The sequence below is a fragment of the Dromaius novaehollandiae genome, chromosome 4 (assembly GCF_036370855.1).
Source record: "Dromaius novaehollandiae isolate bDroNov1 chromosome 4, bDroNov1.hap1, whole genome shotgun sequence".
NCBI classification, from domain to species: domain Eukaryota; kingdom Metazoa; phylum Chordata; class Aves; order Casuariiformes; family Dromaiidae; genus Dromaius; species Dromaius novaehollandiae.
This window is the reverse complement of record NC_088101.1, coordinates 59,978,345-60,266,702: the sequence shown is the minus strand read 5'-3', so window position 1 is coordinate 60,266,702 and position 288,358 is coordinate 59,978,345. Positions and strand designations below refer to the sequence as shown.

Here is a 288,358-nt window from a genome sequence, read left to right as displayed (position 1 = left end):
ATTAAAGCACAAGTTGCTTTAGTTTTAAAATAGATTCCCCTTTCTACAAAATCTTGATTAATCAAACTAAAAAGGTCTGTTTCCGTTGTTTGTTTATATTATCCATTTTATTCCTGAAACTCAAGCATATATAATTAAGTATCCTAGGCATTTGTTTGCAAAGAGATTCTCATACTCCCATAGTAATTTAAATTATGTAAGAAAAATGATCCTTTTAACATCATGTCTTTATCCAAAAGAAATACCCCTTATAATTTTAAGCTAAAATGCCATTTTACTTTTTGTGTTGAAAAGAGTACTGGTATGAAAAATTAGGAAAAAAATACATAGAAACATAAGTCTTGCTATATGCAGGAAGAAGGGTCTAAATCTCTTGAACTTTTCTGAAGCAGTGATATATCAAAGCAGATAATCTGTTAGGATCTTTATTTCATCTGAAAAAGCAGGGAAATTCCTACTCATTTAACTTTGTTTACTTTGCATACTCATTAGCAAATTTTTGAAGAATGGATTTATTGGGGAGTTTTACATCTCTAGGAAAAAATTTGTCTTCCTTTACAGCAAGGTGTGGGGAACTACACTACTGGAACTACACTACTACACATTAGCCTCTCAGCAATGATAGATTTTCCTACTTATCTCCTAATGAAACCAGTTCCAACTTTGAGTACTTTAATCATTAATTCTTGGTGCTAATGACTCTATGCAAGTATAGCCAATAACAGTAAATCATCAATACTAATATACCCATAACTCTAGCAGTGAAACGACTTGACATTGAATACTGTTCAATGCTATGAATTTTATTATTTACTCTGCATATGTCTGCAAGAGACTTATTTGCCCATAAGTGAGCAACAGAAACACATTATGGACAAGATTCATTAAATATACATCTTTTAGCAAATACTCATAAGTACATCACATAAAGGAAATACATTTGTATTTGAATAGAAATAAAGGCACCAGCTGCGCTTCGGTTACAATCTCTCTTGCAAAGTCAGACAGAGAGGAACTGCACTGTTCAATGCCATTTATCCCCCAGTCTGAGGTGTTCCCTGCATGAGCTAAGAAAATCTCAGCTATCTTTAGGTCTGTTCCTTGCTACACTTCTCAAAGGTGTCTCACACCTCTAACGGTACTGATGCTTGTCCCAGTCATGTTTGCAAAGGACTGCAAAGCACTGAACGCCATCTGTTTCAATGGAAATAGTTGGTTCTTTCAGAAAAACCTTCACTATTTATCTGACTGCATCCATCCCAGGATCTCAGTGCTTTATAAACACTGCTGAACTAAACATTACTCTTTGTTAGGGCATGAAGACACAGGATCTTGTCATATCACTAGTGAGCAGTCATGCAGCAGGAGGCCAAATGTTTAACTGAATAACTAAAAATGTATTCTACCCCAGAATGGACTCTGCTTTCTCCATACTTTCGGTGCCTTTCTTCTTTCCTGACCTGCTTGGAATTTTCCTTCCTCATCTGCTCTCTGGGTCACTTTGCTCTCACTACAACTCTTGAGGTCACTAGTTGCTCTATTTGCAAAAGATCCTTGTATTTTACATTGATCCAGCTAGGAAAGAAGATGCCCCAGCCTGGAAGTCACAGAAGTATTTGCTGAGCATGGTCTGGTGGAGGCCTTTACACCCCAGTGTATGCACACACACGGTGTTTTCTTCTTTCCTCTCAACCAACCTCTTTTGGCACTTTATTAAAAATCCCAGATCAGTAGAAGGGAGTATTTCTAAAAGAAATTGGGAAACCATAGAAATGAATTTTAAAGTGAAGCCCTTTCATGTCCCCAAAGTATACATCAGTGCCAGTGACACCACTGGCAACTACTGTAATTGGATCTGCAGTGAGTCGTTCAAGGGAGTCAAACTGATTGACAAGTCTCTCTGGGCTAGTAACCACAGAAGCTTATCCATTTTTTTTCTACAGCTCAGGTACTCCTATGGAAGCTTAAAAGCTCAGCTCAAACTTTTTGCTTTTCTACACTTTAGGAATATTTATTTCACTACATGCTTGGACCCCTTCAAAGCACTTACCTGTTTTCAAACCAGATTTCAGGGTCATGCTGTCCTCAGCATAATGAGGCATGTCATCCTCATAACAGGCTTCCTTGCCTTTCTGTTCCTTTTAGGTCATCTTCAACTCATTAAAAAAATCCAAATATGATATGAGACAGCAAAACCCAGAATGTCTGTGTTTAGATTCATTAACAGTTCACAAGTATCTGAAGGATGTTTCAGAAATTACAGTAGAAGCTTCTTTATATTCCAAAATCTGAGTATATTTTCCTCACATTTCTTGACTTATTCACTAGGATAGTCACTAAGTTGAAGGAATAGTCCTGAGATATTAAAAAGAGTATATTAGTTTAGTTAGCCAATACCCTGGGGAGACATTAAAATCAAGACTATTACATGCTTTGAAAATGCAAAGTTACTTAAGCCTAAAGTGGATTGTATTTTCTATTACAAAAAAAGTACATTAAGAAATAGTTGACTTTATTTTCCTTTATAATAAGCCCTGGGCTAAAAATGCATTATCCCTCTCTATCCAGTTTGTCTCCACTGTTTCATTACAGCAATAATAATCCTGTTCTCAGCAGCATGTGTTAGTGAGATGCTCTGCACTGAGGTTAAGAAGCAATACACAAATATCTTGGTGGAATTTGGTATTCAGCACATGCAGTACTCAGGTGCACTCTGTACAGTGCGCATACAAGACTCCTCCAAACTGGCTTGTTTTAGAAATGTAAATCAGCAGCATTCAGAACTGAATGTTTGGAAGCATTCATCACACAGATAATTTTTGTAGCTCTTCCGTGAACTGTTTCACCATTGCAGTAACACAGACCTCTGTCTGCCTAAATCTATTGGAGCATATTCCTCATTCTATCACAAGCCAAACTAACCTTAAAAAGTCAGTATTTTTGCATGACTTACTTCACCACAGCTGTGCTCCCAACTACATTACTACTCAAAGTACAGCCAGCCAGCTGTGCAATTGCTCAGTCAGCAACACAGAGCCTTTTAAGCTCAAAACACTAAAATGGCTGTTTAAAGATGCATCAAACTATTCAGTGATGATTAGAATACTGAATGGGAGCAAGTGTTTGCTGGTTAATGATGGGCAAGAGATAATTTGCTACTGGGGGCGGTGTGGTTTTTTTTTTTTTTTTTTTTTTTTTTTTTTTTTTTTTTTTAGGACTTGCATTGTCATACTACTGCATCCTAATTTACAGTGCACAGCACTGCATGAAACAAAATAACCTCACTGGGCTGAATTCCATAGGTCTCTCTCAAGCAAAAGCCATTGCTCAATTAAGAAACATGGAATTTGGCAGACTGACCTGCGGCATTTGTTTCATATAGAAGGATGAATGGTTTTCTAAAAAAAATTTGAAACTAACAAATTTTATTTCTTCTTCCTATTTTGTAAACAAGTTGAAATATGGATGTTTATATCCCTTCTATAATTCCCACTTCTAATGCAACAATAGATATTGTGAAGAGATGCATAAAAGTTTAAGTTTTTTTGGACTCCTACTTACCATCTGGCTACAATGATGTCTTGGGGCAACGCATGCTATATGTTAATTATGCATTGTAAAAAATGCATACATTTTTTACTCAGCTTCACATTCGGTAGATTGAATGCCCTCTTGTTCTCAGCATCCAGGAACTGCGAACACGAGGGAGCAAAAGAGACCTCATGAAATCATGAATCTACTTCTCAGAGGTCTGTGGCAGCACAAGTACCACTTACCCTCAACTAGGAAAGTTCTGTAGCCTGCAGCTTTTCATTGTTAAGTAATATTTGGAAAATAAACACCACTTGCTAAGAGTCTTATTTTTTCTAACAGAAATTGAAACCTTTTCTCTTAATTAAGCAGTAAATATTGTCCATTAAGCTTATTATTGCAAAAAGCGGACAACTCTAGTAAATAGGCATTTCTTTCCTCTTTAACAGTATTAACAGTACCATTCAGTGATTCCTGACTGTTGTTAAGCATAGTGCCAACTCCTGCCTTTGATATATTTGAAGTCATAACTACAACTCTTCCTGAGGGACAAATTCCCACTATTTCTAGAGATAGCCAGAACAACTCCACAGGGTTTTCTGCAAAAAAATGCCAGAAGGACAGGCCTGTCATCAAGAAAAGTGAAAACCTTCCTAGAAATCTGTGGGAAACCTGAGCAGATAATGCAAAAATACAGGACAATTGGCTTAAGCATAGCCCCATTTGAATGTGTCTAAATGCTGTTTGGATCAAAGCTGGCTTGCATCCTGCCCGGACAAAGCCCAGTCAGCACCATGGAGGGGCTAACTTTGGATTTTCTTACTCATCTAAAAATATAAGTGAACCCTGAGTCATCAGGAAAGGTTAAGCCAAAGAATATCCCCATACATTTGTACTGAAGCAAAATTAAGTCTGTAACAAGACACAGTCCCTGCAGGAAGGGTTTTCGTAGTCTGGCGCCATCTATTAAATCAGACCAATACATGTGCCCAGAGCTTCGCCCTCACGATGGATAACTTCAACACTCAGAGCAATGCATAACCTCCACTTCCAGCCTCTGGCTGTCAGATTGGGTCCTCTCTCCCACAGCCACTCTAAATGATGCCCAAGGTCTTGTACACAGCATTCACTTACGAGGAAATTTATTACCACCTAATTTCAATTGACGCAGAAGTATTTTTATACTTTATCCTTGGGGTTTCCAATAAACCTGTGAACTCAGTTTATAGATGATGACCAAAACTAAAATGTTGCGTTATATACATATGGACTGAAAGAGCTTGAAAATCCAAATATTTTGGTCACAGTTTGGAAACACCACTGCAGTATTTCCAGGAAAATTTGTGTGCTCTCTACTCCAGTTCTCCTTTGTCAGTCAATCTCTTCCTGGAGAAAAGCACCTACTTTCATACAAAAAATCTGTTTAGTCATAAACCACTTTTTCCAATGAAAGAGTGCTCAAGTGAAGTTTTCCATCAGCCCTAATACTAGCAAAACATTTAGGCGGAAATGCAAAGTTCTGATAATGTGTATATTTTATAGTTTCCTCTTTTTCAGTCTATTCTCTCTAAACTTTTTATATGAAAGGATGTATCTTAAGGATATAGCTGATAAAAGAGAGGACAAAACAAGTAAGTATCATTTACAGTCAAGGCTAAAATAGTCCTTACCTCATTAATACCTGCTATTGCAGCTCTTATGTTCTTCCATCAGGGAGGGAAATCTTGCATACAAAATGAGATCGCATGTTCAGTGACATTTCACAACAGCAATGTCTCCCTGTGAAGAAGACCAGTTTGTAGAACTGGCTTCACGCAGCTATGAGCCCAAAAAGCTGGGTTTATATTGATAACGTCATAGCATCATGACTAACCACACAGGCTTCTGAATAAAGCAGCCCCAAAACAGTTTTGGACTCTGATAGCATCCACCTTGAGAGCTAGGAGGAAGAAGACGGATTTTTGATGCTGCCCTGCTCAGCAGCCTCCACAGTGTGGGACAAGTCACCCCAGAGCCAGTTCTCGGATGGGAAGCAGAGCTCTGGAGAGAAGCACTCCTGTTTCTCACACTGACAGCCTCATGCAAAGGGTCAGTAATACTGTGATGTTTTTTATTTGGAGGAGGGAGTGGTATTAGTATCACTAAGGATGTAGCTTTATCTATTACAAAAATATAAATATATATTTACTACCCAAGCCACTGTATACTTCACACAGAGAACTGCTTCAGACAAGTCCTGTTTTCCCCTTAGGCTCAGTGAGCTGGATTTCTTCTTCAGTGATGGCTGAAAAATGTTTCTACTTTATTTGTAGCACACATCTTTGCCAAGGCTCTCCCTCTGCACACTGGATATGTCGTGCAAGTGTAGCCACACAGTAAAGCATAGCAGATGGTAGGACCTGCCTTCAGAATACATTTTAGACTCTCAGACTCAAATCAGGCAGGATTTCGGTTTTAAAAATTAGCTACCCTTGATCAGTGATCCAGAAACATAAATACATGCAGCAGTCAATTAGAATTGTCAAGCAGTTATCCTTAGCTATACCTAAATTAAAATATATATCTGAATTAAGCATGCAAGGTAAAGTAGCTTTTAAACAGTTGGCAGACTTATCTTTAAAAGCTATTAATTTAAGCACATCATCTAATGATCAGTTGTATAATTTAGTATGTCAAATACCGCCTTCGAAAGGCAAAAAAAATAACTTTAACATACTGCAGCAAACAGTAAAACTAATCAGAAAGAACAATATTTTGTGCATAACCTGATAAGCCCATTTTTTGCATGCACCTGTTTTAACTGGAAAAATGTCTTAATAAATAGTAATTGATTTGAAGACATTTTGGAATAACTTTCTATGCTGTATTAGATGAGATGCATAAATACCCAGAGAGCATTTCCACTCATTTGTCAAGCCATAGTAATTTTTATAGAATTTCTCAGAAGCCTGGCATCCAGAAGACATTTATCCAGAGATGCTAACAATAAGTCCATCTCTTCTCTTATTTTGTAATGGACTGAAAAAAGATGGTTCGTGTTCTCTGCTCTTACACTAGATCACAACTTTTCCTGTATATTCTTTTCTCTCAGGCAATAGTTACTGCTCACCTTCTCTTTTTTTCCCAGTATCAACTAAGCTAAAAACTGAATGTTTAGGAACAAAGTTGGCTCAATACTGTTTCCCCTCTCCTACAACATATTGTGATATTAAATGAATTTGTTTCAGGTTGTTAATATTCTTGGAGGGCAAAAGGAACGAACAAGCATGTTTGAAAGAATGTCCATGAACAGCAAATATTCTAATAAAGCAATTGTGGCCTAGTTACCTAGAGAGAAATCTCTTGAAAAAGAGGTGGAAGGTAATAAAGATTGAAATAGAAATAGAAAGTAGCCTGCTGATAAAAACCTCAGTGAGTAAACAAAAGACACAGAAAGAAAACTCCCAAGTTCACATCGAGTTCACAGAGCTTAAGCCAAGATGAAGCTATTACATTACCTAGGCCTTCAGATCACTGCTGATCTACAGCATATTAAGCAATAAAATGTACAAATTCATCACTTCTTTATGACTTCCATGGTAGTGCATGAGCAAATTTAAAGCTTCACAGTAGCGCGTTTTCAAAACTTGGGGAACCACTGTCATAGACTATCATAATATCCTGCAGACATACCTATACAGAGTCTTGTAACTTGACTTTGGCAGAAGTACTTCATTTCTCAGATGAATATATAGTCACATTTTTTCAGGCAATAAACAAGAGAATGGTACCTGAAGCAAAAAAAATAATGAGACATCCAGAAGCCAACTGAGCAAGCCCCACTCCTGGACAGAGCCCCTGCCAGCTGAACATAGGGAAAAAGGCTTCACAGCCCTTGCTGAGGGCCACGGTGACCACCGCTCATACAAGGACACAAAGCAGAGAGGACTCTCAGTACTATTGCAGAACAGGAGTCCAGCCTTCCTAACATCTCATCTTAGTGGGCCAAACATTGATGCTGGGGCAGGGAGTGGGGGGAAGAAGCAATGAGCCAAAGTCAGAGATTCAGCTGAAGCAGGAGATTTGGTTCTACTTACTATTTTGTTATGTAGCTGCAAGTGTTAAAAGTGTGTTTAGTGCAATATACACATGCAGTGACCTATGGATCCTCAAAAAAGGAAAGAAATGGGATTCATAGATCCACAGATTTTAAAGCCAAAAAGAAACATTATAGTGATCCAGGCCAGTACAAACACAAAAGGCAGCACTTTTTTTTTTTTTTTTTTTTTCCCCAGAAGCTATATCAAAACACATATATTTTAGGAACTATTCTGGCTCCTTTTTAAGGCTTCAAATAAAGGAGGAGGGCAGCACCTCCAATGCTGCACTTTAGAAACACTGAATTATCATCATGCTCAGGAACCTGCATCTTTGAGACTGGAGGTTTCTAGCTTCAGCCTATAGCTGCTGGATTTTGTTATGCCTTGGTCTGCAGAGAAGGGGGGGAAAAAAAGAAAAAGAAAAAACACCACACAGACACAGAGAAGAGCTTTTTGTCAAACGCCTTTTCCATGTATAAGTCTATATGCTTAGCATACAGGGCATCTTTCAAGCATTTCTGTGATAACTGTACTGACTTGAAGTCCTTCAAGCTGCACATCATAAATATTGGCTCATTTTTACACAAATGCTTGTGGCTCTCCTCTATGTCCACATACTTCTTGAAGTCTACTCCCAAAACAGAACATAAGCAGAGGTCTTCCCTATGCTGCACACAGAAGCAAGTTTGCTTTCCCACTTCTTTCTTATATTATCCTCTTCTGAAACACACCAGGATCAACACAAAAGGAAACTTTGTAAGATAAGTCTGTTGAATCTTACTAAGTACATAGAAGCCACCTCCAGCTCAGGCAATTGCTGAAGTTTAGGAGAGTACTCAAGCAAAGTAGCATATAGGTTTGCCATGATCTTATATTCATCCCTATTTATCTGCCATGACCAGTGGAGATAGGAATACTGGATGAGATGTCCATCTGATAAGGATGCTCATCTTTATATCGTTATGATGTTAGCATTTTTGGTACTCTGCTTCGCATCACTGCCAAGAAAGATCCACCAGTGCAATATGTGCCTCCTCCATTTCCAGGCACGCTATCAACCACTTGAATGTTTTTGGGCCAGCACTATTTATAACCAACCAATCCAAACCACATTACAGTGGCAGATTTTCCTTATATTTCTGTCTCAGCCAGTCTGTGACTCATCATATACCCAGGAATGTTTTCATTCTATCAGGTTGTTAAAACTCTTAATAAACATAATACATCGCAGACTCATTACTTTGCCAAATGCTTTTTGAACAGCCCCATTATCAATTACATTGAGAGCTGCCAGTGATCCCTTGATAATCTTCCAATCTTTCATCTATTGTGAATTGCATCATTCTTTGCAAATTCCATAAATTACAAGTTTTCTAGCTGAATGTGGGTTAGCACTAGGCCAATGCCATAGAAACACCTAAATATAAAACAAAATAATAGCACAATTAAGTTATATGTTCCAGGAAACTTGGGGGGGGGGGTTGGTTTTTTTTGTTTTGTTTTAAGGTTTTAATGCTTTACCTAGGATTAGTGCATCAAATTGAATGTAGTGTGATTTATTGGCTTATATTTTCACTCATTTTAAATACTAGAACTGTTATAAAGGGGAATTTTTCAGCCTTTTGAAACACCACTCTTTCCCAGTAGAGTTTCAAAAATCAATAGGAAAAGGAAAAAGACTGAGGATTGCATAAATACTTACACAATATAAATAACTATATATCTCCACGTAAAAATATAATTTCCCTCTCCCCAACTCTTTTTAATGTCTTTAGTCAATCCTTAATAATCCACAGTGTTTAACTCCTTTCTCTTCAAATGTAGTGTCCCAAGCCCAAACCCCCAGAAAAGCCTGACAAACTAGCCCGTTCGCAGGAGTGTCTTGGGGTGGTGTGTTTCACCAAAGACATACTTGCAGCTTGTTGAGCTACTTTGGATTAGTAGCTACAAGAAAGCTGCAAGCAGTCCTATAACTTGGTTTTTGCTCTGTTTTTGCCAGAGGGAGACTGAAGAAACAAACGCACAAACACCCAAAACAAAAAACACCCCGCAAAAACAAGAAAAACATCCCTAAAAGCAATGGCTTCATCTGCCTAAGAAGCCAAACAAAACAGGAGTGGCCTCCTCAGGAGCAGGCAAGCACCAGAGACCAAGAAAGTGCTTCATTCTTCTCAATATGAACGACAGAAAAAGATACTAACAGCAAAGAACCCAGTAGCTATTTCACCTAAAACTTTGCAGCAAAGCACAGTTCCTCTGATGCTTTGCTAATCCATACAAGGAAGCATGACTGTAGGAGATAAAGAAAATGATGCATACCGTGCATGCCTTCAGACTTCCAGAGTGTTTGATGGCTTCTGTCTGGCAGACATACTAACTTTGAAATTACTGAAGCAGATCTGACATTCGTGTATAAGGGGATGATGTTCTACCTAGGCAACTCCATCAAAATAAATAGCTGAAGAGAAGATGAAACTTGGTGTTAACTTCAGGAGTGGATTATTTGGGTGTCTAAGATTGCTGTATTCAACCTTTGTATGTCACCTATCATCTATTTGCTAGGATAAAGCAGCAATGAAAGGAAGCATTACCATATAGAAGAACCTGTCAGGTTTTTTTAAGGCATGTGAGGAAGTCTTACGCAGAGTTCATTGCAAAGCTATAGCATGTGACTGGGCGGTAAAGGTGTTTTTGCACTGCTGCCTGGCTAAAGTCACAGTAGGTAAGAGGGCATGCACATGCAACATCTGCCAGGGGCTAATGGCTACAGTTCCCTTACAGTCCCAGTAAATCCAAACCTTCCTGACATTGCTTTTCCATAGTAGATGTCTGTTACTGAAAGCACACTTACATGGCACGTAAAGCTATCAATTTTAACACTATGCATTGGTAGTTAGTGAAAACAAAAACATTCAAACTGGGAGCTAAATAAAAAGCAACTTAAGGTAAGAAAAAAATGGAAATAAAAAGCATGAGTTTTGTGCAGATGAAATTCTTTTACTTGTTCTGATATATGAATAAGTAGGTTATACCTATAGAGATCAATTAACTTGGTTATTCATACAGAAAATACACTTTTAGAGAGTTTGCTAGTGGCCAGAGTTTCAAAATGGAATCCAGTGGGCAAGCTATTTGATTCGTGAATCATATTAAGTAGCTCTTTTAAATTATGTCAAAGTGATATAAGAATAATTCAGGAAACATTTCAGAGCCTTTACATCAATTTTAAGCTAGCCACAAGCAATGAAAGCAGAAAACCAAGGTATACCCATTCATATGATGAAGAACATCATTTCACAACCATATGCATGCATGGGTAGCTTTGCCAATGCCTATAGTCTGCGGACAGCTTACTGTTAAAGTAGTTCAGATAGCCTTTCTGAGACTTCTCATATCACTGTCCTAATTCTATACATTTGGATTTGCAGGAGTCATATACACACACAGAGAAAGCAAAAACTGTCAGAGAAGGGGGGGAAGCAGCCTTTCCTGATTAAGTAAGTGTAGTGCATTGAGTCTGGCTCAGCTAAACTCTCACCTTTTCACTATCATAGGTGACAACTTTCATTTTCCTTTTCTCTCTCGCACATGCACTCACACATTCTGTACATGTGACAACCAGTAACAAAGGAGTCAGTAATAAATACAAAATGTGTTATTTTCTGGATTGCATATAACCAGACTTCAATATGGATGCCAAAAATTATTTTGTTCTTATAAATCACAACATTATGATCTTAATTTGGCCTTTACATTATGTTGTGAGATACTTTTGCAATTAATTTTGCAAGTATAACACTTGAAGAGCAATTGCTCATGAGGTTTTATTTTGATTGTTTTCAGTGAAATGAAATATTCAAGCTAATTAAGGGAATTAACAGGTAATCTCTTTTCTACTGACAGGTACTAACAGAACTAAGGAGGAAAACACCCTCTTAGCTATAGATTCAAGTTTACTCCTTCTAAGGAGAATAAGTGATTCTGGAAAGAAATTTTGTAAATTCTGCATTGAATAAACGCTTTTAAAAAACACATGATGCTGAGCAAAGATGTACACAAAGTGGTACAATGATTCATACTGCGTATGGAACATTTGGTAGGAGTTTGATTACAAACATTCTAGAAATGGTTGTAAATCTAGAAGCCATTCGGTCAAAACACACATAATACAAGAAGAGTGTCTCCTAACTGCACAGGACACATCACTCTTGTAAAGAGCAACACATTACAGAGGCAACTTGTCAGAAAGACAGACTCATCCATACATTTTAAAGGGTACCTGCCCTTTATATAAAAAAAAGGGAACTAAACAGATAGCAATCTCACAAGCAGAAGTAATCGTCATGGTACGTTTTATGAAATAAAGTTATGTTATGTGGCCTTCTCATATCCATCCTTTTGGCATTAAAAAAAAAGAAAAAAGTCTTTAGGTATTAACTATAGGTATATACTTGTGATACGTTTCAAGAAAACAGTATAACTCATGTTTCAACTTAAATAGGAAAATTTCTGTTGTTACTCAAACATAGTAGATGATCTAATTTATTTCACAGGGTTTAGCCGCTTTCATATAATTGCATGAAGTCTTGACCATATATACAGTGAAATGTTGTATATGCTACTGTAGTAATTCATAATTTATTGGCAGGTTGTATTTAATTATATTTGAAGAGTGTTTATCACCTATATTTTTAAAAACTGAGAGCCTGGTGAATCATAAATGAAGGATAAATTCAGCAATTCACCAAAAAGATTTTTAAATATCTTATTTACTTTTTAGACAAAATATTTAATTATGAAATCACCAAAACAAAGTAAAAGAAAAAAAAAGCAAAAAGCATGTTTTTTTTTTAAGTTCATGTAATTCAGAAAGACAAATAAATCAAAATATTGAATAACCAGGATAGAGCATGTCTCCTTAGGTTTCAAGCAGTTGAGGTTGCTCAAATTGAATGTTTTTCCTTTAATTTTGTGCAGAGTTTTCTTCCAAGCAAAACTGAATGATACTTGCTGGCTTTACCCTTCCATCTTGGCCAATCTTGGCCACTGCAATAAAAAAAAAACAAAAAAACAAAAAACAAAAAAACCACCACACACACCCCACACATTATTCATTCATCTCTAACAAACAGATAAAGCAGATGCCTTAGAAAACGGATGGAATAAGAAAAGAGCTAACATTCCTACCCCAAAGGTGAAAGCAATTACAGCTTCACTGGATTAGCAGGGCTGAATATGCATTTTTATGACTTGCCCTCTGCTCTCTTCGTTGACTTCTGACAAAACTCACAAGACGCCAAGTTGTCCTCATCTGGAATTACCTGTCATGCGGTGCTGCTCATCCCCATATCTTATAGGACGTAGTGATAAATGAGGTTCAAATGAAAGCATGAACAAATACAGTGTCAAATAATGCTTTTCTGATCTAAAATACCTCCAGTTAGTTTATAGGTAAAGTTTCTAGTACTGTAGTTCTCAGAGACTGCAAGACTGGTTTATCATGGTTGTGTGGTAAGGCAATACGGTGCCTAAACTGAGAAAATTTGAATGAGGAAGACTGAACCCCGTCAGGAACCTCCTGACCTCGTCAGACAGAGAGCACACAGCAGTAGCACAAAGCAAGCTCAAATTTTCATTCTGTGGTCTGAAAAAGAAAGATTCTGTTTTCTATTACTGGTATGTTGAAACAGCCAGTCCATCTAACTCAGTAAAAATGTTTAACCAGTTAGGACTGACATTATAGGCTAACTGACCAGTAATGCTGACAGTTTAAAAAATAGAATAAAAAGTCAATGTTAGTAAAATAAGAAAGAGCAACAAACGTTACTAGGACTTCAACGATAAATCCTAAGGTTTGCCCTTAACTAAGTTGTTTAGAAAGCTGTGCAAACTACTCTACAGGATTTCCACAGTTGAAAAGTCTACTCTACTCTCTAACAAGTTGTTACAATAGTTAGCCATTTTTAGTAAGAATCTCCGCTTATTTCAAGTCTGAATATTTCTACTTCTACAAGTCAGATGCCAAACATCTTAATATCAAAGTTTGTTCTCACTGTTATAAATATGTAATGTTCAGCCATCAAACTTCTTTGAAAAGTTAAACAGATGGAGCTTCTTCAGTAACTCACTAAAGACCTATTTTCTAGTCTTTCGCTCAATCTTTGCCTCTTCTCTGAATCTTCTCCAATACATCAATTTTTTTTTTTTTGTAAATTGACTTTAGAACAGAACATAGTTTTCCTTTAATAATCTCATCAATGCCAAATACAAAGGGAAAATATATATATATATATATATATATATATATATATATATATTCAAGAATATATACTGTCAGCAAACATCATATGTTATTCCTTAAACTCATGTCTGGATTGTCAGTGGTAGATGTACCATGAAATAATAATCTGATATTCTTCCTACTGTACTTATTGTCATCATTTTGCAAAACCTCTCATCAGATTTAGAGTCTCTCTCCGTGCAACCTTCCCATTCCCTCCACATTGTTGTGTTCCCTAACCTGGTATCCAGTTGCTTAAGTTGTGCTCTAGGGGTGTGAGTGACACTTTTCACAAATGCTCTTTTTCCTCATTCATTCTTTCTCCCAGCTTTTGGAGGAAAGTTCATCACCGGGAACGCATTTAATGCGGTTTAAGGGCAAAGACTGAAGATGAAAAAGCAATCTTAAAAACTGATCTCTCTTACCTTAATTATTGTGCAGATGCCTGTTTATTCTCCCTGGTTTGAATCAAATGGGCCTGACTGAAATGTCTTCTGGACTGGCTCACTCAAACAAGGAGCTATGAGAGTTGCTGAGGCAGACAGTAGAGGTGACATTGTGAATGGACAGTGGGAGACAGACCATCAAGAACAATTTACCGCTGCTGGGCTGAAACAACCAACAAGAAGAGATACCTCAGCAGCACTTTGCTCATCTTACCCCAGTAGATGCAGTCTAGATGCTCCCCAGTGAAAAGATGTCATGCCTTACAAGTTTGGCACAGGACAGCAGGCTGAGTCACCAATGGCATGAGTTTGCAGGTGGAGCATGGGAGTGGGTGAAGGCAGCTGGCAGATGACCACCTGAGGTGTCTGCTGAAGCAGCCACACAGCCTGGCTGTCCAGTCACTGGCCAAAGCAAAGTCTTTCCAGACTCGCAAGAGAGCGCTCACGTGTTTTGATGAAAGAGTCAAGAAGAAATAAAGCTGCACTTGCAGTATTATTCCCTCAGTTATCCACCCCTCAGGTGCAAGGGGAATGAGGTGATTTCTGACCACCCTGTTACCTGTATTAACCGTCCCCTCCGATTTCTTGAAGGATGGAAACCCACAGGGTGCACCTTAAGACAAGAACAGAAGGGAGCCTCTCCTCCAGACACCAGTTACCCCAGCTTTATTTTTCTGGCAGTTGGCATTGGATCTACCAACAGCTTAGCCCCCCAAAAGCTGTTTCCTCCTCTCTTCCATGAGAGACTTTTGATCTGTAGCATTTCCCTGCTTTCACTGGTGGCCAGCATTTCTAAAGCTTTCTGGGCTCCATGAGATCAGACACACACACACAGACTACACTACACACACTACATATCACAGGCAGATTTCGGACAAGCATATTCTTCAGCAGGTAGCTCAATATTGTCCATTATGGACAATAGTCCCAGAGTCTCCTGTGCAGGGAAGATCACAGTTTGAGGGATAATATGGTTCTACCAAGGATCATGAAACCATAGATGCTAATACTGCTTCTCTTATTAACTGTATTTTGTTAGAAATATAAGACCTAAACTATTTTTGAAGGAGAGCTTTATTATCAACAGAGACTATATGCAAGGAAAAAATACAATGTTAAGACAGCCTTTCCTAATATTCCAGTAATGGTCTGCCCTGATGACTTGTGCAGGAATTAAAATGGCATTAAAATTCTCCTTTTTCCAGATGCAGGCTGCAGTTGCTGAGGTTTTTTAATGAGTTTTAACTAAATGAAAAGTTGTATTAAAAATAGCATTAAAAAGAGAAAACAGTACTTGGCTCAACTACTGTGTTCCATTTTCAGATTTTTTTTAAAAGCTAGAATTCTACCTTTTAGCATTTCCATATGAATATTGTGCTCATTTTAGCATTATCACATGGATATTAAGATAATAGCAAGCAACTCACGTATCCTGTTTATATATAGCCTTTGAATTTGGTTCTGTGGTGCTTTAACCCCCAACAGGTGTTTGCAGCAGCAAAAACACCAAGAATAAGTATCTAATGATTCTTCCTAAAAATAGGAGGCAGCAGCTTGTAGCTACTTCCTGAAACTTGAGAAAAAAGTTAAAACCATTACTGTCTACCTCTTAGAGGCAATATCTTCTTTTGTATTAAAGTCATTGTATAAAACATAAGCTACATGAAAAAGAAAAATAAATTTGACATCAATTTGGGGTATTTAACACCAGTAAATCACCTGGGCATTTACACAAATAGTGAAGCATGCACATCCATAATTTAAGCAGTAGTCTTAACTCACCTTCCCCACCTACGGGTGCAAATGCCCAATATTGAACATACGCGGTTTCTCAGTTGCCTCCCACCTCTCCAGTGGCCTACCACTCGCCACAGGTGGTCACTGAAGCTTCAGAGCCCTGGCATGACCCTGCAACACCCTCCTGTAGCTCACGAGGAGTTGTCCCATGAAGAGGTGCCTGTCATTCCCACTGCACTGCGTCTGGGTGCATCACGGCCTTCCAGCTGTGTTGCTTCTACACGCTGCACACCCCCCGCCTCTAGGCATGCCTTCACAACCCTCTGCCTGCAGCAGGCCGAGGAAAGGGTGTTCCTGCCTATAGGAAGGAATCGTGTTCGTAATACTTGCAAAGCAGTAATTGCTGTATAGGATCTCTGTGAGCTCTTAACTCTTACTACAATTTATTATGAATTTCATTCTGTGAAAAACCCTAGGCCTTACTTTCTCTTTTCTCTACATCTCTGGGGTGCATCTGAACTTCATATCGAGCAGTCTCTTGCTGAGATTTGGTTAGGCTAAAGCTTCACTTATCCTGCATCAAGGTCAGTTCAGTTGTTTATTAAGTATAACAACATTTTTATTTCCTCTATAAACAGAACTTTCAAATAGCATTAACAACACCAACCAAAAATGTTCTGTATAGGCATAGTGGGCATCAACCATGCAAATGAGGTCTGATTCGGTCTGTCTCTTCCTCGACTTTGTCGATAGATGGCAGCAAGAAGCTCTTTCTCTCACGAGTTTCAGAGTACAAAGATACAGCCCAGGAAGAATAGCTAGGGCACAGGGCAAGCTTGCCAAGAGAATTCAGATACTTTTTTACAGTAGTAATATGAACAACCATGTATTATTGCTAGTTCAGGAATGACTCACTATAGTCTGCAACAACACAGAAATACAGGATTGACCCATTCGTAAGGTGTCCCACCACATTTGCAGTACCTTACGAGCAGGTCAACAGCAGGAATTAAAATGTATTTTCACTCAAGTTTACTCATATCTTAGCTGGCATGTGTTAAAATCCTCAGATGAAGTATAGCAATTTGTGAAAGCAGGAGCCAAACTAGGCCACGATAGCATTTCCATTGAAACAAAGGCTATAGAGGTTGTAACTCCTGGTGAGGCTTTGATAACCAACTGCTACAAAGTTTGAACTGCTCATGTGTTTAGGCACAAAGCACAGTTTACCTTAAATATGGCAAGATTCAGATGCATATTAAAAATAACACCATTTCTCCCAGTGAAGATGAGTCTTTCAGGAATCTCTCAAAATCCCCACACCTTTCCTTATGCTGTTTGACTGGCTGTCCCTAGGCCTTCTGCTTTGCTGATTCCTATACTTGGAATAAGGAAGCAGTCTGGTCCTAGAGAAAAGATACTGTTCCCAAATAACCTTCCCCCCTACACACCTTGTTTCTCTTCCCCTCTCCCTTCATTTCTTATGTCCTTGGTGTGACAGTTCCTCACAAAAAAGGCTTTCTTACCAGTCCTACATGTTGTAAAGTCACAGGGTCAGACAGGTTATCAGAAGTGAGCAAGTGAAACAATGTCTGAGGTATGTGCTAAATGGGAACAAATATGCCTGAGCCTTGTTCTTGCCACACGAAAAGACACCTTGTTAGGCTTGCTTGGGATATGATTTGTCATATGCTGTTTAGAAATATTTGCCTGTATATATAAATATTTAAGCTACAAAACTATTTAAGCAAAGCATTAATAATTTGTCAGACAATGCATACTTAGACGTAATTGCCTGAGCAGAGGGTACCCAGTAAGAGAGGCAGCTATACTTTCCTTGGGGCATTCAGACAAAACCTTTAAGTCTTCAACTTCATTGAACAATGTTAATATTTGAAATGACTTGAAACAGTTGACCTCAAGACCTTTGATTTCCTGCATCTTGCTATATACTTTAGAAAAATAATTAAAAAAAATAGCCAGGAAGATTTTGCTATTCCTTTCAACAGCAAAATCCTTTTATACCTCTTTGTACCTCCATTTAAGGTCTGCCAAGTTCTGTAGCAACTTGCATTTTCTTATGCAGCTATTGATTAAGAGTTCAAATATGAAGTCTACGGCATCACTTCTGAATGTCTTTAAAATCAGCCCTAACATCAGCAGCAATAGGGACAGTGCCATGAACCAGGAAGCATCTTTGTACCCAGCAAAGTTCTCTCAGTCTTCTGGGTGTCTGAGCAAAAAGGCCAGTGGGAGCCAAAGGCAGTTAAGACTGCATTAAATTCTGGCACAGTGTCATACTATCCACGCTGCGTGGTATGATGAGTTGAACTGGAAAAAGATGAGTAGATCTGAGGAGAGATCTAGCATTTTGTGGTGAAGGTAAATGAACACCTGTACTGAACAGGCTGCCAAGTGGCTGAGAGTGTCTCAAACGGAGAGCTGCATGTTGTGTTAAAAATGCTATTTTCCTTTTTTTTTTTTTTTTTTCCTCTCCTCTGGTCTCTTCCCCTGCACAGTCTCAAAGTCCTGCTGCTGAGAATAGAGAAACACTGTGCTCAGGGAAAACCTACCTTCCCCACAGGCTGGGTACTTTTTTCCCCATTCACAGGGTTCTTCTGACATTGCTGACCATGACTCTCCTTCTCTGTCCTTCCTTCTCTGAGGGGCTTGAGGAATTTTAAGTAAGATCAAATAATACATAGCCTTATTTTTAAGTTTATTTTACTTACAGCCTTTTGCTTCCAGTCTTTTACCTAAAAGCTAGATATTCAGTCTTATTACATGGCAGATCCAAATATAACAGGTATTTTTGCAGGTTTCCCAGGACCTGTAGCTATCTCAGAACACATTTAGCAAAATTCCCGGTTGGAGAGCAGCTTCTGCCAAGTTAAAAAGAGAGCAGAGCCACGAGCTGGTAGGTGCTAACTTGTACGGAAGGGGTTTGCCTGTAAGGGTGCACTCTTCCTGCAACGTTTAGCTAAAAATAGATAAATGCAGTTTTGTTTCAAATCATCAGAAGTGTACAGGGAAGTGATATCTATGCTTTCAGCCAGAGACAGCCACAGATCTATTTCTGCTCCATAGGAAAGGTTGTGCACATCCACTGCCCAGCCGAAGCACAGTCCCATCCTGCTGTGCGGCAGCAGCAGTCATGGGATTACAGTGTGAAGAGCAAGTCAGGTAACATGACCCCACTCCTCCTGTAGGTCACAGCACATCACAGGCTGCACGTCTGGTGCACATTCGAAAGAGGCATCGCTTTTCACCTAATGGCCATGTGACCGGTCACACCACAAGCTGCCCAAGCAGCTTTTGATGACACACATGTGCATCACACCATGCCTGCATTTTGGCTCTGTGACTGCTCCCCAGCTGCAAGGGAGAACAGTCCTGAGGTGCCCTGAGATGAGAGCAATCAGGAACATGCTGCAGAGGGGAAGACTATTGCGGTGAAGTGTCTAGCACATGGGCCATATCTCAGATAACACTGACTGAGCCTAAAGACAAAAAGAGCAACCAGACGGATTCTTTTCCTACTTTAACAGGCAATATGGTTAAAGGAAATCAAAGCAATTGCAATAATGAGAACAAAGCACAAAGTTATGGTCCAAATATTTTCTGAAAACTATCCACTAAACACCACAGCAGAGCCTATCCTATACCACTAGAAAAGTATTTTCCTTGGTGGAGATGATCTTTTCAACATTAGTTAAGACACTGTTCTGAAAGCCACTAACAAATTTTGTCCTAGTGTACTACATACAATGAATTTAATGACTACAAAGGTCATTACATAGGCAAAAAAAAATCTATTTTATCATAAATTACAAATGTTTATCATGAGCTGTTTGGTTTTTCCAAAACCAAAGTAAATATTAAATTCTATTACCATTCATACAGTGGCCCTGAAGTGAAGAAAGAATAATGTAAAAACTAATATTAAATCAGATCTCACACCCGTGCAGATTGATTTCAGTATGATTCCATTGGTAATGCTTTTGGAAACTGCATCTCACTGAGGAGATTTCAGAACAGAGTTACACTGGAGTCTCACTGCTTCTTTGCTCTCCTCACTGATGCACAGGACAATTTAAGAAGAGCTCGCCATCAGTGGAAAGGAGGGCTCTTCCCTGTGCAGTTCATACAAGGCTTACTCTCTCCTTTTAATCTAATTTTGCTGACAGAAGAAGGAGCACTTCTTTCAGGACTTGAGTGGCTTGCAAATAAGAGTAGTGGCTTGCAAATAAGAGTAGCTTCCAGTGTGTCGCACATGTTTAAGGAATTTTAACTCTCCCTCAATAAGTTACTTTTCCACAGGTTATGCTTTCCCACAAGTAATGACCCTTGCAAGCAGGATACACACAGCTTAAGAGGACACAGCAATTGTGTATTCACTGATATATGCACAGGTAGCTAGGATTAATGAGCGAGCAGGCTGCGCTCACCACCCTAGTTAGCCACCCAAAGTGTCTTTACTGACCAGACAGCTGTCAGTCAGAGGAAGGGATGGCCTCTACTGCATTTGCGTGGCTTTAGCTCTCCCTTTCTCATGCCTTACAACAATTTTCTGGGTAAAACTGAGTCAAGGTTGCATATTTGTACTGCATCAAACCAGGTCTTGGATCACCAACAGCTGAATCCCTGGGCTGATGGCTACAGGATAGCTGCTGTAAGGTCTTCAGCATGGTCATAGGTACTGCATTATTGCTACTTGTTTCCTGGTACATTAGTTCAGTGAGACTGGGGCTCAGACAGCTTTTGCATTAGTAGCTAGTTTCAGCGTCAAGAGGCCTTGCTCTATTTTTCCATGAAGCAGCTCCTCACCCACCTACCAAGGGCACTGGCAGTTATTAAATAGAGATTGCATTTGTGCATCTCAAAGGAGCAGTGTATGCCATCTCAGCTAATGCAGCAGGAAAAAAAGAGTGAAAAGTAACAAACATCTCCCACAATGCATTTCCAAATCACACGTTTTTCAATAACATTGAAGAGGGGCAAGTTAATAATGTTCATAAATGACATTCTTAACAAGAAATTTTTCATTCCTTTCTATGACTGAGGAGAAGGATTAGAAAGTCTTTTCTTCAAAAAGAAAAATGGAAAAGGGCATTTTATGACATAGTTTACTATGTGGGAACACATCTTGAGTACCCTCCTACTCTGTGATGTTTGTTTGTTTAAAAAAAAAAACAATCCACGATTTAAAACATGTAATTAAAGAACCCGGTCAAATACTCCGTACCAGCCATGAATCATAACAACTCACACGTACATCTCTTTCAAAACACAGTATAATAGAAAAAAGAATATGATGTTAAAGCAAAATAGATACTAGAGGCTTAAAAGATTCTTTGAAAGTAGAAGTGTGGTTTTCTCCCTTCAAACTGTAGAAAGAAAAACATCAAGAAAGAAAATTCCTAGGAAAGCTTTTTAAACTAGCTTGATATTCCATAAGTGCATAAATATAAATTTTTGAGCTATTGTATTTTCCAAATATTGTAGTACAAAAAAAATAGTGTTTTTCTTCAGTCTCAGTAAAATCAAAAATACATTAAGCTAATAACTAAGTTGCCATTTTTCATTAATATTAGTCATTGTCCTTTGGTACACAGGAATAAATGATTGTATATGCAAAATATTCCCCAATTTAAGTAATCTGTACAACTGATAAGGAACTTACATTAAAAACTGATTTAAGGAAGTGGTATGTAAGGTGTGCGAACAGGAAAGAAAGTAAATACTTAAAGTTACCATTGCTGTATATATATATAAAAAATACAAATTTGTACAATAAATCAATTTGTTATTAAGAGTCAGTCAAACACAAGGTGAGTCACAGCTTGTTTTTCATTATATATCATTTAGACATGATTCATGTTAAGGCACTCAAGATAATCGCTGCCCCTGTCCAGCTTCCCTAGAAAGCTGACGTTGCTTTATATGAACATTACAGTCTTAGATCTGAGGTAGTTTTTCTTGAGATGTTCCTGACATTGCTCAGTATGGAACAAAATTTATTTCCTCCTGTGCATGTCATCTAGCCATCTCTGTACTGTTTAATGCTCTTTCATGGGTCAGGCTGGTGACACCTTTTGGGCTCTTTCCCTGTTATTCTGATAGCGCCAAACATCTCTCTATTTTCTGCAGGAAATTTTGAAGATCTTGCAACATCTCTTGAAAAGAACATGCCCAAACATATTAATATTCCATGGTCTTATTTTCCTTACATACTAACTTTGTTCCCTATGTTCTAATACCTAGGCTTTTTTTTAAATATTGTTTTGATTTAGAACCAGAAAGGAATTTGATCATTACCAGATTCTTCAATTCTGTTAACCACATTTCAATGGAAGTGAGTAATATAGTTTATTTAACTAGATATTGATGTTTGGGGGCATTTTTTTAAGGTCTTACATGTCCCAGCAAGTTCTGTGATAAATTGAGCTTTCTTTTCAATCAGTTTGTCTGGAGATGGTATAAGCATATACTTTACAGAGTCATACATATAGGCCAGATGCAGAAAATTTCACAAGGGATCAAGCTACATGGTCTTTATCTTCATTTCAACTAACTTCACATAGCAATACCACACAGTTTACTCTGTTCTGAGATCTAAACAAGATACTTTCTGCAGTATCATAAGTTTTTCTCTACAGTTATGGATATCAGAAGTGAGGAGTGTTAAGGAGATGCATTGGCCAAAGTCACGAATGAGATTAAGTGATTTAAGAGCACAAGTCTCATTGTAAAATCCATCCTGTCTCTTAATTAATCTCACTGAAAGAGTCACATACTGAGATACAGGAGAAAGACACAGAAAAACTCAGACCTAAGCTGCATAGCTAACAGTAAGTGATTTTAATATGGTTTGAAGGAGAAGATGCTGGTGAACTTTGCATCAAATTTAGAAAAAAACAGTAAAAGTTGGATAATAATGATAATAAATAAAATATAGGCTGCCCCAGGCAGAGAATCATAGGAAGGAAAACAACACTGATCAGCAGGACAGGTCTTAGCATACCATCTTCCTAACTATCAGTTTCAGTGAGCATTATTCAAAACAGGATTTTAAAGAGGTACATAACATATGCCGGGGAAGGTTGGAGGGAAGCTCCCCTGCGCAGAAGGGCACCAGACAGTGGAAGATGCAATCAGTGCAAAATGGAGACAGAAGCTGGCTCCTCAGGAACATGCAAGAGATGACAGAACAGAAAAATCAACTGCGGAAGGCAGGAGAACCGGAAGTAAGTTTGTATCTGATGCATTCAATGACAAGAGTTTGATCTCCAGGTTTTGCTTCTTGGAGACAGAAGCAGTAGTGATGCAGGATGGAAAGGAATGGAGACATTTCAAAGCCATAAACTGGAAACATGATCCGTGCAATATTGAATGAATTAGCATGGACACATTGTATTTACCGGTTCCAAACAACCAAGTAGCACTTTTTGAGAAAAACAACTTAAAGATACTGGATGAGAGTCTAATTGTGTAGATTAGAGGAAAGACCAAAACTTAGATGTCAAGATGGCAGTTTTACTTTACATTGTGGAGTTATATTGACCAGCACACAAATCCACAAAGAACTGCCCTGCTAACTATTGTAATGCCCAGAATTCTTCATCAAGTTTAGCCTTATGAGCAAGACTTCCAGCACTGCTTTCTCTAAAGGTTTTGGAGTCTTTCTAAAACACATCTCATCATCTGCTTTTACCTCTTAAAACACACAAACACAGAGTGCACACTATCAATCTTATTACTATTTTCACATGTTGCAGGGCACAATCAAGGTACCTCTAGCCATTATAAACATTTTTCCTACTCAGAACTTTATCCATAATGCTAAGAAAGTCTTACTTTTTTGCTGTAAGCAAACCATTTCCCCTATAGTAAGTCAGATGCAAGACTGCACAATGTGATCTATGCAAAATTTTTCATGGTCTTGGTGGACAAAGGTTACCTTTGCTTGTAGTAGAGCATGAATTAATACACTAATTTCAGTTCTGTCTCTTGGTTTACACTAACCTTTTACATGCAGGAAAACAAGAAAAGAAAATCTCAGCAATTTCACTCCCCCCACCCTTGTCTGGAAACCATAGAAACCAAACTGAAAGTACAGCCAAGAAGTTCGTCATTTGGCTATCTCTGGCTGATCTCCATGGAAACATTTCACTTTTTGTTGAAATGAAAGGTTTTCAAATCAGACAAATGGCCACAGCTTCATGGGTTATGACATCTTTGGGAAGAATTTAAAGAATGAAAATAACATCAAGTGCTTCTGCTTTACCTATTCCTATCACATTTCTCGTTAATACTGTTCATGCCTATTTTATTTCATTGTAATTACAGCTTTTATTTTAGAGTTCTGTTATCAAACAGCACATTGAATTGGGGGGGGAAAATTGTGATGCCCTGCCTACAAACCAAGATGTATTCACCATGGCATGCAAATTGGGTGTCATACACTATAAATTATATAGGTCATACAATACCTTTTCCCCATGCTTTGCCTAGAAGATTGAATAGACACACTGAATGCGTCGTGATAACTAAGACCGAGAGCTAACAAAACATGTAACATTGGCAAGTCACACCTCAAAGCTATTGCTTAAGGAATCCTGCAGACTCAGGAAGGCACTTCTGCTTCCTTTCCATCCCCTTCACCTTTTAAGGTTTATTATAGCTACAGTAAGCACTGGATGACTGGCAAAAGTCTAAAACCTCTGCAGTTCTAGCAACAAGACAGCTGATATTGAAGGCACTTCCATGGGACTCAAAGCTTTTATGAAGTCCGTGCAAGCATGTGCTTGAGCACCTTGCTCATGTGCATGTGAGGACACTTGGGACAGAGAGACAACTGACCTGAGAATCCTACTGAGGCTTCAGACTGGGGGTGGCATGCAGCTGCTCAGGACTTTAGCAGACTCCAGCTTTGGGACAACATTTTTATTGGCAACTCTTAAGAGAGGTCACTTAAGGAACAAGGTTGGCTGATGGATTGGACTGATACACCTAAGTTTCAGCAAATTCCTTCCTCCCTCTAAGATGAGGGATATAATGTCCAGAAAAAGAATTATAGTTCACCTGAACATTTGTGCGAGTCATGTGCATCCTTTTACTACTCAGGATCCCCTATAAGAAGTGGTTACTGCAAGAAGAGAAAGTGTGAAACAGACAGTAGAAAACAGAACACAAATAGAGTATTCTTTGGATTCATCCACTGGTAAGATGTGGCTAACCAGTGCAGATACCCTGCTGAAGTATAGATTCGGCAGTGCAGATTAAATATTCTTGTGGTACCCAAACTGAATTAAATTATTTGTTCTTAGACAGTTCCCCTTTACTGCTGGAGCCACTCTACTCCATTAATTTTCATTCTGTTCCTTTGCAGGTAGTGTGCGTGACATAGGTGAGAAGAGGACAATTTTTTCTGCTAACCTAAAAACAGCAGAAGCTCCGTTCCCAGAAGACTCTTAGGCAACAAAGGAAGGACAAATACTGAAGTCATCTTAGTTCATGCAGAAAAAGAAAGAATCCATACAGATGCTAGCATTACTCAAGAATTATTCAGCTTATCATTATGTACTGCAAAACAAACTACAATGCATGTGGGATGAGACTTACAATCTTAGAAAACCCTCTAGACTTCTCTGACTGATCATGCAGTGCATAGTTCCCAATGTAGGTGTAGTTAACTAATGCCCAGTGGTAGCAGCCTATTACACTACTCCTATCAGTGGTCTACCTGCCAAGAAATAGTGCCAACAGAGATTAATGTAGAGGAAACATTGCCAGTGATGAAGAGACATCATCCAAATTCAGCTGCAGACAAACTGTCACTGAACAAAAGAGTGAAAATGTGCTGATATTTCCTGAAATCTGGAAGAATGTCAGAAAGAGTGCAATGAATTATAGAGACAGAAGTAAAGAGAGCAGCAAACTCAAGGAAGTCATGAAACTACATTCACAAAGAGAAAGTGACAGACAAGATATGACTGTGCTGAAAGTTTTATCAAACAAAGTAAAATAATAGTCCGGAGGCAAGATGAATAAAAAAGGTTATATCTGCCTCAGTTACTTCACAACTATATGAATAAAAAGACTCACATGAAAAAGGAGTGCAGAGCCAAGTCCAAATTACCCAGATGCACTTAAGACAGAGCCCATGTGAATACTCCATCTGGTTTCTCTGTACCTGTACATTTCAACATTTACCTTCTGGGAGATTAGTTGTAAAATACTGTGACTTTATCAGAAGTTTGGAGGGGAGGCAGGGGTAATTGATGCTGGAGGAAAATGATTGAGACCTCAGAATAATCTCAACAAATTTGTGAGGTGATGAGGGTGATGGAGTGGTATTTTGTATTTGTACTTAGAAGTGATCAACTGTCCAAACACAAGAATGGTTGGCTTCATAGTGCCGGATAATGTCAGTCTTGAAAAGCTAACTTTGTGCCAAGATGTACAAAATTAGTTGTACGTAAGACATCCAACCTGCTATACGCAGCACTGCTAATGCATCAGCACAGCTGCATCTTGCCGAGTACCAGCTTCAAGAAATGCATGGATCAGCTGGAGAGAAGCCCAAGGAAAACAACAAGAATAATCAGAGGGCTAAGCAGCCACCTATAGGGAAGGCTGGAATGAATTGGAGCTGCTGAGTTTGGGGAGGAAAAAGCTACAGGGAGACCTAGCAGCCTTCTAACATGCAAAAGCTCTTTGTAGGAGAGGAGATGAATCTCTTTGCTGTGTCCATCATAGCAGGCCAATAAAGGGAGATTTGGACTAGATATCAAGGAAAAAAAAGTATTCCCAGCATTAAGTACAGTTAAGTATTATGATAGATTTCGCAGTAGGAGTTGTAAAATCTCTATCACTGGCAGTTTTTAAGAACATGTTATACAAACACCTGTCAGGAAATATTTATCCAGAAGTAGTTCTGCCTGGGGCAAGGGAATTGGCCAGCTCAGGATTTCTTTGCTTCACTTCTGCAAAAGGAGCCACAGACTCACAGATTTGCAAATGAGGGACAGAGCAAGCTCCTTCCACTCATTAACCTGGGAAGTCCAGAGGAGCTGATCAGTTTGAGTAAAGCACTGGCTAAATTTCTTCAGGTGTGCCAGACTAGACAACCTCTGCAGATTCTTCAAGCTTGTTTCCTACAAAATAAGAAGAAACTGGAGCAGTAGAGGCAGAGTACTTCATTTTTTAAGCTACTGTGAAACAACTACAGTTTAAAACTTGAACTCTAATTTAAAAACTTAACCCTGAGGAATCTAGTGAAATTGATTCTGATTAAACCTATTTAGGGAACCTTTAAACATCCTAATTGACTTGGCAGTTGGGAAATTTAATGACTTCATCTGGAGGTTTACTTATAAGTAATCTTTCTGTTGGAAAGGTAAAGCATGTTTCATGTAAGCATATCTATCTTGCTTCCTCAGCATATCATCATTTCTTGGTTTCTGTGCCAGACCTCTGCCAGATGAGGCTGAAGTAGGAAATCTTTCCAAAGGGCTTAACACAGCTTTTGTCAATGCTGCTAGATCAAGGCAGGAATATGTTTTTAAATAGCAATATCTCTGCACATGGCACCTCTCATCCTCCTTATACTCCAGTCCTGCCTATATGCGCTACCCTGCACTAGCAGCTTGAAAATATTGTTTCCACAGCACAAAATTAGAAATTGTAGGACCCCCAAACAGATTTATCAGACCAGAGCACATTGTAAGCAGGGTTTGGCTTGGCTGCTAATTTTGGTGCTCCTGACTATCACTAGAGAACTGAAATAGAAAATTTAACTTTAAACACAAGAAACCACATATGCTAGCTGCCCTCCTTCCCCACCTCCTGCCACCCAGGATGCAGCCCAGCATTACCAGCGCTGCTCCTCCATCCGCACCCTCAGCCCCAAGCAGCTTTTTCCCATCCCACCAGCAGCATGAGGCTGGCACAGGCTCCTGGGACACAGCTACGCTTTGAACACACTCGATCTTCCCACAGCAATAAAGAGCCAGACGGCACTGAGATGGGGCAGCCATCATTATTTATGCAATCTGGATAAAGCACTCTGCAGATGCAAGTATTTGTGCATGTTTCACAAAATATGAAGGTACAAACACATACAGACATCACTGCAGAGTAGTTTTAAATATTTTCTGGATTTCCATATTTAATAATCATGCTTTTGTTGCTCTTGCCTCAGTCTTTGTGGCTACTAAGACCATTTTCACACTAGTCATTTCTTCTTTGCTCTAATGCAAAAATATGAAAATCTCCTCTTGACTTCTCTTGGTGCAGCCTGTAATAGAACTGCATCTGGAAACACTATACCATATTCTTGTATTACTTTTACAGCAGGAACTGCTAAGTACTTTGGCTCGCTTACAAATTCTTCAATTCAGTAAGATGTAATTGCTCAGTGATTCATGCCTTTGCTAAATCTATGCAAGTTGTAGGCATGATTATTAACATCACATAAAACCCTAGAACTAAAAAGATTAGCAAACAGATTTTTTTTCTTGGACATTGACACTTCACAGATAAATTATATTGTCAAAATGTTTAAGGAAAACAAAGCACAATTATGACAGGAATAGTTTTATTTTACACACTGCTCCACTTTAAAGTGTTTAGCAATTGTTCTATGGCAAAGTATAGCATAATTTCAACATTTGTTTATCCATGCAACAGCACAAGACCAGCATAAAATAGCATTAAGTGTTCATTTGAGAAATTTATGGTATGATTTCTTTATGTCAATAGAATTTCACAGTGAAGAAGCCATAGGCCTGTGTAGTGACAGACAGTGGCATAAATAGGCCATTGTACGTCACCTAGTAATTGTTCTGTAGCCTGTGATCTCTCTTTGAAGCACAGCATATCCTGACTACTAGCTAGCTAGGCTTGGTGAGGCAGAATCACATCTGCATTTAAGCTTTTACAAAGGGTGACTGCTGATTGTTTAAGACTATTAGAAGTAGAGCCTGTTGGCCCATTCACTTCATTTCAAATGTGAACTTTGCTTAGCTTCAGACTAAAATGGTTGTCTTTTCTTACGCTTCTGTCTGCTGACAGAGATCTCTTCCTGATGCAGGTATGTATCGGCTACGATCAAATCACCATTCAACTACATGAAGAAACTATGGCATGTTTCATTTCTCATTACAAGGCAGATTTTTCCACATTCTCAAATGGTTTTGACCCAGTAGATATTTTCTGAGGATACTGCAGATTCTCTACAGAGAGGGGTGAGGGGAAAAGTAGAAAACTGCAGGCAGGGAAGAAGCTGTGGGGAGGATTCATTGCTAATGGCATACGCCATTGACCATAGCAAAACCCCAAAGTGGCCAAAGTAACTGAGAAGCACTGGGGCTTACCCTACAGCTGCAGGATACTCTGCAGTCTAACTCTGGGGTCTCTCCAGGAAATTTCTGAAGAGGACTTCTAGAGGAGCCGGGAAGTCCAACGAGATATAGCAGCTCTTGTTTTCTTAATGGCCCATTTGGTGATGAAGCAGCCTTGCCAGGCTAATTGACAGGTGACAGTGACACCACCCCCCATACAGTTTTAAAACAATAACAATAAATAGTTTTATTGCCTTTCTCACTGAAGTTAGCACAGAGAATTCTCCTGGAGGAATTATGGTTATGAAAAAAGACATAGCACTAAATGTATCATCCATCACTAGAAATCTAAGATATTATGGCAATACTAGAAGTCTGAGCTAAACTTAGAAAGTCTGCTGCCTCTATCATCATTCATTTTATCACATCTGCAAAACAAACAGGAAAAAGAACATTTATCTTCAAAGCCAATAAAGAAACCTGCTTCATGAATAGCACTGTGACATTTAAGACAAATGCTGTGCAACTCTTATCCCTTTTACCAGGGATTCATATCCCTTACAAAATAAGGGATTAAAAAATACCAGTGCTTCAAGTCATTAATCACTTGTATCTAACAGCCATCTTGTGGCAATTGATACTCCTGTAATTATACACTAGGATATTTTCAGATAGAATGTGTTAAAACGCTTTTGGCAAAGAAGGAAGGAGCTGAAAATATTTTTCTGTTGTCACAAAACCATAATATCAAGACCACACAGATTCTGGCGTCTGTTGTTAAGTTTAGGTCGAGGTCTACTCCTTATAAGATAAAGTTACATTGCCTTCAGATTTTGTAACGTATTTCACAAACATGCATACACAAAAGAGAATTGCATAGAAATTTTGAACTGAGTTGTATAGAAATACAATTCATTTTAAATAAACTCAGAGAGAGGACCAGCTCAGCACACAAAGCCAAAACTACAGAGACGAGTCTGGAGAGACAAGGGAGCACGCGCTTTCTACGAGCCGGACCACAGCAGTGAACTGTCACTGGTCTTCCTAGGCAAAAATCAAATAACACACAGACCCCACAGCCCTCTGGAAGACAGCAGCCGTGCTGGTAAGCCTGCATGGGCTCACACGCTGGGCACCGGGCCCCAAGGCTGCCGGGGGAGGGAGGCGTAGGAGCTAGCATTAAGCAGTCATCGCCAGCTCTGGATGAGGGACCCAGCACTGCAGAGGAGCTGCTGAAACAGCAATTCTAAATATCACCCAAATGATTTTTCAGACAGAAGCATCAAGGCATCTTTGCATGCACAAGGTCACAAGCTTCCTTCCTGTCAATAACCTACTGCTGTTAATACCAACAAGCCTGACGCACAGGCTACTCACATATTCTCTATGTATTGCTCTGTACATTATTAAGATGAATTGCACCAGGGTAGCATCAGAATTCAAATACACTACCTATCAATCCAGTTAAGGACTATTAGCACTATAATGTCATGAATGATTTTCATAAGGCTCTTTAAAAAAAAAAACAAACTAATTAGAAGTCACAGTCTAGGTCATCTACAGTTATCTAACAATCTACAGCACTTCACCCTGCATATTCATCTGGTTAAATCTATTTTTATATGAAAACCTAGTAGGCAAAGAGTCAAAGGAGTGCAAAATACTGACCTGCATAATCATGTGCTAGTCAGACCACAAGAAGAAAAAGAGCCAAGAGCCCCATGGGGCAGTAATAAAAGCCAAAGGTAGTTAACAGATTAGCAGCAAAAGAGATAAGAATTTTGTTTTGAGAGAAAGCTAAGGATAATTATCAGCTGCAGCTTTTTTCTAGTCAATTTGCCCATCCCAAACCTCAACCCCGTTCATTGCGATAACATGCCTAACAATTGTAATGCTTTGCAACTGTGAACATGACAGAAGATTTTCATGACCATTTTCTTCTACAAATGTTAATGTCAAAAAGAAGAGGACATAATAAACAATGACGAATTTCTAGCCTCATTTATCACAATTTTCTCGTTAGCCACAGCACTCAGGTTAATTATAGTTGCAAGCATTGGGTCAGCTGATTTCTTGCCTCTGATAACTTCGTAATTGTTAATGTCCTCCTTTATCCACAGCTATCAGTAGCAAAAGTGCACAGTACTGAGCCTGACATCATTATCTAACATCTACCTGAGAAACCCCAAGAAAGAGATTTGTTAAGGGTTTTTGTTTGTTTGTTTTAAACATAGTGACTGTAACCCAGGAGACTGACCTAGTTAACTTTTTGAGAGAGTAATTCATTAAGCTGTTAATTAGCAAATACACATCTTTCAGTTTCTATGATTGTTGCAATACTAGGCAATATCTATGAGCAAAAGCAATAATTAGAGATACTTTCTAATTTATCTTTTTAAGGCAATCTAAATATTGTTGCCTGTGGAAGGGAATGTGATATAGAACTTGTCACAACAAGAGCCACAAGCGCTATTTAACCGCTATGCTATTTCTGCTTTCAACTATGCAGAGTTGAGGTAGAGCTTTTCCTTTCCATAAGCAAATAAAAGTAAAAATCTGAACCACTCATATGTTAATTTTTCCACTCCTGAAAACAATCCTTGCTCCTGCCACGACTCACTTCATGCGCCTTACTTTAAACCAGACTGGCGGAGTCAATAGGTGGTTTCCAGCTGTGGGTGAGTGGTGATGGAGCACACAGAGGTGAATGGTCCAGCAGCTGCTTAAGGGCTACAAAAGCACAGAGCTACTGAGAGCAGCTTTGCTTCAATCAGATGTCGATGTAGCACTTGCAGTCCAATCTTACGCTTCTGCTGCAGGTAAAATTTGCAGTTACGTATGGCGGGAGCAACAGCATTGTGTTTCGTCGCTGCGCTCTTGATCATGTGTACTTTAAAAGTCTAAAAGTTATATATTTGTAAGTCAAATGTTCTTTTTTCCCTTCATATCACTAATATTTTTACTAGCCCAGCTCTTCAAAATCAGCAAGGCAGGCTGCACATCTCCCTCTGAAATGGAGTGGTATTTTTGTCAAGTAGCAAGGTGTCGAGGTGCAGTTACAATTACCTTCTATTATCACTTTAAATGGGTATTATTTAAGATGTAAAGGAATCAGTTAAGGAACTTAAAGCTGATATTATGATACAGCTATATAAAGTAAAATGATGCCCATGCTAGCACAGTGCAGGGACAAGAAAATAGGATTGGTATATCTATATTTCTGACTATTACAGAGTGATTCTTGAGCTAGTTTTAAAAAAGGGAATGTGTCTACAGGAACCTCCTAGTGCATCATGATAGCCCACACAGATGTAGGGGACATAGTGCTCAGGTGGCCGCAGGCTTTCTGGTTTTCTTTAAGGTATAGTTTTGAACAGTTAATGAAATTTGTATAGAAGTGCATAAAAACAAGTTTAATATTCATCTGAACAAGCTCACCAATCCCTTAATATAGAGCCTTAAACAAGCTGTTTTTATTTTTAATATTAGTTAATTTACATACACATATATAATATAGTTGTAAAATATACTTACTGTACTACTCACTGCATTTAACCATTGTCCATTGTTGCCTTTAATCTTATGCTGTTTTTATATCATAGATGATACCAGGAACACAGCTGATAAACAGATACTTGGAAGTATCTTGGAAAACAGAGCTCGACTTTAGTAATGCCCTAAATAAACACTTCATGCCCAAATATCTTTGTTACCTAGCTTATAAACATCTTAAACATAATACATAAATACACAGTAAGTTTAATGTTCTTGTTAGTCTGTTACAGAGGCTGCATGATCCACACTGAACCGTTACATAGTTTGTTCATTCTTATGTCTAAAATCTTAATATTCTCACATTTGCTGTAAAGTATCAAACTTTTAGATTGTCTTCTTCGCATCATTATTTGTTTCTCTTGGTAGATGTCTTCCTGCAGGAAAGTTCCAGCATTAATAAAGTTGACAGTTAGCCCTGGATTTACAGAATTGCTGCCTTTCGTAGTTTAACATTCTTCTCTTTTCATCTGCCAGTTGTTCACTTTTTCTTTTTATGTTTTACCCTGCTGCATGATATTTTATTCATTCCTCAGCTTTGTTTATTTCCTCACATTTTTCCCACGGAAGGAGACATTTGAAATTCTTTGCCGCTTACTTCAAATCTCATTAGTTAGTTGCAGAACTAATTAAACATTTTACATGCTGAGGCAAAACAGCTTTAGGTCATAGCATGCCAAATAAACTCTAAAAATAAACCGTATGTAATTCTAGAGAAGAAGGACATGAAACCTAAAATTATTTTCCAGTATTTTAATGTGTAAAGTGAGGCAATTCTTTTAATACAGAAAGTGTCACAGAAACATATCTGAGTCCAAACTGGGTTTCAGGCAAAGAGGGCATTAGAGTAGGACCAAAACAATAAAACACTTCATGGGCTTGAGGGAGGTTGATTCTCTTTCTTAGGGCATAAGAACATTATGTTTCCATTTACTCAGTTTCCAGTCACATCCTTTGATGAAGATGGTTAACCTTTACCACACAGTTCCAGGGCACTTCACAGCTTTTTTATTTTCCCCCCTAAATTCTCATGTTCATCTGGGTCTTATGAATGCAGTCCAAAACGGGGGCTGTACACAGTGTGGTTCAAATGAGCTGGGATGAAGAATGAAATGGGATCTCCTACTTTCCCTTTTGGCATTCCTCTCATCTTGGATTTTAACTTTTTTGTCCTTAGCTCACTGCTTAGGTCCTGTCCACTGATGTGCACTTGTGCAGTTTAGCAGCTTAGTCAAAAATAGTCAGTTAAACAGTGCATGTTCTTCTAGTCTGGGTAATAGAGCATGTACTGCTAATCAGTCAGGAACAGCAAACCTATGAATTTACCTGTATTTTGTAAAGTATTCCATCATTTTTGTAGCTGCAGCTGTACAGCCTGCAGCCTCAACAGTTATGATACTAAAATCCAAGAACAGCCTTCTCTAAAATCACTCTTCACTAAACCTCTGCCACCTTTACAGTGCCTCACATGAAACTGCTTCCTTTTCCTTGCTCCTCCACAAGAGGCACATGTCCCAATTTTCTATTCTCAAAATTTCCATTTAAATGGGATTCTGGCCCACTGTAGCATCTTTTAAGAGGTGAATGTTTTTTTCTTTCTCTAGCATATTCTGATTTCATGCTGTGAAATCCATGTTTCCCAAGGCTGTCCCTGACAGTGCCTTCACTGCCGCTGCTACTCATTCAGTGTTATGCTGCTCTGAGCTGAACATTTCCATTACTTCAGAAAACAGTTATCAGAAAAATCATTCTGGGTTACATCTTGCAAAGAAGTTATTAGTTTAAGCATAAGCCTTGTTCTCTATTTCAAATAATCACATCCAATAATAAAAGCCACAGGTGGAAAACAAGTTATTTCTGAGCGGCAGAAGTTGGGTTTCCTACAGATTTGTATCTTCTGTTTCTGTATCTCTAGCACAATGCTAGCTCTCCTCTGCTCACCCCCTCTGCCCTCTAGATGTCTGCCCTGACCTGAGATAGCTCGTGCTCTCTTCCATGTTCATAAACCCTCCAGCAGTCCCGGTGCTCCCTCACTTACTCTCTGCGCCCCTTCCTCCTCCGTCACATGCATGAACGTGGTGCTGAACCCACGGACCGTTCCTGCCAAGGCGCTGGTCTCACGCAGAGTCGGAGTTTGCTACTTTGGGAAAGGGAATTAGAGGAGGAAAGTATGGAGCGAGAATTTCGAGAACGTACCTTGCCTCCTTTCAGCAATTTATCTGTAGGACCTCTGCCCCTGTGTCATGCCTGGCTGAAATTGTTCAGTGTGCTCAAAAGTTTTCCCGTCTTTTGGGAAGGAGGGAGAGGAAAGAGTTAATATTAAAAAACACTGTTTCTTTCCACCGAGATGGAAAAGCACAGCTCACAGAGTATCTGTTCTTGTGTTACTGCGTGAGGGTACTACAGTGGAGGCAGAAATCCTGGGTTTCAAATGCATGCAACCTCCCACTTTACAAAGAAGTAATGAAGGTGGAGGTCCTTTACTATTATTAGAAAGCAGCTGAATTGCAGTAATGGCAAGCAGAACAGCACCCCAGCAGAGGGAAAAGGGACCACAAATAACAACTGAGGCTCAAAATAGTTTCCAGGATTCTACTCAAAACTGGAGCATTTCATAGCTGAACAAGTTTTCTGACTGCAGTGAAGCTTTAGGAAAGGAAAGGAAAGACAAGATGTTCCAATTTAATGAATACTCAGGAAAAGTCACAAACTAGCATTAAATGTGCTTGAGAACAGATATGGAGGAATGTCATAACTCTGGAAAAGAATTATAGCTAAGATTCACCTTAACACCTAGGGAACTATGTATTTGCAATGTAAAAAATGATATTCTTGAAGAGTATTTTTAACTTTTGGCTCCATTAGGTCCTTGTTTCCCTCTGAATGTGATGGTTATTTAAGAGTAAGCTTGACTGATTGCTGTTTGAAAGAATATTGAAAAAAGAGGTTGAAGGTGAGAAGAAATAAAGGACTAGAAAATAAATTGCACTTGCCTCAAGGGAAACCAAGGACAAGTCTACTTATTTACACATTCTCCTGAAACATTTAAGTTAGAGAAACCTTGATAAAGGATTTAAGATACTGCTGTAAAAACTATCAGTTTCCAGTCTTCTCTGTTATTGTGTTACATGTCCTTTAGAAATTGAGACAACCAATATGTTTTACATGGGCTACGAAGGCTAATTACTTTTCAAAGTTTTATTCACCTTACTTTTCGAAGTTTTATTCACCTGAAGGAGATATGATACGCTGTCCAAAAGGTGAAATTGTCTATGTACATTATTTAACCTCTACAGAAAAGCAGTCCATGGTCTCTGTTCTACATTATTCAAAGATGATAACGAACACCTCAGTAGAATAGTGACACCATGTAGATGGTTTAAAACAAGCCTATGTTATAAAATTTGGTGTGGCTTTCCAAACTTAATTTTTCTTAGGAGAGGCCAGAAGCAGAGCCTTATCATTTAGATTCAATTTGTGGAGCAATAGTGTCAAAATTCCCAAATCCCATGAGCTTTCAGATGCCAGGTAGGACTGTTCCGGCCGGCACTCCAGGCTGTTCAGCACAACATCAGCTCCACTTCTCCCAGTTTACACTCAGTGTCCATTCCCTTCCCAAACTATCCATCCATCCATCCATTCATCCATCCATCCATTTTCTCAACACTTCTCAGGCCAGACAGTTACAGGTCCCAAGCTGAAAACACCTATGTGCATACGTGGCTATATGAAACATACTACTACGGTCTTTAGCAGTGTAAATCTTAAGTTATATTGAGTATTTTCAGATTGAGATCATAACTTCAGCAGGCCCAAGGGCAAACTCCACAACTTCTATCTGTCCCAAGATGCGCATCCCACGCTGTTTGGTCTGGCAATGAAGGAAAAGCCCACAGTGCAAGCATGTAGCTAGGGACACTGGCTAGCAGCAACACAAAAAAAGGAAACAACCGAAAAAGCAGTTCACAGAAAGTCAGACTGTGACACAAAATCTTAAAGACTTTAATTTTTGAAGATTATTAATGATGATGCAAGTAGCAGTTTACATTACAATCTTTAAGTCTAATTGAGTTTTGGAATATAGAGAGTAAATCTAGGTTACAAAGTCTGCAGACTTCTGTTTTTAGTGGAACAAAGATGGTATGATTCAGCTCTAGAGTCAGAACTGTAACTGTCAATGCATAGGCTGGCTGGCTCTATAATAACATTTTGCAGAGTATTAATTTCGTTCATGCACATAATCACAATAAAAGCCACTCCTATCCCCAGATTCAAGAGACTAAAGTACACAAACTACAAGAACAGCATTTTTTTGTGTCAGGTGAGATACATAAAACTTACAGATCCGCCTGAATATTGTGCAGGAAAGAAACATCACTATTATTTCGCAGGCAAAGAGGAAAAGACATTGGGCATGAGCTCAGCCACAAAGTTGTTGGTTGTCCATTGACTGGTCTGAAGGGGCAAAAATAATCAGTGCTCACACAGCACAGAAAAGAAAAAAATGGTTAAGTTCTTTATGAAAAATGTTGCTGAAAACAAGAGATGTCTGTCATATGAAAAACTGTACTTATTATGAAGCACTGTAGAAAGTATTGTTCAATCTCAAAGGCAAAAGAGGACATAAGTATACCTGTTAGTACTTCATGTGACATTTGAAAATACCCTATTTCTACATAAAGTGACACAGAAACAAAGCTCTCCCCAGATGCTGAAGTTGACATCCTGCACTGCAGATTCAATATAAACACAAGATAGGTATTTAATTCTGACAGGTTACATATCAACAGTATTCTGAGCAACCAATTAAAAGGTATATGTCCCAACTGCACGTTCTCTGTGGTACTGACTGCAAGAACCTAAAGAAATACATCTTTTGTGGGCTTCTTTGGTTGCTTCTGACACACAGTGACATGAAGTAGATTCAGGCCCAATACATTCTTTTAGGGTGTTTTGTAAAGTGACTTTCAAAGAAAGGCATTATGGGGGGGGTCCTCATTTATCCTCTCTCAGCACCCTCCTGTTCAAAGTCGCTCTACTGACAAGTAAAAACAAAGTTACTGCCAGTTTTCCAAAGTCAATCCAGCTTCCCTCAGTGTTCTTGCTAGCTCACACGTACCTCAGTGAGAAGTGTCTCTATTTGGCAGCCAGCTAGACAAGCTTGGCTTGCCTGTAAGGCTGCCACATCTATGGAGGCTTCAGAGGACCTGCGACAGCAGCAGTTATTAAATATTCTTCAGTCATGAGTAGAAACACTTCGGCAGTGAGTATCATAAAACCTGGTGGGGGAAGGTTTGGAATTGGCAAGAACCCTGTCAGAGAAAAGGGATTCGAGCCACGGAGACAAAGGAACATGCAGGAAAGCACACTGAAAGTCCTGGGAGTCAATGGGGTCAGGAGTCATTACAAGGCTCAGGAGAAGTGGACTGCCTATTTCTGTCAAGGGCAAGCCACAGCCCATGCCCAGGAATTATAACAGGAAGGTCCAGGAAAGAAAAAAATGCTGCACTTTATTCCAAGCCGATGAAGTGCAGAGAGCACCTGTCAGTGCATAGAGCTCATGTTTCACTGAAATTTTGCCTTGGCGTTCTGACTAATAGAGCTATTGCACTGAGAGGCAGGGTTTTGTTTGTTTGTTTGTTTCACATTCTTCACTATAAAAGTGGAAGGCAGGCAGGGGTTACTCAGGAGCTTATTTGAGCAAATAAAATCTACGCTTTCCACTGAACCAGTGTAAAAGTCAAAGATGACTATTAGAATAGGCTGCATGACCCATAAACCTCACATATTTTCAGTGACTGGAAGTACAGGCATCACTATAGGACTAGGTAGGTGTGCATTCATCACTCTATTGTAACAAAAGTGGGTAGCAATATTTCTGATCCTTGATGCCATTTCAGTTGCTATAATACCACATACTGACTTGAGCAAAGGGCTCTTAATCGATGGACTTTGACTGAAATTTGCCCTCCTTAATGCTGACAAAAATATTACAGCTAAATGGTTTCATTATCACAAATAAATGTGAAGACATGTCACTTCATGATAATATTGTTTTGAACCAAAGCAGAGCTGTTCAGTTCTGATGACTAAGAGCTCTCAGAACTTCTGGCTAAAAGGCAGTAAAAAGTATGTAACTTGGAAATATCTGCAAAGGCTTTCAGTGTCACACATTTGCTCTTTGATTTCAATACATACCAGAAGATTTTGGACAGTTTGAGAATTATGAAGCCTCAATATGATCTTTTTAGAAGGCAGAACATTTGTCAGTAATTTGTCTTTCAAATTTATGCTTGATCATATCAGTTGGTTAAACATTAAGTCATTTCATGCCAAGTAGCTGAGTAACATCATGCATTAATGCAGTTACCCAGGTGTGAAGTGAGAGTAGTGGAACAGGTTAATGGTATTGCTGACCTGAGAGAGATCAGAAACTGCTTCTGATACAGGTGACAGTATTTCTGAGACACATTTAATCCACTCAAATTTTATATGTTATTGCTATTCTATCAAAAAGGGGCAGCTGAAATAAAACATGTAATACTTCAGAGAATGGAAATATGCACACAAACACAAGTATTCTTCAATGTTAACATGGTGCTTGAGTCATTAAGAGATTTCTTTTGCTCCAGTCATGAAGTAAAAAATGATTAATCATTAAACTGTCATGGAGTTTCAGCTTTGTTACTGTACTTTTCCCATGAATCTAAAGAGGAAAGCACGACTCCTAGATACACTAAATAAATTAGGCATATAAGGATTATTTTAACTAAACTACAAATAATAACTTCTATCTGATTTAGCACAGTTGTATGACTTTAACCGAGAGACCTGGGCCGTTCCCTGCTGCAGTCGTGCTGGCTGAAGATGTAACACATATCCTGATACGGCAGTCGATTTACACATCTATCTGCTAATCACAAGAATATCTGACAAGTGTTCACAATGAAAGACTGTTTAACTAGAGGAAGAGATGAACAAATAAGTAGCAATAAATTAAAATCTTCATTGTAACCGAGTGGGTTACAATGAAGTGGGTAGAGGTTCATATATGCTGTAGTTACTACAGTTACCACCTCCCTCTCTGGCCCTTAAATGAGGAACTAATGCCTCTTCCTTCTCCAAGACAACCATGCTACCAATGTTCACCTCTTCACCCATAGTAATCAGTATTTCTTCCCCAAGGGAAGGCAGAAAGATATCAATATTAACCTTGCAGAGCAAAAGACTCCCTAACTAACTAATCCCAGATCTTGGGGATAACTGTTTTTTCACAGAAGTGCTGAGGTTAATAGCGGTCAGGAACCAGCCCTGCCATGGCAGTGAATAACACTTTCCACCTCACCAGCTACCAGGAACCCTAAAAAGCTGACAAGTGAGTCAATATCTTGCATTTCTTTTGCTGCCTGTCATTGAACTAAATGCCAGAGGTGGGGAGAAAGGAATTCCAATTTGCAACTCTTTAGCAAATGGCTCACCATAAGGCCCAGAAAATTGGTAGTATCTAAGATTAAGGACACCCACAGCCTCTCCACATATGCGTGGTAGCTTTTGTTCCCTCTGAAATTGTGCCTTGTACTAGTAAGAGATGAATTGTGACCTAAATCCAGGAAGGGATTTAAGCGCTTCCATCCAACAGCTGGGATACTGTGCTCCTTAAAATATCTGCTAGCTGCCTTATCTAACTTCATAGATCTGTCTAGATCCTTAGGCAACAAGGAAGTCCATAAGACACCCAAGTGTATTCAAACTATAGCCTATCCCAGGCTTGGGTACCTGAATAGCATCTGCCAGTAAAGTCTCACTGGCGTGACTTTCCCATCAATGAGTATGTACAAAACTGCCCAAATGCTGATACTACCCAGTTCTTCATAGCTGTATTTTCCATGTCAGCCCCAGCTGGGATCTGAAACCAGACGTTGTTCTGTCAAAACCTTACCTGCTGGCAGGTAGACAGCAATACCTTAGGGCACCCTTAGCAAGGGCTCTTTTATGCAAGGACCAGCAAGAGAAATGTAGGGCTATCTAGCATCTACAGTACCTTTTATTTCTCTCTTTAATGAGTAGGACATTCTCCCAAGAGCTGGAAGAGTTCTTCATCAAACACCCTTTTTGTCTATTTTTAAAATACGCACTCACTTAGAGGGCCTCCCTCTTATACTTATCCCCACACCACCAAGTAGTTGGATATCCTGAGGGCAGTTTCTATCCCTTTGCATGAAGATCTCATTGGATCTAACAAAATGAGGAAAAGTGACTCAATGATTAGGTGCCCTGATCTCAGACAATAACTACACAATATTATATCTTAAAGTAATTTCTTTCAGATCAAACCTAGAGATAGCAGCAACCACATTTCTATAAGTGACTTATTATAAGAGTATCCTTAAGTCATGCATAGGAGTCACCTGAAGAACAATAAAAGTATTAGAATAATCGGCTCCTGACTGTTTAATATCGCTAAGTAAAGGTAGTACAATGACTTTGCAGTTCTGATCATTCCGCATAACAAATGATGAACTTCAGTGGCATTTGACAGTTACTCACTGGGCTGCACGTTTTACTGAGCACACGCCTAGGCTGAAAAGGAACCAAGAATGACAAGTGCAATTTAACACCCCCAAAACATCATGTACATCTATTACTTCTGTAATCTACAACTTTCAGCCTTTTCAGGTGGACTTATAGCCAGGCTTAGCATTAAAAAAAATTGGGCTATATTAAGCTTAATCATAGATGTTTCTCAATTTAACTGAAATGCTGAAATTTCCCAATGTTTGGTCTTTCTTCTAGGAAATAAGGTTTAAATTCACCAAGGATTCAAGTCCGCATGTGAGCATATACATGCTTGTCTGCATCTCTGTGTACTCTTCCTCTTCCTCTTTACTTTTGAACCCATTGCCCATTATCAGAGAGATCTGACAGAGAGATAGAGACTTGAAGATATTTAGTCTTACATACCTTAAAGATATTAAGATATATCTTGTTTCTATCACCTTAAAATAGTCTTAATATCTTTATATTCTTAAACTTATCTTAGGATTTTTTAATATTTTCTTAAAGATATCAAGTCTTGTAAATATGGGTGGCCAGAGAGAGAAGGAAGATAGTGCTAGTGCTGACTCAAAGGCTGTGCTGTAATTTCACTCCATATGCACCAGAGAATCCAGATACGACACAAATCTGCAGGATGTTGGGTTTCACTGGTTACAGTGCTCATGGAGCTACATTTTATTGAAACTCTAAAGAGCAAACAAAAAAGAACAGATTTATTATTTTAGATTCAAGATAAGGTAAGTATGGTTAGCAGTTTAATCAAGGCTTCTGACTTCACTCTGTAAATCCTTTATTACTTGGACAAATAATTTTAAATTTAGCATGTTAGTTCTTGGACATAAGAGATGCCAGCATAAAACCTGAGAGATTTGACTGAACTATCCCTACAGAAAGTCACTGCAATCTGTGAAGATTTTGACATCCTTTGGGTACAGCATCACAGAACAGTTTCAGGACAGAACACAGACAAGATAGCTTCTCTTTTATTTAAATTTCAACCTAAGGAGGTTGGAATTCTTTTTAAAAAATTCGTTCTCAATATCATGCATATCTAGCATATATACATTACCATTTTTGTGTGCAAACTTCAGGATAATTAGTGCAATTTGGAGGTCTACAGTCTAAGTGCCGAGTGCTCTATCTTGGATTGACAATTAAGATACATACACTAAAGGAAAAATGTGGATAATAGCTGAGTTGGAGAGATACTACTGTTAGACCTCTTTTTTTTTCCCCCCCGGTTGTTTGATTTGTAAATGGTCTACTTACTTACACAACAGAAAGAGTGAAGAAAGTAGCTGATGAGAAATAAATTCTGTGCGAACAGGAAGAACCTGAAGGCAACACTTTGGTCTTGTAGAAATGATCTCTTAAAAGACCATTTTCCCTTGTTAACTAAGATCTTTCTTTTTAGCAAGTCAGCAAAACAGGAAGAAAGAGCTTTTTAGACCAGAGTGTGATACAGGCACATTAGCCAAAAAAATGCTCAACAGTTGGATAAGCACAAATATATAGAGAGATTTTTTTAGAAAATGTTAGCACCATTAATTCCTGAAAAGGTTGTTGTCTTTAAATATTCTCTCCCTTGATCAAAGTCTCTCATTGATGGCTGCAGGGAATTGCTTAAAACAATAGTAATTACATTCCATACAAAATGAGACAGGTAGAGAACATGCCAATAAAGTAGGTGGCATCACCCTATCGTAGGTCAGGCTTTCCACTGAAAATTAGTGAATTACAAGTGAATCCTAGTGAATTAGAAATACATTTGTTTCCACAGCAGGACCTAAATTATACCTGCTATACCTGTTTCTCTAAATTTCAAGTATGTAAGAATCTGAAGTTTAAACTGCAATAATAGAATTATCTTGCTAGACCCTCCTTATAATGATGATTCCCTGCATTGGGAAGATGACTTTTTGCAGAGGACTATTAATAAGGCAGCTAATAAGTTCCCCCCTGAGCTGTAAAACAGAGTTTATAAGACCTGCAGTTGTCCATTTGCATATGAAAGACAAAAAAGAAACAATTAAAATAATCTCTAGAAGATCAATTATTTCATCATTCCAGTTTTATATGTAATTTGTCATATCACATTAGCTTTCTCTTTTTAAAATATTGTGCACAGCATAACCATTTCCTTCTGACACATTCTTCTGCAAGGAGAATGAACAAATCATATTTTTAAAACACTTTGCTCTATTTAAAACAGAAAGTGGGTTAGTGGGTTTGCAGATAATGCATTTAATTCTCAATTGTCCTGTATGTCTTGTTATCAGGATGAACATTAAACGGTACCAAATCAAGTGGTGGTATATAAATCACAGGGGCCAGCAAACAAACAGCTGCATAGCATGGCAGGTTGCTAGGGGCAGCAAAAAGTGCTCACACCTTAAGTGCCCCCACTTACAGACTAGCATATTAACACATATCAGAGACACAAGTACATCTTTTTCCCTTCTTTATTGGCCTAGTTTATCACAGCTAATCAGCACAGCTAAATTCACCCACTTGAAACACCAGCGTTCCCACGCTGCCGGAGGATTCAAGGTCTGCGCAGACGAGGACGGTAGTACCCACTGTTTGATGCCTCTCCTATCTACCGGGATGGTGCCTTCAGCCATGGGGCAGTTGACAAAGACTGGCAGCATCACGGTTAGCTTGTAACAAAAGAAACTTTTGGAAAATCAGGTGCCTTCCACATGTGCAAATTCTCCTCCTGGATGCTAATGAGGTACAAAGTACTGGAGGATCAAGTCATAGCTCTCCTTTCCCCTCAAGTGTTTCCTCGTAAGTAAACTTCTGGTTCTCATGGAGGAAGTGGGAATGGATTCTGCTCTAAAACACCCTCCGCTGTGGCAGTAAACAGTAGTCTTTGCTTCAGTTAGGCCATTCCCATGAAAATCAGGCAATTCTTCTGGTCTTATTTCCATACCCAGTGGCCAGGAGGGGGCATATTGTCCTGAGGTGGGATAGTTCATCAGAAGGTCATACAGCACTGATAAACCTGATACATTTGAAAATCTGTAATCTCAGCAATGCCAGAAAAGGAGACAATTATCTCAGCAGAAGTCATCAGAAGGCAACTTGTTGAAAAGAAACACTTTGTATTTCGATTGAAATAACAAAACAACTAAAATATGTAAGCAATAAAGCTACTTATAGAGCAGAGTGAATGTGGACTTGGCTAGAAAATACCCTTTGAGGATCTTCACCTGCCTTGCAATCAGTGAAGAATCGAGTCTCTGCACTCCGAGGAAAGCAAGCACAGCCAGCACCCTCCGAGGTAATTGCGTTGCAGAGCAGCAGCCACAGTACAAATGGTCCCCAGGACAGATTCGAAACAAGCATCTGATGTTTCTTCTCAATTAAATATCATTTATTCACTGGAGATTTCAAACATAAAGGGTAACTAAAAACTGAGACCCATGAGATAAACTGACTTTCTCTAAGGCAATACATCCATTAAAAGAGAGTGGTGACAGTAAAGAGTTTAGGCAGCTACAGATAAATACAGAAAAATGAATCAGTCACTCCTCTTATATGACGGAGTCTGAATCAACGGAGCGTCCGACAAGCGCCCAGCAGTGCCCACTGCCACTGCTCAGGCAGGCTCATCACACACAATTTCTGGCACCAGAGGAGCAATTCAAGAGCTTGAGCAAAGGCCTAGTGCCACTGTGCGTGACCTACAATACCCAAGACTTCTGCCCAGGGCCTGCAGATGTGGCACAGAATTTACTGGCCAGTCCTGTCATTCTGGAGAAGAGGCAACTGGAAGCCAAGAAGGATGTTTAAAACATATAAAATGTTTCTAGGCACTGATGTGTAGGCTACTGCATTGCTACTCTGAAGTCAAATAGGGCTGACCATGAGCAAGCACAGGATTCAGGTGAGTTCCTAGTCTCCCGACATAAGTGTCATTTCCAAAACTAGATAGAACATACTAGTTTTGAAGGGGAAACAGAAGCGGAAGGGGGTCTCCACTGCTGTAATCTGTTAGACAGTATTATGAAAATGGGAGTGCTACTGGGTAGCACATTGCACAATTGAATATAGTCGCTATTTTCCAAATGAGAAATGAAAGAATTCAGTTTTGTGTTCAAAGCTTAGATCCTCTCTAGTGCTGGCCTAATATTTGCTGAAGTGTTTACTTTGCCACAAAAGGCTACTACAATATATTAGCAAAATTTCATTAAACTGCACCATATCAGTCAACTTCTCCTTCCTCATCATGCCCTTCCTCATAGAAAGGAAAAAAAAAATTCAGTGAGGAAGAATTTGCATTTAAAACTTACATTAACCTACACATTAGTTTGGGGGGGGGGGGGGTGTTCTACAATGCCAGTAGTAGTAACTTAAAGTTTATCAGTATTTTATTGTTCTTGAAGTTATTGCCAGCTGTGTGTTCTGTGACGTCTTGTTTCTATAACGTCAATATATTGCAAGACAGTGATAAACTGAGCAGTTATTCAAGCTATACTGTAGCTTCTTATGCCCTTTATTTTTGGCTCTTGCCTACTGCAAGAGGCTGTGCTCAACATTATAAAGCTGAGGCAGGAGTAGTTAAGAAGCTGCTAGTAAAACAAAGATGGCTTGATACCTCTGCTCTTTCAACAACTCTGAAAAGGAAAAAACAAAACAAAACAAAAAAACAAAACATGAAGCTCTTTTATGCTTGCTTGGATTTGAAATTCGGTGCTGTCGTTCCTTTACTGACTCAGCACCTTCACACAGTGCTCTTAGTTCTGCCTCAGCTTGTGCATATGTAGTTGGCTTCATATATACGCAGTCTATTTTGAAATGCTTTTATTTTTATAGCAGAAAATTTTTACAGCATCTTAAAGCTTACTTTTGCTTTCATTGGTCCTTTTTCTGATATATTCTTTCACTTTCATCAGAGTTTAATATCAGTTAAAGTTCTGTTTCAAATAAGTGCAAACGAGCTTATCTTTTATATGAAGGTCTACCAACTCTCCAAACAGTCTTTTAAATTTAATTAATTAGTTGAAAGAGTCCCTTTACTTAAATAGTAATTAAAGAAGTCATTTTCCTTTCCATTAGCAGTCTTTGGAGGGATGGCTCTTGTTGTAAGGGAATTGCTTAGTCAGTGCCAGATGATCAGTCCAAGTAAATACAGGTATCCTCACCTCACATCATTTCTTATGCTGGACAACAGCTGGAACAACCTGATGAGACTGACAGATTCTACATTTGACATGTCACTCTTCAAAAACAGATTGAAAGTGAATTTTCTAGTGGTTTATCCTAAGACAAATAACATTTGCATCTAGGCATCTCAGAGAGACTTGACTGTAAAGGATTTAGAGATGAGCTTCACTGCCTCAAGAGAAAGAATGTCTCAGATGGAAATTCTGTCAATTGTGAGTCTTAAGAAAGACTTGGACATCTCAGACAAATTAAATTACTTTCAAAAAGAAAATCATTATCTCCTCAACTGAAGGATTTAAACTAATCGCCCAGTCACCTCCAGAGACTGTGGCAGAGCTTAGACTCTGCTCTCTCTACCTCATCTGTAGATGACAGTGAAGCTTGGATGAGTGTGGTAGCTATTGTTTAAACAAGGAGGCCTCTGAATTCCCTTGTAAGCATAAATTAAGGAAAATTTTGTGACCTAAGTATAGAGGCTGCATAAGTTTTGGAGCTCTCCTGGATTAGGTGGCCACTGGAGCAGCGATTTTCTAGCTTGCTAATGTGCATGCCTCACTAGATCTCATCTTAATCCTCAGAAACAGGACCTTGATTCATTTCATCCAGATTTTCAGGAAGCCATGAATGGTATCTCAGGAAGAAAGCCAAGTGATCAAAATGGAGGAACATTAGCAAAACTTACAGAAAAAATACATTTAGCTAAGCACTTGGATCTGCATCTATCCAGCAAGATTAGCCTTGCATCTGTCTGAGCAATATAACGTGCCTATGCATTTAAACTAAGTTAAAACACGTGAATTTTAAAAACACATGAATTTGGCACTGCCAAATGGTATGAAGAGGAGATCTGAGATTTAGAAAAATACAGTTTCAGAATGAACCCTAAGGCCCCTGACCCATTACAGCTTCTTTGATTCACCTTAATTAGCCTGGAGTCATAGAGGCAAAAAATGACCAATTTCCTGGTAGTCTCGTAATTCCAACTTGAAAAAATATGTTTATCAAGTAAGTATAGAGGACAATAGATTTTTTTTCGTAGTCTGTTTAGCAGGGTATACTTTCCCTACATGTAAACTAATTTAAAGGTGCTTAGGGTATTACTTCTCTGGAATAAGAAATGTATGGACACCTGGCATTCCATGGGTAGTCCCTTATACCATTTACATCTGCCCAAGGTGGGTATAAATTACTCCCATTGGTACCCTAGTGCGAGCAGGAATCAAACTGTGATGTAGTATTTGAAATTCATTTGACCGTTTCACATGTAATGGAGAAAGAAACCAGCTCTCTATATTTCAAGGAGTAAGTAAATAAATAATACTATTATTAACTGGCTATTTGTCTGCTTTTGTTGACTACAGGAGAGTTTAAAGGAAGCCAGTGTCTGCTTTCTGGCTTCCAAGTAAAGTGATGTTAGGAACAGTCATTGGATTGGAATTATGGAATAAAGAATGAGGAGTTACCAGGCTCGGGATTAAGTAGACCAGAAACAAAAGAATCATCAGTCACTTACCTTCTCCTTCACCTGGTATTTACTTACTCTGCAATCCATTATCAGATAGCAGTCATCTTTCAACTTTAATTTGGCGAGGCTATACGAGCAGTGCATCTCTCATAAAACTGGCTCCTATTGCCCCAGTTATCCTAGTAATCTTACTCTGCATCAGCTATGCTTCAAATTCACTTTTTCTCAGTGTAGGTGACCAAAATGAGCTTGTGACCAGTGTTTCATACTGAGGTGCTACCCAACCTCTTTTTACGTCTCATGCTACCTAATGCATTTAAGAATCTAATAGAACCAGGAGAGCCAACCACTTGTTTTAATCGCTTATTAAAGCTATGGAAAGTTATTCAATTAGCTGGATCACCCAAACTGCATCTCTTTATCCAGTTAACACAGCTATACAGAAAGAAGCTTCGTGTTTGCATAAGCTGGCACAATACATTCTGCTCCAAGACAGGTTCCACTGGTACAAATCTTCATTTGTACTGCTTTATTTGTACTTATCTGTGGCACGCCTAGAATACCAGCGGGTACGGAGTCCGCTCTTAGCCATTGTGGCTTTTTAAACTTTTAAACTTTAACATTTGGTTTCATCAAGAACTTTCTTGGAACTGCAGAAACAGGACCCTCAGGAAACAGGAATCCTGGGTATTGCTACATTAATCCAGCATCAGAATAAACAAGAAGCATCAACAGATAAATTGACGATCAGAAGATGGTTTCAACAGTTGCCTAAATCCAGAGCTTTCAATCTGTATAACTGACATAAATGAGATGCAGCCTCATGGAGAATGTGCGTGTCTGGAAGTAGATATGATTTTTGAGGAGATGTGGTCACATGATGACATTTCAGCTGCTGCACACAGAGGAAATCCAAAGTGGTGCTGAATGTGCATTTACGTATTTCTTAGAGTTCCTTAATGCAAATAAAAAGCATTTTAAAATTCCTGAGTTCAGAGGCTGGAATCTCTTCTAGCTTCTTGGTGGATTATGCTGTCTCAGCGTAAAGTAGTGTACCATAGCAATATATATGGTGTCATGAGCCTTTTTTTCTTGATAGATGCTCAGGCAATTACTTAGTAGGAATGAAGATAAGATTAACCAAACTAAATTAGTTAAACTTTCATATATTTAGCTTCCATTCACCAAGAATAATTGCCAGTAAATTTAAATTTGTTCACATTCTGGATGATAAAGTAAAAATGTTCTTACTGGAAGTGTTTGACTACTTACCAACTCAAAGGGAAAACTGAGCTATTTATGGAATGCTAATGCTTAGACCATTTGCAAAGAAAAGCACATATTAATCTTTTACATATTAGGATTTCTGCTGTTTTACAAAAATGCATAATTCCTAAAGAAAAATTCTGCAAATGAAAATGTCTATTAAATATGTAACAGCTTTATGTGCTAAACCGATTACAAAAGAGAAATAGGGTGATATACTATATGACCACCCTCTGAGTGAAGAGAAAAGGCCTTTGAGTTTGATTCTGCAACAGCTTCATTTTAAAGAGTTAGGGTTAGACAATGAGGAAAAATCATTTTGCTTCCTCCTGCAGTCAATATATAGCATGTGAGGTGGCCTGGAGATATGTAATGAAGTTACAAGGTTATAAATACTCCAAGGCCCTGTAGTGAACAGCGAAAGGGCAGCCCAAATAGCTTATTGCCATAGCATTGCTTTGATCATGCTATGGTCAATTCAAACTCAGTTAGATAAACGAGAACCATAGAAACCCAGAAATAAGCTGGAAGTTGCTGATGGGAACCCAAGGCTTTCTCCTGACACCTCCAAGCTGAGGACCCTTATTCTGCCATTACAGTGCATCAGGCTTCTCTGCGAGCTGGCTCAGTACTGTCTAGTTGCATTAGAGTGGCACTGAGCCCAATCTAATATATCCTACCATTCAGCATAGTTATTAGCTTGGTGTTAGCTGTGTGCTATCTGAAGCTACAAAGCTTTGGTTTAGAGCTGGCTCACATTCAGCCAGCCTGAAGTCTGGACAGAGCCAATTCACTTCTACTTGTAAAATACGAAGTAAATATATCAAAAGTCAAGCTATTTCCTTCTTTCTGCTCTGGCATCCATAAACTTTTAATTTGTGTCTGCACAATGCCACAGCTTTAACAAAAGCAGAAGCTTACCTAACACTCTGTGACGTTGGTGGGCACTCCCCCAGGAGAGGGAAGATTTGAACCCCTTCAGACTGCTGAAAATATCTAACTTAGATGTCCCTCATCTTAGTGGAGTGGCTGAACCTTTATATGAAAAGTAACCTCTTTTCCCAGAAACAGGCCAGTATGATTTCAGGACAAGGGACCCAATCCTATCCACTAGGGATTCCCTAAAAATGCCCGTATTCTACTTTTTATATGTGAACTTATGCTTACATGGTACTATACAGGTCAATGTGAAGGCAGCTGCCCTTCAGATGAATTGCAAGCTGCCAAAATTACAGAGTGAAAAACCATGCAGAGGCACAAGTGTGATAATCCAGATTCAGCACCTCACTGATCTGTGCAATTTAGAGTTGGTTCACAGCACTGGTAGGGGAAACTCTTACTCACTTGCCTACCACCCTTCAGCTATCAACTGTGTCCACCCATGGATGTCACGTGCTTTCTTACCAACCACCTCTGTGGCACAGATCAGCTTGTGACTGAAGTATATTCCTTTCCAATGCCATATGAGACAAAGGCTTAGATAAAGAGAAGAAATGGAACTTTCCATGCCTTCTGCTGGATGGGACATGAGACCCTTTGTCATGCTTTGCTGATTATCATTCTCCTCAGGATTTCAGGTACACACAAGCTCATCTAGTCAAGCAAATAGGGATTTAGGGGCTGTACTGAAGATGAAACTCTGTGGTGAGACTTCGGATGTCCTTGACTCACTGTAAGGGTGATTACATCACAGTCACAGGCCGTGTCTCCACAAAAGCTACCCCAAGAGCCAGAAGCACCAGACAGCACCGATCAGCCAGTCCAAGTGGCTCCAGACAAGCTAGTGGAAGAAGTGCAAGCAGCAGCTGCATTGCTGCAGGCACTCTGCTCTGCCTATATCCCTGTAGCACCTCCTCCTGCACCAGTACCTCCGCCCGGTGCTGGAGTGTCACATACCAATCTGCCAGTTTGATCAGCATCACCTTGGGTCTCTGTGGGGCATTCGATCCCCAACAGTAGAGATTGCCTTGAGAGAGCCTGGATTTTTTAGAAGCTTTAGCAAGCATCAAATTTATGTCTACACTACCTTTCACCAAGTGTGACACAACAAAAATATTCTTCTTTTCTGTTCCCAGTATATTAATGCTGTTTTTTTCAGGAATGGTGAATCCCATTGCCAATTTCCCATGGTAGAACAGCTTTACATTGGAAAAACTGAAAGCAGAGCATCCAGAGTCTCCAAATTTAGCTTTTTAAATTAAAGCAATAGGCCATGTCAAGCAGTGAATTTCTTGAGTAGTTATTGCACACTGCAGGGGGCATTAAAAGGTACAAGACAGAAAGCCAAATGGCTTTTTAAGCACTCAAGCAGAGTGAAGCTCAACTGGAAATGAATTACCTGGAGTGTGTTATTGCTACTGTAACATGCAATTCAAGGTTCTAAATAAAAAAGAACAAGCTATGTTTTAAATAACAAATATCCTTAAAGAAACATTAACCAGGAGGAATTCATAAAGGCAGGTATTCTAGAGAAGTCTTATATATAATTTCAGACAGTTCGTCCATAATTCTAGGGATTCTAAACCTTGAAAGAGAAAACTTTTGCTAGATAGACACTTCAAAGCTATACTGTGAACCACAGTCATGGTTTTACAGAATACTGAAGAATGAAAAAGGTAGAAATACGCAAGGGTATCTAATTCTAGACAAATTAAATTGAAAAATATTTAGATGGAATTCTCCTCAGCAGTGTATTTATGAAATTTTTAGTGAGTATTACTGATTATACTCAATTTTTGTACAAGATTTTGCAATTTCATACATTTAAGCCTGGCTACCATTAAAATAAGATTGTAAAATAGCAAGATAGTGAAATTTCTAAAGTCTGCCGCTATACTCAAGCTATTCTTTATCCAAGTGAGTTGCTTTCTTTAAGAGGTCTTCCTCGATTCTGGGGTCAAGCTAGGTGCTGCAAAGCCTAATTTCTAGGCAAGTAAGTAAGTCCCTCTTGCATCTGGACCCAAGCAGGTACTGGAGTCCTCACTATGAAGTTACCCAGCCTTCGCTGTGACATGTTGCATGGCTCTCAGCTGCCCTGCTAGTGTTCCCAAACCGTTTTAGTTTAGCTGAGAAACCTATACCAGAAATACTTAAAGCCACTCTCATGTGAATTTCCTAAGCTGAAAGTTAAAATTGAAATTGGCCCAACCACCTCTGTGACACCAATGCATTAAAGCAGCTAGACGATAGGAGGTCTGTGGCAATTTCCCATGGAAGAGGGCCACCAGCTTTAAAGAGAAATATTGCATCCACCAATGGCAGTCTCCTGCCTGGGTTATCAGTGCTTTGCAGGTAACTGGGCTGTTTTTCAGTTGAGCATTTCACTTGCAGAGCAAAAAGACTTAGCTATGCAAAAATATACTTAAACTTGAAAGAGACTCAGCACCTGCAGAGGATGCTGATCCAAAAGAGCCAGAGACCATTCCCAAGAAGGGAATTTTTGAAGCTGGAATGGAAACAATGTGGGGTAGCTTAAGATTTGACTGAAATACCAAACTCTTCCATGGACAGTCTGAATAAAAAGATCTTACAAGAACTCAAAATTGTCCACTCCTGCTTTTTAAACTCCTGGGTATAAAACAAGAGAGAGGGAGATTATTTTTTTTCTTTTAACAGGATAAAAGCTGTATTAAGGGCAACAGCTATTACTTACCCTGGTATAAAAGGAGTCTGCATATACTGCATTGAGGGTTTTTTTTTCCTTTCTCCCTTCCTATTTTTCTGCAGCCTCTTTCCAGAAGAATAATAACCCACACCATTTTGAAGTATAGATTTTGATGCAAGGAAAAACTGTCCTTATGATAACAGCTTTTATTGTCCCTTTTGCTAGCTTAATTCTGCACTTGCCTTGAAAATGTCACCCTCTTACTGTCGAGAAACTTGAATGATGCCCCATTGTCATGCTTTCAAAGTTGCACTCCTCTAGAATTGAAAAAATACACACACACACGCACACACACGCACACACACACACACACACACATCCACTGATTAATAAGATGTTTGAAAATCCAGGAAAAAATGACCGTCAGCTTAAAAATTTAATGATGACACAGGTTTAGATGAAGTGTTACTTCAATGTATGCACTATGTGAGCTTTACTGTAGTCCTCTCTCTCCCTTGCATAAACCTAAGAGGGTGAAAGCAGGGGGCTGCCTCAGACAGAGTAGTTGCCTTTCTAGGCCCTGTGACAGAAGGAGAAGTCAGGTCTAGTGCCCTTACGCTAACTGTATCTGATACGCTATGTGCCTTCATGGAGCAGAGCGATGAGCTGCAACCTGGTAAACATCATCGCCGTTTAGTTATGCATCATAACTTAACATCCTAATACATAAGCCTCATGTTGACTCTTGCCCTTCCAATTTACCGTGGACAGAGGTAACATCTAAGCCTTCAATGGTAAGAAATATTGGGGGCGTAGTCTCACCAATAGAGGACCAGCATGCAATATCTTGATTAATCACCTTATTCTACATACCTGTATTGAAATGCATTTTGTGAAAGGTATGGTTAAAATTTTTGTCAGATCCCTTCAGCTGCTTATGAACTTGGGATCTGAGGAGGGATTTTAGTGAGCACGAGCTATTCTGGTATATTTTAATATCCTTTTATAACTCAGTAATTGCACTGATTCCTCCCTGGCCACAAAATCTGGGAGCCCTTTCACTCCTTTTGTTGAAAATGAATACAAAAAAGTGTGGAAAACAAAATAGCATTTTAAAATGGACTCTCTTTGGAAAATATAAAAATAATGTCCAAGGTACTTAGGAATGGAGGCTGTTATCTGTAAGGCCATCTAGGACCATCTAGGAATTTATTCATTGCAGAGTTTAAACAAATAAATCTGAATAAATCCTCATTCCTCCAGAAATGCATGTGAGAATAAAATACTACTCATGTATATGTGTAAAAACGAACCACACGAACTCAAGGATCAGCAGGGTTCAGAAACTGACAAGCAGCTGAAAATGTGTGATTTCGTTTTGTTCTAATTTGTACATTTTATCAAAATCTAACTTATGCTATCTCCAGGTTAAGAGAAATAAAAATCACTCATGTAAATTCTTACCACTCTCAGATGGGCACTGAGATTTCTAGTTAATCATCACATTAAACCCCTCTTCACAGGATCAGACTAGAACAAAAGAAATGAAACCTACTTTTTCTTCTACGTAGGCTTTCCAGAAAGTCTTTTTTAATGCTCTGAATTGAAACAGTTAGAAACAACTTTGATTTAATGATTCAAAGGTTCTTGAAAAATGTGTATAAAGAAAAAAATGTTTTCATCTTTGAATGATGCTACTCTTGACTTGCAGTAACAGCTCAAATAGAGGAGATGACTGCATGAAAGATTTCTAATTGCCAAGTGGTAAAACTTTTAGTATTTCTTATTGTTGCAACAGTCTGTACCCCGTTACATGGAAGTAATTTTTTTTCCTGTTTTGCCTCCTGATTATTTCACATTAGCCTTTTTGGCTTCTCTTCAGTAATTAGAGCATGACACATTCCCTCATTTTGTTTAGAAATGCTGCTTGAAAAGCCTTTCATCCTTCCCTATGAAAAAAGTAATGGACATATCAGAAAGATAGATGCAGTGGTCAGCAGCAAAACAAGCCAAAACTCCAGCACAGACGCTAACACCCACTGCACATCCAAATGCTTGCACATGGCCCATGTTCATCACGCCCTAAATGAGTTCTGAGACTACCAAGTGACAGAGCTTTGTAATGTATTGAAATGTGGCATCAAAGGCTCCAGAGACTGCAAAGACTTGAATCATATTGTTAAGAGAAACACAAGAGTAAATACAAAAAGCACCAGTCTGGGGAATAAACAGAGAACTAAAATCAGAGCCTTGATTGGGAAAATGAGAGTACAGCTGACTGAACATATGCTCTGAAAGAAGTATTAGGAAATCAATCAGCTTTGCAGTTGACTATGGTATACTGTCATTGCTTATAGCCACCAATATCACCTTAGCTAAAGAGAGGCCACCATCAAACTGACACTAAACTCTGGGGATGATTCTTTTTCCCCTTCAGCCAGTTTCTCTTCTCAAAAATTAATGACTGTTATTACAGTAAAGCCCTCTGGAGTGCAAAGTGTGCATCATTACAAAACCCAAACTTTGGATTCTGAATAGGCCTGGGTTCTTGGTGCTTTAGGGTTCAGTTTCCCCTCTTATTACTTCTACTTTGTATTGGAGAAGGTCTTGGTAGAGACATGAGAAATGCCAACTTCTGTTTATGGGAGAACAAATGTATGTTCTCAAGAAAGCTCATCAAATGTATCATCTATGGTCACAATTTCTTTGCACACTAACCATAATTTTGGCAACTGCAAATTGTTAACTGTACGTATTCCCTGAACAGTTCAGACATGTCCCTTTCATCATACGGGTTAACAGCAAGCAAGGCATTTTGACTATTTTAGTAATCTTCTTTCATATTATACAGTTTCCCTGACTGAGGAAATGAAGTTCTTCAGCATCAGGAAAAGAGATGGCAAGCATACTCACTTGAAAACAAGAAATATTTTTCATAAAGACATTTTTTCCTACCTTTTTGACAATGTTTTCAATAATAATTTTTTATTGAGCTATTTGAAGAATGGCAGATTATTAAGAAGAAAAATACATTAAAGTGGTAGTGTGTCAATGCTTAAATAACCGTTCATGATCAGTGGGAACCAATCGTGTGTAAAGTCACCTCATTTCCAGTGCTGTTTGTAATGATGTAGATGAACGATCATGAAACAGTTGATTCATAAACAGCTTAACTAATATACGCCATTTGTACAAACAGAATGAACCCATTATTCAAGACAGCATTCATCTCTTCACAAGCAAATAGTTTTGTGAATATGGGCTAGAGCTACAAAGAGACTGAAGCACCGAATTGTCTTTGTCACTCCAAACTAGAGCATTTGCTTCGTCTGTGGGTGGTCCACTCCCTCCCTGTGCCCCAAATCAGACTTTAGCTTCATGTGTTTCACTTCCCAAGAGGCTGTTCTGCTGCAGGGATCTCAATCTCTCATGCTGCAGCTATTTCACTCCAGCTGGCACACCAGCACCACCGTGTCCACATTTAGCCACCAGGCTTAACAGAGTCATTCACATTCGCTCCCTCTCCTTGGCCCGCTGAATACAATACTTACACCATGGAAAGCAACGCTGAAGAAAGTTAACACTCTCCCACCGCAGCAAATCCCACAGTTGACGGAACAATGTCTCCCTGCGCACAACGAATTGCTGGATCAGGGCAGCCGAGATTAGGTATTTCTTTTATAATTTTCACAATATGATTAAAAAAAAAGAAACCAATAAACATCTTCAAGTCTTCTTCTGTCTTTTTTCTCAGCATTTGCAATTCTTCACTGCTCTGCAGCTAATTAACACTGTGCTGAAAAAGCAGTTCTCTGAGTCACTCTTGAGAATGAGAGGGGAGGGAGGGGGCTCGCAGCCTGGTTCAGACACACACACTTTTCATTTATAGCCTTAGCACGGGGCAGGGGGAAGGGAGGAATCTGACCAAGAGAAAGCTTAGTGATTTCTGATTTATTGGCAGGCCACCGTCATGATCATGGCTCCCGCACTGTTTCTCTCCTATCTTCTGCAATACTTTGCACCATGAATTTGGAAGCGAAATAATTAAACAACGTAATTAGACATTTATTTTAACTCTGTGGGCTGACATGTTGGCTGAAGCTTTGCAAATGACGAAAACCACAGCTGCCATGTTTAGCACTGGGAGCAGCTCAGCTGCACTGTGTGTCATCGCTTCCCATCCTGCTCTCTCATTTTAATTAGACTCTCTTGCAGGCAACAAATCAGACTGATATTCTTCCTAAATGCTGCAAGTGCCCAAAGCAAACTGTGAATACTAAGGGAAAAACAAAAAGATGAACAAGATGTTTGTGCTCTTTATTATACCAGAGCTTTACAAACATAGTCAAAGCTATCAAAATAGCCATGCTCAACAGTGAGGTGACATACTACTATCACAGTAGCATTACTTCAAAGTTATTAGGCATACTACCGGGGTCTCTATGATAACAGACTTGGGTTATCTGAGCCTCCCAGCCCAGGCTCTTCTTCCACCTGTCCTTCTCCCACGTTTCTCCCCACAGGTGGGATAGTGCCACCTGCATGGCCTGTTGTAACAGCCAGGAAAGAAACGGGATGGAAGCAGGCATGTTTTCTCAATGCCTCCCACCAGTCAACTCAGCGGTCATGACAGCTGTTTAAATTAAAAATTGCCAATTGTCTCATTTTCCACCAAAAGCAAAGGATCACATCAACTCTAGTTAGTTAATATGAACACAAGAAAACCATTTGCCTTTCTTTAGGAGAGTGTACAGGGCCTCTTTTAGAGAAACAGCCTCCTTTGGTTTTATTCAGCCCTCTCCAAAAATATACCCCCAAAAACAAAACCCAGAAACACCTCTTCCCTCTCCAAGCTCTTCCTCTCCTTGAAGAGGAAGCCCTTTAAACTTGCACTCTGTTTCACATCATCTGTGCTTCTTTACATTGGCCAGTAGGATCATCTGCCTATGTAATACAGTAAAGGACAATACACTCTGTGAGCTACACACCTTTTCCTCTTTCTTGACCTGCACCTCCCTGCCCTCTCCCCAGCACAATGCCAAAAACCAGCAGAGAGCATGGGTGATCCCCCAACAGGGCTGGATGAAAGAAACACTGAGAGAGAAAATGAGTGAAAGAAATAGAAGAAAATATACCTTGGAGTGGAGGGAAAGGATTGAGTGTGCCAGGACCTTGCACTGCATCTTGAGGTGAAGTCCTTAGAGTAAAGTCTTAGTTTCCAGCAAGATCTGATCAGCTGCAGATGAGACATTAGTGTAGGAGGGAGGGACAGGGGATCCACAGCCATCTAATACTCCATAGACAAGGGTCCAAAAAGGTATACTAGTATTACAATACTTAGTAAAATCACAATACTTATTTTTGTACTGATACTGAGAAAGATTCAAATGGTATCCCCCATCACTAATAGATACCTGAATGGAAGAAGTCCAGATATCAAGTAAGCAATTGTTCTAATCCAGGCTACGCTAAATATTTATAATCATACCATCAAAGTATTTTAAGCATGCTAACAGCTGCCTTGCTTCAGAAAAACAGTTCCTGACATGGTACGAAAAGCTCCATTGTAGCAGGTCTCATCTGTTGAAAAGATGTACAGAACTCTAATCTTCTAGTCTCTATAACTTGGCTAAGACATGAAACACACTTTCCATTTTTTCTCTAACTCTTGTGATGAAAAATAAAATAGATTCCCAAAGAAAAATATTTTAAACCATTCACAACTCAGCAGACCATTTTACTTGAAGAACTAGATGTCTCATACACTGTATGAGCTACAGAGTTAGAAGTTAATTGCAGAATACACTGCAGTTTTGAAGGATGATTACAGATGTGGCACTGAGCGTGCATATAACTGGATGCTTTAATCTGAAAACATCTTGATCTGGGAAAACACAGTAGAGTGGTAGCTTTTCTCCTGAGGGTATGGAGATAAGCTGTTGTACCGAGGTAGGAATGCACTGTGCTTGGGGAAGAGGAAATAAGACGTAACAAGGATAGGCAAAGGACTCGGTCTCTGGGACATCAAGAGCTGACTTTGGCAACAACGGGACTGCTCACAGGAATAGTGTCAACTGCATGATAGTGGTCCTGGAAATACTAATATTCTAATATAATCCTAACAGCGCAAAAGGTTGAGTTACTATAAATCGTCGGACCTGGGGCTGCACTGATCCACAATTGTCAAATTCACCATTTGCGATATTCTTACGACTTCCTTAAGTGAAAATGAATGAAAGGATTATTCAAGTGTCGGGCCAAGCTAACACAAAACTGAGGTAACAAACACCATTTGAACAACTACCTGTTGATACACTGAAAAGTATACACGTTTGCCAAGGCAGGAAACTGCTAAGGATTACGCTTTTCCCTGAATAGCTGTCAGCTTCCAGCATGTATCTGAGTCTACAAAAAGAGGTTTAAGAAAACGTATTGAACTGCAAACAAAAATAGCACCAAGTTCAGGAAGAGCTCAAACAGCTGCATTGCAGTGGATGTTTGCTCTGAACATCGTGACAGAAACCAATGAGCATTTAGCTAAAGGTATCCGGTGCATGCTTTTAAAAGCAATTCCAGGATGTTGTTAGTCCTTGTACTCCCACTGACTGGGATGACAAAGCAATGAATGTAATTGTCAGGCAGAAAGGAAAAGTGAAGAACTATGCTGAGGTGCTTCAAACAAAGGAGCATAAAGATTTCTACCATCAATTTACATCTGACTAGACTATGGGGGGATACGGCAAGGAGAAAGGGAAAAAAGAGAGAGCAGACTGATATGAGCGCTAGAGACATACACTGGTTCCTGACAGACATGCACAATGCAGGAAAGAGGAAGGACTGGAACAGCAGAAGAAAAAATTATTGCACAGTAAAAAAAATTAGGAGTGAGGAATAGCTGGTTATAGAAGAAAGCAGAGAAGCTAAACAGTGAAAAACCAAATGAGAGGAGTAGTGAACAGACTGTAAGCTCTCTGAGCCAAAGTCTATCTTTTTACGTGCATCTCACCAAGCATGAGATGGTGAACTAAAGGTTAGATGTACTGAACAGGCGGTAGGCCCCCTCTGCAGAACTTAGCCAACACAATTTTACCAACATAAAAACATTCAGCAACCCTCTAAACCTTGAAGGTGCTCAAATCCCTTTGGCATGACCCAAAATCCTCCCTGACAGTGTTCTACTCTTCTGCATGTTTGCCTTGGCCAGTGTAAGTCTCAAGGGGATACCAAAATTAGGCATTCTTCCACCCAAGTCTTGAAAGTAGCCTGTTTCAAACAGGCTTCAGAGTCTGCATAAATCAGCCTGCATCAGATACACAGTGGATGTTACTTTGAAATACAAGTGCCAGAGGGAAGCTTTGCAATAACATGTCACCTTTTCAACATGCAGCTCATGTCCCAGCAGAGCTTTTTAGCTCAGGTACAACATGATCCTGGTGCAATTACATAGCTCCTCAGTCAGAGGCAGTGCACATACAAGCAACAATATCTGCCCATTCAAATCTGAATCAATTCAAATCAAATGCCTCAGTAATTTTATTGCTTATAGCCTCTAAGCTACTTTAAAAAGACAACATATTGTGTTCTCATTTGTGGACTATTTTATATCCCCATTTTTCTCCTGGAAACAGAAATGAGAAAAGCTGATTTTAATCAAGAGCTGTTTTTATGGAGCTCAACATCCTTATTTTCTTTATACCTTTATTTTATTTTTTTAGAGATCCTGAATTCCCGGCTATTTTTCTGAGTCATTAGTTTCTTAAAAATGAATAGACCTCTTTTCTCGTTTCCTTTCCTTCTTACTCTTGTCCAGTTAGAAAATCCTTATAGCAACTGATTAGTTTTAGCCCATTCAATTCATTATTGTTCTATTATTTTCTATGCCTGTTTTAGTACTGCCTTCATCACTCTTACAAATGTCTTCTTTATTTTCTCCCTGTAGCAGACAGACCCCCTCCAAGTTTGCGTAGCTTTTCATGAAGCCACATTGCTTGCTTCTTGTTTCACAAAGCTGTCACAGTATCCCCAATCATACTTTCCCCACTATCAGCACCCACAAGTTTTGACTGTCAGAAATTATACTTAAAGTTCCTCTAATCAACAGACTATATTTCTTTATCAGTGATAAACTTATCTGCAATTCTTGCTCACAGGGTGATATTTTGTTCTCATGACTTTACTCATACACTTGTATGTTATTTCAGCACAACTCTCTTTCTCTATTACTTCCCAGTATTATTCCTCCTTCTTCACACTATTTTAACACAATATGTAAAATGTCATTATCTTGTCCTTATTTACGGAGCAAAAAAATCTTTCACTGTTTGTTTTAATTCCTGTTGAATGTCTAACTCAGTTGGACTACTTGTAATTCTCATTATCCACTCACTTTCTCACTTCCAAGGTACATTTTAACATAAATACTCAGCCCTTCTTGGATTGTTTGAAGGCATGCTTTGTACTTCCCAAATCCTTTTTGGGAGGTTTATTCACTTAAAAAGATCTGGAGTCCTTTTCTGCAATATTTTGGATCCCAAGTTCCTGATCCTTCCTTTTCTTTTATTAAAGAAATCCGAGGCATCATCTTCATGTAAATTTCTGAGCTTCTTACTTCAATTTGTCTTCAGCTCAGTTTTCTTCACCCATTGTGTCTCACAGTTTAGTTTGCAAGTTGAACATCTTAATTATAGACATACTTTTGTTCTCACAAAATCCAAAGAGAATTGATGTACATTAATTCAATCCAAAGACATTTTTTATTACCAGCTCTTTTATCATGTTTTCAGTGCTTACCACACTACCTCTCTATACAAATTTACATCCAGTTGGGGACACAGTGAATTATGATTTTAGTAAACAGAGGGAAGCCCAAAAATCCGATGATTTTATGCAAACGACTATCTCATAAATTCTACTGTCAGTGACTGTTAAGAGGATCTGGCACCTAGCCCTAAATAAAGCCAACACAAACACAACCCTAAATAATAGCAGTCTTAAATAAGAAACACAATCCTAAATAATGACATGCATTATTAGTGCTGCATTTAGAAATATTTCCTAGAATACAGGATACCAGTGCACCCACGTTCTTCTTCTTGTCCCTTACCCCAGTGTACAGGAGTACTCAAGTGATGACAGGAGGTGATTAACAGCCTTGACCTCCAGTAGGTCGCAGCTGCCCAGGTTTATTCCCCAACCCCAAACATTCATATCATTCATATTCATTTTTGACAGTAACACACAGCTTCAGTTAATCGAGCTACAATTTGTGCTTCCTTGGGATCATGTCTGCAGTGTGTCACAGTCCCTTCTGACTGCCACTGCTGAAATGTCCATTCAGAAAGGTGTGCAGGTGGAGGGCTGGTAAAAAGAAAAGGACAGGACCTTTTAACTGCACCTTTTGAAGAAAACGGAGGATGTGATTTGAATCAGCTATATAAGTGACAGACTGTTTCTGTCACGTCACCTCCCAATGAGATACACATACCCCTTGAATGAGGCACGGTTGAGCTGCAGCACAGGCAACAACATTGATACCAATCCATTCTAAAATCAATGTTTAGAACCTCGTAGTTTAAGAAAAGCTTTTGTAAAAAAAACTTTTTGATGCTAAAAAGCAAATATATTAATATCTTGATCAGTTGATGAAAAAATGATCTAATCTCTTTATTTATACCTAAGTAAACTGAATGGACAGACACAGAGTCTGAATGGAATTAGGAAAAAAAAGGCATATAAACTGCCAGTCACCAAGTCACACTGCACGTTCAAGACATAATAGCAGGAGTCCTCACAATAAAGAAACTCTTGAGAAACACAAGGAGCTTTATCCACAAAAATATGAATCAAAACAATAAAAAACATTCACTTGATTTAGTTCTGTCTGAATAGAGGAAATACACCTAATTTTCCTCAAGGATGGGCCTTAAGACATCACCTAATCCAGGCTCATATCCCAGGCAGGAACAACAGCACTAGAGTATATCTGACACGGGTTATTTAAGAAGAGGAGGCAATGACAAAGACTCCAAGAAGTCCCTAGACACTCCTATGCTGCAATACAATTCCAACTAGCAGGTTTCTCCAGATATCAAATGTGTCCCTCTCTGAGTGAATGCCAACTCATGAATTTGAGGTGCTAGTCAAAAAGTAGAAGACCAAAAGCTAATCTTCCACATACAGATGATCAAGAAAGCATATGAAGTGAATGTGATGTGAACACATGCTTAAAGTTGCCAAAATACACAACGGGGATAGACAAGTGCATACAGTGTGTTCCTGAAGTGGGGGCATAGTATTGTCACTACCTGTGATGCCCCTATTTTCCCAACCATAGAAACACTTACCGTCTCTTCAGTTTTGAAGTTTGAAATTAATAAATTGGTATGAAAAGACATAAGGAGCATTCTTAAGGCCATGGCTGCTTCCAAGCCACGCAGATTCCAAAATATCCATTCCTCAGGATGTTTAAAATACTGAGGAGAAATCTGTCTCAGACAAGGCACTTCTTCCTTGAAACTGAGTGGGTTTTGCCTGTGTTTCAGCTATCTTCCGAACTTTTCTGCTCAGAAGGAACAGAGCCTGATTTAGGTGACAGCTTTGTACAATATGCAGAGAGGCTTCCCCAAGGAAGAGAGAGGAAAGGCCTGTGCAACCCCAGCTGTCAGCAAGTCCAGGAGCCATATAAAGCCTTGACGAGGTCAGAGCTGCTCCACACAGTATCTCCAATGCCTCCTTCCAGCAGGCAACTCATTTATCTTGGCGCTCTGAATCGCACAGAAGCTGATAAACATAAAGCAAGTGTAGTGCTTTTGGTCAAAGTAAGAGTCTGCTTTCAATTCAGTTCTGAAGTAACATGTTTACTATTGGCTTTACGTCTTCGATAGTACTGACCATCTTCACAAAGGTTTTCAGTAAGAGTATAACATTAATTATTTGTTCTGAGCTTTTTACAGGCCTCACATAAGGATGTTATACAAGGCATGTCTTTGTTGGCAATTGCTGATTCAGGAAGTCCTGAAATAAAAAAAAAGGTATAGAGCTTTTTTGCTTTAATAGTTTGAAGTCAACGGTATTTAGGGTCGGCTTTTTTTTTTCCTTAACACTTCCTGTTCAAGGATGGGAAAAGCTGATTATAATCATTTCCTTAAATTTCTGTTTTCAATTTGCATAATGTACCATTTAAGTAAAGGTAAAGCAGTGTTTCACATTGATAATTTCCACCAGAGTTGAGACTGAAAAATTGCTTCTTGTTAGAAGGAAATTTTTAAAAAGCGCCACCACTGCAACTTTCCAGATGGAAACTAATGTAACTTTCAGCATGCTGCGATTGTAAGTTAGGCTATGCTTGCTATTCAGTTCAGACTAGGGAATCTTAGCTCTAGCTGAGGTAACTTTTACAATCGCACTTTATCATGTTGCATCTATCACCCATCTTGACATTTCATGATTTTTTAGTTCCTTTTCTCCAATTTTGTCTTGTACATACAAGTTTTCTAGTACATACAAGTTTTCTAAAAATTTGACTTACCAAGATTTCTCTATTGCAATTATCATTGCTATAAAAGCTGATTAATTCTTTTCTCCAGCCTCACTTAAGAATGCAATCTTTAAACAGAATGTCATCCTACACCTAGCAGTCTTTACCTCCTCCAAATTTAAATTCTCTTCTGTTAACATCTAGGGTTGATATCTGCAGTATCCTGTATACTGGATATTCCAGATCTATCCATAAAGCCAGATGTACAAGCACCTAATTCCTCCTAGAATTAATAGAGGTTCATGCCTGATACTTCTATGAAGTTTATCTCTAACTGCAAAGTTATGCAAATATCAGTCCCTTTATATTGGATAGTATCAGGCAGTTCAAAAGTTGTCAAAACAACTGATCTTTAAATACGTGTTGTTTGCACAGGCTTAGCCCCACATTTATCTGAGTTTTTCATTCAACCAAACATATGAGGCATATACTTCTGTTTAAAGTCACCGCGTATGCATCTAAACATAGGCTCGGTAGTGGTCAGCACCAGAATGTTCAATACCAAACGCAACCATGCCAATGTTTTTTTTTTTAAAAAAAAAATCAGTACTCTGCAGGTGACAAAAAGTATACAGATGATACTGGTTTAAACAATCATATTCCTTGACCTAACCAAATGTGACTGCAAGTCAGATCCAGAGCTGCCTACCAGAGTAGAAGAAAGCACCCTTGGTCAACCTGAAGCTCTTCATCTGGGTGGGCAGCAGGAGTCATTCACAGCAATCTCAACTCTCCACTATGCTCTTTGCACTGCAAGGCAAGCAGGCGATAGCAGACTTTGTCTCTACAGTGCAGACCATGGATGTGTACAGACGGTCAGCAGAGCAGAACAAGACTTGTGCTCGATTCAGATATCTTCCTTTTCTTGTATTTTGAAGGTTTTCCTTCTCTATCACCCGTATTAGGTCTGTAAGTCTGCAAGCTGATGTAATCCCTCACTTAAAATTCTGTCATAGAACAAGTAACCAAAGTTTATTAAAACAGGGCTTGCACATCCCCATCCAGTGGCTATTTTACTCATCTGTCCTTTTTTATCAGAATGGACAAAATTGGCAATTTTTTCACAGAAATTTTGAAAAGCTTGTTTTTGTTGACATGTAAACTTGGCCATTTTAGAGATTTATCTTTCAATCCATGTCTTTGTTTGTCAAACCCAACTTTTTAACAAGGAATAAAACCAAACATTATCACTGAAACTAAAAGTTAGTAATAATTTCACTTTTGATGACGTCTTTCTTGGTCAAACCAGTCTATGGAACATTCCAGCTCCCAAGCAACCCCTGTGCTTCCCTTATGCTTAATGACAATGAAGCAGACTCAACTGACATGCCAAAAGACTGGCAGTGAAATTAGCCACCTGCACACAAAGGCCAGAAGGGTTGTCTGCATACACCTGAAAGGCTGTAAGGACTGCAGAGTCTCCTTAGAATAGAGGTGCTTCAGCCATGTGTTTGAAGATTCATTGTGCTATCACTGTATCTTAGTCTGGGCAGAAGAAATTGTGCTATGTCTTAGGTGATTTATCTCTGCTTGGATGCAATCACAGGCTGCGAAGTTCATGTGTGATGGCACTAGCAAGATCATTTACATGTGATGTCTGAGATAATAAATGGCTTTATCTCAAGTTGAGGGAATGTGTTAGGGTTATGGCCTAGCCACCAAAAGCTTTTACAAAGGACCAAACTGCAGTAGTACATGTCATTTGATTTTGGAAAAAAAACAGGCATTAACAGCATACAACAATGCTAATGGTAGTTAAATTTGATCTTCAGCTACCCTGCGGGGAATTTTTAAACAGCATGCAAGCGCTTTTTAAAAAGTCTGCTTTTAACAAACACCGCTTGCAGGACCCTTCCATACATTTGCAATTCAACTCAAAAAAGTTCCTTTGTGGCACCTGCTTAGTGAACAGGCAAAATTACAGTCCTTTAGTTTAAGGAACATAAGGGCTCTTCTCTACCCCATTACAGTTTGGTAAACCTTTACTGCTAGGTTAAACCTGTCCAGGACCTTTTTCTGCTACTGAGGCCAGCTGGCACAGATCTGAATAATACCATTAAATTTTATCACCTTCCAGTGAGGAGAGGTGCACACAGACTATGTATTGAGAATCCTCCCATCAAAAACTCCTAAGCTACATCTGGAAACCACTTGGCTAGCTGGTGCAGGCCAAAGCCACTCTAGCGACTAGTTTCAATGTTTAATTTTCTAGTACAGAGATAGTCAGAAAGAACCAAAAGCACTGAGATTAAGAAAGGAATAAAACTGTACCTTTGCTTCACTGCCCAAACACTGGATTGCAGAGTATAATTACAGCACTGGGGGTACCAACAAAAGCTCCTAAATGAATATGTAAATGCTGTTATTTCCACATCAGGTATCTGAGGGAGGTTTATCTAGCTGAGTGGACAATTTATGAATAAAGTTCTTTGTGACAGAATGAACATGAACAAATTGTTCTTGCATTTATTTGTAACTCAGAAAATTCCTCAAAAATGTTATTTGCTCTACAACTAATTTTAGTCCTGATTAACTAGAGCACCCTTGTTCAGGAGAGCACTTGAGCAAGTCTTCAAGTCCCATTGAAGTCATTTCTTAGGTTAGTTGAGGGAATTAGTTATAAAGAGAGATCTGGGAGGAACAGTGGACATCATAGGAGAGGGAGAATGGAGAAACAGAAACAGTGCATGGGACAAGCCTAACTAAAAAAATAGGATTTGAGTTTAAACTAGGTGGCTTGGGACCACTACATTCTGGCCATTGTGAGGGTCTGTAGCTCTAACACAAATGAAGTAGAAAATATCTCCTGGACTTCTCTCATTTTTTCGTGACTCTTGCAAAACACTTTATTCTATATACAGGTTTCCCTAAAAAATTATTTTAACAAACATATGAATTACACGATACAAAGCTATTTTTAGCCTGAACTCACTACTCATAAGCTCAACTGAATTTAAAGACATTAATGTAATATATAATATGTATCAACTGAATAGTGAAAAAGAAGGAATACATAGTTACATGGAAATACAACAGCAATGTATTTGTAAGGCCATAACCAATAATCCTGGGGAAAATCCATGACAAGGAATTAAACACATGACTAAGTAATGATTTGCTTGATTTGCTCAATTTAGCACACCCTGCTTCTATGATAACAGAAATAAGAGGTACTCACACTATATAACATAATTTATTCAATGAATTTGTCTTTCATGTGAACAAGGTAACAGTAATCAAGCTGCATAAAACAACAAGTCCATTTCACCCAAGGGAATGCCGAGACTCATTCCCTTGGCTCTTGCTTTGAGTACTTGTAACCTATCACTGTCACATATCATTTCTGCTTAGCTGATTGAACAATCAGATCACAGAGTGGGCTGGGACAGACACTGGATACCTAAGCTAAGGATTTAACTTGGAATACAGTGCAAGCCTTTACCTAAGCAAATTTAAGCATGTTAGCAAGACTTTCATTCCATGACATACTTGCAAGGGAAAAAAAACAACCACTAAAACAGTGCCCCCTAAGTCCTTAAAGTACCATGGGAAACAAATAGTTTTGCATATTATTCAAATAATGCTAAGATTGTCTGAGAACACGATTGCCTCCCCCACTATCCACTGTCCACACTTACTTGCCTGTCACCTTTCCTTCTTCCCTCCTCCTCTCCCTTCCCTTCCCCTAAAAAAGTGGCCTTTGCAACAGTATCAGGGTGAAACAACATCTGCTTGGGTTTAGGTCCCAACTCTTGTATAGGTTTCCTGTGTCAGATGTTGTATTTCCCTGTGGACCACCACAGTGAGGAACTTCAGGATCCAAAAGGGGATGGCCAGCACTTGACTCCAAGCCAAGACTGGTTCATGATCTTAGGTTTAAGGAGGGAGCTAGAGGCCTCCTCCTGGGGTCTCAGAAAGGGATTTAAAAGGGTAGTACACTACGGAGGGACTAACCCGAGGTGGCTCAAAGGGAAATGTCGAGAAGAGGGCATATCCTAAATCTTTCCTCAATCTTTCCTTTCCAATTCACTCAGGGTTACAATGGGGCATCTCTGTCATTTGTTGCCTCCAGGTCAAAACCTTTCGGAGATTTGCCACTAAGTGATTCTTTCAGAGAACGGGGCAGGTCTCACATTTACAGCACAGCTTCTATATTTTTGTCTCTGATTACAACAGTTTTCTTCTCCTATTGAGAGGGTTTATAGCCAGTTCTTTCACGTTGTTCCAACACAGTACTTCAGTGACTACAAGGAGCACTTACTGAGTATTTAAAAGGTACACACAGAACACGAGCAAAAGTTTTGATGTCTACGTTTTGATATGCCTAATAATTACATACATATATGACTTGGATAGAGAATCCATTAAAGTTTTGTTCTCTCCCAGCCTTTTTCAGAAGTCAAACACATGTATTTGCACACATCTCTCAAAATCTGCGACACCAACCTCTTCCCTCCCCCACAACACTTGTGATTGCAAACTGATGGCCATTTATGCTCATGTGATTTCATTTGTCAGTGGCTCAGAGAAGTCTAATTGCTCATATTTTAGAATGCAGCTCATTGACAACAACATGAAAATGAAAACACATTATAGAAGAGCTGATTGAAAAAGCTCTGACAGATAGAGTGATCTACTGGTCCCAAGTTTGATATCACTGAAATTGAACAATAGCTAAATATATTCAAAAGCATAGAGATTGACATCTTTCTTAATCTGGCTAGGAGGATCTGAAATGACCTAGGAACCAGTTGCAACTCCCTTAAATAGCTTATAATAGACCAGATAAAAGCACAACATTTACTTAACTGATAGCTAATAATGAAAGAGTAAAGGATCTCTCTAGGGTACAATCAATTAATTTTACTACAGGAAAGACTGGATAAAAGTCAAGTGAACTAAAATTGTAGTATTTTTTTCTCAGGGAATAAGTAAAATTCATAAAGAGCACTGGCAATTTAGGTTTACAATTAACTGATAGAAGCTGGCTTTTAAAAAAAAATCTGCATCTCTATGCTTCCAAGCTAAGGATTTCTGTCAGGAATTAGTGTTTTGAGATAAACAAAATCTTTCAGTTTTTCACAAGTTCTGCTGCATGGCCTCACAGCAAATCAGTTAAGTTAAAAACAAATGGCTAATTCACTGAGGAACCCAACTGCTCTTGCAAGTTTGCTAGTATCTTTACAACTCAGAGTACCTTCTGCATGTCTGCAGTTAATTACAACACTACAGCAGAAAACCTAGCATTTCCCTTTTCTTCCCCTTCACCAAATGCTTCCATTTAGAGCTAGATGGAGTCAAAAGCAGTTAACACTTGAATATACCAGCCTTCAGACATTGCAGGAAGAGGTACCACATCAAAGCCCAGAATGTTGATAGGATCCCAGGCTCTTAAAATCACAGTTTGAGAGGCTTGCAGTAAGAGAAGCAGAGCAGCACATATACAATTTCCTTGCAGTAGATACATTCCTGAACAGCTATAATCTTTCCTTGAATTCAGGGATAAAATTTATCATACTTGCTCTCCAAAGGTGGTATTTATTTTAATCTTATATGCTGAAGTTAAACACAGTGAAAAGGGGGTTCAGGGCTAATTCCATCACCATTGACTCTTAGGCAGTAAAGCTTCTTAAAAAGACTGGCAGCCAAAGGGAGAACATGGAAGTAGACTACATATCAATTCCCACATGCTGGCCAGGAAAGCTGGCTGAGGTCCTGCTTTGGCAGCCCCAAGGAATACCACCTTTTCCCCACAGAGAATCACTGAATCGAGTAACAAAGATGCAATGCTCTGTGTAGAGGAGCTAAACATTTAGGAAAATCACAAGAGCAAACTTCCAGCCCAAACTGTCCAATAAATGTAACTGGTTTCCATAAAAGAAAAGAATCTTATTAAGGGAGTTAAAAATAAGATATAAAGGAATCAAAGTCAACTGTGTGGTGAAAAAGAGGCTGCTTCATTGCAGTAGCAAAAACTGTTCATACAGGCCAAGCCCATTTAAATAATTAGTCTGATTTATTCCGACTTGCTACCTCCACCCTGAGGAAGTCTCTTTTCTTTACTTTGAGCAAAGTATCAGAACCACTCTGGCACTTTGTCACAAAGGCTGGTGTGGAGTTAACAAGATAGTTGTGTCCCTGAGGAAAATTAATGCTCCTATATTTGGATCTGTGCCCAGTAACATCACATACAACCCACATACAGCTTGAACCTAGAAGTTACTTCTTGATTTGAGTCCAGTTCCCATATTGCAACAGGCCATAAACCACATTATCAGCTATTATCCTAGCAGCGTTCAGGGCTAGCTAAATCCAGCAATTTATGTAAGCATACTAACACCTGTCTATATGCACTCAACATATGAAGTTACCTGGTGCTAAGGCTTCTTGAGCGTATGAGTTCCTCAAGCAAAGGATCCAGAAACGCTGTGAAAAATGTATCTGAAATCCTCCCCAGATCATAGGTGACTGAATCATGCACCTTTGCCCATTCAGGATCTTGGCTGGGCTGCTGAAGCAATACATCTTCCAGTATGCTTCAAGGGATCCCATAAGGCTTCTCCTTTTCTAAAATGGCCCACTGGTTACAGTGCTTCATGTCATCTGGGAACTTGCATCAATATGCACCTGTAAAACAGGCAGGATTCTTTGAAGGCCTTTTATGGGCAAGTGCTCTAACCATTAGCCTAGTAAGGAAAAGGACATGAGTACCTCAGTCTGTAATCAGTTTAAAAAAAACAAAGAAATGAAAGGAAAAAAAAGAAAAAGTATATATAAAGCCAGGGAGCTCAGAGTTGTGTGTGGTTTTGGCATGCTCTCAATACTGTACATAACACTGGAGAGCAAGTAGCTCTTTATTCAGCTTCTTGACATCTGAAAATGAGAATACTTCAATACATTTTTAATGATTTTCTGTAGTTAAAAGTGAATTTTCTCAATTCAGAAGGAAAAAATCTCCATAGACTAAGCAGAAAAAGTCATATAAGAAACAGTCAAAACTGAAATAACTACCACTGAATAGGCTTGGATACATTTCCCATCCCTTTGGCATCCCATTCCAACAGTTTCATGCCTTCCAGTTCACTAGCCAGACTCCTTTCACACCATTCCTTGGGGCAACAATGTAATTCCAGCTCCAGAGTCTTTTATCAGCATGAAGGCCAGGTCAGCAATACAGAAAATTCTTCTACTCTTCTTAAAGACTACCACTTTCCAAGAAAATGAGTCTTCAAATGCTTAATGTAGCTATGTTATCTAATTTTTCTCAGTCTTGCTGGCTTTAAGATTTCAGCTCCTGCCTTTGTCTTCCAGGTACCCTCACCTAAGAACATCAAGTTGTGACCAGTTCCTTCCAGCTGTCACATGCAGTGGGACTACTCTTCACTTTGTGTCTTGTATTTCTTCTCCAACCTAACTCAGCTATGCTCTCTCACAAGGTGAAGTCATGTAACTGCCTGATTGTCTGTGCCTATACAGACTGATGCAGCCTGACAAGACACTTGGTAGCATAAGCTACTAAAAGTACTTGGGTCATGTCCAGCCTATTCCCAGGTCTGTCTTTGTTTATATATACAACTGCCATCTGGCTGCTTTCCGCCTGGTTTCTTGGACAACTTTAGTCTGATTATCTCAGACCATCTGACAGGCTGTGCTTGTTTTACCTTTAACACTTTAAAGATAATAGTCTGCTCAGTAGATGCATAGTGATATTCAGTACCTGAGGAGACCAGGACTTTTTATTCAAATAATGGCATCCTTACCTGTCTCTTCTTCAAGGCTATTCCTACAAGGGATCCCAGAACACATCTGTGAAACTTGAGCCCTGCAGAATGGAAGAAGAAAAAGGGCAAAGAACTGGAACCTGACTTCCCCAGTCGAGTGTTACGTTGCGGTTATTCTCTTAAGAGAAGTACTAAGTGCTATATATAAATGTAGAACATTTTAACAGGAGTTGAGAATGCCCATTCCCAGCTCAATCCCAGATTTTTCAGAGACTCGTAGTCAGACCACTAACATAGCAAACCAAGGCTCAGTTTGTTTCTTCAAATTTGACAGAAGATAAATCTGGAACAGAAGTCTCACTCTTAACTACCAAGTGCAGATCCTAGTGCTCACACTAGTCACACTAAAGCCCTTCACATGAAGACATTCACAGCTATGAATAATGACTGTAGGTGTTTGGCACTAGCCTAGAATGAAGTTCCTAATTGCTTTCAACCTACAGATTGAATTCCTCTTGTACCAACATGCACCAGAATTCTGACTTGCATAAAACCTTATCCCAGCATCCACTGAAGTCAATGGGAATCTTCCTTGGATGTTAAAGCAAGCCTTGTTAGTCCAATAGCAGAATTTCCTTCCTAAGCAATACAAACAGGACTTATGCTAAAAATTGGCACAGAGTGCAATAAAACATGTGATGTATGGTGTATCATGTCATACAGAATTAAGTGACAGCAGCACATAGGACTTGCTTGTGCATCAGGCTTAAAAACTACCCCTAGAGAAGCCAGGGGAATGAGACATAGAATTTCCCAAATTTATGAACTAGTCATGGTTGTCAAACAGCAAGTTTGTTCATGTCAATATCCATGCCTGAAGCAAGCAGCAACTAGTGCACTTCGCAGCACCACAAGCCATTCTGACAGCTCTCCTCTCCGCCTGCAAAAAGGTTTGATGTTCCTGACCACAGTTAGCAAAAGAAATGAGGGTGCTCAACTCCCTGCCCTGCACAGGCCACTGCACATATTGGAATGATTTCTCCATACATCTCTCTCTCTCTTCACATACATATCGCCAGGTATTTTGCGATCCTCATCGAAATGCAGTTACTGCTGCCATACGGCTGCCTTTTAATGCATTGAAGATTTTTCAGGCCCAAACACAGAATATCAGAAAAAGTGTTTAGTCCATCTACTGAAGTAGAGCAGCAGACACAGCCAGCTTCCAGGCAGGTAAGGAAAGAAGCAAGTAATGTTATAGTATCTCATAGGAAGTAAAAAGACAATAAAGTGGGCACCACTAGTGTGCATATTATTTGTTTCTGCTCCTGGCAGAGAGGCAAAGTAATTTGTTTAGCTTTCAGCTGATTAATGTAGTGATCAGCATCTTGACAATAATACATCAGTAGACTGGTGTGCCATTTTAATAAATTATACAAGACATTATCATTCATCATTGCTGATGAAACCCATCCCTTTATCTGTTCATATACAGCATCAGGCTGATTGAATCACTTAGCTAACATTAACGTTCTAAAATTAACATGCTAACATTAACTGCAGGAAGATCCACATCAAAGTTTACTATAGTTCTTCCTCTTCCCTGCTTCAGGCCACAATTAGAAAGACAAAGTGTTTAAGAACTCTCACAATTGTATTTTATTTGACATCAGCAATATACACTGGAGTATAATAGGAACAATTTTTGCACAATCTTTCTTGCAAGATGGATTTATTTTCCAAATACATAGATGTTCATAATACAGGAAGGTAATAGTTAAGCTGCACAATAGCAAAACAACTTGACAGCTATCAAACCACCTTTTAAATTTTTTAGTATAATCAGGTGACCAGCATTAAACATGTGTTCAAACAATCTAGTTAACCTCTGATTCTTCCAATCTTCCAGCCATATTGTTCCATTCCAACAAAAATGTGCACAAAGAATCGTGTAAACAAATTCAACTCTGAGGCTTCCCTTGCTTTGATTTCCTTCCAGTTTTTCCTCATGCATGAGTCAATACAATGGGATATATGTCAGAATTTGGCATGGCACAGAGACTCTTGCAACATGCATCTAGGACAGTCACATATGGCAGAATTAGTAAATTCTTGAAAGAGAAGTTAGGGGATTTAGGTCTTTCTGGAAAGAATGTTGAAGAAGTATTTCTACTATGCTGTACTAGTGCGTATTTTCTGCATGCCACAGCTTTTACAGAAAACAAAGATAAAACTACTTCAAAATGCTTCATATTTTTCACTGGGAGTATTTCTTGCCACGGTCTAAGCTTAAATCTAAATGCTGTGGTTGCAATGGACAGGGCTTCACAGGAAATGAAAAGCTCACAGCTCATTAAAATATCAGTAAATATTAGCTTTTTCTTGCTTTTTACTTTTTTCCACTTAAAAATGACATACAGCTATTAAAAGCTGCTGTACATCATGTAGAAATCTCCCTTTCCTTTTGGTTCCTAGCTTGGTACAGCTACTACACTTTGAACTAGCCACTGGCATAGAAATGAGTCTCTCTCAATCTGCTTCTCTGACCACTCTGATTTGAGAATGGGAGAGAGTGGAGGTTCTGCATTAGTTGTTAGGTGAACTTATTTTAACAGCTCATAGAAGCAGCTCAGCAATTTGTAATATTAGAACTAGTAGGAGATGCAGTCACTGATAGAGTGCAAGGGAAGTGTGTAAAGGTGGAGAGCAATATAGGAACTATATCATACACCCGGGCAACTATTATATAGCTCTTATTTATTACCAGCAAGCAAATACTGTGGTTTTGGCCAAGCTTTTAATATACTTTTCTCTTCCATATATTTGCTAGTGATGCAACATTTTTCAGGTATTTCAAATTAAACAGCTCTTGCCACAGTAGCACACAGCATCTGTGGGCCAATAATACCAGCATACGTCCTTCACTGTACTGTTTTATTTTTACAGGTACAAGCCCAGGAGAGTGGCTACTGATACTGCCACAGTCAAAATCTTAAGGTGCCAACAGAGTATCTTTGTTTCTAATCAGTATTTCACACAGTTTGTCAGTAGGGAGAGGAACAGAGTGGCTCACTGCCAATTTGATAAAATTAACTAGATAATCCAGCAGACTAAAGGCCAAAGGAAGCCAGAAAATCCTGCGTCCACTCTACAATTGACTTGTATTTCAAACATCCAAAGTGTTTTACGTCACTGCCTTTATTGAAAACTAGACCTTTAAATGCACACAGGTAACTGCAAGGCCATCACTTCCGTGACAGCCAGAAGACATTGTGCCCCCCCCCCCCCCACACACACACACACAGACCCTCGGACACCCGCTATGGGCTCTGCATGGGGGAAGCAGACCCCACAGCTGAGGTCTGGAGGGAGCATCAATCCGCACCACCCACGCCACACCAACCCTGAGGCAAGGCACAACGTGACGGACTTGCCAGGATGTACCAAAATGATGCAAAAGTAGCAGACTATGCTGGAGCATGGTTTTGCAGACAGTACATTCAGGGTTTTCTGAACAGCTAATGAGCAGCTCTTCAGCCTAATTCAACTCTTTTTTCTTACCTCAGCAAAATGCTTAATGGTTCCCAGGCTCTGCTGTTCTTTTCCAGAACTGGGATACCTTCCCCTGCTGTCCTTTACCAGGACTAAATTTAGACATATTTGACCACATTCCTAACTCAAGAAGGCAGGGAAACCTGGGGTACTGACTGTGTGTGCTCCTGACTGGACTGATGAGCTGAAGGTAAAAATTTTCACCTTGATTGTGAATACACTGCCTCCTGCACTTCACCCAGAATACAGTAGAGCGAAAAACTTTTTAGTGGATATGCAAGATGTTAACTAACTTTATTAATAAGAACAATTGACAGCATGTAGATCAGACAAAGGACTTTTCTTTTATTCATATATTTTCTATTATCCAATTTCAATATAGTTATGCATATTATCTCTAGATAGAGAGTGAGAAGTAATCTTTCTAAATCTCTCTACAAAATTCTCTCGTCTTCCATTTACATATGCTCCTTACATTCTCCAAAGAGAAAGATAAAATTGATTTATTTGTGGAACAGCCACTGAATATCACAAGGCTAAGCATCTTTCCCACCATGACAGATATTAACCAGCTTTCAGTTCAAGATACAAAACAAAAAACATGGATATTCATGGTGTCTCACCTTCCTAAGTGAAATGGATAAAAATAAAATTCGCATTTTCAGCATAGAAAAAAAATACTTTGATAAACTACAGTACATGTAAAAAGTAGTAACTAAATACCCTCCAAATGAGACATTTTATTTGAAAATAAAAGCTGTCTTTTTAATAAAATCACCTTTGAGACTGTCCTGAAATTACTCTAGGAAGCTTCTACCTTCCCAAAATTTGCAACCTGTGATTTCCATGCATGCATGTGAGGAAACCTCTTTGTTTAATGAAACCAGGAAGAAAATGTAACCCTGATTTTTTCCTCACAGATACATAACAGAATAGAGAAATAAGAGTCAAAGAGAAAACCCCTTTTACTGTGTTTGAGGTACAGGAGAAGTTGTAGGGGAAAAAATAGCTATACCTACAAAAATCAGAGATGCAATTCTGTACCTAGGAAAGCCCATGAACTGCTGCCATGTCCTCAAAGAGCAGTCTGTATGGCTGGACACATTTTACCACTGCAGGGCCAGGGAAATCACCATAGAGACCACAGATATATATACACCAAGCAGCAGCACTAAGCATATTCTGTTTAATTACCGTACTTGTCCCTCCTACCATGGTTCACATCAGAACATCTAGCAGACGTGCAAGGAGAAGACAAGACAGCAATATACCTTGATCCACATCCCTCCTTTGAGATACTCAGTGCTGTTACAGTAGATATCAGCAGTGCTGAGCTAAAGGAAGAGTTTTCTTCAGCTTCAGTCTGCCCTATTTTGCACTCCAGGAAAGCATTTTCCATCCCACCCCCAGTACTCCGAGGGCCTTGATTCACCATGGTACAGTTTGGATGCATTACAACACGGATGTATCCCAGCTGGCAATAACTGAGCCAGCTCAATCCTTCTAGTCCTCTAGTCACAGCATCAGAAACCTTAGGGCAGATTAACTGTGCTAATCCTCAGGCAGGATTTGCAGTGGGTTTTGAAATTCACACTGTAGTAGCTACACACTGCCAGTGCATAAGCTACCTACTTGGAAAGGAGTTTAGGGTGCATTTTCTTAAATGGCTTAAGCCAATATAAGATCTGCAGCATCTCTGAAAGAGGCAGTCTCACTCTCCTTCCCCTCTGTCCCTGACCATAGATCCCCACCTTCTCCCATGTCAGCAATGTGACAGGGCTCATGCAGCCATATAGCAAGTTAAAAATTCATCTTTTCCTTTCATAGGATCTGCTTTCAGCTCAGCACACTGACCACACTGTGCAAGTGCCAAGGTTGAGCCACTTGTGGATTTCCATTTTCAAAAACATCTACTTTAAATGCAGTCACAGCCCACAAGCTGTTCTATATTACACTGAGCAGATTATCAGAAGCGCTCAGCACTAAAGAGCACCCAGAAACTCAAATACAGGAATGAAGTCTTCAGATTTAGTAGGAAGGCATGATATTTCCAAAAACTGTCTCTGTTACTGTAATGAAAATTTTTTTAAAAACCTTCTCCTATTTAACTGAGTTAAATCAGAGGCAGGAATCTCTGTATTCAGTCTCTTAAACAGAAACAAAGTTAAGTGATAAAAGTTCCAAAGTGCTTCATTACTGAAAATGAAATCTATGGAGTCCCAGAAAGCTTAAAAATTATTACACTGTTTACATCTTTGGCTAAGAAATGCTTTGAATAGAGGAAAATAGTAATACTTAATAAAACACAATTTTTTCCCTTATCATTCTGTCTCTTAATTCTTCCTGGCTGATACAAAAATACCCTTTTCAATGAAAACAAATTTAATAGAACATAAATGTTTCTAAGAGTGCATTAGTAACTTATTTTCTTTATTACTTTCTCAACATATTTATAATAATAAAAAAATATTTATCTCTAGGCTGTTTCCTGCCAGATGCTGTTCTAGTACCTCTAATAGAACATATCTTAAAATAACTGCTTGGAAGCAAGAAACTAAATTTTTCACCCTTACTCATGTTTTCCCCTCCTCTTCCTTTTCTCTGTCTCCACATAACTTGATTGACTTAAGCGCTGTCATAAATTCTGGCCTGCTTGTGGTTTTTGTCCATTATTTCCTCTGTCATTAATGTAATTCACAAAATCACCTTTGTGGGGAAAAATGACTACAGAGAACACCTGAGGTTTGAGAAAGCCTGTGAGATCCACTGTTTTAATGCTAGTGGATGCAGGATAGAGTCCTAAGGCTGTCCACAGTAACTTTAATCCAGCCCAAAACAGCAATCCCAGCCTCCTCACCACCTCCTCTGTACCAACACTAACTGCACAGTGAACCAGATCAGAGAACTGATCCAGCTGACTACTAACCCAGCCAAAAGAAAAAAGATAAACTCGCTTTTTAGCTAGACAAGTTATTCCAGGCAGCTCACCATAACCACACAAATACTTTCCCCACACAAAGCAGACAGCAAGGAAGAGGGTGAGAGCATTACATTCAGCAGCAGTACAGATCTCTATCAGAATAATTATGGTCCTAAAAAGCCGTAAGTCTGTCTACATGGTCTGCTACAGACTGCTTCAAAGGGGCAGGATATAAGCCAGCTCCAATCCAGAAACCTGCCAGAACAATTATGCCCCGACTCTTGCTATTCACAGCGGCTCAGCTACCCAAGGCCAGGATTTTGCACAAGCGCACTCATTTCCACTATGTCTGTGCTACCAGTATTGATCTGGAAAGGCATGCATACCCTACGTAGCAAAATGATACTTTCACAAAATTCCACAAGCACTCTGGTTATCTGACATTCCTCAAATCTCCATCATTCATCTGCTACCAGAGAATGTTGCCACAAGTTAATATAAAAAAAGAACTGCATATAAATAAAGAATGATTTCTTTAAAGTATGTTATGATTCATTTGAGGATGTGGTAAACTCACAAAATGGGAGAATTTCAAGCTTGCAGCAGTAAAAAAGACTACGGTGTTACTATGCAGTAATGAGGTTCAATCAAACTACCTCATATTTTGAAAACACTTCAAAGAAATACTCGTACATGTTCTGACTTCTCAGTCCTCCATACTTGTGCATCTTCACTTACCATGGAGAGGAGCCACCATCACAAGATGAGAAGGCAAGACAAAGCAGTACGCAATTTAATTTTGCAATGCATTGAGCTCAGAAGTCCAGCTGAGTGTTTCAGATAGTCAGTTCCTTCTTCTACCAATCTCCAGTTAAGCTTTTCCCAAGGATGAAAACATATTCATAAATAATAACAATTATTTATTAAATGCTTCTTTATTCCACCAGATCATCTGTAGAATGCTATGGCAATTCACAACATTTACTTCAACATGGATACAACATTCACTAAAACACACAGGAAACATTGAAGTAGATCAACAACAGCAAGACTAACAGCAAGAAATAACCTAGATCTCTATACTAGTTGAGGGTTAGTTTATTAGTACAATATTTTTAACTCATGTTCTTTTTCTTGCTAAGAATGGAGATATCAAGACAATAATAAACACCTACCTCACACAGTGCTTCAAGGTACTCTTTCAAAACAAGAGTGCTTGCAAGTGCATCGAGCTTGCCTCTCTTGATATTCAGAGAATTCATTTTATTTGAATGTTTTTATATATATACATGTATGTATGTATGCAGGTGGTGATCAAATTAGTATTTTTAAACACTAAAATGACACTATTATTAGATGATATCATTCAATAATTGACTGGAGTTTGGATGTTTTTCTAATGCTCCATTTACAAAAAGGGAGTCTGCATGGCTTTTTTAAATATTTTATTTTAAAGAAGCCATATGGCTCTCGGTTTCTCTTGCATAAGAAAATGAAAATACAATTTTAATCAAAAAATGTTGTGAGCTGCAGTGGATACTAACTGCTTTGCTTTGAAGCCCTTTCTAGTGGAATAATATAAAAAGGATACAAAAGTCCAAGAGATATCTTTAAATGCACTAAGTTATGTACTATAACACAAAGCTAACCAATTCTGAAAAGAATACCTACCATACTTTCTAATTCGTGTGAAAACAAAGCATGTTTTACACATTCTACCAATTTTACAATAACTGCATTCTTCACTCCCTCCAGTTGAGAGCACAGTAAATAATAGTATTACTAAAGAGAGAGGTTGTGGGTTTTGTTTTTTGGCAGGGTTTTTTGAGTTAAAAAAAAAAAAGGAAAAAAAAAGAAGAGTACTCTATACCTCGCACTACTAATATTTGCTTGGGACGTGACAAGGAATTATTTTCAGACTCTGATTTATACACAATGCACTGAAACTGCACACCACATTCATATCTTCCAAAAAGTTTATATCATGATTCTGAGTAGAGACCTACAAATGAAGACTAAATATTAATTCTTACCATACTGTTCCAAAATGGTGTGCTTTTCCTGCCAGGAGAACCAGTAGGCCTCATTTTCCTTTCAGTTAACTTGTCTAAAGTGCATGGGAGTCAATGAAAAGAACCATGTTGATTTCAGTGGATTTCAGTATAGGTCCTTACAACAGCATAAATAGAAATAACTTACCTTGGAATCACACAGTGAAAGAAACATCAGGTCTTGAAAAAATAATAAATCGGTTTCAGAAGGAAAGATTCTATTGTCACTTGATTAGTTTCTTCTTGCCTAGATTTTTTTCTTAGCATTTTTTTTTTTATCACTTATGTGCATCTTACATCCTTAAGGTTGCTATTCTCTTGATTTTCACTAAGTAAGTTTTGTTCATATAGTTCTGCTCCTCCAACTTTGTGCTTCATTCCTTTCTGCTTGTTAGTCTACAAGCAATCAAAGATTTTTTTTTTTTTTTTTTTTAGGAGAAGCACCTCCCAATCCCCCTAATTCCCCCACACACTGGCTTTAAACAAACATTGCCACATATTTCTGCAGTTCTGTAACACTTAAAACTTTGATTCAAAACATTCTTGGCTTTTATTCATGTTATTATATAGCATTATGCTTCACTTAGGCTTCTCAGCACTACAGTTCCCACCCTCTATATCCATGTTATTTAACCTTAGGATTAAGTAAATCCAAGAGTAAATTTTTGTCAGGTGACTTTACTGTAATTTACAACAGCATTAGCTGTAGAACAGTTATCTATTTTAGTGCAATCAAGCCCTACTGGGAATTCCCATGAAGACAAGGCAAAACTCACCAGAATTTCTTTCTCCTAGATCTTTTGGGTCAAGCAGATGTTTTGTGGCCCATCATCCAAAGTCCACAATCTCCTCCGAATCCTGAAGAGATCTCTTGGAACCTATCAGGCTTTTGGGGGACAACATGCTACAGCTGAAACCATGCTCCAGTTTCCCATACTGAGTGAGAGTCTCCTAGGAATCCTCCTGCAGCATTTATGAGAAAACTTCCCATGTGTCCAATAACTATCTCTTACACAACTTGTGTGGTCATTTCTTCCCTTCTGACCTTCCCTCCACTTCCAATAGCACAAGAGAGATGGTAACGATAGGCTTTGGATAAGTGAGAGAAATATACATTGTATACTGCCATGTGTCTACATTGCACACAGACATTGTACTACATCATAAATTACACCGCTTTAAAATGACATACCGGAGGAGAGTGGAAGGTGATTGCTTTTCGATATGTGCAGAATTCTGGGTCCATTCGCTTTCCTCTGGAAATGCTGGCTAAATCCTATTAAATAAAGCTACTTGCTTTCCCCAATTTTTGTGAAGTCCATCCTGAATAATGAAAATGATGAGATATCAAAGGCTATGCTTGAACTCTCTGTAAGCAACAACTTTTAGTTCCTGTGAACAGAAAAGCTCTGGTCACATTCCTTGTTAAATCATTTGTCCTTTCCATCAGCTATCATATGGCTTACTTGCCTGATCTCAGGGTGTAAGGGTGAGGCAGGGGCACTGCCTGGACTCCCGGCAGGGAAGGATACACAAACACAAGGCATACGATGGTCGATACGGAGCATTTATTACCTCTGCATCTGAACGGGGGTTCCCCGGCATTTTCCCGATCGAGGCAATAACAGAGCGGGGGATCCCTGGCACCACTGAGCGTCGGTCTGGCATGAGGAACCCCGGGGGGGGGGGGGGGCACTAGATGAAGTTTTTACGAACCATACACATGCGCAGTAAGCATGTTGAGCTCATTGTTATTCTCAATTCAAAGTCCAGGTGTAGCGCCACCCTGGCACAGGCTCAACTACGTGACTATGGGTCAACATGCCCTGTTGATGCTCCTTTTCCTACGAATGGTCTGGCTAGCTTCCATCGCCTATCTCCTCGACATTCTTCCGCACTTTCCCATACACAGGGTAATGTAGAATCAAAGATAACAACAGTTTACAAAATGTACTTTTTTCCTGAAAAAACATTCAGCAAAAGGAATCCAGAACACCTTAGAAATGCACTACTGATATCCATACAATGGAGGCAAGCCCATTTTATAGCTGGAGAAACAGACTCCACTTCTGTTTGGAGAGCTCAGGTCACCACAGAGAGCTGGGGTCTTAGTTGGCCTCTTTGCTCAACTTAATTCTTTTAGTAATTTCAGTGAAAACTAATGGGCTACTAGAAATTTGACCCTGCTCACAGTTGACTAGAAAATACACTACAATTACTGTGAAGGCAATCTTCTTGGACTGAGTTTTTAACTAGTTTTCTCAAAAAAAGGTTTTCTTTTATCCAGTGTCCTCTCCTGTTTTAAAAAGATGACTGTCTGGAATGATTGGTTAGTTTTGAATCACTATGGTATCATCAAAAAAGATTGTTTAACAAAGCCAATAGAAAAAAAAATAGTTCCTGTGAAGATCATCTCACTCAAAATCATCCCTACTAATCTATCTGGTTACTGAGATGACACCTGCAACATTCTCCCTTAGGATTCTGGTTACCTGTGTTGAACATTTGGCCCACTATATTTAGCATATTCTTGCTTTTGTTTGTGCTTCTGAATTACACAGTATTCAGAACCTGTCAATATTACTGAGTATACGGCAGGCTGTTTACTGTCCCTGATCACTCTACAAGGAGATTAATTATAACGAAAAACCACTGTTAACAATAACCTCCTATTTACATTGCCCTTATGTACTTTGGAAAGCTAGTAACGGTAATTTCTTCATATACTGTAACACCAAAAAGTAGCACAGTACAATAAATTAGTCCTAGACTCATAATGAGATTTTTTTTATATCTCATTTTGAATGCAAGCATGCAAATGTTGGAAGGAGCATCAGAAATACAATGACAGATTAAAAACACATATATTCCATATATGCCATTAAAAATTTCTTCCAAAATGGAAGCATAGAAATAAATATTTGTAATTTTATTTATTTTTGCAACCCTTTGTTCCTCCTTATAAGTCTTTAAAACAAAATAGGAACTACAAATGAATCCAAGCAGTGTATTCAGATCAATCTTGGTCAAATAACCTGAACCAGTGTTGATCCTACTGAACAATGCACTCAAAAAGCCGATTATACAAGCAGTATAGGGGGACGGATGGAAAAATTCACTGTTTCTAGTGAATTGTTTAAAGCTCTGCCCAAGAGAAAACATCCTTGGTTTTCATCAGAGAGGAAAGAAAAGAATAATTTCAGTAACTTCTGGAGGAAACACTAGGTTCCCAACACACAGAAAGCCATATAATAAATATGGCTACAGTTACAGCTCCTAGAGATACGTCCAATGATGAAAACTAATGCAGATAAACAACTTGCATGGTTGCTGCATTTGCCGTTCTGTGCTATGGCAGGTATCATGATTTTCTAAGGAGTGTGGCAATTTCAGGCTTCTGCTAAGTGTAAAAGGCAAAGAATAAAGGACCATACATTGCATCCTGACAATGCCAGTGAAGTTAAAGAAAAAAAAAAAGAAAAAGAATTAGATCATAATAAAGTCATGAGAGACATAACCAAATCCTATGCATTCTATCATGTGACGTTCAATGATATACAAGGAAACAGTAGCCTGGGATCCACACTACCTGCTTCATTACACATCTCTTGCAGACTCCCAGGTCCTTTAATTCAGGTCAGATTCTCAGCTGTGAAATACCTACAGGGTTTGGATAGACACAGAGAACACAGTTCTAGTTTTAAATTTCTGGGGTCTTTTTACACCAGTTCTTGTCCCAACGTAGTCTACAGCAGTCCTATGCACATCCTCAATTACTCAGCTGCTTGTGGTCTCCACCAGTCTCTCAATAATTTGATCATTACTTGAGCACAGAACCAACCACACAACACTCACCTCACCTGCCCCCAGCACAAATTTGATACGCCAGTATATTCAAACTACAGATTATTCCGCCTAAAGGAATTCAGCTGTTTCCAGACCCTTTAAAGGCACAGCCAGATCACAGCTGAGAATTTGGCCTTTGATTTTTACTTATCACCTGCACAGAAATGGCAGCCATTTGCTAGCCAGATGGATCTGTGCAAATATTTTTAGATTTGTTGCCAGCATATCTTCCACCCATTCTGGTGAAAGGATCAAGATTTCTATTGGATTTAAACCGTTCATTTTTTTAATAAAGACAGGTAATTTCCTGCTTGTATATTGCAATTTGAGCCATTTAGAAAAGCTCCTATCTATGCAATAGTCCAAGAGAAAGCAAGGGACCATAACTACGCTTTGTGTTACCCCCCCGCTCTATCTAGAAACATTCTTGTCGTATTTATGTCATATGATTCCTTCACAAAAGTGTCTTTCCTTCACCCAAAGATGTGCCATAACCATAGTGCTCAAAGGACAGGGAAATTTGTTTTACTTAATTTTGAAGCCACCTGTAAAACTGCTTGCAAAATTTAACATGATTCAAACATTATATAAAAGAAGGGGGGAAAGTAGGTGTCTGAAAGAAATTAGAGGATTGTGACTAAAAAATATGAAGAAAAAAACCCCCAAACCCAAAACTATCCAAAAATGAAAGAACTAAGAATTCAACTAAAAGGTTGAATACTGTGGGCCTGGTCCCCCTGTACCATAAGAGATGTACCTTAGGAGTAAACCCACTCAAGCTGCTCAGCAAGGTCAAAGAAGAATCACACTTAGGATTTTACCAAACAAAAAACTCCAGTTTCAAAAGCTGCATCAGATTTCGTATTTTGCAAGGTTTACTCCTTATTTTGGAGTGAGAATTTCCTAGGCTGCAATGAAAAATAATGGTTAGTAAAAATATATGGAGCTCTAGAACTCCTTTGCATAACTTTTCTGGAGTCACATTCTCCAAGGCTGGACTCTATTCTCTTTTTCCACCGCTCATTCCACCCCCCATCCTGCCAATTTCAATCTAGCAGGGAAAGTCCTTTCCCAGCAAGTACTGTCAAACCATTCAGGACATGGGCCTTGCACTCAGAGAATGCAATGCAGTGTCCAGACAGCAAAGCTGGGTGCCTCGGGGATTTGTAACAATTATCATGCATATTCCTAGCAGTCAAGATGTGTTCCACTGCACAGTTGTGTACCTCTGCCTTTGATTTGTTTCCTGTGCATGTTCCTCCCAAAGGCAAGTTCTGTGTAGCCAGAGCAGTCTGTCTGAAGAGAGTGATGGTTCACTGCTAGCTGAAGGGAGGAAGACAATTCTGTTACCCATTACTCTGGTAGGAGTTAACTGATTATCCCCAATAACTCCAGCCTTTACAATGGGAAAGTAGCACACAGCTTTTATAAATAAGAATTATTGACCTCTTTAAACAGTTTCAAAAGAAGAAACTCTGCATCAAATGTGAGTATAATTTAGAAACTACTACATAGCAGCAAAACTACATTAGACTTTCTGATTTTTCCATGGTGTCCTTGGATAGATACACCACCCAGTAGACCATGTTAAATGCTCCAAATGTAACAGGAAATAGAATGCGTGCATATTTGTCTATCTTACTAGTGCCAGAGTGGGAGGCAGGGGGAGCAGGCGGTGTGATAGCAGATGGCTTTGCAGATGCTCCTAACGTATTAGGTGTGGTGGTCTGAATCTGTTCCAGTCTGGATCCAAGCAAGCGCTGAATGGAGGGGGATCCAGCTGCGGCATGCTGGGATACAAATCCAGTTAAAATCGGGGTAGAAGGAGGAGCTGGAGGGGTAGCTCTTGCAGAAGATAACGTCTCTGATGCACTGATGCGCGTGAAAGGGTTTGGACTTGATGCAGAAAGGGAGTGGGGTGTAATGTCAGAAGACCCCTGAGCTACAGAGGGAGGCTGGACGGAACTGTGTCTTGTATCAATTCGGCTCCCACCATCAGCTTCGGACTGTACTGTGGCATTCGTTCTTTTCCTCACGTTTGAATTAGCATCTGTACTCTGCAAAGTTATATAAGAAAAAAAATATACTATAAATGCTTAAACAGAAGCAATGGAAACCTTATAGCCAAGAGCTATCAGAGCAATACTCAAAAATATCAACAGTAGCTTGATCTTGGAGCTCAAAAATATCATGTGCTCATGAAAATAGATTTAATAAAGTGATAAACAAGAATTCCTGTTACCTGTGGCTGTAATACCAAGGTGAATGTATCTGAATGCATCACACTGCGTGTGATGTATTATCTATATAAATTTAATACCATGAGACTAAGGGTTCCTGGGTTAGGTTTTTTCAAGCCCACTCTCAAGATTCTCTGATGCTTTCTTCCTTTTCGGATACAAAAATAGTCTAGACCCAATTTACCAGCCATGATGTTTTACTTCTGCTTTATATCTCTGGCAAAGTAACTACAGTATATTAGGAATTCTGTTTTGTACAGTATACGCTATTAAAATGTAAATATTTGCCAAACCAAGTTGGTATTGTTGCTCTTTCAGAAATACAGAAAATCCTTTTTCATATCAACCACAGGCAATAAATTTGCCAGCTGCAATTGAACCAATGAATAAATCATTCTTTCATCAATTACTCCTTTCCATTAATTAAATCAGAAAAGTGGTGAATTTTCCATCCCCACTGATGTCTTCAGGCAAGTCTGGTTGTCTTTCTGAAAGATATACTTAAGCCAGTACTACTTATTAGGCTGGATGAGGAACTGAAGTACAGATAAGCATGCACAGATGGGAAATCCAAGCAGATTTTAACATTTTACTGACTTCTAGGTGTGACTCAGGGTCTGTCCTTCTCTGCATCTAAGCAGAAGCCTAAACATCTCCTGGAACTCCTCCTGGAAGGGTGCCTGAAGAACCTTCAGGCTCTTGAACCTTCAGTCCTGAACCTTTTAGAAATAATCTGTGAATATATTTTGAGCTAAATCCCATTGCTTTTCAAGAGACATGGATTTAATGGCACAGAGTGTACCTAGGTTCAACAGCAGCACTACAGGTCTAAATGTAGGCAGGACCAAACAATCTCTTATTATGCATCAAAATTAACATGGTTTGCACCTCTCTGATGATACTATTCCCAAGCACTGCCCTGCACCATCTACAGCTGCTGTGCCTTTGGCTCCACTCCTTTGTTCCCATCTAAGAACTCTGGCAAAGCTCACAACACAAGGAAGAGAGCAAGAGAAAAAAAGTGGGCAGCAATCTCTCTTCCCATCCTCAGCCAACAGGAACTCTCTCCAGCCAAGTGCCAGAGCAGTGTGCTGTCCGTCTATACTCCAAGGGTCCTAAACTGAGAAAAACTTAGGTATTACTCAAGGTATTAGTGCCTTCAGAAGAGTGACAACCATGCCTGTCTGCTGAATCAGTTGGGCGTAGCTGTTTCGCTCAAGGGAACAGGGAAATGGAAGCTGAAAAAAAACTGAAAAAAGATTCAAAGAAAAAGAAAAATCACCTGACATCTCCAGGATTCCTATCATTGCTGGTCCCAAATTCTGTTGATTGCAGTGCAAGTCAAACACTGGCAATACTGCTGGCCTGAATTTGGCCGAAAATGTCACATATATATGCCAGGTCGTGGTTGATATATTTGCCAGCTCAGGGTTCATACATTAAAGAATCTCTCATAGATTTCACAGTTTTCCCTCTTGCATAAGAGGGTGTCGAACACTTTTATTTATTTTTATTCATCTGCAATCTGAAGAAGCAGATGACTGAAATTACTGCATAAACATCAAAGGAAACTGATATTTTCTGAAAGAAACTTAATTGTTCCGTTTGATAGAGAAATCTGAGTTACTTTTCAGGGAGTGCAGGAGTACACACAGGTGTGCAATTTGGATACTTTCACATTAGAGTTGCAAGTGACCCAGGAACAGTAAAGCAGTTTCAAGACAGACAAATTGATATTATAACATACAATCACTATAGGAGTGCATTTGCTAGAGGCTTGGCAATATCTGCTGAATACATGTTGCCTGAAGATTTACAAAGCTTAAATAGACTAAGTCACTGAAGTTCACTATCCAAAATAATAGCTCTATGCTAAGCAGGGGTTGGCACTAAAGTCCTTCAGCATGCCACCACTCTTTTAGCTCTGGCACAGCATGAAATCAAGTAGAGAGGGCCTACTGCCATCACTCCAACCCACACGTTTGTACAGGGGTTGTGAAGTAGACCTGCACTGGAACCAGTGGCTTAGATGGTGCTATTGGAGAAAATTCTGCCAATAGAAATACCACATCTTCAGTCACTGTAAGTGCAACCATAAAACAGTGGTCCCAAGAGTAGAATAGAGAATAAAGTGTGATTCAGAGGCACAGTTTAATTCTCATGCCCACTTGTGCTGTCACCTGTTTTCAACAGCCAGCTCAGTGTCCTTCCCTACTGTGCATCATCAATAACAGTCACTGTTAAGTAAGACAGGACACAATCAGGCACCCCCTCACATCCTAGTCACCTCTGTTCCTTTCCTGGGTTCTTCTTTCCATCACTACACATGCATAATATTCACCTCTCTTCCCCCCACTGCAGCTGTCCTCTAAGCAACCAAATAAGAGCTGTAACTATTCAGTACACTAATCATGTCCTCTTACAGTGTTCTATTCTGGAGTTGCATCATTTCAAATGGCAGAATGTATAACCACTTAAAAGTCTACTGAGTATTTTCTTTTTTGCACTGGTACCCTAAAATCCCAACACTTCCGCAACCTAAAGTTTAGAGAGAAACCCAGTTTCCAAATTAAGTATTACGAAGTACACACAGAGTTCCTACAGATAATGTAAGATGTCACAATGTAGCATTGCATAATAAGCCCCAAAAATAAGAGTGCATTTCTTGTTAATTCTCTAGAAATCATCTTCCAAGTGCTCACAGCACGGAAATTAGAAAAGATATTTCTAACTTGTTCCACAGACAGCAGTCTGATACCAGTGAGAACTGATTTTCCATAAGTTATTCTTGTTTGATGTCACTGTAATAGTTTGAATTTGTGTTCTTCAATTAAACCTTATTCTTGAAGCGTACTAAAACAAGCATGTTCAGTGGAGAGAGACGTAACATCACATGTGTAAAAGCAGAGACTTAAGCCATGGCTATTGCAGTTTATTAGGCAATGATAATCCCTATAGCAGTGCTGGGAACAACTTAAATATCAGAGACAGAAAATCTCCTGGGTCAAAGCTTAGTCCTGACACCTCAAGCAAATACATAAAATAATCCCTTTCACAAACTTATCAAGTTCATCTTATTAAAAGCTGTTCCAGAATTTCATTCCTTAAATACTCAGAAACCCTCTTATCTCCAATTTAAATGTAGTGTAAGCTCATTATATTCATTATACTCAGGGGGTTTTGCGCACACTTTCTTTGGAATGGCTTTTTTCCTCACCTGATGTATTTAGATTCTGCAGTTATTTCCTCTTTCCACCTCTGATTTGCTCAGCAACACAAGCCTAGGTCTTCTAGCTTTGTGTCACAAGGTACCTCTCCATTACCTAGATGAGCCTATTAAACTTCCTCTGCTTCTATTCTAGTTTAAATTCATCTCTAATGAACAGGGTGATATAACTCAGCCAGAACCTTAAAGGCAACCACCTCATCCTCCTTTTAGTTTGTTAAGCAACCAACTCAACCTCTAAAGCAAGGTGTACAAAAACTTTACAATATAAACTAGAACAGTGCCACTGCAAGTAGAATAGGTTAAAAACTGCTGTTGGGACAGAATAGGTAAAATAAAGATTGTTTGTTTGTTTGTTTTTCAGTCCAGCAACTTTCACCAGTTTCTTAGGTTGAAACAAACTCTTCACCTTTCGTAGGAGTGAAAGATCTCCTCTTCCTACTTAAAAGATCGTGCCTGGGACTCTTCCCTCCTGCAAAGGCTCTCAGCTCCTCTCAGTAATCTCTCCCCTGCCCTAGATGCCCTCCAGAAGCCCTTTCTAAAGGGAACACGCTCCAGCTGCTCTTGTCTCCAGTAGGTTCTGCGGAATCAGAGTGCACCAGCAAAACACACAGCACAGCAGTCTTCCTCCTCGCTCCCTTTTCTAACAGAAGGGCTGTATTGCTCCTGTAGTGAGTTGCGAGCATCCAGCTCTGCACCCTGTCAAAGATAACCAAAATACACACTGATTCTAAATGCGGTCTCGCCAGCACATTGCCCACCATCTTTCCTCATACACACACTTTTGTTGCACTTGCCTTATTCGAGACCACATCATGACAATTGCTCATCCTTCTTTGAGGAGGCATCTCACCTTAGTGGTTTCCCCAGTTGAAACATTTCTAGCAAAGATTCTTGTTATTGCTTAGAAGTACATAACCCTATACTCTCCCAAATTAAAAGTCCTAAAAAGCATCCATTTCTTCCTGCATCATAGTCTATTCCTCCTCTGTACTGATGCTATCTCACAACTCTGTAGATTTCATCAGCCTACTACTACCTTGTGCCAAACTCATTAACGAAAATGTTAAACAAGGTCCCACAGCTGAGCCTTAAAGGACCAAATTCTATTGACATCAGTGGAAGTCAGATTAAGCACTACATTGCAAACCATAGTGCAAACCCTAGTAGTATTCCTTTACTAAGTAAAAATTCCACAAATATTTCAATTATGGTGCATATCCCTAGTAAAACGGATATTTTGATAATGACAATCTGACCAGCAAAAAAGATACGTTTATGTTTAAAGCACTTGCTGTCTCACAAAAATATTTTTACTTACAGTGTTTTCAAAAATACAGTTAAGAAACACAAACCTATTGCTAATCAGTAGCTTTCAGTTTGAGACATGAGAACAGGAAATAAAAGGTGAGAATGAAATAGAAGCCAAATTAAATGCAACCCAAGAAGTGAAGGGATTACCCAAGTAAAGATTCCTTCTCAAGGGCAAGTCAGGAAGCCACTCATTTATCCTTAGCCAGCAGAGGGCTGCTGTTCTACACCAGATAGGGTTTCTCAGGATATACACAGAGTCCACATCTTTTCCATCCTAACTCTGGATTCAGAAATGAACTGATATTCTGGAGACGTTTTGGTGAAATTTTTGGGAAACATTTAAAATGGTGTAGCTAGGAATGTGAAATGGGAATCTGGATGCTATCACACAACACAGTGAACCACAGAATACAATACCAGTCTTAACATGCTTGATAAAGGTTGCCTTTCCATAAACAGGCCTACTTATTGCTTAAAAATGACACCACACCCTTCCTTTGAAACAACCTATCATCCTGACTTGGTCCAACCAACTTCACACTTCACAGCCACTAGCAAAGCAGAGGTTGCAATAATTTGTTTTGCTATATCCTGCTCCAAGAGGATACTCTTGCTATTGATTCTGTCAGGAGAATTCGACCTCTGAACCTTAACTAGTAGAAACACTGTGGATGACAGTTGCAAAATCCTAGGTGAACTGAGTGCACAATTCCTGCCCACGCATAGCCAAACTTCTCAAGGGCTCTGATGATAATCTAAGAATATACAGTGTGTTATAACTGTAGCACATCTTCAGTGGAGAAAGCTTTATGACTGTCTGGGACATATTAATGCCAAAAAACAACTTCCTATTCCATTTTAACAGCTGAGATGGATGACAATGAAACAGCTCAGTTTCAGTCTGCATAGGATTTCAAACATGTACCACTGACATTTTGATATAGAGACAGACCACTAAAAGGCACAACAGACCAGAGGCAGACAGGTCATTCACTGCATTAATAAAACCAAGGAACTGACCAAAGAGAGAAATGAGGATTCCAGTCTTTGTCAGAAGACAAGGATCATCACCCTTTCTTTCTTAGCTAATGAATATTTCATTAGTCCATACAAAGTAAGAAAGCAGACTCAGTACAGGAGGTTTAGAGAGCTCCAGCCTATGCTTTAGTGTACTTTGACAGTGGGAGGACATGGGATAGGACAGAAGGTTCAAATTCTGTCTGGCAGAGAAGGGACTGCATCTGTTCACATCTCCCATCTCATGGAGAGGCACTCCAATTATTAAGTTCAAGATACATTTCTGTTTCCCTATCTGTTGAAAATAGGTAGAGCAGGTTGGTTGCACATAGTAATTCCTGAAGCTCAAACTTAGACATCTGAAGCCCAGAGACAGGCAAACTAAAAGCCTCTTCCATGGCACTCCATCTGGCTGGGACTCGTCATTTTGGATATGGAATTTCAGCCTCACTCTCTTAGAGACCTCGTTCTCCTTAGGGACCAGGAGTGTACACAAGCTGAGATCCCACCAGGTTTATGTATGGCATGCTACAATATCCAAGTTATTTAGGGGATCTGTGTACTAACAATAAAGAAATAAGCAAAAACCTCACTGCAGTACGCAAAAAAGAGGTGCAATCATACACCTTACAGCTCAGAGGAGAACATGTCAGATCTTTGCCAAGATGTAGCCTTCTAAGTGAGACACCGATGCAAATGAATGTCACAGGAGTGACCAGTAATTCCTAGCACTTTAGCTTAGAACTGTTTCAGTTCTGGGGCTTGCTTTTTTTGTTTGCTTGGGCTTTTTCCCCACAGAGTAACAATAATGTTAGCCACATCTTCTAATTTATGTGAGGTGATAATAGACATCCACCAAATTTGGTATTAAACCCATTAAAAAGATACTAGATTTAGAATAAAATAATCTAAAACATCTATTCCATGGACAATAGCTGTGTTCCCTGTTGTTTTGAGAGTCAAGTAATGGCTTTCCAAGTTAAATTTATTTGAAGATGGAAACCGTTACATCATGATCAATAAAACAGCATACAATACGCAAACAACGCCTGAAATATTCACTGTATTAAAAAGCATAGAGATCTTGCTTTAATTTTAAGCATTGCATGTTATTTTGCAGTTTTTTTGGTTTTTTGTTTTTGTTTTTGTTTTTTTAAGAAGCTTAACTGAAATGCGGAAAGATAGATTCAGTAAGAGTTCCTCCTGTGTGAAGATTTCTGAGGTAAGATGCCCTTTTCCTAATCCAGAGCAGAAAGTCCATATTATTTGACTTGAAGATCAGATAACTAAGCAAACCTGCTTGCAGGTGCATGTAAAATGTGGTAATTAATGCTATGTCCTTCCTTACCTTACCAAGTGGAATCACACACAATTAACCATGGATAATACAATGAAAGATGTTGCTAACATACTTCAAAATAAATCTATCATCTAATCTATTATTAAATATTATGGCAGGTTTGTGCAGTAAATTTCATAGTTGGCTTCTGTGATAGAATGCGTACACCAAAAAAAACCCCAACAACCAGTCTATCTACCTTAAAATCAACTCACAGATCATTTGCTTTTCCATTTAAAGCTAAATTTCATGGATACTGCTGTTTATTACCCCACTAAAATGATGCACGAATATGAGTTAATCTAAACTCTTCAATATTTCACAAGGTTTACATGCTGCAAACATGCTCAGCAAAACATAGACATTCTGAAACTTTCTCTAAGCCTACATAAGCCTTGACTTGAGCCAAAAAATAAAGTACTGAATTGCTTTGTATATATTACCGGTTTTTGACAAGCAAGTCAATTTTTCATTTCAGTGAAGTCAGATTGCAAATTTAGCATGAACTGAAACAGTGTGCAGCAGCTGAGCTGAGATTCATCGGAATGGGATCATCAGCACGGTGATATGCAATACTGAACTGAAAACTTAGTCATCTTGTTACAGAACAAAGAGAGCTGGTAACATCCACAGTACATATTTCCTATGATAAGGCCCACCTAGAATCTGTAAAAAAAAAACAAAACAAAACAAAAACAAAAACAAAAAAAAAACCCCACAAGAGCACTATTTAAAAATCACATGACAAGTTCTGGGGAGAATGCAGGAATGATAAAAGTGATTACCAGGGCATCAAGTGACATTACCCTTATGACTGTGCCTAAGAATATAAATACTGAAAATATTGCAAGTTGTGAGGAATTCTTTTGCTGGTACAGCATTGTACAGCATTATCTGTTCCTTTATACAACTCAAACATCCTCCTATAGCCTGTTAGTGCTCTACATAGCAGTTTTAAATCATTCTCTTGAATTTGAAATTGCTTCACAGTTTGTGTGATGGGTACATCCTGTTGGGATTTGAATCCAAAATAAGCAGCTCCTACTAGCTGAGCCAACAGAGAATCAGTAGTACTCAGCACCTAAATCCGCTTTACAGGTCTCCAGTCGCTAGAGGACACAGCCATCACCACATGCTGATAACCAGGTACCCATTAAAATTAGGGCCATGTATTTGCAGTATAATTCAGAGCTATTCTTCTGATCAGCCTCAGCACTATTTGGAGTTCAGCAATCCTGGTGTTAGATATATGAACAGTTCAGAAGCTCTGCATCCACCTCATCCTACTACAGACAGAAAGAGCAACATTATGGAAGATCCCAGGGCTGCTTTTGCACCATTTGTTTACCGTAACAGAGAATAATGAACTGCAGGCCAATGTATTTTCTAGATCCTCAGTAGATGACACAGAATTTCACTAAAGTAGTATCTCTCTGGGGCAGAGGCAGTACCATATTCAAAGCAGTATCTTCTACTTTATCAGGGATAAGCCCATGTGGCGCACAGATGAATGAATTTTTTGCCTTAAACATTTCTTGGTGCATGGGGTGCAGGCAGGCCACAACCCCAAACAATCCATCTGTCCCTGGCGGAAACAGGACTGGGCTGCTGTGACCCCCGAGATGGTCTCCCTGCGACCACCCGGGACACACCGAGCCTGCACTGAACGAGACCACAATTGGGCAGAGACTTTGGGATCTTGACTGTAAATTATTGTCCGTTTTTAGCACAACTTCTACAAAACTTGCTTGGCATGAGTGGCTAAATTTGCTGAAGCCTTAGGCTGCACTCCCTAGTACAGTGAGGAAGGGCCCCAGAGCTGGTGCAGGCAGGAACGATAAGGGAGTTACCAGCAATTTGCATTCCTGTGCACTGCTGAAACAGTGCTAATTGCTGGAGTTACCACCTCTTTGTCAAGACCTTGAGAGATGATGGCGGGACCCGAGGAAGGAAGACACACCTGTCTGCAGAAACTGCAACAGAAAAGATAAGGGAGAAAAGAAACAGCCTGCCTAGGAACAACGATGAGATCCAATAAGGAGCAAGAGACCCCAGACCCAAAAAAATTACTATTGGTCTGAACTACCACGTGGGGGTGGGAAACTTAATTTGAAAAAAGCTATAATTGCCCGGGGATCTCTTTGTCCAGGGTCCCTCTTTGGAGGTACTCAACTCGAGCTGTAACCACTGCACGCATGTCATTACAATTTATTTATTTAATTTGCCTTGATTTGGCTCCTAGCTTTTCAGCGGGAACCTAGGGTCAGACCCTGCTCGAGTTGTAATTACTGCACACGCATTGCCAAAACTTACACCCAGGGTGAAGAGGACCCACCTACCACCAGACAGGAGCCCCCCCCCCCCCCCCCCCACCGCCGAGACTCCACGGGATGCCGCTGGATCCACGGGTGGTGACACCTTCTCTCTCTCTCTCTCCCCCTCTCTCTCTCTCCCCCCCCCCCACCCTTTTTCTCTCTTTTTCCCTCTCTTTTGTTGAATGTTGGTAAGATCTGTTTGAAACATGTGGCACGGGACTTGTCTAGTTAGTTGCAGTATTCGCCATTGAATTATCCTGTTTGACCACATGCCTTATCTTTGTGTTAATAAATCTTAAAACTGGTTGGCTGGTGTCGTTTCACCTTAATTCAGTCCAAGGGCATCACGAACTTGGTCGGTGGTCCCAAGGGGAGGGAGGTCGTCCTGAATGACTCCTTTCGGGCCGCGACAGCCCACAGCAGAATTTACACGTCTCAATGTCACCATCTGGGACCAGTCCTAAGCTGAGCATCCAAGGTCTGAGTCATCCAAGGAGCAACAGAGAGCTAATGCTTCAGCATCCAGCAAGCAGCTGTCAAAGCTGCTTAGAAATGCCCTGGGTAGGATCGGAGCTAAATTACATTTCTTTACATTAGTCAGACAGCCATCTCTACCCATCGTTCTCAGCTCTGAGCCCTCCCCTGAAGCCAAAGACACAGTAGGAAAAGCTACACACAGGAAAAGACTCTTGTCCTTCTCTACAATAACCCAGTGACCAGAAAAGAAAGCTAGGTTTGGAGACAGGAGACCTATTTTCAAATCTGATGCGACTGTAGCAGGGATACAATCACAGATTTCCCACATCTCAAGAGAAGCACTTACTTACCAGGCTAAGACTGGATATTCTAGGCCAAGCGGTTGAGTCTCATTCTCTGTTATGGATGTTGCATCCTGTGCACTTCAATTCAACCCTCTCATTTCAGTGAATGCCTAAACTCCCAGGTGAGCTTTGTGGGAGGCTGCACCTAGTAGTCATGCTGGCCATTCAGATAAAATACAGTAGGTATTTCTCCCACCTAAGATTCACAGCAAACAGTTTGGAAGCAACAAGTCATGAAGCAACAAGTGCATGCCCACCCAGGGAAATTTAGTAATTAAGCCCCCTGTGTGCCTGACCGCCATTTTAGACACTTAAATCTCCCCGTACAGAAAAACTGAAAAGGATACCACAACCAAAGCAGTCTTAAATTTACACAGAAGAATTTTAATTGTTTATTAGAACAATCAAGCATATAATGAAGAGGTGTTACTATAATAGAATAAAAAATGAGTGGTAAATAGACATCTTTATGATTCAGCATTAATTTTGCAAGATTAAGATTAGAATCTTCCATGACAGCATCACTAAGCCTTCAACAAGATACAGCTAAATTAATTATAGGAAGACTGGTGACATGCTATATGATGCAACACAGTGAAAAGCATAGGTTTCCAAAATTGGGAGATCTCAGTTAACTCAAACAAAAACTCATGAATAAACTGGAAGGCTTAAAACAACAAAGTGTCTGGTATTATGTACTGTTTAGCTGTAACATGAAAACTGTTTGTGCAGTAATTTAGTAATATTTTCCTATTAAATGCTACCATAGTGCTTTTTATTCTTTCTATTCCTTCCTAAAGGAGCAGACTGTTTTCCTGGGAGGACATTATCTAGCCTGCCAAATTCACACGATTTGACATTTACCAGGGAAGTAGCATGCTATCATCAGTGTAAATAATGCTGCTGGTCCCAGTTCCCACTGAGTCACCATATTTCCATGCCACTAGCAAATGCACAAACTTGGAGGAGAAATCTAACATCTTTTACTATTACGTTGTAAAGCTAGTCAATCAAAAACTTACTGGAGTAGTGCTAGAGATTTTGTTTTACAGAGCCCTGGAATACGACCAAGTGAAAGCTCCACCTGCTTTCACAACATACAACAAACAAAATACAAGAAACTCCAATTCAAAGTTTCAGCAGTGCAGAGAGCAATGAAGATTATTTGGGAAGAAAGAGAGTGAGAAGAAAAGTTCAAGCAACCAGTCCATCCAAACTGCTCATTTTGTTATGTGAATCTTGTGATGGGAAGGAGAAAAAGTGTTGAGAAGAGCATTACATCATATACTCCGAAGTTATACATGGCTAAAACTGCATCATATGGAAGACAAATTAATTTGAAACTACTATAGAGACATAAATAAGAAAATTAGAAGGAGCCTTTTTCAAACAATGAAGTATTCAGCTATGTCAAATAAACCCATCCACCTGTACAGTGCCTAAGTGCTATATATATACTTGTGTGTGTGTGTGTGTGTGTGTGTGTATATGTATATGTATATATATATGTATGTATGTAGGTTCATGTATGGTTCAAATATTTTCTTTGTATCATGTAAAAATATAAGACCTGAAAACAGAACTAAGGGAAAAATTCTATTAGGACAGGTTGTTTATTAACCAGCTGCAGAGGTGCTCTGTATAACATACATGAAAAGAAGAAGAACAGATGATTAGGGACCAGAAGAGCTTCATTATTTCCTGCACCTGACAATTTTTCAGTGACCTTAAAGCTGTGCTTAAATTTGATGCATTAGTTTGCTAAAATGCCTTAAACACTCCTTTGTCTCATAGATTTTTCCAAGCTTCTCAGTGTTTATTTCTTTGGACTCCTATTTTCCTAGAGAAAAAATTGAGTCAGCTAGAAATTTCACACACAGCTGTGAAACTCCACAGCAAATTTGGTGTCATTGGGCTCACCAGCTCTTTTTAGACAGAGGAGAAGCAAAACTGAAATTTAAATATAACTAAGGAAAAAAATTAAAGCAGAAAATATGGAAAGGGTTGAGTTCAAAGACCTCATTTCATACTAATCACCATAGGAAAAAGCTATCTTAGCCATACACACCTCCAACAATTTGCATTATTTCTCCTTAAAAGGGATGCTGAACAATCTAAAAATCTAACCCTGTTACCACACAGGTCTACTCTGATGTGGTGTTTCTCAACTGTTAGCATGTATTTTTTTTTTAAAAAAGTATTTAATGCTTACTCATGCCAAAAAGAAGAAAAAGGGAAAGAGGTTGCAATTAGATCAATACAAGCAAGTCTGCAACTGATGTTACTATGAAAATAACTCACTCATTTTTTATTCCAAAGATAAAACCATAAGGAGTACCTCTTTTCAATACATCAGCACACTGACAGGGAAAGGCACTTAAGTATATTTTTAAATTAAAAGTCATAGGCTTTAGCGTTTTCTAGAATAATCACTTGGGAGACTGACATTACTGAGCTATGCTTTGGTTTCCAAAATAAAAGTTTTATCCTAATACCATTTAAATTAACATTAAATCTTCCATTAACTACTGTAAACACTATGTCAGATCTTTGAGCATCAGATGAATAATAGCAGAGAATATCTTCATATTCCCCTGCTTACAATTGTGGTAGTTCATTATAATACTTTTAGAAAATTGAAAAGTGAGCAATTACCACATTTCCTAGTAAGGTCTGGAGGAGGTAGCACTCCAGCAGGTTTTCTTGTTCAGTCATAAATCAGGTGTTGCAGTTAACCTCCTGCTTTTTGTGCATATCAAAAGATACATCTCCACTTTCAATAAGAAAACCTCATTCCACAACTTTGAAGTCCAACATTGTTTTGTTATGCTTTACCAACACCCAGCCATTGCTATCTTCATTATAACTGAATTCTGTAATTCAATGGAGTTTACATCACAGTTTAGTTGGATCAGAATCTAGCTCCAAACTTAATGCTAGGTTGCGTGCTTTCAATAATTACTCTGCTCACTTAGCAGAAGACAAGTGTTTCTACTTCCAGTGTAAATTTATTCCACAACTCAACCGTATTAGAGGTAGAGCAATATCAGGTTCTTGGAAAGAGACCAGAGATTTTAATGGAACACTTTAATTCATGCTATTTAGAATGACATACTAATGTGAAATATTAAGAAAACCATTTAAAATCATGCATCCCACATTTACGCCCCAATCCCAGCATTCTTTGAGGACACAATTAGCTTTATACATTGTGAGCACTCCCAGTTACTGGATAGGACTATCCAAGCCTATCAAACCAAGTAAATGCATTAATCTTGCCAACCTCCGTTATCCAACATTCAAAGTTCACACTGAATCACTGCAGCATTACCCCAGGTAGTTCTCCTCCTCTGCTTTTCAAATAGCATTTGGTATAAAATGTGCCAGTCATTTATAAGCTGCATCTACCTTCTTCCTACTTAAACATGCTGCTAGAACGTTATGACTGCAAATTATCAACAGTGAAAACATTGACTAACAAAACTAAAGTGACATGAAATTGTTGAAATGTCATAGAAATTATTCACATGACACAGCAGCCTCCCTTCATATGGTCCTGCCCTCCATTTGCATGAGCTCCACACACTTCTTGAGCCTGGAGTCCTTCATTTGGTTCCTAGCAGGATCTGAGATTTAAATGCCACCTAAAAATACCCTAAAAAATCCATAACATCCCAAGCACTAGAGAAGTAAAACAGGAGACAAATGATTATTAAATTTAAAAACTGAAATGCTGTTCCATGTCCACAACTACGCAAGTCACACTGAGGAGACAGCCTAAGCATCCATACAAGTGGGTCAGAAAACAGAATGTCCCATCGTGATGCAAGTAGCCCCATTAAGATCTAGTTGCTCTTCAGTTAATTCCCTCCACATGTGAGAGAAATGGGTTTAGCCCCACTTCTGTAATTGCTGGAAAAGAGGGAGCTATTGTCTAACTAATCCAACAGTAACAGACAGGAAGCAAAGAGAAATTAATAGGTAAGTATGCATTTCGTAGTGCTTTCTAGTATAACTCTAGAGATGGTACATTTTATGCACCTCTCTACATTGTAGAATATATCTACAGACTCAAAGAGAAATTCTGTTCCATCAAAGAGGGCAAAAACTTCCACTTCCCCTTACAGTGTAGGCCTTAGACACAAGAGTACATCTACTCTGTTTTTCAGCATTAATCAACTTTGGGGACTTAAAAAAAATAATAAAATAAATAAAATAAAAGAGGGCTGTCTAGCCTATGGCCTCCGGATTGCATCCAATGCATCAAAACAATTCATCTGGCCCAATCGTTGCTCTGGAAGCCATGAGACAGAGCACAAAGCTGGGCATGTGCCAGGTGATTTGCTCTAGAGGTCTGTTCCCAGACTGATTCCAAGAGATCCCCACTCTCCCCCTACTCCCACCATGTAACTTAGGGGTATGCCTATCATATGACTGAAAGGCAAGTACTTCCTATCACAGAAGATACACCTTGATGATATGAAAGCGTATATGCAGGTGGCTCACGTGACAAAAGGTTGCTTATAAATCTACCAGGTCACATATCACACTAACATGGATGCTCCTGGTAAGGAGATGAGTGCACCTCCATGCAGCAGTGAAGAGCATGACCCTTGAGTTCCTCTATTACCCTTATGAAGTGTAGTAAAGTGTAAGAGGAAGAAAGTTCAAGACTTAAAATCTACCTGTGACTGACTTTGAAGAAATTATTCCATTCAGAAGGTTTGTCTGAGCCTGACCTGATTTTTCAAGTTTTGTGGTCTTGTAACAAACAGCTGAGGTTGAAGCTCATGTTAATGGTGTTTAGGAACCTATTTTTAAAGGGTACTTTTCAGTAACATTCTTCAACTCCAAAATTGGACAGGTCTTTAAAAACAGACTTCATAGGAATACAGTGAAAAGGAAACAGTGCAGAAGCATATAAATAGACTCAGGGGTCCAATAACAAACTATAAATCATTCATTTCCACCTCACACTTACTTGGAAAAAACATTGCTGTTTTTACTAAAGGAGTGCACAACACTTAGGGACAGGTTTATTCTTTCTAACCTAAAAGCATTTTAACTTGCTCCCAAAATATGGAAATCACAGGAGACCATGGTGTGAGCCATCTGTCTTATTTTAAAAGATTTGGAGAGAGTTTGATAGACTTCTGATCTACAGATCTTAGGAATGTGTTTCGACAGACTTCTGGGAAAAGTATAGATTGGTAAAGTGCCACAATATTTTCTCTTCAGAGTTTGTGAAATTCTTATTGCCCAGAAGCCCAAGATAAAGAAGTTATAATTAAATACTCACTGGACATCTGTGAAATTACTTTAGTCTTAATAATCTAAGTGTTTGAGTATGTATAGTAAAGTTAAATAGCAGATACAAATCCAGTCTCAGGGACAAGAAAGAACGATTATACGGTAATACAACTAATGCCAGAAATCTCCCTTTCAGATGATTGCAGGAACTGGGGATCATTTGACTCCTTGATTTCAATGGACTGCTCTGCACTGCCTTCACCAGAACCACTGAAATGCCCTGGAATTTCAAAAACTTGGTTCAAAGAGAAGTGAAAACTCCTAATGGCTTCAGCAGACTTGGACAGACCCTAGTACTGCCTTGCTATGGCTGACAGAAGGAATGAGTGAGGCTGTCCAAATAACTTACTAATTCAGGGAAGATCTCAAATAACCTTGGGCCCTATTCATATAGTGTCAATTGCAGAACTGCACTCCTCATTATGGAAATACATCAGTTTGTACCAGAAAGTTAGGTGCAACAAGCAGGAAGAGTTGAAATGGGGAGAACAAAGAGAGGTACAACAGCATAGCTAGAACTGTATCAAGTGATAGAGGAGCACACATTGCATCTGCAGGCACTAACGAGGCAGCTCACTCCCTCTTGTCCCCTTAACTTAGTAAATTAGCTTCAGAGCAGGACTTTTTGTTTGAATTAACACAGATCAGATTACTTAATTAGCCTCCAAAACATATTTAATGCTTACTGTAATTGATATATTGGATCAGTCACATCCACTGCATGGCTCCAAAGCACTAAATATAATTATACAAGAAAATAACTTGTCAAAACATACAGTCCACGTCTGCTACAGTAAAGTTGTATAGGTTGTGGTGGAGAAATACATAATACAAATGAACACATCTCAATCCGTTTGATCATAATGATATGAGTTGTCTTTTTAAAGTAATCCAAAACAATTGGAAAGGTGTTTTTGACATGCACTCATAAAAGCACACAAAAAAAGAACTCTAATTTGTCCTAGTAATATATTGATTGATTCAATATAGAAAACCCACTTTAATTCCATGATCAGAAACTGATCAAACATATGCATATCAAAAAGGGACTTCCAACTATGTGCAATTTATCTTTACCTTACTGAACTCTACTATTAATATGCCTAATTTATAGCAAGAACAGATAGTAAAATCTCCATGTTCTACATGGAACCCAGTCTCACAGTCAAACATGCTCCCTCACAAAAACTTTTCTGTAATGATCCCACTGCAGTTACTTGAAAAAGTCAAACATACAAGTAATCGTCCAGTGAACAATGTACAATCAACAGCACACCCCTATATAAAAGTAAATTAGCGCCTTGCTTGTTTTCTGTAACAGCCTCAACTGTTCTGTATTTCTGTTGTTCTCAGGGGACCTACCCATTGGGAACTTCAACTATGAAAAGTCAGCACAGCCAGCTGCATGCATTTTCAAGGCAGACAACAGCACGGGGCCAACAGGCATAAGGGAAAATCTCCCCTCCCCTCCAGATTAGTAGGCGATTCCAAGGAGGTTGCAAATTTTGAGATATACACCAGAAAGAATTGTAGGGTTTAAGTATTTAAGCACCTTCTTCCCTAATCTATACTCTGACTCTCAGGATATTCACATTTCTTCCTGGGCTAAATGAAAAATTTGGGAGACTGGCAAGTCCATCAAACTAGGCAAAGACTGTTTGAACAAAGTGTCAAGTTTAAAATAAAAATTTTCTTTGAGCTCTGACGATTGTATTTGCTAACACTAGAATTTCTAGCACAATATTGGCAATGTAGGACAGACTTCTATACATGAAGTGGGATAAGAAATCAAAGCCTATTGTTTAACAAAGTTAATAGTATTTATGTTAAGAAATAACACTTACAGACTCTATGCTAAAGTCAAGCTATTGTCCTATATTCTCTGTAGACCAAAAACTTATAGTTAAGTTGAGACTGTGTTACCTCAGCCCTGACTACACAGAATACATTCAAAAAAAAAAAAAAAAAATCACATTCATAGCAAGGCATAACACTACTCTAGATCAGCCTTTTAGAACTTGAACTGCAAAAATTTTAGGGAGAAGGATTTGTATTACACTTGCAGCTTGGAAGGCAAAGTCTAACAGCCATATTGGCTTCTATTGACCTGCCCAGTGCAGCAGGACACAAGGACAGAAATCACCCTCCAGTCGCGAACAGGTTAAATAGTATTTGCAGGATGGCTAAATCTCTATAACAGTATCAGCAGGCTCACCCTATACATCTGTCCCAGAAGAGAAAAGACTCAAGTCTTAGCATAGTATGATTGGAGAAAAAGCCATAAAAACAGCAGTTTAAGACAATATCAACATTATCACTGGCTTACATACTCTTAATACTAACGTGCAGACCTTCAGAAGAGCTGATTGTTCCCTTGAGTGTTTATAAGGTCTCAAAATCTTCTAGGCACGCTACCACAGGTATCACAAGGATATTGATTTAGCAGTAGAACAGAACTGCTCACATTTCAATTTACTTAGCTTTAAATAAAGCTGGGTGAGGGTTTTCTTTTAATAAGTTTTTCTCCAAGACTTTCATGTAAATGGCTAAGCAGAACACAAGACTAACATAGCAATTCTGACCATAGATCAAAACAGTTTTGTTAAGTCTCCATCATTACTACTTGATAAAACTACTATTCTTTCATGTTTTAATTGGGTCTCATAAATAAATCTAGGATGAAATTGTTATTAGGTTGTAATTTATTTTCCTATGAACCCAGGTAAAACCTGACTAACTCTAAAAGCAATGTTTATTAACTCTCACCAGGAATGCCTGAGATGCTGTATTAAACTGTGCTTATGCTGTACGATCAAGAAGATTAGCATAAAGCAACGGCACTAATATCTCTATGCACAAATAGAACAGCACACTACTATAAGCATACTTTTTCTTGCTCCAGTCTCATACTTGCAGAAAACAAAGTGACGTGTAATGTGCTTCAGGAGCACATCTACCTTTTTAAGTAAAATTGAGAGCTAACAGAACAACACAGCCAAGAGACTGAAAATGGTAATGATACATGATAGGAGAGTAAAGAACAGGAAGAAAAATGGAAGTGGGTGGACAGCAGCTGAGGAGTGATAGCAAATGGAAGGGGTGGGAAGACAAAAAGAGCAGATGAATAGGGAAGGAGACAAACGAGACGTGAAAAGAGACAGAAGACAAAATTACCAAGAGCTGGTCTAAAACTGTGGTTCTTAAATCATGGCTCAGTCAAAGAAAATTAGATAGTCAGGCTGACAAAAAGGGTAAATTACAGTGCTGTTGTCAACCTTTTACTTCTTGACTGGTGCTGCCAAGACAGTCAGCCACAAACGGGAATTACTGGCCTAGCATACGGCTAACCTAGTACAAAGGTAACAGCTTTGTTAGCTAGGCGCCTGACGAATAGGAGGAGGAATGCAGCAACTAGTAAGCATATGGGAATAAGACAAGGGAAGAAAGGAAAATCACTGGTGAATTCAACTAGAAATGAGGTCATGTCCTTATTAACTAGCCCACACACTAAGATAGCTACCACACAGTCACATTTAACCCACAGGACTATTAAAGCTGAAAAGCATTCCACTAAACAAACCTTTTTCAGGAGTTGAGGTGAGCTCCTGCACAAAGAGAGGTAAGTTACTTGAAAATGGTTATCTATGGCAGACACAAACATTCCATCCAGCATTCTTCAAAATTTCCCCAAAATGTAACTGATTAAGAAATAAAACTGTAGGTAGGTGATACATGCAATGAAAGGAGATCCGTGATAGCTAGGGAGAGGCTGCATGGTATAACTGCAATGCTTTAGCATATTTTAATTCATTATAAGATATTAACAATGTAGGTTATAATGCCATCCTTATAACCAATAGTATCGTGGTCCGTAAAACCAGTCCAACTCAAATCAATATGCAAAGGGAAAGGAAGATTTCCCTAAAAATACCCGTCCTAACTGGCCTTCACCAAAACTCAACTGAGTATAGAAGAGCAAAGAGACTGCACGTATTGATGGATGCAACCTGCTCCTCTCCTCTGAGCTAATCCAATCAGCCAATACTCCAAGAATTAAATAAGGTTTTACAAGATTTTATCAATGAAAATGGGGTAGCATTAATCTTCCATCATGCTAACTTACACTGTGTTCAGGGGAGAAACCTGGCCCGTAAAGACTTACTTATACAACACTACTGGATCCAGATTCTGAAGAATGATGTGTGTACTTTTTTTTTAATTGCCCTTAGGAACTGCTCACCTCCCATGTGGCTGTATCTGAGGGAACCTGAATTAAGATCTACTGTCTTATTTTACACTTCTGAGCAGTAAATCAAAGTCTGTTGGGCTGGGCCAGGATGGAGAAGTTCAGGTGAAACTAAGGTCAAGAATTTTGTTCACTGTCTGAACTACTAGTGTGGGAGAGAGTGCCAGAATGAGGGGAGGATATGGAGATCAGAGGGAGCCTGGGAGGAGGTTCAAGTCTTGGTTTTACTGAGAAACATTGCCAAAAAGAAGGAAAATATTTGTATAAGCTGAAAACATACCATGAGTGTCTCTTCTGTACTTTTTTCTCTTTGTAGAGGAGCAGCCGGAAATTCAAGGAGGGATTTTACTGTCTTCCTTTTGGCTTTTTCCATTTGAATATTAGTAAAATAGTTGACAGCAGCAAACTCAATAAGAGCAGAGAACACAAAGGCAAAGCAAACAGCTATGAACCAGTCCATGGCAGTAGCATAGGATACTTTTGGCAATGAATGTCTTGCACTGATGCTCAGTGTAGTCATTGTCAACACTGTGGTTATTCCTTCAAAGAAACAAAACAAAAGCATTGCTGAAACCAAGTAGATCAGAGTGAGAATAAAAATAAGCAAGCAGCCTCAAACAAAGAATTTTAAATCACTTGGGTACTTTGCATCTGTGATTGCAAAGCCCACTAGCACCAACAAAAAGGTACAGTTGCATTGCAAAATATTACTATAAAAGTCATTTAACTGAGTGTACCACACATGTCATTTCAGTGGTGAATGGAAAAAAATCTCAGTATTCAACTACAAAAATATATACCAGGGTTTTTAACTTTTAAATCAACATAGGCAATAATATATTAGAAAATAACTCAGCTATACTGTCCCCAGACTGCAAAATACCGCATGATGTAATTCCACTGACCAAGATACAGATCTTGCTCCCAGACATTGCACCCTCTGTTTGCTTAATATGACAGTTTTAAGATCCTCAAAGACCCTCCACTCAAAAATCCATCCACCATTAAAAAAAAGAAAAAAAGAAAAAAAAGAAAAAACTGAACTGCTGTGTAACACAGAAAAGAGCCATATCTGACAGCTCATTTCTTCACTGGATAAATAACAAAGAGGTAAATCTTTCTCTGCTGCTTGTGAATAGCACGCTAGATTTAAGCCATGGCAACCACCATGTATCCATGAGTGGTGATGCAGTTTTTAAAGGATGCATAGAAAGCCACAACTTTTGCAGATCATCTACAGTTCATATAAAGTAAATGCAGAAGCCTTTACTTCATATTTTCTTCATGTCAAGTTAGATACAATTTCTTATAATAAATTATTATTTTCTAAACATTTGCTATTAAACATCTCAAATTATGTACTGAGTACTGTGCTCTTCAGACGAAAACAAAAGCATGATTTTCCCTCTAATAGTTTTAGAATACTACCTATTACTCAGTGTATGTTACTCTGATCCCACTCAGGTGGCACTAAATCATGGCAAATTTTTTTTGCACTAAGAAAAACTAGAATATTATGTTGACAACTCTGTTAATTAGCAAACCACCACCTTATTTTTTAAACCCTTCTGCTACTAGTGGAGTGATTAAATTCAATTAACATTTCATCTTCTGAAAGAACAGCTTTAATTAAAGTGTACGTGCATGAACACTGAGCTCAAAATATGGCCATTTCACAGTAATACTTCAAATGCAAACACATGCCGTATCAAACAAAGGTGTGAGGTTTTCCTTTTTTTTCATCCCAAATATTCCAAGAGTAGTTAAAACATCAAGAATCACACATCTTTTAAATATAAAATGCCTAGTATATAATGAATACTGCTTAAGTCCTACCATGATAGCGGGAAGGAAAACTGACTACAAATGGAGATATCTTTACTATTTTATGAAAACTGTAACCCTTTTAATTCAAGAGGGAATGCATATACTGAGAAGTACACGCAAAAAATATTTAAGAACATGTTTTTCAACAGAATCTTCACTTTCCCTATTCTGCAAATGGCAGTATCCCATCCAGGTAATCTCATACAAAAAAGCTTCACCCAGACACTGCCATACAGAGAAGAGGACACAATGAAGCCATCTTCTAGGCTCTTCTCTGAAAAAAATCTGTAATAGCCCTGTTTACAAAAGCGCATGTGAGTGCACGCAAACACACACACAGGATCTCACAGCAAACTCATCAGGACGAAAACACAGGTTTTGTGAGCTTGTATCTTCTTCAGTGGGAAGCTGTTAAAAAACACACTAATAGCAAAATGTTTAGTTCTGAGAAAAAAAATCAATAGAAAGTTTATTTTTTCTGGGAGAGACCCATCTTCACTTAGCCCCATCCTTTTTGATTCCTTTGTCCGCCTCAAGCAAATGGTTTGATTAAGCTGTCTTAATAACAAGAATAAAAAAGGATACGTGGTTAATAAGAGTAAGAATAGGGTAAAGTGGCTTGAACGACCAACCATTCCTCAAATAAAAGCAGGAGGGAGAAGGCCCCTATAATATTACATGGTTTACTGACACAGTCATTGCCAGCTTTCCCCCAAATAAATCATTCTTTTAGGAGACTTGCAGTTGCCACTGCAATCACCCCTGGATATAGTGCATAGCAATTTGCAGGGTAGATAATTAAGTTCAGCTAAAAATATTATATATGCACATGCACTATAATTATCCAAAGCTAAATACTTGCAAGTTCTTGATCAGATATGCACATAGCCATAAAAAAGACATTAAAAGTATTTTACTATGAAAATTAATTAAAAAACCTGTATGAAAGAGAAAATTACTTCTGCCTTTCATCTGAGAAACACTAGTCCCCCACAATCATCAGATTCAGGTGTCTAGAGCTCTGACTGCAGAAATCATGACCTCATGTATCTTATAAAGGTTGTTTTACTATTATACTTAAGGATTCTGGCACCAGAACATAAAATCTTTATAAAGTGCAACTCACTACTCATGTAACTCCATCTGCATAAAAAGGTCTAGTGAGTTTAGAATATAAGCTTATATAGCAGCAATGTTCCCACAGGTTTCTCTGGTTCATAGAAACAAACTGTGTTTGTTAATAAATTGGACCCACAATAGAAGGAGTTGACTTTGTCTTCCTGAGATAACCAGTACTCATGAAAGATCAAAACTTACAGGGATATTATGCACCTATGATGATGGTGTCATAAGTGATTTTATTTCTCAGAAAAGGGGGTAGCAGCAGGCACTGAAGAATACCAGGTTTTAATGAAAACTTTGAACTCAGGGCTTATACAAAAGCTTTAGCTCAGAGAGCTTATAAGTCTGACAGGGAGAGCAGAGAAAACAGCTTATTGTGTCTAAATGGTGATCGAGGGAACATAGCATACTTACTGAATAAGGGTCTTACAGGTATCATCTTTGCTCCTGCACTCCTGATTCTGGCTTGTACAGATGAACTGAGGGTCCTGACAGCTCTCCCAACTCAGCCATGCCTGCTCTGATTCACTTGCAACAGTGGTACCCAAGTTTTGGGGGTTGTGGAGGTCTCATAGCCTCTCACAGAGGAAACTGAAGGACATATGCTACAGCTCCTTGCCTATATACCATGACATTCAGTGTCTGTGTGATCAAACTGGAAGTGGCCCATATCATATGGTGGTGCTTTGCCCAGTCAGATGACTGAGTACATGCGTGGACTAGGTGCGTGATGAGAACTTGCTTGCATGTCCAATCCCATGTCCAGATAAGCGCTCCTCACACATCAGAACATCTACATTTTGATTCCTAAAGTGGACATACAAAAGCAAGGGGTCACGATGTCTTTGGTGAAAACAAGTGTGCCGAAAGATGGCTCCTAACAAGCTGTTCCCATATGAGGAAGGCTTAGAAAGAGCAGTTCACAAGCAAAATAAACTGTTCAGGTGTCATACATCTGGCTTGTAAACCAGAAATTGGGCATCCCTGTCTCCTATTCAAGCAGCGCATTACAGATACTTAAAAAATAATATTCATTAAAAATATGTACAAAGACATTCTCTGGATCTTATCTCCCAGCCATGCATTGTTTACATGGTAAACCTTCAGCATATATTGCAAAACCTAATTATTATATCTTTGTTCCACATGAAGAGGATCCACACAGCATTATGTTCCAAATCCTTCCCATAGCAACAGGTATCTTGAAAGGCAGGAAATCCCTAGATTGTTCCTTGAGTATCCTTCCCCTGTTAAGTTTGCCAAGTTCTCCCTATTTGTGCAGTGTCCAATGGAAAGATCTTTTGGTTAACTTCTGGCAGTTCCTTTAGACACCCAGCACCACAGCAGATACTTTGACTTCATTCTTATCTCTTGCCTACAGTACTTCTGTCTTCCATTAAGAATACCTTCAGAAAACGGAGTCCCTTTTGGCATTTGTCAGAAAACCAAAAAGACACTTTGAGCCATACTTTAAGCCATTTGTTTTCAAAGGCATTTTAGATACTTATCTGTAACTTAGTGGATGTCTAAACTTTATCATTACTTGTTTCCAGTTTCGCATATGGATATAATGAGCCTTATTACATCTATTGCTCTATAAGTTGTACATTTCAGTTACTGAATTTTGTCTGCAAGTGCACATTCTACCTTTCTAGCTCATGGCATTAATAGGATTTTTCAGCAGGGAGTATTCAACATTACTGCCAAGGTGTGTTAAGTGGTACATTTGTTTGCCTAATGTAATGCTTGAGTTGAAAGCAAGTGAAGTTCTTACTACGTGTGCGGAGGAGTTTCTGTAACTGATCATTAACCCTGTCTAACTTGTGATGCTAGACAGTGTTTAGACTTTATTTATATGTTTGTATGGGCTGTCATGTAGAAACATTAATTTCTATAACTCTTGCCAACATATATCTATAGCAAGACTTTTTAGAATACAGTACCTTGTAAAGTCAAGACATCTGCTTTATGAAGACTAATTTTAACCATGTTTTTATCCTACTCCTTTGTTAGGAACCATATTTCCATTTAATTTCTTTTTTTTGTCTTCTATATTTTTTTTAATTTATTTTCATTGTTCACTTCAGCATCTCATTTCCAACTGTACTTTCATGAGTTCAATTTTAATGTCTTGTGATCATTTCCCTAATTGCTTTTCAATTCATTTTCATAATGGCAATGGGAGGAAGGAGAGAAGATCACTAAACATGAAATTACAATAACAGGATCCAAGCCTTACTGATAAGAAAGTTCTACTGATGACAATTATCTAGTGAGATATCTGTACATATCTCACACATTCCCAATCAAATTATTTTAACAGGATTTTAGAAGGTATGCTTCAAGTAATCACAATACTGTTTATTGGAAGATAAAACTACCCTAGATGCAGACAAAGGACTTGAATGGACTGCACAGTGCCAAGCTTTTTTAATTTGCTTCTCCAAGCCTCTAATCCCAAAAGATGTATACCTGTTTGCCACAGGCTACCATGCTACCCTTCAGGTTAAATATTCCAAGTTTCTCTTCACATTCATATTCTTCATACATATAACTACACTGATAGCAAAAGTTCCTCTGAATTTACCTTAATCCCTCACTTCTGCACCATTACAGAGGAAGTATATACCCTGTGCACTAAAAAGGACTATTCTACTGAAAATCATTAAGAGATGCAATACAATAAAAGGAAAAAGTAAAATGCAATAATTACCAAACACAGTTCTAGCCGGAACAGATTCCTTATTTATCCAAAATGAAACTTGAGAAAGGATCACGGTCATAATGCATGGGATATATGTTTGAATCATAAAATAACCCATTTTTCGTCTGAGGTGGAAGTAAACTGTCATAACAACATATTCACCTAAAAAAAAAAAAAAAGGAAAATATTTTTTCCGTCCCTGCATACCATTTTTGTGTAGCAGAATAACTATGTTTCAGACAGTCAACTAGGATCGTTTAAGAAGACGCTAGCCACAGCACTTAACATATGTACAGGAAGATATGTTCTTTTGGAGACAAGAAGGAAATCTGCAAATAAAAAATCCACAAAGCAGTAGGTCCTTACAGTGCCATTCTGAAGTTGTTATTGCAAATACTACATGACTAATACTGGATCACTTTTTATAGTGTAAGCACGATTTTAAAATTCTTTCAGCATCTGATGAACAGAAAAGCGTCAAGACACAAGCTACCTACCTACCGTAATATCCAGAACGTTGTGGTACCTACATGCCAACCAAAAGAGTTATAACAGTGATGCACATTAAAGGAGATGGAAGCATCTAAGCTTTCTACTAGGATTACACATCAGTACCCCTGTGATAATGAAATATAAATAAATGCAAAAATCACTAACAACAATTAAAAATGCTGTACATTTATATAAACCTTATCATTCATACTAAAGAAAAATTTGCAATTCTACCATATATTGAATAAACTGTCCAAACAAAAGCTCTACAAAAAGGACATTTGGGGTGTAGTAAGGAAACTGTTTTGCTAACTCATAAGAATTGATATGCTGACAGGTCAGTTTCCAGGGTATTGGAAAACACTGCTTTATCTTTGAGAAAAATATCCATAGAGCAATGTCAAATACATTCGCTTTATCTATTTAATTTTGACAATCTCACAACACCCAAACTTGCTGATGTTGAGAAAATGATTCCAAATTTGACAAATATTTTGGGAACATGATTGTTTATCACCAAACTGCTCATCAGTGAGATTTTACTCATTCAGGCTGCCTGTTATTGCCATTTGCCTTATTTCTTACAGCACAAAAATCAGCAGAAGTATCTATTGTGACTAATGCATTTGTGCCTATCCTTATCTGACTAGAGGGCTTTTTATGGTTTTAATAACCTATTCTGCATGCCGTATTTCTATCCTGAGCTGTTTGCGCTACCAAACAAAGCAAGTCTTTTGCACGTAATGCGGATACAGTGCTGAGAAATGACTTCCTCACCCAAGCATCCTCTCGACTCTTCAAACCGCATTTTAAGCAGTGATTAGAAATACTCATTTTGTCCCTTGGAGTAGTGATCTGATTCTAGCTTTCTGAAAGGCCTTTGCAGTCTACTGCAGTGAACCTGCAAATGCAAATCTGAAGGACAGAAAGCTGATTATGTTCTCGGTTCTTAATACATACCCTATGAGATTCACCAGAATACATTACAGGAAAAAAAGAAAAAAGCCTAGGGCAATATTACAGGCTTAGTTTTACCTCAAGTTGATTTTTACTGATGAGATTCCTACCTGTAATAGATTTAATGGTTTCAGAGGATACAGTATGCCCAAGCAGGTCATACTGAACTAAACTGGAAGACTCTTCAGGAACTTCCACTGACTTCTCAGGTCCTTTTGTCCACGTGTAAATCATTTCACTCTTTGGATATGCATCTACAACAACATAGCATCAGTTTGCTTAAATAGAAAACTACTTCTCACACCCTACTCCAGTCCAAACATACTGAAATCAATGGCAAGACTTACACTAACATCTTTAGAAGACACCCTTTATGTTTAAAAATTCACAGAAAGAATACCCTCAGATGAGCATAAATAGCAGCTAAGGTTATACATCAAGTGTCATACACAAATTCACTTCACATTTGAATGTGAAGTATAGACATGAGTTCTTTCAGGATCCGCCCTTTTACTAGGCATGTAAAGTTTACCTTTAAATTATTTTAGAAATTCTCTATCTGAAATTTTATCATTAAAAACATACTGATATAAAAAAGAGCATGTATAAGAAGGATACATTTTAGAGACTGGGGACATATCTCTTTACAGAAAATAATGATAATACCTAAACCATCATGTTTTTTTTTTAATATTTGCAAGAAATCAGAGGTCAATAAAAGATTCACAGTAACCGAAAAATAAGCAGACCCCAGGAAACATTCCAACACTTAATACAAAAGACATAACTTAGGCCTACCATTCAATCTCTACACAGTCCAAACTCCTGTTAAAATTAAATTCAATCACAGCCTTGCATCTGAAATGGCTACATGTTATTTCAAGTTCCACTGAAGATACCACAGATTAGTGTCAAGCACAATTTCTGCTGGTTGGTGACTCTGCCTGAAGACATCTGCCTGTGGAGAAGTCCCCACCACTGAAGCTCCCCTAGTATATAGCTGATGTAGTATATAGCCACTTCTGCCAGCATCTGGCCTCTAGCCTCACTGTATCTGGGAAGAAAAGTCTTACTAGGGCACTGTCTCTAAAATCTCCCTTCTGCTTGACTACCCAGCTGTATAAGCTAAATTTATGCAAAGAAAAAGTATGAACAGCTTAAAAAGTATGAATAGCTTCCTGCCATTCCTGTCTTCTTCAGAACTGTGGGATCAAGGAAAGCAGATTGATGTCCAGCCACTGACTACATCTGAGTGTAATGCAGAGGAAGTCAGTGACTGAGAAGGCTTAGAAGAGTGACAGGACGGGTAATGGAGTGCTCCAGCAATCACCAGGTGGTCTCAACCATCTCTGCTGTGGATTCAAATCAGGGAATCTAACTACTTCCCTCTGCTGTGTGGCATATGTTCCTCCAAAACATTCCTCCTAGCAAACTTTTGGAGATTATTCAAAAATCTATATCTGACTTCAAACCAGAAAAGGAAAATCACCTGCATTAAGTTTCCTCTCACTTAGCCTCACCACTCTAAAAATTACTTATTTAGTCAAAACTAGCCATACCAACTCCTTCCAATAGCCAAGGAGATACACAAAGACAACTTAAGATCAATTCTTTACAGCCTACAAATCTCTCTTAGGATGTCAATCTGCCTCCACCGCCTGGACAGAAAGGCAAATAACTATAGTTTCCCTAGGTGCCTAACTTTTATTGGCTGTTTTAAGGCCAGATGGATCCCACCCTCTTTGTCTTCTCCAGAGAATCTCTAACTTCACTGAGTGTCCAATTCACCCTAAGAACTGGGAGAAAATAAATATTTCAAGCAATAGTGTAGCCAGAATAGTGGGGTTTAATATAATAGCTGAATCATTGGCTGTTTGTCAATTCTCTGTCTGGGTTTAATTTTTCAGGCCCTAAATATAATTCCCAAGAAACTTAACAGGAGTTTTGTCTGCATAAGGATTGTGGATCAGGATTAATATTCAGAAAATTTCATAATTGTTCAACATCTACTTCTATTATTTAAAGCTGTAGTTACAAGAAATTTCATAATTGCAACTTACAACTCCCAAATTTGAGAGGACAAGCATGACCATCCATGGGAAAATCCACTAATCTCATGGGACACTCTGCACTTATTGTAAGCCTATAATGGAACAAATTGAATAGTCTCTGGTTGCCATTTTGTCTAGGCAGTATAACTTTTTGCATACAGTAATTGTAAGAAGCTGAACAAGCAAGTTAGATACCTCATTGTGTACAGGATGGTGCCATTTCTCATTATTCTGAAGAGTTTATTTGGGGCTGTCATATTGTGTGCAACAGACTTTTTCCCATTCCTGAAGAAAGTGTCAGGTGTCCACACCTTTGAAACCATCAAGTTGTTAAGTCTCAAAATTTCAATAGGGCCATCATATTTTAATCTTTTGTCTACCCATGTCTGACGGAAGAAGACATCCATTGTATATTCCTGTATTAAATTGCAGAAAAACAAAGATTACATTTGCATGTATAAGTGTTTCCTGTAAAAAAGAAGTCCCTTAGGAGCAAAGAAATCAGTAGTAAAGAATGTTGAGTCCACTACACAAACATATTTCCACAAATTACAGTGAGTTGCATACTTCCTAATAGCTCAATTTCCCACATTAGTCATATCAATAAATTGCTACACACATTTAGTCGTTAAGGAATAATTACTCTAATAAGATTGCAGGAAGCAGGCAGTTGAATTTGTACTCAAGCATATGACTGGAAACAAAATGATCTATGTGACAATAAATGTCAATAGAATTTTAAAGAAAATATACCAGTGGATCTTTTGCAGCTGGCTAAATTAAAAATATCAGGACAAACGATTACTTCCACTTCAAAGTCAGGCAGGGAAGTTTAATTTCAACTGATCTAAAGTAAGCTTTCACCTGAGGAAAGCTAAATATTTTAGATTTGTCATGTCCACAAAACATGGGTAAAACACAATATATAAACTTGTATATATATATTTGCTTTTAATTACATGACTATACCATCAACTTTCCCAGAAAAGCTATTCTAAGGAATACATGCAAACAACAACTCAAGAACTGCAGCCACAAGTACATCCTGAGATGTACATCACAGGTGAATGAATGGGTGAAGAAATGCATGTTTACATATTTTTCATCTTGGAAGACTAAAGCACTTCACAAAAAAATGTATCATGTGACATAGAAAGGCTCTAAAGCTTTCCTTGCTACCTTCTTCAACATAATTGCAATTCTGTTGCAAGACAATACATGTCTTCTGACTTTATTTCAAACCCTTCTATATAGTATTATCACTGAAACTTGACTTGTATGGCCATGTCTGTTCACATGGGCAAGGATGCATCTCTACTAGTGTAAGGCATCCTAGAATTATATTTGTCTTCACTTCCATGGCTGCAACATCCATTGTGGTTTAAAAGTTAATCTATGAAAATTCTTGCTGATGAGTTCATATTTCATAATAGCTGTTTCTGTTACTAGCTTCTGCATGACAGATTTTGTAATATAAGATTTCAACCTATTTCATTATACTGGGTACCAGTAAACTGGTTCTAAAAAAAATCCTAATCTTTCCCTGCACTAGGAGTACCTCACGTTTTGTTCTTTCAGCAAGTTTTCTGAATGCAGCCTCATTCAGATTATATTGGGTCACTAATGGACACAGTAACTAAAAATGAACTGCCTGATAATGTTGAAAGCAGAACCATCTGTGGTAAACTCTCCTTCTGCCAGTTCCTCACCTACTTTACAGTCCTTGTTCTCATTCCTGTCTTCTCCATCATAACTAATAATTTCCCATGTGGCACCATGTCAAATGCTTCACTGTAGCCAGAGAGATCACATGTAGCCTTCATTTTAGATTTGAAGCATACTCGTTAATAGATTTGTTTGGGATCAGATTCTTGTACCGCTAGTCACACTGAACAGCCTCACAGTGTACCTGACAACCATTGAAGGTGTGAGATGTGATTCAACAGTAGACTGGTGTGAGAACCCAGACCTTGAAAACTATCTTGCTATCATATACCTTTCTGCAAGATCAGAAACAAAACAGGTGTAACAAAGTGCAGGATGGTAATGCATGGAAAGCCAGTTACTCCTCTGAAATTGCCTTTCCCTTAGAGAAGTTAATTATAAACATTTATAATGTACATACAGCTGTCTTGCTCCTGTGTGATTTCTTGGATTATTTTGTAAAAAGAGAAGCTGTCATGCAATTTAAAGGTACAGGCCTGGATTATACAAGTTGATGAGAGTTATGCTGAATTTGACCTCAGATGAAGGTAGGTGCCTTTCAGGCACAAATAACCATATGTGCAAATGTAACATTTGTGTTCTGTGAATATTTCTTGCATGCCATTTTGACAGTTGATTCCTGTAGACACTTATGAAAACTCATCACTCAAACATTCGCTGAGAGCGACACTAAAAGTTGCACAAAGATGGGCAAATGGAATTCATCTGAAATGAAAATGTCAAGAAGTATTTGTGAAATGATGTCATTATTATTCACCTGAGAATAATACAAACTTCAGAAAGGAAAGGCAATTTCATGCACATTACTTGTTTTCCCTGTGGCACACTTAGATGCTCCCCTTAGGGGCTGATTCTGCCTCAACACCAAGAAAATCTGTTTTAAATCCCATGAAGTCAATTCCTTACACTAACCAAAAACCAGTGCAAGTGTGACCAGAATCAGGCCTGATGTATCTAATTATAACCTTTAAAAATAAGCTGCTGCTAATCTTGCCTTCTTTGCATGATTGACAGAACAATACAAAGACACATGAATTAAGCATCCACTCCTTACTGCAGTTTATGGTTTCTCAGCACCAGGATATGGCATTTTAATTCCAGAAATACATACCATTTCTACATCAGAAACAGGTCCAAAACTGGTGACATATATATCTGTTTTGACTTCAGTAACAGGACCTAATGTATGAAAAGGAAGTGAGCGAGAAAATTTGAATTTTGTAGGTCAACAATTCTCATAAATGCTCCTGGCATGTGAACAGTTATTGCTTTGAGGGTTCTGTGGACAAGCAAGAGCAAAACGCAAATACAGATCGTTTCACATAAGTCTCTAACAACAAACACTGCTCAACTATTTTCACTGCATAAGTAAATCAAAAGCAGTATTTCCCATGCAAATCCCCATTCAGAAACTGATGTTGACTCAATGGATAAGAAAAAGTTGCCAAAAATTGAAAGGCTTACAGAAAACACGACGTTAATTAACCACAAGTGCCTAATTCATGAAAACCACATTCCCCAGGGTATTTATTACTAACATTCACAGTCCTATTTGGCAATAACTGGACTACAGACATTAGTAAGCCACACACCTGGCAATATAGCATTGCAGGATCAAGAGCTATATCCACACTCTGAAAAGTACTTAGGTGTTTTAATACTAGCAATCAAAATAAGAGTTAGACATCTAAGCATTTCTGAACCTAGGTCCACATGCCACTACAAGTCCTGTCTTGAAAGAACTACTGAAACTTATGCCACAATAAAAAACAGTGAACCGAACTTGTTCGTGCCTGGGTACAGATTAGCAACTATCAGAGAAAGCAGTTTCATCTTAATATATTATTCCTTATTATAGCACAAAATACACCTTGAATGCAAGATGGAAGTTCATGCTATAGTACTTTACGGGGATTTTGAGGGTTCCCCTTAACCTAAGAACATATCCACTAATTTCACCAGGAACTAGATCTGTTCCCAGTGTAACAGGTTATTCTAACTATTGCCAGTTATTACGACGATTCTGTGATCAGAGTATTACCTATCTAATGGTTTAATTTAGGCAATAAACTCACAAATCATATTTTCCCAAGCAGATATTGTTCAGTAAAAACATTAGTACATTTTTTAATTTATGATCTACAAGTTCACAGCTACAGTTTCTAAACCCTTACAATCCAAACTCCTAAAGAGGAGGAATGGTTTGTCTGTTAATTCAGGCTTTATGACAGTATTTGCAATCCAAAATGAAAGTAGGAAACACTTAAGACACTTTGAAAAGCAGAAGAATGTGTGCCTCTTGGAAAGAAAAAAAAAAATCACTGTGTTCACAGGTGTCACTTTGAATCAAATTTTAGAAGGAGAAAAAGAAATAAGCAACTGGAAACAGGGGACCTTTCTTCTTGCATCTAGAACAAGTGTTATACTGCAAATGAAAAGTAAAATACAAGCACGTAAAATTATTTCACTAGCAGTTTGCAAATTATGTACAGAAGATCAGCTAAGAATTTTTCAGCTAAATGTCAAAAAACAAACTCTTTACTGGAAGTTACAGTTTCACAAAAGGGCATTTTTTTGAGACAAAAATCTAATGAAAATTCACCCTAGAACAGCTGGTAGCTCAGTGGTCCCTGGAAACTTAGATACCTTTAAATGTCTGTCTTGATGAGGTTTTTTAAAAAAAAATAATAATAAAAAGAAATACTCCCAAGTTCTGGCTAGCACCCTTTCATCCCATACTGTTTGCTTAGCAATGGGTTGCTCTGGGTTGCTCTCTACATATCACAGATGGAAGCTGCTCCCCTTTCTACAAATAATTAATTGTTCACTAGGTCAGAGGAATTCATATTGTAGCCAAGTGGTTAGTCCACTCATTTCACTGAAGATGTATTCGGATGAAATTTCCTGAACAAGATATGATTATTTTTGAAGAGCAGAAAAGCTCCATGAGATTGGAAAAACCCATACTAGAGCTGTCAAGATACTGGACATGAAAACATCCACCTGCAGTCTTAGAAAATAGGGGAGAAAAGCTTAATCATACTTGCACATAGAAATACAAAAGATCCAATCATACTTGATCTCCCATAATCACCAGACTATCATTTATCTGGGGTAAACAATTTTTGGTTAAAAAAAAATTTAAAAATCTTTATTTCACCTGATGAACTTGAAATGTTTTTGAAACCAAAGTTTCATAGAAATAAAAGAGAGACATTTTTCCACACAACTCTAATGAGCAGAAAATGCAGGCGTTAGTCTTTGTTACTCAGTAAGAGAACAGTGATTATTGCACTCAGTTCCTGAATCCCTTTCATGAACTACTTTATTTGTTAGTTCTAAGAAACTAAATTATAATATCTCTCAAAAAAAAACTTTAACTGCTTTCCTCTATGGTATCTTCCTTTCTTTAGCTCATAGAACACTGTAATGTTATAATTGTATCAAAATCAGCAAACGGACAGCTTTTTTTCCACAGGCATGAGCTGTTTTTCTCAGGCATTGATTTCTTTTGTTCTATCCAATAATTACAGCTTCATGGGCAGTAAGTGTTCAGAGTCTTTTTGCAAGTTTATTCTTTGGAGTTTCTTGGAAAGAAGAAGGGGAGAACTAAAATTCATAAACTAATCTAAAATGTCAAAATCAGCAAGCTTATGATTTAATGCTGTTATAAATCCCATAGCAGCAGCACAGGGCTAAAATAATGCTGAAGCTGACTGTTCTAATAACTGCTATTCTGCTCTCAAACCTTTATTTATTAGGAAGATCCATGAGAGAAAAGGAGGAAGTGGGAACTCTCAGACAATGACAAAACCGCAAAATAAGTTTGAAATTAAAGCTTACTTTTGGTTGCTTGTCCAACATAACCACAGTGAAGTATCAGAACAAATGTTAAATCATGTTTTAGGCCATTAGACAATATCAGATGAGTGAGGATCTAGAAACATTTCAGATTTATGAAATTAAAGTGGAATATAGCGAGAACAGTCGAAGAGCCAGGCATCATAACAGAGCTTATCCATTCCATTATTCTAGGCTTGCAAATCCTTGTTTTGCACCCAAAACTTTGGTCAAAGGTTAAAATGTTTGGTAGGAATGAAGACAGCAGCAAGGGACAGGGAAAGCTGATATCTCCCTCGTGCGTCTTCTCCAGTTGCAGCCCTGACATGCTCTTCCACCTATATTGTCCATTCACAACTGTTAGGCCAAAACTTGGCTTTCCCAGCCCATTCCAGTACTTAATGCCAACACTGGAGTACCTATGCAGACCTCAAAACCTCTCTTATTCCTCTTGTTCTTAACAAAAATGTAACTCCAGTTGGTAGCAACAGCAAGGGAAGAGATAGTGAGTCAGGCTTTTTTATTGTTATTAATCATAGGAATTCTTGTCAACGAGGAGTAGATCTGTAGTCACCTAACCTACTTTTACTTGTGATTTATGCAGCCCTGTAGAATGAACATGTTGCACCACTTAATCAACTCCGACTATGCAATCAGAAGATCCTATTAGAATCCTTAACATTCTATTACTGGCAATAAAATGCAGTGAGTTGTAAGAAAGCCAATTACCTTTAAATATGACCAGTTGGGCTTATCTCTCAATGGACGTTCAGAAAGCATCTATCCGCCATAAATCTCCAGGAATACTAAAGAACTATTTATAACATACTGGTGTATATTTTTATGTCAATGAAATAGGAGGAGAGTCCTACACACTGCAGTGGGAACAGTTAAGTCTGAATCACTGCTTGCAAGATAATATACTTTAAAGAAGCTCAGGCAGGATTAAAAGCAACCCCTGCAAAAAGCCAGAATAGTTGAGTGCTAGATAGAGATGTTACAAGTGGGCTGAAGAAGTGATGCCAGGCTCTAACCCTGTGAATAGGAACATAAGACAGCTCTCCCATGCATTTTATGCCAACATATGGGTTGAACTGCAGCACAGCTCTCAGTGAAAGACTTTGGGCTCCATTATCCCCTCGTCTCCATAGGCAACTGTCACTGCAGAGATCTCCACTGTATGTAAACAGTCAAAGAAATCTTGCACAGGCTTTTTGCATATTGTAAATTTTGCCATCAAGAGACATGCAGCCAATCAGGAACATTAGCAAACAAGTCTGCACAGAGGTTTCAACATACAAGGTACAGTTTAATTGCTAAGTGCAGCTATTGCCACTATTATGAGATCAGTCCCTGGATACATAAACTACATGGAACTATATTAGATCAGTTCCTACAGATACAGCTAAAAAAAAATGCAGTTGGTGCAGATTTTTTTTCTTTTTTAATATATCTACATATGAAAGATCTGGTGCTTTTTCTTTCCAAATTCTTGCTCGCTTAACAGGATTGCTTTTTTAAGTTAAAAGATACCAGTCAAATGAAGCATGTTCTCCTTTGTTTTATTTTGTGAGAAGGAATAGCAGAGGACTCCTGCTGTATCAGAGATTTCTGTTGGGAAGCCAAAACAACTAGGTAGGGAATTTTAAAAATTGATGTGAAATTCAAACATATGGTATACATTCTCTGTGGAAATAAACAAATCTGCAACAACAAATGCAAAGCTTACAGTAATTTTTGTCTCTGCACACATTCACCCAACAGCACGCCTGAACCCTGACACAGGAAAAAGACACCTCCAGAAATGAGGGGATTATGCCATTTCTTTGCCTATTTAGCAGATAATCTCTGCCGAGACAGCCAACAGGGTTCATACTGGTGCCAATTTTCATGATGTGGACACCTGTCTGCTAAGAACTGGACTAAGAATACCAGCTAATTTTATACAGGTCACTGAACAACAGACAGATGGTAATGACTTCAAGCATTATTAACTGGAGCCAAATTCAAACCAGTCAACGACAGGTAAATAACACCATATCCTGTTAACAAGCCTTTGAGTCATCTACTCTCCCCAGCTGAGGAAGACTGGACAATTGCCTGAAAAAATGATCAGCTTCACTTTATAGTGCTCACTTCTAGTCCACCTGTACTCTAAAAAATAATCACAAAATCTATTATAAGAAGCAATGGAACCTTGAAGGTATGAATGAATTCTTAGTAAGAGCATATAATTACAGAGATCTGTAAAAAACAGAAAGTTATGTCTTTGCTCTTCAAATTTATCCTGCATTTATTTTTTGACTTTTTGGATGTAATGTTCAGCTCAAAGTCTGACTCTCCAAAGCCACATCACTTAAGCATTTCTTGTTCACATGATTAGCTGAAAGAGGACCACACATATTGTTACAAATAAACCACTTCTCCTGCACTGACGAGAAATGAAACTCTTCAGAAATTATGCTCATAAGCTGAACAGTGCATGACATAAAGGACAGAGAAATGTTCTCAAACCCTGCTTAGGAGAGATGATGGCCAAGGTACTCAATCCTACCCAGTACTCAGCTGCACTTTCTCAGTACGGGATTGTGAGAAAGAAGAGAGGAAGAGGGAAAACCCGACTGTGCCTTAAGCACAGGCAACAGGCAACTAAAAGCCATCTTTTTCAGAAGATTCACAGCTGTGACAGTGACTGCATAAGATGGCATTATGGAACAACCTTTTGATAGCTTCAGGTATTTCCAAATCACATGGGGTCTGATTAATAAACATTGTATCCTCCTCATTCCTCAAATTCAGCTTAGATTCTGAAGCCCAAGTGGATAATAACTGACCGAGAACCAAAAACTGCCCAAACCAGACAATGCCGTCAGGGACACTGTACAGCTCCATTACCTTCCAGGGACTACACAGGTGTAACTACAAAGAAATTTGCAAGCAGTCTCACAGATGGGGAAAAAGGACTCCACTCCATGTCCTCCTATCCTGACTGAGCTGACTTTGCAGGAATTTAAGAACACAATCAACAAAAATATGCCCTTTCCTTCAAGGAAAGGGATGCAGCTCTTCAACCTCCTATGTTTAGGGATGTTGAAACAAAAATAATGCTTTATTTCACTCACAGCACAGGACTACTTCTGAAGCATATCCAAATCCACTAACTTCATCCAGTAATTCAGTGACTGCACCAGTCATCCAACATATAGAAGATTGGGTTCAATTTTGGCCTTTTTTGGAGAGAATTAAACCCCCTTTGTACACCCTGAAATGCACCCTTGCCCCTGAGCTTTAGCTGGCAACCCGGCAACTTCTAAACAGAAAGCCAAGGACTTATCACCACTTCACTAGCTGCTAGTAAGACGTGCCATTCATGCCAGACCGTGTACCTCACACAAATAAACAGAACCGTAGAGGAAAGACAGCTCTAACTTTCACGGACTGATGTTCAACCACAAGGAATCAGTAACAACCCGTGGGCAATAGTGTAGCCTCAGAACACACTTTTTAGACCCAACATCAATGGGTTTCACGGCCAACATAATACCCACTAGTCCTGGGTAAGAGGCAAGTCATACAACACCTTCTGTCTTAGGTCAATTGGCCATTAAAAGCAAGATGCTAAGGATCAGATGTTCTGTTAGGTACACCTTACCTCGCAGGAAAAAAAAATCATTAGAATTAGTAGATATACAAGAATAGACAGTGATACTGCTCTCACTAGCTTCAGTCACCTAATTTCTTCTTACTTCAGTAAGTGCACACTTAAGTATGATTAGTTAGCAAATCATGAAAGTTAAAGATAACAATAAATCAAAAAAAAGTTATAAAGCAAGTGCAAGTTTGAATCTGATCTCATGCACTCTTACCAATGTCAAGAGTTCCTCAGAAGTCTGAAATCATACAAGTGTTTAAATGGCAAATCAGATTCAGGTCTTTTACTTCAAGTGAATACTATTCCTTTCAAAAAGTCATCCATAGTTCTACAATCATTTTTAAACTAATCACCACTGAAAGAGGAACAAAATAGTTTTCAAAGAGAATGCAAGTTTTACAACTTTCTATAATTGTCCTTTGTGTCATACACAAAGAAAATTTAAAAAAATCAGGTGAAAACAGGATTCATGTTATAACTAGAAAAGTTTTGCTTCAAAGTGTTACAGCTGAATCAAAATAGTACCGTGCTAACACTCTTGCAATTTTACAATAGATAATACTTTTATTTATTCACACTACAAGTGACTTCCGTAAATGCCCTGCTCTTATGATCTAGTAGATTATAGAGTAGTTTTGACTGAGAAATCCATGTGCATTACAAATTGCATTCTGAAGTTCAGGATAACGGTAAAATGGAACATACAGTTTAGGCAATGTAATCGACTTAGCTTCCACCACGCTATTTTCAAACCTCACAGAGCATTACTTTATTTATTAGTCCCTAAATACTTTCCCACTACTGAAATTCTGACTACCTTCAAAACTGTTCTGCATTTAAAATTTTCCTGACAGCACGTCATAACTTTTTTTCTTTCATGAAACTGCCCTTTCTGATTTGTTTAATTGAACTTCTACTTGAAATCTCTTTGCTAATCTGCTGCTACTTTTAAGAGTTTGGATTTTTTTCCCCCAAAGTTGGTGTATTTCCACCTTCTAAAACTAGTCCTGTAAATGTAAAAAGCCCTTAATGACATTTTTCCTGAACTCTTCTATTTTTGTTTATTACATTACCAAACTCAGAATGACAACAACTTTTTGGTGTTGTATCTGCTTCATAAAGTGAGTTTATAATGCACAGGGCCAACCAAATCACATGGGGAACTTCATTCTTCTATTTATCCTCAGCATACGCTATCCTACTGCATAAGCAGTACCCGGGCAAGCTTCTATACACTCACTTTAGGTTCAAACTCTTTGAGAGACTATTTCCACATTTGTGAGAATGCTCAGACAATTTAGCTTCTCCTCCTCCCTAACTACCAACAATTGGGCTAAATAACTATAGCATGAAGAATCTGGATCCTGTTTTAAGAAATCTCCAAAAGCTAACATTTTCCACTTTGCTATGCATGCAAAAATCTTCATGAGTTGTTATTTGTGGCAATGCTGGAATATGCCAGGAAAATTCAGAATTTGGCTAGCTCCCCAAGTCTGATTTTAAACATCACTTGCAACAGAATTAGAAATATTTTCACTGATTTGAGGTTTAAATTCACATCCGTCAGATCTCTATAAGGCCTTTTGTTCTTAAAATAAAACATACTTTTCATTTTGATCCACGTGAAATCTAGATGGTGAATCAGCGTCCATAAAAAAAATAAATAAATATTCTGCTGTTCATCAGAAAGTGATATAGTTTTAACATTATCAAAACACACTATACTTTCCATCTCTAAATATCTCCATCCCCTATGACATTTTTTAATATGCTATATATTAGTGAGTGACCCACTTTTCAGATGCAAGTTCCATTTGCCATAAGGATTTATCAGCAAAAACCAGAATATAGGGAAAACTTGATCTGAATAGCATATATTTTCATGACTAGTCCACAGTTACTGTTCTGAGTTATGTCACAAAAGCAAGCTTGACAACTTGCAGAAGCTGGGGGGTTTTTGCTTTATTTTGTTAAAAACTCTTCCTGTCAAATGAGGTGAAGGTAACTTTGACTGCAAGGAGGTACAGGCTGTGAGGTAACCTTCGCTGAAGGTATCTGGCTGTTATTTTTAAAAATAGAGCATTTTTTCATGTATTACTTAGAAGTTCAAAAATCAAAAGTGAGTAGTTTATGTTTTATAAAGGTCAACTACGGGAAGAAACAAGCCACAATATAATAACCAGTCTGTCAAATATTCACCTAGAAGTGTTTTTCCTAGGCTGAAATCTGAGTTTTTTCCTCCTTGTATCATTTACAATATTACAGTTCCAAAAGTTCAAGGAGATACGATGATCTTTTTCTTCTTGATAGCATTTTGTTGAAAGTCTGTTAACATTTATTGGGGAAAAAAGTCTACTCTTGCAAAATACCCTTCAGAAGACAACTGTGTTAAAGTAAAAAAATCAACATAAACTATATGTCATACTACAGATTTAGTACATCTTTAATTTTGGAAATCTGATAATGCTCATAAAGCATATTTGCTAGATGACTAATTAGTTGGCATTCAACCTAAAATGATGCCAAACATAGCACATCCCTTGTATGCATGCAGAAGTATCTGTAACCTCTCTGCAGAGCTAAATTGCAAAAGGTCACCTGTTCTAATGATTCCTCTGGGTGCGCTAATAAGTTTAGCCTCCTTCTCACTTAATATTAAAGCTAAGTTATAGAAGGTCTCATTTATAAAATAAACATACTCCAAATAATAAAATGTGATCAATGATGCCAAGTGTTGTCCTTTAATAATTAAGACCATGCATGTGAGCACTGTACATGGCATATATGTGGAATGTGTTGGCATACACGTCAGTGCAGATGTATCACGTGTATAAAAAAGGTACTTCCAGGGGAGGAGGAAAGTAATTTGCAGCATAAACCTACACAAGGATCTCATTCAGTCCTGGATAGGAAGCAGCCCATGAAATGCTCTTGTTACCTTCACACATCATGACAGGGAACATGTCTTAAAAAAATAGAAAACAAAAAACATACTATTTTTTTTACTTTGAAGTCTGTATTTTTAATACTTTCATTCCAGATTAAAAAAGAATAAAAGCTAGATTTATCTACATCGTAATTATTTTTGGTTCCAAGTCCCTACACAGTGACATCACAACCAGTGAGAAATACTGAGCCCGGTTGCTCATACAACAGCACAAAAGTGCATCTTAACAACCCAGGGCACAGAAGGGGCACAAAACCCCACATTCAGGACAGAGACGACGACAAATTTAGCCTCCTCCACTTTTAATTCCTCCACAGCGATCAAGTCTACCACTTCTAAATCAAAGCCACAAACTGAGCAACTCTGGTCCAAGCTCGGTGTGTTTGGGTACCAGATCTGTTTCTCCCGTAACCACCGGGGCAGAAGGCACCACGGAGCGGACTTCCCGGCGAGGCAGATGAAGAGACATTTGTTCCTGCTCGGACCTGATCTACGGCATCTAGGGGCGACGGCTGCCACGAAGCAGAAGGGTCCGGACGCCGGGTGCGGGCTCTCCCGCCCCTGCCGCGCCACCGCCGCGCAGTATCTCCGGTGCGGCGGCAGCAGCTCCGCCTGCCCGGGCCGCGCCGGGGCTAACGGCGGGGCAGCCCCCACGGCGCCCGGGCAGCCCCGCTCCGGTGCCCCGGGGAAGGGGGCGGCGGAGGGGTGTCTTCGGGCGGCGGGCGCTCCCCCCGGCTGCCCCCCGCGCTCCCCCCGGACAGACGCGCGGACGGACAGACAGCGGGCACCGCGCAGCGACCATACCCCCAAATCCAGGGCGCAGCCTGTTGTCATAGCCATCCAGGAGACTGTTCAGGATGCTGGTAAAATTCTCCGGCCACAATTTCTCCTCTTTTTTGCTCTGACCTGGCGGCCCGGTGAGGCTACGAGGCAAAGAGGCAAGCGGTGACCAGCGCCGCCGAGCGACCCCGCGGGGCCCGCGAGCCGCGGAGCGGGGCGGCCCGGCCCGGCCCAGGAGGCGCTGCCGCTGCCCCCGCCGCCCCCGGCCGCCGCTGCCCCCGCCGCGGCACTCACCACGTCGCCAGGCACAGGCAGTGCAGGAGGGCGATGGAGAGACCCGAGGACATGGCGATGGCTGGCTCCTTGGCAGAAACCATCCTTGCATGCCATACTTCACGCCGGGGCACGTTAAACGCCTCGTCCGGGGCGGGGGGGAGAGAGCCCCGCGGCTCGGCGGCAGGGCGGGGGCGGCCGCAGCGAGACCGCGGCGCCGGCAGCCCCCGGCAGCCCTACATGCCGCGGCGCCCCCTCGCCAGGCGCCCTGCCCCGGCGGCGGGAGACGCGAGTTTGCCCGCGCCGTTAACTCTCTCGGGGGCAACAGGCGCCCGCCGCCGCCGCCCGCCCGCCCACACACCGCCCCGCCCTGCCCTGCCCCAGGAGGGGCCCGGGCGCCACACGCGGCCGCGGGCTCCTCCCCGCGCTGCCGGCCTGGGCGGGCGCCGGGCAGGGGGCGGCAGCAGCCCCTCCCCCCGCCGGGCGGCGCGCGCGGGGTTAATGGCGACCGTTAGTTCTGCGCGGGGGGAGGGCGGAGCGCGGCTGCGGGGGGAGGTGTCGCTCCGCGGGCGGTGGGGGCGGGCGCGGGGGGGATGCGCGTGTGCGGGGGGTGTCTGCGTGGGGTGCGAGTCCGCGCGTGTGCGCGGAGCGGGGATGTGCGGGCGTGGGGTGCGCGTGTACCTGCGTGGCGTGGGGCGTGTGTCAGGGCGGGAGCGGGGGGAGCTGGCGCTGCTCGCCGTGATTCGCTTCGTTTGTCTCCACCGTCGCTTCCTCCTGCGGGGAAGCAAACCCGAGAGCGGGGGGCGAAGCGCGGAGGGGAAGAAGGAGGCTTAGGGGAGGCTCCCTCCGCCCCAGCTCGTGGCGTGGAGGGATGTGGGGGCAGAGGTGCTGTGCAGAGCCCACCCAAGCGGAGGGGAGCGAGTGGGTTATGCCGGGCAGAAATGCCAGAACGACGGGACAGTTTTCATATCAAGTTTCTTTCTTCTTTTTTCTTTCCTATAATTAGGAAGCCAGATTTGGTGACCCAAATAATTTCCACTATACGAGGTACAGGGGATGCTGCAGCAGTTACTGTAAAATCCACTCAGAAGTGTTGCTCTCCTGTCAGAGGATCTTGGGATGGTTGGGAGAGGAGGCATGTTTGGGAAGAGGGGGGAAAGGAAGGGAAAGGGCTTTTTTTCCCCCTGCACACAATAGATATTGACAATAAGCAACTCATTCTTCTGATCAAGTGTGCTGCAGAGTTGTTTAGATTTGGAAATCAGTGTGCGTGTCAATTTTAATGAGGATAGTGAAGTTCATTGTGCAGGAGTATAGAGAGCAGGTCTGGTAATTGACTCCAGTCTACAGGCTCCAGACTACAGTACTGTCAGTGCTGACATGAAAAGGCTTTATTCATTGCTTGCTACAGTATCTCAACTACTAAAATGCCTGATTATCTTCAAAACTACTGTACACTTGAAATCTTCGTGATTGTACTTCAGAGTTTGTTCCAGCTGAGCTGCCCTTTGCTGATTCCTTTGAAAAATAATTAAAGCTATGCTTGAAAGCCATTTAGCTTACTGATGCTGTTATCTTTGGAAAAACTCTGTCGAGGTAGCCAGTTGTGCTTCCTATTTTAAAAGCCCTGTTTAGGCTTCTGCAGATTATTAGTCTGCTTTCTGATATTTTGTTAGGATGAAATGCAGACATTTCCTTTCATCACCCTCTTCCCAGCTACAGCCAAGTGGTTTGTGTTCCTTAATACTTCCTTAAGTGGTTTGCATGTTCCTTAATAAATAGCAGACACTGGGGATTAAGGTGGTATTATTGCTACAGCAAATACAGCATTTGAGACCCATGGCTTTATCCCCTTTGAATTCACTTTGCTCTCAGCCTGAAAAAAGAGGTCTGAATGACCACTCCACTGTGAGCAATATGTAAGTCCAGCCCTGGCCAAAGCTAAGTAGCTGTCCGAGGAATTCATTGGCCTCTAGCTACTCCAGTCTTTCCTTCCTTATATAACTCTTTGCCACTATCATAGCATTTTGCTCCAAATTCTGCTAGATTGTCATCCTGAGTGCCTTACTGGAACAATGATTTTCTGCAGAAGCCTGACACAGGCAGCCTGCCAAAGAATGGCACACGCTCTGTACAGTGTTTACAAGCCCGGACAGTAGAGGCAATAGGATGTCACACGAAGGTCCCTTAGCTCCATGCTGTAGGCACAGCCTGTTCTGCACCACACACAGGTGAAAGCCCCAGCAAGAGCTCACTGTTGTGACTACATTAGCAACCTGATCTGGAATGGCAACAGGGTGGATCAGCAGCTCTTCAGCAATTTAATTTCCCCATATAATTTAAGTTTGCCAGGGTTAATCAGCCACTTTTCAACTTCTATAAACAGATGTAATTTCTCCGGACCAGTCTTCTCTTATAGCATGGACTGTGCCAAGGGGATACGTACAACTGGCCTCTGGTAAAAAGAATCTCTAGCTTTCCTATCTCTTGCAAGAAAAAGCAGTCCATTCTGCAGAACTTTAAAGATACTTCTAAATGAGATTATCTGATCTAGGGATACCTCAGAAAAGTTTTGCTGGCAGAAGCGAAACTCACAAAATTAAAGCAAGGGTAATAGATTATAATTGAGAGTCGGGAGGAATTCTCCTGGCTTCTGACAGGTACAGAACAAAATCCTGCTCTACAGCACCACCACTTCCAGCAGCTGCTGTGGAAAGAGGCCAAGAAAGTCCTGGCAAAGCTGGGGACACCCTTGGGTTTAGATTGTTGTATTACTTTCTGCATATGTACCTGAACTGAAATAGAAAAGTTGAGTGGTATTCACCCAGTAATAATCTTCCCACACAAATGTCCTGAGAAATGTTATTACTCTACCCCACTCAAATCTGTCCCTGGAGTCATAAGGAACACAGGTGCTGTAGGCCCAGTAGTTCTGCTGCAAGTAGAAATCAAAGAAACTCACTCTGTTATCCCCCTTCCAGTGATTTTAGGAACTAAGCTGGTCTTTGCATGACCCCAGATTCTTTAAAAGAGAGCGCTAATAAGACTGATATTTGACTCACATCTCTTCAGTAAAAGTAAAATTGGTTTCAAAGATTAGTGGATGTTCCATGTCAGGGCATGAAGAAATAAGTACTCGTGACATCTAAGAAGATACTTAGGTTGACAGGATGTTTTTAATATGAAAACATAGTGCCCTTCTGTCACTTCCAGCTGCATGTTGTATTGATGTAGGACTAGGTGCCATTTGGATACATTTACACATCCTGAGAGCTAAAACTAAGAATAAATGAGAAATCACTTTCTCTTAATCTAAAAAATGAGTTCAGGCAGTTCTCAGATTTATCTGCAGTTAATATCTCCCTTAGATCCTGCAGTGACTATCAAGAATTCAATACAATTACTACTAAAACAGTGATTGCTTTCCTCAAACTCTGAATGACTGTATCATTCATATGTTACTAAAACTTTTACAAAACTAGGCTTAAAGGGAACATAAAACAGTTGAAAAAGACAGTAAAAAATATTGTAAGCCAGATGTCACTTCTGAATACCTGCTTATGCATTCCACTGCCCTGGCTACTTTTCAAATTTTTGAGCTATATCTTTAGAGGTTTTCTAGATTCTTTTGTAATATATTTGTGACATAGATACATATAAGAACTCCCAGGATGCTTGTTTGTACCACTAGGTAATGCACTGATTTTAAAAATACCACTTGAATTGGTCTTTGATCACTTCAAAGAATTTCTGGGTAATATCCTCTCTCTAAAAGAACTGATGATGACTCCAAGAAGGTTTTAGTAGTCACAGGCTGGATTGATTGTTTGGGATGTAAAAGATGTTTGGGGAATTCAGCATTTTCTCAGCTTCTCCAGCTTTTACCACTAATTCTTCCAAGATTTCTCCCAAGTAATCTCAGTCATCATGGACTTCTGTAAGGAGGGGCATATTTTTGCCTGGCACCAGATGCTCAGAACGCCTTTGAAAATCATTAATAGACTTTTTTTGCTGCCACTGTGATGATATATCTCTCTAAGATTTGTGATGCAGCAGATACTCTGACCATGCTCCAAGAGCAGTCTTATGCTGCTCTTATGCCAAAGCTATGGGTCTTCAAGGATAACTTTACATTTTTTATTCATCATAACACACAGAGAAGCAGAAAAGTTCTTCATCACTCTTCTTTTCCCATTTCTACTTTATCATCACATGTAAGGGGAAAGAAAAAGAAAGTCAATCCTTTTCTAGAGGAAGGCATTATCTAGCCTTTCCTTTTTTGTAAACCATAGGCTATGCTGACATTACAGACTATACTGGTAAATTATAGGTTACATCCTCTTTCCCAGCGGATTTCATTATTCAGCTGATTTTGACATGATTTAGTCCTGTCATCAAATCCATGAAGAGAGCCAAGCCCATATGAAAAAGACTGGGAAAATCTTTAAGGCCCAACTATAAATTATATACTTAAGAGCCTCTAGCACTCAGGAAACAGAAGAGGTAAAACTTGGGTTGCTGCCAAGCACCTACAGGTTTCTTTATCTAAAAAGCTAAATCTTGATTTCTTGGACTTTTTACAATTTCTGCTCATATCAGTACAATTTCTTAAAAATCTTGATCAAATGGCCTGTTTTCACATACATCCTTTTCAAAGACCAGTGGTAGCAAATCCATTCCTTGGACAATTTATGCCCCAGTCCCATTTTTGGTAGATGAGCAAATGATGAAAGATGACCAAAAGATGAAAAGATAATGAATATCTTTTTTATATTGTTACCTGTAAGATCTTTTACTCCCCTCCCTGCTTCTCTCCCCTGTCCTCGTGTATTGGAGAGATCCTGGGAACCTACATAAAATACACCTGCCTTTACACCTTGGCTTTATCCAGACATTCATCAGGAGTTCAGAAGGAGCCCAAAATATCCATACAGGGAGCAGCTCTCTGTCAGTTGGGAAGCCAGTGTACTCTGGGCCGTGATCGCACCCCTGGCTCTATCACTATGTTTAAGCACTCTGTATTTGGCGTATATTGACTGCAATTTAAGTCCTGCTCTGGGAGCAGTAAGATCGCTGCTTAGGCTCTTTCCTGCTGTTCTTCCAGTCCAGCTTTTAGTGCTGTCATTAATAGTTTTCTTTCAAGCTGGCACCAGCTCCTTACTTCAACATCTGATCATGAAGTTGTTACCTCCAAGTTTTAACAAGATGCCATTGTATCGGTTGTAGCAAACACGTTACCAGATGCAGTTTCTGTTTTCAAGAACTTGAAATCTAGGTGGATAAGACTAACTAAGGACTGGGCACAAGGAAGTACTGCTATTTCTGTTTTGCTAGGAACTGAGACACAAAAAGCTTAAGTGGTGACCCAGCACCAGTTAGGAAATTTGCTGCAGAACAGGAACTTAATTGCAGCCTTCTTCATCCCAATCCAGTTCTTTAATCACCACTGCATCTGTCCTCTCGAAGCACAGCATAAGCACTGTGTAAAATTGTAACCTTCAGCTGGCCCAGCTTTGTTTCATTTCCATGGCCAGAACTCCTACTAAACTTAGGAACTGGGCCTGTACTTAGTCCTGTATTTTTTGCTATGACAGGAAGGCACTTACAAGACTGTTCTACAGTAGCATGGTTATGCTGTTTTAACACACTCATCCTCGATACATTGCAATACAGCTAGATAACCCTTTGAGTACCATATATATATTTATATATACATACTGCAGTTGCTGATTGTGATAGGATTCATGCAGAGTCTTCTGGTGATCGCTGTGTGGATGTTTAAGGAGGTAAACCGTGAGTTTCATATTTAAGGGGACCTCTACTCTGCCCGTTGCATTAGAAAAACGTGAAAGCAGTCACTGCAAGAACTGCCAATTTGGAGCAAAAAGTGTTCTCAACCAAAAATATTATAAATTCCTATGCCTACATCTCTCATTTCTCATCTATTATTACTGCTTCTCAGGCACACACCTTCATATAATAGATTCTCTCTTTTTTTTTCCTGTTCTTTTTACTTCTTACTTTAACTCCTATTCCTTTAAGTTTTTGCAGGAAAATCATGTTGGTTCTTGTCTGGCTGCCCCTTCATCTCCATTGGGACAATATGTTCCCCAGAAACAGCAAGGGCTCAGCAGTTCATACTCCCTAGGATCCTCCCACCCTCAGCCTTGCTCTCTGCCAGATCACTTACATAGGCATGGGGTCCCTGTGCAGGGGCCATCAGGGCAAATCCCAAGCATGTCCTCAGTGGCAGAGTGGGGAAACAAGTCTGAAACAGATCTGCTTCAGATCCTGATTTCTATTTCTAAGATGGGCTTCTCCATAAAATCTGATAAGACAATCTCTTTGTGTGAGGGGAAAATAGTAGAGGTTTCTCTAAAAACAATATAAGTATGCCTCTGTTTCATCTAGCTGGAGGACGTAGCAGCCAGGGTTATGGGGAGGAATCTGGGAAGCATCTATCCCACCTTCCCCTGTGAGGGCTACTAAGTTGAATGCAAAATGTATCAAAAACATGGTTGCCCGGAGCAACAGCAGGAAACCTTCAGCAGCGTTCAGACACCGAAGACAGGCTGGAGAGCAGGGTAGGGGGCTGCAAGTGCCAGGGCAAGGACAGCCCCTGGGGCTGCAGTGGGTCAGAAGGAGAGGGGAGGAAGGCTGGCCACTCGCACTCATGGTCCTCCTTCAGATTCGTGCTCGGTTGCCTGGTTTTCCATCCTGCTGCTGGCCCTACTCCCAGAGGGATCGAGAGAGCAGGAGCACCAGTAAGCCCCCTCCCTGGAAGCTCTGGTGTTCCTGCTCATTAGGCTTTTATTAATCTCAGAAGTATATGAGTCATAGGGCAGATGTCTGGGGAATGAGTTAAACGTGCCATGGGAGCCATAGGCCTTGCTGCTGACTCACACTGAAGCCCATGGTGCCAGCTCCAGTGATTTTCTCCCTGTCTTCATGGCACTTGGCTTGCCCAGTCTCTCAAAGGCTAGTAAATCTTATTTTTCATTAAAAGGAGAAAGGGAGAGCATGAAGTCTCTGGACTGCACAGCAGTGGAGAAAAACCTGAAAACGTGACCCAGGTACCCCACAAGGCACCATATAAAGACCCCAGAATCTAGCAGACAGATGAAGCTCAGACGTCAGAAACCAAAGACTTCTGTGGGGCTGACTTCTGATTCTTTATTTTCTTCTCTTTATTTTCTTCTTTCTTTACTTTATTCTAATTCTTTATTTTGCTTGCTGGACAGGACGAGAAATCTTACAGCTCCAGAATGAGCAGGGCAGATAGTTCCTTTAAGGAGTTCTGAATTTACCTGGGTATAAAGTACACCAGCTGTAGTCAAAGCCTCATCTTCCTTAGAATGATAGCATCTCTGTACTACGTATTAACATCAGCTAGTAACACAAGCATTCGGATGTCAGGTATAAAATATTCCCTTTAAAATGTTTTAATATAAAAACAAACACAATGAATTTGTTATGCAAATAGAGCTGCTAAAGCAGACTTTTGCAGTGGCCCAGAGATCTGTAAAGAGCTGAGCAAACTGGCATGTAGAACTGTACTTGTAATCTCTGCTTGCAAAGGCAAAATATGCCATTGTGGTAATAATCCGCGAAAGACACCCAACCAGTTTGCTCTTCATTACCATCTGGTGGTTGCTGCATGGAGTGGCATTACTCACACCTCGGAAAGTTAGAGAAGAATTTTCATACCAAAAAGGAAAAGGGGTGCTGCAGCAGTAGCAGGCAGCAGAAAGGGGGTGGTTTTGTCTTACAGGCATTGACACAGACTTACCAGGCCCAGAAAAGATTGACAAAATGAACAGGTGGAAGAGAAAGAGAAAATTAGGAAGCATCTGGAGGTACTTCAGCATTTCATCAAGTAATTCAAGGCATACCTGAATATGATTTGCAAGGAGCTGAGAACTGCCTGGAAAGCTTTGGGCACTGTTGCTTCCCACTGACAGCAATGGCAGCTGCGACATTTTGCAAGATAAGGTATCTCATTAACTGGTTCTAATAACTGGTCCCTAGATCATTTTCAGGCTTCTTAGAGCATTTCTTGTCCTGAAGGAAGGTTAATCTGCTCTTATAACAAATGAAAGAAGTGCAATAATTGTTAATGAAATACAATACCTCAGTGTATGGATCAATGGATAATTGATAGAGGCTAGACAGAAAGTACCCTAAGCGGACAGGTCCACTGTAAGTATTTTGCAGTACTAGAAATATATCTTGTTGGCCACAATTATAGATGGTGCTGCTCTAGATGCAGCATGGGGTTGATCGGGTGCAGCATCTCATCTTACATACTAGCTTGCATTTTCAAGAATAGCATGAAATGAAATAAAATTAATTCATTGTCATGATTATAAAATTCACCAAGCATATGACACTTAAAAACAGAAATAATTTATATGGCTCAGTTGCTTTCTGTGTTTAAAGAAGAAGGACTCTTAAATTCCATTCCTAGTTCTGCCACTGATTTCTGTGACCTTGGATAAGTCATTTAGGCCAAATCTTCCCCACAGGAGTACCTAATAGTAAGTGCATAAACATATATGAAGGCTTTTTTAAGTAGGAGTGACCCAGATTTTCTGGAGAACAAATACCCAAATCTTCATTTAAAATTTTGATCCCCAAACCTCTGTGTCTGAATTTCCTGTTCTGTAAAATGCAGATGAGACTTGTATATACCACGGGCATATCTGAGGTATTAATTAGTCCAAATGTGTACAGTATCTTAAAAATGTAAAGAAGTATATAAATACTAAGTTTTACTATCAAACAGGTCAGTATTTAACCCATACTCATGTCCCTGTTAGTTTAGGCATTTTGATGACTTTGTGTCTCATTTTGGATGTTTAATACATAATCGGCTTCCTAAGTATTTCTTTGCTGGACACAGGCATCATAGTACCTGAGAGTAACACTATTTGAGAAATAAACACGCCTTAGCTGAAACACACTGTCTGAACAGCTTAGCCAATACTCTGGCTACATGAACAGGCCTCCACAGTCACCTCCCTGACCTGTTAGCTCACTTAGACATGAGAAATGAAGGAATTTCACTGTTGACTGTGAAAATGAGTGAGTGGAAGATGGGAGGAAAAAACTGAAGCTGAACCTTTTACAGAGAAAAATATACAATTCCAGGAGGCAGACTTCCAAAGTGGAATGGTCTGAACAGGACGGATGAGGTCTGCACTCACAAGCACACTCCCTGTATCTCTTGGAAAACCTTTTGTCTTTCTCCCTCCTTGCCGACTGCTTCAGAGCAATGCACGCTCTTTTTTTTCTGCTTACAGCCTAGAAAGATTAAGTACAAATCTACTCGGACTTAGGTATGATTTAGACACCAGGGTCATTTAGGTCTTGTTCCAAAACTCATTGAAGTAAACTAAAAACCTGCCATTCACCCAGAGGATTCTGGATCAGAACAAGAAAGCATTTCTTACTCTGTGTTTCTGAAATACTAAGTTGTTGTCTTTTTACCTCTGCTGATATTTATGATACTTTATTTTCTTATGGCCTCTTTTTGTTTTGGGTTTTATTTGGTTTGGTTTCTTGCTTGGTTGGTTTTAATCTATTACAGATGTACTATAACCCCTTTATTCCTCAGTTTCCCCATCAGAGGGACGGGCAAGTGATATCTCGCTTTCAATAAAGGGGATGGGTAGGAATTTGGCTTGTCTGACACTCCCAGTGTCAGAGACCACTCTTCAGATTGGTCTAACACAGAGACAACACTGAAACACATTTTGCAGGTTTTTTGAAATGAAAACCTTCACAATGTTCAGAAGGTGAAGTAAAATTTAGGCCTCTGTGCACTAGGCATTAGGGAAAGAAACTGTGAACCAAGGAACAACCAAAGGAGACACTGGGCAAGACAAAAAAAGACACAACAGGTAGACAAGAAGTTAACTCATGGGAAGGACCCCATAATCCTTCCTTATAGGTAGGAAGAGATGAGAAGGGAATACTTGGTCCAAATAATTAAATTAAGTACTCATGTAATTAAGTACGCTCTCATTTCTGTCCTGAGATGATATTAGAGAATTTCTGAAGATGGCACTTTTGACATCACACAAAAGCCCCAGTTGCTGCTGCTGCTGCTACTGCACAGGGGAGCATGGGAAGATTCACCCCTTGCTGCTCCCCAGCATTGTAGCGCTGCTGCTTGCCCTAAAATAGGAGATGGCACAGTTTTGCCCTATATGGTGGGTTTGAAGGTGGCTACAAGGAGCTCAAACTGTCATCCAAAATGCATGAAGAGTGAACAACCCAATAACCCCTATTGCTCAGCCATCCCTCCCGTGGGCCTCTTCTCAGAGCAGCCATCCCTGGGAGAGTCTATGTGTCTCTGTGCCCAGCAGAGCTGGTGGAGCAAATGTCCACAGGGGCTGCACGCCTGGTGACATCCCGGTAGCATCTTGGTGACATCCAGAGATTGAGGAGTTGCGTGATCTGCCTAAGAAACCTCTATCTCACGTCTTTGCCCGTTCTCTTATCTTTGCACTTATTTTAGGGTTCTTTTTCAACTAGCTAAAAACAGCACAAATGACAGGGCGTAATCTATTTCTCAGTTTATGGACTGCTTCCAGTGACTGCTGCCAGCCCACATGACATATATAAATTATGGATTTTAGACCTGCACCCCTACATCAGTTAAAGAAATATGTAAAATTACTCGTTGTTTTACACTTCCCTGTTGACAAAGTGACTTCCAGCTCAAGAGATTCATGTGCGCTCTTTATTTCAGCAAGCAAAAGGCATATATCTCACTCACCAAATGTGCTCCTGAGACAAGAAAGGAGCGTGCAAGCAGCTGTTGTGTGGGACTATTGCATTTGTTAAAGTCATGCCCACTTTCTTTTCTCCCGGTGTAGGTATGAATATACATGGCGATACATATCTAATGCTGTCATTTACATGGCTGTAAATTTAGTCAACAGAATTCCAGAGGAATTTGCCATGAGCAAGGAAATCAGACAGCCTGTAAGTTTTCAGTCTAGCAGCTTCTATTGTTATATTTTATTATTGTTCTAATACTCACTTTAAAATGGGAAATATTTTGTAAACATATTCTTGAAATATAATGGGAATTTTCATTCTTGTCACTTTTGTCCTTGGAGGCAGCAGACACCCTTCATAATGAAGTGGAAATACAAAGTGCCTGCCTTCTGGGATGGGGGGTGGAATGGCAAGAGGACAGAGAACAGTTTCTAATTGCAGTGCCCATTCTTGGCACTTTTCTGGCTTTTACTCTCTAGGGTCTTACCACATATAAGCACAATCTTTCTCTTAAAAAGCAAGTACTGTACAGTCTTAACCCAACTGTATGTTTCTCTTCATACTGAAGTTGTTTGAGGAGTATGTTATTTGGAGGCTAGGTCTCCAAGGCACTAACGATGTTTTTGGATAGATCTAATTTTAAAACCGAAAGTACTGGTCAATGGGAAATGGCAGTTTTCAGCACCAGTTTTCATCCCAAATCAGGCTGGAGTCAAAACAGAAAAATTTTTAATGTAAAAGTAGTTTTGAAAAAAATAGCTAGGACCTTCAATCTCCCCAGCCAATGTAGAACAGCAAGTGAGGAGGGGCTATGGGAGATGATTAAGGAACTGGAACTACAGTGACCATGAAAAAACTGCAAAATCATGAGCAGAGGCAGAACATGATGTTACCACCCCTTACAGTAACTGAATCACAAACTACTTGAGACTAGCAGGGGAAGTTCTCTAGCCTACCTCCTGCTCAAATCTGAACCAAGCTCAACTCCCGCTCAGAGCACAGCTAACCTCAAAGATAGATCAGATTGCTCAGGGCTTTGAAAGGAGTACCCTCTATTCTTAATTTCTTGAGAGTAAATAATGCAGAACTATCTCTTGTCTCAAAGAAAATTTCGTTAAAATTGATTAAATATTTTCTTTCTTCTTCCTCGTGAGGGAACACTTTGATCTACACACCTATCTCCATGTGAAAATATCCCTAGAAAAGTTGCCTGTGTGACTGAATTCAGCCGCCTTGTTTCTTTATTGCTAGAAGCAATCAAGCTAAGCTCTTATTTATGTGAGTCACAGACTCATAAGCTTCTGTATGTGGCGAGTGCATCACATCACGGAAATGGGACAAAGACGCACATTGCATTCTAGTGGTTCAGCGTGGTAAAATACTTCTGTTTAGAAAAAACTCATATTTCCATATTCACTACATTTAAAAAGACACATTTAACTAGACAATTTAAATAGGGATTTGCAGTGAGCTGCTTTAGAATACAATGCATTGGAAAACCTGGAAAACAAGAACTCAATTTATCAGAAAAATAATTCCCAGGCCATTCTAGTGACAATGTTTCATGTCTTCTATAAAAAACATAAAAATAAAGACAGGACCAGGAATAAAAATCATGGAAACAAAGGCTCCAGTGCTACAAATACACACAGTGTTCTACAGTATGAATCAGCCTGTTAAAATCAATGGAGCTGCTTGCAATGCAACGAATGGAAAGGTTTATCTGTGCTCAATTTGTACAGGGTAGTTTGCACATCAGGTATTCACTCTTTCTCTCATGCATCTGACATCTCACCTGCACTGACAAACCTCAGCTGTTGAGAACTGTGTTAAAGGGAAATACCTTTTAATGGGAATCATATCAATATCAGCACTTAGTATTTCCTTGTGTTCTTTAGATATGTCCTTAAGTCTCCTACAACCGCCCTTCTTTTTTTGTCAACACTTAGGACTAGTGGCTACTTGGAGCTAATCTAACCACTGAGGCTATTAAACTATGCAAATGCAAACAAGCTTACCACTCTCACAGTTCACACCTCTTCTTACCTGTCTCAACACTTGTTGAATCTCTTCCTACCTTATCCTGGATGGTTCGCTCTCTGAAGCTGGGATTGTCTTTTTAATAATCTATACAGTGTATGGCACAAAGTCCTTAATCTGCAGACTCTACTACTTCTCTTGAGATAGCATCAGAGGGAAAAGGAACTTGTGATTCCACATTTGGAATCAATTAAGAATGCCAGAATTGCTTACACTAGGTAGTGAAGAGAAGGACAAAGAAAATGTCCTGTCAGTGATTTCTGTGTCATTAGGCATTCGGTATTAGACTCGTGTGCCTAGGGAGAAAACAAGTTCTATAACGATAAGAAAGGATTTTGGATGAGTGGTGTACACTTAAGGTTGGGAGATCTAAAAGGGGATTTCAAAAGAGCATTGCAGATGTTTATCTGAAGTGATTAAAGACTTGCTAAGTTATTCTAGCTGTAGATAATATAGGGCAAAAAAGTCATATAGTCCTTATTATATATTCTCTTCTCACTTTGATTATTGAAGATGAATAACTTCAATTCACTATTTCACTATTTTCTATTATTTCCTTAAAAGCACTGTCCTAGGTGTTTTACAAGCTCATAAAAAGAAACTGAAGCCTGCACTGAAAAGATCTTAATTGACCTTTTCAGCACATAAAAAGAGGGATAAAAACAGAGCACCAAAAAGCAAGTGAAAGAGGGCATGAGTCTTGTGTTGTACTTTTTTTTTCCCCGCTGCAGAAAGGGTGAGACTGTGTAGGCTTACTGAGAGACCTGAAGGAAAGTGGTTGGGAGGAGGAGACGCTCTCTGCATCGCTTGACACCGTTGCTCAGCCTGCAGATCCACATCTAGATGAATGTGAGGTTCAGCGTGTCACTCCACCGCTCTTCTCAGTCACTTGCACAGCTTTCCCACTGCACCAAAATCCCCAAAGCAAACTAAAGCTATCTCCGGCTTGCCATTTTCTGCCATCCAAGCAGACTGCTCACAGGCCGTATTTGACTTAAGGGATTACTGTAGGTATAAAATGACAGTAGCATCATCACTAAGCAGACAAAGTATGTGACCTACTTTGTAACTTACCTCTTTTCTCTAACTATTCACAGGGTTTTTCTACCTGAAAATGTAGTCATTTCTCTGCTCCTATGTTTCATGTCAAAGTTTTCAAACCCAACCATTAGCTTTATTTTTACAAATCTGAAATTTTATTCTAAAATTTTTAATATACTCTATCAGTATTGTTACTGAAAAACATCATCTGCTCAGTGCCAAATAAGAAAAATTGTATGTCCATCCTAATTCTATTTTTCTTCTACATGGGGTGTTTTGTTTGAGGCAGCATCACAGATCACACAGCCAAGAAACCAGTGGGGCATGAATGTCTAACAATGAGTAATCCAAAGATCCAGAGCTGTTTCCCCTTCTGTTTCCTGTGCATATTGTTACTCTGTAATAAACATTCGCTAATCAGTGACACTACTTGCATGCTTTGCGCTAACCATGCTTCTGGCCTGTCTGGCCTGCATACCTGTTCACACAGCAGTTATCCTTACTGAGTGGAAAACTGCAAGTCTGGTTAGACCACTTGGATGATGACTATCCTGGTTTTGCAAGTCCTTATTTCTAATTACTCAAATCTGTCAGTATGATAAATATTAGCATTCTCAGTGTTCACCTCCATGTACAAAATACACAGTGTAAGATACACAGCTTCCCTTCTCCATTTTGAGCAAAATCACCAAGACACTCCTCCCTCAATTTACATTTAAATGAAGAAATTGTCACTAGGGAGAGATGCACCTTTTGTCAGTATGTATAGTCACCACTTTGCAGTATTTTTTCCCTAGTTTTATTAAAAGTTGTGGTCTTCCTTCCTACAGATCTCATCCAGTAAGAAATGGGAATAGCTGCTTCTTTTTTTAAATGATCTTGCATTCTTTTTAAGTAGCCAATATTGTCTGAGCAGGACACTGTCTTTTTACTGTGTGCACTTTCTGATTTGCAGATGAAAATAAGCAATACAAAAAAATATCATTAATAAACAGGAAACATTTCTTTACATGAGAAAAAAACATTCCCTGAAAGTTTTTGCATAAGGCAGGTGAAAAAATGAACACATAATTGGCCCAGGATGATTTTATGAGTCATGCTGCGAGATTATATAATTTGTGTTGCTTCTAGTTAGCGTACAATGAGCTAAAAATATGAAAAAGAAAATCATGGATATTATGTGAAAACCAATGTATTTCAACTGCTTTAGATTATTAGTGCTTACATATGCTTGAATCAAGATGAAAGTTTTCCCCAGTCAAAAAGTCTGCCTTCACAGACTCAGCCCTGAAAGTATTTCCAGAGTCGTCTTATTTCCAGGATGTATACCTATCCCACAGACCCCAAAATAATAAGCCCATTGTAAAAAATGACTGGGAGAAGAATTTGACATTATTGTTGGCAATGGTTTAAAGAAAAGATACTATTGTGCAACAAACAAAATAACCATAAAACAAGACCGAGATCCATTAAAGCCACCACAGGAGTCTGTTTTTCTTTAGAAGATATTGCAAATTAATGGCAAAAGTCACCAGATTAACCTCCTAGGTTTTTAGGCACTAAGCAGCCTGATTTCCAAAAGTGGAATTACAGGATTACAGCCTAGAACCTCTGATTTATTTTTGTGCCTAACTTCTGCAGAGTTCAGCAAGTTCCAAGTTGCCTAAATGCCATGTAAGGAACCTGCCACATTTCACGCTGCCCGACTGACTAAACCCCACTGGTTTCCCCACATGGAAAGACCCTGTCAACAGCTGTTGATAGTGACAGAGATGATTAGAAAGGAATGTTTTTATTGAAACGACAGACAAGATTCTTTCACGCTAGTGGATTGGAAAAGCACGCTGTATTTTCGCAGAAATATGTCATCTGCAAAGATAGCAGAACTTCAATATTCCTTAAACTGTAGATAAAAATATTGATCATTTCAATTGATAACATTCAGAAGTCCTGCTGTTAATAACTGACTTTTCCAGTCCTGGAAGCATTTGGAAGACAGGTCCTGATCCCACTACCCACCCCACGGGGGTAAAGGACCCCTCCTACTGCCCCTGCTGAGGCAGCGTGATGCCATGCAGCTCCTCCTTTGCGGGGTTACTAGAAGTACCTACAAAGCTCTTGTTCCCAATCCCCAGCTACTGAGGGGTCTTTTCAGTACTGTCCTCACACAGCTGGATATTTGTTTGTAGTCAAGATAAAGATTAAGACAGTCAGATATACGTGAGGAACCCAGGAAACAGAGCAAACATTTCTCATGCAAAGAAAACGTTGTTACAGCCTAACAGGGTACTGGTGAATGGATCGATGGGGAATCATGGAGCTGAAAGACTTAATTTGATATGAAACCATAGAAGAGATTTCTAAAAGATGATCAGGAGTCTGGCTCTGTCCCCTCTGGCTTCTGTCCACTTTCAGCGGGAGTTGAGCACCTCGATGCCCTCTATGCCTGTGGAAATATTCTCCCATATTTGTGTCACTGAACAGGCTGGGGAGTTTCACTGTGAAAACTGGTGCTGTGGGATCCTGATACTATTAAATTTGTGTGTGAAAACAATTCCGTCATTCTGCAAAGGTTGTAGCATGAGCCAGCTGACACTAAAAAACTCCCAGCCATATTAGCCATGCCTGTCTTGGGCATCATATGGCCTGATTCAGTATTCAAAGTCCATCTGCAGTAAGAACTGGGCACGGCACAAGAGCTGAGATAGATTCTCAGTATCTCCACATGAGCCTATCAAGGCTCTGAGGGTTGTTTCAAGGTCCCAGTGTAAAGTCCAGATGTCTCCCATTAATGAAGTCGAACAAAATGGGGTTGAACTTCCACAATAAAAGCAAGGTACACCTATGGGAAATAGTCAGTGGATCAGTGGCTTTATTTCTGGCATGATCAGTGAAGGAAGCTAGATGCTACCCTAAGGAAGCCCAGCTCAGGAAGGGGTCTTAGCGGAATAGGCTTATCAAGGAGAACATCCTTATCTCTGCTGGAATTACACTCAGCAGCAATGAGAGGAGGCATGCAGGGCAGGTTCTTCGTTCCTGCCTTTTCCAACCAGAGGATGAGCTCCAGAATTGCACCTAATGCACTTCAACCACTAAATCCCCGGTCCAGGGACCAGACTACAGGTAGTCCAAGACAAACCTCCCCGGAGATGTACCTAGAATAGACTGCAGGCAGAACACACCCCAGGACTTATTCCTTGAGATGGATTTTGGCAAGCCATACAGAGCTGCGGTCTCCCTTTCATACAGGCACAGATGACTTTCAAATGGCTTATGACAAAGCTGCAGTTATCTACAAGATATAATGCTGCAGACCACCATGAAGTAAAGAGGGCCTCTATCATCCCATGGAAAATCCTAATTTAGTGCTTCAGATGAAACAGGTCATTTTATTACATCTGTCTGATACAATCCTGAATGAAAAGAAACCTTCTAGCAGACCTCTCTAGGCAGGAAATTTTTAAAAATATGCTATGGCCAAGCAACATCAATTCCACGCAAATAGTAATAAAATATACTCATCGTGATTAATAAATTTAAAAAACTCTTTCAAAACATCAATGCTAAAGTACTATCAAGTTGAGCTATGAGATCACATTTTTCAGAAACTAAGGACTAAAACAAGAGCAAAAGAAAGAAACGTTCAAGGTAGAAGTCCTTATAGCCTATTGAAAATAGTCATTATACCTCTAAAAGAGCAACAAGAAAATAATAATTTTCGTTGCCATGGTTACGAGAGGTAGCTGTGATGGTGAAACCATCCTGTGGCAAACTCTCAGGAACTGCGTTACCCTCCTCTAAGAGTGAGAAATTTCCTTAGAAACACACACAGTAAAAATGTTCAAAACTGACCCCAGAGTTTGCGTCACAAATGATGGATTTTGATATTCCTGTATTTTTCAAACGTTGTTGTATGTTCCAACAAGAAAACCATCCCCAAAATACTGGATTTTCTGAGAAATAAGTCTGCGCGACACCGTGAGAAGTCTCAAAAGCAGCAATACCTATGCCAAGGTCAGTGCGCCCGGGACCGCAGCCGGACCGATGAGGGCGGCTGACTCCGAACGGGATGGATGTTATCGCTGCTGAGCTGGGACACAGAGCGGCACTGGCGAAGTACCAGGGTGTTCACAGACGTCCATTAGTCAGCGTGTAAAATTGCTCCTAAGAGGTCAGCATATGTAAGAGCATAAATCCACGCAGTGTTTAAAAAAAATCCCCTTCTGAACGCAAGACCAATTACTCTGCTTGAAAAATAGCAGCTAAAAATACGCGGCGATCTAGTGCATATGCCACACGTGGTAGTTCCGAGGAAGGGGCAGCTCCAGCGACACACCTCAAGCAGCAGAGCACTGCAGAGACCTGTAACTAAGCCTCCAGCCTTCGCGGCTGGAGGAAGACCTATTTGCACCAAATTCTTAACTTCTTTCGGATTCGCGGATACCCTTTTCACGTGATCTTTAAAGCCACCAGGCAGCAGGAGCGCGAATTTTCACGGAAAAGTGACCTCAACGATTTCTGGGGTGTTTTTTTCCCCTCTTCACGGAGGAAAGTTTGCCAACGCCACAACTTAGGCGTGCGCGGATCCCCTCCGCTCCGCTCCGCTCCGCGCCGGGCTCCCCGCGGGGGGGGGCGGGGCCGGGCGCGGCGGGCAGGTGTCGCCGGGGCGCCGCGCCCCGCTCCGCGCATGCGCCGCGCGGGCGGCAACTGTTGCTCGGCGCGGCTGGCCGCGAGGTGCGGAGCGCGGCTCGTCTGCGGCGCCGGGATGGCGGCGGCGAGGCGGGGCCGCCCGGACGCCCTGCGCCGCTGCCTGCCGCTGGTGCTGGCCGTGGCGTGCGCGGCGCGCAGGTGCGGAGAGCCCGCAGGCTGCCCTGCCGCAGCCCCGCTAACCCGCCTCTGGTCCCTCCGCAGCGCCGGCGAGCCCAGCAACATGTCCTACGTGAAGGAGACGGTGGACCGGCTGCTGCAGGGCTACGACATCCGCCTGCGGCCCGACTTCGGAGGTAAGGCGCCCGCCCCGCCCCGGCCCGCCCGGGCGGCTCCCCGGGGCGCCGCGGCTGACACGGTCTCCCGCTTCCCCCGAAGGGCCGCCCGTCGGCGTGGGCATGCGGATAGAGATCGCCAGCATCGACGTCGTCTCCGAAGTCAACATGGTGAGTGACCCCGCGGAGCGGCGCGGAGCTCCGCCGGGCCCGCGGCGGCCCCCGCGCCACGGCGTCGCCTGCCGGCGGCGCAGCGCACCTGCGCGGTGCCCGGGCGCGGAGACGCGCCGCGCGGCCGGAGGAGGGGGGGCACCGCGGCGGCGCAGCGTGGGCGCGCCGGGAGCGGCTCCGCGCGAGTGCTCGCGGCCGCGGTGAGGACACGCGCTGCAGGCGCGGGGTGCCGGGCTGCGTGCGCTGCTCTGCGCGCTCCCTGCCTGGCAGCTCTGTTGGGAAACGCGGGCGTTCCCTTAACTCGTGGCAGACGGACAGCCGTATTTCTTCTCATGTCAAATGACTTGGAGTTAGGCACCTCGTTTTGCAGGCTAACAGCGTTGAGTGAAAGGGGCAAAAAGAAAAGAAGATGCAGTTCCTAGAAAAGGCTGTCTGACTTGTAGGAGAAAAAAAAGCACTGTAGACAAAGTATGTAACGAGAGGAAACTCCCTATCCAGCTATCAGAATCAAAGTCTCCTAGCTACAGGTGTGTGATGCACTGCATTCGATTTCAATTCCACTGCTGAAAGAAATGCTAATTAACGTGCATGCTTAAAGATCAAAAAACATATGTATGTAGTGCTTGTCTCATTTCACAGCCTTTTCCCAGAAAATGAAAAACCAATTACAACTTTGAACATTTTACAAAGTCATGTTGGATTAATATACAGCCCGGGCATTTCACTCTCGCTCTCTTTTCCTTTGTTTGGTCTCATACAAAAAGCCAAGGTGCTTTTTTCCCCATATGGGGAATACCTGTTCAGCTAAATAAGCTAGAAACTTTGCATTTCCAGCCTGATAAGCAGTTTATTTCACTCAAAATCAAGGTGGTATTTTCCCCTTCAAAGTAACTTACTCAAGAGCAGGTAATTTTTTCTTAGTATTAAATATTTGTCATTAGAACTACTGAAGAGAGATTGTTTTCCTTTTCATATTTTTCTTCTACTGTGTGCTGTACCTACACAGTTGGTGCTTGCATGTAACTGTTGCATTTACTGATGAATATGCCTGGTCAGATCATGAGAAAAGGAGATTTGTCACTGAGCCTTTAGCGCACCAGGCTCTGCAGAGTATTACCACCACGCAAAAACAACTCTCTGCAAATTTCAGCTCCTCGAGCTCCTTTTGCTGCAGTCTGCTTTCAGAGAGGACATGGCAGGGACTGAGGAGACAGGGCAGAGGAACCAGAACATAGATGTTCTCCAAATCCAAATAACTGAAGAACAAATCTACTCCAGCTCCAAATCATGCCCATCACCCTGTAATGGGATGGCTGCTTCTGCAAAGCACTGTACCTTGGAAAGCCAAACATCACCAAAATATCCATCCTGAAAGGTCCAGAGTATTTCTTGTACAGTGTCACCACCTGAAATCTTGTTAACTGGAAGAGGCATGAGTGTAACTGAGTGCTTCCACTGGCAGTGTCATGGGGCATTAATTGCATTACATTGGCTCGCAGTACTTCTGCTCAGCTCTGAAGGGAGTGGGATCCCACATGCAGCTTCCTCCTCCGTTCCCATCCTTGCACAGCCCCTGAGAAACTGTAATTTGAACTTTTTGTTTTTAATTGAGGAAGGTCATAGGCTAGATAGATTCTTTGACTGCTCTCTATGTGCTGTGGGGCAGCTCAACTAAGACTGGTCAAAAAAGTGACAAGATGTTTTTATTTAATAAAAATGCCACATCTCACAATGGAAGGAAGTGGCCATTCCCAGGAATAGCCAATAGTCCAAAGTTAAGGCAAAATATGGGAAAATCGGTCCCCATACTGAATGAAGCAAGCTGAGGATATGAAAGGGGCTCTCCCATACCCCAGGCACATACCTGTATGCAGTGCATACAGTGTTCTGTCACAAGGTCTCTGTTGTGTATTGTCAGAGTCTATGCTATACAGTCTTTTGGAGAACCATCAATTTCATCAATCATAATGGAAATGAGAGGCTCTGTCTCTCAGCTTAAGTAAAATTTTCTTGCCCAGCAGTAAAAGAATACTTTATGCTAGTATTATTTTTTCTGAGAAACATAGCCTTGAAATGCTTAATGTTGCAGCAACCTGTGAATCTTTTAGCTTCATTTCTCCTTTCTTTTTAAATTCATTAGTGTCTTGTAGGTTTTTCTCTTTGTTTAGTAAGAGCTACCACTATTTTGTGGCTTCAGAGCCATAAATGTCTACAAGATAGTAGTATATATAGTTAGTATATAGCTTCTGTCTTCAGGTCAGTTCTGCTGCTTAAGGGAAATGGTGACATGGGAGGAGAGAGCAGCACCCTTGTCTTGTGCGTTCCTCCTGACAAGAGAGGCTGGCTGACTCGCAAGAGCTCTGTTCAGTCAGTCTCACCCTAGGAGTACTGTAAGGAGTTGTCTTTTTCTTTTTTTTTTTCTTTTTTTTTTTCTCTTCTCTCCTCAGGCACATAAAACTTTATTTCCAGAACAAGAGAGGCTGCTATTGCAAATCTCAGCAACCGCTGTTGGGGTTAAAGTTTTCATTCAATTTCAGTGTTTAAATAAGTGTGAAGATTATTTTAAAATTTCTGGTTTGTGAAGGAGGCGTGCCCCCTGAACGCATTAGATGAGAATTTGGCGTGGTTATGGGCTGTCCCCCAAGTCAACAGGCTGTGTGTGTCTGTATAAATCCTGTCCTCAGACTTGGGCAGAAGGTTGAAATACAGAAGACAGAACGACTGTGAATTATGGGACCACCATCAGTAGTAACAGTCTGCTCAAGCAGCTTGTCTTGCGGTAGCTGCTTCTTCTGATACGCTAAACTACTGTGAAATAGTTTGCTTACTTAGGTATTAAAACTCACACAGCCTTGAAGTCAACCCTTCTGTTATTTCCCCTAAGTACACCTTCTTAATCTGTTCACCTTCTTTAAACGGCATTATTTTATAGCTGTTTTGTAGTTTAATAATACCGTACTGAGCTGCCATAGCAACTCTTACAGAAGGATTGATTGAATTGAAGTAATTGAAGCACTTGTTCTCATGACTCTCCTATTTGTCATCAGATTCTTTGTTGTATATTGATTTTGCAGGTAATAAGCTGAAAAGCTTGTCGTACCAAACAAGCAGCAGAAATAGAACATAAAAACCCTAATGACCATTGCCCCATTGTAACCAAACTTCCTCCTTAATATGCCATGGGATAAATTTTAATCTGTTTCCATCAGATTTTCACATCCTTGGTATAGTAATTGCAATTTACAAAGCACTCCCTTCCAAAGGTACAAGGTGACCCTTTGCTTTGTCTCAGTTAATGACTGTTCAGCTAATTTTCATCCATGACAGAGTTCCTTTAGAAGTATATTAGACATTTACATGAATATAAAGAGTTCATTAAGAACCATGCTATGACTAAATCTGTTAAGTTTCTGCGATGTGAATTGTCTGGTTTACTGTGATACCCTTACCCAATTAACAGAAGGTGGTGCTTGTATGTCAAGAATAAGGAGGGGTAGCATGATTCACGGTAACTATCTTCAAGCTTTAGCACAAGTAAACAAATAACATATTACTGTATTTACTAGGGAACAGTCAAGGATCTGGATTCAAAAAGAAAAATCACATGCAATACATGACATTTATTTTCTTTCTAAAATATTTTTCCTAATGAGCAGGTGGGCAAAATTTTATAATAGAGAAAAGGTAGCTGTTTGAATTGTAAAGCTCTGAAAGCAAATGCACAGTATAAAGAACAGTATATAGAGCAGTTAAGAGAGGCACAAAAAATAAGCCTGTTACTTTATATCAGGGAACTCTGTTCTAGACCTACCACACTGACCTAATGAAGATTCAATCTTTTGGTGTCCCCATACCTCTCAGAGAGCAGGCTCTGTGTCACCAACCAACCATCTGTGATCCTGAGTGGCCCAACCATGACAGAAAGAAGGGATGAAACAAAACATGGAAAGAATTTTTTTTTTTTTCAAGAGAGGTACAGATCTTTAGTTTCTCTACACCTCAAGTCTCTTAGATTCAAGTTTCTTATGCTCCTTTAGTGTCCCAAACAAGCTGAACATCTTGCAGAAAAACAGGATCTCATCTGTGCCTGCTGCTCCAAAATCACTATATTCTTTTTCAAGATCTCTCTTTAAGGAGTCTTTTTATGCTATCATCTCAGCCTGTTGGTTAACATCATCTTGCCCCAGAAAGAAGTAAGTTCAGCTTAAACCTCTTATTTCCAGCATTATTTCAGGAAAGTGATGATTAAATAAGCCAGCTATATATTTCCCCCCCCCCTCTGTTTCATGTGGTACTCCCCTGTCATATCCTTTCTCTCCTTCCTGCCCTTACAATTAGACATAAGATATTAGACATAGAGATAGAAATTATCTTCTGGTACATTTTTGACACCTTGGTTTACACTGAATGATAAAGCTACGTGTTTGCAGCACAGAGTAGACCTGCATGTCATGTTTGATCCCTCACTCTGTCATTACTGTAGATTTTGATTGGTTACCAGAATGAAGTGTCTCTCACATTGTTAAACCCCCACTGCCCATGTTTTTGTCAGACACCCTTTCCTATGCCATCTATTTAACTTTTCCTGGAAGCAAAATAGTGTTTCTTTTTTTTCTTGCTTTAGGGCTGCTCCCAGTACAATTGCTGAAACACTAGCTTACATAAGATATCCAATCCAAGTGAGAAATGTGTTCTCTGACATACCAGAAGCTTATAGATATAGTACTATAGTACTTCATTTGTAAATAGTCCTTTATCTAAAGGCTTGACTGTATCAGTTAGTTCAGATCATCTTATTTTGTTTGTTCAGTTTGAATAGATCAGTGAACAGTTTTGCAACTGTGAAAGAATGAAGAATAACTTCCTGTTCCACGCTCTGATCTCTAGAAGGATCTTCCTGATCTTCAGGGTTGCCCTTTCTAGAATGGTTCATGCTTCTTCTGTTTGGACTTTCATAGTAGAGTCATTTCCCACATAACAATGTCTACATATTTGACTTTTTTTCTGGGTCTGCATAGGTTTGCTCTGTTTACCAGTCTGACTGTTCAGTTTCCTTCAAAAAAAAATGACAGAAGTCAGTTTTTGAAGAAAATAAACAGAATATGCTCCCCACAATCTGAACATCAGAACCAAGCCAAATAAATAAGCAGGCATTTGAGCAAATATCACCCTGTAAGTTGAAGGAGAGGATTACAGTTCTTTTCACTTGTATAAACAGCAGGAAAGAGAGCCAACAGTATCCTGGGCTGCATGAACAGCAGCACAGCCAGTAGATCCAGGGAAGTGATTACCCCTCTCTACTCAGCACTTGTGAGACCACATCTAGATCCTGTGTCCAGTTTTGGTCTCTCTACAAGAAAGATGTTGAACTGCAGCGAGCTCAGCAGAGGGCCACCAAGATGGTAGGGGCTGGAGCACTTGTCATGTGAGGAGAGACTGTGGGACTGGGGCTTATTCAGCCTGGAGAAGAGACTGCTTTGGAGAAGACCTGACAGCTGTTCCTTGGTACCTATGGAGAAGTTATCAGGAAGATGGAGCCAGTCTCTTCACAGAGGTACACAGCAGGAGGAAAAGAGACAACAGACACAAAGTGAAACAAGAGAGGTTCAGCCTGGATGCAAAAAAAAGAGGTTTTTTTCCATGAGGAAAGTCCAACAGTGGAGCAGGCCACCCAGATTCGTTGTACAGCCTCCATCCTTGGAGGTCTACAAGACTCAAATGGATCAAGCCCTGAGCAACCTGGTCAGGGCCCTTCTTTGAGCAGCAGGTTGGACTAGAGACCTCCTGAGGTCCCTTCGAACCTGAACTACTCTATGATTTTATAAAATAAAAATCGCTTATCACATTCTGGAGGCAGAATTTTCCTTAATATTCACAGATAGCCAATTATGCCTAATTTCGAGACAAACACACAAAATGAATTTGTCAAAATCCGTATACACGCACACACAAGTTTTCAAATTTCCCTGTAAATCCCAGACAAGGATATAAATGTCTCCAGGGCCTAGAAGAACAGAAAGGCTTCCCCTTACTCTAAGGCTGAACCTCTAGATGGCAGAAAGTACTTCTCTTCCAGCAGTTAAATGTTTGATCTTAAATACAGTATGACTTTGTTCAGGAAGTATTAAATCTCCCATAAGCAAGCCAATAACAATATGGAAAGGTTCTAACATTAGATTTTTAAACAAGGAAGAGTCTGCTTCCTACCTTGACATTTTTTTTCATAGTAACTTTGAATCACAAATTGATACCATAGTAGCAAATGCATTATGACACATTCTACAACAAAATACACAACAGCTCCCCAGAAAGATACTTATTAATGTCCAGCACAATTTATACACACTACACAATTTTCAAAGTGATCTTAGCTTTTCAATTTTTGCTATATATTTTCAGACAGAATTATGCAAATCATGTTACCATATTTTAGTAAATTTTCATTATTGTTTAAGATGAAAGCATGCTTTGTATTAATAAAGAAGGAACTTCAGAGAAAGCTGGAATGGCATTCAAGTGGACTATAGAAGCTCTTAACTGTAAGCAAAAATGCTATTAAAATAATCTGTTCTTCAAGAATCTGTCAGTCATAAATGTGTATGTGATCTCTAGGAGTCTCAAATAGGCCTTGACCCACAGGTGACCACGTGGCCCAGCCTCAGCCCATCCCCATCCCTGTGAAGGTGCCTGATGCCTGTAGCTGGGGCTGCTGGCCACCCCCAGCTGCCCTCTTCCCTTGCGGGTCGATGGGATGGGTCCTGGCTGCGAGGCCCTGCCCTGCCACCACTGGGAGCCCCTGTGGCCCTCAGGGAGCCGCTGGCCCCCGCAGTGCCTAGACAAGAAGATGGGATTCCCCTGCTTTGACAGATGCTGAACATCCCTCTCCATTTATCAAGTGTGCCCCAAGGAGAAACAGAGAAAAGTACAGGTATCTGCTCAGTCTTTTTCTGATGTGTCTGCAGAAACTGCAACATAACCCAAAATGTGGGACTGTCAGAAATACCAGGGAGATTTCCTGTATTATGAAATTTTTAAATTATAATCAATCAGTCATAAAAAGAAAATGACAAGGCCTGTCTGCACCAAGAATGAGGGAAATTCAGAAAGCCAACAAACCAAGGAGCTCTGTAGACAGGGGAAACAACTCAGCTGTGAAGAGCAGCATGTTAGAAGGGCAGTGCACATCTCCAAACCCAGACAATGCCTATTTACATTCCTTGGCTAATCCAATAAGTTTCACTTTAATTAATTAGTAAACTGCATAGAAAGAAGGTGGCAACAAATCACTGCTTTGAAGTTCAATTTGCATCTTCATAACTTTCAGGTATAAACAGGGCCTGGAGCCAAAACAAGAAGCATCCCAGCAGGATGCACCCTGACAGGCAGCATCAGTTGAATAGATCCTGGTCTTTCCAAAGCTAAGAGCCAGCCTCAGAGATTTCAAAGACATTTCCCTAACGTGGTGGGAGCATCCAGGAAGGGGCATTATGTGTAAGAAACCAGACACCAGCTCAGATGGCAGTGGCATCAGACACTGTTAGGCATTTAGTCAAGAGAAGCTAAATCTATAGGTTCAAACACTCAGGCCGAATACAGCCTAGCACTAGGGCACTGAATGTTTGCCCGTTACTCCTGACAGACCAGTTTTAGGAAAGTTAGTGAGCTCTTCATGGGTGGATGCAGGCTGTGGTAAGGCACTTACTGCAGTCTGAGAGAGGGTTAAGCTGTCTTTATAGACATGGCCAGTTTCACACATCATCTCATCCCTTCTTACTGGCTTGCTTAAGTATTTCAAAATTCTACATTTTGGTGTTGTGAATGTGTCTAGGAAACCAACTCTCCACTAGGGAATTTAGAAACAAAATCAGCATTATGAACCCCATCTCCAGAGCTCTCTGCATCACAGTAACTGAGTTCCTTTTTTTTTAATCTTACCTAAAGAACTGAAAAGTCAGACTCTCTCAGCTCATCCAGTGAGGCAACAGAAATAATCAGAGTAGTCACACAGTGATAATAAAAGCAGATTCTCAGTCTAAATATATTTGTCTGAAGATAGTCACAGACATTAAAAGTTTTTTTAAAAAGACACAAAACTCAAATACTCTTTATGAAAGTTTGCTTAGCTGTAGTGCAGAAGAAGCAGGCAGAAGTAATTTTCTATTATATAGCAACTCTCTTGAAAAGCATGAAGGCCATGCAAAAGCATTTGAAATGAATACTAATAAGAATGTTCAGCAACTGATTTTATTTTTTCTAGCAAATACAGAAAAACTAATCAAGTAATAATACACAAAGGTCAGATCACTTCATCATGTCTATTCCAAACAGCAGAATTATATTAAAAGTGAAATGCAGAATGAATCTGGAAGTAGGCAACTTTATGTGAAATGACTGGGTCACTGTCATTGGATTGTTTGTTAGGTTATTTTTCATCTGTCCACACAAATAAGTGGTTCTTCAAAATATTAACAAGCATGCAAAAAGGATACAGCAATAACTTAAATGTTGTTTCATATGACCTAGAAAGGGGAGTTATCTTAACTTCTTGAGAGCTTAAAATAAACTGAGACCAGTTTCAGGGTTAATATAAGCAGTATTCCAAATTCCCTTTTTAGCCTGACACATATAAATACTTTCCAAGTTCCCTGATTTCAAGGTTTAAACAAACTGAACACAAGCTTCCTTTTGCATAGGTGTGATTTAAACTCACAGTTGCCCACAAGGGTCTCTACTGACTCCCTCAATTTCTTACCTCTCTAGCCACTTCAAGAGGCTTACCCTCACTTTCCAGCTTTTCTCAGGAGCTCAGTTCTGACCTATGTACCTCCTCTTTTAGCCCAGATTTTACATCTGACACCCGAGGGTATCCTGAGACATCTGTAGTCCAGCCAGATAATATAACCCACGCAGAGTCTACATTTCTGAAGGGAAGAGATAAAGCATTCATACTTCCCTTTTGTTTAAATCATATTCCAAGAATGCGGCAGAAGAGCACAAGATAATGAGGGACAGAAAATTACTGGAGTCAGTTGGTTTTTTAAACATTTTTTGGCAAGCTTTTCCTCTTTTTTCTCCTGAGCCTGGAGTCAAAAAACTATGAATCTGAAATATGATGCTATTACTGTGACAAATTGTCAACAATTTCTCACACTAGAGTGACTGAGTGCCTACCTGCAAAAGAAAGGACCACATGTTTTCTGAAACATGCCCCAAAACACATCTCCAGTAGATCTGGTTTCTGAAATCAACAGTTAATTATACTCAATGATGAGCAGTGGTGCATATGAAATGGGCAGTGATGCCTTCTCCCTGTTTAATGGGAGCTTCAGCAACCAGTTTGAGGTGTTCAGGATTTCAGTAAAGGGGTAAACCTGTAGTGAGATATGCCTTTTGATGATGTGGATAAGAAAATCCAGGAGATTTTCCCTAGCCCTTCCTGTTTTGTGCAGCTGCTTCAAACAACGTGCCCTGCTATGTCCACTGAAAAATTAGAGCTGGTTCCAACAGTGTTTGTAGTGTGCTGGTGTGCCACATGGTTCAGTGGCACAAATATTTTGAGAACATTCAGGATCCCAAATGATTCTTTAATGGGGGAACTGATCAACAATTCATACAAAATACCTTCCCCCCAAAATTGTACTCTGTCTAAGAAGAGGAAAAATAACTGTAAAATTTAATTTCAAGTTCTCCCAGGAGAAAGAAATCCTGAACCTGAAAGATGTTTCCATGTGTGTGTAGATGTGGGAAGAAGGGGGTTTGGAGTTTTGAGGGTTTTTTTAATCAAAAGTTTGTGTTTTCATTTTCCCCATTTTCTTTGCCTTTTTACTGCTGATTCTAGAAAGGAAAGAAAATCAGAACTCTCCAAACTGAACGTTTTTGTTCATAAGGAGATTTAAGGGACACACTTCAAATGGCTGCAAAACTTAGTGATTTTTTTAATCAGCTTTACTTTGGCCCAAAAAGCATTCCTAAACTCTCTTGGGCTGTCTTCAGACATTCTCTTCTAACTGCACTTCAGTGAAGACCTGCTGCTGAAGCTGTGTAACCAGGAGAGGGAACAGTCACGCCACCAGTTTCCCGGAGGTGTGAACAGATCCTAGCCTCAGGAGAGGAACCGTAACAAGCTCCAAAGCAAGCACCAATGCAACTTGTTCCCATTCACAAGATGCTGAGTACTCTGGGATAACAGCTGAACTGTTAAATCAAACCCAAAGATTTCTTTCATTCAGAAGTGTCCCCAGCTGATGTGTTTTGTTGATAGCTGCGTTCCAAACAGCTGCTGCTGAGAAGATAATGGAGTTTGTTCCATTCTTTCTCTAAGCAATAGCTCTGTATTAAGATTTACATGGGCTAGAGAACATAGGTTAGATTTCCTGCGTATTAACCTTGACAATGTCCTTTTAAGATTAAACAATTGCTTTTGCCCAAGGAATGTCACACGGAGGTTTGCTACATCCTCTGCTGGAGCAAAGTCTGAATTTGCATTATGTCATCAAAAAATAAAAGGTAATTTAAAAGACACAAAGGCAGCTTCTAGAATCTGCATAAATGTCCACTATCACACGTACATCCACCTTGTAGCAAGATAAGAGTTTAACGTTTTTAAATGTTCAAGATAGAGCGCATAGTTTCAAAGCAAAGATTAATGATTTCAGACTGCCAAACTTAATTACAGGTTGGAATAAATGTTCTCTATTAAAATTCATCAGTCCAATCAGCTGAGATTGAGGAATTTCAGTCTTTTTTAATTATCTGCTGAAAGGACTCAAGAGATAACAAAGTTAAAACTGTTGAAACAGATGAAGAGTGTCTAAATATTGTTACGCATTTTAATCATATTAAAAGAAGAATGTGATTAATTCCCTAGCAAATTTTTAACATGAAGAGACTCTTAAGGGCAACTGAAGTGAAAACTGGTCAGCTGTGGGTAGGTGTGTGCATGTGCATGCATCTCAGGGACTTGAGGTCAGGACTAATTGCCAGGAGGCAGCGAGACTTCTGGTCCCACCCAAAGAGACTACGTACTGACAGTCCCAGTGGTTCAGTGAGAATTCTCTCATGGATAAAATGAAGTGCACATTAGCTTTACCAGCTCAACCATTTGCTCAAGAGTTTATAAGAGAAATCCAGCTCTCCAGCTTATACCAATTTTAAACCCTAAAACTATCTGTGTCATTACTCTTCAGCATGACAGAATAACCACACCTGGGATGATGCCCTCCCCTCTCTGTTCTTCCATGCTGATTCATCCATTCTTTGACCCAATTGTTTTGTAAATCATTCACTCTAAATACCAGTACAAGGAGAGAAATAGATGAGGTTCAAAGGCTTTGTTATACTTCATTATATCTTATATGTATTATATCATTATATTATTAAGTTATACATTATACTTCATAGGCAGTGCAGTTTTGTCACTGGCGTCCTATGAAAGAAACAAGACAAGAGATTAGCAGCCACCTGTAAATTCAGACTTATTTTATCCACTGTGCTAGGACTGACTAGAAAAAAAATGAGTAAGCTTCAAAGGATCAGTAACATGCTGGGAATCAAATCTGCAGTGAAAGATTTCAACTTACTACAGCTCAGCTTTTTACATGCTCTATGGATTCTTAAACTAGTAGGAAACAAATAAACCACAGTGTCATTGTGGCATCAGTTGCAAACGAATCCTGCATATAGATCTTCTCAGTTCCCACTGTCAAGAAAAATAAGTTTGTATTCCAGAAGCACACTAGTATGCATTACTGAGATTTTAAGGAATATTTGTCTTCCAGATAACACATTCTTTTCTCTTAATTTTTCCTAGTAGAACTTCAGAGTAAGCATAAGCTTACATAATCAGAATGTCTAGCATATTTCAGGAAAATGTAATGTAAAGACAAACATAGCTAAAGAGCAACAACTGAAGTCATAGCACCTTGAAGAAGCTTCAAGGATTCTGGTGATGCACAATATGAGTCAAGACTCTTCTCATGAATAACATGAGATTTGCACTACCATTGGCAGCACTAGTGTCTGGACGTTTAGCAGTGTGTTATGAGTACAGTACTGTTACATCGCCAAACATGAAACACTACTGTGTGTGTGTTTTTTTTTTTTTTTTTTAATTTTAATGCCTTGAAAGCACCTGAAAGCATTCCAGATAGTCAAAGAACAGGCCTTAAAATGCAGATCATAAACAAATTACTTGTAAAGAGTATTAATTCTTCTACATGACAGCATTTTTGTGAGGAATTTTCACACTATAAAGGAAAGATCTAGCCTTGCACTGAAAGTGCTTTACTGTAGTCAAGAATCCTCAGCTCAACCCCTCGGAGCAGTGGGAGCATGTGCAGCACCAGCACAGAGTAGCCAAGCAGCTGGCAGTGTACTGTGTTAGGTGTCCAGTTTCCATGTCTGCAGAAGCAATAAGCAATTAAACTGACAGGTCAACTCCTGAGCAACCTCCTCGTCTCCGAAGATAACGTGAAGGACAAGGGGGCACGCAGGAGCACTGCTCATTGAGTTGTCCAATTTAAAAGTTTCCTTTTCACAGAGAATTGAAATCTAGGTTCACCCAGCTCTCTCTAGAGCCTCACCCAGACATTTCTTTTTCTCAAAATAATGGGAGAAAGAAAAAAATTGAACTCTTCCATAATCTGTTCCCAAGTCACTTTTTCTCTTAAGGTAATTTTCCTGCTTGTAACCAGACTCCTCCCACAACAGGCTAGCTATTAAGCCACTATTTTATTGGAAACCTTCTTTTAAGGATTAAATATTAATCTGCAGACATTTCAGAAATGTATTATGCAGACAAGCTTATTACATGGGGTTGCTACAGGACGTGGTGGTTTCAATGACTTTTGCACAGCTTGTGTTCTGAAATCCAGGCAACAGAGGAGCTCCAGATCATAAGAACAAGCCCAAGAGGAGCCGCTGCAGCCTGTTTTTCCCATGAACAGCGTCAGTGCCTGATTCTGCAGGAGAGGGCTGCTGGCTCAGCAGGGCCCCACTGAGCTCACTGCAACTCTGCAGGGCCATCAGGTGAAGCTGCTGTCATGACAGATGGCTAATTCTTTTCACCATATTTAAAACAGGAGTACTGTGGTTTGGATTAGTTTATATAGGAGTACACAGGGCCTCTTACCTGGAAGAGTGCATGCAGTCAAGTATTTTTGATAAGTTTCTGGTCTGCTGGATTTCCAAGGATGTTTGTGTGGCTAGAACTGAGCTTGGATTAAAGCAGGCAGATCTACATTCCTTAGTTGTTGGGTTTTTTTTCCCTCCATTCAAATTATTGCAATGATAGAGAGTTCAGCATGATACTACAGAAAAGAATTAGAAGACACAGAATGATGTACTGAATCAAAAACATGAATCCAGTAAACTTAGTGGAATGAATAATTTTGCACTGATTATGTCCAAACAAATGGCAAATCAGTATTTCAGATGCCTTCCAGTCATCTAATCTTTCACTGATATTCTGTAGAAGAAAAACAGAAAAATTGTTATATTTGAAATCTAGATGTGGAAAATACCATTTTCATTTATTAGTTGTTCTTCCACTGAAAATCAATTCCAAACGGCTCTTTTAGAGTACATGCAGTATAGAACTACTCAGTGCACGTGGTCCTTTGGTTAGGTTCAGCCGAAATCAGTGGAGAGACATCAGTGATGAATCAAACCAATCTCAGTCAAGCTAATTATACTTTCCTGCAGTAGTTGCATTTTCTTGCAAAATACTGCTCTTAAAACAAACTGAACTGTCCTGAATGCACACAGACATCAAAGAAAAACTTTAAAAATGTTAAATTTCTATGCTAAAACTTCTGGGAACACCTCAGTAGTAAAATGCAAAGGAAATAAAAATGGGCAACTGAGAAAAAACAAGAACCCCTTTATCTCCCAGGAAAATACTCTCCATCATTTCAGAGTCTTGGCTTGCAGATAGCTTGGTTTTCCTTGAAGCTGTTTTAGTCTTCCTGCTGCTACATCCATCCATCCTAACCTAAATGTTGGTACAAGAAGCAATCACTCTTTCTGACAGTAATCTGAGACCTCAGTCTCCCTATTCTACATTGAGCCAGCCCCAGTGGAAACAAAATGAATGTGAACACATACCTGTCCATCTTCTTTTTTATTATTATTCATACCCACAGCCATTCTCTGTAGATATGAGTGAACAGCTACCTTTGATTGTATTTGTATATTTGTCTTTAAAAACAGCAGTCATAATAGGTCCACAATAAAAGCTCTGAATTTTGTTCTGAAATCAGGGAAGTACGTGGGTGTTAATTCTTCCTTCCGGGGATCATGACTCTCACTGTAACAGCAGAACAAAGCTCTCAGGGGAGGTCACAATTCCAAAAGAAGAGGCAGTAATTCAATTGACTTGCAGCGGGCTCAGAAAGCACTTTGGATGACAATGCAGAAACCTTAGATCTCACTCTGTATTCAGCAGGAGATTAGTGCCTACAGTAGTTATATACTGTTGCATTATAGAAGAAGAGGCGATGATCTCGGGGTGAGGTCCTAGGTGGAACCACAGGGTTGATTTCTATTCCATACACAGATTTTTTTTGCATGACTGTGGACATGCAGCAATTCCTCTTGCCCTCAGTTCCTCTTCTGTTTTTATTTCTACCTCACAGGGATATGAGAATTAAATACGTTGTGACAGGGACACGTGGGAACTTATTTGGGCAGTGGGCAAGTTTCTCCACACTCGGATGGAAAGAAAAGGCATGCAGTTACCTGCCTGCTGTTAAAAAGGACACATCCCCCGTGACCAGTATTTTCAACAGAACATCATGGCTTATGACCTTAGCTCATCTGTTCCTACATCTCTACAACAGTATTCCTGCAGCACTGACAGGAATTTATTTCTTACTTACCTAGTGAGAAATCCCAAGACATCACAAGATGTTGTATGGTAATTACATTTTACTCAGTGGGATTACTGAATGACATATTGTGATATATCAAGAGGCAACTGTGAATATAACTTGAGTCAGCACAGTAGACTTTGCTCAGTGCAGTATGCTTCCAGATGAGCATAATGTAAATGTAAGGATAAAGGGAAGTTACTGAACACCTCACAGTATCATGCATCCTCTGTCAGCATTAGCTTTCAAAACAGGCACAGTTCAGGGCTGGCTTAGGAATGTGTACTTTATTTGGCTTCTATATTCACTTTAATATTTAAGAGCATATTATTGGCAGAACAGATTCACAGAAGGCAATAATGATACTCACTTGCAAGACACTCACTGTTTCCTTCTATTTATTCTTTGATGCCACTAAATGCCCACTTCTCGTGAATAGAGAGGAGGTAAACATTGCTGCTCTGTAAATACACTACTAAATTTCAGTAAATTTCAGGTAACATTGCCCAGTTTTTGGAACATGACACTTAACAGACACAGCAGAGGGCTCTGCTAACCATTGAAGAGGTGGGCAAATTTTCATGTGTATGCCTCCATGGACTCTTCTGCGAGAAGTTGGGTGGTATTTGGGGAGGAAGAAGCACCAGAGACTGACAAATTCTGGTTTTTGTCTCACACATTTATCAGGGCTATTAGTAGCATGAACAGAATTCCCCCTCTGTGGAAAGGATTTTTTCCTTAGGTATTTGTGGGGAGTTTTAGTACATGCTAACAAACCATCTCCTTTGCTAACGCAAAATGCGTGGCTTTTGAGTGAAAAGGTCTTCCCAAACATACCATTTTTATTTCTAGATGGCCACATATTTCAGTGCATTCTCTGTCAGTTCCATGCCCCATGTACTCTTTAAAAAATGGTTATCCATAGCAACTCTGCCTTGTTTCAGCAGTGCTTCCCCTGGGCCTCTCAGGTAACTTATGTCTTACTCTGGGAGCAATACTTCAAGGGGCAGGAGGAGGTGGATATTCAGCTTTAGTGGCTGGGTAGATGAGCAGATCAAGTACTCCAATCCCAAAAGCTGGTCACAGCAGTACTAAATATCCTTAAATCCTATCAGTCTAATCACAAGGAAGGTATGCAGGTTGTCTAAAGTGCCAAAGTTAGGAGGAAAGTTTCCCTCCCTACTTCTCTAAATCACTCTTTGAAGGATCATCTCCATTAATGCTATATTATAGAGCCTATTGAAGTATTTCTCCTAACATAGGCACTGTAAAGACCTAAACAAAGCTTTTTTTTCCCCTTGCTTTATAATCTGTTACTCTTTAAAATCAAAACAAGGAGCCCTTCTTCCCCCCTCAGTATCTCAACAATTATGATATGTGAGCAACAATCCTTAAGGCTCATGATTTGAGTATTACCAGACCAGTCGCACCATGTAATTTAGAGCCACATAAAAATTGTATGGGTCTTGTATGTGATTTGGTAGATAAAAGAACTCCTCAGACTATTTCTCTTGGCCATATCCCTACCACTAGATAACTGGGCAAACTGACTTTGTGGCTGCCTGAAGAGAGTGAACAAGTAACAAGCCCTCAGCAAGGGCCATCTGTTTAGATCCATGATTTACCATATTTATAAAAGAACTGTTGCATCCCTTAAGAGGAAAGTCTAGAAATCAGACTGAAATGAGAGAAAAACTTGGTTTATTTAGTCCACTCATTGGGTGTGGAGAAGCCTGCCCTACATTCAGTATTTTCTGTGCCTACTCCAAGCTAGTCTGAAAGATTTCAGGAACTAGAATTGGATCATTACTGTGCAATCCTATATCTCTGTTAGGAGGTACAGCTTGTCTCAAGAATGTTACTTCTCCTAAATACATTTGATGACTTTATATCACATTTCCCAGTACCTGCTCCCTTCAGAGAAGGGTAAGTCATTTTTGTCTCTTCTGTTTTGCATCCCATAATCCTTTTAAAATAAGTCACTTCTCTCAAACTTTTATCTTAAATAGTATCCTTAAACTCAATGGCCATTTTAGCTTTTTTCAAGTTAATGAAGCAGCACATCACATGTCATTCCAGGTACCAACCTGCGTAAGGGCCTGCCTCACGCATCTGACAATGCATTCTTTGCTTCTTTGTTGCTTCCTGGGTTCATTTTCACACAGGCCTCAGAGAAAAGTTAACAAAAGGTAAGTAATAACATATTTTCTAATGTGAGCAATCCAGTTTGGAGTCATACTCTTCACTACACATTTATGTTGGATCAGAACCCTTTCTCACTGACACTAACATAAATTGGCAATAAGTAGGCTGAAATCAGTGAGTCAGATCCAGATAAAAGACATGCATACGTACTGTATTTTCAAAACCTAACTTCTACATATATATTAATTCCAGAATAAAGCTCTTTCACATGTTGTCTGGGAAAAGAATTTTGATTCAGATTATTGCCAAATCTCATTTCTCTGTGATTTTTGTTCCTATAGCACAGTCCACCTGTATCACTTATGCTACAAATTATCTTTTCTCAATTCTGTTGTCCTGCCTGTCTTTACATCCAAGCAATCTTACCTACATCTAAACAGTCTTACCTAAATGTACTTGCATCCTCAAGTACCATCTTTATTTTAGTATGTGACTTCCTGCATTCACTCAACCTTCCAGTTAGTGTCATCCCACAGACTGGTCTGTGTCATATCCTTCTCATGGAGGTCACTTGTGGAAATACTGATATATTCCATCAATGACTGAGCCTTGTGATCCCTCCAAGGATACTCAGCACCTTGCAAAATTGTGCCATAAATGGCAGTTGAACAACACTGACTTAAGGGCAGAATAAGTGGTTTATACTACCTTCCTCTATGAATAGAGCTAAGACCAAACAGGGTCAAGATGCTTCATCATACAAGATACTTTGCTGGCATTAACTATTCCTCAGCAAGTTTCCAGGTACTCTGGCTGAGGCAAGATTTGAACCAGTGTCTCTGAGGTAAGACTGGAGATAAATGCTTTGACCACACAGCCTAGCCTTTGTTACAGACATGATAGAAACAAGTCCCTGGAGAGACGGTATGTTTTCCAGGGCATAACTTCTGGTAGACAGCCACTTCTATACTGCTTTCTACATCAGTGGCACAAACAAGTTTTCATGCAAGCCTGAGTGAAAAATACAGTAGGAGAAGATAAGTAATCTCACTTTTTCTTTTTCAGTAATTCAGTTCATTTTCCCAGAATTGGACTTTCCACTGTGTATATGCAGAAGTAGGCAATCACCAAATGAAATTTTTTTTTGACCATCTCACCTATCGTTCAGTATTTCTTCTTCTGACACATCTGATATGCATGATGAGGCAGTGGGCTGAGAGGTGGAGGGCTCAGCAGGTGTCAGATTCATTACTGTGGAGGCAAGCAAACACAACACCTGCACAGCAGATGAGAAGACTTTCTACTTCGGTAGGAAGACATCCAGCTGAATTTTGGTTAGGGGCTTGCTAAAGTTGGCCTGCACCTCTGAGAGGCACTTTGGATGATATTCAATGGTTTTTATCTACCCCCAGGGAGAAAGTTACGACATTTTAAAGTGGCAGTGGGAGCAGGGAAAGCAAATGGTGAATAAGCTTCTAGCCCAGACAGCAAAGCCCAGACTGACAGCAGTGCTTCAAAATAAAAGCAGTCTTCTCTCCAGCATGTCTCCGAATTTTGTGAGGGTGGGAGGGATGCTACTCTAAACAGCATCAAACGAGAATACACTTCTCACTTCAGCAAGGAGTGATCTAATACCTTGATAGCAGACATAGGCAATTTCTCAGTTTCTTTGTACTCTTAGTATACTCAGAGTCTTTTTGACAGCTGCATTCACAGTCAAAGGATTAAAGCACACGGGACAATCAGTGAAAGGCATTTCAAAAATAATCTGCAGAAAACATATGTAAATAATATAATGATAATAGCATACCCAGAGCACTCCAGAATAGAGTACAAATACAAAACAGCGTATCATATACAACCTATAATAGTACTATCAAATTTTAAAAAATGAACGACAGTTTGTGAGAAGAAATCTCTCAGAAGACAACATTAAAAACCAAGTTCAAAACAATTAATTTTTCATCCATCTCTTAAAATATGAAATCTGTATTATCTGGATCTTTGGACACACAACATAATATAAAAAGGAATACAAAATGTAAGATCATCTTCTGTTAAAAATAAGTTCTAGGTTCTTTTGCACAATTGTTTTTATTTTATTGATTATTTTCCTGTCTATGTTTAGCTGAAAGGGAAGAGTTAGCCAAGAAAACCATCACTCTTTCATTGGCCAAGTGAGTTCCCCTTCAAAAGAGAGCCCTCTCCACTCTGCTGTCCCATAGCTCCAATCTCTCTCCCCCATCCCTTGCTGTATCAGGAAATAATAAGAAACCAGACCTGGTGTTTGAAAAACTAGTGCTGAGATGTTCAGCTCAGGAGCTGCATAGCTAGGAGTTTAGGCAGGAGGATTTTGACAGAAATATGATGGGGAAAACACCATCCTGAAAAATACATCACTAATTCCTTTATTTATTTAGTGATTAGCTTTAACCTTAACATAACAAAAGCAAAAGGCTTACATTATGCTAGGAACTTGGCATTAGCAATGGAGAATAGAAGCGTAACCAACCTAAAGCATCATTTTTCTCTCTATTACTAAACACATATGGCAGAAGAAAAATTCACAGAAATTTTCCCAAAGATGAAATTCAGCCTTGTAATATGTTTTTGTTCCCAGTGGGGGGCAAGAGGGGACATTCAGTTCATCTGAACTAGGCTCCTACTCTTGACTCATCTGCCACAAACAGGTGGGAAGATTTACTTCACGGGGCTAATGTTAAGACTCTGGGAATATAGCCTGGGATTTTGGACACACATAGGGTATATGAATGCCTCACTGGGCAATTACCAGGGAGAAGCTTATAAATTACAGGTTCATTATTGTGTAGCATATACATATCTATAGTTTTCTTTGTTCAAGCTCAGTTGCTTGATTTCAACTTGAATAGGTGTTCATCGTGTGGATATAAAACATACCTATACAGCAGCATCTTAACCACCATCACTAACTTTCCACCACTTTCTTTGCTGGTTTTGCTTGGGGTCACTCTTCTAAAATTTCAGATAAGTAGTTTTTCCACAAGTCTGTCACACAACTACACACAAGGTCAATACAAACCAGACTTCCAAATCTGGAGGCTGTTTGAAAGTTGGTAGCAAACAGTACCTTTTCTGCAGACGATATTCCCACCAAAATGGACCTGTTGTACGAAAAGAACACTAGATTAGGTTCTCTGTCCATTCAGTATTCAAAGTTATAGATATGAGTATGTAATCAGAAAGGTAGCTCATTCTGTTCATTTTTTATTGTAGTAACTGGCTACACCTTAACAAAACCTGTGTTGAAGAAGTGGATCCACAGGAAAAAAAAAACATGCAGGACCTAACTTCTCTCTGGTGTAATCCAGCTGATTCACAGATCAAAGAAAATGCATTAAAAGTTTATTAATAAAGTATTTTTCAATTAATGCTTTTCCCATCCTCTCTGCCCAAAATTGCAGCAATAAAGAGGGCTTTTGGATGTGCACACTTGGCTAAATTTTCATGCACAGTGTATCTACTTGTGGATACACTGGACTTACCGTGCAGAGTATCTTGGCACTGGGTGCTCAGTAACTGCCCTGCATTGGATAAACCACACATGCGTGATTTCTCTCCCTTGCCTTGTCCCATTATTTCAGCACTCAAATTTGGCAGTTTAGGAGCAAACATGGAACAGATAACAAAACTTATTCTACTCTGTTTATGGCAGGTTTATTTTATTTTAGTTTATACAGACAAGATATTTACACAAACTATTTTTTAGAAACTGTTTCTTTAAATAATTAGAAGCCAGATAAGTCCAGTCCAAAATCTTTGACTCAGAAGCAGTGGGACAGACTTAGCAGCTTTGTGCCTCCTGCAGACTTTGGTTCTTCCACATTTTTCTCTTCCACAGTTCTCATTTTGGCTGTAGATGGCAAAGCAAGACCAATTGTGAAATAATGCGGCAAATAAATCAACTACAGCAGCACAAATGTTCCACCATGATTGTGAACAGTAAGAATTAGCTTTTGAGCTGAAACAAATTCACTACTCTAGAAACTGCTTTCTCAGAGAACTGTTCCTTTTCTTCTCATTTTGAAAGCTAAACAGTGCCAACAACAGAGCAAGGTATTACAGAGAGCGGTATGGAATTTACTGCTCGCTTCACTAGAATTTCTACATAGGTATACAGGATTTAAAGAACTAAAACAGTGACTTTAATCAAAATACTACAAGTCAGTTTGTCTTCCTTCATAGTGTTGCACGGTAAAAAGCAATGAATTCCTACTGTGGATTAAATAGTAAATGAAAACATAATGCAATGCAGAAATTAAGTTTTGTCCTGTAAGTTTTAAGAACCACTCTTACTGTGCCTTTGGCAACCACTGTTTCTTTAGCATGGCATCCAATGTTTTGGACTGGGTGTTACCGGTTCTCTTCTCACAAGCGTCTTCTGGAACCTTATCCAGTTGGCATTTTCTGCTGACAAATTGTTAGTGTATGAAAACCTGTTGCAGAAGATAGTCTGAAAACCATTAATCTATCCCTGGCCTCCCACAGCAGCTATTTCCAACTATAAGAGTAGAAGAGTTGATCAATAGCGGAAGAACTGTATGTTGAACAGAGCTCCCCAAGCAACAGAATTGAGTCCTGGAAAAAATCATTCCCCAAAAAGATAAAAATGGCCACAGTTATTTAAAAATTTGGGAAGTGCTTAGACAATATGATGAGTTAGGCAGAGAAATAATAGGCGGGAATAAGAAATGGCACAGGACAATGATCAAGGACATCATATATAACTGGCTGCCGAGTTGCCAGGGATCATTCAGACAGCAGTTTTTTTCTTGAGCAGAATTAGAAAGGAAGGCTAGCTTTTGGCTACCATTCTATATAGCCTAATTCAATTCCTACATCTGCTACAGAGTTGCAATTATTTTTTATCTAGCTATATTAGCTCCCTTTGCTGAAAATCTAATTTCTCCACCTGTGCTCTTGAAAGGTGAAATTTAGTAACAGAAATGTTGCCTAAGCTTTTCAACATTACCAGTTATGACAACATCCAACAAATTTAGTACTAAAATACCGGATTATAGCTTTACTATGAGATTATATGGGTATCTCTGATTTCATTTTAAAAGAAGATTATCTAAATGAGCTAAATGAGTTAACTGAGTTATCTTCATGGCATAAAAGGCAGTCACACAGAATGATTTATTGCTCTGTGCAATGTTTTTCTGCCTCTGTGTGTTTTTGTATTTTGTTAGTTGAGTACGGGTTGCTTCCAACATTTTTCCGATCATGGGGGAGTTTCTTTTAATGCTCATAATTCAAGTTACTAATCAGTCAGAAATTCAGTTTTGCTCAAATGGTTGAGAAAAAAACAATTAGCTAAGAGGATTATCTTATGAAAGAAAATGACTAAAAAAAATGTGTTTTTCCATACAGGTTCTCTTTTGTCCTTTTGATTAGAAGCCTAAGAGAATTAAATTAATATTTGTACACAGTCATATATATACACATAAATAATAAAAAAATGTATATTTTTTTATGGGGCCTCCAAATCTCTGCTGTGAGTTCCTCACAAGTGTCTGCTTCAGTTCCTCAGGGACATTCCTTTAGTAGTGGCCATCAAGATGAAGTATCAAACAGCTCTGAAATGAAAATGAAATCCAAAAAAAAAGCCTGAGGGATGCATGTTTTTCAACCATCCTGAGAGATTCTACTTCACATAAAAAGGTCTGTTTTTCACCAGCCAATTGTCAGGTTCCCTACATGCAACATGGACTCAGGATGGTCCACCTATGACTAATGGTTCTCCTTTGCTGTGCAGACTATTGCCTGTCAGTAATCATTCCAAAGTGCAGCCATCATGTTAAACATTTGCTTTGTGTTCAAATCAGAGGAAATTACCAGCTGTCCATAAATCTGCCATTGGGGAAAGAGCATGAAACATTTTTCAGTATCAGTACAGATCTTCCCACAGTCCATATAAATCAATTCTTCTGGCAAGCAACACATAGGTTCTATTCTACATTAGAGCCATCAGCATCTTTCAATAGCTTTGATAACTAAAGATATCATTATTATAATGTAGCAGCGATCCTCTTCAGCAATTAAACTCATTCATTAAGAGGTGGCAGAGAGTGTTTGCTCACTGTCATGCCAGCATCTTTTTAGGGGAAAGTAAGAGGAACCTCTCTCTTCTCTATTTTCGGTGTGGCTATTTAATGATCATTTAAAACTTTAAAGACAAATAGCTAAAGAATAATCACACAATCTGTTTTCTCAACCAGTTCACAGTCATAGATTTAGCTCTGCCACTTGCACAGTGTTTTCACCCTAGCCAGGACAGAAGGCAGGAACAGCAAAGACCACTTCACAAACAGAAGGAACCACAATCACCTTCCCATTCCAGTGGGAACAACTTCAACAGGACTTGATTCTTCCACAAAAAAATCAACAATAACTCAACTTACACCAGTGGGTTACACCAACAACAAGAGATACCAGTATCAGGCTCAGGAACTACAGTGACAAAATACTGGCTTCTGCAGCAGTTGAGGGCTCAAGCTAACAGCAAATACTGTGGGGGTTTTTTTGTTTGTTTTTTTTGTTTGTTTTTTTTTTAATCAATGCAGCTATTAAACCCTGGGAACACTGAATAAACTACACACATCATGAACTGGGAACCCGGTTTTAATTTTATTGAAAATGCCTCTAAGGAATCTGGAGAACAGGACTGGTACTTTAATATTCATAGCTCAGTTAAGCCAGCATGACCTTATCTATTTGGATAATGACAGCTTATTATTTATTTGCCTAATAAAATGTGTCATTTCAAGCAAATATCTTAGAGCTTGAAAATGTCTCCTTTTAAAAAAGGTTTTTTAAAAAAACACTTTAATCAATCATCTACATTTTTTAAAGCCAATAACTTCAAAACAGAAATTTTACGACTTTGACAGGAAGGAAGAAAAAAACAAAACACACCACACACACTACCCTGAATAAAGCAAAAAAGTGAGTGATTGCAGACTGAGAATTCATATTCCAAGTTTTAGTTGGACGGTTGTATTGTAAAATCCTCAGATTCATTATACTCACACTGCCAAGAATTACTCTAATGTAGTAGATGAGAATTGCTCTAATCTATTACCACTGACTGCCAACAGTAATTCTATTAATTCAAAGAGCTAATGGCATTTACTAGTATAGCCATGCTGTTTATTGCATCTTTGAAAACAGATGAGAATACTCAGTGGTGTGTCATCCTAAACAGACTAAATTTAGAGCCTAATTCTCCACTCTTTGCACTCTGTTTAGTGCGAGCAAATCTGAATAGCAGTATTTATCATCTAATTTGCAGTGGTGCAGTTGAGTAGGTGAATAGAAAGCACAGTTCTGAATTAGGTGCTCTACACAATGCATGGAGAATGAGAGGTGTCCAAGACCATGTCTCATCCTGTGACAGAGAGTAAGCTAATCATCAAGCTAATACACTTCCACGCTTGTATTTTTACATCATCCTTTTTACATCAGGATAACACAAAGATACTAGTTTGTGTCTGATGAGTAGCCAGGCAGCGCAGCACTATGCCCCAAATAATAAGCCCATACTGTCAGCAGTCACAGGGGTTTAGCAGAAACACAAAGTTATGCTGTATGAGTATATGAAACCTCATGGTTAAGAACTTCTTCCTTCCCCTCTGCACAAAGACTGGGCTGAGGCTTCTTCTGCCCTCTGGAAATCTGTGTAATAGCAATAAACTATTATTAATTTTCAATACATAGCATTTATATCGTCATGTTTTCAGCAGAGATAAGAATAATCAAGAGGCTAAATAAAGAAGATTTTTTGCTTATTTCTCTTAGAAAAAAAGAAAAAGAATGTTATGCCTAAAGAATCTCTAACATGAAGTTGTGAAAGCTCCCTAGAAAGGAAAAAGCCTGCTTAGAAGACTGTTTGGACAGCTGAAATATCACTATGCCAAATGTGCACAGACAGGCTTTGGTTTTCACATGATAAATTTCACAATATAAAGTTCCTTCCTCTCACAAACAAGAGTACTAAAATTGAATAATAACGCAGCAATAGCCACAAGGACTGTAAACAGAAATGTTTCTGGCAATAACTAATTTATCACCTTTCTCAGCTCCTCTCCAGTCCTGTAGCATATTCATCATTATACACAGCGCCAGTAATGCTAACCTACATACAGATTCAGTCAACTCGGCATTACTCAGAACCACATCAGCTGGTTGTAATGGGAATTACAGGCCCAAGCACATGCAGCCTTCTCCTCTTTGGGGCAGTTTGTGATAGAAAAGAGCTAGAAAGCAGGTAGCTCTGACCAGGACAGAATTCCTTAGCAACTGCATCACCTAATGATTCCTAACTGCTGGTGTAACACATGGGAGAGTAACAGTTATCCCCTGTTGGCTTACATTTCCCAGCCTTTTTTGAAGGCTGCAATTAATGATGGTGAAGCTCATTTTAGGCACAGGCAGAACAAGCAGTTACCTGCATTAAGAGTGTGCTAGAGAAAGGAAACTCACAGGGGTAGGCATGAGAAAGAAACCACATCAATCTCCCAGCAGTGGCCACAGCTCTGCACTAGGTTTGGGCTGTCTCAAAAGAGCAGCTTGCTCAAGTACCCTCTCGCCACGCATCTCTGAACACAAGTGCCCCTTGCAATGCTCACATCTGCTCCCCTGCTTTACCTTTGCCAGCTCTGGTGCTGAAGGAAAAGGCCACGCAGGTGGCAGGTAAAGCCAGCCCTGGTGAGCAGCACAGGGGGAAGGAGAGGCAGCTGGCCGTGTTTCTCCTCACCTTCCTCCAGCCAACAGCACCTAAGGCTGGGCACATGCGCATAGTATCAGCAGGGCATAGATACAGATTTCCATTTTCCAAAAATAACATCTGACTACCAGGGTGTGGAGCTCATTCAGCCTCTGTTCTCAACCCACTCGGGAGGACAGCACCAAACAGAGCTGCTCTTTTGGGGCTGTGAAACTGAATTTTGCCAAAATGAGCTAGTTATTTTATCCTCATCCTCAGGACAGTAATACTTCGTTTCGTTTGGACTCCTAAGAAACTCACAGCCCAATCTGGATGTGGAGGCAGACAGAGAACAGCACTTGAGGCATCTTCCACACACTTTTCACTGGAGAAGGATACAGGTCTTGACTCATCACACTGCTACAAGAAGAATGTTTGCTTCAGTTGATTGTGTCCTCCAGAATTAACAAGACATGCCTTCAGTGCACTAAATCCATAAGCCCATTATCAAATATACATGTTATGCTTAAATTCCCTCAAACGATCTTCCAACTTCACAGCTCTTCTATTGTTTTCGGCTGATGTAAACATTAGCCCTGAAGAATGAGGAGCCTATAAAAAATACTCTCAAACCTTAAAAGAATCACTTCAGTCTCCCAAAGAGGAGACGCTGCAAGAGAACCAAGAACCTCAAGTGATCCAACTGTCTGTGATCCCAGGAAAGCATCATCTCCATAGAGAGATAGGGTCAGTTTCAAAAAGCAAATTTGCTCCAGCTATTATCTTTTTAAAACTATAATTTTATTTTTATGTGATATTTTCATCATTTTCCTGCTGCCTGACAGACATCATGCTGCCATTTCAGACTTCAAGATAAATGATGAAGGCTCAAGATGTATAAACTAAACTGCACCACAAAGAGAGACACCGACAAAGTCATGCTGATGTTCTACAAAGGTGGAAACTGTCACGCCAAACCATAGCCATCTAAGTGTTAAGAATCTAGTCTAAATCAGTCATCTAAGCTCATTTATACTATCAACAGAGAAAAATATGTCTGCCTAGCAAATGATTAATTCACCCCCATTTCTAAGATAGCCGTCAAAGAAAAATGTGATGAAAGGTGCTTCTACTGTATGTGAACACATGAAATTACAGTTCACATATCAAAATAAAACATAATTTAGAAAGGAGGGGGGAAAAGGCAGAGTTACATGAGATAAAGTAAAAGAGAAAGAAAAAAAACCCAAGGAACAAGAATAAAATGTTAATGACCCAGGGCAACTGAATCAGCCTCAAGTGTTAAATGACATTTTTCCCCACTCCAATTTAAAGCAATCTAGCTATAGCAAATGCTGCATTTGGAGACCCTCTCCAGTTCCATCTTTATCATCTGGAAATGATCCAGTAAAAACATACTGATGTGCATTTAAACACATCCCCACACCAAAGTGGTCCCAGTTATATAATGGTACAAAGCAAGTAAGGCTATTTCTTCCCAAGAGGCTTTATCTGCTGTAGCTAATTTCACACCTCCTTACGCACTTCAATAAAGTATCACAAAAATCCACCTTTCTTGTGGAGTTTAAAACATGTTCATCTGAATATAATTAAAATGGACAATGTGAGCTATATAAAGGTTACTTAAATAACATGGGTTAGAAGGAAATCTGTGAATGACCTTCATGGATTTTTCTTATCTGCGCTAAGGCTAACAATGTGAAGTGCTTGTGTCATCCACATAGAAGCCAGTGAAATAATTATTAATGTTACTACAGTAAACTCCGAAAGAACTGTTATCTATCCCATCATTTTCAGTGGACACCAGCCCGTTAAGGCACCATGGGGCCTACTTTGGATTTCAGTGCACTGTGTTTTCTGAAAGGTATATACAGGGAAAAATAGCAGGACAGAACAATTTGTACAGACTCTGCACCCAAACAACCCATCGTTCACCCCACTTTAAGTGTTGTCATTCATTATTAGCACCATTATTACCTGCGTCTCCTATTTGCACCTATCATCCTTCAAACCCACTGCTCCAATGCCAGCTTCAGTGTGCTCAGCAGACCCATCCCCATGGTGGGAGAGGAGTGTTTCATGTCATGGCCTCAAGTCCTAGTGCCCTGGTCAATACAGTCAGGAGATGAATTGGAGCATAGCACGGCTTCTCCCCTGTCCCTGCACGTGATTTCTCAACAAGGAAACAGTGTCAAGGGGGGATAGAACAAATCCCAGTAACCTCTCATGAGGCCAAAGATGCCTGCAGGAACAGGTATTTGATTTACATCACCATCTTTGTCAGTAGTAGCTCCAAGGAACTGGAACACCAGACAAACGGGTGTCTGAGGGCGTCATAGCATGGTGACTGGCTCTACTGTTTACTCTCTCATTCCAGTTCTGGAGGTAGATTTGTCATTTCAGTATGGCACCACATTTCACAGCATAGACATAACCTTCATCATTTAAAAAAGCAGTTAAAAATAAGCCCTCATCAAACATATCTTTCAGTCAAGAAGACTGCTAGCAATACATACTCATGGCAACATAATGCTAGGGATGTTAAGGCATGGCAGGCTCTCAGATACTGCAGTAGGGACTGCAATCAATACAGATTGATTAGAAAGTCTTCACCTGCAGCAGACTCTCAAATACAAGAGACAGGATTCATATAAATGTCTAGGTAAGTACTCCCAGAGTTTAGAAATGTCAGCATGGTGCAGATTCCTTATGTCAGTGCAGAAAAAGCACTCAAAGCAAGATGAAGGAGAAAGGAATCCAAGCTAGTGAAACTCCTTATGTCAGTGCAGAAAAAGCACTCAAAGCAAGATGAAGGAGAAAGGAATCCAAGCTAGTGAAACTAAATACAACCACTGTATTGTCCATATCCTGGCGTAGAAGAGAGCAAAAATAATGGAGTTTCCAAGCTGTAAAGGTTCTAGTAGCTGCAGTTACTCTGGCTTCATTTCTTGACTCACAAGAAGAATTTATTTTGCATAAGCATTTCCTCTGAGCAAGTTGTTAGTTTCTAAAAGAGGACTGCAGTCAGCAAGCTCTCAAGAAGATATATGGAAACAGGACACAGCAGAGGGGTTGAAGCCTCACAGATTAAAAAAAAAAAAAAAAAGCCACCCTACTGCCCCCAAAGGATTTCTTTCTTGTGCAAAAAGATAAGCAAAGAATGATGGAATGATGTAACCCAGTTCCATGCCCAGGTGTCTTGGCAAGATGGTATCTTGTTTGAGCTGATACCAGCCAAAGGTACCATCAGCTTTACAATAGAGACATCACTGTTCCCAACCTGGGCTGGATGTAATACACCCTACTTAATCTGTTGGAGTCCTATAGTTTCAGACCCCTTCTTCTGGAGGAGGACCTGAAATGCAAGAGAAGCAAATCTACTGATATTCTTTCACTGATTATTACAGCTTACTCAGACCTTCATTCTCAAATACCTCATGGGTGTGCATCACTGCAAAAAACATCTAAGCGAAAAACTGCAGTGGAACAATTGCTAAACTATATTAGCTGAGTATCTTCCTTCTGATTTGTACTTCTAAAACAGGACAGTGCTAATATCAAGTTGCACCTTCCTAGCTATTTAAATGTAACCCCTTCAGGTATCTATGAATGGACAATGTAACAGCAGGCCTACATTCCAAGTGAGTAGTTCAAAATGAAAAACTTGCAAAACACACAAAAGCAGAAAATGTTTTCCTTCACCGCAAAACAGGACCAAACTTTTTTGTATTGACATATTAATGTTTAATTGCATCTTGCCAAAATACTGGGTAATAGCACAGCATGTTCTCAAACACGCAAAGAGAAGATACTATCGAACATTTCTACCTGTTGTGTCTGCAGAATGCACACCATTTTACATTTGCATCCAGTCTCTGTAAGCTATCAGAGGTGAAGTATTGTATTTACACATCATTATACATTGTCATGCTTAATTTGTATACTTTGTGTAATCAAGTCATAGAAGTGCTCAGTCTTAGGTGCATGTGATGATGTCAGATCTGCGCTGCTGAGTTAAAAGAATTTATACTGTTTTTCTGTGTGGATTAAGAATTAAAATTCTGTTCAGCTGAAGGAAGCATCGGTCAGGGCTTATGGGGCTGAAATCTAAAGAAATGGTGCAGTTAAAAGACCCATCACAACATACCAATTATAAAGGCAGAAACTATACAACTTTCTATCAGAAAAAGATGTGCTTCTTTCAAGCAAGCACAAAAATATGAAGAGCACTGCATTAATGAAGCTGTATTTGACAGCAAAACTGCTATACCTTACCTGCTCTCTATACTTAAGCAAGTGTTAAAGGTCCAAGTGGCAGCACTTTGTTTTTGTTGATAAAGCTTCAAAATGGACAGGTTTGGATTCTGACTGAAAAAGCCAATTCAGCTGGTTCAATTGTTCATGGACCAAAGTTCAATTGCTACATGGACCAAATGGGCTATATGTGTATATGTTTTTACACAAGGTTTCTTTAAAACTGTTGGATCGATCAATAAAGCAGCTGCTAGCAATAAGAACAATGATAGTAGTTTCATATAAGAAACATGCCATTTGCTCTGAGCATATTTTCCTTGAAGTTACTGAGTACTTTGCCATGTATTTTACTCCAACCGTTATTATGCCAAGACTCTTCTTTAGGTCTGTACGGTACCTCTGGAAGATCTCAACCCTTCTCCTGCCAAGATCCTCTGGTTGCTCGACAACTAGTGTGCCTGAATCGTTTTTACATCCTTTTAAACTCTTCCAGTATAGTTAACTGGGTCAAAAGGTGCATTTCTAATCAATTAATCCTCCACTCTGAATGAGATGAGTTTCCCTCAGATGATCATGTACTGTGATCCAACAACTAGTTACCTCTCGGTTCACTTGGCCCAGCTCGCTCTCAGTTCACTCGGCCCAGCAGCAACTGGCAAGTGCAATTGTTTTATCTTGGCTCCAGCCTCTCTTCATATGCAGCAGCAACAGCTGATATATGATACATTAAACAAAATCAAATGACAAACCAGGAGTAATCAACTCAAATAAGTGGCTTGAATATTTAAAGACCTCCCTTTGTAAACGCTGGGCCGCAGCTCCCCCTGGCCCCTAGGGATGCTCCCTTCTCTTCCACCATTACTACTATCCCTTCTACCTTCTTTTTCTACAATTCCCCCTTCTTTATTTCTATGATGTACCATCCACACAGATCTTCTGGCAGCTTGCTTCTGGGTCATCTGCACACACATTGGCTGCTCAATGTGCTGAAGAGCACAATGTGTATCTTAACCAGCTGACCTCTTTTATAGTCCATGTATTGTGCACAAGATAACAAAATGTAAATGTTTAATTGAAAAATCAGATATTAATCAACTAATCAAGCTCTGCTGTTTTGAGCAGGCTCCAGAAAGACTGCTCTACTCATGTTTCTTACCAAGTCCTCGATCTGAAATCATCCTCACAAATACATTAAGCTCATCTACTGTCTCAGGCACTCTGAACAAGTACAGGGCAGGAGAGAAAGTATCTACAAGAGATTGCATTCATCTTTACACAGAGCAAACCCCAAATTGCTAGACATTATCCAAACCCAGAGTAGATGGCAGTTCTGACTCAAAGATTTTACAATCTAAATCAAAGGTGTAACATTTGGATATAGCAAACATTAGCCAAAATCAAATTGTTTAGGAATCCGGCTTTTATCAGACAGCAAATATTGTTCTGTCCAGTCACAGACATCCCAGCTACACAATTTATGATGAGTCTGCCACAGTCAGATGGAAGCATCGACTGTGTGTCATGGCAAAGGGGACTGCGGGAATTGTGTCTAGTAAGTTTTTCCACAGTTAAAAGAGGTAACATGAGAGAACAAAGGTGTTTTTAGGGGGGAAAAAAGAACAAGATTCCAGGTGAGGCTGATCCTGCAGCTCTGATAACAGAGGCTGATTTGCATTATGGAGATTACACCGTGTACACTATTTAGGACACCTCCTTTAGATGTTATTGCAACCTCTTAATACTGGGATGTCAGGACTTAGTATGAATAGGTATTTGGGTAATTGTAAAATACAATAAACATACTCTAAAAATACATCACTTTTCTAAGTATACATATTGGCATAATCGGAGAACAGACCAGATGGACCTTAATATCACCCAACCCATTCCCTAGGATGCTGCAAGGCAGGACTGGTTGTGGTATATACTTATACCAATCCTGACAGAGACCTGCCTAATGTCTTCTTAGAAACTGCCAGTGATTCATTCCACACAAGATCCCAAAGCAACCTACACAAAACTTATCCTCAGCATTAGAAAACTTTCCGTTACTAACTAAAATCTACCTTGCCGTGTTTTAAGCTGATCATGTCTTGATGTAGTCACTGAAGTCAGGCAGCAGCTTTTTATGTCTTTGAAGACTGATATTATGTCTTCTCTTTACTAGGTTAAACAAGAGATCTTGCAGGTTGTCTTTCTGTTTACACGTCCCACTACAGCATATGCCTTTTTTCTTTCTGCAACAGCTTGACATTAACTCATGTTCATCTTGTGAGCCACAGTAAGTGCCACAGATCCTTTTGCTCAGAGCTGTTTTCTACTCCCTTTTCAGTATTTGCTCACTTGATATTCCTGTTAGGTATAGATCAGAATTTGAGTGCATCCTTACAGAATCACATCCCACTTTTTCAGGCTATTTTTCCAGTTGGTCAAGATCTTCTTGACATGAAGAAAGGACAACTAAAGGAAGAGCAAAAATCACTTCACTTGAAGGAAGATACTTTCAAAACTGCAGTTGTTTGGTTACTTACCCACTAATGTTATACTCTAAACAAAAACATTCATACACAAAGCTAATATACTCTATGTAAAGCCAGTGGTTAAATTATATTTAAAAAAAACACCTATAACATGTACTTGTCACATGTTTGAAAAAATCCTTTTACTGGCTTCTGTAGCTTGAGCTGCTTGAAACATGGGCTAAAGTCTGCAAGGAACCTGCAAAGGCATCTGATCATACCAGTCTGTGTTGTGTTTTAACTAATATAGTTAAGGTAGGAGAACTAATATAGTAATCATTTCCCATCATGTGAAATCAAGAGCATCAATTTTTATGTAATACAAGAAGTACTGGCTTGTTTGCAGCTTCCTAGGCAATGGACAGCCTGCAAAACACACAAATAGTATCTTTTCTGCCCTAACAGTCATCATTTCTTCTCTTATGAGCACAAATCTGAAAAAATAAGACAAATTTACGGTGAAATCTTCTTCCATAGAAGAAATGCTGAGACCCACAAAAATCTAGAACATGACCTCAACCTCCTGAGCATCTCTGATACTAAACTTTAAAGTTCCAGTTGTTCATTTAAGGACTTAATTTCAAGTCACTGAATGTCACGATGTGTTCCTCAGAAATAGTAGATAATTCATGAGTACGTTACAGATGATCTTCAATAAATATTATGCAACAAACTTCTATTAAAAACTCATGAATAACTGAGATCTGTTCACAGATGACCTATCAATAAAAAAATCTAAATTCAGTAAATTCTCTACAGAAAGTTGGACCTGTCAATGTTCAGAAAACTTTTTCCCCCCATTTATTCAATTAGTTATTCCTTTTGCAATTAATTATTCCTTTTGTGTCTGGACCTCTGCATCAAATCTTTGAACTGTCAATGTCCTGTGCTGTGCTAATTCAGTTACACTAATCTTGACTGTAGCAAGACTGCAACAGCCCAGACAATAGTTCAGCGATGAACTGATCCAACTCAGACCATAGTTCCAAACTCACAGCATAGTTTCACAAACCCTTTAAACTGGCAAAAATCCTATTTTCTCCCTGACTTCACCCACTGGTTTTATTCTGCTTTTATTTGGAAATTGGTGGGGGGGGTGGGGGGGTGGAGTTACTTTAACCTGGATCACTTTTCCCTGTCTCTCCCCCATTCTGATCCTAATCCACATGTTCACCCACCTAAAGGCTTTTGAAAAGCTACTTTTGACAAAATTTCTACTCTAGTGAAAGGGATGTCTTGTAACAATGTGATTAATATATTAAAGTATGTTAATTACTTGTAAGGACATATGAGAGCAATGGTTACTGCTAGTTTTCCCCAACTCTAAAGGCCACGTCTTTCAGTTTTTAAAATCCATCATGTTTCCGTTCTATTGACCTTGTGAGGCATCAGTTCCAGCTTTCAATCCACCAGTTACTGTCACCTCTATATCCTTCCTCGCCTCTTCCCTTCTGCACTGGAAGATCTTCCTGCAAAGAGCTGCAAAGTCACACCATTGCCTTACCTTAGCCATGGTGTCTACAAAACCTCAACAGCTACTAGGCAACTGCTGTGCTGCAATGATAATTTATCATTCTGTTCATAGAAGTCTCATCCTTTTGTAACGTCTTCACCTTGTTTTTGCGGCATCTGCTCAATGTCTCACCTTACAGATGGGATTTAGCTGTCTTGAACTTAGGCACCAAACACCTTTTTGACTCCCTGGACTACACAAGACATCTGCCCAGGGCTGGCAGCCCTGTGACACAGCACCAACATAGTGCTGGAGCAACAGCTAGAAGCCAGGAAGGACAAAATGCAGTGCCTAAAATGGCACTGAACATCCATATTCAGGCACTGAGACAGACAATCCCATCCTAGACAGCAATTTCAAGCCCTTTGGAGCAGGAACCATCCTTTAAAACTGCTTCCAATACCAAGTCCAGCCAGCTTTAATCCCAGTTTGGTGGTAAGTAAGTAACATCTGGACTAGGAGTAATAATAAAACTTTAAGGGTGTGTATGGTACAATGTCTTTAGGAATTTAAAATTGAGGTGATCTTAAATGAGACTCAGATAATCAGCCCACTGAAGAATAACTAGCACATAAAAAGGTGTCCCCTTGCTTGCACTGCATTATGCCCAAAATGGCTCCTCTGCAGCTCTCCCTTGACAGTGAGGAAATGGGTTAAAGTAGAAGGACTTTTTCTGATGTGGGGAGAAGGGGGAGTGGAGATCTTGGCTATCCACGCATCACTGAACACCCCCACCCCCCAATAAAGGATGCAGGAGAAAAGTCCAATAGTGCTCATGAAAGAACCATACAACTCTGCAGTTTATACTGAACTGAATTCATAGTTTCTGCTCACAAAAAGTCACAGGTCAGCATATTTCACTATTACAGTCTGTCACTTCAAGCCATCAGATTCTTTAATAGCAAATTCTTTTAGATCATGATGTCCGTCAGCTTGTAAAAGGTATAGAGAAAACTTAGCTTAGTGAGCTACTTGCACTGTAGCTGAATCTAAAAGAAAAAGTCCAGATCATAACATAAACAAGATGAAAAGGCATCAATTTATTGAAGCAAGAGATTCCAGCCATACTCCATCTGGTAGCAACAGAAAGAACAGAAAGCAGTTAAAAACATTAACACAAGGATCAGTATTTTTTTTTTCCATGTAGTATTTAGTGTACTGTCTCTTACTGACTTTATATGATACTGCAGTGTACACGTCAAGGTATTGCAAAGAGGAAAACATACAATGAAGACTGGAATTTCCAAATCCCAGTCCCAAATTCCATTGTAAACAACAGTGAACTTATCTCAAAACAAATTTGATCTGTAGGCAAAGATTAGAAAGAAGTGAAGAGCTAAAATTTTAAATCAGTCTCGTTGAATATTTGTAATCCAGTAACACCTAAAATCTCTACCCAGAATCAAATCCTCTTTGTCTGAGAACTATACAGATATCTAAGAAGGTAGCACTTGACCAAAACTGAGAGTATCACTACTTATTTACTTCCTTCTATTTACCAAAAAAAAAAGAGTGCATTTTAATGCTGAGCCAGAATAAGTGTTATGCATCTCAAGGAGACAAAATTAATTATAATTCAATCACCTCCTGTAATGAAAGATAACAAACAACTTATAGGCACTGGCATTAACACTGATCACTGTCCATTCTTTTTCAACCACCTTGTACAAGAAAAAAGGGGGAAAGATGTGTAACAGCTCCCCCAGAGTCTGCTCTGGCTCTGCATCCAAGCAGGTTGGTAACTTGCACAAAGAACCAACGCACAGCCCTCCCTTGCCCTGCAGGCAGGTAGGGAGAGAACAACCTGGGCTGTCATGATTTGATACATGTCAAGGATACGATTGCTTGGGAGATACATTTTGCAGTACTAGCTGAGAAAGATTTGTAAAGACGACCAACTGTGGTGTACGCATGACACACATGACAGGATAAATTTATAAAAGACAGCTCTGAGAAGTTGCTAGGTAACAGTGTCCTGTCCTCACGTCATTGATCAGTCAGTGACGATTTGTTCTCATGATGCAATGCTGCAGCTTAATATCCTTGCTCAAAATTTCTGCGTGTACAGATTTTTAAATAAAAACAGATCTGAACTGGTCTTGCTGATTCCAAAAATGTTCCCCTTGCCAAATTCGTCCACCTAATTCTCAAGTTTTAACCAAATGGCTCCTTGTACCACTGGCACATAACAGCCTCTTTCTGAATCCCCACTCTTTCTAGAAGACCAACACGGAAGCTTTACAGCAGAAAGCTCACATACACACACCCCCTGCCAAACTCCATTAAGAGAAGGCATGACATACAGTACTGTATTCAGTGTACACATTTACTCTGGTGTCAGCTCCTGATCAAAATAAGCATTAAGGCAGCAGATACAGGAGAGTGAATATGGAAGTTTATGGACCATCTGAGGAGAAAAGTCTTGCTCTGCAACAGGGTTGTTAAAAGACCTGAAAAGGCCTAGGGGAAAAAGATGCTAGCACCAAAAGAAATTCAGCTACAAGGCAAATTCTCCATAGCCCATAATAAATAATAAGAAATCTGCAGCAGACATAACATCACTGGGGTTTGCATGATCGACTTTGATAGCCCATGAACTATGACACTGATAATGGCTTTCTTGGGCTCTAGTTTTTTCAAACAGGTTAATGTAGCTTACCTATTCCCTTGCTTTGTTTCATTGTGGCACTTTGTCCTTGCTGTTGTTTTTAGAGTGGAGTAAGCCATACATCATAGATTGTCTTCCCAGGTTAGAATTTCAAAGCTAAAAAGTCACCCTCTGAGGAGGGTGCTGGTACATCAGCAGCAGCTCCTAGGGGCTCATGTTTGAGGTGGACACAAGGTCCCTAAAGGGAAAAAAGCTCGGCTGCCTCTTCTGTTCACAGTGATGCTTTATCCTCCAGCAGGGTAGGCTAAAGCCACAGCAGCGTGGCTATAAGAGCTAGAGGAAAAGAAATAGTCCCAGATGATTACACAGGGGCAGTGATGCAGAGAGCTGTTACAGGCTGCATATCTTAGATCAGACCCATTATAAAAGGAAACAAAACTGTAACTCAGGGAGTTAGAGTGATCCCAGACTGCTCAACACTGGTGTCAGCACCCTGCTTGTTGAAGTTTCCATCAGTTCCAGCCAGGACAATGGTTACCAACTTAAATTCTGTTCAGCCAGGAGCCAAATAATCTTGAAAATATGGCCTTCTGTAAGTAATTTCTGCTGTTTCTTCCTATTTTTCGGTGTATTGCCTTAATCATTCTCTATACTATCTAGAAGTAATGACTCCACAATCGGGACTCAGTAAAGGTGAACAAGGGTTGGCAAGGTCACCTTATACCCCTGCAACAAGTGTCAATTCAAGTGCATCTAAAACCTCCCTAAGTCATGTTATAGACACTCTTTCAAAAGGAGACAGAGACTTACTTTTCACCAAGATAAAATGCTCCACAGTCATTAGCTGCCATGATTTCAAGCCAGGTGGTACCATAAGCCCCTCACAGAAGTGCTCCTCTGCACGTGACACTGCCACCTGCACCTCTTAAGGTAGAGCCTCATAGCTCCGCCAGGATTAGACAGGACCCCAGGCTGCTTCGTGCTATGATTACTTGTCATGTCTACTGTGTGGCAATGCTTCCTTTTTGGGAAGCTGGGTGATCAAAGTTTCTTCATAACAGAGGTACCTAACAAGTGAAGTAAAAGGCTACACTACATCTGATCACAGTTAAACCATAATTACTTCCTTGAAAGTGTTAGTAAATTCAGCTTACTTCAGGCAGCCCTGGTTCTGGATTTGGGGATTGACTGCCCCTGCCCCCTGATTCCCTTTTCAGTACAGTTCCTATCAGTATTTTTCCCAACACACAGAGCTTATGAAACACCCTCCCCTTTCCACGAGATCTTTCCAGTCGCTCAGAGTACATCTGAGCTTTTGTCTTACCATTGGATGTCTGAGGAAGCTACGTTTGCATGTCTTTATAACCAGCAGCACCCAGTCATGGTCTTTCAGGACTTACTGGGCTGTTCCTTCATTGCATCATTGTGTATCTATTCAGCAGCCGCCATGATCCTGCATAGGTACGTTCCTTCATTCTAGTATCAAATGCCCTCAGTATCGAATAACTAAGTCAGCTATCCACCAAACATTTGCACACCAACCCCATCCTTTCCTGTTAGAACTGAATCAGTATTGTTTTTAAAAGCTGTTGGTATATGGCTTAGAAACCTACTGCTCTCTGGGGGTGCACAAATCTGTTCCTTCTAAACTACAGACTGCTACTGTACCTGAAAAGTATTCTTCACAAATTTTTACCTCAAGCATTCTTCAGGGGTAATATTAGAGACAAAAGAAATAGCTCAAAGAAGACAGTTGTTAAATATTTCTAGAGTTATGAATTATTTTTCTACTGACCTTTTTCTTATTATTCATACATAAAGATTTATCTCTCATGTATATCCTATCATCCACCACAGTTGTAGATTTACTCTGATTCCCACTGCTGACAGTGTTCTCTTTTCTTTATTGTAGTACAGCCTCTTTCATCAGCTGCCTCTGCTGGGTTAGGTTCAGTTGTGAGCTGATACACTGGCCTTGAAATAATCTGAGAGTAAGCAGAGATTTCACTTAACACAACTGCACATCTTGTTATACAACTCCCCATTTCTCCTTTGAAAATAATTTTGCAGAAATTTTAAATCCCAAAACAAAATTCCCAAATTTTCTACTATTGTTGGTTAAATGATGCATGTTAAAAGTCTTCCTCTGTTACGACTGCAGGTTTCCCCAGACTTTCCCCATAACAACATCCTGAATAATCCCTATCTTATGTCCTGAGTCACAAGGGATGATTCAGTAATATCATTTTGATACTTCTTACCTGATTCAGATTTGGAGTTATTCTTCCTTGTATTCATTTCAGTGTCATTTAAAATGTCAGACTATTCAGTACTTTGCTTCATTGCCACAGATCTTAACTCATTAACCTTGCTAGAAAGCACCACAAAACCAACACTTTGGAAAATAAATCTTCTGCCTTTGTATTATCAAATTCCACAAGATTCAACATATACTGAAAAAAAAAAGCCATTAATCCAATTTATTTTAAACTGGTTCTAAATAAATTTAATGTCTACAAGCTCAAAAGTAAAGAGAAACTCTAATCAAGTTCCCTTTCTGCATGAGCACAGAGTTTGATTCATTTCCTATAGGGTGCTTGGAGTTGTGTCTCTCTACATCAAATCCACTTCAGAATGGATCATCTAAAGGCTTCCTAGACATGTACATAGCTGCCCAGATTTAACAGTCCATATCATAAGGCACAGCAACACAGCTAGCATCATTTTCACCAGACTTCAGTGCCAGAAACAAAATGGCTATGTAGCTTGCTAGCCCTTGTACCTGAAACACAGAAATGGTATATGCAGGTCAAAGCAATGAGTTTGGATCAGAGCATTTGCTCTGTTGCTGCCAATAGACTTCAGTAGATTAAAGGAATCCTTTAACAAAATTACTACAGGAAATCTAATGAGAATACTGCCTATTGACCTTCTTTAGTTTTATGCATTTTTCCTAGCCACTGTTAATTTCTGAGCAAGACAATTAGGTGCAAAACTGACAAAAATCTGTATTTCTGCTAAGCAAACGTTCAGCATACAGAACTGCAGAACGGAATAGGTTATCACCGAGAATTCCCTGCTTAATTTTGTTTGCAACTTATCTGTGGTTAGATCACAAATTCCACTGAAATGCTGAGTAAATACTTATGCAACCAGATTTCAAGCCACAGATTATTTCATATTGTTTGCTGCAGGTACTTTAGCTCTATTTCTCTTCAGCTGGAACACTTTGGGCTAGTTAAGCTCATCGCATTATGTGTGTACTCCTCCAGTGAATGTTTCTGCCACTAAACTTTCATGCTAGAGTCTTCACGAAGTGCAAAAGGAGAGGGGAAAAAAAAAGTCATATACCAAGAAATTTCACTGGGACATTTAAAAAAAAAAAAAACACTTATAAATAAGGTTTCAAGATTTTCCAGTTCTTTCCAGAGAATACATGCCTGGAAATTTCCTCAGCTTATAACAGACTCCCTCAGTTCTCTACGGCATATTCTCCTAATGCCACATACCAGCTCAAAGTCCCCAGAGAAGGTCATGTTCTTGTCACTTGCCTCCACTTCTCATTTCACAGCCTGGTGTGATATGCAGGAAAGAAGGTATATGGATTGCTACCGTTCTTGAGATGTTTCTATTTTATCCTCTCTCTTTTTTTAAACTGGTTGTTAGTTCAGACATTAACACTAATTGCAACAGCAGAGGTATCAGATGTAGAAAGCCAATTCTCTACAATAATGAAGTCTCAAAACATTTAAAGTTTTATAAGGTAATAAGGCAGAGAACAGCTAATGCAGCATGCAGTGTGCTAGCAGACTGTGTGAAGTATTACAGTTTAGATAGAGAAACCAATTCAAATCTAATTCACCTTTTAGGTGATCTCAATAAATAGTTCCATCTGCTGCATAAACACATATCGATAAAGGGTGATTACATAAATCAGAAAGGCCAAATTCTCCTCCACAGATACTATAACTGCATGAACATCCAGAAATCAACACACTTAAGAATTACAAACTTTGAACAGATGATGCCTTCAAAAATGATTTGTCCTATGCCAATCTGAGGGCAAAGCACAGAGTACCCTCCTCAGCTACTGCATGGCTGAAACAGAGCCCACGTAAATACTGTCAAAGTTGCATTTGGAGGGCCTACCTGGCCACAGGCTTCCAAATTCCTTGGCAAGATTTCCCTTCTCTTATAGCCCAATATGATACCTGCACGTTTCTAGGATTCCCTGCACCTCATTGGCCACACAGAACCATGTGCATCCTGCCTTGCTCAGGCCTCTTCCAGTACCTCTTTCTACAGGGAAATAGATCATTTTAAAAAGGGTGTCACTGTGAGGTATGAAAAGCATCTTATAAATATAGATGATAAAAAAAGATTCCCTTTATGACTTGCATCAAGGAGTTGCAAACTTCTTAACCAAATGCTAACTCTCTACTGTAGGGTAGCGGCAGGGAGGGTTTTAAGTAATAGATAATAATTGATTTGAGAGTAGTTGCTCTATCTTAACTACTTTAAGGGAAGGAAAGGCAGTTTCCTTTCTAAGTAATCTAGAAATCACTTGGGGTTGCAAGTCTACCAAAAATCCAAGCAGAAAGGTACCAAAATCCTGTGGAGCTCAGAGAAGCCACATGCCTTCAAATCCCCAGGCAATGTCAAATAGATTTTACTTTGTTTTTGAAGCAAAAAGTCTTTTCAGGAAAGACATTTACTACAAAGACTGTTTCTCATGCCAAAAGCTATAGCTTTCTACAGGATTCAGGTGGTTGATCTTAGTAGCTGGTAGCTTAGTAGGATGCCTTCAGTACTGGCTTCCAGGGCCTCGTTTCCAGGTTGTGGACACTGTGCTGTTTGGAGCCTTTTGTTTTATCGCTCCCTTCTAGAAATCTATGCATGCTCACTTTACACAATTCTTGCAAAATTATCAGCAAAAGAAACGCTGTAGATTTTTTTCATTTCCATTCCTTCCTGCTTCTCAAATTACTGCTACAAAGAAAGCTAAAAATCTTCAAGAAACATATCCTTTCTCCTTACATACAGCTATTTCGACATTTAATTTCTTTCACTAGTTACCATGTGGTGCTTTATATATCACCGTATAATAACTATATAGTTATTTTAACTATAGTTCTTTTAAGAGCACAATTAATTAAGCATCAGAACAGCCCTGTGAAATAGGCAAAATTGATTATTTTATAGCTGAGCAAATTGATGCATAGAGAAATTCAGACCAAGAAGAAACATGAAAAGTACTTAATATGAGCCCACCACAATCATTCTTGCACAGACACTAAGTTTCCACAACATACCTCTAATAGACTATTCATTTGCCAGAAGACATTCAAAATTATTTCCTAATTTTGTAATGAGACTAGTTGCGAGTAGTCAGTTAAAAATCCATTTTTAATAGATCTTTGGATTTTTAATCCAAAGTACTGGGCACAGATGGATTCTGAAAGTCATTCAGAAAACAAAAATAATGAATTTCAGAAACTGCTCATGGTAGAGGATGGCAGGTTACTTTACCTATCACCTGTACAGTTAGTCCAATTATTCTCATGACATATTTTAGCAGCAGTAAATCTATACCAAGTCTAGCCAGATTATGTCTTGCAAAACAAGCCACTGAAAGCAAGAAAGGAATCATTATGTTATAAAAAAGTATATATAAAAAACCCCACTGTGGTATGGCTAAACAGCACATGGCTAAATAGCACATAAAAACCAGAACAGTAAAGCATGGTATATGCAGCTGCCAAATAATGTGTTTTTTAAAATTCTGACAGCATTTTACAATACTTTTCATTTCACAAGGAAAAGAATTTCTAAATATCACTTGGCAACAGTACAATAGAGGAAACATGAAAACAAAGGTGAATTTTAATGAAAGTGTCAACCACAGATCCCACTTGTTTTCCACAACCTCTAACTCCATCTCATGAGGCCAGGATCACTCTCCATATCAAAGGCCACCACGGTGAGCAGCCCTCACGTGTCAAACTTCACATGTACCACATGGTGCTGCTCTGGTGTGCACTGTCACTGCATGTCACACTCTCTCCAGATGAACCTTTTGACAGCTCATTTTATGAGAGTTACAAAGTTCACTGAATTTTTCAAGAGGTAGCACATACAGTTTGGAAATAAGTATCCACCTGTGCCAGCACCTCGAGTCTGTCTTAGCCAGTGAATTCAGACAAAGAAGGAGAAAGCCTCAATAACAGGAAAATATCAAACAGCTTCTGAGAGAAAGAAGGGCTCACCATTTTGTGCAAGAATATATGAACTGACCAATAAAAAAAAGAGATCAAAAAGCACTGTTAAGAATTAAATCACTACACTCAAAAACAAGGAATAAATATTTTCAGCATGTCACATTTCCAGTAAATACCAGAGATTACTGTCAGAGAAATGACTTGTTCCTGGAGAGCAGCATAAGAAAACACTGGTCACCTATTTCAACCTCTCTCTGAAGTAATCCCCTCAGATGTAATACTTCAGGGTATTCTATCTGAATCCATTAGAAAGACCAAGAATATAGTAAGTTCCTAAAAATAAGAGAAGGCACTAAAGATTTTCAGAATATTTTGGGATCAATGTAAAGACATCCAACTACAGCCAGATAAAATATTTTTGAGAAATAATAAGTTACCAAAACAATGGTGTTTCAGAGAAATTTAGCCAGTTGCCATTGAAAATGGAACTTGAATACAATTTAGGTGTCTGCCTTCAGCTGAGTAGTCCAAGGAATTCCCTTTAACTACTTAGATCATCAAAAGGAAATAGGTACCATGTTTTCATCACCAAAATTCTCCTCCTGAGCAAGCACCATCATCACTCCATCAACCATCTCATCAGCTGCCTCATGCCTGTGGCTTCTTAGAGGTCTCATATGCTCTCCTCCCTCATTTGGAAAGTTCAGGTTACGTTTGTCACACTGAACCTCTCTGACAGCTTGAAACCAGAAAAGTGAATCACGCCTTTGATATATGAAATGACGGTCAAGGCTGCCAGCTGCCGTATCCAAAGAGGACCAATGTATATCATCCTCACCAGATGCATATGCTCGATGAAGCATGCTGCAAATCCCAAAAGTAGCAAACAGTTGCTCTAGAAAACAGGCCCTAAGGGCCAGCTAAAAGGTGAGGTGGGATGGGCAGGCAGTTTGGCTTCAAGGCCCCCCTCAGTACAGCAGCTGAGAGGCAACTCCTAGATCCATAGCTCCTGATCCAGAGGCGTCCGTAATCACTCCCACTGACCTCATAGGAGGTGACAGTTGAGCAGGTACAGCAGGACTGTCCATGGGCTCTCCATAAATTTATTAAATCCTCTCTTCCGGTTCTCCACTGCACACACTCTTCAGTCTTAACGGAGCTCTTGACCTCTGTGCAAGAGGGTTACAATGCTAAGCTTATGCAAACCACAGTGTCCAGGCAGCAGAGCGTCATCCGAAGAGACTGCTTGGAAAGTTTCATCTTCCTGGATGAATCCTGCAACCCATTCTGAACCAAGCAGCCCTGACACCATCGACTGGCCTCAGCACACCTAGATTAATTCCTTTGACTATGTCATGCTTTTCGACCCCAATTTCCAAATTAAATGGCATGCAGTGATAATTTAAAATAAAACAAGAGGGCTTAAATGGGAATTTATTTATTACATCACTAAAAATTCAGAAGAGTTTTCAAAATCACAGCAAAACAATATTAGATTCCTCCCATGTTCTGTCATTATCAAGTCCACATGGCAGCCAATGTTTCCAGAGGAACTCCCCCACCCCAGTGAGTGCTGCAAGGATAAACCTAGAGCTAATATCTGAGAGAGACTCATTCTGAAAACAAACAACATGAAAACCATTTTGAATAACATTTCATAATGCTGAGGTTGAAGACAACATGTCTTCAGATACAGATGAGATTGTATTCTGGTTTAAAAGGGGCCTCAAATGTCCCAACTCTAATTTCTAGTCCAGGATACTACAAGTAATACCATTAGATTAGTACTACCCTCAATCTTAATCTCACTGTTTCTTCCAAAGAGATTACCTTTAATATGCATGTTCCTACATCATATTACCTTGCTACTTTTCTTGCCCCTTTTGTTTTGTCCTTCCTGGTTATTAAGTTAAAATAGATTCGTGGTGAAAACGCCCGTTTCACTTGCAGACCACTGTGTGCCATGGTGCCACGCGGCCCTGGTAACATTTCTTCTCTCTTCCTTTCAACCACTATCCACCTATCAGCAGTTTCATTCCTCTCTTTAATAATCTCTCTGAGCACAAATCAAGAAAATATTCTTCTGCTGGCTGACTTTTTGCCTTTTCTAATTATTTTTAAGTTTAATTAGAAAGTCAACCAAGATTATGTTGCACTTTCTTCCTTGTCTGTCTCATTAAATTCTTCAGGATAAAGTAGCATTGATCTTTGCAGTAGCACAGTGTGTCAGGATCTTCCATGAGACCTTGTATGAACACAGAAATATGTGCTAGCTGATTCTGATATAAGACCATTATAATGACTATACTGTTTCCTTAATATTCTGGCACCCTAGTCATGCATAAAGAACCAGTTTATAAAATACACAACATACAAATGATGAAATTTACTTCCATTAGGTCATCTCTAGACACATGTACACAAAGTTTTTAAAAGTATAAATTAAAAGTTAAATTTTGAAATTAAAAACTATCCACTACCTCCTTTTAAATAAAACACTTCATGCGGTGTCTCCCCAATGTAGATACTGACATCTGTGCCCCTGTTCCTCTCATCTTTTGTTCCTGTCCAGTTAAAATCTCTCATTTAATTCATCTTCAAGCCAAGTGAGATAAAGAGATCAGCCCTTCTCTTCCTGATTTACTGAAGTTCAACCAGAGGATTTTTCTTCTTTTGACTGTAATAGCTCTAATTCACCTGCAGAACATGGCTCCAGGGAGAATTGTATCTTCCCCTACAGCTAACATCACAAGTAGATGGACTCAACCACCAGCAGCTTGACCGGAGTGGCATTTAGTACCAGTCCCTGCTGCATGTGTGCAGCTGCCTACCATCTCACACTAGCCCCTGCACAAGTATGTTTGGGACAGGTAGTCTGACTACAGGTGAACACTTCCAAGAAATGTGAATCAACAGAAAACTGCAGAAGTAAAAAGGGGAGGGGGGAGAAGCCAGCCTCCCCCCCTTTTTTAAGTTAAGTCTTTAAATAAGTGGCCTCATTTTTAAAGGGCTTGAATCCATAGATGAGCTCTTTGGGATTGTTTCAGCACCTGGTATATATCCAAGTTCTGTGCCCAAATCTTGAAGTCCTGTGTGTAATTCTAGAATATATGCTAATGGTCAGGTGAGTTAAGGCCAAAGTAGTTGACTAAGTTGGTAAAAGTCTACATGATGCTCCACAGCATGCCAAAGAAAAGTGACTTAAAGAGAACAAATCTCTATCAGGTCATTTTTCAGGGATTATTTGTCTGTTTTCCCTTTCCAGACCAGAGAAGCCTAGGAGAATTTATCCCAAAACAGACTGTTTGTATCATGTCAGATTCCTGATGTGATTCCCCATAGAGTTTTGTTTAGAAAATTATACTTTGGAGAAAGAAATAATAGTATAACTGGGCTGACATTTTAAACTAAAAATGCCTCGCTCATATACTAATCAAAGGATTAGCAACGTCATATTCTGCAACATAGCCAAATTAATAGAACGTTCATTGACTTGTGTGGCAATTTCAGTTTTGTACATCTTTTTAATTTCCTTTTTTTTCTTTTGTAAATTATTTTCCTGTTTGTTTGGTAAATGTTTATGGACCTATTCCAGCAATGTTTATCACAGTGATTTGACTTAAATCTCTGTGGACAGCTTTTAGCACAGAGCAGAGTTCAGTTGTAAAACAGTTGTTTTAACATGTGCCAGCACTCAGCATGGCAGATGAGCTATTTACATAACGCTTTTGTAATTGTCTGACAGCATCATATAGTTCTTTAGCCTTTGTCATCTAGTTTTATAGAAGGTCTTTTCTAAATTCCTGCTTTTTTGCTTGCTTGTCCTGTTAAGCATCAAAGTTCAACCTTTCATGGAAGCTAATGGGAGTTTTGCCAGCACAAGCAGTACAGATCCAAGCCTTTACTTAGTCAAGAGAAACTTCCACCGAGTCCGTTAACACTCACTGGAACTTCACTAGTAGCAAGTGAAACAAGTGTGTAGCAAGCACACAGCAAGTCTAGTTTTCCTTCTTGTAAACATATGTTATTAAAGAATAATTTAGTATTAGATGAAGCACCGTTGTGCTAACACAGGCACCTGACAGACTTCCTTTCTCACCGAGAACCAGACCATGCCCATCACTACTACAGGTGTGGGGGAAGAGCAGAAGGCACAAAATGTCTTTCCAATTCTCCTGTGCACCCAGGGAAAGGACCAGCTGCAGATATTGCAGTCATTCCTCCCAATTCTCCCAGAGTTGTAAAGAACCCCAGAGAGATAATAAGCTTCTTTCTCCTTCCATACTGGTCCTTGGACCACAACTAAGATGTAGGGCTAATTTGCCAAGTCTTATACAGATGCAGTAGAGAGCATTGCTCTCACAGGGACTCAGTAACAATGGTGCCTCTACATATTTCTCTGAGATGTGGCTGATTCTTACATGCGTGTGTTATCCAAGATGCTATGCAGCTCTTCTCTGTTTCAGGTCTGCTTCCTCCCTCTAACAGATACAGGATTTTAGTTAGACCATTCATGGTCTACTTACTGTGAACAAGTGAGTGAATAAAATCAGTCTTCCCTTTGGTGGGTTGGTGAAAATACACATAAGACAAGACAACAAAGAATAGAACTCTCAGGCCAGGTAGCTGAAGAGGCCATTTGTCCTGCAAACATCAGAGGATGATGTTAACTACATACAAACTAATGGCACTAAAGAAAGTTGATACAGATTGAATGCAAATGAAAGGACAGCTCACCTCGGTAAGCCATATTATATTCTGAGACTTTAGTATAAAAATTTTTAAATGACAGCCACTTCTGCAATGATCAATATCAACAGAAGCATCAACATAACACCCTAAACAAAGCATGTATTCCTCTCCCCAAGCCTCAGAAAGCATTTATAGCCCAGCACCACTCCGGCATTCTTTAGGATCAAATCTGCTTTGAATCCTCTTATGGGAAGGAGCAATTCCCATGGCAGCTCTGTGGCTCCCAGACAGCCAACTGGGAAGCCACTAAAGGAATGCACCAAGAAATAAATCTGGTATAAGCCTAGCAAGATAAACTAGAATAAACACAGTACAGGGCTAGATATCTGGGGCATATATTTATTGATTGCATCCTGCTGGAAATGACAGAAGAGGAGTGTGTCAGATGTCAATGCAGTAGAAGCACAAGAAAAAAAAATAGTGACCATTTCTTTTTTTAAAAAAACCTGTTACTTAAGAAAAAGTCCAATAATAAGCCAAAAGAAAATTTCACCCACAAAGGCATTTGTGTGTTCTCAGAGAAAAGTAAAACCCTCAAAAGCATTGAAATATTACATACATATGAGTGGGACTTCCCAAATGCCATACACAGGCCCCCAAAACATGAAAGTAGTGACTCACTTCTTCCAGGAAACCACAAAGCTGCTCAGTTCAAATTATCTGCATCCATTATTTATGGCATTCAAATATACATAATCTTGCCAATCCTCTACTGATTAAAACATGCTAAAATACTCAAGGCCACTCACAAAAATGAACTCCAAAGGAAAAAAAAAAATGCACTTTGCGGTGTGCCAGAGCAAAACAGGCTTGGGTGAAGTCCTGTACCAGGAACCTTTCACAGAGTACCGCTGCTGACAGTGCAAATGCTAGCTAGAATGGGTTGAAAAGTATAGAAAGTTCTGAATCAGTATTTGTCAATGAGAATCTACCCAAATGATAGAAAAAAAAAATCCAGTTTTTAAAAAAAACTTAGCATGTTTTAATGAATTTCAAATCTAATCATAAGCATTTATTTTCATATTTTAACTCTTGGAATTTTACATGAGGAACATGTCATAACCTGTATTAAGAAAAATAAAATAATATATTCCATAATCTTCATGCTTTAGAGGTCCAGCCATGTATCACTGACCACAGAAATCCTTTGGCAAGCTATTCCAGCGGTTTTCAGAATCAGTGACGCTTTTGTCAGTGAAGAATTAGCTTGATGAAGGGCAAAAATATTGCCCCTCTACCCTATGGAAAGAAGCATGTTCCTTACAGGCTGGGTTTATGTGAAATTATCCTTGACACACTTCTCTGTAAGCACTACTTCTTGCTTCATCTCTTAAAACAACTTTGCTCCTTTTATCAAATCTGTCACAAAGCAAACCACATAAAAGAGCTTGTCACAGCCTGGTCATGAATACTGGTGCCTTCTACGGTCATTAGACAATAACGTTTATGATGAAGGAAATCTTTACATTAACATAGTAAGAGGCTGAAAATGAAAGAATGCAACTCTCCTGTGAGGCAGGAATTTGGGAGAAAGATAATAAGAAAAAAGGAATCCAGAAGAAACTAAATTGTTAGCATCAAATAGCATAGAAACTTTTCATCTTGATGATAATCCTACTACTATAAAGATATCTAACAAGTACATACTGCATTGAGAAAATTTTGAGAATTCTTTCTTTTAGTGTGTGATGCACTTTTAAACAGGTACTATGGTCTTTGTAGCATGATTTAGGATGAAGTATTATGTCAACTGGTATCATAGATGGGGAGGAGGGGGGAATACTATTTCACTCCAGAACACAGCCCCTCTGAACACTGTCTTTGTAAACACATCTCAACACGGCAAGGTAATTTGAGTATTTCCTCTGTAAGATAATGGCAGATCCTTCTAATCTGGTCAAAACTAGCGAGTTCAAGACAGAACTCCATTACATAGATGGTATCATTATTATGAAGAAGCAAAACCTACTTACCTAGTGCACAAAAAGCAAATAACGCAAGCTTAAATAATCCCAGAAATTCAGGCCAACTGCTTCACAATTGAGGTATCAGGACAGAATGCTCAGACTTTTTAATTTATCAGAAATACAGCAAAACTGACAGATAGCATCTCTCTGAATTTAATGTGGTTTTCCTGTTTCAGCAAATGCTGCTTCTTTCACTTTGCATAACCTGTACAAGCAAATTATAACCTTCTTTGATATGTTATTCAGTGATCCTTGGTAACCAGTGAACCTGAACCACTTGTATTAATCAGGGTATTTGAAATTTAGGTTGGGCTACTTAATTCTGCTTTGATTGCAAAGGTCACAAAAAGTAGGGTTTTGGAAGACTTCCGAATTGGCAGAGTATTTAAACTGGAATACAAAATAAAAACTACTTAGCTTGCTAGAAAAATATAAACACAGAAAGAAAACTCAAAACAATGATCAAATGGCTAGCATGCATAATTACAGGATTTAGATTTGGATTCTTCAACAACATCCCAAAAAGCCTACTTATGCCTCTCACTCAGTAAAGCATTTTGGAAATTACCTCCTAACTGTAAAACAAAAAGCTACATGTAGCCACAGGCAGTGGCAAGTAACAGCTAAAAGAAGGATTATAGCTCGCTTTAATTAAAACTTTGATCCAGCCTGGCATCAAAAGCCAAATTTAGATTTCAGCAGCTGTGAAACGTAAAAGTTCTTATTAAATCAAGGGGGCTGCCTACAGCTGACACTACCAGCCATTATAAATTAATGTATTTGTCAGAAGTCTGTACTGTTTGTCAGAAAGGAGTATCTATTTACAAAGGCAGTCACCACTTGCCCTTACCAGTTTTCCTTTTGAAAGCTGGTATGCTGCTTCTCACTGTTTAAGGAGCTTTGTGAATCCCATGTTAAATTTCTCATGATAATAATGTTCTGCTTTTTGCTGATGGCTATAATGCACGCATCTTTGCATTATATTTCAGATGATTACAGACTTTCATGGAGTGGATAAGATACAGCTCTAACTCAATTCTGTTGTACATATCAAAGTTTATAAAGCTGTGCACTTTCTCATCAGAAATTATAGTTTCTTTCAGGAAAGGGGCCTGGACCTAAGTCTCATTGCCTCTAAATTCTGTTAAAAAAAAAATGAAGAAACAGCTTGCTCAGTGGCTTACATCTGAGTGCCAGCAGACAAAGTTGTTTTAAATAAAGGCTGAATATTCTTCCTGACAGCAGAGCATAACCAAGCAACACCAAAAATAAATTACATAAAGTGCCTAAGAAAACATAAGGTTCAGCAGATCAAAATACTTGCTAATGTGAACACCCCGATATATATACTAGCACCTGTGAAGTTCTAAAAGTGTAATTCACAATTTTAGATTAATGTAAAAAACAGAAGGCTCAGAAACAATTCTCGTAAGACTGACACTCATCTAAATTTACAATAATCCTTTTGATGTTTCTCCTTTCTTCTTTCAGATATTTCCAAGACTGAAATAAAATCTTCCTTTTTTTTCTGCAGTATCATCTTCCTCTTTCCCAACATCTTCACTGACAATTGTACTTCCAATCCTGTTCTCTGAATTTTCTTTGTGCCCTTACAAATATAGCAGTGTCTTAAACAGCAAACTCTTCTATACCCATTGCTTGCAATCTAACTGCAGAAGCTCTGCAGTTCTTTGCAAAAGCCAGGCTGCCTGCTGCCCAAAGAAAAGCAGTATTCTCAGGCAAATGGAAAAGACAGAATGCATTGTGCTCAGTGACTACTTCAGTAACTTTACAGCATACGTGCAGCAGATGGAGAGGGCCAAGAACACACTGGCTTGGATAGGAGGTACCTTTATTAGTCAAAGCCACACAAAAAGTTCACAGAAAGTGAAATGAGTCACTATTTCACCTGCACAGCTTGATTCCCAAGATCCCTTTACTTGTGAGTAAAGTATACTCACAAAGGATTTTTTCTTTCCTTTTTTCCTCAGTTTTGTTGGGAATATGACAGATATCTAAAACAAACACTAAACACTTGCCTTTTAATAACTGTTACTCAGTGTCCCAAAGCTTCCACTATTATTTCTTCTTTACTAATGTAAACTTAATCACAGTAAAATGTCCTAGATTAATATTAATTCTTCACATGCAATGGGGAGCTCTGTTTCTGTCATTTTCATGCTGAGACATGACAGCATTTAAAAATTAATCCTCAGTATTATTTCCTGATACACTTTAACTAAAAAAAAAATTTTGTAGAAGTGCATGCATTATTACTAAAATATTACTGGGTAAAATAATGTTGGATAATGTTCCAGAAAAATACCCTATGAATATGTGTATAAAAATATTTTCTATGTCACCTTCACATAAATGAGAGAGAGATGCACCCCACCAGGTAAGGGTTTAAAAGCACTGACCCAGCTCTGCTCTCACCATGTCTGTGAGAATTTCCCCTTCACCTACAGGAGGAGGAGGAGATTTAGGAAATTCAAAAACTCCCTTCATCTGCTTAAATTTTCTGGTTTACACAATCAAAATTAAGCATTGCAACCCAAACGTCAAATAGCAACTCAACAAAAGATTGTTTAGAGACACACACTTGAAGCTTTTGCCGTTATCTTACATAGTCACTTAGAATTAATTCTACTTTAAATGATCTGAATGTTATGGAATTTCCTGCTCAGAAAAGTATGAAAATATCATGCATGAACATACAAGAAGAAATTCAGAGTCAATATTATCATGCAATATTTTTAACAATCACCTCATATGAAATTTCCAGTTCAGTACAAAAGCATGAGCTCTCCTGGATCACAAGGACAGGACAAGTTGGAACATGAGAAATTTTGAGTCAGCGTAAGGAAAAAGATTTTCCCCACAAGGGTGGTCAAACATTGAAACAGGTTGCCCAGAGAGGTTGTGGAGTCTCCACCCTTGGTTGGCAGATCCAACATTACCAGCTATAATCTCAATGCTGACAGTAAAGTAGAGTATGTACAACAGACTGCTGTGGCTGAGATTATGAAACTGTCTCACTGAAACAACTCCTGCTAACTATTGGGTAAAGTCAGTTGAGAACAGACCTACTAAATAAAATTAGATTATTATTTCTTCTCTTGCAATGAATTCTAACTAGGTATTTGTCAGAAGTCTATTTTAACAGTGAGTTCACATCTGCATGTGTCATGCTGACAGTCAGAGAAGCTAATCTATCCAAGGTTTCCTTGCAAAAAAGGTTCATTGGACATGTCTGGCTATCTTAAAAAGCAGTTGCTGGTGCTTTGCATTTCCAGCACCCTTCAGGGAAATTTTTAAGCCAGGTCCAAGTGTGATGACAGACCGACATGCTCTGGCTCACAAGGTGTCTCAAGAGTACTCTGACTGCCCGCATGAGAAGCAATCCAGGTCTTCTAGCCCACCACTATCAGACAGGACAAACGAAGCTCACCCAAAGAGCAATTAGTGTCCATACAGCACGCAGCCTTCCCAAACTCAGGTTAACCAAGTTTGCTGGTGTCACACAAGGCTGTGACTCTTTCACAGGAGCTTAGGACCCCACTCTCCATTCTCCTGATCATTGTCACAGCCGTACTCTGCATCTGACCCAGCCGGAATTAATCTCCTGAGTGATTAACTTGATGCTCTGCGAGTGACCAGAACGATGCACAGTATTCCCTACCTCACTCCCTCACGGACAGCAAGGTTAGCATGTCCCTGACTCATTTGGAATACTTCATTTGGTACACATTAGGAGCACATTTCTTTTTTCACTTCTGCCTAAGGGTCACCTATCAGGTTGACAAATATTCAGCTCTTCCTCCTCTTCCCTCCTTCCTGCAATGAGGTCTTAGCTTGTAAAATAAAGTCTTGTTATTAGTCTCCTAGTACATGACCTCATACTTTCTAGTACTGAATTTAGTTCCACTTCTACTACCCCAGTATTCAACATTATGACTGGGATATTCTGATCCTTTAGGGTATTGACAACAGCTCCCAACTTTGTTTCAGCTGCAAATTTGATTGACACATTTTGACTTTTTGTGTCAAGTCATTGAAGAGAATATAAAAGTCTCACTTCTGGTCCTTGAGGAAGCCCACAAGTAATCTCCCTTGGCATATTTCTTCCATGTTCAACACATCCTACTGACATACCCAATTTAATGCAATACTTTAGCCATTTCAGTGTTCTTGTATTAATCTTCTCCAAATCAGCTTTCACAATCTCAGATGTTTTAGTGAACACCAGATAACAGAGATCCTTGGCATTTCTTTTGCCTAGAAAAATCACTTATTAGAGGAAAAATAAGAAGTAACATGATCTCCTTTGGTGAGCACATGTTGCATTTTATTCCCTCACCTCTTCTATATTTGTCCCTGGTGGGCTTGAAAAAAAATCAATTAACCTCATCTTTAAGGTTACTCTGAACAGAACAAAACAAAAACTCTAGTGCAAAAAGAGAGCTAGCAATTATTTACCTCAAGTTTCAGAAACAAATGAAGCTTAATTGGAAACAATGTGTCCCTTCAATCATCCTATAATCTGGAAGTCAAGTGATAGCAGCAGCAGCCACCACCTAATTCATACCAGAATGAAATAAAAATCCTGTGGTAAATATTTCCTAGCTGTTTCAGATATGAGATATAGTTGACTTAGTCATAAAGTTCCAAGACTTGCTGTCTGGAGAAAATTCCACATCCAATATTATACTTATTTAACAGACTCAGGACAAAAAAACCCAAAATGAAACAAAAAAACAATCATGATGAGATACTAAATAAAAAAACACTTACAGTAAAATAGCGTCAATTCAATTGCCTGAGAGACATGAAAAATCAGTATCATAAAGCCAGTAAAAAGTCATATATTGCATAGGAAAATGTGATGTGCTATTGACAACTGAAATACAGAAAAATGATGAATGGGATTTGCTTAAGCATTTCCTTAAAAATTCTAATTAGATCACTATTTCATTAGGAAAAAAATATCAAGAGATTAAATAAGAGATCACAGAATAAAAAGAACACGAAGATTAGCAAGCAGTGCCATTCTGAGAATGCACCAAAACCCCATTGCCCCATTTTGTGATATAGAGCCACCTGATCTGCATTAGTTACTGTACTTGCATGTTTGGAATCCAGTTCTTACAGAACTCTAAACCTTATTTTCCAGTCTGCAAAGCAAAAAGAGAACCCAGTGCAATCATCTATTGATCTGAAGGACAGAATAGTCCAGATCAGTCATTCCCCATCCAGCATCATTCTTATGCCTGAGCCCTAGCCAGAAGGGACATCTGCCAGTGTGAAAGCATGATTTGTTCAGATTCTTACATTAGGCTTGGTCTTGAGCTGAGCCCCCTGGTACTGCTCTAATAGAGCTCAGGCATCTACAGTGCTCTAAGCAGCTTCCATTTCAGTGAGGACACTGTGTGCTTTGAAATTAAGCACAGACTTAAGTGAATTACTGATCCGGGCAGGGATGATCAGCACTCCACAGGACCAGTAAAAATCAAGATAGTTTCAACCACTACAGAGGCTCAGCAATTAAAAAGACTGAAGAACAATCACGAATATGTTTGGTCATTCTAGTTCCATAAGAAACTTAAGCCTGCATCTAATTTTATGCACCCAGTCTTGTTGGAGTCAATTTACACACTCAGTATTATGCAATGGCTGGATGTCTCAAATTTCTCTACATGATCCTGGTGCTTGGCCTCTCTGCTAGGACTGGGCTATGTATGGATACCTGTCTGCTGTAGAAAATGCAGCGGGTCTGCTATTTCCCCCATCTGTAGGCAATCAGATGGAAATTAGTTACCAACAGGGACAAGTGACCTCAACATAGGAAATGCCCAACCACCTAGTCCATAAAAGTTATTAGCTGTAGCTTTCAGAAACTCCAGTGCTTCATAATGTTCATAGCATTCATAATGCCTAAAAATGGCCCACTGTGATGCTTTGCTAGTATTTGCAGCTGGAATGGAATCAGCTTTCAATCACTTTTTGGCTGACTGCGTGTTGACACACATTGTTAACGAGGTTGGTGATTAATTCTTAGATTTCTGACTTAAAAAAAACCCCACTGCTTTGAGCTGTGTTTTAAACTAAAGTCTATTCTCTCACTTCTTACGTAAGCATTGTATTTAACAATAGCAAACCATTGTATTGCAAGTAAAAAGCTGCAATGGAATTATCCAAAAACGTTGGTGCCTTTTTTAACATTTGCAAACACTATCTCACGTGTCCAGGGGTGTCACACATACCTATTTTGCTATAAGCAGTAAGACTTAAATCCTGGACTCATTGCTAGAACTGGGTGATGTAACCATAGTGATTTTCCCCAAGTTGCCAGACTGATTTGCCATGAAAAGGAAAGGAAAAGATTTGGGGAGAGATTTAAACAGTTCACTCAATATTGGGCTGACACCTACTGCTGAACTTACATTGATGTTGCAGAGAAATAAGTACATTTATGACAAACCATTTTCACATACAGAATTTAAAGAAGCAAGGAATGCAGTTAAAAATTGACTAGGATTAGAGAACTGGAATTGTTCCTGGAAATACAGAAAATGGGCAAAACAGCTTCCATTTTTCAATACTATCCTCTCCTCGCCTCAGACCAGCTTTGTAGGTGCAGGAAAAGAGCTATAGCTGTCCTATAATTTGTTCTTCTACCAGGCTGCTCCCCCACTATCAGTTTTCTGGTCATGTCAATGCAAACCTCACTTATCAGTATTATCTTCCCAAAAGCCAAGCTTTCTGGACCTCCTTGCTTCATATGCCTCCTACACCAAGGCCTCTCATTGGCTCTGTAACAAGCTAAGCCAGTCCTAACAAAAAGCCATAGCTGGGAAAACAGTACATTTTATCCCTAAACAGCAGTGGCACAAACCTACTGTTTGCATAGTTTGGCCAGCTGCATGTAGAACTTTCTTGACTGAATACAAGTAGATTTTAGTGCAAAATGAGTCTTTCCACTCAATGGAGGCATTAAGGAAGAGAAATAGAAAAGCATTTATATTTCTAGAAGAAGGAATAAAAATGTAGGCACAATTTTAAATACTTGTTTTATTCCTGAGAACAAACTGAATTTCCATCCCTGTATCACCTGTCTAATTTGCAAAGCAGTGAAAACTTACAAGTTGCAAGCAGATGTTTATTTTCCAAAAGAAAAAATGCATGAGGATTTAGTCAACAAAGTTAAGGCACTGTGATGACCCCAGAATTAAAGGCCCGGGAAGTAAACATTGCTTGGCCAACAACCCACCGATTTAGGATTCCTTAGCATTCAATGACACAACATGCCTTAATAATCTCTTTGGCCTCTATCATGGCCATCACAATAAGTTAAGGACACCCCAAATCTAAGTCTTCTGTGCCAATTATCATCATATATGGGTCACTAAAAGATGTTTTAACAGTACCCTTCACACTAACACAGCTGTCCCTAAAAAACACTCAGGGAGTGAAGCCGTGTGCAAGAGCACTGCTACATGTACCTCTGCTGAGATCACAGGATGGACCAAGAAAACTAATATTTAACAAAAGACAAAAATAAAAGTAATCTCCCAGAAAGGCTTCCAGTCTGCCCATTTCAAAGGTCACCACACAGGACAAGCTTCATAACAGTGCCTCAACATGCAGTAATTGGCTCTAGCAAGTGAGGAAAAGCTGAACAGTCAGCCTGGCTTTCTTTGCTTTGGCAAAGAGTTCTGATGCTAATCTTATTTTTACACACAATAGTTCTCTGCTAGTAACGAACAGCAAACAAGAGCAAGATAATGTTGACACAGCCAACTAGCTGTTGAGCCCCTGGAGTACATTAATGCTGTAAAAACATTAATAAATGAACACAGATGATGTAAGATAGCAGGTAGGCCACCAGATGCCAAGCCATAAAATCTAGGTTCCACGCTCATTTGAGGAGTGTCACTATAGCCCCAGCAATGGCTCTGAGCTGCTTCTGTCTGCTCTGGAAGCTGCAGAGCAGCTTTATGCAGCTAATAAACTTGGCCTCTGCTGTAGCACCTGAGCATGGCACCAAACTACTAATTAGTTCTGGTTCCTCCTGGCTTCCTCTCACAAGGAAACATGAAAGATGCTACACCATTTGCCTCTGGCTGTGAACAGTGATAAGTGTTCCCCGTGATCTTTCACAGGTCTCTAAATTTTTATTCCCTCATTTCGAGGCTGTAAAAACCGCTCTAGAGCTGCCATTTCACAACTGTTCTGAGCTGCCTTGCAAAGGAGCTGTTCTGCCTTCCTCCTTCACTTCTAGTTGTCCATTCCTACCCCAGTGTTACTGCTTGGGTTGCCATGGGGGGGGGGGGGGGGGGGGCAGGAACATATCAATGTGAAAAAACACGAGGCCAAAATAGTAATGGACAAGATTAGTTTCTAAACTGGGAGTAGTGGCAGTCCTGCACTCCAGTCAGGTGAAAGCCTTCTGAAACTTCAGTCTCAGAGAGAGGTAGTTTTATTGCCATAAGCACTAAAGAAAATTGATTTTTGTATTTACTTTATCTATCATCTCATTCACAGGAAAACACTGACCCAAATTTTCAATAGATTGCTGCCAATCCTAATTTTCTGCACTAAGCTACTTGGTTTTCCCCATAATTACCATTCCTATATTCTCCCTCATTACTAATTCTGCAGGAAAGACACTGCACTCCTACATCCCAATCAGTACTCATGAGTATTAGTCACATGCCTTCAAACTGATGAATTATTTGTTCTTGCTTGTTTTTCCTCTCTCTGGAAATACTTAGACACACTGGAAAATGTTTTGAAATGTGGATTCCCACAAAGCTGGCAATGGCACTGGATTTGTAGGGTTTTAATCAAATTAATCATATTAATCATATTAAACTGCCCAATTCAATCAGCTAGCCAATTGGTTATGCTATTACTAAGATAAAAACAAAACAAAGTTCTTTTTTTATCAACACACTAAAAATACCCTGCATTTGGCTCTGAGGATTCAGTTTCAATGATACATGCCTCTGAAGGTGAAACCGTTCCTTGCAAAAGCCAAAAGCAAGTTTTCCACAGAAAATTTCCATCTCACTTTGTAATCTTATCAACTATGATGTTAGATCATCACATAAACAGCTTAATATTTAAATCACTCGGATCATGAGAAATCACATGGGGAAGCTTTTTCCTCAAACAGCAAGCTGATTGTTTCTACAAAGGCAAAGCAAGTATTTACAGTATCTTTTAAAAAAGGATAAGAAAAGAAGAACAATTGTAGCTCCCATGCAGGAAAATCAGAACATGCATATGTAATTTTAGAACATCTAAATACAAAGCAGTCTCCACACCTTTGAGGAAACATCATAGCTCATTGATATAATAAGGCTACTACTTTTTTCAGCAGTTAAAATAACTACTGTGGCAATCAAAAGATGAATAGATCAAAGAGATTCTTAAAAAACTGCTGGGAGAAGGACATTGTGGGAGGCATTGGAGGGTTTTTTGTTTGTTTTAACAATGGAACACACTGCTCAGTGATAATCCAGTTGGAACTATAGCTTCCCCATGCCATGCAGGAAAAAAGTGGGCACAAAACATGGATATTTTAAAAATCACCTCCTGTAACACTGTAGACTCACAAAAAAGTGATAAAAAAAAAATACAGCAAACTCAATGCAGCAGCCATCAAACTGAACCAGTAAATCAGGATGAATACTTGCATAGGTATGACACCACCGGACAGAACAGTAAAAACGCATTAAAAATGCCAACCTCAGGTTGTCCTCTCACTCTTTCTAGTAGAAATTAGCCATATTCTATGTAAACCATATTCGTCCTCTGACTTTGAGCTTGCACCTGCATTTTCTTTTCTTCTCTCTCTCCTACTTTCAGGCTTTTAGAAATCCTAGCCACAAGGCTTTATGGAGTAGGGACTGGTGATCTGTCACTCATGTGCCTAACAAGGTCCTTGGTTAGGGGACTCAACTATAACTGTAACATAGCCACTCATACTATAATAATACAACAATCAATAATGCAAAACCAAAGGGGAAAATACTGAGCTCTTATTCAGGCATAAACCCACTTGTAATAACGGGAGTTTTGCCCAGGTTAAAAAAAAAAAAAATGCAGAAACTGATTTCTGCTTTAAGATTTACTACAACTTTCTTAGAGACTTTGGACATCTCTATTAGTTTCTTTTATAGGGAATGAACTAGGTAGTTTTGCTTTTGGTTTTTTTGAACATCCATGATTACAGCTTGTAGTCAAGAACAACCAGCCTCTCTATTCTTTAGACAAAAGCTTTCTGCTTCCCAAGAAGCAAGCAAGAGTTTTGTGAACATAAAGAATGGAGGATTCGTTCTTGCTTGAGCACCCATTCTTCAGTGATACAATACAGAGATTTTCTGGCTGCCACAGATATCAGTGTCTATAATTCTCTTCACTTCTGCTATTCATTTAGGCTTTGGAGAGACTGTCCAGACATTTTGTGGATACAACTTTACTAGAAGCATTTAACAGCAAAAGCTGTGCAGTATGAAACCAGAAATGCACCTATTGAGTCTCTGAATCAAGATCAAAAGGGGAAGGAGTACTGAGGATGCTGTGGTGGGGGTCTGTTACTAGCAAAGCCTCCTGCTTGCAGGTTCTCTGCCGCATAGGGCATTTCAAGAAACTGGGCATCACCTGAGAGGGCCACATGGAAGAGATTAAGCCATCCAGAAGGTTCCTAGACAGGACTGGTGACAATTTCCTAATGTAAATGCTAGGGGGGCCAACCAGAATAATTCTCCACTTAACCTATTCACGAACAGGAAAGGAATGGTGGCAAATGTGGTTATGGATGTCAGTGTGGTTTGGAATGACCAGAAGATGAGAGTTCAGGATCTGGAGGATAGCTGGGAAGGTCAGCAGCAAAGTTAGGACTCGGAACTTTAGGAGAGAAGACTTTGGCTTATTCAGGTAATTCTTATGTAAAATTCCTCAGTAGTCAGGAAGGGGAAAGAGTGCAGGCTAATTTTTAGAGAAAACTTAGAGAGCCAGGAACAACCCAACTCATCACGCAGGAAGACCAGGGATTTCAGCAGAAGGCGTCTGGCTTAAAAAAAAAAAAAAGAGAGAGAGAGAGAGAGAGAGAGAGAGAGAGAGAGAGAGAGAGATTGTACAAAAGACAGAAGCAAGGCAACAAAACCAGCAAAGTAAAGTATTAGCTCCAATTGGACTTTGGAGCAAAAATAGTAACAGACATTGAAGGTAACAAGAACAGATTTTATAGGTACATTAATTGCAAAAAGTTGTTCAGGGACAACAAGGGTCCCTTGATGGATAGAGAGGGCAATTTCATGATGGGCAATAAAAGAAAGGCTGAAGTACTCAGCTGGGTCTTCATAAGCAAAGCCTGCTCCCAGATCGTTATGTATACTAACATGGTGAGGCAGCTGACAGTGGGGGAGCAACAGGTTAGGATTCCTTAGAAAAAACTAGACATACATTAGACATAAGTACAAAGGTACTATGTAAGAGTTTGCCAATACAATTGTGAGGCTGCTGCCTACCTCCATGAAAAATGAGCGTAACCATGGAGGTCTCTGATGACAGAAAAAAGGTAACTGTTATGCCCATCTCTACAAAAGGCGAGAAGAAAGGTCAAGGGAACTATAAACCTCACTTAATGCTTGGAAACATCATGGAACGTAGCTTCTTGGGGTCCATTTTCCACGAACATGAAGGACAAAGGACAAGATGGTAATCAAAATAGTCAACACAGATTCATGACAGGCAAATCGTACTTGACCAACCTGACCACCCTCTATGATATCAAGACTAACTACATGGATAAGAGGACAGTGGTGGATATAATATGCGTTGATTTTAATAAGGCTTTTGGCACCATCTCTCACAGCGTTCGCATTTGGAAGTTGAGAAGTATTATTAACACTATCAGTTTCAAGTGCAAAATCCCTTCACTTTGAAGGGCTACGCAACAGAAATGTCATGATACTCCTTTCTCCTGGATTTCCAGATACAGCACAAAACATGACGATCATCCTTGTGAACGTATCAGGGAGACAGCCTGACCTTATGATTTACAGGTTAGCATTCTGTAAAGCAATGAGGATGCCAACACCACACAGGAAAATCTCTCCAGCCACACAACAGCCTTCATTATCATCACCATCTTACACAATGTGATTCAAGCATAACATCAACAACAACAAAACAAACAGGTCCCAGGCAGTTCAGAACAAAAAGAACAAAAATGTCAAACTGAAACAACAGTTCAATACTATGGAGGAAAAAAAAAAAAAGCAATAAGGTATATGAGTCTAAAGATCTGGCAGCTCAATGATTACTGTTTCCATTCCAAGTAGAGCCACTGCACATCACTTTGACCTTTATCTGCTTCTCTCAAAACTAAAGAAAAAAAATTGGTATAACTCAAAACCAGGCAGTAAAAATCAACTTCAATCAGCAGAGCCTCAGAAACTGAAATAACTCCTACCTAATTTGTTTAGAAGTAAATTGGTTAAAAAAAAAATATTACATACATGCGTGTGTAAAGGCATTTAAAAAAAAAAAAACAGTAGTTGTTGTTACAGAGTTAGCCCAGCCTCATATTAAGATATATGTAACTTCCCTCCTACATTTTTCAACATCTGCTGGAGCTAAGGAGTTTGGCTGTTGTTTGCTCACTAATGGTTTTTAATTGGTATGTTTTGTTAAATATGAGCCCCTGCACAACACAGAATTAAGAGTTGTGGATTTTTTTTGTTTTACTGTACCTGCTTAGCTAGATCCTCTTGTGACTTGAGTTCCTTTTTGATACTGATGACATTTTTATGCTCGTTTTGCCTTCAGCTTACTGTCCAGTGCTAATAAAATTTCTGATACTGTTATGGTTTGCACAATAGTATTCAAGATAAAATTCGGCAGACCACTCCATCTGCTCCCAGGCTAACAATCAGTCCATCTTATCCTGCACCACTGTTCACTGACACGATAAAGAACTCTGGAGCTCTTGGCGCTGTGTCATCCTCCTTACACATTCAGTGCACTTCCTAATGATCTCATAGTTCACCCCCGCTGAGCTAACTGGAAATTACAAAGAGCACCAAGTGCTTCGGAAACAACCGTCATTAGAAATAAGGCTGCTTTCTGATTCTCTTGCTTATAGGTACCAAGGGAAGCGTTGTTTAATTAATTCTCTACTTATCCACAACATTTTGCCTTTGCTGGAACCTTCAAGTGCTACATCCTTCCAAAATATCTTTTTCTTAGTTTGTTTTACTCCTCATATTACACAGCATGTTTAGACCCTCAGAGCTGATCTGTGCCCACCTCGTTGACAGCCAGTCCCTCACTCACTAGGCACTACTTCCAAGTAGTTCACATAAGAACCTCAGAGGAACCATCTCCTTCCAAATGCTTAATCTCACCGCTGTGTATTAGTACTTTCAGTCCAAGTTGGCCAAAATGTTTTGGAACGTGAGAGCTTGGACCTCCTTCTTCTTGGAGTACTTGATCAAACCACTCTGTAGAGAGGACAAAAACTGAGCTACTTGGGCACAGTGTCACATCCTCAAATGTTATCCCTCTGTTCCTTTTCACACCTGCATACAGCCAAACAAGTTTTTACACCACTCACAGGAAGAGAATCCTAAAGCAGCTCAGTTGATTTCAGCAAAAAGAACAGAATACCATAATACACAGACTACCATTGCACTGTAATTGCTAACACCTGGACCTGAATGTTAACATCAGTTCTCAGATATGTATAGATAGGCATAGATCACCTGGACAAGTTTTATGGCAAAGACTTACCTTCAGACAGCTTAGAGAGAAATGTTTAAGAGAAAACATTTGTCTCTTATTTCAGTCTATATTTAATCTAAAACAATACATAACAAATATATCTAGACCTAGCTTAACATATGTTGGTCTATGGGCTGCTTGCCAGTAAGAAGCTTTTCTGTTCCTTTATTTTCCCTTCAGCTGTTCTATATTCAATCCCAGGTGCTCTCACTGGAGACAAAAATCTAAGTGATATTGTTATTGCTGCCTGTAAAAAATATGCACACACTGAATACAGTTATTCTACATGCTTATACACTTCTATTTGTTTATTCAGCATCCATAACAATTCAAAATCTTCCCTAAGCACAAATACCTCCTATGATATATGTTTTTACTTTCGATTCCCCACACACACCCCTGCCAGCATATTTATTGCAGTATTACCCCCTGTATGGAAATGACTGCTAGCTTCAGAAGCAAAACACAACTGTGTGGCAAAAAATACCATTAGCTGTTTCCTACAGATACTTAGAGAAATTCACTGATCTGTCAGTGAACATGAATCACACCACAGGCACATTCTGATTCTTAAGTCAGGAATTAGCATAGCCACTCAAGACAGACACAATATTAATTCGCACACTGAGCAATGCCATATGAATATCTCATTGTCACCCCAGACAACGGGTCATGTGGTGGGAAGTTTAAAGTGTAACTGGGAATGCCATAGCAGTTTTCAAGCTTCTTAAAGGCATTTCAAGCATGCAGTGAAAGTAGCAATAACATCTCTGACAGTGCTACCTTACTTTAAGTGTAGCTAAATCCACTCCTAATCAAAACAATCCATATTACTAGCTAGTAACACCTCATTTCTTCCCATAGAAGGGGTAAGCAGCATACTCAGGCTTTCCAGGTTAGCAAAGTTCATACAAGGGAGCAAACACAGAGGCAAAGGCAATGGGAACCTGATCCAAAGTATCAAAGTCCTTACTGTCCTCCTCCCTAAGAGGTACGCTACAAAATACAAGATAAAAGTGAGATTTTTACCCCCCCTCTATGTTAAATAATGTCAAGCCAAGGGAGCACAGCTATCATAACAAACCATTTAAATGTCAGAAATGATAATAAACAGGCACTAAAAACACTGAACAAAATGCAACCAAATACATAGTCTTCCATTAAGAACCGAGAATTTTGTTGCCTTTTGGTCTGCTTTTTCAGTAATGATTGAAGACACTGGATGTGATCCCAACCCCACTGCAGTGAAGGGGACTTTTGCCACTGACTGCAAAAAGTAATATTGGATCCCAATACAGTAATGATCAGTGCTTCCATTTCCAACGTGCTACATTTATAATGAATCTAATTTTATTCCTGTCTGTGCTTTCAGCAATAAAGAGTATATCATTACAGCTATGCAGACTCCTGCCAGATTTCTGCTTCTTTCTGCAAGAAGCAACTGTGATGCTACGTACTTTACTTAACTGTGAAGTTACAAATGCCAACAAGGTTTCTGAAACACTTCTCCGAAGAATTATCAGCACTTTTGAAAAAAATGCAGGAAACTTCACTAACAACAAGAGTGACCAATTGGATCAAATGAAACAGGAGGAATGCATAACTTTTCTTCCTATAGAAATCTCATACCTACAAGTGATTTGGCATCTTCTGACAGAAAATGTGATTTCTGCAAAACTGAGACTTGCTGTGGGAAAATTTTGATCCTGTTAAAAAAGTGCTTTCTCTCAGGAAAAGAGAAGGATTTTATTCTATTGTCCTGGAGTGAGTGGAGCTTCTGATTTTGTTTCCCCTAACAGGGGTCTAGTTTGCAAGAACCAAGCCAGGGCATAGCAAGTTGGAACAATTTAAGTCCTTGCTTCCACACTCCTTTTCCCTCCCCCCACCACCCCTGACACTCACCCCCATCTTCAAGCTATTCCATTGTGCCCAGAGGAGGAAAACTGCTGCTTCAGCCTTCACCGAAGCCAAAACAAGTGCTAAACTGTGTCCTGAGAAGAAAAGGTAAATACAATTGATCCACTACTGTGTATCTATAACTCTGGCCTCCTTTCTTGGCCAGACTACAGCCTTGGCATGTTTAGTAAAGAGCATGAAAAGAACTAGTATTTCCTCCCTCCATAATCTGGAGAAAAATACTTCCCCATAATTCTGGTGTACTATCTGGAATTGAGCAGAAAGTATATATGGAAAATTATACAGGATAAATAAAGGGCATCACCATTCGCATTAGCCTTATCTTAAAGTAGATCATTTGCAAATAAGAAGATAGTATTCAGATCTTCCCTAAGAGTTCCAAGATGGACCAGAGGATAGCTAACTGTTGCCAAGCAAACAGTAAATCTCTCTTCCGATGCACTGGCTCGCTTACAACATATGAATGAATATGCCTTTTTCCAATTTGCGATTTCAGCACTTACTATTGTCTCAAAACTTTCCATTGCCCATTCTTCGTGGTGTTCAGTAAGTATGAAAAATAACCTTCCCCAATTAATCAAAGCTTCCAGTCACCGCCGAACTTAAACATGATGATGTTCTACATTTAGGGCCCCATTTCAATCACTATTAGTATTCTTATCACCACTCCGTATTTAAATTGTAATTTCAGTTATGTTTGCCTTAAGTTATACTACATTTGAATTGCACTGCAGCACATCTTCTGTGACGCTACCAGATATTTAATTATTGGATGGTTGCTTAGGATATAATTTAAGATTGTTGGGGTGCACTGCACACGTCCTGCCACTATAGAGAAGTACTGTTATCTAGTAGAAGTATGACATTGATGTGTTCCACGTACTTATTTTATTGCACAGTGACCTCCTGGTTTAATATAGTTTACTTAGCATGATGCCTGGCATTCTTTTTGTCTTAGATTACAAAGATACTGAAGATACTGGGACCGCTGGGTATTGGAACCGTTTTGCATTACTGTTGATTCTAAAAATGCCAGCAAGCATTCAGAATTCTCCAACACCTGATGCAACTGCACAAAGATTAGCACACAGAACATTGACCCATTCTAATGCCTCCTGACATAAGGATATTTTAACCCAAAATTAAGGTGTTTCATTTATCGTATTAGAATGATTCATATTAACTGTGCTTGTCCCTCTCCATTCTCTTTAGCCAGATGTGCCAACTCATCTAAAGTTCTAACATTTCATATTGAATTGACCTACAACAGCTAAATATTCACAATACAGTCTTCCATTTACTAGCTTTTACTAAGACCTGCTTTCAGTGTCAATTTTTTACTAGCAAGACTTTCTGAATATGCTTGGATATTCAATTATTACCTAAATGTGTCACAGATTTGCTAAGCTATTTTTCTAATGCATGGAACAATAGTAAAAGTCAGATTCAGGTCATCTTTGAAAGACAGAAAACACAAAGGGTCTTTTAGATCATACTGCTGAATGCTGCAAGTTAAAAGATTCCCCACTTTCCTTTTAAAATATGTATGTCTGGAATTGGTCAAAAAATCAAAGGAACTGCCAGTATAACAGATATTTAAGCCGGTCTTTTAATCCACTGGAGGCTATAATTTAGCTGATGAGGGTGGTGAAGCACCAGTTCAGTGTCCCCCAGAAGGTTAGGTTATAATGTAACATTGTATGCCACATCATATTCTGCCACGCTATGCTGGCACACCACATAGTAGAAAATATCAGCTCCATGTATTATCTAGCTATTTTCATATACCTATACTGCTTTCAGAAGCTACAGACATGTATCAGGAGAGAAAAATTCCATTACTATCCTTACATCATCTACACACATTGCACAACAATATTACTGAAATGATTTTGGAACAAAAAAAAGTTAGTATTATACAAGAGCTCTCCAGTCTGTTACTTACTGGAATTCTAAATCACTCTTTTCACTTTAAGTACAATAGGCATCTGTGGTCCACTCATTCTCCCTTCTACAAGAAATTTTTATTACTCACATGAACAACAATGAAGCCTGCTCCCAATGCTTATTTATGAGACTTGCACCGTGCACACAGATCTCTAGACACCTGACAAGCAGGAGGAGTCCACTTACGCAGATATTGAATTCGAGATTCTGAGTTACTTGGTGAGAGATCAGAACCAGTTCCTCCTACATGATGCAACTATTCATGACTACTTCATTGTGTTGGACTACAGTCTAAAGGAGAGAGGACTACCTCAAAATATATATTCTGATTAGACTCTTGAAATTCTTCCCAATATGAGTTTATTTGCATGTAAGCAAGTTAGTAAATGTAATATTGCTGTGCAAACCTGGACTCAGATGTTCATTCTCCAAATTTACAACTCATGTTCAGTAGTTACCTCACTGCTTAAACTCAGATTAAAAAAATAATTTGCCATTTTGAGGCAAGCAAGTTAGTTTCATAGTTTCACAGACTCTCTCTTACCTGGAACAAGCATGTAAATGTTTTTTTTTTAAGGATCTACCAAAAAGGGTTGTCCAAGAGACTAGTCCACAACCACTGCTCTGTCTCTGAAAGCTCACCATCTAAGGCATCAGCATACCTTTGCTTTTCCAATAACTGATATTTTTGTTTAAGTAAGCATGACCTTCTTCATCCATTTCTAATTGCTGTAGCCATCATTTGGCAAAACCTTTACAGGATTCCTTCATATTTTGGGTAACCAAATGTCGTTGTTGTTGTATTCTATCACAAGTGGCATGCCAAATTGGTCATCCCAGTTATTTGACATTTCACAATAAAAGGGCAAGCAAATTCATACTGAAAAGAGCTTTAGTCTTCTCCTGATTTTCAACAAGCTGGTCGGAGGAAAAACTACTGTATTGACTTTTGAGCAGCAAGAAACATACAGGAGTCAGACTATCCCTTTTCCAAGGTATTCATTTCTAATAGAACTGACACCATGCAGAGAGGGGCCAGCTTATATTTTGGACAGAGTTCAGTATGAATATGTGATACAAGATACCACTAGAAAGCAAGCCATAGTTGAAGAAACTATTGTAAATCTCTGCCTGACTACTTTTCTATTTTAATGCAGGATTGACTTAGGTTTAACATTGTATGGGGTTACTGAGCAGATACTTACTAATGCACCTATTAAAACACCTCATACAAGCCAAACTGAGAAATCGCTCTCATTTCTATCATTATTATGTTTGTAAATTGGCTCAGAACCCAGTTCACTAAGTCTACCAATGTTTTCTTCTAAAATTGTAATCAGCAGTGAAAAGAGGATGCACTTGTACAAGTGTTAGAAACGGGAGAGACAAAATTCTGTTTTAGCTCTATTTCATTCCATTTTACAGTTACAGGAAGGCTTCTTGAGTTCCACTGCACTATATGAAGCCACTTAATCCCACTGATTGAAATTCTAGTTTAGTCCAAACTTGATTTTCAGTTTTGGTCCAAAAATTGACCTGAGCTTGTAATCCTGTAAATTCTGAATGAAGCTGAGCTGAAAGTTAGGAAGCTTTCCTTAATCTTCCAAAGAGCAATCAACAAAAGGTAGTATGAGCCAAAACCTATATTCTCAAAACCAATAAACGTCAAAGCTCATAAAAATCAAAATGTGTTTACTGATAACGTACATGCATATCTATATGAGACCTCACGTTGTTGCTACAAGTTTTAAACTCAAAAAAAGAGAGGCCAGACTCATCCCAGAGTCCAGCAGAGATTCTTGTTCTTGCTATTCACATTACTAAAAAGAGCTCACAAAGGCTGGGGTGGTAAGTAGCCCAGATAAAACTTCAAGGCTATTCTGTGTTAGGCTCTTGTTTCCATTCTCATGTACAATATAAGTTTCAAGTACAATAGTTAGTATGATTACTGAACAATTGTATGGAATTTCATTGAAGAGATCGCTAAAAAGAGAAACGTCTATATTTTACTAATATCATGACTGTTAAACACCTCAGCAGTACTAAAGTATAACAATCAATTGTGTATGATTCACAGATTGGTTTATATATTATAACACATCTATACATGCTCACAGATTTCCAGTCTGATACAGAGAAATAAGACATTCACGCAACTGTCATAAAAGAACAAAAAAACAACCCTCATTCTACTGTATCAGACCTCATCACATACAAAAAGGAATCAGACACCACAACAACTTTATCCTTGATGTTTCAGAAGTTCACCAGGAGGAAGGTGATTATACCCTTGAAAAACCGCAAAGCATTTTTGAAAAGCATAAACTGCTCAATTAAAAGTATTGAAATACTGTGAGTTTTCAGAAATAGTCCAGCTCTTTTTATTGGTAAGTATGGTTAGCCAAAAACATTCAGTGTGCTTCTAAAGAAAAAAAAAAAAAAAGAAATATTTCTAAAACAAATTATTCAAATGAGGAGTTATCTGCAGAAACAGATTTTTATTTTACATTGGTTTCTGCTTTTTTAAACTCATGATTAGAGATTCTTAAACACAAAAGTTAAACATAGTCTGATTTACTTTCATATCTAGACAGATGCTTGAGATCTTGGGAGACTGTCATAAAAAGCTAGAAAAATTCTCCCAGTAGCCAGCTTCCACTATAGCTACGAAAAATTCAGAAATTATTCATATACCCTAGAGCTTGAAATCACAAAATCCACAGTGAATTTTACAGAGCAGAAGGGCACATGGTCATTAAATTCTTACCTCACACACACCAGTTAAAAAAAAAAAAAAAAATTGTTCCTAGATATGTGGTTTGCTGGTATTTCATTATTCCCTGATGCGATATGAGAAAGGTATGGCTCTGTTCCATATTAAAAAAAAAAAAAAAAGCACACACACACGAAAAAGTATAACTACATAATCTGGACTATTATAATACAGGTATAATTTGTTGTTTGTTAAAATTACCTTTAGGTATTCTTTTTAAAATAAGAACTTACAATGACAGAGCATGTCTCAAAAGCATGACATAAGATCGTTTATTCTTTGTTAAAACATAGAATCACTAAGTCCCCCATGTTTGTTTCAGAATGATTTCTTTTTTCCATTCAAAGTTAAGAAACACTGAACTTCCATAGGATGAAGCTCAGATATGCTCTCCCCATCAGCACTTTCTGGTATGCCACATACTTCTACACAGTATAACACAACTGGGGGCAGAGAATGACTCTTTCTACTGTAGCATTACCAGAAACAGTATTCTGTATATAACATAGCCAGATGAAATCAAATTTCTAAGGCAGACCATGATGCTGAGTATAGCGATTCATTTTCTTCTACTATCCATAGTCAAGAAACAGAATTTCTTTTTTCCCTGAGCACATCCTTTAAGATATCACGTAGCCTATCTTGACTATTTCTCTCTATAGTTGAGTCTTAAGAACTATCACATAGGGAATATTCTCAAATGTTAGCTTTTTTCCAGGGTGGCATGACAGCTATAAAAAAGCAGCTTTAAGACACAGTGAAAGTGTGAAGCAAAGCAGGAAGGGAAAAAGTAATTATCTATAATTGGAATTTCTGTTCCATCTGAGTTGCAGACTGCCTAGGCTCTGCTGAACTAGATAGAAGACACAGACGATACCAAGCTAAGCACTGAACACTGAGGATTTAACTTCTATCAGCCATTTATTAAAGCTCTTCTCCAGAAAATTGCTTGAAATAGGACAGGCTAGGAGGCAGATATAGCATATGAAAACGGCACCAGAACAGTCATTTGTGTTTTTTTTTCTCATCCAGCTCTCATCCAGTCTCTGAGCCTATGTATAAAAGGAAGAAGGGGCAGGGATATCTCACACTAGAGCATTAGGACTAGGAACCCGATATAAACAAAGAGTTACTGCAAACCCTTCCAAGTTACCTGGAGTAATAATTACAGTGGCAGGTATAAAACTTATAGCCAGTCATCCTCATTATTCAAAAGATTGTAGAGATTATTAACAAATGCCAGACTCTGACAAAAACCTATCTGCACCATTCTGAGTGACACAGGCTCTGTTCTTTACTGGTTTATATTTCTGAATGAAACACAATCAGTAACAAAGAATTCCCTCAAGACACATGTACTTTCACTTTTGAAAATAGGGTAAACTTGCTGCAGTCCCAAGTGTCCTCTTTTAATTCCTACCACACATCTTCTGCCAGGTCATGGCTGTCACCCGTTTCCAATGAATCCTGATCAGACAGATAAGCATCCAAAATCCTGTGCAGCAGACCCATTGACCCTGGCCGGCATGGATATTTAAAAACTCTTGCTTTTTCACTAGGGAGGCCTGCCACAACAAGCACCCCAGTTTCTACTTCCGCTTCCTGTGAATGATAAATGTCTTAAGAATCTTCATAGATCACAGCAGCTACGCTTTGACTACTTCCCCCCACGATATAAATACTCAATAGGACAATGAGAACAAGCATGGAATCTTTTTTGCCAAGGGCATGCACATTAGTGATGTATCTGCATACCTATACAAACAGCATATTCACAAGATAAGCTTGATGTATTTTCATTAGATTCTCAGGGAAGATGCATGCCCTATCATGCAGTGACCTCAAAATTTAAATCTTACTACGACCTCATAAGTCCAGATCACCAGACAATAAAGATACTAAGAGGAATTCCTTCCAGTGTGACAAAAACAGATTCTTCAAAGTTCCACACACCCCCCCCCCCCTTTCAGTATGACCTGGCTATAGCTGTTGATACTTGTCAATGTTCCTTGTTTAATCACTGCTAGATTATTCAAGCAGCTAGCTCCAGTACCAATGCTAGAATATTTTAGGTATCACTATTAAGGGAAAGTCTGTTTACAGGACAAATCTAGGATTTAAACTTTTAAAATAATGCCAAACTAATATCAGTAGGGAGTTCTGCAGAGAGCTTTCAAAAACCCAACATTTTAGAATGCCAATTCTAGCTTTCAAGTCACAAAGACTGGGTTACACATTTATCCTAGGGACTGTGGTTTATTATTTTCTAATATCCTTCCATCTCCTTCACCTTCCAATATCCTTTCTGCTCTCCTTTCCATCTCAGATTTGATTGTTTTCTAATTACAACAATATTTGATTTGTTATACTTTATCAGAAAACAGAATGCAGTCATTAACTATTATCAGTCAAACATCGCTACAGATATCTCTGAGAAGAGATAACAGAAGAATTTCTAGACAGCACTTAATTCACTGTAATCTCTTCTGGATCACAAATAATATTTGTCATATCGTATCTCACAAATCCAAATGTCACACTCTTGGTTATTACCAAACCTTACTAATTAAAAAGATAGAATACATAGTACACTGCTGGAACAATTTGCCAAATTCACCTTCTGACTTACTGTTGGCTGATTTTCTTGTTATTTGTGAACTTGACTGAAAAGAAACAGTGTGGAGCAGAAATACAAATACTATTCCTAACTTATGGCTACTTATGTCATTATGAGTTAGTTTCAGGATTATAGTCATAAGGGAGGCAGGAAATTCAAGACTTCCAGTGCAAGACTGCTTCAAGTATCGTCAAAATACGACTTTATGCCCTGCAATAACCTGAAGTCACAAAGGAGATAACTGTTTATATTCATTCTCCAGTGTAATTAAAAAGAAAATGCTGGAAAAACAGCAAACCCATTTCTTCATACAGAATAGCAAAAAACAATTAAGTCTACACACTTAACATTGATCAAAATGTTGATTATAGTATAGAATAAGGACAGCTAACGTAACCTGCATTTAACCAATAGCAGTAACCTGTATTTCTACTTCTACAAGAAGGTTTTGGATTACATGCCTACATTATTTAATAATGATGAAAAAAGTTATTTCTTACACAGTGTAGTTGAAATGTTGAGTCCTAAGGACTAATGAATTCAAATGTATTGATTATGGTCAGACTAAGAGACAGCTTGTTGTCAATTGTAATTTATATTCTCATATGCATTATGATTACAATTTCTACTACTAAAACTGCTATGAAACATTATGTGCATTTGAAATCTCTTTGCAACTACATGACATACTCAAACCCCCAAAATACTAAAGTATACAATTAGCTAATCTAGTTCTCCAGAAGGCTGATGCTGCAAAAGCTGGAAAGTCATAAATCTCTGCAAAAACAATACAGTCAAAACAAAAACAAAAAACCCACATCCAACCCTTCTGCTTGCTGCAACTCCAAAGGACTTAAAGCTCACTGCATTCAGCAAGCGTCTTGCTATAGCTCAAACAATTTGATCAGGCCCTGAGCAAGCAGCCAGAAATATCTGTAGTTCTGGAGAGACTTTACACAGTAAAGTAAGAACACTGTTTACAGCCTATAATCATGTGATCTGGAAAAAAATTAATCTTGGGTCTAGCACAACATGGAGATGTTGTACCATATAAAACTATCCAACGTATGTCTCCACAACCTAGCTGACACACCAGCAAGCTAGTGCTCTGTCTACACCACCATACATTGTTTCTCAAATGAAATTTGAGAAACATGGAGATGTTGTACCATATAAAACTATCCAACGTATGTCTCCACAACCTAGCTGACACACCAGCAAGCTAGTGCTCTGTCTACACCACCATACATTGTTTCTCAAATGAAATTGTCTCACATGGTACTTCTGTGCCTTCCCACCAACACTTCCAAAGTGTTATCTGAAAACTATGAAAAATAAAGTAGCAAACATTCACCCATGTTCATTATTCCACCATTTCCTTCCATGAAAAACATTAATCAATAAGATCAGATGGTCTCTAGTCTCTCAGAAGAAACAGAATTTATATCCTGCTGTTTCTCAAATTCACTCCATACATTTCTCACTGCAGTTTTACTTAGTTTTGTATCATGCTTTCCTTTGTGCCCTCTTCTGAATATCAGTCAAGTCCGAGAGAAATACAAGACAACAGCAGAGCTAAAGTTAAACTTTTGAACGTACAGCATTTCTCTTGATGGGGAAATGAGCTTTTTTCCCCTGGCTGACATCTTGGATTTAACCTCTAAAGTGTCTGCTTTTAACTCTATTCCAATTGTACAACCCATTTTCAGAAACATTCTTCCTCAAGCATGTTCACATTTCTCCATACCAACATTTAAATAACCTTTCCAGCAGAGAACAGTGTATCCCTTACCGCATTTACTGCTGTCACACACCTCTCAGCCTGACAGTCCCTTCAGCAATAGCCAGAGTATCATCGCATCCACATTCTTTCCTCTGTCCTTCTTTCAGCTCCTCAGATTTCTAGAGAAAACAGAAAAAATTAAGAATGCTTTTTTGTCATGCTGTGCCATGAGTTCTCTCACTTTCCTGAGCACAGGTAGGCAAAGATGAGTGAGCAGTAGTGGGTCCCATGATCTACCTCTCTCTGCAGTCACACAGGGAGCCTGGTGCCTGGATTTACCCTGCTTTCCCAAGAAGATGCCTCCAGACAAGATCTGGCAGCTCTGAGATGGTTTAGGAGATGCTTATTTCAGTCCCTCCACCAATCTGCCTGTGACTACCACTGTCAGAGAAGTGACAGAATGAGTAATATTATCCTGTCTCTCAGCCACTGAAGTTCAAACATTTGAAACAGAAAATGAAATGGATGGTGACTTAAATGAATAGCATATTTGGCTGCTAACTCAGCAGCAGCTGAGATGCCAAATGCTCCACCCATCCAGATACATCTGCAACACTAACCTGTGACCAAAGAGCAAAGTTTTAACCTTCTTGATTCCCCAACTTGAAGATGGCTGTAGGGGCAGAGTAGATCTCTCTTTCCACCTCAGGTTTCTCTGTGTTGGGTCGAGCACAGATGGCCAGAGTTCAGCCATACACCTCCAGTGACTAAACTCATCTATGACAAAGTTAGAAATAAACAGGTGTTCTTTCCCCAGAGATCGTCTTAATTCCAGGCTTGACCCATGTGGTCTGAAAAGTAAAGGAAGCTGCTGGGACCTCTTCCTACCTTCCTCCTAATTATGTGGGTCAGAAAGAAGACCTATGCCTATGGTATACAGCCTCTTTTTTCTGTCATGGGTAATCATCAGTCTTACACCTCTGGAAAAGGGTATGGGTATGAAATTCTTGTAAATCTGTGCAGGGAACTGATGTAATTGTGCTAATACATAAGACAAAATGTGCAGCTGATCATTAAGTCATGGAATTTCCTCTATACAATGCAATCACTGCAGCCCCAGTGTATGCAGGAACAGTATTTTCATTAACTTCTCTTACTGGTGGTAAGTCAACAGTTTATCATTCTGCTAGATGCAATATTTCAGGCAGAAAGTCTTTTTGAAAGGTAACAACATTGCTTTGGTTTTCACAGTAACTGTACTTCTTAAGAGGCCACTGAAGATGAAGAGAGCAGAATCACATCAGAGCACTTTTATGCCCTTTATTTCTTCAAAAATTACAGTCCAAGTTAGGGTCTGTGAGAATGACAGAGGTAAGGCTTTCCCTAAAATAAGAGAAATTACTACTCCTGACCAACTCTTTTGATAATTTATGTAATTTTGCTGTACTTCTACAGCTAAACGTGTAACAAAGTGATCTGAAACTTGGAAAGGAGGCCAGGGGAGAGGAGGAGCAGGAGGAGAAAACTAGTGGTCCACATATCACTGGTCTTGTACCTTGTACATGATGGATTTCTTAAAAGATAACATGGGCTTTTCCATCTAAAAAAAGAAAAATGACTACCTTTAAAATCACCAAATTCTCAAAGATAAAGAGGTGAGGGAGCAAATCAGCCCAGAAGCCTTTTAAAATAACTTCTTTTCAGGCCAAGTGGAAAGCCACAAGACTGCATAAATGTTGTTTTCCCTGAGCCACAATGTGATAGTCAAATCAAGATGTTCATTTTCTATACAGTAGTTTTTGATTTCCAAGGACAGAAAGCACAACACTGCCTAGGCTAAAGTGAGCTATGCCCAGCTACCAAAAGTGAATTACAGTGGCAACTTTAGCATAAAATGAAAAGCTATTCATCTTGTCTTCTGAGATAACATTTGCTCTTTCTCAGAAGGTACAAGGACAGCTAGCCTTCCTACATTGGGGTGGGGATCTTTCAGGAAGAAGACAGGAAATATCAAGAGAGTCCCCAGTGACATGCAGTGCTGTTTGACTGAGGTCAGCTAGACCTCTCCTCTGCAGGAGAAAGAAAAATACCAAAAAAAAAAAAATCTGTAGAGTGTGATCTGTGGACCAGAGACTCTGATGTCAGTCCACGTTTCATGTATTTCCTTCGGCACAAGAGATTTTGAAAGCCTGTAGGGTGGAGGGAAGGAGGTCACTGCCATTGGTGACTAACATTAAGTTCAACATTAACATGAACAGGCCAAGACTCACGGTCACAGTTAATGACATTTTAATGTTCCTTAAATTTCTTACTGTGCTACTGATATGCCGTTATTGAAAGTCATCTAAAAAATAAACTGGTGTTAAGTTAATCATTAGGCAAAACACAAAACAAACTTATTCAACTCTTTTTGTTTTTTTTCCCCCCCTACCCCCTTCCCTAGGACTACACCCTCACCATGTACTTCCAGCAGTCCTGGAGGGATAAAAGGCTCTCCTATTCTGGAATACCTTTAAACCTAACGCTGGACAACAGAGTGGCTGACCAGCTCTGGGTGCCTGACACGTATTTCCAAAATGATAAGAAGTCATTTGTCCATGGGGTGACAGTGAAAAATCGAATGATTCGACTCCATCCAGATGGGACAGTCCTTTATGGCCTACGGTATGTTGGGTTTTTTAATCAGGCATATTGCTGTCTTGGCAGAATGCAAGTAGTGATTGCTGAGTGCCAGCATTACCAGCACTGTCCTTCTCTCTCTTCTCCTGGTTTCTCACTGCAGCTTTACAAGTCAACAAATACTCAATTAAGAACATAACAATAATACTGCTAAATATTTTCCACAATGCATCATAACTACCTTTAATAAGCCATAGCCATAACTAACAAAGCCTAATGCCTCTGTATCTTTCAGCTCTTCTGAGCATGTTAATGCTACTAACGAGTTATCACGGTTCTCTCTGTAATCAACCATAACTGAGACAAACACTTTCTTCTTTCCAGATTTTCTCCAACAATTCTTTAGAACAATACAAAATACGGAATCAGATTCTTCTAGAGAAATGCAACCAATTCTTGGTAGGAAAAAAAAGAGAACAGTTTTTAATTCACCATAGTAATTTACGTATTCTTAATACATCTCAGTATAGGTTTTCTTTAATTTACCTTGGTTTACTACTGCCTCTTCAAATCACAACAGCTACTTTATACAATGTAATTCGTATTCACCCCATACATAAAATATATTCTAACATCTGAACAGGCACAATCTAAAGATTATGTACACAAATGTAAAATTAAAACTAAACCAAGTTATTTGTTATGCTGAGATTTCTCCAGAGCCTGTCTGAGTAGGCTTTACATTATTTTTAAGTTAAGGTAGCTTTGCTTGGAAAAGACATTGCCTGCTTGAAACAATCTCTGATCACTGTTATCATTCAAAAGTGAAGGTAATATCCACAGAACATAAACCCAAAAGTGTACTTCAGTTAACCTAAAAAAATCATAAAGTATGACTCTTAGCTACCTAGCTATTTTTAAGGACCTTAAAAATGTACCTAAGATAGGATTGAAAAGAACAGAAATTGCTGCAGCAGTCCAAAAACGGAAGTAACAGTTTGGGGGGGAAAAAATTACAGTTTATTGAAAATAAGTTTGAAATATGACCTCTTAGCCTATAAAAACAATCTCAAACTACAACACTACCTATGCTCTCAGATCCTTTAAATGCATCAGCTCAAGCTTCACAAGAAAAAAAAAATTTAAATTATTTGGTTCATGGTGATTTCTTTTGAATTCATTAGACTTGCAGGCAGTGTGTCACTCTACCATGGAACACAAAGGCACTTTTACACAGTCACTTCTGTTCTGTTACAGAAATACTGCTACTTTAATTATGGGGGGTGGGGGGGGAGGGGCAGGGGGAAGACACCAAGGAACCCATGAGGAAATAGCTGATAGGCCACAGGCAGTCATTATCATCTGCTAAACAGAACACGTGAAAGTTGTATCTTTCCAATTGCCTTCAGACTTCACATGCTACAGCTCCTTTCAACTAAATTGAGTCCTGAAAATCAGCTTAGCAGGACAGTTATGATTATAGGACTTTTTGGCCTGAAAACTTTTTAAAATACTTTTTTTTTTTTTTTTTAAGACTAGTTCCTAGTCTTATTTACATTCTAGGATTTGCACAGTTGCAAGAACATGTATGTATTAGAGCCACGTAGCTTGTCACAAACATGCACTCAATCACATGCAGGCAGATACAATATAAATTAAACATAGTATAAAAATGTATGCCATGTATGCACTTTCATACATATGCCATGCATCTGATATCAACACCACTGTCTTCTGCAGGGACAACAAATGAAGTTGTAGCATACCAGGTGAATCTCCTGCAAATCCTCCTACGCACTTCACTGCAAATTGTAAGTCTAACTCAGGTCTGGCTGAGAACCTGTGACCCTGTCCCAAGCCTTGTGCACTTACTCAGCCAAATCTCCAAATCAACAGCAAAAATTGCCACCTTCACACAGTGATACTTCTTCACAAAAAGTCATTAGTCCGTAAGATTAAATAACTATTCATATTTGACACCAGCTCTGCAACTTAATACCATTCAGCATACCACCGTTCTCAGTAGGCAAAAATAAAAAACTTAGAATTTGAAATCTGCATTTACACTGTCAGCTTAGTTGCACTCTTCTGCTCAGAAATGAACACTTCTTTCCAAATCCGACGAGTCCTGCTACTCACAGTACTCCTTCCTGACCAACTTGAGGCTACCCTAGTTAATTTTAAAAGACTAGAAAGGACACAGTGCTACTGCATGATAAGGATGATAAATCAGTGGAGGAATCGGGAAATTTAGTCCATTTGCTGTATGAAGATCAATTCATCATGATTTTATTTCTTCAGTATTTAATTAGGCACTGGTGAGAAAAGTCTACATACTGCATTGTTCTGTACCTATCCCTGACAGCTACTGTGCAGCTGTCTCAAGTCAGAGCTGCAAACGGAACAGGCAACCACAATTCAGGCACCCCCTAGCTCTGAGCTGCTGGATTCGTAACCTTTATATTATGTCCATAAATGGATGGCATCTGTGAAATACTGTATATACAGTGAAATGCAGTCTCGCCACTACTTTACTTACAGTTGTGTGTTACACATAATATAATATATTAAGCAATACAGTTCTGTCATTTCTTTAACATTTGATGAAGAATATTGAAAAGAGATAATTGTAGTTATTTATAACTGAAAGTACGCAGCCATAACTAAGGAAATCCAAGACAAAAGTGAGTATAGCTAAAACTCATAGGGTGTGATGTATGTAGATCTTTACCATTGCAGGTAAAACAGAAAACCTGTAACAGCTTATGGACTTTTATATAAAAACCAAACTGCTGCTGTTGTTGTTTTCCCCTTGAAACACTGAGGCTTTTTTCAAAGTCAAGCACAATATGAAGCCTAGGAAACCTGATAAAACAAAGTGGTAAATTGGTAGTTAATAAGGAGCAAATGGAAATTGATGACTACAAAACTACAAGCAATGTTAAAACTTCACAAGAAAGAAGAAAAGCTACTATCCCTTCAGACTGCCAAAACAGCATAAGAAGTCCCAGATGTAACTCAAAGAAAGCCTTGTTACTTTCCTTTAGCACTAATGGCTTCACAAACAACAACAGGCAAGCTATCGTCCACTTCCAAGTGAGAAAGAAGTGTTCTCCTCACACCAGCAATCAACACCACACAAATTCCAGCTGAGCATGAAGCTAATCTCTCCCCTTTCTATTCCTCCACCCCCAGCAAATAACAGATTTGCCAAAAAAGTGCAGCTCTGTGTGAAGCAACTATTCATCAACTCATACTGTATTATCAAATAATTCCCTACATTTGATTTAGAAGTTGGAGGAAGAAAGTCCCAAATGTGCCAATTAAATTTTTATTCCATTTTCATTTATTTTTAAGTGTAAAAATAACATAGGAAAGATGGAGAAATCACTCCAGGTTGAATGAGTCTTATCAGTTGTACACAAACAACTACTTAACAGGGGCTCAGCTTTAAATGTATGAGCAGGGGCTCTTAGAATCAGTAATTAAGTGCATAAGCAGTCTGCTGGAGTCGCAAGGACTAGCTTCATGGGCTTGAATTTAAACACAAGCTTTAGATGCTGTAATTGATTGCAACTATCACGTACATCACTTGGAAGAACTGAAACATAAGCATTTTGTAGAGCAAAGCCCAGTAGGCCTGATTCAAAGACCACTTTAATTCAAGCAGATTTTGGATCAAACACAGATTGCTGAAATTATTTGTCACCTATTTAAGTATATTAATATTGTTTAAAAACTATTTAACTACATTTATACTATCCAAAGAGTAACAAAAATCAAACAAAACACAACAAGTTAACAAATAAAACCAAAGGGGATTAACAAATGGTTGGTTTTAAAGCTGAAGGACAGTACAAAACATATACTACATATTTTCTATGCAGCACATCAGATCTTGCTTTACTGGTATAAACTGTTTTCAGATTATTTCCATGTCCTCTGACTTAAACTGTTCTGCATATTAAATCTGAACAAGCCAGCCATCCATTTCACTCATATCAGAAATGGGAATGTCTTCCAATACTTTGGAATTACTACCTCTGCCACTTTCAATGCGATCTATGTCAAGACTACCTTTCTCAATGTAATGGTCTTTAATACCTTTTTTGGTAACAACTCCATACACCTTAATGCCCATCTCCACTAGGAGAATATATAGAATATAGAAGTTGCCTTAAAAATATTAAAAGATATAGAAATTACATCAAAATAAATTTTCATGATAGAAGGTACTTTGAGAAGAATCTCAAATAAATCCAAATACATTCTAAGAATCTCTTCATCCAGTAAGGGCATAGTCAACTTTGTAAAAATATTTTTTTCTTTACCTTCTTTTAGGGAACAGCTAGCAGGAAAAGATCCAAGTAACAACATTCACTAGGTTTTTTTTTTTTTCTTTTTTCTTTCTTTTTTTTTTTTTTTAATAGTTTACCATCTGATCTTCCTCCTATCACAGGACATAAAAGCTCTTATCTGTATAACTAACAGGTTGTCAGACATCTTATAACTGAACAATCAAAAAGAAAAACCTCCACATGCTTTTCAGAAGTGATCTATGCAATTCCAACTATATCAGTGTGGCCAGCTTCATACATACCCATGCAGCAGTGTATATTTCACCATCACACTCTAGAAAGTTAGTGCTCGAGTTTACATAACTTCAGGTTATTTGCAATCCCCCTGAAAATTCTGATCATGTTTCTTGCTTCACATACTTTGCAAATAACACCAAAGAGAGACATACAGTTATAACATTTACCTGCGTTTCTGGAACAAAAAGGCAAAAGCTGTTCTAAAACCACTGTAACTTAAGTCATAGACCTGGGGAGCATGGTTAGCAGTGTACATTAGTCTTTTTTTAATAATATATAACTAGATATTCTGTGCTGAATCCCAATATGCTAACATACTGTAAACAGTATATTTCATATTGATATGTATTTGGTATATACCACAGCATATGTTTTTTTCTGGTCTTGAAGTTCATTAAAAAGACACTTAATAGAAGCAAATCTATTTCACTCTAATAAAAAAACAAAGAGACAATAATTAAAGTTGCACCTTGCTACAGATTTCCAATTTGCATGCAATTAACTTCTAGCATGTTGAGAATAATTACTATTGAGGGGAAAAATGATAATAAGGTCTTCGCTGTTCAAAAACATCCTCACTCATTTCATTTATATTGATGTTAATCACTGACATCAATGGAATACGAGGTTGCAACCAAAGTGGGGGGTGGGAGGGGAGGGAAGGCAAAAAAAACATATCTATGCATTTTCTATGCAATGAAAGTATCAGGGTATCAGGCAGGCAAATTAAGGTTGTATGGGAGGCTGCAAAAATTTTACCAGAGGGACCTATACCAGACAGATGAATACACCTAGATCCACAAGAAGGAAGAGTCTTAATTTAGGCATTCTAAGAGATAAGAACTATCCTAATAATATCCTAAAACTAATAGAATCCTAAATGAACTCTAGGACAGTCAATTCACTAAAAGCACACAATGTGAAAGAGAACTAATAAAAACTGCTAGTTTGTAGGGGTTGCTACTTATCAGAAGCATCCTTTTTGTTAAGAAAGCTCACACACTAGGTAGGCTGTTAGCAGGTCTGTGCTGCAAGCCCACACAAGATGGGCTTGCACCGTATCAGGCATTTAGTGGGTACCAGCATCAACAGCAAAACTGCCCGGATTACTTAAAAACTGTTTTCGTGAATTAATCTTCACACAGATCAAGAAATATTTCCTGAGCACAAAGCAAAGATGCAAGTAATTACATACAAAAAAAAAAAAAAAAAAAAAAAGCCTTCAGGCAATATATCGTCCTCAACTTTGACTCTTCCTCAAACACCACCAGCTGAGAGAAACAAGAATTTCTTCTCAAATATCCTTAGCCTAACTTAGAAGTAGCTGCAAGAACAATTTACAATCTAGAAAACAGCAAGTGCTTGAGGAGAATAAACATGATGTCAAATGAATTACTTTATAAAATACAATAGCACCTTATACTATATTACCAGCACGTATGATCTTGTAACTGTCAGGCCAAAGTGCCTTTTTCCTATTTTCTATTAAAAAAACGTAAGTGCGAAAAACTAATGTCAACTAGAATATTTAAAGTCATTAATAAGGCAACATTACTAAATAGCTATAGCACTGGTAACAGCATCCCACATTAAACTACAAGCCTGACCACTTTTTACTAGACTGGGAAGCTGACCTGTGCAGATGTGAGAAGACAGGTATTTCAAATACAATTTATGTAATTTTGGATGAGATATTTTATTGCATTACAAATGTAATCAAGTTAAGACACTTCGTTACATTCATATATCCCGCTTAGCAAATTTTGCCTGAGTAACAGAGAATCTGGCCTTGGGCATCATCTTTTAGGGAAGAACCTGAAAGTAATTGAAGTACTTGAGCTACTAGGGGCCTAAAACAGGAGTCAAAAGTGTAGACAAATACAAAGCAACCTAAAACTCGCTCAGCAGTTAAGCCTACAGTGCAATCTACACAGAAGTAACCCCATGGGACTCTGAGCTGACAGCAAACTATTTCTTGAACTCTGGGTAAATCACCAGGTTGCAACACCAGCCTCAGCTCTCCCTGGCCCAGGTACTTTACCTACAGCTGACCTAGCTGGTTTCATTTTAGCTGAGGTACCTGGTCACAAATCAGAGTAACACAGGAAACAGAGCCATTGACTGCAAGTACTGAGAACTCCATGTTGCCCTGACAGAGTCACTGGCTCTGACTCTTGGAACTGCATTAAATAAAAAATAAAAAACACCACGCACCACAGGCCCATCCTAAAGTCAGTTGAGTGAAAAGTATACTGCAAAATACTGAGCTTCTCTTTGGAAAAAACAGCTAAAAGCACATCCAGTATCTCAGAAGGGGAAGAATACAAGAAAGCCCAGAATGTTGAGTAATACGAGCCAAAGCAGGATCTTGAAAAACTACTGTATCACCCAACAGAAAAAAAAGTGGCTCTGGGATGCCGAGTATATTGCAGGCTACATTTGAAAACATTAAATCAGAGGACCAGATCCTCAGGAAAACACAAATCCATTCAGATTTCTTTGTAACAAGAAAGCAGAACAAGCACTAATTATTTGTACTAGTTTTTTGTGAAACTGTATATTTTCCACACATGAAAAATGCCCAGATCTTCACTGTTAAAAGAAATCCCAAATGCCAATTTTTCAAAAACGTGCATAGCAATAGGCTTGGTCCAACAAGACACTGATCATCTTCCAAAAAGATATATATACCTCCTTATATTAGTATGATTTCTAAAGACTGTACAGATGACTTTATCATCTGAGAAGATAAACTACTTAAAAAGGTTAGGCTGACTTCTCCCATGCATCATCGCACAGGTAGAAGAAATTTGGTGAAGTTTAGCCCTTGGTACTTCTCAGGCTTGGGAATGTAACTATTTGATGATCAGATGCACGCTACCAACATATCTTTTAAGTCACCCTAACCACCTCTGAGATATGGTCACAAGAGACTGCAAATACAGCATTTTTCATAAGCTTCAGACAGATGGTTTTGTAAACTTTGTGAGACAACTTGATCAAGCAGTTGTACTGGAAGCATAAGTCATGGGATATATGTTCTACTCCCAGCCCTGTTACTAATTTATTTGCATAAATTAAGAACCTGTAAAGTAAATCTGAGGTGAAAATCTTGGTATTTTTCTTCATTAGCTGATGTGAGATGTTTTAAACTTGTCCTTAGATTTGACGATAAACTTATTTATAGAAGATACAGAAGATACAGATTTCTTAAGGCTATCCTCTTTTTAGTAAAATGGGAGCTATCATTTAAAGAGTTTGTAAAAGTCTTTTAATCTCTAAAAGCTTTTAAAAAGCCTAAAAGTTATCCAAGGAAGAGCATCTACAGGTCCCCCATGCTGTATTACCTTTAATATGTCCTACCTGGTAATCAAGAGACATAAGTGAGGCTGTTTGATTTATGCTTGACATAAAGAAAGACTTAACACATTTATTTTTTTGGAAAAGATTCAGTACAAACAACATCTTAGCTCATGATTTTTTTTTTCAAGAAATGCACAAAATGTGTCAATCTGTTCCCTTCCATTAAAAGGCAGTTCCACAATAGATATTATTGATCCAATCATTTGGTGTGCAGGCAAATCACATTCAATCTAGGAGGAATGGGACAGCGCATTTTTTTTTTCCCCATCATTGTCTTAAAGCTGCAGGCCTGAACTGCAACAAGGAATGTTCTGAAGAATATGCAGTTGAATAATAGTTCTTATTTGATAGCTACATTTTTAGTAGATTTTCAGCTATGTCCATTATCAATAAATTAGCGTGGGCTCTGTTTTTACCTTTAGAACACACCCTTGGAATAAATAACCTCCACTTGCTAATAAACCACGTACTGTTTTGTAAAAGTTAGTAAAGCAATGCTGATTAAACTAGACCTTTGGATCAAGGCGACTGAAACGATGTTGTGCACCATGCGCTGCCATCTTTACCTGATCCTACTTTTTAAGTCCAGCTGTCAGCAAATGTATTCCAGCTGGAATACTCAGCCACCCTGAAAAATCAAGTAAGGAGGAAACAGGCTTTTTTCATCATATTTCTGTGAGCACTGGAGTTGGGGAAACATGATTAGTATTTTTTGCTTGTGACTAGTCATGGGAACATGTGATGAAAGTTGTGTCAGTCTTACCTCTTTGTGCTCTTTTGGTGAGTATTCCAGCAGCATTATTTAAGAAAGTTAAATTCATGACTCTAACCACATTTAGACTCTAGACATATCCATGGAAATTAAAATTACAGGAGTATGTACAGGCTCCAAAGCCAGTGCACCAGGCACTACAGTGTAAGTAGTAAAAACTACAGTGGTACCAGAATACCCTTATTTCTCTTTCCTCAAAGGAATGGGCTAATGAAAAGTAATAGGACTGCTCTGCTACAAAGTGACAATTCTAGGCAAATATACATAGAAAAAGCAAAAAAGGCATTATCATCTCACATTTTATGGAAGTGAGAAACAGTAGTCATGTAAATTGCTCAAAGTCACTGAGGAAATCCAGAAAAAAGCCAAAAACTAAACAAAGTAATCATCCAACTGAACTTCAATCTAAGGAGTCATACTCCTACTCTAAAATCACTTCTGCTTCTGATGTCAAGTATACTTTTGTTATAAAACCAATTCTAAGACCTACCTCCTTTCATAAATATATCAAATATGCTTTGAATGTCCAATTAAAAAAAAAATCTCTACTGAGATTTTTTAAAGATCCAAGGGCAAAAATTTTAGCTTGACACTATCTGCAACTGGATCCAAGGAAAAGCAATTACCACCAAAAAATCTTGAGATAAGGTAAAAGAGTTAAGCAACCAAAACCTTACCAAAAAAACTTTTAAAAAATATATGAACTGTAAATGGTAATTTAACTCAAATTCTAGTAAATTTTAAAATACACAGCTATTACCCAAACACACTATGCACTAAGATTACTGAAGACTTCTCAGTGTTACCTGGGAGCCCCCTGCTGGGATTCCAGCTTTAGAAAACAAGCAAGGACAGAGGTCTTTTTCAAAGGTGTGTCACAGATGTTTTAGTAATGTTTAAATACTGTAGGTATGGGATATTATTATCCTTAGAGTCACTGAACGTTTAACTTCTCACAAGCAAATTACTACACAGCAGAAAAATCATAATTTTGCTCTGCACTGCAAATGCATTTGCTTATTATCAGTTAAATACTTTAAATATTTTTAAATATTCCTAATTCTGATACATTATGCTCTGAAGAGTCAAATGGCACAGCCTGTGTGCTGGACATAAAGGTTCCAAACCTGTGGATTATCATTATAGGTTCCACAAACAGAATAATATTAGTTCAGTTTGATTAACAACAAAACAAAACAAACAAAAAAGTGCAGAGACAAAAAGTCCTACAAGAACATTTTTAGGACTGAAAGAGGAAAAAGAAAAAAGAAAAAAAAAAGAAAGAGAATTCACCTCAGGCTTATAAGGAAGAGTGATCTTTTTTTAATCACACCAGCTAATAAAACTGCAAAAACCGGACAAGTTTCCAGGCACACAAGCTCCTCTTAACCTGAAGTTTGTTTGCCTGATGTACAGTACAGCCTAGAACAATTACTCTTAAGCTGTAGATCTATCAATATTTTATTTGCTAGCAAAACTCATGTAAAAGGTTTCAATTCACGCTACAGTTTCACTGCCTCCTTGGTTCCACCACATACTGCTGTTCAGAGAACCATGCAATTAAACTATCTGGAATTCCAAGAACCAGTTTTTCCCAGTTTTTTTAAATGTGTGTCACTTCTTGGTTAGGAATGGCACAGTTCTAAAGCTTAGTTTTCAGATTCATTTTTGAAGATACTTCGTAGGTCACTAAGATCAAAATTGAGAGTTCAGTGCTGGAGTGACTGTTCCATTAAAAGTGTTTTCTTCCTGGCAATGGGAGTTTGTCTTTTATCAGCAATGAGCTGATGGTTGTTTGATATGTATATGAGCTTTCATTCACTAGTTATCTTTTATTCCATTTTTAATTCCTTTTCCTATTATTTCTTAATGGCAAAATGTCAGACTTATTTTTAAGATGTCAGTGAAAATATCAAAGTGTTTTCTTGAAAAATTCAAAAGCCTGTATGCCCACCAGATTATAAGTAAAGCTGCCTGAATACTGCACAATGCTGTCTATGAACTTTCACTCACAGGAGGAATAACTCAATCTTCTGCCATACTCAGTCACCTGCAGAATTTTTTTTTAAATCGATGTGAGGTATTATTTGCCAAATTGAACAGCTATTAGCATACTCAAAAAGACTGTTCCTAGCTGTAGCAAAAGAAGTTAAATGACCAAAGCAAAAACCTTATCATAGTTCTTCCCACTACTGCCAAACATGCAATTACTTTGTGTAAATGCAACAAGAAGTTAAATTTATATGTAAATCTTTCTCATTCCAAAAGACCCCTATATTAGACCAGGGAAGAATGTGTTAGACCAGCAGGAGCTTCTGTGTTAGACCAGCAGGAGCTTCTATGTACAAAGTTTCAAATATTACAATATTTCTGAAACAGTTTTCAGTATCTCTCCTGCAAGGGTTCCCAACTCCTTCCTTGAATACAAAAATAAAGTATCCATTCAGGGGAAAGAAATCATCCTGTCAAACCACTGGTAACTGGGTTACAATTTCACCACAATGTAACAGCTCCTTATAATAAACCATTTGCAACCCATAAAAGGCAAAAATTGACAAGCAATATTAAGCCTCTTCACCTGATGAACTCATGATCTCTCAGATGATTCCGAAACAGAGGAATAAAGGAGCTAAACCCAGCATACAAATTGTTCTCTATGAATTACATATTCCACTTTCATCTTAATATGTTGGGAGCTGGAAAGACTTATTTCTTAAGGAAGCCAGCCTGCTCTTTAAAGAAAGGAAGAGCTGAAAAACTACAGTTCACGATAATTCACTGAGCAGTCATCAAGGCCATAACATAGCACTTTTTTAGGCTTATCTGCACACCAAGTCTTAGCAATAACATGCAATTCAGCTACTTACTACACCTGAATAATAACAAAAAAAGATACAGGATGGAAACAGGAAGATGAGAGTTTCAAAACAATACAGTTAGCCATGATTTCTTTCACACTTTTACATGTCCATTAGAGATATCTTGATGAAAGAATGCCCATGTACTTTATTACAGCTTCCATCATTAAACATTTCAGAAAAGGGGAACTGCTGAATCATGAAGTCCAGAAGAGAATACCATATATAGATGAGCAGCAACTTCTAACTTCACATTTTTGTCTTGTCCCAGAAGGACAAATAAAATTGCTTAAGTACGTCTTTGGTATTTCAAGAAGCCATGAAGCATCAGCAAAGCTGTGACAGAACACCACAAAGTGAGAGTTAAACACCATAAACAGTCTGATCTGTTAGAGTCAGATATCTTAGAGTGGAAAATTCATTCATCTATTTGAATAAGCTTCCAACATAATTTCAACATGATAAGGAGCATCTCCATCATCTACACATTAGCATCTGCCACAAACTCAAAAGCAGTAATTGTGTTGCATTTTCAACTCATGCGTCTAGAGGGTTTTTTTGAAACAGAAATTTTACTGCTTTTTATTACATTATTTTTTATTGTCTGCACTAGCAAACTCCTTGTTGAAGGCAGAAGCTAATGGGGGGGGGCAGCAGAGGAAAGGGTTGTAAAGGCCACAGCTGAATACTTGCACAAATGGCAACTTTTGCTTACTATATCCTCATGAAAATTATATGGGTAAAGGTGCAGTGGCATTAAATAGAATTTATCATACTGTGTTCTTAAAGCTAAAGATGAAAGAAGCAGACCCAACAACAGATATTGACTGTGAGAAATTATATCTCAACTGTCTGCAGAAATTAAATGCAGATGGGGGTTGCTAGAAGAATAGGGAAGTTTAAAGAGTCTGAGTCTGCAGAACAGTAAAGCTCACTCAGGATAGGAGGAAAAACCTAACAAGGCATTCCCAATATAGGTCAACACTGGAGCCTGAGCCAGGAAACTCTCAGAAATGCATAAATATTACCTGTCTTGATGTTTAAGGAGCTGAGGAAGACAAGTCTCATGTTCATTCAGCTTGTGGCTTTGGTTCACAAAATGTGGTCATTTTGTTTCTTTGATCAAGGCTTTGATTCACACTGCTGGCCAGAGGCAATAGGTGAATATGAGGATGTGTTAGCTAACATCAAGCTTCCTTACACTTCATATATGTAAAACATCTTGCAGAATTTGCACTACCATTCAGAACACAACTAATCTTCACGATTTTAGTGAAAAATCAAGTGTTCTCTAGCCAGTCTTTCTATGCACGTACCTTAAATGCAGCTCTACAGACAAAATGAATGAGTAAAAACACATTACAAGATTCCATGCACCTCCTCTTGGATTTCAGATACAAATTTGCGTAATTTTAATCAGTTTGCAGCCCTGCAAAATCCTATGAGCGTCAAAAAGTACATCTATACTTTGCAATAGAGCATGATGTGGACAACCTGAACTCTAAATAATCACTGGAACCCTTTACTTTCCTACTTTAGCAGGTCCACCTCTCTGGTTATCCCATATTCCATCCATTTGAAAAAGATTCCGCCTTAAAACTGTCCCAGGAAGTCAGGATAACTAGTGACTTTTAACTACCTAACTTGGACGATCAGACAATCTTTCTACTAAACTTTTAAAAGGAGCATGAATTGTTTTAAACAGAAAAAAAATGTAAACGGACAAACTAATATCTTCTCAAATATTTAGGTGAAAGCATTTATACAAGTATATTACCTATAAGACATATATCCTTCTTTATATTATGAGGTGTATATTAAGTTCTTGAAACAAAACTGTTCGTAACAAGCCTATGTGCTCCAATTCTGAGGGATGTTCAGTTTACAGAGCAGCATTGACCTATTTGGTGCCTTCAAGATAAAACGTAGGTGCATACAACTTGTCTGGAACATTGGTACACACTAGTCAGGCATTCAGGCAGATGAACTGGAGTGAAATATAAGAGAGCACTAACAGTATACTTGCCTAAGAATAAAAGATAAATTACATTTTGAATATAACTAAAGTCTAAAACCAAATAAAACCAGACAAAGCTTCAACACTGCAGCAGGTCCCTTCTCCTCACAGTTAAAATATAAAGTTGCAAAAAATCTGTTCTGCATAAGCATGGGAACTGCTTATAATGTGTGGAGCTTGTTTTCCTCCTTAAAACATTTTTGTTATACCCAACTTCTATGCACTTTGTAAAACAACTGCCACTACTAAGAGACAGAGAGTTTAAAAAAAAAAAAAGCCTACCCCCTAAATCAGTCAGGAAAAGCTAAGGCGTTAAGTGTAACTAAGCTACTCACTCCTTGGGCCTTGTTAAGCTGCTTCATCTTATGCAAGCCCAGCTGAAGAACTGGGTAAAAAGGACAAAAATCTAGAGAGCACTCACACAGAGGAGCCCCTATACATACACATGTATCCTCTCCTAATCCCCACTGGGTTGATTTAAGAAGGTCTCTCCTGGTTCACTCCAAACAATCCATCACCATCTCTTTGCTAGAGATTACACATCTCTCATAGACACCAACTCAGGCTGGTTGGGTGAATGCTTCCTAACCTACTGAGGTCACTATGAGTCACCCTAGTCAATTTAACTACTAGTCAACAAAAGTAGGTTCACAAAGACTATTCAGCGTGTCTTCATATTAACAGCTCTGCTGGTAGATAACAAGGGATTTTAATTTCCAGGGAAAGGGGCTGCAAATAATTAGAAAATGGTAACCTCTTCATCTAACACTGCTGCAGCAAAGGGCAGGTGTCTGCTCTACAGCTTTGCTTCACCTAGCAAAAGAAATACTAACAGGAGATAGGCTTGCTGTCCAGAAAGGGAGAAAATACCTGTTAGAAGTGCTGTGTAAGCTAAAAGACAACACAGGCCCAAAGACAAATGGGTGTACACCAGCCATAAGTAAGTTATGCTGGAAATTAGAGGGCTATTAGCCATCAGAAGAACGTGACTCCCCAAAACCTTCCCATTTGATAGCTTATCCTGCAAATCCTAAGTATTTTAAGACACATCTTGATCAGCTTGTTAAAGTAGTAACATGAGATGATGCTTGTAGTAGTAAAAACAGTGAGCCAGAGGTCCTTCCCTTCCCCTTCTGTGACAAATCTTGTTTTCTTTTATTGAAATGTACGGAAGGGTACAATTTTTATTCCTATATTTCTTTTAACTGACCCAACAATACAGTTCACGTGTAAAGAAAAAAAAAGCGTAAGAAATACAAAAAAGTTGTAGTGGAATAAGATGGATACCATTGTCCTAAGTTTATTTGAATGTTATCATTAATTTATGCTCACTCAAAAAAAAAAAGTGAGAATTAATAAGCTGCTGTAATATCAGAAATCTCCTTGTAGTAATAAATGCCTTAAACATCAAACTGATTCACTATCACAGAATCCGTCTTGGGCAGAATGCAACAAAAACATTTATTTCTTCTCCGATTTGTCATGTTTTCTAATTAAGATCAACTGACATGGCAAGATCATCAATCAGTTTTCCATACAAAATCACATCAGTGTTCCTCTCAAGCAAGGACACTGAAACAAGGAAATCCAATTTCCTTGCTCACACTTTCCACTGCCAGCGGGCTCAATATTTTGACAAAAGCAATGCTCCTCTCCACAAGGTCCTGGTGGAAGATTTTCATTTTACTTTCAGTTCTCCAATGAAATTAGTCACTGCACATGGTAGACTAACTGCAGCAGCTCAGTTTCTTTAGACGCACTTGACTTTCCTCACAACCTATGTATCAAGACATAATTACTCAGCCAACGCCACTGGCTGGAATTATTGGTTTTCACATTCAACTGCCTGTGTGGAACAAATGATATGTTTTCTCTGTTTGGTCAGGATGGGGGAGAGGAAGAGTGGGATAACAAGAGGAAAAAAAAAAATCAGTGAATATCAAAGACCTGAGAGAAAGTTCAGAAATCAGTCACCATATTATTAACCACTTAAATGATCTGTAAAGGGAAAGACCTGTTTTATAAATGGAGGAGAATATTCTGAGGACTGTTAGGTCTTATGGTCATCTATAAGCATAAAATAGAACAATGTCATACTGTACAAACCATTTATTGCCTCTATGGCAATCTCTCTTAGTTGATAAGGGTTGTAAATAGATTTTAAGTGAGGTCTTTTATAAAAAGTGTGGCCATAAAATCTAGCTACAGATTCTAATGGAAGTCTTTTTCTTCACCTCTGCATCAGGGTTCCTCTTACCTCCTACCTTTCATTCTTTTCTTCATAGAACTCCTATTGAAAATGCTGTCTTCCCTTTCTATAGCACTCTCCTATGAGCAGGAACTGTATATTCAAACTACATTGGACCATGAAGTCCTAAAAATCTCCCATCAAGCTTCTCTGTACTTATTTAGTTACTAACCTCCTCTTCCTTCTGGCTTAAAAAGGAGTGTGGCTTGGCTAAATATCTATCCTTAGTGAAAAGCCAAGCATTCCAAGTCTGAGATATGCAGCCTTGCTGGATACCCATTTCTGAGAATGACACAGTAGTTTGGCACTTACTTGCATTTTCTATTTTCTACTGTTTTTTCCCCAAAACAGCTCCCCACTCAGTTGACTGTCCCAGAGAAACCTAGACCTGCTACATTCATCATTTTGACAAAGCACATTCTAAGGCCTTCCACTTACAAAACCAGGCTGGAGGTGGAAGATATTGCCTTAATTCCTTCACTGCCTAATTGGGAGAAACTTGAATGTGGGGATGTGCATGTCTTTCTTTCACACACACAATATATATCTCTTCCTTGAATTAGGGAATAACATTTCAGACTGAAAAGCGTACGTTGGCAATTCTATTCACACAAAAAAGCAACCACACAGTGCTTGGTTTCATTTTGAAATCAACAACAAAGATCAAGATATCAAATGGTACCAACATCACTGCCACCTTCCAGGAGGCCGCTCTACTACCTGCTGAACAAGTAGGGTAATTCGGTCTGTTGACACTCTATTTGTGACTAGGAATTTCCATAGTAACATCACTGTTCTTGCAGTTAGTCACTTTTAGAAGGGTTGTATAGAGACACTGAAATAAAGTTAGAGAGCTGGCATCATTCTTTTTACTGAAATCAGACTGGAAACCAAGTATCTAACTCTTCTTCCCTCTTGGACCTCCCATTATGCTAAGCACTTCCCATCTGGCTCTCTCTCTTCTTGGCTTGCAACATACTTGCGCTGTCAAACTCAAGTACTTTTTGCAGTAAATTTCAGCTCTGATTCTCAGGCACTTTTTATTGAAGTATCTTGTTTGCCGTGGTACAGTTATGGCTCTCTTGGGATTTCTACTATAAATTTTATTTTCACGGGTTTATAGCTATGCTGTAAAAATTCTCACTGCACTGATACTTGGCTTACAAGTATCAAGCCAAGAGGTCTTTTTGCTAATATTTAAAAAGCTACGTAGTAGCACTTTAATGAGTTTGGTATTTCTAGTACTTTACAAGCGATTCATTCATCTTCACACTGCTCTCTGCCTGATGTACTTTACAGAACAGCAAAAGAGCTCATTACCTATTCAAATTCTGTATTAGACTTAGGGTTTTGATTTTAGGTGCTCCTAACTTCAGTCAAAGCAAAACATTTTCTTGCAGACCTTTCCTCCCTTTGTCCCTCCCTCTCCTACCATTTTTCCCCACATCATGGCATCCCCTTCCCCACGTCTTCCTATTCCTGTCACTGCTCTTGAGCTTCAGGCTCTCCTCCTGGGGGAGGCAGGAGCCAGCAAGCCTACTTGTCCCCATTTTAGGTAGTCTCCTCACTCAGTCTCTGCTTTGTGATAGTACTATACAGCTATTCTCTGAAGTAGAGTCCTGGCAGCTAAAAATCAGACCTCTCAGCAAGGATTTGTTTGTTTCTTAGATGATGACTAATTTCCTGACGATTACTTTGAATGCTATGGTAAATCTCCCAAGACAGCTAAAACCCCAGAACATCTTACTGCCTACAGCACATAAGTCCAAGATGCTATCTAGTGTTTAAGACACTTCTACATGGCACTGACTGTAGAAGTCCTATCTTCTATGCAAACAAAATGTAAAGAGTTCAGCACCTCCAAATGAAACTGCTAACAGATGGTATATCCGATAGGTTATATTGACCAGAATACCTAAGACTTCCTGACTTCTTCCCAGGAATCAGATACTTTGAAAGGATTGAATCTCCTCCTGATATGAACATTATCACAAAATGTTATGCTCAGGGGTGTTAGGTACTTCGCACGTCTCCACATCCAAAGATCTGATGTATTGTAAGGATGAGCTCAGGGGTGAGTAACCACTAAGCTAGTGCTTATAATATACATGTCTTCCATCTACTGGGTCCAAAACTTACAGTCCAAATCAACCTAACAAGACAAAAACAGTCTACATGCATCAGATGTCTTAAATAGGGAATCTATCTAAATAAGTCATTTTTAAAACCTATTTCTACACCTCTGCATACAAAGCAGAATTATGGACTTCTGAGATTAATTAGTACTGTATAAAGACCACTAAGTACTTGGAAGATGGCAAAGTGCTAAAGACAGCCAAAGCAAAATTATCCAGGATACATGTGTGAATTAACAACATTCATTGCTGTTACTTCCACTTAACATCAAAATCTCAAAGGGTACACTGGAAATTATTGGCATGTTGAAAATCATTACCTTCAACAATTAAACAACTGTTTCTAAAATTTGCAAAAGGAGAGTAATTCAATGGTTAACTCAGTACTAACAGTCAGTCTAAGCTTGGGCTCATCCCTGAGATAACTCAAACACCTCTCTGTTTTCCTCTTCTACACAGATACATGTTTCCAATGGTTAAAGACCAAGCCACTTGCATGAAGCCAAACAGCTCCTAGCCAAAATCAAACAATTAAGTACGCTGAATGCAACAGTAAAGTGCAAGATTTCAAAGGCTATCAGAGAATAAACCCGAAGAGAATGGCGTGGCCTTCAAAGGAGTGAAATGAATCCTTTCCATTAGGTTCTCACCTTGATACTTGACATTACGTACTCCATGCCCACACACACATTTATTACTAATGGGCAGCTCTTCCTCTTCATTTACAGAGTTTAAATTAAAAATTGCCCTTATTAAGAGAGCTACTTTTAAAGAATGAACAGCACTTGAGACTGTAGGTTCATGAGCTGGGGAGGAGGGGGTCAGCAGCAAAGCCAAATAAAGGAGCTTCTAGTCTGCAGGAACCAGCTACTCACTGGCACCCATTCCCTGAAGCATACCACCCCTTCAGCTCTGCAGTATGACTGCTCACAGAGCCATGCTGTGAACAGATTCAAGAGAGTCATCTGGATTAAAAATAACTTTTCTTTCTGGGATGATATTTAACCTTGAGTTACCTCAGTGTTTCAGCAACACCACTGTCCCATAGGCACCTCTGCTGACAAAAGGGAGGGGGCAGCATGCTGCAACCCCATGCTCATGGTGGTGCTGGTCATGACAATTGCATGGCATCTCTGTCACCAGCAGTTCCCAGGCAACGCACAGTACTTTCCTGTAGACCACAGCACCATGATGACAAGGTGCTACAGCTGCAAGCCCTCACCCAAAACCCATAAGCTTCAAAGTGCTTCAAGGCATTCCCACATGAATGTGGGATCCTTAAAAAAAGGCCAGCAGAGACCTTTTCCAGTGAACAGCCCTTCGTCATAGAAAAGAAACAACATCACAGAAAGGAACAGAAAACAGCAAAGAAAGTAAATACAATCTGTAAGACGGGGGAAAAACTGCAGATGAATAACTGGTTTAAAATTCAGTTAGTTCAGCATAGCAACAGAGTATTTACACTTAAATAGATTGTAACACAAAGTTGGTTCTCATATTGTAGTCTTTCATACTTACTTTGTTCATTCTTAATAGCTAGAGTTGTCAGAGATAAAGATGTGGCCCTGCTTCTCCTCTGCTTTGTAGCATATTATGCATTTACACCTGCTCCAACTCAGCATAAAATGTCAGTGACTCAGGGTGACAGTATCATAGACTCTCTTACAAAGGCATAAATGAATCTACAATACGCAAGTCTAAAAGCCACTGTGTATAACATCCACTAAAGTACAAAGGTGTCATGAATTTTTTTCAGATATTTTGTGATAATATCCACATCTCTCACTCTGCATGACCTTATCATTCAGGCTTATACAGAAATGTATTACCATACACAGTAAAGAAGTTACAAAACTCAGGGCATCCACTTCTACTTGCCTTACTCTGCTGATCCCACAATCTCTGACAAAAATCTAGGTCACACATATAACTCAGGAGAACCACTCAAATAATTAGAGCTCCAAAGACCAGGTAGTGTCATCATTATGGCACAGGTGCAAGTGACAAGATCAAATATTTGGGGACAAAAAACACTTCCTGGGCAGAGAGCATATCATAAATATAGATATATATTCTGTTTTTCAAACAACTTTGCTTTATGCTATGAAGGGGAAGAACTAAAATATGTGAACACTACTGTTATTCCTCTACAAGACTTAACTGCTTCCACCCAACCCTGAAAGCACTACCCCAAACTCATCCACCGGGTATGCAGGCACTCTATACAATGTGCTGGTTGAACTGGGCTCAAAAGGGAAGGTTCTGGGGAACCACCTAAGGATAGCCTGGGATGGAATACAAAGTCATGAGCTTAGGCATCCACTTAAATGGTTAACTTGGCCAAAGAGAAGAATATATAAAATTATCATAAAAGGCTAGCCCAAAGGTCCATCCAGCCCATCAACCACCTTCAGTTAGTGCTGGAGACAGGGTATCTTAGAAAGAGCTTATGATGATTTCCGATTTCTTCCTCTGCCTGCCCTCATTACCAAGCTACTGGGAATTCTCAGACAGACCTCACACTCTTTTTAAGAGAAAAAGACACTATTACCACATAGCTTTTTAGGCCCAGAAACAATGTAGGAGACCAATGCCTGGGTCAGAGTAAAGAATATTAATTGGAGCAAACCGAAATAACCACAACAGCAAGGACTAGGCACACACTTACTGCAAGCCAACATCTCCTGTATCCCATCTGGTAACTGTCTGGACATAAAAAGATACACTCACAAACCATTCTTTCTCTTACATGAATGTTGCAGAGCCTCTGCACTAACTTGTGGCTCATCTCTACCTAAGGTATATTCAGTGTACTCCTATAGGATTAGGCCTCACTGCTGAGATGGATACAGAAATGCTTAAGAATTGTGTTTCAGCTCTTCCAAGGCTTCTGTCTGAGACAAAGCTCAAACAATTTACCAATAATGAGGTCACCTTGGTAACTGACTTGCATGTAACACCAATAATGGAATACTCTGACCAAGTTCTTCAAGTGCCAGATCTTAAGCAGTTCTTGACAGTCCATGGGCTCATTCCTACCCCTAATTCTCTCTTTAGAGATAATGCCATTTAACCTGCTTTGGGGCCAAGCAGTTGGCCAAACTAGTGACCTGATCCATGCTAAATTAACCTAAGGAGGACATAATCAACATGGGTGAATTCCGCCTTATTTGGGTGAGTGACTGACAGTCACCAATATCACCAAGGGGAAAATGAAAGGGGTAAGGAGTGTCTCACAAGAGCAATACAGGACAGCACTACTGCCAAAAGAAATATTTATCACAACTGCAGCCTAAGGGGGCAGCTCAGTAGCTTCTGTGGAGAAGAACGTGCGTGAATGGAAAGAGCAATAGGGACAGCAATGGCTTTCATTACAATTTTTAATATTTTTTATTTCAAGCCAATGCTGTTGGTTGGTTTGACTCACTGTGTATTAATTTTTCATGCCTGTCTTTTACCTGGGAACAGATATCTATATTTATGCTTCACAGAAAAAGGAATATTCCTCCTTTACAGATGACAAGTATATTCATTCTTAGGAAACCTACTGGGTACACAGGGATGGACGATAAACTCAAAATGAGTCCTCCACATCACAGCATGAATCCCGTTCCATTACTACACTGCAGCACTAGGCAGCCATACTGTTATTAGTTAACTATTATGATTTTTCAGTGCTTTTTTTTTCCTGACTGCTGCAGCTCTTTTCTTGTTAAAAACAATGTTTCAGCCTTGAAAGGAATTTCAGGGCTTGATCACTTGTCCTCTTCTTCAAAATTCAGTGTGGGAAACTAAGAGGGAAAACTGGGAGAAAGGAACATGGTGACGGGAGAGGAGGGGGCAACACCATCAAAAGATAGCAGAGCTCTAGGCAGAACTGGCAGTCTACCCAAGATGCCTTTCCATGCCACCTCTGTCTACTAGAGGTGTCAGACATGGCTTCCAGAGACACAGTTGGTTACTTCATTGAAAACACGTTAGCATATACTTGCAGGAAACTTCCTGCACTGTGGATTGCTCTGACTGTTCATTACAGTGCCAAGGGTCAGCTAGGGATAGCAGCTCTGCCTTAAAGCAATTATAACAAAATTCTAATAAGCTCCTGGGGGAAAGCTTTGACCTAATGCTTATTTACTTAGTGTGTTAACTCCACATCCCTCCACTTAACCCAAAATATAAATAGCATATCTATTTTACACACACACAGACCCCTACACCTTTTCCCAAGAGGCACACAACAATATTTCTAAACTACTGTGTTAAAAGAAACCATTTTCATTTCTTAAGTTTTAATCCATTTTTTAAATTTTCTTTCTCAACTAAAAACAAAGATGAAGGAGAGGCAATTGAAGCAAATACTCATCAATTCAGAATATCAATAAAACACAGCAGAAAGTCCAAAGCATGATTCAATTTTCATGGCCTCATCTATGTGCAACTTAAATAGAACTGGTAACTTTACCCAATATAATAAAGGTTGTCTGATCTTACACAAGGCTGTTTTCAGCTGCTTACAGCTTTAACTCTTTGAGCTATATATTTCTCTGATACAAGTCTTTGTCAAGAGCCTTTTTATTTTTAAACAACGCTGCTGTTTCCATGAGCAAGATTAAAGGGAAATGTGTTTTGCACTTGCTAACCTAAATCCATACAAATGTTCTCCTTATACATTTCAGTGTTATCTCAAACTATATAGCCTGCAACAGTGACCTGGCAGTTGACAACTTATCTCCCTAGAGCCACAGATATATTTCCTACTGATCGGAGGGGGGGCATAGACATGGCTAAATTATATAGTTTCTCAGTCTAAAAAAAATTAGTTTCCATATGCTAATGGAGTCAGATATCTAAAAGTAAGTACCAAAATCCTTTCTGCCTCTGGCTCAGGAATCTATATTCCAATTTTGTCTCAACTTTTAATGAAAATCTTTGCAAATACTGTTATCACCTATTAGCCCTTCCTAAATATACTTCTGAATATAAATTTTTTTTAATAAAAAAAATTTGACCAGACAAGCAGTACCTAGACTGATGAACACAAATTACCCAAGTACATGCTACATTTATATAAAATACATGACACCCACCCAACTAATGCTAATACAAGACTCCAGTAAGTGGATTCCTTCCAGCACTGAAAGTTGGGCATGTTTGCAAGTTCAGAGCTAACATTTTCTCCCAGGCCTAGGCCCCTAACCATTCATTATTCAGGCTTTGCTCTGAACTTCACAGTGTCAGCAGGTACGTGAACCAGAAACCTTGTGTGTAGCATGTACAGAGAAAAAAAATTCTGCAAGTTAAATGCATAATTTGATTTTTCTGCCTTCCTCCACCCATTCAATAACTCTGCCTACAAAACATCCCACTAAATCTTAAAGATTCTTTGGATTTCAAGAAAATTAAGGCCACAATTTCCACCAGGTATATGGAGCTGGACTCCAATGTCAAACCAGTTGCTATCATATTAGGTTCCCTGATACCAGCAAAGTTAAACTAACACAAGAGCATCCTTTCACCTGAGGTATAGTAGTCTACTTCCACTGTGTACTACCAGCCCCAGCTCTGCAGTGGCTAAGAGAAGCATGGATTTTTTTTTTTATTTGAAGCTTTTATTTTGCTTTTAAGGAAAAATAATAGTCTATCTCACTTCATATCCTCATATACATTTATAATTTATGCTCTGACTGAGAGAAAAAGCACACATGTATTAAAATTTGATACCTTTCCTCCAAATAGGAGGAAAGATTTCATGACAAAATTTGCACTGTTTAACTGTTCATCTCCGTATCTAATCATTCTTGCTGTCTTAAGTATTGCTTCTGCTTCTTTTTCAAGAATTGAAAAAAGCTTTTTAGCAGCATTTTGATGAAGTTTTCTAAGTGCTGAACCATAACTCCACCTCCTGCACTCATTCTGAACTTACTTTAATTGCTCACTGCTGGCTTAACCAGAAATATCAAGCTTTACCATTTGGTCACAGAAGACGTACTGCCTGTAAGGGAAAATTCTGACAATATTATAAAAGGAAGCCAGTTTTGCAAATACTGAAAAGCAATAATGCTTTTCTTTCATATAACTTTATTTTGGGCATTTAATAAGAATATGGTATTGAGACAGCCAAACATCAAAATAAAAGCTAAGCAGTGAACTAGATAATTTAAAACCCAAGTCAAAATTAAAAAAAAAAAAAAAAAAAGCAACAAAAATTCAGTTTGCTTTTGGCAAATGTTGTGTCTGTAGCTATTCAGACTTGCCTCCAACCCAGGATGTCTGAGTACTGACATAAATTAAATACCACAATGTTAACTGCTTAGATTTTTGCACAATCTCATTTTATGAATTGCATTACACCTCAAAAGAATGTCAGCATAGTAGGGTAAAGAACACTGTACAAACAAAATAAAGCAGCCCCAGCATTGGAAAAAAAAATTAATTTAAATTTTTCAAAATCAGAAAGCCTAGACAAATCTTATCTTACTCTAAAACACAAACAGCTCTACTTCAAGTACAGGACTAGTCCTCCATTTAAACTTTTACAATGCCTCATGATATTCCACCATTGCCCTGAAATGCTTACAGCCAGTGATTTTTAGGACCAATTTCTTTCAGACTACTGCATTCCCCTCCCTGCCATTACTCTCTCATATTCTGCATTTTAATATCTTTATTTTTAAGCCTCTGGTGGACACACAAGCCATCAGTTGCTAATTCCACTGAGAGAGCACAGACAAGTTTTCTCTTTTACTCAGCATGAGAAAAAAAAAAGTCTTTTATTAATCAAGACGGGAATTACCCTGACTGCATATGCATTTATCTCCTTAAACAAGTTTTATAGTTACCCAGAGCATAATACCATTTACAAATTGTACACAACAGGGATCTATCACAATGAAGAAATGCTTTAAAGTCAGATTTACAAATCACAGGTGATGAATATTGCTGGATCCTTCTACAGCAATTACAAGTAGTTATTTTCAAGGAAATCTATGATTCCCAACAACATTTAAGCACCTCCAGCTTTTTCATAAAACATCATGTTGGGTTGGCAGACTAGTCCCTCCACTCCCTGCAGGAGCCTCCAACAGCTATTACATGCCTTTTCCCATTCACTCTGGGTGCAGGCTCAGCCAGCTCTGATGAATCCCCTACCACATACTGTTCAGCCTTGCCAGTGCCCAGGGCACCGTACCTCTTCCAAAGCTGCAGATGAAACAGGAGCCCTCCTCCGGCTGCTGCCTTCCAGCTTTCCCCATCTTGACCCCCACCCACCACACCCACCTGCTTGACCAGTCTCCAGCTGCCCCTCCTTGCCCGTGCCGCATTGAGCTTCTAGGCCCTGCGTACAAACTGCTACTGCCGCACTACATCGGCGTCACCCTCCCTAACGAAGCACCAGCCTCTCCCAGCAGCGGAGCCCAAAACCGCCGCGCACGCCACGAACACCGCGAGCTCCCCGAAAAGAAAATGGCGACGGCGCCCAGCGACCCCCCTCTCACAAGACCACGAACCCTCCCAAGCGCCTCTTGGCCGTGACGCACTTAGCTCGTGCGCGCCGCTGCCGCCGCAGGTGGCGCCGCGCCGCTCCGCCCTCGCTGCAAATAGCAGCCACGCCCGGGCGCCGGCCGCTCCGGGGTGAGGCTGCTACGTCATCGCGAGCAGCCCAGATCTCGCGAGACTCTGCTGACGGAGCGGCGTCGCCGCGGCGGTGCGCAGGGGAGTTCTCTTCACCCGCGCGGGTGTTCTTTTCCGTTCTTCGGCGGACGTTTAAGTGCTGCTCCAGCACCCTGTGGTCCGCGTCTACTGCTCTGAACCTCAGCTCGTGTTTTTGCCACCTTGAGTCCCGGTTTAGACAGGGCAGCCAAGGCCCTGTGCTCACTAGAGCCATGACAGGAGCTCAGCACCGGGTGCTCCGGCCCACGCCGGCTCCTTGCCCTTCTGACCACGCTGTACGCAGTAACCGTGTAGATAGCTTACGACAGAGAAGCAGGAATTATAGGAGCAGAGCTGAAGAATGAAATGCAGCCAGCCCAATCGAGGAGAGCTGAGGAGCAACATGTGAATGCGTAGGAGTTAAAAACCCAATTTCCAGTGAGGAGCCTGGAGGAGGTCAGCCAGGCAGACGAGAGCTGCCTCGTGGTGTAGTCTTCTGTTTCCTTTTCCCCTGATGCACCAACCACTTCTCAGTTTCCCAAGGTGGTTCATGAATCACTTGGGTTCAGCAGAAATGTTTACACAGCATTCAGTATGCAACTCTTTACCTGAAAACAGGTGCTTGCTATTGCACCAGAAAAGCTCAGCAGCATTCATCACTGCTGCTACAGGGTTAAATCATGAGAGGGAAAACTCCCCCCCCCCCCCCCCCCCCGCCCTTCTGACTTCTTAGGAAGTCTCACCTGAGTACAGAAACAGGCACATACAGGATACTGCCTTACCGGCACTACAGGGAGTGCAAAACAAAGCTGGGGGAAATCTAGAACACAAATCAAGTGCTTCTGTTCTCCCTTATAGACTGAAAATGAGTGATGTAAAGACAAGGACAACAAATTACTAAGGGACAGGTTGGGTATATTTAGATTACTTACTGTTGTAAGAAACCAGTACTAATAGTTTATCTTTCTTCTGCATAATCCGAGTATTCACTTTCAGACCTACAACTAGCGGTGCAGTGTATTATTAACACAAACATTTACTTTTGTTCTTGGATTATAATAGTGGTCAGGCACACTAAGCCAACAGTTAGAGTCCCATTGTGACAAAAATTGTACATGGTTAGTGAAAACATGAATACATTTGAGCAAGGACTAATCAGAATTACCATGTTTGGAAAGAAAATAGTTATGTGCAACTTCTAAGTCTCAGGTATACAATAATTGCATGTTTGCTGTTGAAGATTTACTTTGTATCAGCAGAAAATCCTTGATGTTATTAAAAAATTACAAATTGCTACTGCTTTTATGGCTCAGAACTGCATAACTGGGAATATGCATACACTAATCATTAAAGAATAGCTGGCCACTGTAACTCTGTGGTCTAGGAAACCCTGTGTTAACTTCTACTTCTGTACACATTTAAATAAATCTGCTGGTTGATACAAGTGAACTAAATTACCATAAAGGCTGATTTATGAATTGAGAACCAAAACATTACCCTATGAAATCTTCATTAAAAAGCATTTAACTGTGACTAATGGTAGTATATTCAGTTATGTATGATCTTAAGCATTATTAGGTAAGAAAGTCTGACTATACTACCACATTCCTTTTCAATGCTTCTCAATAAGGTATGTTTGGTACAGGACTGAAACAAATGAGGTTGTATCTCTGTTGAAGTCCTCGACCTTTTCCATAACAGATGCAAAACACTATTAAGAGAAATGAAATTCAATTTAATGTGCAACATGTGAGACTCTCAAAAATCAGCCTTAGAGAAAAAGCATAATTATAACATCTCTGTGGTACTTTAAACAGTATTCCACAGTATTTTCATGGACTGGTTCTCATAACAGTGCTTGCTAGACAGTCCTTGTATACAAGTAGATAGATGGATTTTGTAGATTTAGGAAATTTGAGGCATGCCACAGTAAAGAAGCATGTGGCTTTTTTTTTTTTTTTTTTTTTTTTTAGTTCTATCAATTCTGTGAAAGCAAGAATTATCATCGCAATACACTATGTAAGTGTTGCTTAATTTTCAGCACATCAGAAGTAAAATATCCAGATGTACTCCAGCAGCATAATTAACACAAAATAGGGATAACAGGACCAAAAACAGATCAAGAAAAGAGGCATCTTCCTTTCTCAGGTAGGAATTGTTGGAGAGAGAGACCAATAAAATTTCAAGCCAAGTTTGCCTATGCACAACTTCAAAAGTTTTCTAAGAACCCATTTATCACTATAAGGCAAGTGCAGGTGCTAACTCACTTTTGTGAGTTTGAAAGCACCACTATAAGTGACTTTCTTAAAAGAATCTGTAAAATGAGCCATAGTTGAGCCCTGAACACTGTCCTTATGCAGCCATGTAACCCTCCTCTCAAATGTCACATGCTTATCAGTAAGCATTTGTTTAGATGCTCAGAGATTTATGGTCTAACAAAAGGAGGGGAACTGCCTTCCACACAGACTTAGGCTATCAAGAATACCTTCAGTAACTGAATTTCAGCTCAAGTGTCCTCTAGAATGAATAAGGAATTGGAAAACCCAGGCTACGTTGTAGCTATTCTCTCAATGTTCATTCAGTAATCACTAGAGAATGTTACAGTTCAGGAGTTTTTGATTACATCATGCCATTTTGAAGAGGCAACATTATTATCATAGGTAATGAATAAATTCATTGTGAAAATAAAAATAATGGATTAGATATTACTAATATTTCTACAGAATGGATGATTTAGAAGTATGAAAAAAATGCAAAAATACTATCATCAATACACGAGTTAAAAATATATGCAACACAATTTGAAGACATCTTAATTGACAGAATTAAAAAAATGAGAAGTAGACTTCGAAGTACAAGTCTCATCATTAAATCTTCTTCAAAATTCTGCACACTTTTGCACGTAAAGATTTCAGTCAAAATCCTGCTCTGTAATATTTAGCATATGGTCTTATGCTTTATTCAGTAACCAGTATACTGCTCTGTATAAACAGCTTAATCATGCTTTACAAGGTATTCTGTATGCCAGAATTCTGTGTGCACAACCAGCCTGTGTTTAAACCAAAAAAAGCCACTATGGAAAAACTTGTTTTCTCAAACAAGTAAAGTGTGGTTTCAAATTTCATGGGTTTTTTTCCCCTCCTCCTCTTACAGGATCACAACAACAGCTGCTTGCATGATGGATCTACGCAGATATCCTCTGGATGAACAAAATTGCACACTAGAAATTGAAAGTTGTAAGTTACTGGAGGGAGAGGGTTGCCCAAGTTACAACTGTGGATTGAAATGCATTCACAGGTTAGATAAGCAGTAGGCACTTGTTCTGATCCTGCACTTCCAGTGAGTTTGCAAACTGAAAATATCTAGTACATTTTTATAGCACATAAGCCAAAACATGCTTAATGCACAATATTTGGTTGATCCAAGCTTGTAAGATGTCTTTCAAAATCTTTTGTCAAGTACAGAAGAGTTTCTTGATGATTAGATCAGAGGACAACAACAGAACACTGGTCATCTCTATTGCTTACTAATCACAGAACCCTAATAAATTACTTCACATCAGTGCATTCATCTGCAACATCAAGATTAACATCCACCCGAAAAGGTGTTGGGAGGATTGTTCAGTTACTTACTCATACACTTGGAGGTTATAAAAGAAAAAGCTTGATTTTTCAACAAAAACATTAATAAGAGCCTTGCCATTGTCTTCCATGAGCTCTCATCAAGGCTCTCATTTACCTATTTTTATCATTAGTATAGTCTTTAGAACTTTTATGATGATGACCTTCAAAGAAATGACTCTGTCTTGAGATTTTTGAAAAGAATTTTTATTCATTTGCTGGTCAAATCAAAATGGAATACACTGACAGAGAGAGAGCAGTCTCTCTAAACAAACTGGCTAATACTAGGTAAAGCAGAGTCCAAGGCAAAATAATGCAGCAGTTTTCTAAGAACTTCCATTTATCACATTACAACTGTTACAGGATTACACTGTTAAAGTGATATTTTATTATAATAATACTTCTCTCTAAAGCATCAGGTTCTATAAAAGATTAACAGTTTTTCCCAAAATCTACCATTTTGGTTCAGCTTCCTGAAGGGAAAGAACAGAGTTTTAGCATTCAAATCTCTGTTTAGATAGTACAACATAACCAGGGAAGCAACCTGATCCAGGATTTAAGGATTCTTCCTTAACTACGCAGAACATTTCCTACTATGTATGTCAACAACAAAAACAATATTTTCGTTGTTTGTAGTACATCCCATTCCCTGCAGAAACTTATGATGTTCGTTTTTGCTCTGAACTGAAAAGAGGTTAAATTCCAAAAAATCTCACAGGATGAATTTTACAAAAGATTCTATTAGTCTTCAATTGTTTAGGCTTCACAAATAAAAACATTTTCATAGTGTCAACACACTGTAAAAAGTGTAGAAATGTAGAAGTAGAAACTGTTTTAATAGTATGGTAAAACAAATATAAAACAAATAAGTCTTAACTGAAGAAGATAAAATCACTTTGAGCCTTAGAAAATGTTCCTGTGAAAGAGTTCAGTTTATTCTGCAGCCTCTGAAATAAAACTACAGGTGTTCATCACTTGTAGTATTCATAAACGTTATACATCTCAACACATCTGTGAGGTAGATATTGTTTTTCTCTGTCAGGCACAGTAGTCTATAGCACAGAGGAGGCAAGATGGGCTCTCAGCCCGATATTTAGGTTTGGTTATAACGTCTAATTGGTGGCACCGGTAGGAAGGATATTTTTACTCTGATGCCTTATTTTAAGCACTGAAATGGGCACATACCTTCAAAATTGCCCTCCATGATGAAGTATTTTGTTCCTTTGTAAGTGCATAATCAATACAAGCTTTACTATAAATCAGCGGAGATGCAGCTTTGAGTTAGATTCTAAATTGCTTGGTAAAAAACTTGAAATGTTTCTTCAAGAATTATTTGTTTTTGCTGCTTTTCTTGGATTGTCAGTGTATAGTTATTTTAGAAATTCTCTGCTAGGTTAACAACGAACTTTTTGTTCTGCCAGCAAAAGATTTCAGTCAAGTAAACACTCACAGTAGGTTTAATGAAAATTACTTTTATTAAAGAGCATTTTCTGAATAGAATCTGCTCATTTATTTCTTTAGAGATGCAAAAATGCCATCTTTTAAGATCCTGCCATTTTGGTACTGCAGACAGACATACTGGGAAGGGAAGCAGGGAGAGAGTATTCTAAAGATTCCCTGTGAAGTACCTCAATAGCTGCAGTCATGTGTCACCACAATGGCTTATCCTCTGTTCATCATTCAGCGCATATGAGGCATACTAGTTATGCACCACAGGAAACCCACCACAACAAACAAAGTAGTATGGCAAGCTGTGCAAGGTTATTTTGCACATAATGAATGCCTGTGTTAGGCAAACATGCATCAGCCTTCCCTGTACATCTGCTTTCAGTTACCCCAGCCATATCTGTAATAGTTCTGAGTATACTGAAGCACCGCAAACCCACACCCCTGTGTATGAATCCATGTATGGCCATTTTCTTCTCATTCCTGGGAAGCAAAGGCAGTAGAAAATCTAACTCCCTATTCCAGTGCTGCCCATCACCCTACTGTTCTCCCCAGTTACTTTCTGCAGTGGGGCCCAACTAGTGCAAGACTCTGGCTGAGTATCCAGCACCTTACAGTACCCACAAAGCTACACATTATGCTGCATGATTGTCTTACTAATACATGCACCTTCTTGGGCTTTGCAGGCCCATGTTACTGCCTTTCTGGTATGAAGCACTTATCCTAATATTGCTTGCTGTTGCTTGGCTCATGTCCTGGTTTGCACTTAACAGGTCATGCATTCTGTACATTTGGAGAATGTCTTCACTTAATTTTCAAAATAAATCACACATTTTTTCAGTAACTTTTCTACCCAACTATAGCAGAGGAAAAGGATGTAAATGCAGTACCACAGCAAACAAAATTAGCAACTTTGTACTGAAGAGACATGAATTTGTTTGCTGGAAGTAGCTGACTTGAAGACTCCAGTTCAGTCATGACTAAAGCTGATCAAAGTACACAAGCATTTTATCAGTTAACAGCTCTAATAACTGGAGACCAGACTGACACTCAACTGGTTCCTATTTCTTTATTCAGAAACTTTCACACAAACAAAGCTTTGTAGGGGTGAATGCTTAGTCAGAATGACTTGGATACTATCACTGAGACCTCATCAAGAATCAAAATTAGCATCAGATGGAATAAGCAATTAAAATGCTAACATGTCTAATCAGAAGTGAGAGAACACCATATCACTCATGTAGCCAGTCACATGTCCCCAAAAGAAAATTGCTTTTTAGACCTTCTGAACACTTGCTATAAATAATTCATATCTCCAAAGGTAGGTTGATATGCTAATATTTGTTGAGCTGATCCAAAGAAATCAAAAAAATCTTTATTCACAAATTGCCAACAGGAAAAAAATTGGCAGAGTGCATTACTTGTTACCAGTTTTTAGGTCAGTTCTACTATCAACTGAATGATTTCCGAAAGCACAAACATGCTTAACTGCTACTGAAAGTCTACAGGTATTGGAAGTGTCAGGAACACTGGAATCTTTGACAATTTTCCACCTAAAATAAATCTTCCAACACACCACAACTTTTCTCCTCTACATCTCTAAATGTCTTGAAAATTATTGACAAGGTACCTGGAAGAAGAACATTCTGGGCAGAATTCCAGAGACTAGACTGCATAATTTTTTCTTAGGTATTTCAGTGTAAGTAAGCCAGTTGTCCTGAGTACTTAGCACTTAGTAATACTCATTAATTTCCTTGAAAGCTACTAGGGCACGGAGTAGGGAGGGTATAGAAACAGATGACAACCATGGGCACAGCTTCCCTATTAGTACTACATACACCTGGCATGTGACATTTTCTTCCATGACAAAACTGTTTTAAGAGATTCCTATCCTCAACCTCTCATTCCAGTTCCTGCACACCACTCTAGCAATTCAGCTTTCTATTATGGCAACATACAAATCTCTGTAGAGCCAGGATGAAAATCAAATCATTGTGTTCTTGGTTAAAAAATACCTCCTTGAAAGAAAAGATCTTACCCATTTCAATTCTGAGAGAGACACGAATTAAGTAAAACCCAGAGCAGAACGATTCCTTAAATAAGGACCAGGGAAGGCAGTGCTCTGGTATCTGAGCAATCTTGGAATTGCCTGTGTAACAATGAGCAGCATTTCTCACCATTAGACATATACGGTGCAATACGTGCCCCATCAGACCATCTCCAAAGCATAGGAAAGTGGTTTTGTCCAGTGTTACATTACGTGCAGTTATGTGCTTTAACCCACGTGGGACCAAGTTCCAGAGCAGTATGGTTCTCAGAGACCATCAGTCACTGCTTTGAGGAGATGTGCTCTAGGTTGCTGTTGATACTGACTTTCTTCTTCTGTTACCTATGGTCTTCTTGGCTTCAGGAGGAATGTAGTAACAATAACACTGACTTATTTTTTTAATCCTACCCTTATTACCTGCTTTATTTCTTAACTGAATTTTTATCATTGGTGCTGACAGTAACCAGTGCGAACTTGATGTATGCAGAAAGAAAACAATAAATGAATCTAAACACAGATAGCAGAGACCTCTATGCAATACTAATAGCATAGCCCTAACTCTAATAGCACTCAGTAGCATGTAATCTGATATAGAAGTAACATGTCTGATCTTCAGCAGGTGAAAATTGGCATGGCTCCATTTACATCAATCAAACCAGCACAACTTGCATTAACTGAGAATCTTGTATGTCTGATTTTTTATTAGTCTTTTCAAATGTTTGTTCCAAGTGGATGCTCTTTCTGCAGCCTTATCCTTTAAATTAGATCTGATCAGCAGAGACACTGTAAATGAGCTTGGAAATGAAGATAAACATTTACGAGAAGAGTACAAAGCCTGTAGAAAATGCACATGACAATTGGGAATTTAAGCAAAAAGACAAAGCCTGAGCAATAAACCAAGTCAAAGGTTTGTATAGGCATGGAAAATATCTATTCTGCATTAGACATGTTACAGGAGTAGCTATTAAATTAATCCTCACTCACCTGCAGATGTAAATTCATGGCTTGCAGGGAGGTGCACACCTGCAGATGCAATCACACAGCTGTATGATTGCATTAGAAACAGCAAGCAAAAGTCTAACAGACAAACAAATGCCTAGACACTAGAGCATGGCCAAGATGGGTCATCTGTTCCTCACACCATTGTTAAATGTCCCTAAAAAGAAAACTGAATGTTATGCATCAATCAGAATTTTTATCTCTTCTTCTATGTTCAAGAAGCCTAGAGCTGCTGAGTGGTTCCATGAACAAGAGATTCTGAAAAACATGTCTGCCAGCAGATTTCACACTTTGATTCACAAGTGTCATACACGGCACTGTGCTGCCTCCCTACATTTCAAATCTTGTCTCCTTTCTCAACACAGTCTTGCTGATATATGAAGGGTCAGACTGTGGCTGGACTGTGTATGGATGTGAGTTCAGAAAAGCTGCTGAAGACAGTGCAGCACTCTGCCTTCCCATTGCTCTCTCTCAAAATGAGAGCTTCATCCCAGAAGGGTGGCAGGAAGGTGGCACCCGAGTGAGTCCTCTCCCCATGCCAGTGTGCTTCCCCCCATGTAAACCAAACAATCTGAAGACACATTTGGCCCTTCAAAAGCTCAGTGCTTCCCAGTGAATTCACAGCAGTTCTGTAGCAATGCCAGAGCACACCAGTATTGCAGTACATACAACCTGGTCCTCTCCAGTAAATTCCTCTGCGTTTTTAAGGGAGACTTTCTCCTACCATAGCAGCATGCTCTGGAGAAATCAGGCAGTTCCACAGATGGCTTGCTCTTAAACTGCTCAGAGAGGAGATGAACATAGCACAGTCTGTGAATAGAAGAGCAGTGACTCATTCCACCTCACAGGGATGCTGTGGAAATTAGCCAAAGACAACCTCCTCAAAATCTAAAGTGCTAAGAGTTTTCATTTTTAATACTTACCTGTGAATAATATAATGCACTGCAAATAGCAGCAAAATAACTATGCCAGACAGGAATGGGAAAAGTAGCATATAATCAGGACACTGGCCTAATGTTTCCAACAGAGCAGCCAAAGCAATGCTAATATATGCATCTATTGAGCCAGCGGATTATTTTCATTCAAAAAGATACATTTCTAGCTTTCCTGAAGCTCTCTTACATGACTGCAGAGGCTATTTCTGCACAGCTGACAATCAGAGAAATGTACACATTTAGGAGTAGGAAAACATTTTGGTTGTACATATTCCTTCACACAAGTTTTCACTGCTTAGCTCAAGCAGTTCACCATATTTCAAGTTTTGTGGAGACAGATGGGGAGACCATATGAGAAGCTTTATACCTATTCCAGTGCCTAATAGTGTGATGGCTACTAGAAATGTCTGTATATAAAAACAGAAGATGTTATGATTGAAAAAGCTTTGTCAACACAGCTGGGATATATGATAATCCATTTTGCATAGATTAACTATAAGGACAGTTTGAGCAGGCGGGTTGGACTAGATGATCTCCAGAGGTCTTTTCCAACCTCAGTCATTCTGTGATCCTCTGACAGAGGAGATTGTGTACTTGGTTGGAGGTTACTCAGAGCACTTGGCACTATTGTGTGAGCTCTAACAGATGTCACTTTGGCAATTTAAGATGTTAAATCCCCCAGCTGTTTGTTCTGCTATACCAGGTAGCCTCTGGCAAGGGGTAGAACTGAATGCCTAACACTGGGCTATAGCAGTTCACAACCAGTGCTTTGGCACAAGCCCACTTTCATTGGCAGCTATTGTGGCAGGCTCTGGACTGGCATGGATGAGGTGAAGACAGAAGGAGAAGGCAGACAACCAGAGACAGTAATATCAAACTGCTGCAGCTAAATCTTCCAGAGCTTGTCTGTCAGAGACTTTTGACTGCACACAGCTGCCCTACTCTAAGATCTTTGATTACAAATACAAGTGCTGACCTCACTGCACCAGCCAGAAGATGGGGTACTGTTATTACTATAGTACTCTCTGTCCCTTTGAAGATGCCAGTATCACGCTCACAGCATGACCCTGTGGACTAAGCTTGTGTCTGACTTGCACTCAGCAGAAAAAAGTGATATGCAGAGCTCCATTCCATCAGTAAATTAAATCCCCACTTGGGTCTCTGTTCTAGCATCCCCCCAACTTAAGTGAAATGTGGTTCATTGTCACAGGAGAGGGGAGGCCAGACTGCGCTCCCATTTGGCAAAATTATGGACTTACTGGCAAGCTACCATGTGTTACAGGTCTGAGCAGATTATCAGAACTGTCCCTCTTGGCCTTAAAAATTATGTCTCTATGAGAACTGTGATGCTGCAGCATGATTCAGGAAGCTACGCTGCAACATTGAACCATGCTTTAACCTTGTAAGTAGCACTGTTAGTAACCAGTTCACTTATGTGGGAGAACTGGACAAGCACAGAGAAGCCTGAAAAGTGCGAGCTTAGGGAAGAAAAGAGAAAGATTTAGTCAGGTACAATATAGAAAATGGCAATTCTGCCTTGACTCCATTGTTTTTACAGCCCTCTCTACTTCATATAGAAATAGACATAACACTAAATACATGTAATGCTTGAATGAAATAGCAGCCAACTTAAAGTGATATTGCAGTGAATCAATAAAATATTCCACTGGAATCCTAGATCATTTGTTGCCAGAAAAAAAAAAACTGTGTTCATACCTAAACCTTCATTATCACCCCTGTTGGCATAGAGTGGTCTGACAGAATGAGATTTGAACAGATTTATCACAGCTCCCTGCTTGAGACAAGATTGCATTGATCCAGAGTATGATTGCATTTGAACTAGCAAGGATATAAGAACCTACACCTCAAACAAAGAGGGCTATTTTTATTACAGATGAAAAACCTGTCTTAAATCCAAGCTTTCCCAGACAGCTTTTTCTTTGCCTGTCTGCAGGCACCAGATATTTAGTAATTTATTCATGCCTGGCAGTAGAAATTCACTAATGAATGCAAGTCTGCTAGTACCAGAGGCAGCCTGATCTTTGAGCTGGATCTACCCATGCCTTTTCCCTAAGGTATCCAAAAACTACCAAAAGGGCTTCTCATTTCACCCTGCTTCCTCCCACCAAGCATAATCTATTGCTTGCCCAAAGGCATCATTTCCCCCCTTCCAAAGGGTTCTGCTTGAGCCAGAGAGCAGCAGTCAGGACAAGGCGGATAGGAAGCTCTCCTCCAGCCTGCCAGCCACACTTACAGATGAGAATGAACAGTGACCGCACAGCAAGTGGGGTGTTGGGGGGGGAATCAGTGAGCAACAGTTTTATCCAAGGGATTGCTAAGATCCAGCCTATACATTTGGTATGCTGTCATTTACACTACACCTTGCTCTCACCCTCACTCCTGAGGCACCCCGGAGGTGCACTGTAGGATCCTGTTGCTCAGAGTATTCTAAAAGCAAGTTGCAAGGTGTCATGGGCAAAACAGTCTTGTCTCAGGGAATTTCACTAAATTTAGTTTATTGCCAATTAACAATTACCGATTCAGGTATTGAGAAACAAAAACAACAAAAAATTAAACGAACACTTAGGCAAACACTTCTTTTCCCCTTCCCCAGGCTCAACTTCAGTCCAACACCTCTCTTCCCCCTTTCCTAGTCTCCACTTCCCTTGTTTTCGACACTTGGGCCTTCCAAATCCCTTCAGTGAGGTGACAGGTGGTGTAGGAGCTGGTGTCAGTGTCTAGTAGTTTCTGGTAGCTCCACTACTTACTCTTTTCTTCCACTGCTCTTTGCTTCCTACTTATTTCCTCTGTTCCAAGACAGGTTCCTCCACAGGCTGTAGTCCTTTTGAGGGTGTCTCTGCTCTGGAATGGGTTCCTTCACAGACCCTTTGGGGTGGGAGGGAGGGGATCCTTGTTTCATCAAGAATCCTCCAAAAGCCACAGTCCCTTCAGGGGTGTTCCTGCTCCGACATGGGTTCCTCCACCAGCTGCAGTCTCTTTGGGAGGTATCCCTGCTCTGGCATGGAGCATCTCCTTCCAAGAGACACTTCCAGCCATGTCTCCAACAGTCTCCCACTTTATGCTTCTATATCGCTTCTCCAAACAAGCCTCTTCACATTTCTCCTTACATGTCCCATTTATCTCCTGTGTCTGCTCTCAGATGCGTCCTCATATGGCCCCTCCTGTTTCTCCTGCCCTAGCAGCTACTGCCCTTTCTTAAATACGTTTGAGCAGAGGTGCCAGGTGCTCCTCTGGCTGAAGTTTTGGCATGCGGTGGGCTGTTTTCATCTGTTTCAGAACTGGCTGGACCCAGCTGTGACCAGCACAGAGCAGTTCACAGCTTCCTTCTAACACCAATCACCCCTGTAGCCCCCTGCTACCAAAACCCTGCCATTTATGCCCAGTACACAAGGCCTGGCCTCGTCTCAATTAGAAACAAACCTGGAAGGAGACTCAGCTCTCTGCCTTTCCTAAGAGATTCAATCTTTCTGACATTGCTAATGAGGGCAACTTCCACCCTTCACAGTTGCTTATGTTCTGCCACATCCATAATTGAAAAGCCTCTCTGATTCACCCACTTGTCAAATTCCCCTTGCCCCCTCATGAGACACGTCAGCCATAATCTTGTGTCTCAGCATGTGTCACTTCCCACAGGCCCTGCAAACCCTAGGGATAACAAACCTCCTATTCACAATTCACAACAGTAACCAGTGCATGTGTGTATCTCCATCAGTTAACATATCATCCATGCCTTCTGTACTCCCATCGCTTCCTACTCTTTATGTTTCAGTTCACAAGGGCTCTGCCATGGATCAGACACCTTAATTCAGGCAACTAGCTCCCATAAACCCTAACAAAAGAACAGTTATCATTGGGAAGACAGAAAAACACACTGTCACAGCACACTTGTAAAACAAGACAGTACATGGGAAGCATGCTAGCAAGAGCTGGGATGGAAATCAGCATGCACAGAATTTGTGCTATAATCCCATATACTAACCATTCTGACAATAAATTGACCACTGTCTGGGGAAAAAATACATTTTACAAATTGAAACTCTTTAATCATCTCTGAAGACACTCAAATAATATATCCTAGTTTGTTCTATATATCCCATGTAGAATGCACATACTGAAACTTTTACATACAAACTCACTGTCAGAATGATGGCGACTTCACATATAGACAGAAGTTAATGTAGATCTAAAATTTCCTAATACAGTTCAAATGCCATCCTTTGTAGTTGCAGAGAGCATTCTGGCAGCAGAACAAGAGGAGTAATTTTGAAGTTAGAAATGGCATGAACATCCACAGCAGCAGACACACAGGATGGGCACAGAAAACCTAGCATGGAAGGTGGAGCTGACCAAGGTTTTTCTCGGATATATTTTGGGAGACAGATTCAACTATTTGTGAAACTGAGAAGTTTATCAAATGGCACTGTATTTGGGTTTTTTTTTCAGCAAAACTAAAAGTAGTTTCTTCTGGCTCAATTTGTCATTCCTTACCCCTCTTTTTTTTTAATTCAATCACCAAGCCAAAAAAATTAATTCTTCACAGTTTACTAGTGTTAAGCTATGGAGACTGCTCTGCTCATACACTTTGGAAGGATTACTTTCCCTGGGGCATTAGGAGCCAGTTACTGTATTTTCACAATATATTTGTACGTTGCAGACAAATTTAGAAGTTACTCAGATGCTGATAGTATAGTTTATGACTTTCCCTTTTTATTTTTTAAAAAATGGATAGCTTGTCTCTATACAGATATGTTGATTTTAATAGCAAATACTTGACACTCAGCAATTTAGTACCCCCGAAAGAATGTGAAATTAGCAGCGTCAGAGACCTACATGGTATATCTTAAGCACTTTCTGTTGTACACAGTAAAATATATCGTTCATCATTTCAAGTACCTTTGTTGTTTTAATATCGTCTCAGTAGCCTCATAACTACTGGTACTGGGCCCAAATTGTCCGCTAATAACCACAGAGGAGAGCAAAGCTGGGGGCACAGATGCTTCTCACACCAGCTTCAGCAGGTCTGAATCTTCAGTCGCTCTTATAGGCCATAAGCAAGAGAAACATCAAAAGGAATAATTGAATATGCTTTTCAAAATACAGACTCATTTAGAGGAGAGGAGGCAAAGGCTTAACAGTTTGCAGATACAATGACATAAAGTTTCAGAGACTCACCTAGCTCCCTTCCACTCATCACAACACTGCACAAAGGCTATCCCTGACTCTAACCCTACAGCTCCTTAGTGATCCACTGAGCAGCTCTACACAGAGCAGAAGACACTCTGTGATAGTTTGGGATCCTTGTGCTTAAGTGGGCTGTGCTAAAGGGTACATTTCCTAGCAGCAGCCTCACCTCCCTCCCCATCACATGCTTCATTGCAGGGGTCCTACTTGAGGAGAAGAGAAGCTTGAGAAGACATACATGGTGAGAGATGAGCTCTTTCCCTTCTGCAGAAGATTAGAGACTGTCTTCGGGAGAGGGGCAGATCTGGAGTTTATTCCACAGGAACACCTGTGTATTTTAGGAAAGAGTTCTGCTCTTAAATGAGTCTCCCATTGATTTTCTAGGGGGATATACATATGTACCTGGGATGAAAATCCCATGCAGTATTTTTCAGTCTCTATAATCTCCCAGTGACATTCTAATGGGTTTTTAAGTTAACACAAATCCACTGCTCACCAGGTTCAGAAATGGTAGCAGACTGAAATATCTCCGAGATAGGGCTTTCCTTGATGTACCTAAGTGCCTCAGGCACTTTCACATTAGACAAGTTCTGACATTCATGTCTGAGGAAGGGCAAACATCTCATGACTCTGGTGTCACCAGAATGCAAGATCGTAGGCCTGGTATGATAGCTCTTGGTAACTTTCCATTAGTAAAGAAAAATATTACATTTCTTTAGTCAGAGAGCAGCAGCAAAAATAATCTCTGGATGTCATTTCACATTTTTTGAAGAGCTGACACATCGTGCTTTGAGATAATACAATTGTACTAGAATGTTATAGCCTTAAATACAGTTTATGCATTTACTAGTCTTCTGCCAAGGTGTGAATTGCTGTATAAAACAAAACCTAGAACAATTTGGAAGATTCAGGTACTAACAGATTTACTTTAATTTGTGAGAATGAAGTTTTGCCACAAATACATCTGAGTTTACAGATACTAAACTTTGAGGAATTCTCTGTTCAGTGTCTATACAGTCTGGGACTCAGTCTATACCTAGGGCTTCTTGACACTGCAATGATACAAATAAACAAAAAAGCAGTGCCTCAGCTCTCTAGAAAGAGTGCTCAGCTGACCTAACACATTAACATGAAGCAGTTTTATTAAATGGGCAGTATATTCATATGCTAGTCCTCTAGTGATCAGGGATCTAATCTGCTGAATTGAGAACTGTCAGTCAGATGAAATTCTTAATACTTCTTCCATTAGCTTTCTGCTTCCACTGTTAACAACTTTGTTTGGTACAGATTTACCTTCTGCATAAATTTAGATCCATGTTTCCTGCAGGAGTAGACTGTACAAAGAAACACTGGTCATTATGAGCAAACCTGAGTGTGTGGGAAACTTCAGGAAAACATTCAGCATTTCAGTTATGTCTGAAGTATTCATCCTTTTCTTTTCCCCCTGAAAGCATCATTTCTGGTCGGTGCCTGAATGGCAGGTCTCAGTTCATCGGTATTCTACAGAAATAACAGCACAAAGTTTCCCAGACTGCCAGTCCAGTCTCCCTGGCTATACAGGAATTATCTGTACATAGGTACACTTTTCTGTCCCTCAATCTTTTGAATATCTGTTAACATTAAAGTGCAACGCTGTTTTCTGCAATGGACAACTGTCTGTTAGGATGTAGGTGAAAACTGAATTAGACAACAATTCATTTCATATAAGACACTGGATTCTGGGATCAGGGCTGCACAGCCATAGTGCTGATGGCAAGGGAAAGTGGAAAGGTAACTCTGAGCACAGCGTGCTCAGCCCTCTGAGCTAATCAAACAACAGCTAAAAGTTGCTGGATTATTCCCCAGTAAATCTATTCCTGCTGGTGAGATGAAGTTTTGACCAGTATCAATGGCTGGCTTTTAACTCAGAATATGTAGTTATGGTTAATCTCCTGAGCAATCTGTCTCCATTCTCATTCATTTATATTCTGTAAGTGCCTATCAATACTAAATTACCTATGGAAAGCTCTTCCTGAGAAGACGCATGGTTATTTAACATATTACCATTTCTAATTCAAACCACACAGAACATGACTACCTATATTTGAATTCGTGTTTAGGATCAAAGCAACAGAACTATTAATTCAAATATTAATTCAAATATTTCACATCCTTACTGTGGGCAGGAATCTTCATCAACAAGATTAGGGACACAGAACATTTGGAGTCCTCTGATTGTAGGACATTGGACCTTTCTATGGAACATCTGCCCCTCCAATATCACTTAATATCAGGCCACTGCTGAGCTGCATGTCTTCCTCTACAGAAATCTGCAGATACTAAGTAGACTTAGGACATTCCTTACCAAAAAGACTCATTCTTCTATGTCAGCATATGACATCAGCGTATTCATTCCGTAGTGCATAAGGAAAAATGGCAGCTGTAACAATATCATGGACAGCTTGGTGTCAAAAAAGCCATTAATCTCTTCAGTACAGAACTGCATTCTGCTCCCAAATCCAATCCATTGCTCAAGAGAATATGCAGCTTCTTGATTCTCATTGTTGGTACAGGCTGTATGGGCTAAGGCCTAACATTTGTCTACATACCTGTCTTCTTTGGCTTATCAAAGATTTGTCAGGGTGAAATCAATGAGACATATTGGCAAAGCATGCTATATTCTAAGCCATCATTGCCTCAGTGCAGGAGATAGATTAGATAACCTTTCAAAGTTTCTTCCAGCCTTTTCTTTTCCTATGGCACTTTTTGAACTTTGTTCTTGCATTTACTCACGTTATTGAAATTGCACAACAGAGTGCTGCTAACATGAACAGAGAAGAGTTTGCCCCAAATGTCTGCTTTTCCCTGCCGAACACTTTGGCTATGTTTCACTAGTAACTGGATACATTTTCTTTCACATTAGACAGTAGAAAGGAGAGCAGAGCAATAATTGGACCATGACCCTAGGTTTGATTTGCATGGTTTTGTCAGATTTTGTCCCCTTTATGCACTTCAGGTCTCCTTGCAAAGTGGAGATGGATTGATTTTGTGTAGCATTGAAGCCTTTCGATGAAAAGTAACATATATTATCTCGGTAGTAACAGAATTTTCCTATTTTCTACTGTAGTTTTGCAATTTTCTACCAATCATTGCTAGCACAAGTTCAGTGTCAGCAACACTGGCAGCCCAAAAAATGCTGGTACCTTCACTGCTTAGCCCTGCTGTGTACTGCAATATGTGTCAAGGTGTTTGAAATGAGGATGGCTTATCTGAATCCCTTAATGTTGGTAAATCTCTGCAGGAGATGACAATGCAATCCAAGCATCATAAGCGGTGAGAATTGTTTCCATAGAACTAAGACTGGAACTCAATCCAAAGCTTCATTTTTTCCCTATTACAGCTATAAATCTATTTGCCAGGTAGAAATCTGGATGTCCTTTTTCCTGAATTTTGGTTCTGCATAGGCTTTTTTTTCTCGTACCATCCTTGACAACACAGAATATTTACCTATGGTGACAAATGTCAAACAGATGGGGAAAAAAAGAATTAAAACAATGGTCAAATAGAGCTACGTTCCATTCCATGATCTTTACGATTTATCATAAGATAATTAAGAGCAAGATGGCTTTTTTCAGGGCAGGCTTCTCCCCCATTCTAGTATATGGATTCAGTAATGTGCAACTGTTTTGTCAAGTTATGCATGCAAAAAAGATGTAATAAATGCATAATAAACATGCATTATAAAATGTTTTATAGAGAAAAAAGTGGTATTTTGAAAAAGTCAAAATAGTTGGAATTTTTATTTCAAATGAATTTCATATAGAAAAGTAATTTTGGAGATTTAAATACTTTTTCATCCAATTATTTTTTAATTTCAGCTGAATTAAATTTTTCTTGTAGCTCAAGAAAATTTTTCTACAGTTGTTCATAAACTGAAAATTCAGCTACTGACATAGTCAGAACACTAAGAGGACCATGAAAATTTCTTTCTTATAATTTATTTTAAAAAGCCCAAACACTGGCCTAGTATTTGCCTCAGTTGTAACCTCTCTGAAAAGCCTAAGCACCTGAATTAAGTAATTAAAAAGTATTTTCACTGCCACACACAGGGGACAACAATATTGCACAGAAATGTAAGGTGTACTTGCATAAACCATGTTGGAATAAGTAAAGAGCACACAGTGTCTTGACTTGTACACAGTCATTCTTACCCTGTTGAAAATAGAGGTCCCTTAAATGAGAGAGCAGGTTTTGGCCTGACACAGAACAGATGGACCTGGATTTCAAAAGCCTTCTTCATGAAGTGTAACAGCTGTATCTAAATTTGGGGGAATCTGCCTGGCAACAAAATGGGAGCACTTAGAAGTAGATCTTAATTAGTCAAATGAAATAAGTGCTCAAGGGCAAGATGCGTTTACGATATGAGCAGAGAAAACTATGTACCATGCAATATTGACTGAACTAAATTAATTGAATGCTAAGCAGCTGGACTTCAGTTGCCAGTGTTTACCTAATGTGCTTATAAATAGTTCTGTTCTCTTTTTAACTTTGCAAAGCAATTCAAGTCAGAAAAACTTCCAGGATTGTGGCTTAGACTGTGATAACCATGACTATATAGCAGTTTCAGATGAGAAAGAGAGCAGGAAACTGAGGGAAGAAAACTGATTTGTAGCAAACTTAGATTCTGTACGAAGTGCACTCCTGACAGTATTGAAAGCAGGTTATCTCAGGCTAGTTAGTGTGAAGGAGAGGAAGTCCTTTGACTTAGCAGAAGAGGTAAGAGACCATAACCTTGGACTTCCAGAAAAGGTCAGTTCTTAGACACCCAGATTCTGTCTTGACACACTGAGATCTCTCTCATCCAAAATCAGTCACTCCCAGCATGCACTGCCAGGATCAGAATAGAGCAGACTTGTGGTATGCATTTTGCTATCCCAAAGATGGATTTCTTTTCCTTCACACCAAACCAGGGAGGAGTTAAGGGTAGAAGAGAAAAGGGGGAAGAAAAAACACCACAAGTGAATCTCACCAGAAGATGTAAAAAGCTTAAGATGTAAAAAGGTATCCATTCATAAGTATCCATTCAAAAGAAGGCAGAGAGTAAAAGCTCAAAATGCACAGAGGAAAAAGTCCTGTTGTAGTAATCATTAGAGATACCAAGCAAAAACAAACAGCCCCTCTCCCAAAGGGCTTCCGACCTTCTATCAAGTCACAGTGGCAAATGAGATTTAAAAAACTAGAGAGGCAAGAAAGATAAGTAACAATGAACCAACATTAAGGGTGTTAGCACAATAAGGTGCAAGGTTATAATTCACTCCCTGAACTAGATTATGGTGTTGCAAGAGTAACTTTATGCTGTAATCACATTTATTTTCTGTTTTTAATGCATAGGAAGTGATGTCTCCAACTGGGATGGAACAGATTGCCCCATATGTTAAGTTTATTCTTATTGGAGAAACCTTCTTAAATAACTGACAATTGGTAATACTCCCGCAGTATCCATTTGGGTAGGTATTGCTTAGGCTAAATTCTGACTCATACCCCAGTTAAAATCTACCGTCTGCATGTAGAAAGGCTGCCTTCCTTCAGGTCAGCCTGTATACCTCACTGAAAAAAATTTACATCCATAAAAAAACAAAGCTGGCAGGAAGCCATTTCACATGAGCTGACCACTTCAACGTTAGCTAGTGACATTGCTTTCCAAAGGTCTTCAGATCTGTGGTGCCCTAGTCACATGCTGGGATTACAGTGTAGTACAATTGATTTATCACTGTATGGCACCACTTTAGTGGCGTACTGAAGAGATACTTTATCTTCCTGTTTGAATACAGTAATAGGAATGATAAATATGTGAAACAAGAAAACAGATACTATAAAGATGCATTCAGCACCAAAGACCAAGTTGTTAGGAGAGGGATGACGCGGTAATGATGGAGAACAGTTGGGTTCCAGGCTCACATCCTCATGCAAGGCTGGATGATTTGGGGCAATTCACATTATTTGCCTGGGCCTCAGCACGACACCTATAAGCACACACATCTGAAACACTCTTTTGAGATGCCTGTTCTACTCAGACTCAGATGCCTAAGGCAGAGACCCTGTTGCTGGGTGTTTCTGAAGTGCCTGCGCTGGAGAGTCAAGCTGAAAACAGGGCTCCATTTGTACATCATGGTAGTAGAATAGGTAATAATAGTAGAACCATGACTTTATTTGCAAAATTAATGTAACATGTATCTTTATTTATCGCAGAGGTATTTGAGATGGTAAGGGCTGCAGTGGAAAATAAAACGGTCTGATGACAATAGCTAATACACTGTTAACCTCTGCTATATCACAATGTCAGCAACACTAAAATATTTTTTACCCCTGGGAATCACAAGGTTTATACATAATCTTTTTTTTTTTGCCATGCTTGAATCTAGTTACTTTTTAGATCTGTGGTGCTTCTGCCTATAATTGTTTTCAATTAATCTTTTGCTGCTGGTGTAGAAGTAGGAAAATGAACTATTGACACATCAAGGATTTTATCATCATTCCTAGACAGTTCTTTTTTTCCTGTATGGAGTTGAAGTTTAGTATCTGGAGCTGAGTGATAAAATATATTTTAATGATTCTGAAGCTGGAAGAAAATTCTAGCAAGCAAACAAAGGCTTCAATACATCAAATTGTTTGCATGGAAGCTTTATTAATAAAAAAAGCTTAGCAATCTCTTATTATGTAGGTCAACAAAAGCACACAGAGAAATCCTGGGTAAATTGTTTAGTTAAGCGGGCTAGACTGCTAGGGATGTCAGCACAGAAATCAGGCCACGCTCTAGAAATGTGAGGAAATGGGCTTAAATCCCAATGAATCCTCTGTGTGAAGTCCAGCAGTTCAATACAGTTGCATATATGAGGCTACTTAGCACCCATTATCATTCTGAAATCCGGCTGTCCTTTCACGTACACCTGCTGTGGCCACAGCAGCTATTAGTAGCAGGATAAGCCGTGAAGTGGCCGCAGCTCCCCGGGGCCGGGCCGGGGCGGCGGGCGGCGGGGCCGCGGATGGCGGGCGCCCCCAGCGCCCCTCGGCGGCGGCGAGCCCGCTCCGCGCCCGGCTCCAGCGCACCTCCCCGGCGGCGCCGGCTCGCGGAGCCACCTGCCGTTTTGAGGACCAGGCTGAAGCTAGACCGGAGGCGGTTCCCCCTCGGAGCAGCCGGTTCTGATTTTTAGGGACCAGGTTTTAACGATACCAGTTAAGTGTTATTAACCTTATGCCCTTCTAACATTTATTTGGAAAAACAGGTCTAAACTTCTGAAGTTAAAGTTAGATCATAATTACTTAAATGCAACCATTCTTGACAATTATGATGAACGGAATGGAAACATTTCAGATACCCAGTATTTTACTTCCCCCAGATGTGTGTTCTGACATCACCATAAATCCTGTCCAGCTGTAAGTACCGCTGTCTCTATAACAGAGCAGAGACATCCATTTTAAAACAGTGACATGGATACATTTGCAGAGGAAAAGAGTCACATAGAGAAAATCTGCTGCTGAGGGAAAGAGTTGCTGAAGGAATACCTGAGCAGTACAGATAAGTTCAATGAACAAATCAGCATGTTAGAGCTGGCCACTGCACAGACTAGACCCCTTTTTTATACCATTCAGATAGCTTTTTTTCACTTGTAAAGGTTAAGGGTGTACACTGCCAGAAATGAAGGTTTATCATTACCTGCTAGCCAGAAGCTAGTGCTTCTCCATGCTAGACATTTCTTACTTTACATCACTAAAGCACCTCACTTCAAGGGCCTCTCCACTTTAATAGCAAGAGTGATCAATTCGCTAACTCTGTTCTGAGCTGCAGATCGGTTCCACTCTTTAAAATGCATCCAATTGTGTTCCTTTAAAGTCTGCTAGTTTGGAAAGTAAAAAGCAATCTCAATGCCTATAGAATATTAGGACCTTCAAGCCCCACACCTGTGAGTCATCTTCAGCCATGAAAGCAATGCCTCTCACATTCCCAGCAAAGTGTGCTAAGCGCATAAAGAAAGGCACCACAGAGCAAAATTTGTATCACATCAGGAAATGGAATGTCTAGGAAAGTATGTGCAGTTATTTAACGATTACTGCAGTGACTTCCAAGGAAATCTTGATCATACTAAGGTTGCTCTCTATACAAAACGCAGAAAGATATTGCTGCTCAATCACTCCAAAGACAGAGCTAATGACTGTCAGTGCTTCTGGTTGAAAAAAATATCTTTTTCCATTTCACATAATTTTCCAGCTTTAACTAGAGATAAATTCAAGGAACAAATCAGCATGTTAGAGACAGCTGTAGCTCATATCAGATCCATTTTTTGTAGTATTTGGAAGTCTTTGAGGTTGAAAAGGTTAATGGCAGCCTGACAAAAGTGTTGGTTTATCATTAGCTGAAGTCTTCCATGCAAAGGACTTGCTTTTGGCTGGTAGACTTTATATATAACAGGGGCATTTGGAGGGGGGATTGTTTTTGTTTTTTTGTTCTTAAACAAAACAATTTAGCCTAAGTCACAGAAACATTTCCAAGACTGAAACAAGTGAAAAATTTATCTTGCCCATATTACAAAATCCTTGCAATCTGTTTTTGCAGAGGTCCAGCTAAATCTACAAGAATTCACCTTCAGGTAATGGAATTTTATCTGCAATTGCAGCAGTAAATTATGCTAAATTTGTGCATCTGCAGAAATGCACCTAGACTGTGATGAGGGGGAGTGTTGTGTGTTCTTTGGCTGTATAGAGGAGGAAGCTGCCAGACCTGTGGGACCACTATGTGGGTTTGAAGACCAGAAGTGAGACAGAATAGCAGGGAGGTGGACCATCTGTGCAGGGTATTTGAGAGAAGGGAGGGTGAAAAGAGCTGAGGCAGACACATATTGCCTGAACAGGGAGCTCGGACCATTCTCCCTTCTCTCAAGAGGAGAGGAACTGTAGAGATACTGGCAGGGGCTGTTCAAGGAGACAGGAAATAAAGTCAGGACTTGCTCAACACTGGAGATTGTTCCTCTCTCTGTCCTTGGTCCCAGCATGCAACAACCGAGGAAGCTGCAGAATCAAAAATTGGCAGAGAGCAGGGTGGAAAGGGTCATAGCTGATAACGATGCAGAAGAAAGAGGTTCACTGTTTTCTTCCAAAACCTGAAGCAGAATCCAAGATTCTCATATCTCAATCTTCACCTGGTCAGCTTCACAGCAAGTATCTGTGAAAGTTTTGGGTCGTGTCAGCACCTTTCCTCTTCTTAATACTAGCCCCTAAAGACAAAAACAACTATGACTGTTAATCTCACATAAAGGATGTCTGCATGGTATCTAGTGTGCAGAAAATCAATGCCCTTTCAGTATGACATAATAGTTTACATTTCCTCTGTTCTGCTGCATTTTTTCTAAAAAGGGGGGAAAAGTTCAAGAGATAGAGGTTTTTATAATACAGATTTGCAAAGTGAAATTAACACTTCCCTGATCGTCTTAGCCCTGGCATTTTAAACAGACTTAGCAGTCTTCATTTTCATCTTGAATCATTCTGTATGACACCGTACATGTGGCTCATGTGGTACAAAGCATGTTGGCCACATGCTTTGTGTGCTGTGTCTTTAAAACAGTTACTGAAGTCCCAGTATCAAGTCTTGACCTTTTGTGATGAGAAGCTGCTGGCTTCTGCTTGAAAGGAATGAAAGCCAACCAGGCACAGAGCTTTGCATGACAGCCCTGAGACAGTGTATTTCAAATACATCAGCATAAGTACAGAAGCACAGAAGTTTAAACAGCAATGATCCATATTACTTAGTTTAGTATGGTTTCAGGAGCAATTTTGATGACTAGCAAACCATGATGCTGAGCAGTTCACAAATAAGATATGTGAACACTTAACTTTGTTTAACCCATCACTATATACTTGCATCAAAAGATTTATTCAGTAACTACAGAATTTCTAAGCAATCCACTGAATCAGGGAACAAGTTGCAAAAGCTCTGATTGTCACCAGGGAAACTGCAGACTTGTTTTGCGTGTGGTCAGCCTTCCAGAGATGAGGCTATTACAAGACACTATCATAAGAAAAGACATTTCAAGTCTATTTTCTCTAGCTAGAAAATTCACTACTAGTATATATAAAAGGATAAATTCTTAGTTTTATAGAGGCTTCTGATGCTACAGTTTGTTCACTTGGCAAAACTACTATGAAGTTTTCTAAAGCTTTCAGTTCAAACACTTTTCTATTTGATCTGTTATATGATTTAAACTTGGTTAAATCTAACACTTTAAGGAAAATCTAAAAATAGGTGAGATGTTGCTCTCCCCTCTAGAGGATTTATGAATAAAGTTGTAATATGCATTAAACTGAAACCACTTCTAATATTAGTTCAAAAGGGTTCAATTGTGAGATTTTGAAACTCAGTCACTTTTGAGTTTAATCAAGATATATTTGCAAATGTTAACTTTCCCTATGCTAGAAATCACAAATTAATTTTAAATTAAGCTATAAATAATCAAAATCACTTAAAAGAGAGGAAACATGCTAGTTTTAAGTGGATAGAAAATACTTCTGTGGTAACAGAAGATCAAAGATGGCATGGTCTAATTAAAATACAAAGTGCTGCACAAATATGAGAGGGACAACTACAGCTCAGACAGACATAACCAGGTAATAGTGCAGGCATCTAAATTCTTCTAGAATCCTCTTCCAGGTGTCTCCACTAGATCCAAACTGTGCATTTTGTAATAGACTGCATAGAAGGTTAAAAGTAAAGCTGGGAACTGAACCAGGCTTTACTGTGCCAGTAAATTTTACTCTTCCTAGATAGTTGAAGAGTTTTGCACATGTTACATCAGTCTATTGGGAAACAGAATGAATCAAGCCTGAACTATAGGTTGTATTATTAGAGGTAGCTAAAAATTGAACTTTAATCTTAAATTCTGTCCCTCTTTTCTAGTCTTCTTGCTTTCCCTACTCAGACATGTCCCCTGGTTACAAAGAAGGCTAAGTGGCTTCTATATTAAAGAAATTTCACACAACAGAAGGCTGAATTCCTGATTCAAGTATCTGCCTTTGGGAAACCAACTTTCCCATCCTGGAGGACAACGGCTCTTTCTACTTCAACTGCAGCTATTTAAGCTAAGTAATAAAACAAAAAGAAAAAAAAAAATCAATAGTCAAATTGTGCCTGTTTCAGATGGATACACTACTGATGATATTGAATTTTACTGGAATGGAGGAGAGTCTGCAGTAACAGGAGTTAACAACATTGAGCTCCCACAATTTTCTATTGTTGATTACAAGATGGTATCAAAGAGGGTGGAATTTACAACAGGTAAGCACTCTCCAATTCAAAAAAACCCCAAACCCCAAAATATCAACATCTAACTTCTCTTAGGCACTAGTCATTACATGACTTCTTTCTTTCAGGAGCATATCCTCGATTATCACTCAGTTTCCGGCTTAAAAGAAATATCGGATACTTCATTTTGCAAACCTATATGCCTTCCACATTGATCACAATTCTGTCATGGGTATCTTTTTGGATCAATTATGATGCTTCTGCAGCCAGAGTTGCTCTAGGTAACTTATTTTCAAAATCACTGGTATACATAGATACTTTTTGTATTTAAACACACTAGCACCAATTCCATATGACTGATTTCAGGAATATTAAGTGATCTTCCTGCTAGCCTGTACAGTACAAAGAACACAGTGTTTGCATGAAGCTAATTTTTATGGTTAGTATTAGCTAAATCCTGTGAAGTAGCAAGCAGATTAATGCTTGATATCACACCCATGTTTGGTTGATTCTTTCCCAAGTCATGTCACAACACAATGCCTAATTTTTTAGATCTCTAAGCTGCACAGAGTTGTCAGGCAGGTTCTGACCAATAATACATCATTTAGTAGTCTGCCCAGCAGTGCAGCTTTAGATCTTCATGTAAATGTCACCTTGCCTACACCAGGAGATCCTGACTGGCTTCCAATTGCCATAATGGTCTTTGGATCAGGCCATTAGTATGTTGCTTCCAAACTGAAGCATGAAGGTCTTATTCGGGTATCTAAAGGTCTCTATATTGTGCTGTATCAACAATTCTGATGTTAAAAGGAGTCACCTCGGGCCAGATGTATGGCTGGAATGCATACACATGATCCTACTGACAATCGAAATATACCAATTTACACCAAATAAACCTGTTTTACACACATGCTTGCTTATTTCCCACACCATGTTACTTTCTACAACTTACTGTAAGAATCAAGATCTTCTGCCAGCATACATGCTTCAAGGCAGATCTGCTTTCCAAAACCTAATGGCAGAAAAACACTTTATCCTACCTCTCTTTAAATTCAACTCATTATACCTGTACCTAGAGCTATTAGATATACTAAAGACCTGTGATTAGAGCAGACTAGAAAAGAATTTCATCCAGCCAGAACAAGATAAAAATGAATCGAACAGTGATGAATAACATGATGAGACGGGAGTGTTTCACTTCACAGAACATCCTTTTAGTAGGAAATGCTGTTTCTGCACGAACATATCACCTTCTCTTCACCAGTGACTAAAATCATAAAGCTTCCCTTTCTGCCTTCAATCCTTTATTTTTCATCAAAACTTCAACTAGATACTTATTCCAGTTCCTCAGGACAATGCAGTCCACTGTGTGAGTCAAGTAGTGCTACTACTTTAAGTGAAGTGAGAAGCATGTCCTTGTAAAGAATTGGTTATTCTGATCTTTCTATGTTATTCAAATCAGCTAACACCAGAATGTCTCTGTAAATTACATGTTCCTTGTAGCAGTTGAGGCGATATATACTGAAATAGCAGCTAGGGATCCCTAGACACTTGTAGGCAATTTCATTCACCCTCTATTATACAGGAACATCAAATAAAGAAGATGCTACCAGCAGGTCTGCAAATCTAGCTGTGTAATACACTGCTAAGAAGGCAGGACATTCTGGCATAGATGCACTACATTCTGTGTCACTGGTGCCTTGGATTACTTGGATAAGTAATGTGCCAGTAACCTACTATCAGAAATATTTCCCTTTCCAGTTCTGGGAAATGCATTCCTTTAGCTGTTAAGAATCTAATCATGTAATTAAACCATCTGCATCAGAAAGGCATGGTATCATTATGCCTTTCACACTCAGATCTCCTTCACTGTCTTTTTAGCCAATGTTCATTTTTTCCTTTCTCAGGAATCACAACTGTGCTGACCATGACCACAATCAGCACCCACCTCAGGGAAACATTGCCAAAGATACCCTACGTCAAGGCAATTGATATTTACCTGATGGGATGCTTTGTGTTTGTGTTCCTGGCCTTGCTGGAATATGCCTTTGTAAATTATATATTCTTTGGGAAAGGACCCCAGCGTCAAAAAAAGGCAGCAGACAAGGCAGGACATGCTACAGGCAAGAAGGGCAGACTGGAAACAAATAGAGTCCAGGTAAAATATTCAAGCTAACTTTTCAGACATTTCTGAAATGACAGTGTTGACAATGTTGATGTATATGAGGACAGAGGGAGAAATGCAGTTTGAACACGTATGCAAATGTGTTTAAAACTTTTCTAGAGAAAACTAGTATTTTAAGGAGATTACAGCAACATATGGTTTGTCCAATCTTCAAATAAATCTTCAAATAAAAAAACTGTAAGAAACTGCAGAAAATACAAATGGGTATTCAGGACAAGTAAACATTTATAGCACAGAAGTAATACAAGGTGTACAAGGAAATTAAATATTTACTGTCTCAACTATAAGGATGGATTTTCTCAGCTGTATACCACTTCTGTATTAGGATAACAATAGCTACGCATAGCTATATAATAAACTTTTATTATATAGATCTCCTTTATACATAGAAACCTCACCAAAAAAAACAAAAGGAAACAAGAAAGACACTGTTGGCTTCAGTGGGCCTTGAATGAAGCCCACACAGCCAAACTTTCACAAAAGCAAAGAGGATCCTGCTAGGTTTTAACAGAGTTCACAGATGTTAGGATTTATCCTCAGACTAAGTGCAGACAGACCACTTCCACTCCCCCTCAAAAGAGTCCAGATTACCATCTTTTAACACTCCTCACATCTGTCAAGTGAAATTTTTAAGACTAATCAATCAGTTAAGCCAACCTGAAACTCTAGGAAGCAATACTAAACACTTTTTCCAGGGAAGAGTTTAACTTAGCAATATGTCACCAAGCACTTGCAAACACCTGTAAACTTATTCCAGGCTTTCATGAATAACATTTCCTCAGGTATATTTGTCCCAGGCAGACTCAAAGCAAAAAAGTGTAACTTCGCCAAAAAACACTTTTTGCTGCTCCCTGCTTTTCTTACAATATATTCCATCCAAGTATTAATGAGATCTTACCCAATCTACCTTATGAAGTTCTGTACTTTTGTGGCCCAAGGGGATAATGTCTGGACAAAATATTTGAGGTCTCAGTTGAGCTTGAAGAATGAAGTCAGCACATAAGATTCTAGCTGGTTAGTCATTAGTAAAATCAATGGTTGCAATTTTACACACACATCAGGAAGTGCATTTCAGAAACTCTGTGATATTTTTGGTGCTAGAGTCGTGTGTCCACTCAGAGGTTGTGTGTCCCAGCAGCCACACTGGTACAGCAAGGCATTAACAGAGTAATCCTGATCTCCATTCCAGTGAACTCATAAACCCATTAGAAATCCTTACCTGCATTTGCTTCCTGTCCCAACATGTAAGACATGCTTTACTAAGTGGATGCACAAATTCAGTCCAGGCTTGCAGCAGGCTCCAAGGTCCCACAAAGTGTTTTCCTCTATAGAGCTGAGGAGATAAGCTGCCCTGTTATGGCTCATTGTGTGCAAATACTGTCCATCCATTTTTATGGGAGATGGGGAAGGAGAAAAACCCAAACTGGTACCAGCCACGTCAACAGATCCTGAGTTAACCAAACCTAGGTGAAAAGAAGCAAAGCAAGGGTTCATGAAGAATGAAACAACACTTCTTCAGAGGTCAACCTTTACTACATGGGCCACATACATTGATCTGAGTAGAGGATAAGAGTCAGAGTGCAGGTAAGTTCTTTTTCCTATACATTTGGCTACTTGGTTTGAATCACGAAAACCCTAACTCATAATCAAAAGCTTTTGTCTAAATCTTACACTGGTAAAGAGATTACACTGAGAACGGTATTCAAAATGGGCTGGAATGTATTTATATGAGCACATGAACTTTTCAGAGCAGCACATATACACACCAGCCTTTTTCTGACAATGAATGCAAAGCATACAGGTTTTGTACCATTTTTAATTGTTCATGCTTAGACTGCATTTCCATTCTGATACTGAGAATGGTTTAAGTGAGCAGGCTGCTCTCTGTATAATACAGGTTTATGATACACATATGACTAAATGGGTACCAATGGATTTTATTATCCCAGTGGAGATGCATTGCATGTGTGACCTTGTAAGTATTCATTTGATTCAGCATGGAAAATGCTGATGTCCTAGAGTATTTCTGTCTTTAACAGAAAGAATGCACATGATCAGAACAGTGGGACACAGTAAACTTACGTGATCCCTAATGAAGACAGCTGCCACCCCCTTTCCCTCATCTTTTCTCATTTCTCACTTGTACTGTGATGACGTGTACTAGTGTAGGTGAAAGCTCTTTCAGAGCATAGAAGTACATCTGCAAATACGTATAGCTAGAGGATACTGATTTCCCCTTTATTCTCTTGACCCATATCATATATCCATATAGGGACCTATAACCATGAGAAGATATGTCACAGTGCTTCCTCTCTTTGTGCCAAGTGAAGAATACTATTCATCTTCACCTGACTTACACCCCCAACAAAAAGAATTCCTCTTTCTTCATCAGATAACAAAACTATTAGATGTGTGAGCAATACTCAAACTGACCATGGCATTAACACAGTATAGAGAAGACCAATTGGAACTGAGGTACTACTGCTTCACATGTGACTGGTTTTTGCTCTACAACTAAAGGAGGAGGAAATAAGGCCTCTCCAGTTTCACAGTTTATGTCATTTTAACTTAATACCTGAAAACTAGTAATTTGTACTAAAAAAACTTTCTGTATCTCCAAATAAAACAAAGACCACATATCTCCTTGTTGCCTGTTTGTCAAAATGAAATGTCATTGAGGAAACCATCGTAATTACAGATAACTAGAACAAACCACCCAGCAAGAAAAATTTAGATGAGTCCTCTGTGCAGCTGGTTCATTCCCCAGACAATTTTAATGTGAATAATCATTACACAGAGGATGTCCCTTAAGCACAGGAAATGGGTAGCGTGCAATCACAACACAAGTGGAAAAGGGGCTGAGCCACCAAAGGCTCACAGGTTGCCATGCAAGCTACGTGACAGATGGTCTCTTGCTCCCTAGTTCTGCACAGCTTCATATCTTCCCTCCAAGCCTTCTGTGAATTGCAGAACATCTGGTACGGAAAGGCAGAGATTATGCATGGGCCCCAAGGAAAATGTGATTTTTCAGTGCAGTGGTTACTGGAAGGAGAAGAAGGTTGGAGCCAGTAGCACAACCAGCTCAGCCTCCCCCAAGCAAATCCACACCTGAATAAGCTTATCCTTGTGGAACATAACCTGTGTCTTTGAAGACTACATTGTGACATCTTTATTGCATTTGTTCCAACAGGACAGCTTGTATGAGTAACAGGCTCCTGAGTCTTTCATCTTTGCAGAGACACTTTTTTTTTTTTCTGCATTGAGTCAAAACAGAAGTTGTCACTATCTATCTGCCCTATGGTTAAGGAAAAAAAAAAACCAAATGTAAAATAGATAGGTAAAAACCCATACCAGACAGAACTGAACATTTGAGGCCAATCTGCTGTCAGTGAATGCTGCCAGGCTCTTCCTGTGGAGCTGATTGTCTGCTTTTCATGCAGTCAACATGATATTGTTCATTTATTACTTGAATTATTTTACATTTAGAGTATAATTTAGATGCTATTAAGCAAGAAACTCATCATTTTTAAGTAAACATACAAGCCAGATTTTTATTTATTTTTATAACCCCTTATTGAGCACACATCAAGGCTTTTCTATCACTGATGAAGATTCACATATATGTACGCCGTGTGGACTTAGGCTTTAGGTAGCTCCAGTGAAAACAAAGAATAAGCTGTCAGCTCAATACAGATGCAGATTTCATTACAAGAAGTATCACCGCATACATGCATCTGAAGAATATTTAAAATTTGATAGTTACACCAGATGACTAACGCATCAGCTTTAGATGCTTTGCCACCTTAATGTTCTTCATCTTACATTCAAAAGGCCAACAAAATAGAAATACTTCACCTTTCTATAACTTCAGGCAAAAATTTATACTTTGTACACAGTCTTTTAGTTCAGATTATCTGTCAAAGAAGAAATCCTGTTTTCACCTCAGAGATTGTTCGATTCAGATAGTATGTTTAATATAATTTAGGGAAAGTCATCTCTCTCCTAGCTGGCAATTTTATTCTTCAGTCTCTGGTACAGCCTTTTTCCTTCTGGCTTTCACCAGCAAATGGCACTGTTGCATTTCTACACAGTCTGAGCCTACACAGTAACACAGATCTGAATTTGTGTTACATATGCAAATGTCGCAGGTACTTCAAGAAGGGTGGGTTTTTTTCACATCTAAAGGCAAAGTTACATTCTCAGTAAACAAGAGATCTGAAGCTTATTTCTTTTTGCAACCTCTACTCTAAACACAGCTAATGATTTTAGGTGCTCCTATATTACATAGTGAGGAAACTTGAGACTTCTTAAAGCAGTACAGTTTTCAGAAAACAGCATCTTGTAAAATCTCTAAGATTTAAGATACAATCCAGCTAAACTGAAAATGCTCAAGAATAGCAATATACCAAGCAGCATTCCAGTTAGAGATCACCTGGCAATATTTGAGGGATTAAATGGGTTATATACAAGACTGCTCTCCTGAAGTACATGCCTGGTGCGGGTAAAGTGCCTCAACACTGAAAGACAGACTGCAAGGCGTCAAAACCTATTGGCTGCTTGTGATGCACATGCTTCCTCCAGCACAGGACCAACAGCAAGTTTAGTTTGCACTAAGTAATGGAGAAAAGATTTTTAAAGACAGAAAATTTACAAACTTTTATTGTGCAAATATTTGCTATAAACTCATTCTAATATTAACATAAACAAAACTAATAACTATTGTACAAACGAGTCTCTTTGGGGATCTCTTAAGAATCTGCAGTATTCCTGGATTCCTAAAGGAATTTGTACAATTCCTATATTTCAGTAGGAAAGCCTTGACAGCACAACTTTTAACAATATTTTGGAGTGAACTTCAATAAATTCCGGAAGGATTTTTAAAGACACAGAAAGTTAACTACTAGTCCAGCTTCATGTCACACAAGCAGAGAATTTGACCCAAATACATTACAACAGCTTTTACATTTCTCTCAACTAGTTTAGAGATGAATGTAAGGCCTTTTACTCTGAATTGTAAAAACTCCAGTTCAAAGATTGAATTGCTTCATGATGTATACATATCATGGCGCCTAAAATGATTTTAAAATTCATTTAAAAATATAAGAGGATAATACATAACACTTCAAATAGGAATTCATATGCCCTTTGGCATGCAATAAGCTGTCAGTGCACATTAGTTTAAGAAACATCCCCATGAATCAATTTAGACTGTAAGTATTTATGAGCTGTCTTTACAAAAAAGAAGCTGTAACAACTGCTTAATGATGCTTGTACTGTTACTACTATTATAACACTACAGTCAATCAATTTAAACATTGGACTATGCAATGATAGACAGCTTACCATTCAGTAAAACTGAGAAGAAAAAGTTGACATATCAAAACTTTTGAGAATTTAAAAGAATTTCTCATTTTACATGTAGACAGATCTGAGACCCTCTTCCCTCCTCCCCCCCCCCCCCCATATCAGAATCTGAGTAGCAAGTAGTCCCATTGTTAAGGCAGTCTACTGAAAAGTAGGGAGCCCAAGTATAGATCTTCCTTTTACCTAAATCAGAAGATTTGACTTAAAGATTAGAACATCAGGAGCCCATATCCCAAGTCAATATTGCAGATCTCATGCTGTTTCTGTGACCAGCTGGCCTCTAATCTGGAATACACAAGCTTTTCCCAATTAGCCAATGGTAGGAATTGGACCATTGCCACTGATTTTTCATCTCAACATAAAAAAGTTACTAGTCAGGTTTAGCAAGTCTGTGATGATTTATTACTCCATTTAGCAGGCACTTTTCCCACCACAGCTTTTCTGAGTGGCTTTTATATAGATAGCTCCTTCACTTTGTTTTCAATTAGAAAAGACTTATTTTGCAACACTGTACATATGCCAGTCACACAATCTTTCTCCTTCCGGCAATGAAAAGGAACACTGCCAGGTAGAATTGAAGCTTTCACTGACTTCCAGCTTTCTTCTACCGCAACTCCTGGAGACTGGATTTTGCCTGTATGCTCTACATGGAGTTAGTCCTTGAACACACTTCAAACCTGCTGCAGATTACTCTATCGGTTCTGCTATATCTCATCAAAGAAGAAAAAGCCAGAGTGTGAACAAAACAGTGGATTTTCAGAGGCTTCACATAACTAGATATTGTCAACAAATGATCTTATTTTTCATTTATATTAAGGCATCCCCAGACAGCCGTGATATGGGTTTTGATATATTTGGGGTAGGACCAAGGCTACAGTTCACAAAGAACAAGTTTTAGTACTCAAGCCTCAAAGCAAAGGCTTCCAAGTTTCATGTAAGAGGTCTGTGTTCCGATGTATAGTTCCCCTGATACAAGCTACAGTTACAGTTTAAGTATTTGGGAAGTTTAAATATCTGGGAAGTCTTCACAGAGAAGTCAGAAGTCATCCTGGAAACACCAAAAACATCTTCCTAAAAGAGGATTTACCACAAATATGTAGAGAACTAGAGAGGAGTGAAAGAGTGAGAAACCCTTTGTAGTCAGTTATGCTGTCATTCTTGTTTAGTTATATTCATGCATGAAAAAAGGCAGTTATATTAAAAGTAACATACATTGTTTGTGCCAGACCTGTACATACTAGTTACAGTTTCCAGTTCTTTACTCAGGTACTTAGAGCAGTGTCCTAACTCTGGCAGCACAAATAGCGGGTGATATAAACATATTTGAAACAACTACTTTCAGTACCAACGAATGAAAATGCAATGGCATCTAAGGTTTCACTCCATAAAATGGATTATTCCATGTGCACATGCACAAGTTCATGCTGCACTGTAGGGAGTAGGGATGTCTATCTCCAGAATATATTAAGTCTCCAAAAATGCATCACAAGCATTTTGCAAGGACTGATTGATAAAATGCACATGTACCTACATGTTCCTCGTATGAATCCATCAATACAAAACATGTTTTCAAAACAAACCCACAGCACTAAAACTGTATAAAATTGACAGACAGCGACATTTTATTTTCACATATAGTATATGAAAGCTTAGGGTGTCAGGTCAGCAGACATGAAAATGCAGTATTTCATAAAGAATGTGATCTAAGTTAAGGACAAAGTTAGAAGTCTTACTTTAAGGAGGATGAGATAACTATAACTGAATTAAGAGGCCCCAGACCAAGATCCTGTGTCAGAATGGAAGATACTTAGCCACTTTCCATACTAGTTAGGAAAGTGTATTCACTATCTTTTTATTTCTGTCAACATTATAGAAAATGGGATTGTCACCGCAATCATGGGAGCTGCCTTAGTAGTTGAGCCAAAGGGTACCCATTTGTTTGGGAGAAAACTTGGACTGACTGAAGAATTTATCTAATTCAAGTTCCTTCCTTGACACAGGTTGATGCCCATGGAAACATTCTTCTTAGTCCACTTGAAATAAGAAATGAAGTCAGCTGCTCAGATGTGTTCACAAGCCTCAGTGACCCAAGAGCTACCATGTATTCATATGACAGTGCCAGCCTTCAGTACAGAAGAACCACTTCCAGCAGAGAACTCTACAGTAGGAGCGCTTTGGACAGGCACAGGCTTCACAAAAAGGGACACTTACGAAGAAGGGCATCCCAGATCAAAGTCAAAATCCCCGATTTGACTGATGTTAACGCGATAGACAAGTGGTCCAGAATGGTCTTTCCCATCACATTTATTCTTTTCAATGTTGTTTATTGGCTGTATTATGTCCACTAATTTATGCAATAATTTTATCACAGACTAGCTTACCTAAACTCATTTTTCCTTCTCAATTTTGTTAACTCTGAAGAACTGCAGTAGCCATAATGCTACATTGTCAAGGCAAGATACTCAGCCATGGAATACTTCTAGATTTGAGCTTTCTAAAAAACTTTAAAACATTTAAAAAGCCTTACCACATTCATATCAGAAGAGCACAGATCTGCTCTTACAAAGCATTTTCACCAAAAGCACTATTCCTAGAACTTTACAAAGAGTTTGTGTATCACCCATGATCTTTCCCTACCTGCTTTTATTTAATTTGAATAGAATAAAAATTGATCTTACTGTATTTCTTGCCACATATTGGTAGCCCATTACAGCATACCACCTCCAAGTAAGACAGTATGACTCCGTAGTTGTCGTGTTACATTCTTTCAGCCTTAAAAGAGTCTAAAGAAAATTGAAGAAATAACTTTAAAGGATTATAACTCTATTGCATCATGCATCATTCCAAAGCAAATAGTTATAACAGGAAATATTTTCATAGTGTCTGTGAGAAGTATCATTCAAGGATATGTAAGTCTATTCACATTTTCAGTGAGGCAGGGATTTTCAAAGGAGTGAAAGGGCAGCAGAGACAAATGCCCCAAGTTTCCAACTCCAGAGACAACTCATTGGACATAACTGGAATTCTGTTATTTCCACAATATAGCAAAGTTGAGTTGATACAAGAACAATTGTGCCATCTCTAATTTTGTATTAAATAAAACAAACAGAACAAAAAGTGTGTTCATTCCTAGAAGCCACTACTTCAGACCAAGAGTGGTCAATTTTCTTGACTTCTAGGTTTCCTTGGCTGGTAATTACAACATATTCTCCCAGGAGATAGTAGGTGTCTGGGAACAGATCCCAGGAGAGTTCTGCACAGGGTTTCCCAAAGTTTTCCTTAATCCACTGAAGAAAAGGACACACAACTGACTCTTAAGACACCTTGGTGTTATTGGATATACTGCTCCTGAGGAATTGCTTCTCCTCAGTCTTAGGGTTCAGATTAACCACCAGCATCCTGGCCAACAACCTCTGCTTATCACCTACCATAACCCCAGCCTGGGAGCCACAGGTGAAGTGCTAACAAGTCGCAAGCAACTGCTGAGTCAGTCCTCTCCCATCTACATTATCAAATCCATTTGCCATATTGTCAGTCTTTTTCCTAACAGTTTCTGGGGGGTCTAAAGTCCCCATCTCATCCCAAATTCTATGGAGCACAAACGTGGTCTCCTAGGCTGTGTCTTCTTTGCTATTACCTTTAACCCCCCATTCTATTAATGAGTTGCACAATTTTACCAGCTTCATCAGACATTATGTACAGTTTGGGATGACTCAGGATAAACATTAATCCAATCAAATGGCTCTTCTGATTAGGATACAACTTCTATGCCTACCCTCATAACTATAAATAGTTTTTCAATATTTGCACTGCATCAACAACCAAAACAAGAACTGGCACACATTGTCCCACTCAAAGTGGGACAGTTTGATTAATTTGTTTAGTCAAATTTAAATGTTTAGATAAAGAATATTTTAGTGGCAACTAACAATACACTTTATTGTCTTAAAAAATACACAAAACGTACAAAAGTCTGATGCATGCTAAGAAAGCTGAACTTTTCATAATTGCAAAAAAAATAGTCCCAGAAGTGAAGTAGCAAGACAGTTTGCTGTCCATTCAAAACATACACCCACACCCCCATTAAGTGGTTTTGAATTCAACAGATTGGCACTGGACTTAACTACAGAGGAACTAAATGCAGAGAGGAACTTGCAGGCTTCTAGACTCCTCAGGCCTCTACTTACTTGTATTTTTGAAGGCATTATTTTTTGAATGCATTCATGTTCATTCCACGTCATTTTGCCATACTTTGGCTCAGTACTAAACATTGTATAGCATTCAGGAGACCCCTGTCCCATTACTGGATAGTAGGCAGTTCGTGTTCGGCCTGGTTAAGCTCTAAATATGACTCTAAGTCTTTTGAAAACATAGTTGATCCCAATAGTGGCAGCAATTCTGCCATGCTTACTGCCTTACAGCTGGAGATGGCAGTCACCTAGCACAAAGACAGAGGATTCTTTAAACTGAATCAGCAGTTTCTGACCAAATATATAGTGCCTTATGCAGCTAAAGGCAAGCTTTCAGAAGAGATGCCCTAGATTTCAAACTAATCAGTTTGCACTGCAGATTCATTACTAGTGATGGTGACAGAGATTTGCCTGATTCCTAGGAATGCCATTTATCCTTAGAAAGGCTTGCTTGTAAAAAAAGACAAAGAGAAAGGACTGAGAAAGGGCTTGACCTGAGGAACCTTCTTAGAGGACGTACCTTGTCTTCTCTCACATAACCTCCTACTAAAAGGGTCAAAAAAATAGCTTCCACTGCTGGACA

At 39.3% G+C, this 288,358-nt stretch overlaps 2 protein-coding genes and 1 long non-coding RNA gene across 7 annotated transcripts; 1 reads left to right on the top strand and 2 right to left on the bottom strand.

Moving 5' to 3' along the window:
- Positions 1-62,180: 62,180 nt before the first annotated feature.
- LOC112979414 (uncharacterized) lies at positions 62,181-71,472 on the bottom strand. Its single transcript, XR_003258166.2, has 2 exons — positions 70,942-71,472; positions 62,181-64,047 (listed from the first exon to the last, which is right to left on the bottom strand). It is a non-coding gene; the product is annotated as an uncharacterized LOC112979414 (long non-coding RNA).
- Positions 71,473-75,346: 3,874 nt separating this feature from the next.
- GABRA4 (gamma-aminobutyric acid type A receptor subunit alpha4) lies at positions 75,347-250,531 on the bottom strand. Of its 3 annotated transcripts, XM_064511199.1 has the most exons (12): positions 250,407-250,531; positions 222,331-222,440; positions 166,050-168,035; positions 161,984-164,914; positions 161,010-161,187; positions 118,478-118,545; positions 115,837-116,057; positions 115,651-115,733; positions 113,701-113,844; positions 112,151-112,303; positions 106,769-107,028; positions 75,347-86,717 (listed from the first exon to the last, which is right to left on the bottom strand). In XM_064511199.1, exons 6-12 carry the CDS (start codon positions 118,478-118,480, stop codon positions 86,184-86,186), a joined length of 1,398 nt encoding a protein of 465 aa, XP_064367269.1. In that variant the 5' UTR covers positions 118,481-118,545; positions 161,010-161,187; positions 161,984-164,914; positions 166,050-168,035; positions 222,331-222,440; positions 250,407-250,531; the 3' UTR covers positions 75,347-86,183. The 3 variants fall into 3 exon arrangements, with proteins under 3 accessions (XP_064367269.1, XP_025949366.1, XP_064367268.1); XM_026093581.2 differs by lacking the exons at positions 161,010-161,187; positions 161,984-164,914; positions 166,050-168,035; positions 222,331-222,440; positions 250,407-250,531 and adding exons at positions 128,610-128,728; positions 128,880-129,248; XM_064511198.1 differs by lacking the exons at positions 118,478-118,545; positions 161,010-161,187; positions 161,984-164,914; ... (1 more) ...; positions 222,331-222,440; positions 250,407-250,531 and adding exons at positions 128,610-128,728; positions 128,880-129,248.
- On the top strand, positions 147,409-286,530 carry GABRB1 (gamma-aminobutyric acid type A receptor subunit beta1). Of its 3 annotated transcripts, XM_064511201.1 has the most exons (9): positions 147,409-147,461; positions 147,639-147,730; positions 147,813-147,880; positions 224,705-224,925; positions 253,672-253,754; positions 275,932-276,069; positions 276,165-276,317; positions 277,944-278,194; positions 285,586-286,530. In XM_064511201.1, exons 1-9 carry the CDS (start codon positions 147,415-147,417, stop codon positions 285,931-285,933), a joined length of 1,401 nt encoding a protein of 466 aa, XP_064367271.1. In that variant the 5' UTR covers positions 147,409-147,414; the 3' UTR covers positions 285,934-286,530. The 3 variants fall into 3 exon arrangements, with proteins under 3 accessions (XP_064367271.1, XP_025949372.2, XP_025949370.1); XM_026093587.2 differs by lacking the exon at positions 147,409-147,461 and having other exon boundaries at positions 147,475-147,730; XM_026093585.2 differs by lacking the exons at positions 147,409-147,461; positions 147,639-147,730; positions 147,813-147,880 and adding an exon at positions 223,526-223,632.
- Positions 286,531-288,358: the final 1,828 nt, after the last annotated feature.

Excerpts from the sequence above, each read along its gene's own strand:
- GABRA4 (XM_026093581.2), bottom strand. The coding sequence starts at position 128,962 with ATGGTTTCTGCCAAGGAGCCAGCCATCGCCATGTCCTCGGGTCTCTCC. Across the intron at positions 118,546-128,609 it reads GCTGCGCCCTGGATTTGGGG|GTCCTGTTACTGAAGTCAAA; the intron begins GTATGGTCGCTG and ends TTCATACATTAG. Across the intron at positions 107,029-112,150 it reads TCCGGCTAGAACTGTGTTTG|GAATAACCACAGTGTTGACA; the intron begins GTAATTATTGCA and ends GTTTCTTTGAAG.
- GABRB1 (XM_026093587.2), top strand. The coding sequence starts at position 147,493 with ATGGCGGCGGCGAGGCGGGGCCGCCCGGACGCCCTGCGCCGCTGCCTG. Across the intron at positions 147,881-224,704 it reads TCGTCTCCGAAGTCAACATG|GACTACACCCTCACCATGTA; the intron begins GTGAGTGACCCC and ends CCCCTTCCCTAG. Across the intron at positions 224,926-253,671 it reads ACAGTCCTTTATGGCCTACG|GATCACAACAACAGCTGCTT; the intron begins GTATGTTGGGTT and ends CTCCTCTTACAG.